Source organism: Ceratotherium simum, chromosome 1 (genome assembly GCF_057802395.1).
Source record: "Ceratotherium simum simum isolate JZ-2026a chromosome 1, ASM5780239v1, whole genome shotgun sequence".
Classification (NCBI taxonomy): Eukaryota; Metazoa; Chordata; class Mammalia; order Perissodactyla; family Rhinocerotidae; genus Ceratotherium; species Ceratotherium simum.
Genome location: NC_141900.1, coordinates 37824885 through 38090566, shown reverse-complemented (window position 1 = coordinate 38090566; position 265682 = coordinate 37824885). Strand labels below are relative to the sequence as shown.

The 265682-nt window shown below is 37.0% G+C and overlaps 2 protein-coding genes across 6 annotated transcripts; one reads left to right on the top strand and one right to left on the bottom strand.

Moving 5' to 3' along the window:
- Positions 1-69291: 69291 nt before the first annotated feature.
- On the bottom strand, positions 69292-207354 carry VPS50 (VPS50 subunit of EARP/GARPII complex). Of its 2 annotated transcripts, none has more exons than XM_004431349.3 (28): positions 207239-207354; positions 200134-200202; positions 185336-185458; positions 184134-184205; positions 181654-181707; positions 180769-180839; positions 179942-180059; positions 179826-179861; positions 178589-178671; positions 156886-156928; positions 155393-155491; positions 153782-153922; positions 137156-137288; positions 135761-135852; positions 130617-130711; positions 130190-130288; positions 117715-117805; positions 115019-115195; positions 111695-111813; positions 109204-109310; positions 94830-94951; positions 89547-89627; positions 81403-81551; positions 80262-80358; positions 79078-79236; positions 75942-76063; positions 73923-74112; positions 69292-71618 (listed from the first exon to the last, which is right to left on the bottom strand). In XM_004431349.3, the coding sequence occupies exons 1-28, from the start codon at positions 207269-207271 to the stop codon at positions 71499-71501; spliced, it is 2895 nt and encodes a 964-aa protein (XP_004431406.1). In that variant the 5' UTR covers positions 207272-207354; the 3' UTR covers positions 69292-71498. The 2 variants fall into 2 exon arrangements, with proteins under 2 accessions (XP_004431406.1, XP_087277211.1); XM_087421085.1 differs by having other exon boundaries at positions 184134-184202.
- Positions 207355-213449: 6095 nt separating this feature from the next.
- Positions 213450-247297, top strand: HEPACAM2 (HEPACAM family member 2). 4 transcript variants are annotated; one of them, XM_087434955.1, is made up of 11 exons: positions 213450-213528; positions 213943-214007; position 216976; positions 220639-220989; positions 224389-224673; positions 233478-233774; positions 242442-242567; positions 242656-242680; positions 242773-242810; positions 244140-244213; positions 247187-247297. In XM_087434955.1, the coding sequence occupies exons 1-11, from the start codon at positions 213450-213452 to the stop codon at positions 247295-247297; spliced, it is 1452 nt and encodes a 483-aa protein (XP_087291081.1). The 4 variants fall into 4 exon arrangements, 3 of the variants coding, with proteins under 3 accessions (XP_087291081.1, XP_087291084.1, XP_014643660.2); XM_087434958.1 differs by lacking the exons at positions 213943-214007; position 216976; XM_014788174.2 differs by lacking the exons at positions 213943-214007; position 216976 and having other exon boundaries at positions 213460-213494; positions 220607-220989.
- The last annotated feature ends 18385 nt before the right edge of the window (positions 247298-265682 follow it).

Here is a 265682-nt window from a genome sequence, read left to right as displayed (position 1 = left end):
AACATCACATCAGATCATTAGAATTGTTACAATCATTGATTTTTAATATAGTTAGGGAGAGAGACTGAGGTTGGATAAAAGGAAACTAATTAAACATCATTAGAATGCATAAAGGCCACTATTGGAAAGATTTTCAGATCTGGAAAGCATGAAATGGAAAAAGTGAGGATTAAAGAGAACTGTGATGGACTAATAAAGGGAAACAGAAGCAATTTGTAGGTTCCACACACTATGTGATAGCATCCAAAATTGTTGGCCTCATGAGATCTGGAGAACTTTTTCAGAAAGAATACATAAGGGCTACATCTTTCCCTTTGTGTTCTAATGGGCCATACAAATAGATATTATTACCCTTGTGATCTTGAAGAACAAGAATAATTTTCCATCATACCATAGAATGATTCTTCAGGAGGATAGCTTGAACTCAGATCAAGTTGCCCATCTGCTCTGATCCCTATTACAAAGTGATCCAAAATAGACCTTTGGGTGCACATGGATGTCTTGGTTCCTGAAGGAGGGAAAGATATTAAAAAAGAAATGATATGTGGCCAGCCTAGTAGCGTATTGGTTAAGTTTGTGTGCTCCGCTTTGGGGACCCAGTGTTCACAGGTTCGGATCCTGGGCGCGGACCGACGCACTGCTTATCAAGCCATGCTGTGGCGGTGTCCCATCTAAAGTAGACGAAGATTGGCACAGATGTTAGCCCAGGGCCAATCTTCCTCACCAAAAAATACAAAGAAATGACAGAAACACTATCATCATGGAGCTCCAACTCTTCTCATTCATTCCTTTATTCATTATCATTGATTCAACAGATATTCCATACCCCTTTCATTCAGCTATAGAAGTAGTATAATATTAATAGTAGTTATCATGGCAAAATTTCTATGCAGTGATGACTGCTTCTTATCTGTGTCAATGGTAAAAATCAAGACTTGCTAAGTGAACCATTACCCTAAAACCATAACCACTGATGTCTTTGGAGTGGAAGAACAAAGCGACATGTGCTTGGACGTGGTAGCTGAGGGTAATCTTTCCGCACTGGCACTGGACAGGACAGCTCAAGTTATAAGAAACATTCTCAGAACAAGATCTCTGCATAAAGCCTTATCAAAGACTCATTTTCTTGACAACAAGGTCTAAAACAGTGATTCTTCCATTGGCTAGATTACAGTTCAACTGCTGATCATAGAAGTTAAAACTTTGGAGTTTAAAATAAGATTATTCATGAAGAGGGGAGATCAGAAGCCATATTTAGAAAAGCAATCAGGTACACTCAGAAGGAAACTCCATTTGTTATTTTGAGAGAGGAGACAAGATGCCTCACTCCCAGCTTAAGCTATATGAAATTGATTCTACTGAACTAATCCACAGATAATTAGTATTACTAGTGAAGTGCTGAATAGAAATTTAATAAAACTAGTTGAGATGTCTTTAATGGGGGAAAAAAAACATTCAGAATAGATCAGGAAATATGTCTCCATCCAGCCCTGCCAGACTGGCTGATCAAAGCTAGCACAGGGGTCTCTCACACAGGGCCCTACACCCAAACATACACCCGGCTGCAAACTCTTGAAGTCTTTGCACACAAAGGTAGGAGTTTTATTCTCAGGGCAGCAAGCATTTCTCCACTGTTCTCATGCATTATATCTTCTGTATTCTGTCATCACAAGAGGGATATTGTGGGGCTTAAAGTTATGGAGAACATCCCTTAAATAGAGATGATTTAAGAAGAAAAGAACACCAATCATTGAAACACTGTTGTCAATATAAATGGCTTATAGACATTAGCTTACCTACTCTTCGTAACAATTTAACCTAATTTTATCCCCATTTTAGTGATGAGAAAACTAAGCGAAAGAGAAGTCGAATAACGTGTCCACCACAGTCACACGGTTAATATGTGGCTAAGCTAGAATTTGAATCAAGAGCACCCAATGCCTCTGCTTTTTAAATTGCCATCTTGGTTGGCCCTACTATACCATCTTGCCTCTCGAAGCCAGGCTTCACTTTAAGGATACCAGATAGTTGTTTCCTGTTCGTTGAAAGGACAGGGATTGTTTGCAACATGTATCTTTTCAGTTCAAAATAAAATTAATTCACAGATTCCTTCAAATATGAAAGGACTTTGAATGAAATCCATCTTTCTATAGCATGAAGGGTTTCTTTCTATAGCAATGATTTCATTCTCTAGCCAGAGATTTTTTTACACGCAGTGCTGGTTTGCAGCTTTTCCACTTCAAATGTGGTTTTTGTGCAGATATCTGGGAGATGAAACATGTTTTGGGAAATTTTCCATGGTCTCTTAGTGGACACACCAGGCCTAATTTGAGGCCTGCTGAAGAGCTGAGCAAGAGCAGGCAGAGCTGCTGTTAGCACTGTTTGTAGTGGGACTTACACTTATGGGTTTTCAAAAATAGAGGCCTGAATAGATAGGATGGTGAAGACCATGAATATTCATTCACCACATAACTGGGCACCAGGTGGGGAAGAGAAGTAGAGAGCAGAGAAAGAAGAAGCACGGAACTGTAGGACCAGCCAAGATGGCAAACTAGTTAGGGCTGCTGGCTCCCTCCCCAAATACCAACCCTGCGGAAGCTATAGAAACAGAGGGGACACATGCATTTCAGGAATTAGCATTTAATGAAAAAAAGGAAAAAATAAACAAAAATGTGAAACTCTAGGCTTCTTGAACCAGTGTGTATTTTGAGGAAGGGAGGAGGGGGTCTAGAGAACAGCTAGAGGCCACAGGCAATAAAGAATAGGATGGAGGAAAGAGCGTTATTGTGTTCTGCTCTTCACCTTCTCCACTGCTCTGGGACATCCACTGCAGCAACAGGCCTTCTTGTTGGTCCCAGGGTCCACAGGACACTCTCAGGGCAGCACAGAAGCCCTAAGGAGTAAGGAGCTCATGAAAACAAATAAGTATGCACTAAGCGGCCATCTGGGCATTCATTCCTCCCCTTCTTTTTTCTCCAATTCCACAAGACTGGTGGGTTATAACCAGGGAGTTGGCCTCATCCCAATGCTTTTACTCCGCAAGTTTATAAGCGGCCAAGTTTAACTTTTCTTGGTATAGTAGCAGCATAGGGAGAGATATAGGGTCCTCCTATGGTGACTATGTCTTTACCCTGGGACTCACTCTCTCTATTCCCCATAAATTCACCAGGATCTGCAGAGCCAAGGCTTGGTCTTTGGCCTTTCCACAGTAGACGTTAGAGACCAATTACTCCAGGAACAGGAGCTCATACGCCAAGATAACTAGACATATCAGGAATACAACTATTCCAAAAGAGAGCTGACAAACTAAATAAAGTATACAAGCCACCAGAGTGATTGGGAAATACTGATGAGGATTTCCAAATAAGCTTGAAAATATATAGTGAAGGACATAAATAAAGACGTTAGCAATATAGAAAGGAGCAAGAAATGATACAAAAGAACCCAGTGGGAATACAGGTTATGAAAAATGCAATAGTTGAAATAAATAACTCCATATGCAATAATTGAAATGAATAATAGTTAATTAGTAAGATGGACACAGCTTAAAAATAAATTATGAGTTAGAAAATCTGATTAGAAATCTCCCCAGGAAAAAGCAGGAAAGAATAAAGAGATAGAAAACAGAAAGGAAAAACTGAGAGATACAGAGGGGGAAGTGCCAGTATCTGGACAATCGAAGTCTCAGAAGGAGACAAAAAAATGTAAATGGAGAAGGGGAAATATTTGAAGAAAGACTTTTAAAATTCTCCAGAATTAAAGAAAGATAAAAGACCTCAAACAAAAAAACCTCAAATATTGACAAATAAATACTCCAAATTAAAATCCTTATTAATATTGATAAGATTGGGGCAAGACCAACATGACAACAGGGCAGGCTACAGCATTTCTCTTTGAGGGGAGAAGATAGAGATTAGGATAATTAAGAAAGCAACATGGGTAAATAAACATGAGTATGGGTCTTAAGATGTGTGAACTAAGTCTTAATATAAGATTAGTTATAACAAAGTGGTCATGGTTACCAATTAAAAACAGAGACTCTCATATTGGGTTAAAAAATTAAAGTCCCACAATGTGCAGGCAACAAGAGACACACCAAAGACAAAAAGAAAGTGAGCAACCAGAAGGATGTGCAGCTATGACATACAACTATGTACTGGGGCTTTGGGGGAAAAAATAAATAAATAAATAAAATTATAAAAAAAAAAAAAAAAAGAAAGTGAAAGATTGAAAAGGATAGGAAAGGTATGCTAGGGAAATACGAACCAAAAGAAATGTGAGGTCCTCTCTTAGTATCTGCTCAATAGAATTCAAGACAAAAAAATCATAAACAACAGAAATGAAATTATGTAATAGTAAAAGGAATAGTTGAATATTAAGATTATAATCATAATCAACTCATATACACCTTAAAATACAGCTTCAAAATACATCAAGCAATACTGAGAGAGCTTCAGGAAAAAATAGATGATTTATCAATTGTAGTTGAAGATTTTAACACACTTGTATCAGAATCTGAGAGGGCATGCAAATAAAGTATTAGAAGACCTGTAAAATATCTGGAAAACACAACTACCAAACTCAAGCTATTTAAAATATTTCAAAGTCTATGCTCAACAGCCACGTTCTTTTTGAGTACACACAGAATGTTGACAAAAACCACCATATTTAAGACCATAAGGGAAACCTCCATTAATTCCAAAGGATTAATACCATTCAGAAGATTTCTGACCATAATGCAACAAAATTAGACATTAATAACAAAATTGTAGCTTAAACAATCTGATCTTGGAAACAATAAACATTTCTACATAATCCTTACTTCTAAAAGGATATTAAAAATTATAGAATGGTGACTGTCTTATATCAGTGTCATATTTGTTTTTAACTATTAATACTATTTAGAAAAAGAAAGTACCACATCTTTAAATTTATGGGACATACCTAAAGCTGGTCCTTGAAGGACACTTAAACGTTAGATATAGTCATCAAAGAAGAAACAAGAAGGCAAGCAACAGAGTAAAAGCTAAAAAACACAAGAAGGAAAATGCTATGTGAGAACTTACCTGATGCAACAGTATCTTTCCAAGTATACTATCAGGTAAGCTATCTCAGAGGTCATGGCCCAGAAGGGATCATAGACCAAATTCAGATGTCGAATCATACAGTTTATTTAATCAATTGAAAACACTCAGTGAGAAGCTTGGGGAAGGGGATGGAGTAGGTTAGGACACTTAGGACACAGTACTAGCAGGGTGGACTAACCACACTACCTGAATCCTTAGGTACAGTGTTCACAGATCCTCTCTGGGCTATATATTCCCTGCTGAAGATGTGGACGTGAGGACCAGAGTTGAGGTTTGAGCAATGGGACACAGAAGATGGAAGATGCCTAGAGCCAATACATGGTACTTGCTCTATTAGGGAGATGCAGGGCTAAGTACTTGTGGCTACAATTGTAGCTTGCCAATGCTCATAATTAACAGCTATGGGTTTTATCTGCATTTCTTGGGCAGAGGACACAGGAGCTACAATAGATGTCACCATGGGTGGCATATTTAAGATCTCATGACTATTGAGTGTCTTAGAAGCCTCATGTATATGTAGAGTATCTTGATTATTAGGAGTTCTTACGCCTTGGTATCTTACTGTATCATAAATACTTGGTCTCTCATGGTTCCTCCATATCTTATAGTCTATGTTAAACACAGATATGCTCTATTCAATTTATTCTATGTCGAATATATCTCACAGGTTACTAACCTACTTATTATTTATACCTCTCATTTACTTTTCTTGCCTTCTATAGCAGAATTGGATATTTTAAGTAACTCATCAAACACATATTGCAGAGGGACGTGAGTTTCAGAGCAGAAGTCAATGAAATAAAGAACAAAAAAAGAGAGAAGACCAACAAAACCAAATATTTAGTTCTTTGAAAAAAATTATTAAAGAGAAAGGCCTCTAGTGAGACTGATCCAGGAAAAGAGACAAGATGCTTTATCTTCAAAATATATAATAAAACTGTGAATAATTACGACACCACAGAAATTATAAAAACAATAAGATCATTATGATGTCCATATGTAAATGTTCAATTGTACACCCATACACAAATAAATTTGAAAACTTAAATGAAACAACTAAATTTCTAGAAAAATGTATATAAATGGACAAATTGGACACAAAAAATAGAGAACTTGAATAAACTAATTAGTTAACAACCACACTCTTAAATGGTTTCATAAATAAGTTCTATCACATTTATTGAGGAATAGTTCATTCCTATGTTAAAATATTTTCCAAATATACAAGATTTTCCAGAATACGTTAACGAAGGTGGTACCACAAATCAGAGGAAAACAATGAATTATTTAATAGATGGTGTTGGAAAAACTGGCTCACAATATGGATAAAAATAAAATTGGATCTCTTACTAATACCACATAAAAAGGTAGATTCCAGGGAGAGTAGGATCTAATTATAAAAGATAAATATATGCATTTACAAAAAGAATATGTAAGCAAATATCTTGAGGTCAGAGAAAGATTTGTTAAACAAATAGCATAAAGCAAAAAGCAAAAAACAAGGTGAATTTGTTTACATTAAAATAAAGATATCTGGTCAACAGGAATAGTGTCCCTTGTTAAATAGATATCTTTAATTGACAAATGATAGAATGGAAGATAAAACTGACAGTGAATTAATATCTGAAACACAAAAAGAACTCTAGCAAATCAACAAGAAAAACATTGGCATGGGATATGCACGAGCAGGTTAACTTTCCAAAAAGTCAAAAAGCCTATGAAGATATACACAAACTATTAGTTTGCAGAGAAGTGCTTACCAGAACAACAACGCCACAATTAGACATGAGACACCACCAGAGTCTGTACCTCATCTTGTGAGAGAGGAGAACCTGCAAAGTGGCCATTAGGTTTGTCTGATTCAAAAGTTTCACAGATGATATGTGTTTTAGGAGCAAGCAAGTATCCCTATTTGTGGAAAAACAACCCTCTTCCAGTTTATTGGAAGACTAGAAAAAATAGAAGAAAATAATTCTGAAAGTTCAGAAAGGAAGCAAAGGCAAATTTGGAACTTAATGACTGGAAAAACACATGTAGGAAAAATAACTCTTGATCTGATTTTGTGTGACAGCTATGTAGTCAAGGAGGGTGAAACTGAAGCATTTAGTCAACAACAATGAAACAACCCAAAACCCATCAATCTAAAAGTCAATTAATATGAAGAAATAACCTGCCTACCCCTGCAGTTAGTATATGCCTTGAAATAATTAAATCAAAGAAGGCACTTCACACATTTTTAAAGTCTCTCTCTGTTCTAGGATAGTGAGCATGTTGATGTACTGATAAACCAATCGCTACCTCTCCATCCACTCCACCATCTAAGAGAATCTGTCTCCTATGTTCAGACCGGATGACCTCACTGTCTTTGCCACAGCACATTGGACCATGGCAGACACCTAATCTAAGCTGAGCTAATCGAAATCTCTTTCTCTCAGGAATTTTAACTAAAAGACGTAGAAACTATTTATTATATGGTGATGGATTTTGGAGATATAAGTCCATAAAGATTTTGATTTGGCAGCCATTTTTAGCCGTATATACACTGATAAATAAGAAAGAGAATCAGTACAAAATAGACACACTAAGAATAGAGACAAGGGACCACGCTGAAAGAGAGAGAGAGAGAGAAATGGAAAAAATAGCTGCCCGAGTACTTTCTGTCTCTCAAGAGACCTGGCTGTATTTCCAACAATTGGATTCTATAATATGGGCATGTAGTCTTACAATTAATCCCTCTTTTCCTTGAAACAGTTTCAGTAGATTTCTGTCCTAATATCATAATGTGCCCTAAGATAATTGGCTTCTTAGAGCATATGTCTAAGCCCTGAAGAAAAGCTTGCCAAGGCTCATTAAATGCACCAGACATGTTCTTTTTACTCCCATAAGAATGAATAGTAATATCATAAAAAATGTTTCCTATCAGAGAGGTTTAGGTAAGAATCTGAGGGTCATGGAAGAACAGATGGTTTTCATCTCCTCTTTCAAATGAAGGTAGTAGTTTTGTCAGAGAAGGAAGATAGAATGAGAAGAGTTCAATCTGAGCATATAAGTGAAAAATAGAATTTGGTTTTCTGAATCTTATTACAACAGTACACTGAGTCCCTGCCGAGGGCCTGCCTGCCCTTCCTAAAGGCTGAGAGGACTTTATTGGGCAGAAAACCTACTGGTAAAAATCAAGAAATCTTTGAACTGTAAAATGAGGAAGAGAGGGATAACAGTGCCCAAATACAGCTCCAAAACCTTCCCTGGAGGACCCAGCATGACAGATAAAGTAGAACCAGAGGAGAAGAATAGGGTATGTTTCATGGAAAATTATGTGGGAAGAAAGTCATAAATAATTCTTATATCCTATAACGATTATATTACAATGTGAAGTGTAGGAGTACCAAAGTGAATCAGAAATATTAACACAAATAAAGAAGTGCCGTCATATGGATGTTACAGAAAGTTGGAGAAACTATAGCAATAGAAAGATGTGATCTTTATATTTTACAAAACAACAACAACTCAACTATTGAAGGAGTGGAAGGCAAGAATAGTATATTGAGAATGTATGGAAAAAGTATTGATCTGTCTATAAAACCAAGAGTGGACCTGAAGAGGAAAGTGAAATGAGCATCTAAAAAAATCAGCAGGTTATCCTTGAAGTTCTCTGAGCAAGACACAGTGTATTATGAAGAAATATGCACAGCTGGAATCCTATTTCTATTAGTGGTTGATTAGGTAATTCAGATTAATTCTGTCTCAGAAAACAACTAAAAACCTTGATAAAATATTAAAATCATCTTTTTAAAAACATAAAAGTGAAAATAAGAAAGAAACAAAGCACAAAATCAAAAGCGAAGGGAAAATAATAACCCAGAAAGATAAGTGCTCTCAGAAGCCACTCGCACACTGAGGGCATTTGCCAATGTGAACCTTAATTGTGACAAAATAAGAAGACAGACAAGTAACAGACAAAAAAAAAAAATCCTTCCCCACAATGAGCTGGCATCCCCAAAAGGCTACCCCATCAAGATTCAGGATGAGGGTGAATTAAAGTGAAATAACTCTAATGGAATTATATCCCATTCCACTCTTCAGGAAAACAAGAGAATTTCAACTCCTGAACTTATTTTAAGTACTCCAGAAATACTTGTGCTCCCTACTTGTGCTAAAGCACAAGTATCTGCCAAAAGCAAACTCAAATGCTTGATTTAAAAAAAAAAAAAAGTGTAAGCTTTGTGAATAGTCAAAAAAATTCAAGTATGCTGTAAAGCACACAGTGAAAGGTGACTAGGTACACAGGAACTAGGATTCATGAGGAGAACTGGAAAAGAATAGACTTGCAAAGACATCAGCTATTGAAATCGCTGTATGTAGACTATAAAACAACTTTGCTGACTATGTTTAGACACACAAAAAAGGTTGAAGATATCTGCAAAGGATAAAAAATTATAAAAAGTGCATTAACATGGTAAAAAATCAAATATAATTTCTATACTGAAAAATATAATAATATTTGAGAGACAATAGATGATTTTAATGAAAAATTAGGCAGAGATATAGAGGATTCGTGGACTGGAAGAAGAGTGAGAAGAAAACATCCAGAGTTCACAAATGGAGAGAGAGAAGAAATAGGTAGAAGAGAAGCTAAAGGATGTGAGAAGGTCTAACATATATTTAACCAGAGCTCCAAACAAAAAGGAGAAAGAGTATGGGTTGTAAGTAATATTTGAAGAGATAATGGCTTAGAATTTTCCATAACACTTGAAACACATCAATCCACAGACACAAGAAGCCCAACAAAAACCAAGAAGAGTAACTAACAAGAGATTCACAGACTAAGACTACAGACTAAGCCCACAGAAATCCAAAAGTAGGAACTCTTAAAAAGCAACCAATTCTGAAAAACAGACAAACTTCTAATGATGGAATTAGACAGTTGATTCTCAACATTCATAATGGAAACTAGAAGATAGTAGAATGATAGAATCAATAAGATAAAATGAATATCAACCTAGATTGTGCACTAACTGAAAGTATCTTTTAAGAATGAAGGCAAAATAGAGGAAAGGCACAACCAGAACGGCAGAGTAAGGACTTCCAAAAATCTGCTCCTCTGTAAAAGCAATAAGAACACTGGCAAAAGTTGTCAAAAATCAACATTTTCAGAACTCTGAAAATTAACCAAAAGCAGAATTAGTCCAGGAAAGTCATTAAACAGCTCTCAGCTATGGCTCGGGGAAGAAAAAAGTTGGAGCATACCTCCAATGTTGTAGCTTTGGGGTGGGGCGCTGCCTGAGAGACTTATTTCTGTCTCACCCACTAGGAGCACTGATGAGACCCTAAATACCCTATAAGCCTGGGGGCTGCTGAGCACAAAAAAAAAAGCTGAGAGGCTTGCAGAAGCTCCAGAGAACCTGCAGTACTGCAGACACCCAAAGGAATAAGAGATTACAAGCTTCTGAAAAAAGAAATGCAAATCCCTCTAATTGAGAATTTATGCACAAAAATCCAGAAAAGGTGCATCAACAGAAATGGTTTGAGAGGCCCCCAGAATCTCTAGCCAGACCAACTGGTGAAGGTCTTTCCTTGTACAAAGCCAATTCGTAAAGACTGGGAGAGGTGGCTGTTTTTTCAAATACATGGATGTCAACACAACATTACAGGGCACAGGAAGAAGCAGGGAAACATGGCTCAATCAAAGGAAAAAAATAAATCTTATTTATTTCCATACCCTACTTTCGCTAACAGGTAGAACATCCAGATAGAAGATCAATAAGGAAACAGAAGAATTTAACAACACTATAGACCAAATAGACCTCATAGACATATACAGAACATTCCAACCAACAGCAGCAGCATACACATTCTTCTCACGTGCACACAGAACATTCTTCAGGATAGATCCCATGTTAGGTCACAAAACAAGTCTTAACAAATTTAAGAAGATTGAAATCATATCAAGTATCTTTTCCAACCACAATGGAATGAAACTAGAAATCAATAGCAGAAAGAAAACTGGAAAATCCACAAATATGTGGAAACTAAACAACACACTCTTATACAACCAATGGAATAAAGAATAAATCAAAAGAAAATTTTAAAAGTATCTTGAAACAATTAAAATGAAAAACATACTAAAACTATTGGGATGCAGAAAAGTAGTACTAAGAGGCAAATTGATAGTGGTAAACACCTACATGAAGAAAGAAAAAATATGTCAAACAAAAAACTTAAATTTATATCTCAGAGAACTATAAAAAGAAGAGCAAAATCCAAAGTTAGCAGAAGGAAGGAAATAAAGATTAAAGCAGACCAGAGGGGAAGGGGGGAGGGAGGAGGGTGAAAGGGATAATTGGGTACATGTGTGTGGTGATCATGATGTAATCTATGCAGAAATAGAAGTACAATGATGTACACCTGAAATTTTTACAATGTTATAAACCAATGTTACTGCAATAAACAAAAAATTAAAAAAAAAAAAAAAAGATTAAAGCAGAAACAAGTGAAATAGAGAATAGAAAAACAATAGAAAAAAATCAACGAAACTTAGAGATGTTTTTGAGGAGGTCAACAAAATTGACAAACCTTTGGATATACCAAGAAAAAAAGACAGAAGACTAAAATAAATAAAATCAGAAATGAAAGAGTAGACATTACAACTGATGCCACAGAAATAAAAAGGATCATAAGAGACTAGAACAATTAAATGCCAACAAACTGAGTAACCTAGAAGAAATGGATAAATTCCTAGAGACATACAACCTACCAAGAACAAACATTTAAAGAAGGATTAACACCAATCCTTCTCAAATTCTTTCAAAAAATTGAAGAGGAGGGAACATTCCAAACTCATTTTATGAGGCTGACATTACCCTGAAACCAAAGGCAGACAAAGAGATTATAAGGAAAGAAAACTATAGGCCAATATATCTGATGAACAGAGATGAAAAATCCTCAATAAAATACTGGCAAACTGAATTCAACAGCACAACAGCACATCGTCTGGGATGCAAGGATCGTTCAACATATTGAAATCAATCAATGTGACATGGCACATTAACAGAAAGAAGGATAAAAAAATTACACAATCGTCACAATAGAAGCAGAAAAAGCATCAAAATTCAATACCTTTTATAATAAAAATACTCAAAAAACTAGGAATAGAAAGAATGTATCTCGACATAATAAAAGCCATATATGACAAGCCGACAGCTACCATTATACTCAATGGTAAAAGACTGCAAGCTTTTCCTCTGAGATCAGGAACAAGGCAAGGGTGCCCGCTCTCACCAATTCTATTCAACATAGAATTGGAAGTCCTAGCTGGAGCAATTAAACAAGAAATGGAAATTAAAGGCATCCAAATCAGGAGGAAGAAGTAAAGTTATCTCTGTTCACACGACATGACCTTATATGTACAAAACCCTAAATATTCTACACACACACTGTTAGAACTAATAAATGAATTCAGCAAAGTTGCAGGATACAAAATCAATATACAAAAATCAGTTGCACTTCTATACACTAAGAACAAAGTATCAGAAAGAAAAAATTAAGAAAATAATCACATTTGTTACAATTACATCAAAAAGACTAAAATATCTAAGAATAGATTTAAACAATTCTAACAGTTTTTTGGTGGAGTCTTCAGGGATTTCTATATATAACCTTATGTCATCTGTAAATAGTGACAGTTTTAAGTCTTTCTTTGCAATGTGGATTCCTTTTATTTCTTCTTCTTGCCTAATTGCTCTGGCTGAGACTTTCAATACTGTGTTGAATGAAGTAATAGCAAGAGTGGGCATCTTTGTCTTGCTCCTGATCTTGGAAGAAAAGCTTTCAGCTTTTCACTGTTGAGCATGATGCAAGCTGTGGGCTTGTCATATACGGCCTATATATGTTGAGGTACATTCCCTCTATACTCACTTTGTTGAGAGTTTTTATCATAAATGGATGTTGTAGTTTGTCAAATGCTTTTTCTGCATTTATTGAGATGATCATGTGACTTTTATCCTTCATTTTGTTAACATGGTGTATCATACTGGTTGATTCGTGGATGGTGAACCATCTTTGCATTCCTGGAATAAATCCCACTTAATCATGGTATATGATCCTTTTAGCATATTGTTGAATTTGATTTGCTAATATTTTGTTGAGGATTTTTGCATCTATGTTCATCAGAGATATTGGCCTGTAACTTACTTTTCTTATGTTGCCCTTGTCTGGTTTTTGTATCAGGGTAGTGCTGGCTTCATGAAATGAGTTTGGAAGTGCTCCTTTCTCTTCGATTTTTTAGGAGAGTTTGAAAAGGATTGGTATTAATTCTTCTTTAAATGTTTGGTAGAATTCACCAGTGAAGCCATATGGTGCTGGGTTTTGTTTGTTGGGAAGATTTTGATTACTGATTCAATCTCCTTACTAGTAATTGGTCTGTTCAGATTTTCTATTTCTTCATGATTCAGTCTTGGTAGGTTGTATGTGTCTAAGAATTTGTCCATTTCCTCTAGGCTGTCCAATGTGTTGGTGCATTGTTCATAGTAGTCTCTTACGATCCTTTATATTTCTGTGGTATCAGTTGTAATGTCTCCTCTTTCATTTCTGATTTTGTTTATAGTTAAGTGCCACATAGTGAGGTTTTAGTCAATGATGGACTGGATGTACAGCGGTTCCATAAAACTATAATGGAGCTGAAAAACTCCTATCACCAAGTGACATGTGACATTGTAGCACAATGCATTACTCACATTTGTGGTGACACCTGTGTAAACAAACCTACTGTGCTGCCAGTTATGTAAAAGAATAGCACATACAATTATGTACTGTACATAATACTTGATAATGATAATAAACAACTATGTTACTGGTTTATGTATTTCAATACTATACTTTTTATTGTTATTTTAGAGTGTACTCTTTCTACTCATAAAAAAAAGTTTACTATAAAACAGTACGCTGTGTTATGCTGGCAGCAGCCTCATACATCTTGTATTTACCATGTCTCTTGATTGCCTCACTTTCTCTTGTGCTTGATTTAATCTCATGTTATTTTGTTCATCATGGCCCCCATGCATACAGAATCCACTGATAATGTTGTCAGTAAGAGGCCATGTCAAATGATTGACCTGGAAATGAAATTAAAAGTGATTAAGGACTAGAAAGACAGAAAATCAGTGATGGCTATTGCTCGCCAGTCAGGCATGTCCTATTCCACCATAGCTCTGATCTTGAAGAACAAGAACAAAGTGACAGAGTTGTTAAATGATCTGCTTCATTGAAGGCAATGAGATTAACAAAAACTTGAGAGGGGCCTATATCAGACGTGAAGAAACTTCCAATGACCAGGATTGAAGACCAGACACAGAATTGTATCCTTCTCAGCACCATGATGATCACATCCAAAGCAAAAATTTTGTTCGCAATGTTGAAAGAAAAGGCTGGACCCGACTACGATGTTGAATTTACTGCTAGCTTTGGGTAGTTTCAAAGATTCAAGAATCGTTATTCATTTCATAATGTAAAAGTGAGTGGTGAGTCTGTGAGTGTTGATGTGAAGGCAGCTGAAGAATTTTTGGAAACTCTAAATAAGCTGATTGTGGAGGAAAATTACTTGCCAGAGGAAATAGTCAATATGGATGAAACCTCTCAATTCTAGAAGCAGATGCCTAAAAGGACTTTCATTCATAAGGAGGCCAAGTCAATGCCAGGTTTCAAGGTTTTTAAGGACAGGATAACAGTCTTGCTTAGGGGCAATGTTGCAGGCTAGAAATTGAAACCCTTTGTGATCTGGCATGATAAGCACCCTGGGGCTTTCAAGCATATCAATAAGCACACACTGCTAGTGTACTACAGGAGCAATAAGAAGTCATGGATGACCCAGTTCCTCTTCCAGGATGCCTTCCTGAATTGCTATGCCAGTGAAATGGAGAATTACTGTTTGGAGAATAACATACCTTTCAAAATTTTCTTATTGTTGATAATTCTCCCAGATATCATCCTTTTATTGGTGATCTTCATCCCAATATCAAAGTAGTGTTTCTCCCTCTACACACCAGCTCTTTGATCCAGCCAAAGGATCAGAGAGTTACAGCAGCTTTTAAAACCTACTACATTTAAAATCTATTACCTGAGAAGGACCTTTGCCCAGACTATTGTTGCAATTGAGGAAGACACTGAGAAGACATTGATGCAATTCTGGAAGGATTACAACATCTATGACTGCATCAAGAACTTTGCTTGGGCTTGTGGTGATGTCACCAAGGAGTGTATGACTGACATCTGGAAGAAAACACTCAAGAGGTTCATCCATGACCAAAGGATTTGCCAAGGATAAGGAAGGTGCAAAAATCAACAAGGCTGTGGTTGAGATGGCAAACAACTTTAACCTGGGTGTGAATGAGGATGACAATGAGGAGCTCCTAGAGATGGTGCCTGAGGAATTGACTAATGAGAAGTTGTCGGAATTGGAACAGAACACATAGTTGAAGAAGAGGCAAGAGAAAAGGAAACTGCAGGAATAGAAAAAGAAGGAAAACCTCCAAGAAAATTCACAGTGAAGGGTTTAACAGAAGCTTTGCAGACCTCAAAAAGCTCCTTAAAAAGTTTGAAAACATGGACCCCAACACTAAAAGGTTTTCATTAATAGAGAGAAATGTTTATGCTGCATTATCTGTTTACAAACAAATAAATCTATGATGAAAAAAAAACAAACCCAGTAAGCTACCATGGACATATATCTGAAAAGAGTGACATCTTCTAAAAAAAAAGCCTCAGGCAGGTCCTTCAGGAGGTGTTCCAGAAGATGACATTGATATCATAAGAGATGACAGCTCCATGTGTGTTATTGCCCCTGAAGACCTTCCAGTGAAACAAGACGTGGAGGTGGAAGATGGTGATATTGATGCTCCTGACCCTGTGTAGGCCTAGGCTAATGTGTGTGCTTGTGTCTCAGTTTTTAACAAAAAATTTTAAAAATTAAAAAATTTAAAAATAGAAAAAACATTATAGAATAAGGATATAAAGAAAATATTTTTATACAGCTGTACAATGTGTCTTAAGCTAAATGTTATTACAAAAGAGTCAAAAGTTTAAAAAAAATTTTAAAGTTTATAAAGTAAAATAGTGCAGAGCATCATGGTGGAGTGATCTCTTCCCTTAGACTCTCACCACTAAGATAAAATTAAAAGGACATTCATATACCAACAAAGGACATTCACACAACACAAAAGATGTCTGAGAGACCCACACAGCCATACATCTGAAGGTGGAGGTGCTGGACCCCCTGGAGGAAGTGGAAGGAGGTAAAGAGATCTCCTCTCCCTCTCCCAATGGCAGTGCCCCAAGGTGTGGGACCACGTGTGGCTCTGAGAGGAGAGGGGGGAGAGGTAGCACTCTGCTGGAACACCTTCACTCTCCAAGGTCCCTCACAGCCTGTGGGAAAGCCCCACACAGAGGTGACCAAGCTATTGATAGAGTGTCTTCGTCAAGTCAGCACCCCTGGAGAGCAGATAGTGAGGGTAGAGCGAGAACACCCCTGGGATTATGCAGGCGAAAGAAAGCAACCCTCCCCCTGCCCAGTGCTCCAGCTCAGCTGGTTGGCCAGAGCACCCGTTCATACGATAGAAAAGCAGCAGCTGTGTGCAAGCAAGCCAGGGTCATGGCAGGCTCAGAATATACAGCTCTTGACCCCCACCAAGTGGCAGCAGGTGGAACCTGCGACCAGATCCTATCACTGTGCAGAGGAACAAATCCATGCCATCAAACAGCATGAAAAAATATATTAATACTCCAGACAAGAAGGAAAATGACAAGCACCCAGAAATCAATCCCGAAGGCACAGAAATTTATAATCTAAATGACAAAGAATTCAAAATAGCTATAATAAAAAAACTCAATGAGTTATAACAAAATACAGATAGATAGTTCAATGAAATCAGGAGCTTCTTCACAAAAGAGATTGAAACTATAAACAAAAACCAATCAGAAATGTTGGAGATGAAAAAGAAAATGGATGAGATAAAGAAAAATCTGGACTCCCTGAATAACAGAGCTGACATTATGGAGGAATCAGCAGTCTGGAAGACAGAAATATAGAAATGCTTCAGATGGAGGAGGAGAGGGAACTAAGACTAAAAAGAAAGGAAGCAATTCTCTGAGAAATATCAGACTCAATTAGGGAATGCAACGTAAAGATTATAGGTATTCCAGAGTGAGAAGAGAAGGAGAATGGAACAGAAAGTTTGTTCAAAGAAATAATAGCTGAGAACTTCCCAAACCTGGGGAAGGAGCTAGAAATACAAGTGAAAGAAGCTAATAGAATTCCTAACTACATCAATGTGAAAAGATCTTCTCCAAGACATACAGTAGTAAAGCTGACAAAATTCAATGACAAAGAAAAAATATTATGGCAGCAAGGCAGAAGAAAATAACTTAAAAAGGAACCCCTATCAGGCTTGCAGTGAGTTCTCAGCAGAACCCTCACAGGCTAGGAGAGAGTGGAATGATATAGTCAAAATTCTGAAAGACAAACACTTTCAGCCAAGAATACTCTATCCAGCAAAAATATCCTTCAGATATGATGGAGAAATAAAAACTTTCCCAGATAAACAAAAGCTAAGGGAGTTCATTGCCACAAGTACCCCCCACCCCCCACCCCAGCCCACAAGAAATGCCCAAAAAGGCCATCATACTTAAAAAAAAAAAAAGAAAGGGGTTAAAAAGCCTTGAGCAAGGAGATCAATAGGTAGACAAAATCAGAAAATTGAAGCTCTCTATCAGAACAGTTTAGCAAACACTTAATTATAACATTAAAGATAAAGGGAAGGAAAACATCAAAAATAAATATAATCTCATCATTTTAACCACAAACTCACAACACAAAATGGAATAAGTTGTGACAATAATAACTTAGAAGGAGAAGAGGAAAGGGATGGAACTGGCTTAGTCTAAGGAAACAAAAGTCTTTCAGAAAATGGACTATTTCATCTATGAGATTTTTTTATACAAACCTCATAGTAACCACTAACAAATAATCAGAACAGAGACACAAATGATAAATCAAGAGAAAACTAAGAAAACCATCAAAGAGAACTACCAAACTGAATTGGTAGTCTGAAATACACAGGACGAGAAACAAGGGAAATTCAGGAGAACCAGAAAATGAGCAACAAAATGGCAGCATTAAGCCTTCAGATATCAATAATCACTCTAAATGTAAATGGATTGAATTCTCCAATCAAAAGACACCAAGTGGTGGGATGGATTAAAAAAACAAGACCCAGGGCCAGCCCAGTGGTGTAGCAATTAAGTTTGTGCATTCCACTTTGGTGGCCTGGGGTTCACCAGTTCGGATCCTGGGCGTGGACCTATTCACCACTCATCAAGTCATGCTGAGGCAGCATCACACACAGAAGAGCTACAACTCTACAACTATGATATACAACTACGTACTGGAGTTTTGGGAAGAAAAAAAGAAAAAAAGGAAGATTGGCAATAGATGTTAGCACAAGGCCAATCTTCCTCAAAAAAAAAAAAACAAGACCCAATAATCCCAACAATTCGCTGCCTCCAGGAAACACATCTCAGCTCTAAAGACAAACAAAGGCTTAGAGTGAAGGGAGAGAAGATGATACTCCTAGCTAATGGCAAACAAAAGAAAGCAGGTGTTGCCATACTTATATCAGACAAAGTAGACTTCAAGACAAAACAGATAATGGGAGACAAAGAGGGGCAGTATATAATGATAAAAAGGACACTCCACCAAGAAGACATATCACTTATAAATATATATGCACCCAACACAGGATCACCAAAGTACATAAAGCAACTATTAACAAACCTAAAAGGAGACATTAAGGACAACACAATAATAGTATGGGACCTTAACACCCCACATACATCAATGGATAGATCATCCAGACAGAAATTCAACAAGGAAATAGTAGATCTAAAGGAAAAACTAGACCAGATGGACTTAATAGATGCATATATAGAACACTCCATCCAAAAACAGCAGAACACACATTCTTCTCAAGTGCACATGGAATATTCTCAAGGATAGACCATATGTTGGGAAACAAAGGAAGCCTCAATAAATTTAATAAGATTGAAATCATATCAAGCACCTTTTCTAACCATAATGCTATGACACTAGAAATCAACTACAAGAGAAAAGCTGGGAAAGTGACAAAGATGTGGAGGCTAAACAATGTGCTACTGAACAACAAATGGATCATTGAAGAAATTAAATCAGAAATCAAAAAATATCTGGAGACAAATGAGAATGAAAATACACCATACCAACTCATATAGGATGCAGCAAAAGTAGTCCTAAGAGGGCAACTCATAGCAATACAGCCCACATTAACAAACAAGAAAAATCTCAAATAAGCAACCTAAAACTACACCTAACAGAATTAGAAAAAGAAGAACAAAGCCCAAAGTCAGCAGAAGGAGGGAAATAATAAAAATTAGAGCAGAAAAAAATGAAATTGAAACCAAAGAAAAACAGTAGAAACGATCAGTGAAACAAAGAGCTGATTCTTTTAGAAGATAAACAAAATTAACAAACCCTTCACTAAACTCACAAAGAAAAAAGAGAGAAGGCTCAAATAAATAAAATTAGAAATGAAAGAGGAGAAATTACAACAGATACCACAGAAATACAAGGGATTATAAGAAATGAAAAACTGTGTGCCAACAAATTTGACAATGTAGAAGAAATGGATAATTCTTAGACTCATACAACCTCCCAAAACTGAACCAAGAAGAAATAGAGAACCTGAATAGACCAGTCACAAGTAAAGAGATTGAAACAGTAATCAAAAACCTCCCAAAAAATAAAAGTCCAGGGCCAGATGGCTTCTCTGGAGAATTCTGCCAAACATTCAACGAAGATTTAATATCTATCCTTCTCAAACTATTCCAAAAAATTGAGGAAGATGGAACACTTCCTAATACATTTTACAGGGCCAACATCACCCTGATACCAAAGCCAGACAAGGAAAACACAAAGAAGGAAAATTACAGGGCAATATAGCTGATGAACATAGATGCAAAAATCCTCAACAAAATATTGGCAAACCGAATACAGCAATACATTAAAAAGGTCATACACTATGATCAAGTGGGATTTATACCGGGGACACAAGGATGGTTCAACATCCACAAATGAATCAATGTGATACACCACATTAACAAAATGGGGCATAAGAACCAGATAACCATCTCAATAGATGCAGAGAAAGAATTTGACAGATCCAATATCCATTTATGATTAAAAAAACTCTTAATAAAATGGGTATAGAAGGAAAGTAGCTCAACATAATAAAGGCCATATATGACAAACCCACAGCCAACATCATACTCAATGGGGAAAAACTGAAAGCCATCCCTCTGAGAATAGGAATAAGACAAGGTTACCTACTCTCACCACTCTTAGTCAACATAGTAATAATGAACTAACAGAAAGAGAACTCAAGAATACAATCCCATTTATAATCACAACAAAAAGAATAAAATATCTAGGAATAAATTTAACCAAGGAGATGAAAGACCTATACAATGAAAACTATAAGACATTATTGAAAGAAATTGATTATGAGATAAAGAAATGGAAAGATAGTCCATGCACATGGATTGGAAGAATAAATATGTTAAAATGTCCATACTACCTAAAGCAATCTACAAATTCAATGCAATCTCAATCAGAATCCCAATGACATTCTTCATGGAAATAAAATGAAGAATCATAAAATTCATATGGGGCAACAAAAGACCCTGAATAGCAAAAGCAATCCTGAGAAAAAAAGAACAAAGCTGGAGCATCACAATCCCTGACTTCAAAATATACTACAAAGCTATAGTAATCAAAACAGCATGGTATGGTACAAAAACAGACACATAGATCAACGGAACAGAATTGAAAGCCCAGAAATAAAACCACACATCTATGGACAACTAATCTTCAACAAAGGAGCTAAGAACATACAATGGAGAAAGGAAAGTCTCTTCGATAAATAGATTTGGGAAAACTGGACAGCCACGTGCAAAAGAATGAAAGTAGACCATTATGTTTTGTTATACAAAAAAATTAACTCAAAGCGATCAAAGACTTGAAAGTAAGACCTGAAACCAGAAAACTGTTAGAAGAAAATATAGGCAGTACACTCTTTGACATCAGTCTTAGAAGGATCTTCTTGAATACCATATCTACTTGTACAGGGGAAACAAACAAACAAAAAATAAACAAGTGGTACTCCATCAGACTAAAGTGCTTCTGCAAGGCAAAGGAAACCAGGAACAAAACAAAAGACAACTCATTAACTGGGAGAAAATATTAGCAAATCATAAATCCGACAAGGGGATTATCTCCAAAATATATAAAGAACTCACACAACTGAACAACAAAAAAACAAACAACCCAATCAAAAAATGGGCAGAGGAAATGAACAGACATTTTTCCAAAGAAGACATACAGAAGGCCAATAGGCACAAGAAAAGATGTTCAACATCACTAATCATCAGGGAACTGTAAGTCAAAACTACACTAAGATATTACCTTACACCTGTTAGAATGGCTATAATCACCAAGACAAAGAATAACAAATGTTGGAGAGGATGTGGAGAAAAGGGAACCCTCATACACTGCTGGTGGGAATGCAAAGTGGCGCAGCCACTATGGAAAACAGCATGGAGATTTCTCAAAAAATTAAAAATAGAAATACCCTCTGACCCAGCTATCCCACTACTGGGTATTTATCCAAAGAACTTGAAATCAACTATTCAAAGAGACTTATCCACCCCTACATTCACTGCAGCATTATTCACATGCAGCCAAGAAGTGGAAGCAACCCAAGTGCCCATTTACTGATGATTGGATAAAGAAAATGTGGTGTGTGTGTATATACATATATATGTGTGTGTGTGTGTGTGTGTGTATATATATATATATATATATATATACACACACACAATGGAATACTACTCAACCATTAAAAAGACAAAATTGTCCCATTTGCAACAACACAGATGGACCTTGAGGGTATTACGTTAAGCAAAATAAGCCAGATAGAGAAAGACAAACACCATATGATTTCACTCATATGTGGAAAATAAACTAACACACAGACAAAGAGAACAGTTTAGTTTTACCAGAGGGGAAGGGGGTTAGGGGCTGTGCACAAGAGGTGAAGGGGCAAATAGCAACGTACAACTGAAATTTCACGATGTTGTAGACTATTATGTTCTCAATAAAAAAAAGTTACAGTAAGCTAAGGTTCATTTATTATTGAAGAAAGAAAAATATTTTTTTATAAATTTAGTGTAGCCTAAGTATACAGTGTTTATAAAGGCTACAGTAGTGTACAGTAATGTCCTAGGCCTTCACATTCACTCATCAGTCACTCACTGACTCACCCAGAGAAACTTCCGGTCCTGCAAGCTCCATTCATGATAAGTGCCCTATAGTGGTATACCATTTTTTATCTATTATATTGTATTTCATTTTATGTTTTATACCATATACATGTAGCATATACTGTACCTTTTCTATGTTTAGATACACAAATACCATCACGTTACAACTGCCTACAGTATTCAGTACAGTAACATTCTGTACAGGTTTGTAGCCTAGGAGCAATAGGCTATACCACACAGCCTAGGTGTGTAGTAGACTATATCATCTAGGTTTGTGTAAGTACACTCTGATATTTGCACAATGATGAAATCTCCTAACGATGCATTTCTCAGAACACATCCCCATTGTTAAGTGACATATAACAGTATTTGAGTCCTGTCTCTTTTTTTCTTAGTGAGTCTAGCTAAAGATTTGTCAATTTTGTTTATCTTTTCAAAAAACCAACTCTTAGTTTTATTGATCTTTTCTACTGTCTTTTTATTCTCTATTTCACTTATTTCTGCTCTGATCTTTATTTCCTTCCTTCTACTAACTTTGGGCTTCATTTGTTCTTCTTTTTCTAGCTCCATGAGGTGTAAAGTTAGGTTGTTTATTTGAAATCTTTCTTGTTTCTTGATGTAGGCATTTATCACTATGATCCTCATTTTTAGAACTGCTTTTGCTGCATCCTATAAGTTTTGGTATGTTGTATTTCCATTTTCATTTGTCTTAAGGTATTTTTTTAATTTCTCTTTTGATTTCGTCTTTAACCCATTGGTTGTTCAGTAGGATGCTTTTAATCTTCACATATTGTGAATTTTCCAGTTTTCTTCTTGTAATTGATTTCTAGTTTCATTGTGTTCAGAACAGATGCTTGACATGATTTCAATCTTCTAAAATTTATTAAGACTTGGTTTGTGGCCAAACATATGATATATCCTGAAGAACACTCCATGTTCACTTGAGGAGAATGTGTGTTCTGTTGCTTTTGGATGGAATGTTCTGTGTATGTCTGTTAAGTCCAGCTGATCTAACATGTCTTTTAAGTCCAGTGCTTCCTTATTGATTTTCTGTCTGAACGATCTATCCTTTGGTGTAAGTGGAGTATTAAAGTCCCCTACTATTATTCTATTTGTCTCTGTCTATTTCACTCTTGAAGTGTGTTAATATTTGCTTTATATATTTAGGTGTTCTTATTGATAAGTTTCTATTGTTCACTTTATCTCAGATATTTACAAGCATCAAAAGATGCTGTTGGTGACAAAAGTATTGAGCTGTCTTTAAAATTCAAAGAGACTGCAGGAGAAAAACCCATCCTCATTCCCATTTTATCCACATCACATATCCATTCAGCCCCTAATTTCTTATCTCATGTCTCTCTATGACACTTTCAAACAACAGTATTTTGCCATTGTAACTGAAGCCATTGGAGGTTGTTTCACAGGAAAAGTTTCTTCCTTAGAAAAATGAATACAGTCCACATTTTGAAATTTTTGAGATGAAGCCATTCATTGTGAGGATATATTATTTGTTAAAATAAGATTGATCTTCCTGCTGGGAGGGAATTTGATTATCAGAATACTGGGCCTATTTTTGGCTGGAAAACCCTCATATCAAATAAGATATAACACCTGTCAACAAAACATATTATCACAGAACTTTCTTTTAACAGATCAGCACAGATTGCTCTAACAAATTGCTCTAATATTGGCTTCAATGTGTCTTTTGTAGCAATTCCTTAAACAGGTATGAGCTTTTAGATGGCACACAGAAAGCTTCTAAAGAGATATTTTGATTTGACCATCCAGCAACCATGCTCCTATGTGGCCTTGCAATTGACAGAGACCAATTCTGAGTTTTGGTGTTTAGATAGGAGAACAAAAGTTAAAGTGAGTTTTCGTTTCTGGATATGGTAACAATTACCACATCATTATATCCATTTCTTTTCTCTGTGACGGGTACATTGGAAGATTTACCAGCTCCCTTGCAGAAAGTCGGGACCAGGTGTTAATTCTGGCCAATGCTTAAGAGTGGAAAATGATGTGTGTCACTTTCACTTCAAGAGAGTTAAACGACAGTGTGCCTTCTCCATTGCTCTCTTCCTCTGCTGCAACAACTCTAGAAGTCACATGTTGAGATGGCAGCAACATAAGATGGTGGAACCTCTGACAACCTGGCTTCCCTGTAGCAGAACCCCCACCCAGTCCACGCCATCCCTGTAGCACGTGCAAGAAATAAATTTTGTTGAGTTAAATCCAGATTTTGAAGTTAATTACCTACCAGGATTTATAACTGAGTTTTTTGAAGCAGTTTACCCCAGAGTGGATAAGTAACTCAAGGGCCATGGTCTGATAGAAGGTCTCTGTCCCTGACTAGTTATCTGACCTATCAAGCCACCTCACCTCTCTGAACATCACTTTCTGAATCTGTAAAATGAGGATCTTGGACTACATTCCATTCAACAAATGTTTATTGAATGTTTGATATTTGTAAGATGCCAGGCACTGTGCTAGGGGCTAGACATTGGGTTATCATAAAGATTCCTTCAAGGTCTCTAATTCTACACCAATTCTACACCAGAAAATCTCAATCAGCTGGCCTTTACCATCACCCACAACCTGCTGAATATGAATGAGGACCAGCACCAAGTCCACTTTTATTTAGACCACTATTATTAGAGGGTGGTCTACATTATATAGTCCATTATTATTTAGATGATAATAATAAAGCTTGTATGTGAATGAACCGACCTCTGTAGGGAGAAATCACAGCATTTTCATTCTTTTTCATCATTTCCTTTAAACTCATTCTGTAAAATGGTTCTTCTGCACTGCTGGATGATGTTTTGGGAAGGCACTTCTTCATTCAGAGGAATAATCTCATTTCAGGAATTAAAATGTTCAGGACAGTGTAATAGTCTCATTAACTGCAAACTTCTTTCAACTTAAAATGTCTTTACTCTCTAGGTCCCTCAGTTCTGGATTCTGGCAGAGTCAATTGCAGCATGGGCAGGGCAGAAGTTGTTGATCAGTATTTCTCCCCACCACCACACTCCAGGGCTGGGCCCAGGGAGGGCAGGATTAGGAGAGAGAAGAGAGTTTTACATGGTAGGCATGTCTGTGATCTGTCTTTATTCCCTCTAGATGTGTAGGACCTACAATTTTCTGGCTATTTCTAGTGCAGTTTCCTCAGAAGTCCTCCCCTCTGATGGAGGCTCCCTTTATGGGTGGGGGGGAGGGTGAGATGCTTCTCTCTTACCAGCTGACATTCTCTCAGCCTGTGGACATTCTCCCACCATCCACTCCCTCTGGTAGGGTCACCTCTTCACTCCAGGCTGGTTCCCTTCATCTAGGACCACATTTGGTCCCTGGAGATCATGCACCTCTGCCCCACTAGAGGTGCCCCCTCTCTATGCTGGCATTAGGCAGGGCAGCTTCAACCAGTTCCACAATGATAGGCCTCTTGGTGAAGGTCAGACACCAATCTTTCTCTTTTCTTTATCTTCTTTAAGCATATCAAGTTTTATTCTCTGAGTGGTTCTCCTTTCAGCATTTCTAATTTGGTTTTAAAAGGGAGGAAACAACTACCTTCATTCTGCCATTGATGGGGAAGGGGGTAAGTTGGGCATCTTGAATATTTACAACTCTCCTAAGAAATCTCTTCTTCCAAGGCCACTTTACTGCAACTCTTTTATACTCTCAAGATGCATTATAGGACAATGTTGGGAAACTAATTTACAGCTCTTGGGACCTCCAATGTGGGCTAATCTCTTGCTTTAGGATATTCTATAGGGATATTGGACAACTATCATATTGTTCTTGGCCATTGTAGCCTCAGTCAAAACTGAGGCATTGTGCTATTTTGACATTCTATTTATAATAGTAACTAACATATATGTACATGAATTTCACAAACTTCTTATTTGGAGACAGGCTGGTATAAAGAAAAGAACACAACTTCTAGTATTGTATAGAAATTGGTTCAAATTTGATCTCTGCCACTTAGTAACTGTGTAGTCATATTCTTCATCTATTAAATATAGATATCTAATTTCACAGCATCTTGAGAATTAAACTACATAATAAGTAAATATAATTACTGACTCATTGCAGGGAGTCAACAAATCCACTTCCTTATTCCCTTTCAGGCTTCTGTGAGATAGACATTGTGATCACCAATTTCCTAATGACATTAAATCAGGAACTAAATGACAGAGGCCATTCTCAAACACAGGCCTTCTCACTCCAGGGGTCACTCTTTTTACCACATCACCTTGCCTTTATGTGAGAAAGCTTGAGATTGTGATAGAAGCTTCACATAAACATCCTTCTCCATTGGCTACTCTTAATCTGTAAAACTTAGCAGAGATGGTGCAAGACAGATTCCTAAATTGCTCAGATATTTCCTTGGTGGTTTAGATATGCATCATGCATCCTGAATGAGCCCATCTGTGTTCAGAATTTTGACTAGTTAGAAAATTCACAATAATTTGAAAATCAGTTAAGATTCAATTCACAGCTCTGGGGATGGCTGTTGATGACTATATTTATAGAGACTGGTACACAGAGAGCATGATTGAGTGTTTGTAATTAAAATGTATAAATTATTTTTGCGCTCAGGATGTTCAGTCTTCACATTTGTAGGAGTCTTCATCCAACAAATAAATAAGACATTGGTCTCATAGGCTTATTTATTTACACCACGCATGTATCCACAGGTTTGCAGATTAAAAAAAAAAACAAAACAGATTGGGATTGTGGCAGACATTGCAAGTTCTCCCTTTAGGAAAGGACTGGCTGCCCAGATGTGTAGTTAGCTGGCCAGTGCCAGCTGTTAACTTCAGGTCCCCCTCATCTTTTGAGCTGAGCACCCCCTCTTTTCAGAGCGGCCCCAGCCAATGACTAAGTGATATTAAATTTCTTTAAAGTGAAGTCTAGAAGCTAAAACATGCAAGAGTAGAACTCAAGGCTCAAAATCCTACAGATTTTTACCATTTTTCCAATCTTTACAGTTGCCTCACCCACACGTACTTCAACAGCAATTTTATAATTCATTCATCATTATTGTTCCAAAGCATTTAACTTAATTTTCTTAAAAACAACTTTCTCTTTTCATCTCTTTTCACACTCTTATTTAGCCTTATTTGATACTTAGTTAAATTACGGAATTACAAAAGCAAGAGCAACTGATATCAAATGATTTGGGAGCAGATATTTGTTAAGCAGGTGTACTTGTCATAGTGCTTCTTAAACTTGAACGTGTTTACGAATCACCTGAGGATAGTCAAAACGCAGAATCCTATTCAGCAGGTCTGGGTTCGAGACCCAAAAATCCACATTTCTAACAAGATTGATGATGCTGGGTGATCACCCAGGTGATGCCAATGCTGTTGGTTCTCGACTACACCTTCTTGAATAGCTTCTGGGCCTCAGCATTCAGCATGCCATGGGCATCCACAAGAATGCTTGACAGAGGGAAGGAAGAACATGGCTTCATGTGGAAAATCAGGAGAGTTTCTTTTATAATGATAAATGAGGTTTTACTTTGGTCACATGCTATGCTAAGTGCTTTACATGCATGATTTCATTTTATCTCCTGAAACACCATATCAAAGAAGACATTATTCCCGTTTTATGGATCACAAAAGTAAGGCTCTGTCAGCTAACTTGCTCAATGCCACACAACCCGTAGGTGGCAGGAGACAATCTGACTAGGAGAAAACAGCCATTCTTATTTCCAGTTGAGACTTTGAAAATCAACTAAATGGAAGAAAACATAACCTGGAGAGAAGACTAGCGCACCGCTCACTTTCTTTAGATTACAGTTCAAAGAATTTTTGCAAAAGGAAAGGTAAAGCGAAAGAGAGAATGAATAGTATTCAAATTCTGAGACTTCTGAACAGATTCTGGGGGAGGTAAGCCCATGTCATACTTCATTTACCAAAGCCAAAATTCATATCTTTATTGATAGAAACAGTTTTCATGCTTGAAATTGTCTTATTTATTAATTTATAGTGTTTGTAGATTTTTGAGTGCTCATGAATCGAACATACACATTACATTAGCACTAAAAGGGTGTAGTGTCAAAAATTACAAATATAAGTATGAAATCAAACCCAAATTGAGTTTTACTGAGTCCTAAATATTTACGAAGTTGCTGAATAACCCAGTCATTTGAAAATCTGGAAGAGATTTCCTTCTCTATTAGTAAGGACTTAAGAGAGAGTCACATTTATATTTTATCCTATTCTTCGAATCACTATCTTATCACCTACAAGAGGAAAAAGCAACACAAACCAGGATCACAAGCCAAGAAAGCAGAATCCAGATGTTTTTAAATTGTTCTTCCTGAACAATAGTACAACTAAAAGCAATTTTCAATTCCACAGAAATTTTCTACTTTAGCTACATGAATTACTGGTTGACAGAATTTTAAAGAATAGATTTAACTTCATAATGCACTCTAACAGAAAAACATTTTGCAGATGGTAATTTCAGTCTGTTAGGTATCTGTGGCAAGGCTTCCTCAGCTTGGAAAATATCTCAGTGCACACTAGCGGTTAAAGAATGGCACTGCACCACGCAGCCTCATATTTGTCGGAGCAATTGAGGGACCTGCACGCTTGATTCAGAATCTACAAAAGCTGACCAACACTCACTCTCTTTCTTCAAAAAACTGAATCGCTTGGAGGAAACAGACAGGAAAAATGGAATTGAGTATCTATTATTTTTAAAAATACAGTTTACAAATAACATTTTCATGTTCTTGAAAATGAAGGTTTCTTTAAGCAAAAAACAATGACAGGTAAACCCGACGTGAAATGGAGCCTGAAAGGATCATGGAACTGGAGTCCAAATACTGGTGTTCTCATCCTAGCTCTACGACATACTATGTCTTGGCTTCCACATCTGAAATGAAGCTCTTTCTGGCTCTATAGTTCTATGACTATGTGAAGAATTTCCTTAGCAATGATAAAACTTCAAAAAATATAAATACAGTGATTGCATTGCACCTAAGCTTGAAGAGGTTAGGTTATGAGTCAAAGAAGAAATATCCACAATTATCCAAAAGAGCTATTAAAATACTCTTTTTTTTCTAGTACATATCTGTGTGAGGCTAGATTTTCTTCATATACTTCAACCAAAAACAATATATTTCAACAGATTGAATGCAGAAGCAGATATAAGAATCCAGTTGTCTTCAAGACAGTCGCTAAAGAGACATGGAAAAATGTAAAATAATGCCACTCTTCTCACTAAATGTTTTGTTTTCAAAAAATTTGTTTGGAAAATATAGTTATTTTATAATGTGTTATTATGTAATGGGTTCATTTTAAATAGATATTTAATAAATAAATACAGCAATTGTTTCCATTTTAGAGTATACCATACTGAAATGATAGTTATCAAAAGTTAACAGGTTACTTCTGGTTGATGGACTGGACTATTCAGGGATTTATATTTCCTTCTTTAAATGCTTCTATTTTTTCCTGAACTTTCATAGTAAGCACATATTACTCTTACATTCATAAAATGCCATTTCAAATTTGAAAAAAAGTGAACCACAGTTCTTTCAATAGTATATATTACACAGCATCCATGAAAAATTTCCTCCCTATTCAATCTTAGCAATAAAGCACATATTCTATGAATAGTCATTTGTGCCACCATGGAAATATGCTGCATTTTTAATGTGCTTGACTGATATTTCCTTTAATAAAAACAGATTAAAAGCAGAACACTTTCTTCATTTAGAAGCAGCTTGACATCATGAAAAGAGAATGGTTTCTTCCATCCCTATGTACTCACCCAAGAATCCCAACCCTTCGACTTCCCAGCTGTGACTTTGGGCAAGTTAGCCAATGTTTTTGATGATGGGGTAGGGCTACTGTATGAGGTACTGGCTAACCGTCTCTCAGTGCCAACACTCTTCTGCATTTGCTCTGGGATGCTGAGTCTCTGGAAATTCCACATCCCAGATTCCCTTGCCTGCTGGATTCTTTTTTTTTTTTTTTTTTTTATTGCAGTAACATTGGTTTATAACATTGCAAAAATTTCAGGTGTACATCATTGTACTTCTATTTCTGCATGGACTACATCATGTTCACCACCAAAATACTAATTACAACCCATCACCACACACATGTACCGAATTATCCCTTTCACCCTCCAGCCTCCCCCCTTCCCCTCTGGTAACCACCAATCCAATCTCTGTCCCTATGTGTTTGTTTATTGTTGTTATTATCTACTACTTAATGAAGGAAATCATACGGTATTTGACCTTCTCCCTCTGACTTATTTCACTTTGCATTATACCCTCAATGTCCATCCATGTTGTCACAAATGGCTGGATTTCGTCGTTTCTTATGGCTGAGTAGTATTCCATTGTGTATATATACCACAGCTTCTTTATCCATTCGTCCCTTGATGGGCACTTAGGTTGCTTCCAAGTCTTGGCTATTGTGAATAAGGCTGCAATGAACACAGGGGTGCATGTACCTTTGCAAATTGGTGTTTTCAAGTTCTTTGGATAAATACCCAACAGTGGAATAGCTGGATCATATGGTAGTTCTATCGTTGATTTTTTGAGGAATCTCCATACTGTTTTCCATAGTGGCTGCACCAGTTTGCACTCCCACCAGCAGTGTATGAGAGTTCCTTTCTCTCCACATCCTCTCCAACACATGTTGTTTCCTGTCTTGTTAATTATAGCCATTCTGACAGGCGTGAGGTGATATCTCATTGTAGTTTTGATTTGCATTTCCCTGATAGTTAGTGATTTTGAACATCTTTTCATGTGTCTGTTGGCCATCTGTATATCTTCTTTGGAGAAATGTCTGTTCAGGTCTTTTGCCCATTTTTTAATTGGGTTGGTAGTTTTTTTGTTGTTGAGATGCATGAGTTCTTTATATATTTTGGAGATTAAGCCCTTATCAGATGTATGGTTTGCAAATATCTTCTCCCAATTGTTAGGTTGTCTTTTCGTTTTGTTGATGGTTTCCTTTGCTGTGCAGAAGCTTTTTAGTTTGATGTAGTCCCATTTGTTTATTTTTTCTATTGTTTCTCTTGCCCGGTCAGATGTGGTGTTTGAAAAGATGTTGCTAAGAACGATGTCGAAGAGCGTACTGCCTATGTTTTCTTCTAGAACTTTCACAGTTTCAGGTCTTACATTCAAGTCTTTAATCCATTTGGAGTTAATTTTTGTGTATGGTGTAAGGTAAGGATCTACTTTCATTTTTTTGCATATGGCTATCCAGTTTTCCCAACACCATTTGTTGAAGAGACTTTCTTTTCCCATTGTATGTTCTTGGCTCCTTTGTCAAAGATTAGCTGTCCATAGATGTGTGGGTTTATTTCTGGGCTTTCGATTCTATTCCATTGATCTGTGTGTCTGTTTTTGTGCCAGTACCATGCTGTTTTGGTTACTATAGCTTTGTAGTATATTTTGATATCAGGGAGTGTGATACCTCCAGCTTTGTTCTTTTTTCTCAGGATTCCTTTAGCTATTCGGGGTCTTTGTTGTTCCATATGAATTTTAGGATTCTTTGTTCTATTTCTGTGAAAAATGTTGTTGGAACTTTGATAGGGATTGCATTGAATCTATAGATGGCTTTAGGAAGTATGGACATCTTAACTATGTTAATTCTTCCAATCCAAGAGCACAGAATATCTTTCCATTTCTTTGTGTCTTCTTCAATTTCTTTCAGAAATGTTTTATAGTTTTCGGTGTACAGATCTTTCACCTCTTTGGTTAAATTTATTCCTAGGTATTTTATTCTTTTTGTTGCAATTGTAAATGGGATGGTATTCTTAATTTCTCTTTCTGCTACTTCATTGTTAGTGTACAGAAATGCAACTGATTTTTGTATGTTGATTTTGTATCCTGCAACTTTACCATATTCATTTATTACTTCTAAAAGTTTTCTGGTGGTTTCTTTAGTGTTTTCTATATATAAAATCATGTCATCTGCAAATAGTGACAGTTTCACTTCTTCCTTTCCAATTTGGATCCCTTTTATTTCTTTCTCTTGCCTGATTGCTCTGGCTAGACTTCCAATACTATGTTGAATAGGAGTGGTGACAGTGGGCATCCTTGTCTGGTTCCTGTTCTTAGAGGGATAGCTTTCAGTTTTTCACCATTGAGGATGATATTAGCTGTGGGTTTCTCATATATGGTCTTTATTATGTTGAGGTACTTTCCTTCTATACCCATTTTATTCAGAGTTTTTATCATAAATGGATGCTGGATCTTGTCAAATGCTTTCTCTGCTTCTATTGAGATGATCATGTGATTTTTATTCTTCATTTTATTAATGTGGTGTATTACGTTGATTGATTTTGCGAATGTTAAACCATCCCTGCATACCTGGAATAAATCCCACTTGATCATGGTGTATAATCTTTTAACGTATTGTTGTATGCGATTTGCTAGTATTTTGTTGAGGATTTTCAGATCGATGTTCATCAGTGATATTGGCCTGTAATTTTCTTTTTTGTGTTGTCCTTGTCTGGTTTTGGTATCAGGGTAATGTCAGCTTCGTAGAATGAGTTAGGAGCTTCCTCCCTCCTCAATTTTTGGAAGAGGTTGAGAAGGATAGGTATTAAGCCTTCTTTGAATGTTTGGTAGAATTCACCAGGGAAGCCGCCTGGTCCTGGACTTTTATTTTTGGGGAGGTTTTTGATTACTGTTTCGATCTCCTTACTGGTGATTGGTCTATTCAAATTCTCCACTTCTTCTTGATCCAGTTTTGGAAGGTTGTATGATTCTAAGAATTTATCCATTTCTTCCAGATTGTCGAATTGGTTGGCATATAGTTTTTCATAGTATTCTCTTATAATCTTTTGTATTTCTGAGGTGTCTGTTGTAACCTCTCCTCTTTCATTTCTGATTTTACTTATTTGTGCCTTCTCTTTTTTTCTTGGTGAGTCTAGCTAAAGGTTTGTCTATTTTGTTGATCTTTTCAAAGAACCAGCTCTTGGTTTTATTAATTTTTTCTATTGTTTTTTTGGTCTCTATTTCATTTATTTCTGCTCTGATTTTTATTATTTCCTTCTTCTACTGATTTTGGGTTTTGTTTGTTCTTCTTTTTCCAGTTCCTTTAGGTGCATTTTTAGATTGTTTATTTGAGATTTTTCTTGTTTGTTGAGATAGGCCTGTATCGCTATAAACTTCCTCTTAGAACTGCTTTTGCTGTATCCCATAAATTCTGGCATGTCGTATTTTCATTTTCATTTGTCTCCAGGTATTTTTTGATTTCTTCTTTGATTTCTTCGTTAACCCAGTCGTTGTTCAGTAGCATTTTGTTTAATCTCCATGTATTTGTGGCTTTTCTGATTTTCTTCCTATAGTTGATTTCTAGTTTCATACCATTGTGGTCAGAAAAGATGCTTGGTATTATTTCAATCTTCTTAAATTTATGGAGACTTGTTTTGTGGCCTAATATGTGATCAATCTTGGAGAATGTTCCATGTGCATTTGAAAAGAACGTGTATTCTTCGGTTTTTGGATGGAATGCTCTGTATATATCTACTAGGTCCATCTGTTCTAAGGTGTCGCTTAAGGCCAATGTTTCCTTATTGATCTTCTGTTTGGATGATCTATCTGTTGGTGTAAGTGGAGTGTTAAAGTCCCCTACTATTATTGTGTTACTGTCTATTTCTGTTTTTACGTCTGTTAATAATTGCTTTATATATTTAGGTGCACCTACATTAAAAGTAGATATTTACAAGTGTTATATCCTCTTGTTGGATTGTTCCTTGATCATTATGTAATGCCCTTCTTTGTCTCTTTTACAGTTTTTGTTTTAAAGTCTATTTTGTCTGATATGAGTACTGCTACCCCAGCTTTCTTTTCATTGCCATTTATGGAGTATCTTTTTCCATCCCTTCACTTTCAGTTTGTGAGTGTCTTTAGGTCTGAAGTGTGTCTCTTGTATGCAGCATATATATGGGTCTTGTTTTTTTATCCAGTCAGCCACCCTATGCCTTTTAATTGGGGCATTTAGTCCATTGACATTTAAAGTAGCTATTGATAAGTATGTACTTACTGCCATTTTTTAACTTTTTTATTTTTTTTTCCTCAGTGTTTAAGTAGTCCTTCTCTGTTCCTTACTTCTTCTATACAGAATTGATGGTCACTTTAGTTTGACCTCTGTCTGAAAGCTGTACTCTTTAACTACCCTCCTCCCTCCTTTTATGTTTTTGATATCATATCTAACCTCTTTTGTGCATTTGTATCCATTACGCTCTAATCGTGGAAATAGATAATTTTTCCTATTTGTGGTCTTCTTTTCCCTTAAATCAGTCCCTTTAACATTTCTTGTAACACTGGTTTCTTGGTGACAAACTCCTTTAATTTTTGCTTATCTGGGAAAATTTTGATCTCTCCTTCCATTTTGAACGATAACCTTGCCGGGTAGAGTATTCTTGGCTGTAAGTTTTTTCCTTTTAGCACTTTAAATATATCGCGGCCATTCTCTTCTAGCCTGTAAGGTTTCTGCAGAGAAGTCAGCTGATAGCCTTATGGGGTTTCCTTTGTATGTAACTTGACATTCTCTCGCTGCTTTAGGATTCTCTCTTTATCTTTAATTCTGGACATTTTGATTATGATGTGTCTTGGTGTGGGCCTCTTTTGGGTTTATCTTGTTTGGGGCTCTCTGTGCCTCCTGTACCTGGATGTCTGTTTCCTTCCTTAGGTTAGGGAAGTTTTCATCTATTATTTCTTGAAATAGATTCTCTGCCCCCTTGTCTCGCCTCTTCTCCTTCCGGGACACCTATAACACGGATGTTAGTGCGCTTGATGTTGTCCCAGAGGTCCCTTAGACTGTCCTCACTCTTTTTAATTCTTTTCTCTTTTACCTGTTCACCTTGGGTAATTTCTTCTAGTCTTTCTTCCAGCTCACTGATCCGCTCTTCTGTATCCTCTACTCTGCTTTTGAGTCCCTCTAATGAGTTTTTCATTTCCAGTATTGTATTCTTCATTTCTGATTGGTTCTTTTTTATATCTTCCATTTCTTTTTTGTCATTCTCACTTAGTTCATCTATTCTTTCTCCCCACATCAGTGAGCATCCTTAACACTCTTAGTTTGAACTCTCTGTCAGGTAGGTTGCTCATTTCTGTTTCACTTAGTTCCTTTTCTGGGGTTTTGTCCTGTTCCTTACTTGGAATGTATTCTTTTGCCTCCTCATTTTGCCTCTTTCCCTGTGCTTGTGTCTATGTATTAGGTAGGTCAGCTACGCCTCCTGCTCTTGGATAGGTGACCTTATGTAAGTGATGGCTTAGGAGGCTTCCAGTGTGCTTCCCTCAGTTCTCAATGTTCCAGGGTGGCCCTATGTGGGCTACATGTGTGTCCTCCTATTGTGGTCTGTTAGCTCTCCCTATAGGCGCCCAGGGAGGCTGAGTTATGCTCCTGGCCAGCTGTTGTAATGCTCAGCTGCTTGTAGTTGTTGTGGGCCCTTCAGTCTCTTTATCAGGTGTGGGGAGCCCCAGCACAGTTGGCTGTAAGTTCTAATACCACATTTGTGTTGCAGTATTTCTTTTAAGTGAGTAGGCCCCCAGTGTGGCAGGTTGTTAGGCTCAGGGCCTTAGAACTGCTGTAAACCTCTAGCCTATTAGGTCTCTTTGTCAGCTCTCTGAGGATTGCAGCTGGGTGGGTTGGCCTCAGGCACAGGAGCACCCAATTGTTTCAGGCTTTGGAAGGTGGGGCAAACCTCCTATGTGGGTCTTTGAGAAGCACAAGTCTTCTGCAGCTGACAAGCCCTGCCGCCCAGAGGTCCACACACACAGTCAACACAGTCCTGCCCCGTGTGAGTGCCCTGACCTCCCCAAGCGGACCCAGTCTCTCCACAGCGGGAGCCCCACACACTCCGCCACCACCCCACACTCTCCACCCGCTCCTTGTGCACACCCCCTGCCCCGCTCAAGTCAGCCTCAGTTGCCAGGCTGCAGAAAATCCAGTCACCAATCTATGCAGGCCCACACGTTGCCTGAGGGCTTGTTGTTAGGTGGGGCCAGTCTCTAGGGGTTGCCTGCCTTGGCTGAGCTGGATTAAATCGGTGCTCTGGCGGGTGGAGCAGACCCTGGGCTAGCAGGTCTCAGGGAAAACTCCAATGGCGCCTGTGTCAGCACGCTCACACCAGGCCACAACAATGGCCGCCGCCAATGTCCCAGTCCCTGGAGAGGTCTCACCTCACCGAGATGCACTCAGGGCCTATTAGGTGAGTCTCTTATCACCAAAACAGTGTGCACCTTTCTTTCTGGTGATTTTAGGATGCTTTCTGGAACGGGTGAGTTTGTCTTGTGAGCACTTTAAGAGCCAGTTTTAGTTTCTTTGTGAACCGGTTTTCTGGGGGTGCTCCCCAATGCTTTAGTAGCAGGCAAAGTCAGATATTATGCCGCTGGTGTCGATTGTGCTGGGTCCACAAAATGCCCACAGCGGGCGCCTCCCGGCTCAGGGCCCCGCTCCTCCAGGGAGGCTGCGTGCTGTGAGCTGCTCCCGCGGCCGGTCGTGGACGCTGGCGGCTTGTGAAGGCGGCGTTTTTCCTCTCCGGAAGGGAGTCTCTGCCTCCTCCACCCCAGTTAGGATTGTCCGTTGTTGCAGGAGTTCCTCTCATCCAGTTTTCAGTTCTGTCTCAGGGGTAATTTTTCCACGAGTAGTTGTAAATTGGCCGTGTCCACGGGAGGAGGTGAGTTCAGAGTCTGCCTACGCCGCCATCTTGACTCCGCCCCTGCCTGCTGGATTCTAGTTACGATTTGTCAGTGGAAGTCACTGGTTGGTGATTGGAAGGTTTCTATATTCTCTCAGCATCCTTCCCCACCCCCAACCCCATCCCCCACTGCGGATGACCCTCCAGCTCCAGCTCCAGCTTCCAGCTTCTCCCAGCCCTAGCTATTCTAAGCCCCTTCAGCATATCAGCCATCTGCTCTGCATCAGTGATCCAAGCACTAGGCAGTGTGGGCCCCAGAGGCATCAGCACCAGCCACACTGCACACCTCCTGCCACGTGCTCCACTCGAAGATCCAAGCACCAGTGGCTTGTGCCCTCATCTCAGAGGTCCAAGTGCCAGCTCTCGAGGGGAGGGGGAGGGATCTCTCCTTTGGGCCCCTGGGTTCTAATAACTTAACTCTGCCTTTCTTTTCCCCAACCTGCATGTATACTAATCCACCTATATAGATAAGGAATACGTTTCCTCACTCATCCTTCCAGTGGAAAATCACTCAAATTCATGCCTCAGCAAACCACACATTTTTCATCTTTTGGGTTGCTTGTGAGTGGTCCAAATGGTATGTTTTAAAGTCTACCATGTCAAGGGTCTATTGTATTTCTAAAAATTGTTCATAAGAGATCAGACAACAAACATGACTGAATCTGCAAGAATGTTCCAAAGTCTGCAATTTCCTGCATCGTTTGTAAAGACAATTTACCCCAAGAAGTTCCACTTTCTAAGTGGATAAGTTCCCAGTTAATCAGAGAACTGATTTCCCCCAAATAAAGTGTCACTCCCTCCCCAAACCAGTAACTTTTGACTCCTCACACTTTTATCCCGTTTTTATCTTGGAGGGAGGGAGCAAAGAAACTATAGTAAGACAAACCATGTTACTTAAAAAGACTTCTACTTTAATATTCCCTAGAGAGTTCCTTGAAGATTTTTCAATCAGTGGTAAATCCCTCTAAGATAATGATCAAAGTACTAAGTTTTTTGTCCATATAGTCAACTTTCATCTGGGACATAACATTGTCAATAAAGTGATATATACCAGTGATCTCCCTCTAGGTAAGGAAAAGAAGGCAATATATTTTGAACATTTCCTAACAGATCCAGTAATCAATAAGTAAAATAAATTGCATCAAGCCCAAAGTCTGTTATTAGTTGGTATATACTTCTGATGAATGAAGTTATTTTCTGAAATCTCTTAAATTCCCAGGAGTATAAAAGGGGGATAACTGGGTCTCTATCGTCCTCTGTGTTGCATATTTCTCTGGACCAATTTATAGAAAACTGAGTGTATTAGTGTCTTTCTCCACTTTGATCACTTTAAATTAGAGACAGTACCTGAGTGAAGTAGAAGTGAACTTTCCCAGCTCCCATGTTGACTGCATGTGCTACGGCAGGTTCCCATGTGGAGCTCCTTTGCCATACAGAAGGTTCAGCATTACTGAGTCACGTGCTCATTTGAATGTATGATGGACTGATTCATCTGTTTTCTCTTTCTCTTTTTTCACTTTCAGAAGTTGCTGGGAGGAGTTGTTTGGAGTGAGGGAGAGGAGGATGATCTGAAAGATTCTAGGTCTATCTGGAAAGAATTTTAGGTACATGAATTCTGCAGTTTATTGGCCCTCCTGTCTTTACTACAGAGTTGTATCATGATGCATCCTGAGGGGTCCTGGCTAGCCCTAAAGGAAACGCAGCCCTCTCAGGGCATGTAGGATGAAGCGCTATTGCTGGGACCACACACCGGGGTTTAATTGTAGGAGCTGATTTATTTCCTAAACCAGGGGAGGGCTGAAAGGGAAATATGACACCATCTTGTCTTGTACCAGGTAGTTATTTAGTCTCTACAAGGAGGTAGTTTTAGAAAGCAGAAAATCAAAGGACTATTTTCACCAGAGACTTTGTGAGACTCAGAACACAAGAAGAAATGCTCCAGGCCAGGTCCAAAGTGAAGCTCAAAGCAGGAAGATGACGAACAACCTCACACAGAGCACAGCATGGCCCAGGGACAGTGAGGATTGAAGGGGCACAGCACTGTTTTGTACCTTAGAGTTTTGTCATTTTAGCAATTGAAGTTGGGGATACTTTGGGCTGTTTCAGAAGACAACATCCAGAAGGATCCCCCATGAGGACATGAACAAACACAGGGATGTCCACAAGGCCAGGCTGATGATGAGAAGACAAGGTCGGATTGCTCAGTGGTAAGAGAGAAGCATTACCCTGCAGAGGGTGTGGGTCACTCCTGGGGGACAACTGTGCTGGGAACTGGTGCTTTACAGTTACACACATGAAGGCTATCAGTGAGACTGGGAAATTAATGCTAACTGTCTTCATATACCCACAAAATGATAGAAAATGGATATTTTCCAATTACACACACTTACCATATATTTGACTTCACATTAAATGCATTTGAAGTAAAGTTACCATATATTTGATTTGCAAAACATTTTTCAAACTGAGACCATTGTTCTTGAGGTATCTAGTTAAAATGTCTTCAATTTAGTCTTCTTATCCTTGTGGTTATCCAGTGCCACCAAACTAAGACTCTAGGTCAAAACCATTCTCCTTTGCAGTGACTAAAACATAACACCTTAAAGATTTCCTGTTCAAACCATTACTCTGACTTCTTTACTGTCACACTTCAGTTCTGGATATTTCTGAAATTAAAAATAAAAATGTTTCCTATATCACAAGAACCACATTTGAATAGGAACTTACATAAAGTTCAGCATAAATAGTCTCTATTTCTATAATTATTAAAAGAAATCAGCAAATGTAGGAAGAAAGATCTCTAAGGAAAATTTTAGGTCTCCTTTGGGCACTTTATACTTTGATGGATTCCCCATTTGCTCGCATTGGTACTGGGCTGCTCTACTGGGTTTAGCTGTGTGCATTTTGATAGCAAAATCTGAAAATGTGTCACTGTTGCGTGAACGTGGTATGCTGCCAAGCAGCTGGACCATTATAATGGAAACTCTTTGGGCTTGTGGGATGCAGTCACCTTTTTAAATTCACCTTTAAGATCATATCTTACTTATTTCTCAGCAAAAAGTTATCCTTAGATTTCCCACTGCTTTCAAAGAAAAGCCCGACAAGTAAAATTTTAGCAGTTTTAATTAATTAAGGAAAGCAAATAAGGTTATTGGGTAGTTGGTTCTATTTGGATTTCAGCTGTCCATAGGAAATGGTTAAGTGTTTTGGCAAAGGTACAAAACTCAGCAGAATTTGACAGCCCAACAATAGAAGCCAACTCTTTCTCCATGGAACAGATATTACTGACTCACAGACTAGAAAAGGTGAAGGGGAAATTGTTCACGACAGTGGATTGAGGGCGGATCTCTGCTAGGAGCTAGCAAAGAAAGCACTCAAACTCTCCCATAAGTTCTTGAAGTGCTCAGGTTTCCCTCTTCTTAGGACATAACCCTACCACCCTCCAGAATGACCATCGTTATCTTCTTTATTTCTGTCTCGCTGGGCTTAGCGTTCCACTGACCTCACTCTCCCCGTTGCGTGTGCAGAACTTCTTCAGCATTCAGAAAAGTAGGCATCAGAGCAGTGGGAACATGGCTCTGGGAGAATGTGAGGGTAATGCTGTAGTAAAGTAAGAAACTCAAGCCCAAGAACAGGCCATTTAAATGCAATCCTGTATTAAAAAGACTCTAGGTGAAAAAACGTGTCCTGTGGTCTGTAAGGAAATTCTTCAAACCTCAGGGACAGAAGGACATCTCTGTCCCAAAGAGGAGGACACCTAAGCCACCTCAGTCAGAGAAGAACTAAATCCTTTATTAGAAGACCGTCGGAGAAGGCAAGCCCATGTCCACCCCAAAGACACCCCCAAGGGTGTCTTATCTAGCTCTCAGCTAGATAAGAGCTACCCCAGGCCTCAGTAAGCCCTACCCCAGGTCAGGAAGCAGGGCATGCAGGGGCATTCAGAAGGCATTGAAGCGAAAGAAGCAAAACACTGGATACATGGAAAAGCTGAAGAAGGGAAAAGGAGGAGTATGATACGTTTCTTGTCCTATTACATTCTCCCGTCTCTCTTTACCACATAAACCTTCCCTGCCACTTAGCTCAGAAGTATACACATTACATGGAATTGATTTGGGCCCAAGGGCTGAGACCTATTTTGCCATTTCTATCATAAATCAAGCAGAGATCTAAAAATGGCTGCCTTGGGGAACAGTGGGCTGCTGTGGTTGAACTGCAGGATCCATAAAAGAGACTCAAATGCAATGCAAAGACTTCCACATCATTTAAGGGGGGCAGTGGCATAATGGATGGACAGTGGCAAACATTTGAAACATACACTCAACTTAGAATGAGTATTGTACTAATTCAAGCAAGAGATACTAAGAACCTGGAATCAGCCAATGCTCGTGCTCATGAAAAGGAAATGGCAGGTATGAGAAGAACTCTGTGGGCAGAACAAACTAGAACTTGTATTTCATAGGACGTGGAAGATGAAGGAAAATGAGGAGCTGAAATGGCCTCAAGATTTCCAGCCAGGTGACTAGAAGGATGTTTATGGCATTAACTAAGAGAGAGGATTTCGAGAAAGGAAGAGGTTTGGAGAAAGCATGCAGGTGAAGAAGATCTTGGGTTGGATTCATAATATGTTTCAAATATAAATGAAAGTGTGAATAAACATGATCCAAGTTGGTCAAGAACTTTAAAGACTGACATTTTAATGTTTTTCTTGCTGTAATTTATATAGTCTTACTAAAACCCAGTCATAATTGGGAAATTGGTGACTAAATATATATTAAACCTGCTCTCCTCAAGACACTGTTCCCTCTGAAGGAGATAACAACCAACCAATTATGACTATGAATCAAGACATCTGGAATCAAGACAGACTATATATTCATTCTTCTCTAATAGCTTCTAATTGTAAGAGTCTATTATATTATATTTATATTATAATTATAAGGGAGAATATGAAATTCCCTGTGTTATTAAATGAACTTGTAATGATAAACCATTAGAATAAGCCTGTTCACCGTTTTCACAAGAACAACCAAAAAAGTCCCCCTTTTTGTTTCTAAAATTAGGGTAGACACAGTTGGTGAAAGAGGAATATTACTTATATTACATTTATGTTTAGACTTCCTTTACAAACTTAGCTGATGTATCCAACATATATATGTTTTTACAATATAGTGTAATTTTTTAAAGTATAATCCAAAGTATTATATTGATTTGAGATCATAGTCCATTTCAGACTTCTGCAGCAAGCAAAATTGTTCTGCTTTCTGATAAAGTAGGCAAATATTTTCCTAACACATTGTTCCTCTTTTTAAGCTCTATATTCAAATTCCCATGAAATGTCTATGGATATTTCCTCCCTGTAAAACCAGTTGTGCTATATTTAAATTTCAATTGTATAATAAGGCATACTCATTTAACCTTTCATGCAAGATTTCTGCTCTCTAACTTATAGTTTTTCTGCTCCTTCCAAGTGATAATCATTTTTTTGTAGGTTTAAATGAGAAAGACACAATCCACCCAAAACCAAAAGAGAGAAAGATAGAAGACTTGTAAAAGGCCTTTTTACTTCTTAACCTAGGTCTATCACTCATTCAGTCATGCAACAAATATTTATTGAGTACCTCCATGTACAACTACCATGATGGACACTTGGGATTACAAAGTTGACCAAGATAGGTCTTTTCTTAAAGTTCAGTAAGGGAGATAGACAAGTAAACCAGTAACTACAGTACTGCATGGTAACAGCAACGACTCAGGTGCTATGGAAGCACAAATGATGGGGTACAACTATACCAGAATGGGGGAGTCAGAGAAAGCTTGAGAAAGTTAAGCCTCAAGTGAGTCTTGAAGAATAAATGGGGTCCCTGCCTTTTTAACTACTATGCTTAAACAAAATATACCAATGCCAAGATGTTGTGATTGAGAGGGCCTCCAGGGTCCTTGCTCATAAACATAATCCCTGCCAATAGGAATCCCTGCAATACGACACATTGTTTGAAAATTCCCACCTTGTAAGTCATTTTATATTAAGACTGTACACAAGGAAGACTATTGTCAAATGCAAATTCCTTAACTAGAAAGGTTAACACAATAGTAAACAATCATTCATGTATTTACACATTTAGTTTACCAATTTCTGAGCCACGGGCTAGATCAAGAAATGGGATTCTAAACAGAGAAATTTGGCACAAAGAGCAAGAAGAGCCGAGATCCTGTAAGAATTCTGTGAAGGGCAGGGCCCAGTGGGCTATCACCACAGAGGGTCACCAGACACTAGTTTCTTGGCAAGTTCGTGGCTGCATGTAGAAGAGGAGAAGAGTTGCCTTCAAGAGAAGGAGGAGGAAAAGAGGCCCTAACTCATAATTTCATTTCAGTTAACTCAAGTCTTCCACCTCTCAGGGAGGGAGTGGAAAACTCTCTTGTTATTTTAGACCTCCCCAAATTGGAAGGAAGCCAACTCAGTGAGAAGAACCAAGAGACAAAGCTTGGGCTTCAATTTTTGTTTCCAATGGAGAAGGCACCAATAAAGAGCCACTGAACTGTCAAAAAGAATTTTGAAGTCAGAATCATGTTTAATCACATTAACAAACACAAATCAAATGTACAGAGTTGACTGCAAGCTGGCTGAGAAGACAGAAAGTTGAAACTTACTTAGCCCACATAGGTTGGAAATCAAGCAGCAGGTCTTGCCTATAACCAAGACATTGTGGAGAATCTAGTGTTTGTAAAAAACATGCTGTGAACTTCTACCTCCAGGAAAATGGAGTACATGTAAATTTTCCATGGTGGCTCTAATACCATGGTAAGCAAACCAAAATCTAAGCCTGTAAATGCCTCAAAATTACGAAACAAAAATGCTAAGGACAACTAATCACAACAGCCAACTAGGCTTTAAGCTATAGCCAATTGAATAATTTCCTTTCTTTGCTTCTGCACTTTCTCTATGTATGTCTTTCCCCAGCTCCTTTGGGGAGTGCTCCTAATGACTTCCAGTTTTGGCTGCTGCCAGATTTGAATTGATTTCTGTTCAAATAAACTCTTAAAATGTTTAATATGCCTCAGTTTACCCTTTAACAATCCTTAACTTGTGGTCGTGAGTTCATTTATCCAGTTTTAATTGTCTAGTCTTGTCCTTTCGCAATCCCAGTGAGTTCCCATTCTGAGATTGTTAATGAAGCTGGCTCTACTACATGTTTCCTTCATCCTGCTGCTTCTTCCTCTGACCTTGATTATCCACTCAGTGTCTGCTCAAACAGCTTGTCCAGTCTTTCCAGGCAGGCTATCAGCCTTTCGAGTATCCACCTCTGTGGATTAGATTTTCAAGGCCTTTGGTCATGTCTGCTACTTATCTCTGAACTCCTTCCATTTTGCCTACATTTCTCAGGTAATGAGATGGTCAGAACTAAACATAATGCTCACTGAAGTAGGATGGAAGGAACATACTGCCTCCCAAAATTATGATGGAATTCTTTGGGCTATGCTTTTAATAATTTTTTTAAATTCATCTCCCATTTAAGATTTGAATATAGTCTTCTGTCTATTAATAACTTCAGTTGCATCTGTGTTCTCTGGGTTTATCCTTCGTGTTCAAGTTATTTTGAAAGTATTTCTCTGGATAGATTGGCTTCAGTTTTTAGAGAGCACCATATTCTTTGTCGCACTTCAATATTCTTAATTTTTCAACTTTTAATTTTAAAAAAGTATTTTTCAATCTGAACATGACCAAAGTTTTGCATAAGTAAAAATTAAAAAGTACTTCTTAAAAAGTAAAATCTTTTAGGAATATCCTACTGGAAATCATCTTGTTTAGAGAGTGCCAAACTAAATCTATTTACATAACAAATTCCTATAGATTCCTTTTTAAAAACAGGATTAAAAGGCATTATAATTAACCTTTTGCCTTGATGCAGCATCAAAATAACAAAGTGCTTTGCAATTTACGTAGTCTTCAATTTCTTTGTCACGGGAAAGTTGCTCTTGAGTGTTATCAGATCTAAGAGTGATTATTCTATTCCTGACAATTTGAATTATAGAAGTTCATATAATTTTAGAAGCTTTAGGCAATGTGAAGGAGTCAATAAAAATAATTTTTCAAAAAATATTTGAATTCAAAAGGGATATGTCCTTAGTTATTTCCTTAAGAATAAGAAAACACTCTATGTGCAGTAGTAAAAAAGAAAAGAAAAAAATGCCCCACTGATTCTATCAAAAAAAAAAAAACCCTAGACAAACAAGCAAATAAACAAACACCTTCTTATCCATCCAGGCAGCAGGGGAAGACAGGATAACATCAGTCCACCCAAGAGCAAATGTTTTGCCAAAAATAAGGAAACACACAGTCATTAAGAAAGGTCTTGTAACCACAAAAAAAAAATATCAAAAACAAGAAGCTGTGATGTGACAAGGAAAAATTGTAATTGCTGGGTCTTAAAACATTTGTAAACTGTGTCTTTTCGATAGTGAACATGATATTTATCAAGAGCCAATGAGGACAAAGAAATTAATCATAAAGGAGAGATTATATCAGACAAATGTTTGTCTAAATATACCCAGCAGGGAATGTTTCTCCTCTTTTTTAAAAAAATAAATCACAGGTCAGTCCTTGCCAAAGAGCAACATTGATTCATTTCACTTAACTGAAGCATTGACTCATTTTTCACCTAAAAGATTTCAGAATGTTCTATGTTCACTACCAAATGGTAGATCAAGTATAATAAAAATGGATTAACACCAACCATTCTCCTAGGAAAGACCTGAGTATAAAGTAATGTAACTCTTGTGCCTTTGACACAAAAAACATATATTGTAATTAGTTTATTCTTCCCATGGATGGCGTAAATAGCATGATCTGATTTTAAGTGGCTTATTGGCACTCTTTCTAAGGAAGTTTGAAAGTATTTCTGGGAAAACATCAATCAATAATATTCCATGTTGATAGATTACAATCTGTTTAAATTTGGTTTTCCACCTTTTGGTGACTCATTTTGACTTCATACTGTAGCAGAGAACGAACTATTCCTCTACCCTCTAGGTCCTTCTGGCTGGTCTAAGAATTAAATCGACATGAGACAGAATAACAGGAGAAAATCAAACAAAGTTTAATAACATGTATACACAGGAGAGACCCTGCAAAACTGAGTAACTCGCTAAAATGGCAGAAGCTACTACCTTAAATATCATTTTCAGCTAAGGACAAAGGAGGATGTTGGGGGTAGTGGGGGAAGAGGTCTTCTATCTTAAATTCTTTTAGCCGTTAGGAGAAGGTCAAAGTTTCTTTCAGAGTCTTCCGTTCTTAAAAATAATCAAGCCAAAGTGACACATTTTGGGGTGGCCAATTCTGATCCCCCATAAGACCTAACCAGCATAAGAAAATTCCTAAATTTGTATATGAAGTGCTTTGGGGCTTCCCTCTCAAGTAACCTAATACTCGATTAATGTAAGGTCAACTTCAGACATTGTTATTAACCAGGGACCTTAGTTGTAAGTGACAGAAAGCCAACTCAAATCAGTATAAGGGAGAAAAAAGGAATGCATTGGCTCATATAGCTGAAAAAGCCAAGGTTGAACTGGGTTTAGGCATAGCAAGATCCACAAGTTCAAGATAGCATCTAGACTCAGTCTCCCTTTCTCCTGAGTTTCACTCCCTCTGTGTTAGCTTTGTTCACTGGCATGCCCTTTCCAATTTATAATCCCTGGCTTTTCCAGCTTCCCTTTCCCCCTAGTTCCAATTAAAACCCAGAAAATAATCTCTTTAGCCATGCCTGGATCATGTTTTTATGCTTGCAACCAGCCGGGGATGTGAGTAAGGGTCTGTGTGACCCCATCTACAAGGACTGAGAATGAGGAAGGGTGGTTCCTAAAAGGAAAATCAAAGTGCTGTTACCAGAAAAAGGGGAGAAGGATGCTGGGCAGGCCAAATCATCTGTAGGTTTCAAAAGCAGTCAGGACCCATTGGCTACACGTAACAACTCCAACTCTAACTTAGACAATGAAAGGAGATTTTTAGTTTACAAAATCAAGCCACTGGCAGGGCAGGAGAGCAGCTGGGCTTCAGGGACTTGGACACCTCCAGTACTCTCTGTCTCTCCATCTCTGTGCTTCTCTTTGAGCACAGGTCTCCTTTTCTCAGATTGGACTCCTCTACACTGGAAACATGATGACCTACTATCTCTTCTCCCAGTTCACCCAAGAAAGGGTACTGAGCTTGCACCCTCTGAACTCAGGCTTAAAAATCCTAGGAAAGCTCTCTGATTGGTTCAGCTTAAATTAGGTGCCAAACTTAGACCAATCACTGTGGCCAAGGAGGCAACAACTTCAGATAAAACAATGAAAGCTCCCTCATGGGTGAAGTAGTGGAAAGAATGGTTCCCAGAAGATCAGAGATACAATTCCCAAAAGAAGAGAGAAAGAATGCAGGGCAAACTGAACAGTAGATGTCCAGATTTGCATCATGGCACACAATAAGCTTCTATTCTGTCATGGTCCCTATAAATATACCTTCCATATCTCTGAAAGCAGATACAGGAAATAGATAAATATAGATAGATAAATAAAAATAGAAAAATACAGTCACTGTAGTAACTGTATTCTAATAAATTCTTACAGGTTCTCCAGGCCCTCTCCTCTGTCATTTGCCTGCAAAGAGTGCTATCTCCCAATACAAAGCCGCCTTGTAAAAAAAGAAAGTTGCATAAGAGGGTACAAGCATCAGTTTGATTCTGGTACCTATAAAGGCACCTGGAATAGTCTGAAAGTAGACTTGGTATCTATGTAACATAACCTATTTTCCTTTTTTCTTTGGCTGCCAAAAAAATGGCACAAATTCTTATGTATTATTTCAGTAATTCTCTGGTAAGTGAAATTGTACTGCTCTTTTCCGTCCTTATATGATATCTGATTTATTTTTTATATGTATGCATATTTTACTAATAGACTGCTTCAAATTACTTTTGGAACCACGATAGGGCATATTTTAGAACAAAATACAATATTAAGATACTTTAGATATTTATAAATGTCAATTTGGAAAATCTCTTTCTGGACCCTACATCTTATTCCTTATGGGCCCAGTCATTCCAATTATAGCACAAGTTAGAAGACCTTTCAGGAGTTTCTCTATATCAAAGAAGGTTGAGAAACAAATCTATGGTTCAGGAGAAGCTATTTGACCTCGAGAATATGTATGTGTAAAATTTTGATACAAAAAACTCTACAACCAAACTCTGTCAAACAAAAGGAAGGAAGAACAAAAGAGCCATTTCTTACCTAATGAGAACCTTAAATTTACATTACTATTCCATAAACTGCAAAGTAAACTGGTGAGGTGGTGGGTATCAGAGCTACTGCCATTAGTACCCCTGGTTTTCACTTGCGAAAACCAAAGTGTAGAGAGGCCCAGTGATTCATCCAAGGCCACAAACCCTGGTTTTGAACCATGGCCTGTCCGACGCCAGAGCTCCTGCCACTACAAGGCTCAGCCTTCCTCTAATAGGCTTCCAAGGGCTGCTGCAGCTCTCTGGGGAGACTGTGCTCCTTGTCTCAGATTTGTCTTTATTTTAATGAAGAGATTCGGGTAAATCATGACTTCCCAAGGCTAAAAATCCCTGCCAAGTAAACACGTGCTCATTGCAACAGTACAATCTTCAAAATTTTGGTTCTAAGGCCACAAAACAGGGATCTTTCAACTAAGCCTCTCTCTACTATTTAATAAAATCTGGAAGACAAAGAAGGACTAGAGAGTCACATTTCAATGTGTGAAGTCACCTACCAAAGTGCTTTTCAAAGACTGTTCTCCCAAGATACTCCTTGAACAAAATAGTTCCCTGGTATTATTTTCCTAGGGTTGCTATAACAAATTACCACAAACTGGGGTGACTGCTATGGCCTGAACGTTTGTGTCTCCCCAAAATTCACATGTTGGAATCCTAATGCCCCATGTGATGGTGGGGCCTTTGGGAGGTGATTAGGTGATGGGTGAAGCCCTCATGAACGGGATTATAAATGAGACCCTACAGAGCTCTCTCACCCCCCACCCTCCCACCATGTGAGGATACAAGGAGAAGTATGCAACCTGGAAAAGGGTCCTCACCCAACCATGCTGGCACCCCGATCTCCAACTTCCAGCCTCCAGAACTGTGAGAAGTAAATTTCTGTTGTCTATTAGCTACCCAGTCGGTAGCATTTTGTTATAGCAGCCCAAATGGACTAAAACAGTGACTTAAAACAACAGAAATGTATTCTCTCACAGTTCTGGAGGCCAGAAGTCTAAAATCAAAGTGTTAACAGGATTGGTTTCTTCTGAGGGCTCTGAGTGAGAATCTGTTCCATGGCTCTCCTAGCTTCTGGTGACAGCTGGCAATCCTTGGTGTTCCTTGGCTTCTAGATACATCACTCTAAACTCTGCCTTTTTCTTCATATGGCCTTCTTCTCTCTGTGTGTCTCTTTCTGCTCTTCTTATAAAGACACCACTCATATTGGATTAAGGGCCCATCCTACCCCAGTATGACCTCATCTTAACAATTTACATCTACAATGACCCCATTTCCAAATAAAGTTACGTTCTGAGGTACTAGGGTTGAGGACTTCAACGTATATTTTTGAGAGGACACAATTCAACCCATAACACTGGTCAAATAAGGTGGAGTAATACTGAATATTATATAACCCTCTTTGTAAATCTATATTAGCATATTAAGGATTTTGAAGTAAAGGAATCTGTTTAGTTTTCTTCTAAAATTTCCAAAGTATGTGTGCCCACACTTTATTTTATTCACTTCATATCTAATACCATCCTGAGACTCAGTGTTCCAAGACACACACCATGGGAAATGCTGACTGGGAAACCCTACAGCATCTCCACATGCCAGCAATACTCTCCTACTTCCTAGTTGTCAGTGACGGCCTCTGCAGCTGGTGTGCTCAGTTAGTTGGACAATGATGACAACAAGCTTAAGGATACAGCAAGACTCTTTCCATGATGCTGCATTACCAGCCCCTGCGCCTCTCCCCATTGACTCACTTAGCAATATGGTGGGTTGGTCCCCAAAAATAAGTGGGTGAGAAGTTGTGCTTAGGTAAACATAAAGCCCACTGCACTGCTTAGGGAAAAAAATGACTGGAAGAACATATCCTATGGTTTTTAGCTAGGAAGCATTATAATATGAAATTTATTTTAATTAGAAAATTCTTTGTATATGCATGTGTGTGAGCTCATCAAGGGCTAGAGTTATACCTTACTCATGTTCGTGTATTCTAACTGCCTAGCACAGGGCCTGAAATTCATTAAATCATTCAACATTATTTTCTAATGTCCACTCTAATTCATTCAAATTTATTTGCTGCATACTAAGCACTAGGGGTTCAGCAACGAACAAGAGAGACAGAGTCCCTGCTCTCAAAAACCTTGTGTTCAAGTGGAGTAGAACAAATGAAAGTCAAGAATAACAATAAATAAAACTTTTCCAACAGTGACAAATGGCATTAGAGAGCAAAGCTGGACCATGTTTTCTGGAAGCAACATCAGGACAATGGTCTACAAAGAATATTTTTTCAGATGTTCACATTTGTTGTTATTTAAAAAAACTTACAAGTATGAAAATCAAATCCCATATTGCTGTACATTTTAAATAACCTTTGTAAAAATAATGAAAGAGCATGACCTTGAGCACAACCTGCTCTAGAGAATCCAAGAGGTGGAGCTAGTGTAATAACAGCCTATGGTGGCCTTGGCATAGGTCAGCCTGGAAGACACAGGAATCAACCGCAAACCCCTGCAAAGATTCGCTGCAAGGTCTCCCTTGCTTAGTTTATCATGATAAGGGGCAATTTGCTTTGAAGACTGGAATGTAATCAATCTCTTGCTGAAGATATTATTCTGTGCTAAACATTTTGTGGCTTTCTGGAACTCCTTCTATTTGCATATAATCACCTTGAACAATACTATTGCGTGAAAAAATGGTCAAACGATGCAGGGGAAATAGGCATACCCCACTTAGCAGTGAATGATCTTTAACTCAGATGGGTGCCTCACCTAATGGGGGTAAACTGAACATCAACTGAAATGGAAACTAAGGTGGGGGAAGAAAGCCTCACGCTGGCCTGCCCTGAGAGTTAGCATCATGGAACTTCTCTGTATGCACTCTTCTGAACACTTGAGTTTTCATGGCAAGAGAGGTACTCATTTCACAATCTGAGAGACACAAAGGAAATCTCAAATAGTCTTTCTGAAAAAGGACATGATATCCTAACTTTAAGTTTTGAATGAACTTCAAAGGATCTACTTTCAGGAACTGCTGTGGTTTCTCTTTTTCCCTCCAATTTCCTTGTTGAGCCCTTTCTCCTCCCCCTCATTCAATACACTCCTAACCACTAATCTACAAGGGGCCCTCTTAGGATGTTTAGTAAAGGAGAACAGAGCATTCTTCTCCCCAAACTTGCAAACCTGTTTTTGAACACGTCCCACGTCTGCTGTGGCCCAACTGGATCTGGTTTATTTGTCAACCCAGGAGCTTCAAATAATGCTTAAGATCATATTTTTTTTTCACTTATAACCTGATTATTAAAACAATTGCTCATTGCCCCAAACAAATGAATGGTGTTATCAGTTTAAACAGACACACACACATTACTTTACCCGCTCTGGTGTTAGAATAAAGTGCTGTTTTTCAGGTCCACTCATATGATGTTTTTGGTTTTATTCTGAATGGGAACCCTTTCTACAGCTAACATAGGAGGAGAGGCTCTAGTCAAAGCAAGGACTTTCTGAAATCACCAGTCTTTTCCTGATACTGCTTATTTCATATGCTAAAGTTGTTGAGCTCAGTAAGAAAAATGAAACCAGAGAAACTAGCCAATACTCGTATTTCTGTAGGGCCCAAGAGGACATATTAAAACGAGGGAAAACTTACTATATTAGTCAAGGTTCTCCAGAGAAATAGAACCAATAGGAGATATATACATATATATAAAGAGAGTTATTACAAGGAATTGGCTCATGTGATTATGGAAGCTGAAAAGTCTCAAGATCTACAGGGTGGGTCAGCAGGCTAGAGACCCAGGTGGGCTGATGGTGCAGGTCCAGTCCAAAGGGCTGCATGCTTGAGAGGCAGGAAGAGCAGAAGTTTCAATCTAAGTCCAAAGACAGGAAAAAGCCAGTGTCCCAGTTTGAAGGCAGTGAGGCGGAAGGAATTCTCTCTTACTTGAGGGAGGGTCAGCATTTTTGTTCTATTTAGGCCTTCAACTGATTGCATGAGGCCCATTGACATTAGGGAGGACAATCGGCTTTACTCAGTCCATTGATTCAAATGTTAATCTAACCCAGAAACACTCTCACAAAAACACCCAGAATAATGTTTGACCAAATATCTGGGCACTCCATGGCCCAGTCAAGTTGACACATAAAATTAACCATTACCCTTATGAATATCACTATACTTGAAGCCATACACCAAATTAATTGTTTGATGGAGGTTATAGAGCCAGAGGCTTGCCTTTCCCATCCAAAGATTAATGCTACTTCACTTAGGACCTTTTCAGAGGGTAAACAGTACTAATTAGAAATACCAGAAGTTCTATATTACGGTTTTTTTGTACAATCCAGAATATACCTCATGAAATTTTGGGCAACTGAGACTTATTGAGATCATTTGAAGCTGAGCATTCTTTTTATATTGTCTCTGACATTAAGAAATTTGTGACTTTCTTTCATGAAAGATCAAACAGCCTAGATATCCCCTGATCAGCTTTAGAATAAGTAAAATCTCAAATAACCAGAAGCTTTGATTAGACAGCGTTTTCCAATATTTTGTGAGAAACAAAACACAGTTAGAGAAACACAAATCACAAGATTTAGTCAAAACGCTAACCCCTCAAGAGAGGACAGATATAGTTGATCTTTTCTACCTATATTGACATGTTTGAACAATGAGAATTAATTCTGAGAGTGATGACTCTGAGTTACTACAAAGTCTTTGATCATCGTCGAAAAAACAAACAACAACAAAAAACCCTCAATTATCTACCAATGAGTGGGCATTTACTGGACTGAGATATTTAGAAAGATTTTGTCAATAAACATTGAGCCCAAAAGGTCTGGAGATGCAGTTTAAGTTTTAGAGTCAGACAAGCCTCAATGGTATCAAATATGATAATGTAGGGGAGTAGAACAAGTTATTTAAAAGGTTCTTTGTGTTTTGTTTGTACTCAAAAGACAAATGCTCACTGGGCTTTTGTTTGGTTTCAAGGCTCATGCAGGGGAATAAAGCTGAATTTCCAAAAGAGGAAAGGTTTCTAAGGGCAGACAAAGACAGAAATGTGCAGGACTCCAGATGGACATATGAAGGCAAGGTGCTTGTGGAGGATGGCTATAGAGCCCTAAGATGCTGTGGAGGTCTCTGGGTCTGAGTCTTTGATTTGTAGAGAAAAATAATGAGTAGGTTGCCTCTGAGGTAAACCCGAGAATGAGGGCCTAAGAACACAGGGAGGACCAGACTGTGTAGCAGCATCTGCAGTGGCAAAGGTCAATTGGCCCTCACCTGTTTTCCAGGAGCCATGGAAGTCCCCATAATTCTTAGATGGCCTCAGCAGGGAGGAAGGCCCCTAAAAACATAATTGAAATTGAACTTCTTAATATCTTAATATCTTGGCAAGTGGACACATAAATATATTTAATTTTTTTTAACAGCTTTATGGAGCTAGCCCTGGTCGTCTAGTGGTTAAGATTTGGTGCTCTCACCACTGCAGCCCAGGCTTGTTTCCCAGTCAAGGAACCACCAGCAACCATCTGCCAGTTGTCCTACTGTGGCAGCTGCGTGTTGCTGTGATGCTGAAAGCTATGCCACCAGTATTTCACATACCACTAGGGTCATCCAGGGTGGGCAGGTTTCACGGGAGTTTCCAAACCAAGATAGACAAGACAGACCTGGTCATCCACTTCCAAAAACACTGGCCATGAAAACACTACAAATAGCAGCAGAGCATTGTCTGATATAGCACCGGAAGGTGAGAGGATGGTGCAAAAATACTGAGAGGGGTTTCGCTCTGCTGTACACAGGGTTGCTTAGGAGTCGGAATCAACTCAATGGCACTAATAACAAATTGAGGCAAAATTCACATACAAAATTCACATAGCAATTCCTTGATAGTTAATGAGGTTAAGTATCTTTCCATGTGCTTATTGGCAATCAATATATTTTTTTGGTGAAGAACATGTTCACATATTTTGTTCACTTTTTAATTGGGTTTTTGTTTCCTAATTATTGAGTTTTGAGGGTTTTTTATATATTCTAGATACAATTCCTTAATCAGATATATGATTTGTAAATGTTTTCTCTCAGTCTGTGGCTTGTCTTTTTTTCTCTTAACAATGTCTTTCAAAGAGTAGAAGTTCTTAATTTTTATGCAGTTCAATTTACAAATTTCTTTTACAGATCATGCTTTTGGCATTGAATTTAGGAAATTTTTGCCTGATCCAAAGTCACAAAGAATTTTTCCTGTTTATTTTTGAAGTTTTATGATTTTAGGTTTTATATTTAGATATAAGATCCATATGAGCTCCATATATAATTTTTACATATGATGCAAGCTATGGATCAATTCTTTTTGTTTTGTTTTCCATATGGATATCCAATGGTTCTAGCACCATTTATGGAAAAGATTAGCTTTCTACAATAAATTGCCTTTGTGCTTTGTTGAAAATCAATATATAACCACATATATGTGGGGCTATTTCTGGAATTTCCATTACGTTCCATCGGTCTATATTTCTATCTTGACAGCACTACCAAATCATCTGGATTACTGTAGCTTTATAATAAGTCTTGAAGTCAAAGTGAATAAGACTGTTGAGAGCTGACATCCCTGCTTTGCTCCCAATCTCAGGGAGAAAGAATTCTGCCAGTCACTATTAACTATAATGTTACTTGAAGTGTTTTTGCATTGTGTTCTTTCTCTGAGAGTTTTTATCATGAATGGATGATGAATTTTTTCAAATGCTTTTTCTGCATTATCCTTTCTCCATTGAATTGACTCCAATGGAATTAAACTGGAATTAATAGCAGAAACATAATAAGAAAATCTCCAAACACTTGGAAGCTAAGCAACACACTTCTAAATAATCTCTAGGTCAAAGAGAAAGTCTCGAGGAAAATCAAAAGATACACTGAACTGAAAGAAAATACATCATATCAAAAGTTGTGGGAAGAAGCTAAATCAGTGCTGAGAGTGCAACTCATAGCACTAAATGCTTACATTAGAAAAGAGGAAAAGTCTCAAGTCAATAATCTAAGTGCCCAACAAAAAAGATCAAAGGAACCCAGAGCTAGCAGAAAGAAGAGACAGAGTCATGTGTCATTTAACGACAGGGATACAACACATTCTGAGAAACGCATCATTAGGCGATTTCATCATTGTGCGAACATCATAGAGCGTACTTACACACACCTAGATAGTATAGCCTACTACATATCTAGGCTATATGGTACTAATCTTATGAGACCACCATCATATATGTGGTCCATCATTGACTGAAATATCACTATGCAGCATATGACTGTAATAAACTAAGAGCAGAAATCAATGAAATCGAAAACAGAACAACAATAGAGAAAGTCAGTGAAATAAAGAGCTGGTTCTTTGCAAAGATCAATAAGATAGACAAACCTCTAGCAAGACTTAAAAGTGAAAAAAGAGAAAAGACACAAATTATCAATATCAGGAATGAAACAGCAGGTATCACTACAGACTCTGCAAATGCCAAAGGGCTAAGAAGAGACTATTACAAAGAATTCTATACAAATAAATATGACAGCTTACATGAAATGAAGAAAACGCTCAAAAAACGCAAACTACCACAACTCACTCAACATGAAACAGATCATTTGAATAGCCCTACATCTATTAAGGCAATTGCATTTGTAATTTAACATCTCCCAAAAAAGAAATCTCCAAGCCCAGATTGTTTCACTGAAGAGTTAACACCAATTCTAAACAATCTTTTTCCAGAAAATAGAAGAGGAGGAAAAACTTCCCAATTGATTCCCTGATATCGAAACTTTATAAAGTTCAAAGAAGAAAACCACAGACCAATATTCCTCATTAATATAGACAAAAATCCTTAAAAATATTAACAAATAGAATTCAGTGATATATAAAACAGTAATATACACCATGACCAAGTGGGATTTATTGCAGGGATGCAAGCCTGGTTCAATATTTCAAAAAGTAATCAAAGTAATCCACACATCAATAGGCTAAAGAAAAAATGACATGTGGATTACATTTCCCTCACTGGCCAGAGGCACAACTACATTACAAACCTGGACAGGCTCTAGGAACGTCAACACAAAGGCATTTTAAGGCTGGTTTTGGTCTGCTTTGAAGTCCTAAGATACAAATGGTGACACTATAGAGGCTCGTGCTATCTACTTGCCCTATTGTAGGTTAAAATTATCATCTCATACAATGACTAAGTCCATTTTTCAATTTACTAACATCGAAACCAAGGCAAAGGGAAAACAGAAATACCAACACTCAGTTAAGAGTTGATAATAATAATACCAACTCATTAGCTGATAAAGCTTGCTTTCAAAATAAATCCAAAAGCACTATTTTTATCAAAATTGCTCAATGACAGTGGTAGAGCAAATGTGGTGAGTCTTCCTAATCTGTCTCTGAACTGGTGCACTGTAGAGTGTCAAGAACCTTGCCCTAGGTGGAATCTTCCACATTCCCGTGCCAGTGGAAAATATGGAGACTGCCTAAAACAAACAGAAGGCTTAACGCTAAGTGTTTATTATGTGACTCAGAAAAATATAACACATCTCAGAGACCTCATAGCGGTTTACTCATTTTCTGTAAAGATACATTATTTTTAGAGGATTCTAAGAAATTGAAGCAAAACCAGCTAAACTCATTATCCATCTGCAGGACTGTGGAACATGCAGCATCCCATTAGTCTTCAACTGCAAAGCCTGAGTGTGAGAGGTTGAGGTGACCAAGAGTGGGAATTAAGCAGGGAGTAGGCCACTTGCCCAAGGAAGGTGAAGTATCCAAATCCAGTTCTAGGTGCTGTTTATACATACATCATTCACCACATCCCAGTTCATGCATCATAAACTCTCTCCCTCCCTCAGGGACTCTCCAATTTGGCTTCCACTTCCTCCAACGAGACTAAACTCCTGAAGCGGACCTCAAATCTGAAGACATCTTCTATAAGGCTTATTCTGCTAAAGGCACCTGAGGAATTCCTGCTTTGCCTTGCTGATGGCTTCATCGTTCAGGAAGTAGTGGAAGGAATAAGGGCCAGTGTGCATGCACTGCACAGCTGAAGGAGGCACTATCTCACCACAGTCTATGTGACTGTTGCCCCCTGCATTTGTGTAGTGCACGACACACAGCCCTGGAGGAAGCCTTTTAAAACTCCACTCAAATAGGGGAGAGCTGGTTAATAAGGTGAAGATGATGAGAATGTTGGAAGAATAGACCAAATTCCTAGAATTCATAGTAGCATCGTCAAAAATGTTCCCTAGACCATAATGATAACTAATATATATTGTCTTGTGTCAGGCACTTTACTAAGAATTATACGTATTTTATCTCATTTAATCCTCCATTATGACATATTATTCTATTATTCTAATTTTACAGAAAAGGAAACAGAGGCACAAGTAAGTTAAGTAACTTGCCCAAGTTCACCTAGCATGTTAGACCCTGGAGCTGAGTCACTTAACCACTATGCTATCTACTGTCTCCCCCAAAAGACAGCAGATTTCAGAAAATGGTCAGGAAAAGATATCACAGTCCTGTGTCCAGAGACTGAAAGGGAATTTAGCTCTAGAAGAACATTAAAGAAAGAAAGAGAAAACTTAACCAAAGAGGTGAAAGATCTGTACACCAAAAACTATAAAACATTGCTGAAAGAAATTGAAGAAGACACAAAGAAATGGAAAGATATTCCGTGCTCTTGGATTGGAAGAATTAACATAGTTAAGATGTCCATACTTCCTAAAGCCATCTATCGATTCAATGCAATCTCTATCAAAGTTCCAACAACATTTTTCACAGAAATAGAACAAAGAATCCTAAAATTTACATGGAACAACAAAAGACCCCGAATAGCTAAAGGAATCCTGAGAAAAAAGAGCAAAGCTGGAAGTATCACACTCCCTGATTTCAAAATATACTACAAAGCTATAGTAACCAAAATAGCATGGTACTGGTAAAAACAGACACACAGATAAATGGAATAGAATCAAAAGCCCAGAAATAAACCCATCATCTATGGACAGCTAATCTTCCACAAAGGAGCCAAGAACATACAATGGAGAAAAGAAAGTCTCTTTAACAAATGGTGTTGGGAAAACTGGACAGCCACGTGCAAAAAAATGAAAGTAGACCCTTACCTTACACTATACACAAAAATTAACTCAAAATGGATTAAAGGGGCGGGCCACGTGGCTTAGCGGTTAAGTGCCCGCGCTCCGCTGCTGGCAGCCCGGGTTCGGATTCTGGGCGCGCAGCAACGCACCGCTTCTCCGGCCATGCTGAGGCCGTGTCCCACATACAGCAACTAGAAGGATGTGCAGCTATGACATACAACTATCTACTGGGGCTTTGGGGGAAAAAAATAAATAAATAAAATTATTAAAAAAAACACAAAAACATTTCTTTAAAAAAAAAATGGATTAAAGACTTGAATGTAAGACCTGAATCTATGAAACCTCTAGAAGAAAACACAGGCAGTACGGTCTTCGACATCGGTCTTAGCAACATATTTTCAAGCACCATGTCTGACCGGGCAAGAGAAACAATAGAAAAAATAAACAAATGGGACTACATCAAACTAAAAAGCTTCTGCACAGCAAAGGAAACCATCAACAAAACGAAAAAACAACCTAACAATTGGGAGAAGATATTTGCAAATCATACATGTGATAAGGGGTTAATCTCCAAAATATATAAAGAACTCATGCATCTCAACAACAAAAAAACTACCAACCAAATTAAAAAATGGGCAAAAGACCTGAACAGACATTTCTCCAAAGAAGATATACAGATGGCCAACAGACACATGAAAAGATGTTCAAAATCATTAACTATCAGGGAAATGCAAATCAAAACTACAATGAGATATCACCTCACGCCCGGCAGAATGGCTATAATTAACAAGACAAGAAACAACATGCATGGGAGAGGATGTGGAGAGAAGGGAACTCTCATACACTGCTGGTGGGAGTGCAAACTGGTGCAGCCACTACGGAAAACAGTATGGATATTCCTCAAAAAATTAAGGATAGAATTACCTTATGATCCAGCTATTCCACTGCTGGGTATTTACCCAAAGAACTTGAAAACACCAATGCGTAAAGATACATGCACCCCTGTGTTCATTGCAGCGTTATTCACAACAGCCCAGACTTGGAAGCAACCTAGGTGCCCATCAAGGGACGAATGGATAAAGAAGATGTGGTATATACTATGGAATACTACTCAGCCATAAGAAACGATGAAATCCAGCCATTTGTGACAACATGGATGGACACTGAGGGTATTATGCAAAGTGAAATAAGTCTGAGGGAGAAGGTCAAATACCGTATGATCTCACTCATTTAGTAGCAGATAATAACAACAACAAACAAACACATAGAGACAGAGATTGGATTGATGGTTACCAGAGGGGAAGGGGGGAGGGAGGAGGGCGAAAGGAATAATTCGGTACATATGTGTGGTGATGGGTTGTAATTAGCATTTGGGTGGTGAACATGATGTAATCTATGCAGAAATAGAAGTATAATGATGTACATCTGAAATTTACACAATGTCATAAACCAATGTTACTGCAACAAAAAATAAATAAATAAAAAAGAAAGAGAGATAGGGACAGCCCAGTAGTGTAGTAGTTAAGTTCGTGGGCTCCGCTTTGGTGGCCTGGGGTTCACAGCTTCGGATGCCAGTCGGGACCTACACACTTCTTGTCAAGCCATGCTGTGGCAGGTGTTCCATATATCAAGTAGAGGAAGATGCACACGGACGTTAGCCCAGGGCCAATCTTCCTCAGCAAAAAGAAGAGGATTGGTGACAGATGTTAGCTCAGGGTTAATCTTCCTCACCAAAAAAAAAAAAAAAGAGAGAGAGAAATTCTGACTATGGAGTTCCAAGCAATCATCCTGAGAAAGGAGAAAGAGTTATCTGAAGTTGACAGTGTGCCCAAGGAATATTCTGCACGTCTCACTGTAAAAAGTACAAAGAGGTGGGTGCCCAGCCAGAGCCAAATACAAAAGGGTGACAAGGGACCTTTCTGGAGGTTAAAGCATAGTATGACCTGAGATATAAGAGGCCTCAAGACAACTCTAAGGGATTTTATATATGTATTCCATCTCCAGGAAGAAGGAGGAAAACTCATCACTGCTTGAGGTAGATGGAGCAATATCAATTAGGTTTAAAAAAAAAGAATGTTCATTACAATTAGAAAGGGAAGAACAAACAGGATTAAGATAAATGGAAGTCAGAGATAGATAATACTCGGGTAAGTAGACAAACACCTAGAAACTTTACATGAGTTCAAGTCTTCCTCTTGTGGTTATAAGGGAACTAGAAATGAGAACTAGCAGAAATTTCTGCATAATTATATGAACAGAGGGGAGGTGTCTGAAGTCTGGAATCAGGTGAATAATATTCTAATGTATTGAGAGGGATTAGGCTTCCCACACAACCATCTGGTGAGCTTACCATGGAAAACTTGACAGAATTCAAAAGTAAAATATTAAAAAATAGTTTGTGAGCACTTATAAAAGTAAAAGGTCATCATCAAAAGCCAGCATGGATTCAAGCAAGGACAAGAATACCAAAATATGTCCACTTTCCATTTTGAGAGTGTTGATAGTACTTTATTCCCAGCAAAGAATTTCACAAATTTCACATTATCTTTGTTGTCAAACTGGAAAAACACGGGGAAAGTGATAAAAAAAGTAGTGCATTCATGGCTCTAACACACCTGTTCACAGAGTTCTGATTACTGGAGTTGCCTTGTGCCGGGCCTGAGAGCGCTGTCCCTGGTTCTGTCCCATTCACAACTGTATTCACTTGACTGAAGACCTACCAGAAAGACTCCCTTATCACTTGGGCAGCAAAGTAGGACATGCTTCATATTCTGAGTGACAGAACTCGGAACCAAAAAATTCTAGACACGCTGCAAGGCCAAAAATAACAAAATAATATTTAGACAAAAATTATGTAACATCTTAAATTGACTTTTAAAACAATCCCCTGTACATATGCTGAAGAGGATAGATTTTAACAGCACTGAATAAATTTAAGAGCTTTAGTTGACTACAACCTCAAAATGAGTTAGCATTCTGCATATGATCTGGTTATCATCAGTCAATGCAGCTGCAGGTACCATTAATGGAAGGGAGATAAACATGTTTCTTTTTTCTTCCTGATCAGAGGGCAGAGCACAGGACAATGATTGTAAGTCCCACGGAGTGCAGTCTCAGATCCAGGAAGATCTCTGATGATCAGAGCTTGTGAGGAAGTGAGTTTCCGGTCGCTGGAAATTCTCAGAAGTAGCTAGGATTGACCTGGTGGGAATGTTGTAAAAGATATCCTGCCTTGTGGATACCCAGAGATTAGGGATGTCCATAACTTTCCTAGTGGAAGGTTGCAGTAGGTGACCTCTAAGCTTCCTACTAGCTTCAAAACTGTTAGATTTTACTCTGGAAGCTTCTCAGCACCTTGTCCTGTTGTCCTCTGGGACTACGTATTATGAGATTCCCTCCTGCCAGGCCCATATGATGCCTCCCACACAGATTCACTGGATCCTGGATGAATAGGACGTTCCTGGACTTTGGGTTCATAAAAGACTCCTGACACTACCTGCCCACTCATCACTCCCTCACCTCCATGCAGATCCACTGTGGACTCCTCAAATCATGGTGAAGAGATAATTGCTTGTCTTTTTTTCTGCATGCTCAATTGTTACCTGTTTTTACTAAAATATTTTTTACCCTCTAACTCTATCTTGCCAGATGGGCAATTCTAAGTGTGATGCTGTCATCGCTAAATCTTCCTATTTCAACCGCTACAACTGTGTCATTTATACATTGTCCCTGAAGCTTAGGGAATAGCAACTCAACACCAACTGCTCAATACTTGCCCACCCCAACCCCTGGCACAAAGTCTTCTATGCCACCATCATTTTTATTAAATCTTGGATCTCTTCCAAAAATTCCCCTTCATAGTCTCCTGAAGATGAAATCTAAGATGGAAAGAGCAAAAGAAGAGTCAAAGAAAAAAAGAAGAGGAGTTTGACCTTTAACAAGAAAAATCCAATATCTATGTTGGCTTAAAATAAAAAAAGAAACCAATGAGATGCCTTAACTTAACAAGAGCCAAGTTCCTATTATTATGGTTAAAAACCAGCCAAACAACACTTCAAATTGCCAATATGTTGAAAACTCCTCTAATATGCTCGAAGTGATCAATGGAACTTCACTCATGAAGATCATCTTGGCTCTTCTCTACAAGATGCTTAGGACAGCATTTAAACCAGCTTCCAACAAGTGAGCTTTTAACGATGAAGACAAAGTACTTACTGAGAAAAGCATATCAGGCACTGCCAAATCTCAGTCCTCAGGTGTGCACTAATTATAATCTCACGTAGAATTTTATTATAGACACACTTAAATCTCAGGGACAAAATTGCAGCTAGTTTGCTTGCAACAAGCCTTGTCTCAAATATTAACGACTCAGAAGAGGTAACCAATGGACCTCAGCCTAAATAAATTTTAAAATAACTATTCCATTATCTGAAGAAACAGATGCCAGGCAGTACACTTGTTTGTTTAGTCAATGAAGTTGGGGGTGCAGGGAGATGTGTGTTTGTGAACATATAAGCCTGGAGAGGAAAATATCAGGTAGTTGTATCTACAAATTTACAAACTACAAAGAAATCTACTAAAAGAATTCAGAGTACTATCCTGACAATCCTAAGATATTGATAAATGGCAGGGTTATATCTCCATTAATGCTTCTGCTGGTTTTCTGTGTATTTCCTTTCTTTGCTTCTCACTAGCATCCAGGTGCCATTTTTCCTCCTTCAACCCTCAAAGAAGCTGAACTAATGAGTCTAAGAAACTGCTGACCTAACTATGAACAAAAACATGCCCGTATGCAGAACCACTTCTGTTCCCCAAAATGTAATAAGCTTGGGGCTACAGAAAGGGGCTGCAGTGAGGTGACTGGGATGAGAGAGGAAGGTCGCAAGAGAGCAAAGCAGAAAAGGGGGAAAGGCCATTCTGCCATGTGGGCAAGAGGGCAGAGAAGGGACTCATGCTGAGCAGCCCCAATTGTGGACATTTCTGTTAGCTGTGGGCCACTCACCACTCACCAGCCCCAGACTTAAGCCTCCTGTTTAGAGATTGGGAGGACTGGATATCTTGTTATTGAGAGGAGGAAACAGAGAAAACCTTCCCCAACTCTGAGGTGGAACTGAACATAACACTTGGAATTTCCTTAGAAGCTGATGTGGCAGCAGAAACACTACCACTGTCACATGAATCACACCTGGATTTCTTGACTTAAGAGTCAGAAGACGGTCCCCCTTGGGTGGTTTACCAACAGAATGCATGAAGGGAAAGACTCTTGAGCATTCACCTGTCATAAAGGCATACACACTGATTCTCACTTCCCCAAAATGGGACCCATCCCTCACCCACAATAGGCTCTGCTATTAAATCTGAAGGCACTAAAAATGAGAGTCCCATTGAAGACCAGCATGCATTCTGCAGGTGCCAACCCCTTGGGAAGGAGGCAAATGTACAGCCAAGGAATTGATTCTGGATGCAATTCAGGCAGACCAGCATTCTGAAGAAACGTGATGAGGTCCATCTGTGGCCAATACGTGGATCACACGGCTGCCAGAAGCAGTGATGGGAAGAGCTTGGGATTCAAGTTCTGGTTCTACACTTTGCAGTGACTTTGGGAAAAGTGCTTCAGCCTCCTGGGTCCCAGTCACTGTCTCCACGAAAACAAGATTAATAATAATAACCACCATTTATTAAACTCTTACTATATGCTAGGCACTGTTCCAAGAACTTTTTTCACATTTCCTTTTATTCCTACAATGGCCGTATGAAGTAGGTACTATTATTATTCCCATCTTAGAGAAACAGAAATGCTCTTTAAAACTCTGGCACAGAAGGGTAACTAGAGACTAGGCAAGGATGAAAGAATATGAACTCAACAGAACCCCAGCCACCAACACACACCAAGCTCATGTTAAGTTTCCCTTACCAAATCGTCAACTGGCTTCTCTCTCCATCTGATTTAATTAATTGCTGAGAGAATCAAAGACCAAACCTCTGTAAAATATGATGCATTATATTAGTTATTCCTGTAGTTGCACTTGTCTCACTGCTCATGACTCATGCACCAATTAAAAATCTCCTGGAGGAATCTTTCTCATTCCACTCAAGTCAGTGTGAAGGAGACACTCATGCCTGGTAGATTGTTTAAACACTAGTCACTTAGAGGCCCATAAGGGGAAGGCAAACTCTGAGATTTATTTCATGGAAGGGTAACAATTCTTATACTAAAGTGGGCAAAAAATAAATATTGTCTAAAAACAGGAAAAAAAAAGGCCTTCTCAGTGGTCTGTCTGGAATAACTATACTATAGTCCTTTCCGTGAGGGGAAAGAAAGTTCCAGGTGAACAGCTTCTGTGGATCACTTCATCCCAGTGTGTGTGCATTTGAAGGCAGTCGTTCTCAAACTTTAGCATGCATCAGGGCTTGTTACAACATCAATTGCAGGGTCTCACCCCCACGATTTCTGATTCTGTTAAGTCTCTGGTGAAGCCTAAGATTTGCTTGTCTAACAAGTTCCCAGGTGATGTTGAGGCTGCTTGTCTGGGAACCATGCTTTGAGAACCACTGATCTATGGTAGTCTATTAAAACAAGTCAAGCTTCATCTCAGGCAGCTTGCAGGTATTAAAAAATTTAAGGAATTGAAGTAAGTTATCACTTTTTAAACCACTAATATTTTGGCTTCAAATGCCAGCGTGCACCTCTCTTCAACAACCATTGAGTAACTAATCCTCTTTCCACAATATTGAGAAGTCAATAAACAAACACCAATTATGTGTTTGATCAGTACAGGAGCTCTGGAGTGTAAAGAAGTATACCCACGAGAGCCATGTCCCAAAGAAACAGACCAGCTGTTGAGGACAGTTTGGGGAGGAATTCTAGTTCAAGGGGCTTGAGTATTTGCATTTCATTCATTTGACACCACCTATAGTGTAGTTTTGAGCTAAGTGAGATTGTGTTAAGTGCTGTCAAGATGCACAGGGAAACACACAATGGATGTTCTGGGCCATTCCCTCCTCTACACAGACTCTCTCTTCTCCCCCAGCTGATGGGCCAGTGGAGACGATTTTTGCATTTGGATGCAGAGACTAAATTTATAATTCGAGTGCCTGCAGGTAGAGCCTGGTCCAAACTGACCATATCTCAAAATGCCTGTCAGTCGTTATTGAATAACATCTGCTGCTTTAGTCATTTGTGTCTCCTGCTTGGCCACACAAGACATCCAAGTTTGCCGCATCTCCTCAGCCTTCTCTGTGTCCCTCTCCCCCTCCAACCATACTGGCCTTTCTGATCCTCAAGCACACTCTTCCCTCAGTCTCTTCACCTAACTCCTAGTCATCCTCAGTCTCCACTTGAACATCTCTTCCTCTGTGGAGTCTTATTGACTCCCACTCCAGAACTTTCCTTTGGAATACTCCCCAGAATGAAATGGATTTGTCTTATATCTGTTTGTCCTGCTAGATTTAAGCTCCCTGAAGGCAGGCGCTAGCTGTCCAATCCACTAGAGCCCAGCCAGTGCCTGACACAAGACAGACACTGGTACAACCCTGCAGCTCACTCAGGTTGCCTGGACAACGAGCAGGAGGGGCTAGCTGGGGGAAGGGCTGCATCAGAACTCATCTTCCTGAAGGAGATGGCTTCTTCCTGACAGCCAGAGGAACTACAATGTCCACAGGCCTCAGGTCACTGGGCAGCGAGTTGCTCTCATATTTGCTATTAAAAAAAAACCTTCCCCCAGTACAGCCTCTCTACTCTCCTAGTCCTGTCTCCCTCTTATGGTGACAACGGCAAAAGGGTGGGGGACAATGCCTTCTCCTTTTTGCTGTCCCAGCCTTGTAAGTTTCTCCAAGGAAGCCTATTCCTTAGTCCATCCCGGTGATATGGAAGTTGTCCTGAGCCCAATTGCAAGGCAGGTGGCAACTCTGAAGGGACTGAACCAAATGACCACTACTCATTAATATTCATGGACCAAGTATGATTTTTCTGCCCCCTCAAGAAAGCTTTGGTTATATACTTTGGTTTGGTCATCTACACTGATGACTCCCACATTTACACCTACAGTCTTCATCTCTTCTCCAGACTCGTGTGTGCAGCTGCCTCTTCCACACCTCCAATGGTGTATCTCAAGGTGTCTCAAATTCACCTGTCCAAAACTGTTCTCTTGATCATCTTCACAAACCTAGTTCTCTCAAAGACTTCCATTTCCTCAAACAAAAGTATTAGAATCATCTTTAATTCTTCTTTTTTCAAACATCACAATAATCAATCAACAAATCCTATTATCTCTACCTTTGAAGTATGCCCAGAATCTGACCACCTCTCACCATACCCACTACCACTACTGCAATCTGAGCCACCATCACACCTCTCTTGGTTTCCTGTAGTAGCTTCTTACTTCATCTCCTTGCTTCAGTCTTTGTCCCCGTACAGCCTTTTCTCAAATACACGGGTAGAGTGACTTTGCTAAAACGTAAGTCAGAAATCAGGTGTCCGCTCTGTTAACAATCCTCCAAACGCTTCCCATCTGAAAGTAAAATCCAAAGCCTTTCCATGGTTCACAGGCCTTCACTCTGTGTGACCCCTCCTGCCCCATCGTTTCTGCTCTTATTCTCTCCCACTTACTGTGCCAGCCATGCTGGCCTCCCTACTGTTCTCAGAGCAGCAGCCTTCACCCCACAGACTTTGCACTCACTATTCCCTCAATCTACAATACTCTACCCAGATAATTGCATGGCTAGCCTCCTCACTTCCTTCCAAGTGAGGCCTTCTGCAATCATGCTTGTTAAAATTGTATTTCCACCATGACTACCACCATTCCCTATCGCTTTTTCTCCATAGTACCTACTCCTAAGAAGGATAAGTTTCATGGAAAGGCTTGCAACTTAGTTGGGTTTTTAAAGGTGGAAATGTGATTAGGAAGCAGGGATTACAGAAGTAAGATAAGGTAGACACCAGGTAGTCAGCAAAAATTGTCTTCCAATGGTTCCCTGAGGGTATAACTACACTCTAGTGTAGACTCCAGAAGTGACCTCCGTTGAAATGGAAACTCGGACTAAAATGTCCCCTCTGTCTAAGGCAAAGATTGGTATGCTATCTGAGGTAGTTGGACAAAAATGCCCACAGTATGGAAATGTCTTTTCTTTACAACATAAATCCTTTTGGTTACTGATAGGCAGAATCAAGAGATCAGAGACTGGAAAGAAACAGAATAAAATACAGGTTATTGATCAAGGAAATCCCTTTTCTGAATTGAAAGGCTCAGCTCTGCATGAAAAACTACTTATAGAGCAAATTTGGAAATCCTCAGCAGGGCAAAAAGTAGGCTCAGTCTTGAGATCAAGAAGTGATTGTTAAGGTAACTTACAAAAATGGTTCTTCATCAAAAACAAAACACAAAACAAAAAATGTTCTAAATAAATCATCTCTTTAAAGTACCAAAATCTCGGAAGGAAACTAGTATCTTTCCCTCTGTTCCAAGTTCCTGCCCCCTCCCCCAACATCTCTACCAAGTAAAGGAGAGGATTTAGCTGTAGTTTTGTTTTCAAATTGAAAAAAGTGATGCAGGTATACTTAGCAATATTCACAAAAGGATGTGCTGATCAAGAAAAGTATTATCAGAGCTAATGAACTACTTTCCTCTGCTCATTTCGAACAAGTTAAGAATTCTCATGTATAAAATCTGACAGCTTTGTCTTTTGGGAGCTGTGCAGCTTAAACTTTTTGGTGGCCTTTAAAAATCTGTGGATAAGAATTGAGCAAATATTTTTCATAATAAAAAAATTTGTGAAAAGCTGCATTGGTCTTAACATTTACACAGATTACCCCAGAGTATTACTAATTCTCTTGTCATTAACCATTGTCAAGAATTAAATATCATTTTGTTAACCACTAAGTCTGTTTTAAAATTACTATAAAGAATAAATATAAAACATAAATATTTTCCCCCTGGACTACTTCTTTTTGCTCTGAGCTCAACTTATATTTCATCTTTAGGTCCAATTTTTCATTACAAAAGAAAACTATGCTTTCGAAGTGAATTGAATTACAAGGCTTTCTTATGACTACATTTCAGTGAGTGGGTAAAGAAAAAGCTATTTAATCTAACTTAAACTTTCACTTTAGCACTTAGCTAAACAGAAATTTTCAAAGGAGATTCTGCTTACAGATATGATTAAATACCACATGGTCCCAGTTTCAAGAGAAATTCTTTTTTCATTTTGTAAGTTGAGCAAATGAGCTTATTAGTCAAAGTGAACTTATAAGACCTCTATAGGTTTTATAAACTGAAGCAAACTAGTTCACTTGAATTGCTATGTATCTCCCTAGCATTTTTTAAATTTTTTTATTTATTTATTTTTTTCCCCCAAAACCCCAGTAGATAGTTGTATGTCATAGTTGCACAGCCTTCTAGTTGCTGTATGTGGGACGCGGCCTCAGCATGGCTGGAGAAGCAGTGCATCGGTGCACGCCCGGGATACGAACCCAGGCCGCCAGCAGCAGAGCGCGCGCACTTAACTGCGAAGCCACGGGGCCGGCCCCCTAGCATCTTTTAAATGCAAGACAATGTATTTGTAGAAAGAATCATTCTTTCTTAGGGGATAATTTACAATGCTCTCATACCAACAACTTAAAATCTTGAATTCTACAGGGCACTTTCATATAAAATGTCAAAGTTAAGGAAAACTTAGACACAAAAAGAAATTTTATAACAAAGTTTTTGGAATATGTATAATTCCATTTACATTCTCAAGATTTTCAACTCTATTTATCTTAAAATTAGTTTCACAAAAATGTTATATGGTTATAATTCAATACCACTGCATAATGTATTTGAGAAATGTCTGGTAACTCTTGTTACTAGGTAATTTCATGATTCAAATCTCCCGTTACTATTTTGATGTCAATAAGCACTTATTAAGCTACCTTTTAATGCAAAACAAACAAACAAAACCCTTTTTCAAAAAGCATCAAACAGACTTACCATTTTAATTTTGAAGATGGAAAAAGCAAAGTCGGAGTAAGTTAAAAGGTCTATTTGACTGCTTGGCTGAGTCTCTAACAAGATAAGTAATTTTCTTGTTGTCAATTCCTATCACCTGGAAAACACTCTACCAGGCAGATAATTGCTGTTCATACCATCTAGAGCAAACTAAAGTAGAAATTAAAGGAAGCCAACTATAAAATCCATGTAAAAAAGAAGAAATAAGCAGCTCAATCAACCGAGAAATAAAGGAGATTGATTACCTCTTTATGCGTCCAGCTGAATACGGCATTTAAATACGAGGACCAAGCTTATCTCATGGTTGTTTTCTTCAAGTGGCTGCATAGAGATAAAGCTACCAGCAGAAACTACCTAAGTTCACAGTCTAGTTCCACAAGTAGATCATAATGGCACCAAACTCATACCTTTTTCACAAGAGGAAGGATTTACTGTCAATACTAAACAGACAGTAAATGAACTGCAAAGTGCGAGGCGAAAACAAAAAACTCATCACACAGACACCCACACTCACACCCCCACACAGACATATTCTACAAGTGTTTCACATTATACTGCGCCAGTTATGGATATCTGCAGGGACTGATGGACACTGAATGGCAATCATCTCCTTATCACCTCCATGGTTGATCACATGTCACCCTTTGCCCTCTACTTCAGCACCTCAGCTCCCAGAAGACTCACAGGACTCAAGGCCCATTTCTTATAAGATGCTTCAGGATTCTGTGAGCTGTTGATGTTACAGGTCATGTCCCGTAATCTTGGACCAACACCACACAAGCTTAGATGTCTTCTAGTTTCCAGTTAGAAAGAACATGCAAAAAATTCCTTATCAGACAGTTGGCAGGAGTATGTGGGAAATTGATTTTTTTATGTCATATATGTAGGTAGAAGTTCCCTGGCTTCAAAGCAAAGTTTAGAGGAACAGTACACAGCTACTAAAGACTAACTGAGTTCCAAAGTTTATCATTGGCTAACCTCACATTATTTTACATCTGTGATACAAAGCAGATATTTAAGAAAGGTGAACATATGACCCTAAACTTATGCTTGACTAACAAAGACAGATTTTTCCCTGAGTCAGCTACGCCAGGTTTTGCTGCCCTAAGACAAGTTGAATTCAAAGACAGCAAAGCATATATGAAAAAAATGTCCCATATTTAAAAAAAAAAAAAAGAAAATCCCACAGTCACCATTCTGCGTGCTACTCAGGCAATGAAAAAGTATACCCAATGAAATTATTTTTCACCATTGGTTTCAGGATATAAGATCATTAAAATTAGAACATGCTAAAAAAATTCCATTATAGTTTCATGAAATCTGCCTGCTGTGGAAAAATATCAAAATGCAGTTTCACAGAGGCTGATCATGTTAGAGTATAATATTTATTAAATTTCATCATTTATGATCACTGTGTTATAACCAACTTAACCCTGACATAAACTTTGACATTTAAAAACAGAGAATATACTGATTTTTCAACTGTTTTGCTTACATGTACTTTTCAATTCTCATGCAGTGCTCATAATTAAGAGATACTGTACATTAACCCTCTCATATTATACTCATTAAGAACCAAGTTCAGAGGGTAGAAAAATGCCAACATAAATTCATTTTCCATAAAATGCCCATGGATGCATTGTCACTGTTCCTTCTAATTATATACTTATGGTACATTCTTCTGTAACAGGTATAACTGTGGTCACATAACAATAGTTATGACGAGGCAATAATATCAATTCAGGAAAGGAATACAACGAAAGAGACTAAAAGTTGAAGAGAAGAGATCAGAGCATATAAAAGTCATTTGAGAACACCACACAGACTTCAGTGTTTTCCACTCTCCAGTTGGAAAGAACATGCACAAAGTTTTCCTAGCAGACAGTTGTCAGGAGCGCATGAAAAATTGGCTTTCACGTCACAGATGCTGAGAGAAGATCAATGCCACTGAGGAAAAAGAATTGTGCTCATTATCTTTTGGGTCTGTCTATATCATCGATAGCTGCTAGAAGTTTCTGTCTTGCTTTCTTATTGATATGGGATCCCAGGCAAACATTTACCAGATTGATCAGCTGCTTCGTTGAATATTCCTGTTCAAAAAAAAGAAGATCCAAATTTAGTACTAAAAGACATGTATTTGATCAATGCAATGAAAGAACAGGCCGATATTAAGGTCTCAGTGGATAGTTACTGAGCACTACTAACCAGTCAAAAGCAGTGGAAACTACAGATGAGACATGAAAGACAAATTGCTTACTGAGCTGTAATAACAGGGAATAAGGATACCATAGTATACATTTGAAACAGGAAGCACTAGAATTTTTTTAATCTGGCAGATAATCTGACATGCCTACACTTTTTGTTACTTTTAAGATCACACACTTTATGCTCATTTCTGTGATAATCTTTGCTATTAAGTTATCAAAATACACCGACACTTCAATTTTTAAAATGCTACTGAATAAGTATTTCTGGCACTCTCTATTTTGCAAACATTTTAGGTAAAATAAAAAAAATCTCCAACCACAAAACAACTCTTCTGAGATATAATAAATGAATAAGGTAACAAAGATCAGAAAGTTAGTAGTTTTTAAACCCTCATATTGTAATTGGTAGCTAGTAAGTAAAATTAAGACTATAAGTATTTTTTGCTGTACAAATCTATTTGGTTCCTGAATTTCAGATAACAAGTTGCCAGGATGAGAATGAACAGGGACTCATCAGAAAGTTTTACATATTGATTTGGTTCTGGAGGTTGAACAGCAAGAGTTCAGGTAGGGAGGGAGAGTTGTGTACTATTATCTAATAAGAAAAGAATATGTCTTCACTGGAGGTAACCAGTGAAGATAGTGCAATTTCAAAATATGAGAAAGAGTTCGTTTTAAAAACTCAGCAAGCTGCTCAGTTCGTGTGTCTGGCCTCTGAGAGCACCTGTAAGCACCTGGTAAATTCTCTCAGGTAATCAGTCAACACCTAGCGAGTGCCATCGTCATCAAGCACCAGACTAGACATCATGAGGAGCTCCCTGAGGACAGCACAGTCCCTGCTGCCGGGAAAATGTCACTGAATTACAAATATTACTTAAAGCTCTTTCAAAATACTAAGCTAAAAATTTTAGTCCACTATATTAAAAGAGGAAACCCTAAAATGGGCATTATTCTTGCATCAAATCATGGATATCTAAGAGCTGTGCTTACTCCCCTCAGCTACTTGTACTCTATTCCCACACCCCTTCCTCACTCCCAACCCCGAAGCGTTTGCAGCTTCCTTTACTAAATGGATTCCAGTAACATTCAGCAGTCCATCTGCACCTGTCTTAGCCTTTTGGTTCCCAAATGGCAGAGCTCAGTGGGACTAAAAGTGATGACATTTGTCTCAGTTCTGGTGTATTGATCAAAATCTTTGACAATAACGTGTACATTTCTACTTCACTCCCAAAGATCTGAAACTGACCTACAGTGGGCACATTTACACAAAACTCAGGCTAATGTCCATGCTAATATTCATTCCATTTTTCTAGAGTGCTGAAACCAGAAAGAATGAACCTGATAAAGTAAATACAAATAATTCCTTATTTCCTTAGTCAAATGAAATAAAAATTTACTTAGCTTTTACTCATGGTGTTTATAGCACAAACAAATGTGAACACTAGAGTTAGTGAAGGAATAAGATTTGGTGATAATTTTAACACTTCCTATATTTTCATTAAATCCGTCTTCACATACTGCCTATCTAGACAAATGATAAAGCAATCATACAGAAAAGCTCCGGTATTGAGCATGTTCTAGTGATATATGTTGATCTGAACTGTGTCAAAAATTCAGCATCCTAAATAACACTTAATAAATAGTATTTTTCTCTACTTATCTATATATCCATACAAAAGAAATATAATCTCACCTATATTTAAGGTAAAATCTAATGGAAGATGGAAGTTAAATTTAGCCACTTAAATATTTTCAATCATCACTACTACACGTCTGTGTTCAAGATGTCACCAATTCATTGTTGAGGGCCACAAGAAGATTTAAGTTATATCATAGACTTTAGCTTGTGAATCATTTCAATGTTGCTGTATTCAACTTGTCTTGATGTTCACCAACTTCAGCCTTTTCCTACAGCTACAGGATAAACATAGCTAAAGCTCAGACTCTGGCTCTCTTTCTAGATAATTACTGGTATAGTTCAAAGGTCTCAAAAGGATTTGATTAGGCAAAGGGCATTGCACAGACACAGTGTGAATATGGTAAAGCACTGCCCTGAGTAGTTCATGCCAAAAAAGCAAATGTTTCTTTATATCTCATGCTCAAGACTTTGAATTATATAATACACCAGATAAGAACAGCACCAAGGAAAAGGAATAAAAACTGAATTAACAGGTTTCCAGCTCTCACCCTGTGCTCTTTGATCCAGCGTTCCATGTCATTCTCTGTTAGGTAGTAGGCTTTAATATAGGTTTCCACAAATTCTTTATCAGGAATGGGTCTAATATCTGTTAGTTTTTCAAGTTTCATTAAAAACTGTTGAAAATCCAATTGCATCAAGGCACGACCCTCATTACTACACTTCTTGACGTTGGCATATCTAAGATACACAATAATAAAAAAATATAAATGATGAGATGGTTAGAAAAAGAAACCTTTAGGTACTTAAACTTTTCTTTAACCCGTATTTGGACAGATTCTCAGAAATGAGAGAGTTACAGGGAAAAGAGCACATGAGCCTTGAGGCAGAAGATTGGGTTGTGCTCAGGCCGTGTCACTCAGCCGTCATTTTACCTCTCTGGATCTAGTTTCCTCACTTGCAAAGCAAAGAGATCTAATAACTTCTAAGGTTCTTTGCCATTCTACAACCCACAGTGCTCCATACTCAATTAACATAATCATCTGTAAGAAAGTTAAACTGGTATTCCAGTTAATCGGCTGCCAAGAATTATTTAAAAACTAAGCCATGAATACTCCAAAGTAATACTAGTTTCATAAAAGTGTTCGATATTGTAACTACTCAATGCAAAGGAAACAAATGAAATAATCCTCCTATGAACATTCCGCGAACCTAAGGAAACATGTGAGCATATAAGCATAGAAGTATATACATATTTTTCATAATAAAACATTTTATAGACTTATTCTGACACCCTACACTACTGAAAAACTATGTGTTCTAAGGTGGACTAGGAATAAGAATGAATATACTAACACTAACAGTACAACATTTTATTACTCATAAGTCAGTGTCTCATTCCCTCAATCATACAAAATGTGGAGAATCCAATCCTAGGGAATGAGGTACTTCCCCTAAGGAAATTTGTGAGAAAACTGAAGTTTATATTGTTTGAAGTGACAAAACTTTTTTTTAATAAAAAGTATTTTATACAGAAATATAACATTTATTATTCACTTTTCTATTTTATTAAACAAATTTATTAAAAATACTTTTCAGTCCAGATTTTTTGACACAGAGCCACTTTGTAACTTATAGCACTGTTGGTTTCAATATAGAGTGCCAAGACTGTGGTCAGCTTGTCACCGTCACCTTTCCACTTCCTAATATAGTACATTCTTTTTTATAGCAAATAAGATCTGAAGAGAAATCAGATAAATGGTAGTGTGAAAATTCAATTGATGTGTAATTCTAGATGACTGTGAATGGTCTTTGAGATAGTAGTTTGCTTTCCAGGGATATTTTAAATGTATCACTGACTCTCATTTGTGTTCTAGATGTTATGGGCAGAATAAGCATGGTCTCTGAGTAAGTGGGAAAATTACTATTGATAGACCTGTAAACTGAACATATGAAAGATGTAAACAGTTTATAATGACATCATAATGATTTAATAAAAGTGATATAGTGGTTATGAGGTTGATTTTGCCATCAGAAAGTCAGGAGATCACATGACTTCTTGCATTTGAAAACTGTGAACTTGGACAAGTTATTTAACCTCTTTAAGCCTTAATTTTCTGAAGCTAGGTTTTCTCATTGATAAAACACAGAATAATAGTACTATCAAAGAAAGTTTATGTAAGGATTTGGTGATATAATGCTGTGAAGTGCTTGGTTCAGTAAATGACACATAGTACTCAATAAATGTTATGTATAATCATCATCATAATAATTACATTATTAGGTAATGATAATTATTATTAGTTTAACTTCCAGATAACCATTAGATGCTGCATTCCTCACTCTGCTGTTAGCTGGTTCTGGGTCACCAGCAAGAAAAGGAAGCATAGACAGAGACGGCACAGTGGGGTTTAAGGTTTTCTCTATATTGCAAAGTCAAACCTGAATGATTATGCTATTGATCACTATCTCTACCTATTCTCTCCATCCATTAGTGATAATACATAATGTCATTCATATATTATGATTTATCATTGAAGAATCAGATCACGCTTTCAAGAAAAACTTACCCTTCCACAATAGTTCTATTAGCCAGTCGTATACAGTGTTCCCAAAGTATATTAGACACGGGCAAGGGTATCCGAACTCTCTTAGAAACCTCATTTAACCTCCTGTTAAACTGTTCAAATTCCTAAGACGACAAAAATCATGGCCATATGTGAATATAATGCCACACTGTTTCCCATCTTAATGGCAAAAAAGATTTAGAAAGACTCAGCATCGAGCCAAGTAAAACAAAGAGAGATAATGCCAAAGATAATTTGGACTTAGTGTGAAGTTTTTTGTTTTTTGTTAAGTATATCAAATTGAATAAATTATGTTTTAATACAGAGTACACTACATTTCATCTCAAAGGAACTAAGTGTCATTAACTGATGAAACAATGCTAACAATGTTCAAATGTTTCTACATCTCAAATTTTTCTATGACTATCAGTATGTATAAAAGAGCTTAATCATCTAATACGTCTTTAAAAATGTCTTCAAGAAGCCCAGTTTCAATAAAATGTGATAATAAGCTTTCAACTCATAGTAAACTATTTCTAATTTGTGGCTATACTCCTCAAACAGCGATCCAATAAATTATTCTGCTTCCTAAACAGTCTTGAAAAGTAAATAAATTATTATGTATGATTCAAAAGTCATGAGCTGCAAATTTATAGTAGAAAGAAAAAATAAAACATAAAATATTTTGTATTACAGAAAAACTGAACATTTTTTATTACTTATTAGTAACTTTTATGATACCACTCTACTAAAACTAAATGTAACCAATGTAGATAATTCCAACAATTACACATAAACAGCATATGGTTCACCCTTCAATAAATGTATTTCTGGTTTCTTTGAACTATTATCATTAAAATATGTTCACTTACAAAAGGAAAGGCTGTTGATCCTTCCTTGACAAAATGACATTTTTTTCTTTAGTTTCCTCAATAGACAAGCTGTACAATGCTTAACAAGTCAAGACTGACATGTGTTCAAATTTTCTAATAAAACACAGGAGGAAAAAAATCTAATCTGATCATCACCAGTCAAGCTACCATATAATGATTGTGTTATCCTTTGCTTTTCTGCTACTCCCTAAATCACTGTTTTTTGATGATTTATTTCTGACAGTTAACTGCTTTTAATTACTTATGAAAAAGAAGTGAATCTTCAATCCACTAAGCTTACTTTTAAAAATCAAAGTTAAAGACATAATTGCTCTTCATCGTTTTCATCTCCTGAATCTAGCAGAGCAGTAGTATTCGCTACTGTATTTACGCTTCGCTACAGTAACTCTGTTTTGGATTTCAAGAGTCATGATTCAATACATTCCATTAATATTTTAAAGATAATGTTATATGCTTACTGTATAAAATGTCATTCTACTCATTGCTAAATTCAATGTTGAGAACGCTTGCTGTTAAATAAATAATAAAACCATTTCATGTTCCCTGTGATCTTCTGGGGCAGTAAATGCAGACTGTCTTTACCTAAAGGTTTGGACTTGGAAAAGTAATAGACAGAACAAAACTTATGAAAGTTTCTTTATGAAAGAAGGTCTTCAGCTGCTAAAAACTGGGTTCAGATTAATAATCTGAATAACACCGGTTCTCTCTTATAATATTAATGTTTCTTGGAATTTAGAATAACTGAGGCAAGCAGCTTCCTTCTAGTATGTATATTCACTGAGTGCAGAAGTCTCTCTTTTCCTGCATCCCTATGAGTACCACAGTGGCATGTCATAAAAAACAGAATCAACTTTTCAAAAACAGACTTGTTCAAACAAGAGGAGTGTGATTATTTATAAATTACATTTATCCTTACATTCCAAATTAAAATCCCCAATTGAAATCTCCTGGGTACTCTAGAAATCAAAGTTTCTCCAAGGTGGCAATTATAGAGCATGCTTATTGTCACTCACCCCGTAGATCACAGGCTAACTCCTAGACACTGCTAACTGGTCTTGACACCCTTAGTTCCTTGATGGGAACAGTCTCACAGTCTTCAACCAGCCCTCCAGAAGGCTACCATATGTTGCTGGGAGCTGGCACGCTAGATGAATTCTGCTGCTATCTCTGTTTTGATCTTTGGCTTTGTTTACTGATTGTCAAGCGTCCCAGGCTATTATTTATTGCCTTGGACTAAGCAGGTAAGAATGTTTCTGTAAGTGAGATAACAGTCAGAAGCTTAAGAAGGGCCAGTTTTCTTTTCACTGACAAATATGAAAACCAAAATTTTTCTAAAAGCTGTTTTCATTTTCTCAGATGCTCTTTGCTCACCTCAGATATCCACATGGCTCATTTCCTCACTTCCTTCAGGCCCCCCCTCAATTCTCACTTTATCAGAGTCTTTCTCTGACCACAAGTAAATAAATGGTATTCTTCCCCCACCCACACCCTGCCACTCTCTATCCCTCTTTGGCTCGTTATCTATTTTTTCACAAGACTATTCATCACCTGACATTATATCTTAATTTATCTCTTTACTGCTGTCCCCACAATGGCACGTAAATTCCTTGAGGGCACATAAGTTCTTAATTCACAACTATATTGCCAGCACCTAGATCAGTGTGTGGCACATGTAGGGTGATCTATAAATATCTCTTGATGCATAAATGAAAAAAATGACTACAGTTCTTTCCAGAACACTTATAAATTGTAAGTCATTAAATGTAAAGGTGTTTACATGACATATTGCAAAAGTAATGTGATTTCTGGAAAAAAAACACTTAGAATAATCAGGGGCATGGTCTCTTGCTAATGAATATATACAACTATAGAAATATCTTCTAATTAAATAGAAATACCTTCTTGTCACTACGGTCATGGCTATTGAGTTTTCATACTATGAAAGTCAGCCAAGACATGCCAATCAAACACTAACTCTAAACGGGAAATTAGTGAGCAAAAACAAAAAATCTACAAAGTACTCCTGGGTCTAAAAGAACACAAAATTTGGAAGGTAAGCCTATTCCAATTCAGGGACGAATTGGATTATCATGGACGAATCACTGGACAAATTAATAAATCACAATGCTAGAAATGTGGTAATAACTATAATCTCACATACAGCTCTACTTTAGAGCTATTGCAATTATAGGAATACTTCTCTTAGTAGAATCATCTTTGACAAAGATGCTTCCCAGAGTACTTGCCTTTAACAATGCATCTACATATATGTTGTGCTGTGACATAATTTCTTTTACATCCCATTTCACATTAGCCATTAGGAGCAGCATCTGTTCATAATCAATGGCTTTACCAGCTACAATCCAGTAAATTGGCTTGCGTAGTTCACTGGCAGTTGAGACTGTCTGAAATAAATTTTACAGAAATGAAAACAAATATTTTCTAAAAGTATCAAATTCATAAAGAATATTTTGTTTCTATTTCCAGTATACATCATATCTAAAAATGAAACATTTGGAGACTTAAATTATGAAAATAGTTTAACTCATGGGCAAAGGTCTTACTCAAAACATAATTTTGAAACATTCAATAAATTTGAGACCATTGATGCTACAACTATAAAAGAACTACATATTTTCATGGAGCAAATATTTCTCAAATTCTTTCACTTCTCTCCATGTCCACTCCCACTACCCTACCTCAAGATTCCATCATCTCTCAACTGTATTTCTGGAACAGCCTTCAAGCTGGTCTCTCTGCCTCTAGGCTAGCCGTCTAAAGTCCATTCTTCATACTGCCCCCAAAATACTTTTTCTAAAACACACCTGACCATGCTACTCATCTGTTTCAAATTTTCCAGTAGCTTCTCAGTACCCTCAAAGTAAAGTCCAATTCCTGGCTGAGAGTGCCGTGCATCACATGGCTCCTGCTTATCCCTCCAGTCATCTTTCTCATCACTAGCCCTCTTCCCTGCTCTGACAATCTGAGTTTTCCTCAGCTGCTCACATGCATCATGCTCTTTCTCACTTGTTGGTCTTCATATAAGCCATTCCCTTAGTTTGGAATATACTCCCAACTCACCCGGCTGGTCCAGTTTAAACATCACTTCCTCCAGACAGCCTTTCTAGACAACCTTCTCCCAACCACACCCCCTTTCCTCCTCCAGTCAAGGTTAACTACCCTGCCACTGTTTCTTTCCCTTATCATACTTTATTGTATGGCTCTCTCTCTCATTAGACTAAAAGTTATATGAGGTGCTCAATAAGTATTTATTTAACACAGGAATTCATGAGTGAATAAACGAATATTCTAATCCAGCTCTCCTGGGATTTGGTGATCAACTACTAGTAAAAAAAAAAAAAAACCCTAAATACCATACGACAGTCTTATCTGGCTCACAGTTGAAATGATATACAGATCCATCTCTGACCTGAGAATAAAACTGCTGAAGGAAGGGCTTTTTGACTGCAGGCATCACAGCATCCAGATGTGGCTGAAGGAACTCGAACTGTTCAGCCAAGAATACCCTAAAGGGAATAAATAACCCACTGTATAAACAAAGTGTAGGATTTAGATCCTGCCAATATTTTTGTATAAGTAATCTTTAAGATCTCTAAGCAAAAGTTTAACAACTAAAATGATTGTCCACTTTAGTGAACTGCCTTGTACTACTACTTGACACGCTCATTTACAATCTACACAAAAATTAATGCTGAGCTGATGACTGGATGTGAGCTGAGGCAGAAGGAGGGTGACTTCAAAGGAGCTAATGTGGATACCACAAGGTGTAGAGTTATGCTGCTTTGCATGTAAGAGATGAGCACAGATAACACAAAAGATTGAAGAAAAAAGACAATGGCATTTTTTGAAAGGTTATCTTTTAAAGACCCCATTTAACTATACACAACAGATCTTTGCATTCACAGATTTAACATCTGACACTTTTCAGAAGTAACACAAACATTCCTAACATGCAACAAACTGTAACTTGGATGAGACGTACACGTGAACTTCAGGTCAGGAGGCTGGCGTGCAGGAGTGGGAGTCACTCGGCTGGAAGACGGCGGGCAGCCGCACTGTTTTTCTCTTTTTGTTATGTACACAAAACTCTTAAGTTATATTAGACTTCATCTTATGGAAGAAGTTATATGCTTTAATTGTATTAAAAATTGGATTTATAAAGGTCAGGAAGCATTCTTGTGATGTCGAGGGTCGACTAAATTTAACACTAAACTGACAACGTAACTACAGTTTCTCTAGAATCACAATTTGATAGGAAAATATAAAGTACACTGTAACATGCTTTTTTAAAGTTTTCCTTAAAGCAAGAATCATGTTGCTAAAGACTGAAACTTAAAAGATTTCCTCCTTTCACTTATACAACCGAAAACCAACCATACAGTTTTAAAAATCAATTGGTAATCTATTTTAGGATATACTTCTCAGGAATACATGTGATATTTAGAAGTACGAGATGTATACAGCTAGAAGTCTGACTAAGTTAAACAATGCTTACTTTTATGACCCTTCTTAAATATTTAATGGCAAAGTAACTATTTTTAACAACTTACAAGGATTCTGTGGCTACCACTCTTTCCGCCAACCCATACAATGTATCCCCAGATGTCAAAACCACTAGGTGACTGAGGTGTGGGCTTGGAACCTTCTCCTTTCTCTCTTCTGCTGCTGTGAGTGTGGCAGTAGGATCAGCTGAAACTTCCTGAAAATACAACACACATACACACACAGCCTGAAATAGCAAATCTAACAGCAACAGACCACGTGATTTTACAAAACTAGAACTATAATTAAAATACTCTTAGGCCCACATTAATTACATTTAGTTTCAGTTCTTTTTTTTCCCATCCTTTTATATTTTTTAACCACTGGAACTTTCCTTTTTATACTAAGTGAAAATGATCCAACTCTATATGCTATTATCTGTGCATGACCCAAGTTGGCTAACACAAGGAATCTTTATGAATTGACACGTGTTGCATAGAGACAATAGTGAGATGCCCTTCAAGAACATGTAAATGACGGAAAAGAGATTGTCCCTCAAGGACCAAGTTGGTAAAACCCCAAATCATGGTGTAATTAACCATTTTACACCCAAACCTTAATCAAAGTAACTTTGGTATAATCTCAAGAAGGCAGGACTAGAACGTAGTTATAAACTGAAACAGAACCAGCTGAGTTGTATTTGTCTGGGGACAGATTATTAATGAGAAGGAAGACGGTTCATGGGAATAAAAGAAAAGGATGCCCAAAGAGCAGGGTGTGTTGAGCTTTAAAAGATCCTCAAAGAGGGCCTGGCCCCGTGGCGTAGCGGTTGAGTGAGCGTGTTCTGCTGCTGCCGGGCCGGGTTTGGATCCCGGGCACGCACCGAGGCACCGCTTGTCAGGCCATGCTGTGGCAGCGTCCCATATAAAGTGGAGGAAGATAGGCACAGATGTTAGCCCAGGGCGAGTCTTCCCCAGCAAAAAGAGGAGGATTGGCATGGATGTTAGCTCAGGGCTGATCTTCCTCACAAAAAAAAAAAAAAAAAGACCCTCAAAGAAAATTATAGCACAAAAATTAGATACAAACAAATCTAAAAGTGTACAAAATGTAAATGTAGTTTAGTTTTGAAATCAATGACACAGTCACAAATCTCCAACATTTCCCATATGAATAAAAGAGACATCCAATGTATAGGATTCTGGGAGTATAATTTAGGTTTATAAACTTAGTAAAATGGAAATAAAACATCATAAAACCTTTCAAGTTAGAAAATGGTTTTATTCTTCTTTAGTTCTTTTTTATATCCTATCTTCTACTAAAGATACTGTCTCTCTTCAATCTCTAATTAGTCAATTAGCATTTAAAGGTTATTTGGGGAACAACTGTGCTTTCTCTAAGGAGAATCAGGAAAAGGGAACTATGCAAGTTAATCAGTGTCACAGCTCCATTATTAAAAAGGAGAATAATCACCCCACTCCTGCCCCCCCCAAAAAAAACAATCACAAAATTATATACTGTTTGGCACCAATCAGTTGCCTGCACTATTTAATTTAATCACCACCTACCAGACTGTCCGAGTGAGGAAGCTTGGAATCCTTCATGACTCCCCTTCTTCCTCATCTCCATCATGCCTAAACAGGCACCTTCCTCACATCACTACTACATCAGACCAAGGACCCACAGCATTCTTGACTGGACCATTCTAAAAGTCCCCTAACAGAGACCTCTCCCTCTAGCTTCCCCTGTTTCTACTCTACTTTCCATACAGTTAACTGGCTTATTTCCAATAATATTCAAGTGATCTTTCTAAAATGGAGACGCGATCACACCACTTTCTAGTTTAAAATGTCTCAATTGACTATCCATTCCTTACAGGAAAAAGCCTAAACTTGTTACCATGATACTACTCCTTTACAGCTGACACCAGCTACCTTGCCAGCCTCATTTCGAGGTAATCTACGCCCCTCAGGTCTAGCCACATGAGACTACTTGCTCTGCTGTCCTACTGACACTCCTGTCTTACTAGCTCTCTTGCCCTTGTCTGCCTAGCTCTCGTCTCTTCATTTTTTAAGTCTGAGCTCATATTTACCTCCTTTCTACAACTTTCTCAGTCTTTCAAAAAGAATTAGTACCTTACTTGTGTTACCGTTATCTACGCATGTACTTATGTCTGTATGTGGTACAAAGTGCACTTTATCAGTTGTTGTTTCCTGACTCCTCTACCTCATTGTGAGTTTTTGGAGGTTAGGGACCAATTTCACCATCTTTGTATCTCAAGACCTTGGCATGCCTCCTGGCACTAGCAGGCCATCAATCAGTTTTTTGTTTTTGTTTTTTTTTTTTTTAAAGATTTATTTTATTTTTTCCCCCCAAAGCCCCAGTGGGTAGTTGTATGTCGTAGCTGCACATCCTTCTAGTTGCTGTATGTGGGACTCGGCCTCAGGATGAACGGAGAAGTGGTGCCTCGATGCGCACCCGGGATCCGAACCCGGGCCACCAGCATCGCAGCGCGCGCACTTAACCACCAAGCCACAGGGCCGGCCCATCAATCAGTTTAATTGATGGAGATGATGATAATAACGATGATGGTAAGAGTTTTTACTTCCTTTCATTCTCTTTCAAGCCCATTCCAATCAGGCTTTTGTCTGCCCTACTCCAAAGAAACAGTCATCCAGGTCCCCAATGGCCCCCTTATGGCCAAATTCAATAGTCAATTCTGAATACTCATTTTATTTAACAGATCTGTAGCATCCTACATGGCTGATCCTGGAAAACTTTCTCCACTTAGTTCCCAGAACACCATACTCTCCTGGTCTTTCTCCTTTGCCACTGGGCACTTCTCAGACTCCTTTGCTAGTCTGTCCTCCTCTCCCTGACCTTTAAACACTGGTGCGCCCTAGAGTTTGGTCCTCACACTTCTCTCACTTACATTCTACTCCCTAGATGATTTCATCCAGTCCCAATTTTAAATGCCATCCACATGCCAACAGCTCAGAATTTACATACTAGCCCTGACCTCTCTCTCACCTTTAGTGCATTTAACATTTCTGAAACTGAACTCTTGATGTCCTCCTCAAATGTGTCCCTCCTAAAAGTCTTATCCATCTCCAGTAAGGGCACCTCCATTCTCTAGACGTTAGATGTCATCCTTGGCTCCTCCCAGTGTCATACCACACTTACAACCCATCAACAAATCTTGATGTGTCTACCTTCAAAACAGATCCAGAATCTAACTATGTCTCACTACTTCTCCCACTAATATTTCGGTACAAGCCACCTCATCCCTCTCCTTAACTGCTACACACTGCAGCCAAAATAATTCTCTTTTAAATAATTAAGTCAGATCATGTCAATTCTTCTGCTTAAAGCTCCTCAATGGCTTCCTGTCTTCATTAGAGTAAAATCCAAAGGCCCTACATGATCTAGGCTCTGGCTACCTTTCTGGTTTCATCTGGTCTCATCTACCCCTCTCTTGCTTACTTCATTCCAATTATACTGGCCTCTTTGCCGTTTCTGAATAGGCCAAGCATGGTCCCATCTCAGGGCCTTTGCACTCCTTATTCCCTCAACCTGAAACACTTTTCCCCAAAATAACCTCTCTCTACTAGAAAATAAGCTGCATCTGGGTAGAGAGTTTTCTCTGGTTCTCCTCTCCCTACCAAAATTGTATCCCAAACTCTCAGAACAGTGCCTGTCAACATATATAAAGTGTTCAATAAACAGGCACTAAATAAATGTTTGCTGAATAAATGAATTCTCATCCAGGTGACTCACTCCCCTATATTTCCTTCAAGGATCTGCTTCAATGTTACCTTCTCAGAGGAGGTAAACAATATCGCGCTCTTTTCCTCCTCTTTGTATCCTTCTTTCCTAGTTCTTGGTAACTCTCAACACAATCTGACATTAAATTAGATATTCATTTATTCCTCATCTGCCTCTTCCACTAGAGGGACCATCACTCTTCCACAAAGGACATAGGAACTGAAGATATATTTGTTGAACGAACTAATAATAAAAATACCTTTCAACTGCTGTGTATCCCCTGAGTCTTGTACCCTCATCACAGAGCTCCTGGCCTTCTGTCTACTTCCAACGCCTCCTATAGCACTCTGTATTTTCCTCTTAGTTCAGAGGTGTGAATACCCATCTCAGAACAAGTCAAAGAATAGTGAGAAGCCTGAAACCTCAAAACAAGAAAAACTAATAAAAGAATTCAGGGGTGAGATAACTCAACTTGGGCAAGATGGCTACGCTAGCCAAAGTGGCCCCAATGGGATAGAAAAAGAATAACAGAAAATAATTCCAGAGAGGTAGATTTGGGCTGCATGAAAACAAAGCACATCCTATCGGGCAGAAGGGTAGGGAGGAAGAGCTGCTTTGGGTGGTTATGAGTTCTCTACGGAAGGAGAGGTTCAATGAGAAGCTGACAGCTACTCGGTATGTATGAACACTGTACAGGTTAAATGAGCACAGATAAGGTTCCTTCTATGATTTTATGATTAGAAACCTGGAGTATTATACTCCACAAGAAGAACAAAATCTCCTTCTAAGCATCAAACATGCCCTCTTTTAAAATACTTTGCAATTATACTAACAAAACCTGGCATGAATTTTCTGCCAATATTGTACAATTTCAAACTCAAAATAGCTCCAAAATAACCAGGAATACCACACATTTATAATACTGGAGTCACTTTCAAATTTCATTCTTTTATGATTAGATATCACCATATATACAAAATATTTATAAAACTAAAAGTTTTTTTGAATTTAGATACTAACTGGTTAATTTAGGGCAGAAGAGGGAGGTGGTGCTAGAAGGTGATGGAAGGCAAGGAGAGGGTGTATCTGTAGCTGGAGGAAAATGCGGTTAATCTCTGGGTATGACAGGAGAGGCCCAAAGCACTTCCCAACAACCTCCTTACCTACCTCCAGTTCAAATATGCTGAGTTTCCCCTTTGCTCACAGAGCTCTCTCACAAAAACATTCTTACAGAGATCACTGGAATTGTTGCCCCCACTTCAAAAGTTTTCATTTGGATGCCTTCCTTTCTCCCCAGTTAACACTGGTATTTTAGGCATAAAAATTATGGTAATTATCTGCTTAACGACTAAAGTTCTGTGTTTACATTTAGGGAAATATGCTTGAAGAGAGCAGGAGAGTCACAAAAATGTCAAGCTGATATAAATAAGTAGTATGTGCTTATTGTGCACTTAAATGGCAAAGCTCCTACACTGGATCAGTGTTTCAGCTTACACCAGTTCAATAAGGAAAGGATACAGAACTCTTTGAAGACTCTGAGAAATGGAACCTAATCAATCTTTATTCTCACAGTCAAAGTCACTTTTTTTTAGCCTTTTCTGCCACTAATTTATTACTACAAAGAGAAGTCATATTTATAGACTTTTCTGGACCAATTTAAAACACATTTTTATTATCAAAGATTGAAAGTTGGCCAAAGGTCTTAAAGCAAACAATTTAGCATCACCAAGTGGATAACTAAAAACTCATATTTCTGGTGCCATTGTCACCCACACCAGCTTCCTCTTCTACTCTTCCCTTATCAGACTCCTTTTCTTAGACTTTTATTTGAGGTGTCAAACAAATTTTCTTAGTTTACAATGAATTTATATGATAAATGATTTCAGGTGGCATATTTAAGACCATGATGATTCCATTTTGCCTTTTAGAGCTTAAAGAGAAGCAAAACTTGGAAGATACATATGGAGAAAATAAAATTACCAAAAAAGTGCTTATTAAAATTTTAACTAACAGGAGAAATATAAAGAAAAATACTATTTCCATCTAGTGGTTCCATATTGATAGACTATAAATTATTTTAATAGTCAAAAAATACATTGAAGAGCAAGAAACCAATTAATGTTCTCTGTCAATGTAGATGCAAATTAATGAAGTGAAGAAAATTAATACACCAGCTTATAAAAACCTGAGATCAAGGTCTAGTAAACGACAAATACATTTTTTGAAATAATAAACCAATACTTATCAGGATGAGTAACAATTTAACATGTAAAATACTGGAAACTAATGAAAAATTTCAGAAAAACTTCTAGCATTTGCTGTAGAGTCCTATCCTCCAGAGCAGTAGGGACCCTGGAGGGCCCCTGTCAAAGGTCAGCCCTCCTTACAAACTGAAGGAGAAAGGACCGTTCTCACGGTCTTCTGATCCAAGGGGTAGTCTTTGATTTAAGAGATGATAAAGACAAGGACTTAAAAAAAAGATATCTTTAAAAGACAAGGTACCAAAATAAAAAATAGGCATATCTATCTATCTATTTATTGGGGAGGGGGATATAGTCGGTTTTTAAAAACACTTTTCTAAGTCTGACTACTACACCAGTTTACAGAGAACTGGTCACACAGATGCCTCAGATTCATTGTTATCAGGGTGGCAGCTTGTCTCAAAGAGCAGCTAGTTTGGTCCCATTGTTTACTGAGTCATGCTATTTCATTATACACTGTATGGCAAAATCTGAAGCATTAAATCCAGCCTTAAGGGTCAAATCCAGAACAGTGGTTTGACAATCATAAGCTAGTAACTAGGAGAGAGGACAGAGAAAGGTCAGAGTGAATGACTCTAGTCGTAAATTTCAGCCCATCCATCTTGAGCTGTTCAGCCAGAAGCAAGAAAAACTGCAGCAGTGGACTAAGATCTGGAAAACAAGATCTGATGGTCAAGGTTACACTAAGTATCAAACAAGGAAAAGCAAAGTCGAAACACAGGTAACTGCCAATGGGGCTGAAAGCCAATGGATTTTAAAAAACAAAGAACAACAACAAAAAAAGAGACGGCTCGGTCAAACAAGGAGCTTTGACTCTGAAAATGAAGATTAGGACTAAATGGATAGCAAAGCCAAGAAAACAAGCCAGGTTAAGCCAAGAGACATGATTGGAGTTTATTCATTTACTCTACAGACATTTACTGAAGAAAGGCTATGTGCCAAGTGCTATGAATATATATATACGTGCTGGGCAAAAAGATCTCCAAATAGTAAGGGAGATGGATGAGATGGATACAGATTATTCCCTATGCTGACCTGAGATAGCAGCACACGCCTCTCTCACTTTATTCACATCTCTGCTCAAAGAGTTGTCCTGTCACTCTGTCCACATCACTGTCCTCTCACTCTGCTTCATTTTCTTCTTAGCACTTATAAGTACCTGACATTATTATGTACTTGTATTATGTATTTGTTTATCTGTCTCTCTGCACCAATAATACAAGTCCCAAAAAGAGAGGAATTACCTGCTTTGTGCACTGATGAATTTTCAGCACTACAACCAAGACAGCATATTAATAATTATTTCAATAAGTATCTCTTAAAAGAATGAATGATTGCATTGCTTTATAAAAACTTCAGTAACAGCAGAATGCACATAATATAGAGTTTATGAAAAAAAGAGGAAAATTATTGCTTGTTTGAGTAGCTGAAGGAATAGAGGAAAATTTGGAGAATCCTGGGGTTAATGTAGATACAGAGAAGCATACTGAACAACAAAAATCTCTGGCTACAGTGATCAACCACAAGAAAAAAATTTTCTTATTTTAAATGCTATGTTAGCTTAAACACTATAGAAGGTCAGCCCTGTTTTGCTAACTAACCTATCTTCTTAAAACGTGCATTTCATCATATGATACAGTCAAGAATCCAGACTCCCTCCTGCACAGCCACCTGAACCTAAACTTGAATTTCAAGGCCATTTATAAAAGTGGTCCTAAAAACTCTCTGTAGCAACACAACTCTTCAGCATAACCAGTGCCCCATCACAAAGATATGCCAAACTTTGGGCCAGGCTTGCTCCCACCTCAAGGCCCTTGCTCAGCCTTGAACCTTAATCTGAATGCCATTTTTTCTTCTTTTTCCCACTAATCTCATGCCTGTTCTTCAAAGGCTAGTACAAGTCTCACTTCCTCCTTTAGTCATTCTCTGACATCAATATTGCACAAAAACTTTTCCTCTCTTTGAACTTGTACTGGATGTATAGCCAATATCATATTCTTTCATGTATACAAGTTTTCTCTCTACAATTAGACTAAAAGAAACCTCCATTTTACTTCCCACAAGCACTTAGTGTAATACTAAGGACTCAGGCACTCAATACGCATATAGACATACATTTATATGTAGTTGATTAGTTGGCTAATTTCTGTTTTATATAAATCAAAAGAATTGATTCAATTGATTCTTACCAGATCAATAAGGCTTTCTTGTATTCTGTTTAGAGTTGTTCTTAGTCTACTACTACTAAGGCCTAGTCCTGTTGATTCCAACTGAAAAGAAAAAAGAAAGGCACGTTAAATCACTCTGGAGATAATCTTGCAAGTAAATGTTATAACTTCAGACTAACCGAAGTTAAGTATCTGATGAATTTTCATTCAGATACTTAGCCTTCAGAGGGTTTCTAAACTGCATTTAAAACTTCCAAAACATCAAGCAAAGAAGTCAAACCTCAGTACTTAAGGCAACAAGAGAACTATTTACACATGTGCATTTACAGGTCACGCTAACATCTTTCAATCTAATGCATTTATCAGGACAGAGTTCACAGAATTTCTTATCCACAAGTTATTATTTTTAGTTATAAAACTTAAGATTTTAGATACTTAAAGATAGTACACTGTGTTACATTCATGTAGAAGCATAATAATGTAGTGTTGCTAATATATTTTTCTGACACAAATTAGAGATAGCCTAAATCCTCATTCAAAAATTAATGAAAATTTTGTTTGGTTCAGTAAACATCTCACAGTGTAGAATTGTCTTCAGTAAAACAAAGCCAAAGCATTTATAAAAATCTTCACACAAGAACATAAATAAGAAGGGAGACTTGACTGTTAAGACATGAAAAGGCAGTTAGTTGGCTCCATGAGTGATGATTCGATTGATGAATATAAATTTAATTTAGAGGTCATCATAGAAACATATGGACATCTGAAAAAATGTTAAAATATCCTGTATGAGCCAATAAATGTAAAAGTTCAGAGACAGTGTCAAGATGGTGGCATAGGCAGACTCTCAGCTCACCTCCTCCCATGAACACAATGAATTTACAACTACTCTTGGAACAATTACCCCTAAGAGAGAATTGAAAATTAGATAAAAAGAATCCCCACAGAAAGGGACAGTGCTGACTCAGATGGAAGAGGCAGAAATTCCTTTCTGGAGAGAAAAAAAAGCTACCTTCTAATGATGACGCTTCACAGCCAGCTGGGAACAACCTTAAGGTACGCAGCCTTCCCTGGAGAAGTGGGAGATCAGAGTAGGGGAGCGTTACCATGATAAGCAGCTTTTGGACTCAGAACAACCAAGACAAGTGTCATAATACCTGGCTTTGCTGGCTATTAACTACAACAGGGAATACCCCCCGAAAAGCCTTCAGATATAAGGGAAAAAAAGCCAACTCTTAAAGGGCCCACACACAAATTCACCTGTTTCAGAAAGCAACCTAAAATCACCAGGAAGAAAGGTGCACAGTCCTTTGGTGAAAAGAGACTCACCTGACAGGCTCTGGGTGCATTCTGGTGAGAGATGAGACCTCTCCAGGGATTGAGACATTGGCAGCAGCCATTATTGTGACCTAGCAAAGGCATACTGACACAGATGATGGCTGACACCATTGGAGTTCTCCCTGGGGCCTGCTAGCCCAGGGGTCTGCCCCACCCACTAGAGCACAGATTTAATCCAGCTCAGCCAGGGCAGTCAACCCACCCTGGGACTGGTCCCACCCAACAGAAAGCCCTCGGGCAACTTGTGGGCCTGCATAGACAGGGTGCCTGGAACCTCTGCAACCAGGTGAGTGGGTCCGCCTCTGTGGGGCAGGGCATGTGCAAGGGGCAGGCCTGCACTGGTGGAGTGTGTGGGGCCTCTGCAGTGGGGCGACTGAGTCCACTTCAGTGGGTCAGGGCACACGCATGGGGCAGGACCGTGTTGATGGGGTATGTGGCCCAGTGGGCAGTGGGGCCTGTCAGCTGCAGCAGACTTCTGCTTGTCAAACAGCCAGATAGTCACCCTCACCTTCCAAAGCCTGAAACAACTGTGTGTTCCCATGCCTGGGGCCAGCCCCACTCAGCTTCAACCCTGAGAGAGCTGACAAGAGCCTTGCAGGCCAGAGGCCTACAGCAATTGTCAGCCCTGGAGCCTAGCAACCAGCCACACTAGGGACCTATCCACTTAACAGAAAAACTGCAACAGGAATGTGCTATTAGACCTTGTAGCCAATTGTGCTGGGGGTCCCCACACCTGATAAAGTGACTGAAAGGACTACAGCAGCCACACACAGCTGAGCATTACAACCAGCCACCCAGGGGGACAGCCTAGCCTCCCCAGGCACCAGCAGTAAGAGCATGACAGAAGGACACATACAGTCCACACAGGGGGCACTCCTGGAATATTTGGAACTGGTGTTGAGAGGGAAACAAATCATACATCTGATAAGGGGTTAATCTCCAAAATATATAAAATATAAAGAACTCATACATCTCAACAACAAAAAAAACTAACAACCCAATTAAAAAATGGGCAAAAGACCTGAAAGACATTTCTCCAAAGAAGATATACAGATGGCCAACAGGCACATGAAAAGATGTTCAACATCATTAACTATCAGAGAAATGCAAATCAAAACTACAATGAGATATCACCTCACGCCCGTCAGAATGGCTATAATTAACGAGACAGGAAACAACAAGTGTTGGAGAGGATGTGGAGAGAAGGGAACTCTCATACACTGCTGGTAGGAGTGCAAACTGTGCAGCTGCTATAGAAAACAGTATGGAGATTCCTCAAAAAATTAAGAATAGAACTACCATACGATCCAGCTGTTCCACTGCTAGGTATTTATCCAAAGAACATGAAAACACCAATGCATAAAGATATATGCACTCCTGTGTTCACTGATGTACTATTTACAATAGCGAAGATTTGGAAACAACCTAAGTGCCCATCAAGAGACGAATGCATAAAGAAGATGAGGTATATATACACAATGGAATACTACTCAGCCATATGAAATGATGAAATTCAGCCATTTATGACAACATAGATGGACGTTGAGGGTATTACGCTAAGCAAAATAAGTCAGAGGGACAAGGTCAAATACCATATGATCTCACTCATAAGTAGAAGATAAAAACAACAACGAACAAACACATAGAGACAGAGACTGGATTGGTGGTTACCAGAGGGGAAGCGGGGAGGGAGGAGGGCGAAAGGGATGATTAGGTACATGTGTGCGGCGATGGATTGTAATTAGTCTTTGGGTGGTGAACGTGATGTACTCTATGCAGAAATAGAAGCATAATGATGGGAGCCGGCCCTGTGGTGTAGTGGTTAAGTGCGTGGACCCGCTGCTGGTGGCCCGGGATTCGGATCCTGGGCGTGCACTGAGGCACTGCTTGTCAAGCCATGCTGTGGTGGCATCCCATATAAAGTGGAGGAAGATGGGCACAGATGTTAGCCCAGGGCCAGTCTTCCTCAGGGGAAAAAAAAAAAAAAAGAGGAGGATTGGCATGGATGTTAGCTCAGGGCTGATCTTTCTCACACACACACAAAAAGTATAATGATGTACACCTGAAATTTATACAATGTTATAAACCAATGTTACTCCAATAAAAAAAATAAAAAATAAAATACCTTCATAAATAAAATAAAAAAAATAAAAAAATAAATTCCTTCAGTTTTACAGAATCAAAAATAGTACAGTCTGAATTATAAGTTGTTCTATTTGAAGATATGCATATTTTCAATATTCACCTGGTAACTAAAAGCTAGTATTAATAAGCATAATCTAATAATTGGAAAAGTCTTTCTTAAAAGGTGCAACTAAGAGGCAGAGTAAATGCTACATTTACTCATACATACTCACTCATATGCACACTTTGCTTTGGTTCATATAACACAAACTGTCTCTAATACCATTTATGGGTAGACAGCGGGTTAAGGATAGCTGACAGCTAATTGTTTAAATACAATAAAATAGCTTTTCCTGAGTCTTACAGGATTAAAAATGCTTTTAATATAAGAGACAATGTGTTCTTTAAAACATAAATTTTAAATAAAATATGCAGTACATTTTACAATAAGCACCTATCTATACTTTGCTAAATTTCTCAGGTTCTAGTGAACCCCATTTTAAACAAATCTGTGCCAGTATATAAGTAGCTAAAAAGTCATGTCCAAAAGCATTTAGTTCCCAAAAGTTTCTAAAGGACCTTCTATTAATACATCTTATCAATAACATGGTCCAGAACTGTTCTACCCAATATGATAGTCACCAGCCATGTGTGACTATTTATATTTAAAGATAAATGAACTAAAATTAAATACCACTAAAAATTCAGTTCCTCAGTCACACTAGTCACATTCCAAGTGCTCAATAGCCACATGTGGCTAGTGGCCACCATATTAGTGCAAATACGGAACATTTCCATTACTGCAAAATTTCTCTTGGACAGCACTGGTCTAGCAGCATTGCCCAGAAGACAGAGTAAGGTTCATCTAGAAGACTGAAAGATTCTGACAATTAGCTAAAACTCTAGAATGTCTTTCTTCTTTAATATTTATTTATTGAGTTTCCAAATTCAGAATGATGAATTAGTACATATTTTATAGTAACACAAATTCTGCAGCAACACTTAGTCTCTGATTAGATTAGCCTTCTTTCTAAGGAACATTTTGCAGAATTAAGAACACAGGAAATTCAGATCCCATATTAAAGGATCATGTCTTTAATATACTTGTAATCACAGCAAGGATATGAACATTTATATGATGAATATAATTATCCATTAAAATTCACATTTTTTAAAAAATATACAGTATATAAAAAGTGAGTATTATGATATATTCACAGGAGCCAGCAGTATGCTTTTACACAGAAAACTGTCAAATATCTAGGTGACCCACATAATAATTCCCAAATACAGGATCAGTTACCTGCCTAATATTGTGTTGCTCTCCTTAGCAGTAGAAAAAGATAAATTCAATAAGAGCTTTGGAAACACAAAAAGGAGGTGCAGGAAACATTAATTCTGTGGCAGGCAGATGGTTTAGTTCAAAGATTTTCTATTATTTTAATAAATATTTGCCATTATTTTCTGAATAGTAGTGCCTGCTAAGGTTGTTAGCCAATATTTAAAATGTCTCATTTACTGTATAGTAATTAACACACTGGGCCATATTTAAACAAGGCAACCTGCACATTTTTCATTGCCAAAATATGTCAAGGTTAGAAACAGATGACGTACTTTTTCTGCCAAAAATTTGAATAACATACAATATGTTTATCACGACAAAGCTTATAATTAATATATAAATAAGGCAATTATGTAGAGAGAAAGCTGATATCAATAATTTTGTTGGATTTCTGATGGATAATTTTCAAAATAATGTTTTTTGTGTATTTTATACAGAGAGAATGAACATTAAAAAAAAATTTTTTTAAAGAAACACTTTCCCCTCAATGGTTGACTTACTGAATCATTCCGACCAAAAAAGGTATATATTGCATACAAGTAATAATCAAATAGCTGAGACATGAAATGGATAACATCAAAGGCAATTGGCTTAAGAATGTTCATCATCTGCATATATTTACCTGAAAGGAAAAAAAAATAAAAAATTAAGTAGAACAAAATTAAAATCTGTTAGTCTATTACTACAGAGACAATAAAAATATCAAAATATTTTAAAAAAATGAAATATTACATTCCTCAGTCACACCAGCCACATTTCAAGTGCTCAATAGTCACTGTGGCTAGTGGCTCCTGTATGTGACAGCACAGACACAGAACAGTTACATCACCTTGGAAAGTACTATTGGACAGCACTGATATAAATAATACCTACAAAGATGTTTTTATATCATTATATTTTCCTGTTTGTCAAATATTCACGGAACTCCTATATGCTTCTAGGAATGACACTGTACAAACACACAACACAGTTCCTCATTCTTGGAGATTCTATTAAAAATAATTTCTTCAAAAATGTTTAGGTGTAATAAAACAAAAAACAATGTACTTGAGAAAAAGTAGGGTTTTTTTAATAAGCTTATACACACATAGCAAAAATAAAAAAGCGAGAAGAAAAAGGACACACAGAAGGCACTTCCCATTGCCCTGAATCCCAGCCCTGAGAAATCTTGTGTCAGAGGCAAAGAACATTTCTTCATCACATCACTCAAGAGCTCAACACTCTCCAAGTGCCAAGAAAATATCCTTCTCATTCCTTCCTTTGGGAGATGACAACAGTCCATTCTCTTTCCTTTAAACATATGATACAGTTACAGAAAAAACTTAAAAACCAAAATTTCTGCACTTATAAACTTGTTAGTGTATTCGAAGGGTGCACGAGAGATGGGCTGAATCAAATAAGAGATAATAAGTCCCTAATTGTGTTTCTTTTTTATGAGAAATAATAGAGGAAAAAGTATATCTATAAAAAAATGTTCTTCTGCAGAAGATGTTAAAACAGGCCATTCGCTTAATTTCCACATGAGCAAATAATTCAGGTGCTGGCTCTATTTAAAGTAACTGCTATACATTTTAAACTGGTACTATTGAAGACCCTGTGACTCAAGAGAAAATGCATTAACTGCAGGAGAAAAAAATGACAAATTTACTCTAATGGAAATGTCTACTCTGGAAACCATTTCTTTATTATCTAAGAACTCAGTACATCTGTCTTAATTTAAATGAGAGATGATTCTAAATAGTCAGATGGTCAGGAATGGAAACACACACACACACACACATCAAAAAACTAAAACCATTCAACTCAGATTCTATTCTTACTCCTATTTACAAGTCTTTTGTTTCAAAATCATCTTTTCTAATTATTTCATGCAATCAGACTTTTTTTTAAAAAAAATCACAATTGAAAAATATTTGAAAAATATGCTCCTAGAACATTCTAGACCACCATGCAGATATTTCATCAACTACCGTTATTTAAACTGCAACTATTTACATACAAAATAATGTGACACTGTGAAGAAAAAAACTGAAAAATATATATGTTACATTACTTTAACCTGTAAAAGAAAAAAGAGAAATGAATATGTAGAATAAGGTAGAATGCAAATATCTGGATTGATACTCATTCAGAATACAAAGCTCCTCTCCATTCCTAATAATAAGATTAACCATTGTTCATATAATTAATCTTAAGGAAAAATATAAAAATGAATTATTAATAGGTAAAAGCTATTTTAAATGTGCATTCAGAAGGATAGAAAAACTAGATGTTTCCCCACCACTCTGAAAAAATCATTTTAAACATAATTATATTCATTCATTCAATACATTCGACAAACACTTTTTGAAGGCTTACTATGTACTTGGCCTTGTGTTAAGACAAAGAATTACCAAGTCCCTGCTCTCACACTTTAAATGATTAAGGCAGCCATCAATAAGGCTGCCAGTGTATTAAAGTGTCTAAGAGGGAGAACTCTGTCTTTCCAGTTCAAGAGGACAGAGTAGGCCTTTAGAGGAGGCTTATGTATTTCCTCAGACTTACTGAATTAAAAGAGAATTTTACAACATTATTAAGCCTATACCTACGAAGAGAAGAGGGTGAGGAGGTAAAGGCAGGTAGGTATGATCATCAGAAAATGAGAAATCTCAAAAAATTTCTAGACCAGGAGTTGGCAAACCTTTCCTGTAAAGGACCAAAGAGTAGAAAGTTCAGGCTTTGCACGCCACGCAGTCTCTGTGGCAACTACTCAACTCTGCCTTTGTAGCACAAAAACAGCCATTGACAATGTGTAAACAAAGGACCGTGGCTGTATTCCAATAAAAATTTATTTACAGAAACAGGTAGCCAGATTATTTGGCCTGCAGGCTATAATTTCTTAACCCCTGTACTAGATGACAGACAGTAAATGGGAGCAAGTTGATGGAAAAACGCAAAGTCAATAAATCATAAGAGGACCACAAAGGAGGTGGAAGCTATTCAGTAGATGGTGACTGCCTAGAATCAGCAGGTACAGCAAGAGAGAAGGAGCGAGAAATGGGGCTGAAAAATAATGGATTAATTGAAGGTCCACATATGGGACAAACTGTACCAGTCCACGTGCCCCCTCTATCACTATCCCTTGCCAGCAGTTAGAGTACTGGCTACTAGAATTTTCCCAAAGATAAAAACAAAAGAAAATAAAAACCCTTAGGACTCCTCTCTAAAAAAAAGGAAACAAGGACCAGGCCAGTGGCATAGTGGTTAAGTTCACACGCTCTGATTTGGTGGCCCGGGGTTCGCGGGTTTGGATCCCAGATGCAGACCTACACATCGCTCAAGCCATGCTGTGGCAGGCGGCCCACATATGAAGTAGAGGAAGATGGGCACAGCTGTTAGCTCAGGGCTAATATTCCTCACCAAAAAAAAAAAAAGTAAACAAACTGAACAAAAAAAAAATGAGCAAACAAAAAAAACAATAAATAAGAAAAGCTAACGCTTCTAGTGTGGATGTCAGCACTATAGATTACAATCTACCTCATTCTGGGAATCTGGGGGTCAGTACCCATAAAGTAAAGGCTGCCAGTAAATCCACTCAGCCCTGCACTACTCTATACAAAGTTCCCAGTCAGGATTCCTACTGAGGAGAAAGAGCCAGCTTGAACACAGTTCTAATTAAGCAGCAGGGGACACCTACAACAGCTACATAAGCTTTCTATTTTAGATATGAATAGATAACAAAAAATCACCAGGCCCATAAGGAAAACTGAGAAAGTGAAAGTAAAAGAAAAGCAGATCCAGAGGAAACAGAATAATTCAAGCTAATGAAGAGAAATATAATAATTATGTAAAACCCTACAACAGGAGAAGATGGGGAAAAAAACAGAGAATATGGAAGGGCTTGTAAGATTAAAAATACGATTTTTAAAATAAAAAATTAAATATAAGAAATGGGAAAAAGGAAGTCTTCCACAAGGTACTGCAAAAAGACAAGAATATGGAAAACATTAGAGAAAATATGAAAGACATAAAGGGCCAATCTAAGAAACTAAGCATTTGAGTAATGGGAAATCAAAGAAAAAGAGAACAGAGAAAATGGGGAGTTGGAAATGATCAAAGAAATAGTAGCATCAGTCACAGCTGCACATGAACCTTCAGACTGAAAGGGTCATGAATTACCCAACAACCGTAATGAAAAAGAACTCACACCTAGACACATCAATAGAGTTTTGAAACATGAAGGAAAAATATACTAAAAGCTTTCAGAGACAGAGAAAAGAAATTCACCTACAATAAAATGAATAGAACATTAGAGGTTTCCACCTTCCAAGGGAAAATAATTTTTAATCTACAATTCTATGCACAGCTAAATTGTCGTTCAGTGAAAGGGGAGAATAAAGACATATCCAGACTGACAAGAATTCAAAACATTTATCTCCCATCACCCTTTTCTGGGAAATTACAACTAGAAGACAGACAGACAGAAACAGACCAAGAAACTGCCTCCATGCTGGTGGCAGGGAACAGTGGGGAGGGAGACTGTTGCTTTTCATCACAAGCTCTTCTTTACTATTTAACGTGTTACTGTAAGATGTTACTACCTTGGTAAAAATATAAAAGCATAGCTCTGAAGTTAGCCTGCCTAGTTTAAAACATGTGGTCCAGATGCACTGTGCCCTCCCCTTCTCCCCTTCTAGAGTTCCCTACACGGGGCAAAGTGAGAGGAGTGGACACAGCATGCTTTGTGAACATTGAGGAAGGTGATCTAATATATAGCCCAGATGACCAAAAAGAGGTGTCTCTTCCCAAATTATCAACTGTGAGAAGTTCCTCTTCCTGCATCCAGCTTATACTATATAACCTATATTATACACTCTCTCTGAACTTTGCCCGGGAATAAGAATTAATGTTCCTCCACAGCAATTAGGCAAGAAAAAGAAATACAAAACATCCAAATTGGAAAGAAAGAAGTAAAACTGTCACTATTTGCAGATAACATGATATTATAAACAGAAAATCCTAAAGATTCCACCAAAAAACCATTAGAACTAATAAATTAATTCAGTAAAGTTGCTGGATACAAAATTAATATACAGAAATCGGTTTTGTTTCTATACACTAATAACAAGCTAACAGAAAGAGAAATTAAGAAAACAATTCCATTTACCAGTGCATCAAAAAGAATACAAGACCTAGGAATAAATTTAACCCAGGAGGTGAAAGATCTGTACTCTGAAAACCATAAGACATTGATGGGAAAAACTGAAGACAACAGAAATAAAAGGAAAGATATACCATGCTTATGGATTGGAAGAATTAACACTTTTAAAATGTCCATACTACCCAAAGCAATCTATGGATTCAATGTAATCCCCAACAAAATACCAACGGTGTTTTTCACAGAACTAGAATAAACAACTTAAAATTTGTGTGGAACCAAAAAAGACGCTGAAAAGCCAAAGCAATCTTGAGAAAGAAGAACAAAGCTGAAGGTGTCACGCTCTCTGACTTAAAACCATACTACAAAGCTATAGTAATCAAAACAGTATGGCACGGGCACAAAAACAGACACATAGCTCAATGGAATAAAATAGAGAGCCCAGAAATAAACCCACACATATATGGTCAATTAGTCTATCATGAAGGAGGCAAGAATATACAATGCAGAAAGAACAGTCTCTTCAATAAATGGTGCTGGGAAAACTGGATAGCTACATGCAAAAGAATGAAACTGGACCACTAACACCATACACAAAAATAAATTCAAAAAGGATATAAGATTTGAATGTAAGACATAAAACTATAAAAATCCTAGAAGAGGGGGCCGGCCCAATGGCGTAGTGGTTAAGTTTACACGCTCTGCCTCAGCAGCCTGGGATTCACAGGTTCGGATCCTGGGCATGGACCGACGCACCACTTATCAAGCCATGCTGTAGAGGCATCCCATATACAAAACAGAGGAAGAAGAGCACAGATGTTAGCTCAGGGCCAATCTTCCTCAGGAAAAAAAAAAATCCTAGAAGAAAACATAGGCAGTATGCTCTTTGACATCGGTTTTAGCAATATTTTTTGGACCAGTGTCCTCAAGCAAAGTTAACAAAAGCAAAAATAAATAAACAGGATTACATCAAATTACAAATAAAAAGGTTTTGCACAGCTAAGGAAATCATCAACAAAATGAAAAAGCAACCTAGAGAATGGGAGAAGATATTTGCAAATCATACATCCAATAAGGGGTTAATATCCAAAAAATATAAAGAACTTACACAACTTAATATCAAAAAAAACACCCAATTAAAAAATGGACAGAAGACTTGGATAGACATTTTTCCAAAGAGGCCCTACAGATAGCCAACAGGCACATGAAAAGATACACAACATCATTATTAATCATCAGAGAAATGCAAATCAAAAACACAATGAGATACCACCTCACACTTCTCAGAACGGCTATTACCAAAAAGACAAAAAATAACAAGTGTTGGCAAAGATGTGGAGAAAAGGGAACCCTCATACACTGTTGGTGGGAATGTAAACTAGTGCAGCCACTATGGAAAACAGTATGGAGGTTCCTCAGAAAATTAAAAATAGAACTACTATACAATCCAGCAATTCTACTTCTGGGTATTTATTCAAAGAAAACAAAAACACTAATTCAGTGAGACAGATGTATCCCTTTGTTCACTGCAGCATTATTTACAATAGCCAAGACATGGAAGCAACCTAAGTGTCCCCCAATAGATGAATGGATAAAGAAGATGCGGTATACATATACAACGGAATATTACTCAGCCATAAAAAAGAATGAAATCTTGCCATTTGCAACAACATGGAGGGACCTAGACAGGATTATGCTAAGTGAAATAAGTCAGACAGAGAAAGACAAATACCATATGATTTAATTTATATGTGGAATCTAAAAAACAAAACAAATGAACAAACAAAACAGAAACAGACTCATAAAACAGAGAAAACAAACTGGTGGTTATCAGAGCAGGGAGTAGTTGGGGGTGGGTGAAATAGGCAAAGAGGATTAAGAGGTACAAACTTCCAGTTATAAAATTAATAAGTCATGGGGATGTAATGTACAGCATAGGGAATACAGTCAATAATAATATAATAACTTTGTATGGTGACAGATGGTAACTACACATATTGTGGTGATCATTTCGTAATGTAATATAAATATCAAATCACTATGATGTACACTTGAAACTAATAGGATATTGTATGTCAATTATACTTTAATTTAAAAAAAAGAACTGATGTCCCTGATTTCCTCCACTGGCTGTGAAGCATGAAAGTTAAGAGCTTACTGGCAATCAGAAAACCGGGGTTCCAGCACTTACCAGCTATGTGATATAAGGCAATTTATTTATCTCTGGGCTTCAATTATTTGGTGTGTAAAAAGGGTACTGTGAAGCATTCATGAGAAAATGCACGTGAACTGTTTACACAGCATATAATAAGGGAGCAAGAAATCTTAGCTATTGTTATTACTTTAAAATAATTATAGTTAGGATGACTGCAGTGAGGGAGAAGTACAGGGTGTTATGCAAAAGGAACCTAACCTAATCTGGAGTTGAGGAAAAGCTTCACAGCAGAAGCACTGCTGCAACTCTCTCAACCTAAATCTAGACCATGAGTCCTGCACACCCGTGGAGAAGAGACACAGAGAGTGACTGGCAAAGAAACCAACCAAGTAGCAGCAGCACAAGGACTACAACCAAGAGGAAGAACAGTGGCCTGCCTTACCCAGCTCATCAGCAGGAGACACAGAGGGAGGAGTGTGACTACCACGAGAAAGGTGGCGTAGGGGAATTCAGTGAGCCACAACTCGCAGAGGAGGGAATACAAGGGTAAAGAGAAGGTGCTGGAAGTGTGTATCGGGGGGGCTTCTTCCATTGTGGATTATGACAACAGAGAAGGAAAAAGTGTTTCTCCAATATTCAAAAATTTCCCTGTTATTTAAATGGGCAATTCAAATGGTAGTTTGTTTTTATTTTTATTTTTTTGAGGTCACATTGGTTTATAACATTATTTACACCTGTAAATTTCAGGTGTACATCATTAATGATATTTCAGCTTCTGTATAGACTGTATTGTGTTCACCACCAAAGTCTAGTTTCCATCCGTCACAATACATACGTGCCCCCTTACCCCTTTTGCCCTCTTCCCACCCTCTTCCTCTCTGGTAACCACCAATCTGTTCTCTGTATCTATGTGTTGATCTGTTTTAAACACACACAGTGTACATTTCAATTAGGACAATATAGAAAGGAACCAATGGTTCTCAATGTTTGGTCCCTGGATCAGCAGCATAAACATCACCTAGAAACATGTTCGAGTTGCACATTCTCAGGTTACATCCCAGATCTACTGAATTAGATACTCTGGGGGTGGAGTCCAACAATCTGTGTTTGAACAAGCCTGGTGTGATTCTGATGCACGCTAAAATTTAAGAATCATTGGCTTAGATCACCATAAAAGACCGATAAAGCATGAACTTGTTCCTTCTTGAGAGGCTTTTATCCGTTGGTTTTCAAGATCTCCTTTTCACCTCCTAATTTTTCTCCTGCCTCTCTACCATTCATTCATCACCTCCTTCTCTGGCTTCTCTTGCTGTCCTCTCTCCAATGTATCCACATGTCCCCCCAATGTATCCAATGGATGTGGACACATTTGGATTCTCTATGAACCCAAAAGGTTAAGGGCCTCTGTCAAGGTCAACCCATCTACTACCAGGGGTTTAACTACATTCTATACGAAAAACTCCAAGTATGTATCCTGACCACGTTTATTCTCCTGATCTCCAAATCCATTTATCCAAATGTCTATAGACTACTTCCATTTAAATGTCTCACAGGTACATCCACATGTCCAAAACCAAACCTATCATCAGCTCCCCAAACTTGGTCTTCCTCTTGTCTTTCCTATTTCAGTTGTGGCATTATAACTGGTCATTCACACAAATCTAAAATTTAAGAAGTATCTCTCATAACTAATTCACCAATCTTGTCCGTTGTTATTTCCAAAATCTCTCAAATATGCCTTCACTTCTCTATTACAATGGCCAGCTTTAAGCAGACCCAAGTCCTCATCGTCTCTAGCCTGGGAGACTTCAACAGCCTCTCATCTAGCCTTTGACCTCCTCCAGCTTCCCCTTTACCCCAAGTCAATCCATTATTCACACTGTAGCCAGAGTAATCTTTTTTTTTTTTTTTTGTGAGGAAGATCAGTCCTGAGCTAACATCCATGCCAATCCTCCTCTTTTTTGTTTGCTGAGGAAGACCAGCCCTCAGCTAACATCTATCACCAATCCTCCCCCTTTTTTTTTTCCCCAATGCCCCAGTAGATAGTTGTATGTCATAGTTGCACATCCCTCTAGTTGCTGTATGTGGGATGCTGCCTCAGCATGGCTGGATAAGCAGTGCATTGGTGCGTGCCCAGGATCCGAACCCGGGCTGCCAGTAGCGGAGCGCGCACTTAACCGCTAAGCCACGGGGCCAGCCCTCACAGAGTAATCTTTCTTAAAAAACAAATCTGCTTGTGTCTCTCCCATTTAAAACCCTTGACAAGTTCATGTCCAAGCTCCACAGGACATTACAGTCATGTGCCACATAACAACATTTTGGTCAACCACGCACCGCGTATAGGACGGTGGTCCCATAAGATTAATACCATATAACTTAGGTGTGTAGTAGGCTATACCATCTAGATTTGTGTAAGTGCACTCTACAGTGTTCGCACAACAACGAAATAGCCTAACATCACATTTCTCAGAACGTATCCCCGTTGTTAAGCAATGTGTGACTGCATACAAGGCCCTTTGAAATCCAGTTCTTGTCCCCTTTTCTTGCCACATCTCCCCTGCTTCTACTTCCCATTACCCTTTTCATATACAGAAAACTAAACTGCTATGTTCTCTGAATATACCATGTCTTGCACATGTTGTTCTTTGCACTCTGGTTAGAATGCCTTTGCCAACTTCTTCATCTATGAGAATCTATTCATCTTTCAAAGTCAGTTAGGGTGTCAGCCCTCTAGTGAGTCAGCCCTTTTATTTGCCACCCAAAAAAGAAACTTAATCATTCTTTCTTTCTGCCTCTTTTCTGTTTTTTGTACTTACAACACTACAATATAAATTTTTTTCTTTGATATGTTATTTCCCATGTTGTGCTCCTCAACTACACAGACTATGTCCTCTGCAGGACTATATTTCCAACAGATAGCGGAAGGCCTGGAACAAAGTAGTAGCTCAAAAAAAGATCTGTTGGATTGAAAATGAATGAATACAATACACATGGCAGAAAAAGACTAATTTCCTTAATGTTGAAATTAAAACATATAATCTCCTTATTAGAAAAAAAACGGGCAATGAATAAGGAGTTCACAAATAAGTAGAAATATCTTTTTATATTTAAAGATGCTTAAACTCACTATTAAATACATTTTGAATGAGATGCCATTTTTATTTTATTTTTTTATATATTTTTTTTTTTTGAGGAAGATCAGCCTTGAGCTAACATCGGATGCCAATCCTCCTCTTTTTTGCTGAGGAAGATTGGCCCTGGGCTGACATCCATGCCCATCTTCCTCTACTTTATATGGGACGTCGCCACAGCATGGCTTGACGAGCGGTATGCGCCCAGGATCCAAACCCGTGATCCCTCAGGCTGCCAAGGCGGAGTGTGTGCACTTAACCACTGTGCCACCGGGCTGGCCCCTGAGATGCCATTTTTAACCCATCAGATGGCAGCATCTGAAGTTGGATGATACAGTGTTGCTGAGAGACAGAGAGAAGAGATGCTCTCAGACATTGTTAGGTAAATTAACAGAACCTCTTTAGTAACTTCTTTAGTAACTTCTTTGGTAAATTGAGAATGTCCATCAAAACTGAAAATGTATACACACTCTGATCCAGCATGAGGAACTATTTGTAGGAATTTGTTCTACAGCTGTATTTGTATATGGACAAAGATATTTCTTCAAGGATATTTGCTGTGGCATTGTTTGCAGCATCAAATGACTTCAAACAACCTAAATGTTAAAAAATAGAGGACTTACAAAATAAATTGTGGTACCCCTATCTAATAGGATCATTAAAAAGAATGAGATCTAAACACACTAAGATATGTAATACTTTGATATTTTACGTGTAACTTTAAGATAGTTGAAGTCAAAAAATCCAGAAGAATAACAGCATATATAGTGTGATCCAATTTTTGAAACAAACAAAAACAACAAAAAACAGAAGAGAAGAGATTCACACATTAAATATACTTGTAAAAGCACATTAATATTTCTAAAAGAAAAGAGGAGAAACAGTAGTTTTCTCTGAGGAAGGAGACTCGGAGGTCAGGGGCTCTGCTTATACCCTGGGGTATTTTAATTTTTAACCACTTTCTTGCATTACTTTTTCAATTTAAAACACTCCATGATAATAATATTAATGTCCCACCTAAAAGAACGTACCAGTGAAGGAGTGGATCTCTTCCCTCCTATTTCTGTGTTTTCTCCACCATATGCACTGCATCTCAGACACATGATGCCTAAATATCCCTTATGCGCACACTTCCTAGTTTCATGTTAAATCCTGATGCATGTGCTGGTATGTATTTTTTCCAGCTGCTTAAGTAATAATTTTGTTGTAAGGTCTGCAGTTTTTACAAGCATGGGTTTTGGCAACCTATCTTCTGTGCCTCAGACCTATCATACCTGCTCAAAGGAGAGCTGCCTCCAGGACAGAGAAACTTGAATACCAAGGCTACTTCAGTGATGAGACACATTCCCTAAAATTTCTCTGCCTCTGTCTGCAAGAAATTGTCAGGCTGAAAGGATTTTCTCTTTATACAAGCGAGCATTCCGATTAGTGCTCTGCATTCGTGAAAGGCTCCCTGAGCCTTTCTAACAGATTTAGGTACCACTTGGGGCCGGGAAGCCCCATTAACATTTCTTTTGTTTAATCTCTCCTAATTATCTGCCAAATAAATACTACTTGAAAAGGACATTTTGAACATGCCTTTAATGTTCTAAAATCTATCTCCCAACTACCGAATAATTAGTTCCTTCATCTTCCCAGGCACCAAAAATTAATCTTATTTACACGACTGTACTTCTGGCTTTTTAAGAAGAGGCATTACCTTTGCCAGTTTATAATCTTCAAGCACCTCTATGCAATAACAACAGGGGATGGAATATTACATTTAAGAGTGGGAGACCCCTTAGTGAGTGGTTCCTTTAAAATTCTATTTTATGAATATTTACAAACTGAAGATAAAGACATCGTAGGGAGAGAGAAAGTGGTAGGCATGAAAATCTACTGGGGGGAGTAATGGCAGCACCTAATCCCACCCCAAACAAAGAAAGTTAAATTACCATACTAGGCATTGTTCCTAATTGCAACTCTAGTAAAGATCTGGTGGGGAAGAAGGTTGAAATTACAATGGTCAGATTCTCTTCACTGAGTAAGGTTTTATGCAGGACTGCTTTGTGTTATAGGGCTGATATACCAAAGGCCCGCAAGAATGTAGTTTTTCTCAGTTTCTATAAATCCACTGTTAGAAAACAATGTCTACTATGTCGATCAGTAATCCTTATATGATTTTGTTGTTACTGTCTTCTGAACTTGGCACCAGTAGCACATTTCTATCATTATATCCCTTTCTTAGATAATAAGAGTAGCAGAATGAATTGTTTCTTCATTTCCTTATACCTACCAAGAAGTGAAAACTTGTACTTGTTATTTGCATTTAACTGAATGAAACATGATTTAACTGAATGAAAATATATCCTCTCCTCAATTTTATTTTAGCCTTATATTTTATTTGATTCTACTGAATACACGTCTTTTAGAGGGAAAAACAACATGATGACCTCTAGTCCTTTTTGAACTAGGTAAGGTTAAAAATAGAAACTACCACCTAAATGTGGTTAATTGTATTGTTTTCCCCAATTATGCGCCCACATTTCTTGCAAGAGGATTATGCATCCTTGTCCACTGCCCTGGACTTGTAGTGCCTTCCTGGAGCAGAGGTATACTCTCCCATGGTCAAGCCTGACTTGCTTTGGCCAGTGACATATCAGAGGAAGTCAGGGTGCCACATCAGAGCAGAAGCTTTAGGAGTAATAACATGGTTTGGCTCTTACTCTTCTCCCAATGTTCCAGGTTGGTGCTATTCTTTCCGCCTGCATCTCAGAATGAAAACACACACGGAGCATAACTAAGATGATCAGGAGCCAATACGCATCACAATAAACCTTCGTGGCTGAAAGCCACTAATATGTTAGTGTGGTCTGTTACCTCAACATAACCAGGCAAAAGCTGACTTCATTAAACTACATCTCAAGCAGAGTATTCAGCCACCAAACACCACAGCAAGTTCAGAAGGCTGAGGAGGGTGACAAGGATTTTAGAGTATATATCAGTGAGGACCACATAAGGGAACTGACCTTGAAGCATGGATTGCGGGGAGGAGTATAAGGAAAGGAAGGACAGTATAACTACCACAACATATCTGAAAAGCGACCACATGGAAGAATAGGAGAAAAAGTACATACTTAACTCTATTTGCTTTTAAGGGCAGAACTAAGACCAATAGATAGAATTACAGAGAGAGAGAGATTTTGGTTTACCATAAGGAAGAGATTCCTACCAATTAAATCAGTCTAATAGTAGAATGAGTAGTCTTGCAAAATAATATGCTTTCAGTGACATGAGACATGAAACAAAGGCTAGATGGCCACCACGTATTAGGGGCATTATAGAAAGAAATCCTTATTTGATGGGAATTTATATCAGATGACCTCTCAAAACCTTCCAATTCTGATTCTATAAATTCCAGAGAATAATTAAGGTTGCTATGTTCAGCTAGCTCTCTTGGATAAAGAAGCAAAGCTCATTTCCCTGGCAATAATCAGACACAGGATAGCTTTTTAGAATCTGTCATTTTTCTGTGTGTCATGAAAATATATACCTTTTCTTTTCCTCTCAATTCATTATTGCTTTTCCACTATTTTCCCTAGAGTAGGACTTCTAAAAAACATTTTGTCCACTTTATCTTATTCATTAACGAAATTTAAAAATTATCTTCACAAATACAGACCATTTTATTGGAGCTACGAGTAATCAAATTAGGCAATAGGAAATTATCATCTCCATAAACAGAACATAGAGATTTTTATAGAAAACCACTAAAATTCCTGACTGGTATAGATGACAATTAATGTGAGAAGATATCTCTATAACTTATTTGTCAAATATATAGACCTATTTGTGAGATATAAGGGCTGAGAAAGCACATAAAATGCTGAAATACTGACATTAAGAAATTCACATCATCTCCAAATCTAAATATTTCAATGGCATTTCTTCATGTTGTTTGCCTTCTAAAAAATCATCAATAAAGGTCTTATCTGTAATAACAACACCACTTCCTACAGTGTGAACATTTAGCTTGTAGACCTCTTGTGTCTGAAGGTGCCGGAGAATCACTATTCACTCTGCTCATCTGACAGGAAGATTGTGAAGATCAATGAAACAATTAAGCATAAAATATTGTGTAAATGTAAAACTGGTACTATCACCATCCTGCACATACCTCTAACTCACACAGAGAATTTTTCACTACATTTCAATTAATTGGAATATTTAGAAAAAGTGGAAGACACAAATACTAAGTAGCTAATTGAAACAGAAAAACTGACATTAATATTAGTATTACACTATTTGGAACAATCAAGATGAGAAAGCATTGACATATGACAATCTCAAAGCTTCACTGCGGGAGGCACTGGAGTATACAATGAAAACCCCAAATACAAATCATTTGGTAACAAAAGCAGACTAACTTCACTGGTATAACAATGTTTTTTTAAAAAGGTGCAGCTACTTACCAACAAGTCTTATTACATTCAATGTTGTATTTGTTAAGATGGGTGCATTCACTTTATTGAGGCTGTAATCTGATTTCTTCCTGCTTTTTAGAGTTTCTCGAGAAACGCTTAATATGAAAAAACAAAACAAAGTTGCAATTAGGGTTGTTAAGTAGTAAATCAATAAGTTACTCAGCTTAGGATCTATTCTTCATTCACTAATTAGTTACTGAAAATCTTACTGTGTATCAGGTGGGGATATAGAGGTTATCCTCCTGTCCTTACAAAGCTTAAAGTTCAGAACTGAAGAGAAGAGAAATTAGTAAGAAATAAAGTACTATAATGTATTTCTTTGATTCTAAGACATTAATTATCAATCATTAAAATACGTGTGTCACTTTAAAAAAACAGATGTTCTAGGGAAATTATACATCAAATGTACCAACAATCCTGACTTAAGACTTACAAATATGAAAAAATATCCTCCTTAGAATCTGAATTAAGTCTAAGGTATGATGGTAGAGTCTGGGGTTGAGGGGTGGGTGCTAGATTCAAAGGAAAAGTAGAAGTTATACGGTAAGTGCAGGGAAAAAAGGGGACAACATGTGATAAGGTCAGAGGTAAGAGGGAACAGTATGTGCTCAGAGAAGTACAAGGAGTTCCAGTGCTAGCACTGAGAATGAGTGGGCAGAGGGAAAAGTGACAGGAAAGAAGGTAAATCAAGGCCAGATCATCGAAAGCGATCAAAGCTAAGGAGTATGAATCTTATCCTGAATGCAGTGGTGAACCATTAAAAATTTTAACCAGGAAAATGACATGATCAAATTTGTATATAAGAAAAAATCTAAATCTGTATCCAAGAACGGATTAGAAAAGAGCAAGACTGGAGACAGGAAGCCAAGGTAAGGGAGCTGATTTAATAATCTGGCACAGAGATGATTTTTGCATGAACTAGGATGGGAGCAGGGAAATACAAGGAATTTTGATAAAATCAAGAGACACTTAGAAGTTGGAATTGATAGTAACTATTAACTGATTGGCTGCAGTTAGTAATTCACATTATTCATACTTCTTAGGAGCAATTTAAGACAGTTTAGGAGGCTGCATAACCCTACCAAAAATGCAAGTATATACACATATACTGGCAGACACTATCTTACCTGTTCATTGCAATTTAATTAGAGCTTTCCTTTTAGCCAAAATATACCCAAAACATCTAAGGAAGAAGTCTAACAAAATAGTTCTACTTAATTCGCAATGAATCATAGATGTAAATATTTAAATCTGATACATATGTGAAAACTAATGTAAACAAATTTTTCCAATTAAAATATCCACAATTACATGAGTTGCTCACTTTTTAGGAAAGAGATTATATTAATCAGGGTTATAAATCAATCAAATATTAACTAGGTACTTTGGGGGTAAAAGGTAGGGAAGAGTATACTTAAATCTATCATTAAAAATTAGGTATATCTGTGGGGCCGGCCCCATGGCGTAGTAGTTAAGTCCGGCATGCTCCACTTCCGCGGCCCAGGTTTGTGGGCCAGGTTCAGACCCCAGGCGCCAACCTACACCACTCGTCAAGCCATGCTGTGGCAGCAACCCACATACAAAATAGAGGAAGACTTGCAACAGATGTTAGCTCAGAGTGAATCTTCCTCAGCCAAAAATAAATAAATAAAGTATATTTGTGGTCATTAAATGTCTGATAGTCATGAAATTAACTCACACATTGAATGAGGCCCATTTAACTGAGAGAAGATGACAAAAAATTCTTATATTTCATAGTTTTTGCAGAGGACAGTTTATCATAAAACAAAACTCAAGTACGAAAAAAGGAACCTTAATGGAAGGCTCAAATAGTGCACATAAATGACATTGGGAAGACAGGCAGAGACTTTCTTTCTTACTAGATTGAGACAGGAACTCCTCATACAAAACAAATGACTACTGTCCTCCTTGAGGTTTTCCGATCTATGTGAAACATAAATTGCCTCCAAAGGCAGCACTGATTTTATAAATCAAAAGTTAGTTTTTCTGCAAAAATCACTGATCTCTAAATTAAGAGCTTTTTTTTTTTTTATAATTTTATTTATTTTTTTATTTTTTTCCCCCAAAGCCACAGTAGATAGTTGTATGTCGTAGTTGCACATTCTTCTAGTTGCTGTATGTGGGACGCGGCCTCAGCATGGCCGGAGAAGCGGTGCGTCGGTGCGCGCCCGGGATCCAAACCCGGGCCGCCAGCAGCGGAGCGTGCGCACTTAACCGCTAAGCCACGGGGCCGGCCCTAAATTAAGAGCTCTTTGATTGTGCCCAATATGAAAAAAAAAAGACATTTTTACTCTTTCTGGAATCATTTTTAAAAATATATTAACTTCTGTCACATGCTGTTCTAACCAACAGAAAAATTTAATCTTGATTTCTGTTTCTTCTTAACCTTTAAAGGAAATCCTGTACGTTAAGTGCGCAACATAAAATGCAAAATATCATACAGTCTAAGAACAATTACCTTTTCACAGGAGCGTCACCTGTCTGCTCATCCACATAATCTCGTTTCAGTTCCTCAGGAACATCACTGTCACTGTCATACTCCTGATAGGCACTTTTTTCTTGTTCATCAGATTCATACTGAAGAGAACACAGTATATTAAACAATCAGTATGAAGAGCCAACCTTTCACGGAGTCTTTCAACACAATAAAAGTATCCAATTTTATAAGAAGTAGCTTATAGAAGAAAGTTCTTAATAGCTTCAAATTTGCCATCAAGAATGGTATTATCCTTCCATTTTCTTCTTTGCCCATCCTACCTTAACCAGCTCAAAAGAAAAAGAGTAAAATACAAACATTATATCTACAAAACCTTATAAATGTCCAAAAAAAAATAAAATGTCCATATAAAGAAAATAAAAACAAACACACACCCTGCTAGGCCTTAAGAGAGGAGAATAGTGTATATTTGATTTAAAAAAAAAGTCTCTTCCTCCAAGTGGTTTCATCACACTTATTTCCAATTTGCTAATTCATTACAAAGAGGTTGAATATAGAATTCCGGCTCTCTGGAAGTGTTAATTCAGCTTAATAAACACACACAACACATACTAATGTTCTATTCTAATTCATTACAATGAGATTTAATTCCAAGGACAGCTTAGAAAATTAGGCTTAGCACATAGGGACTACTTAGAGCAAGGATAAAAATGGTGGATTTACTCTTGAGAAGAAGGGGGCCTTCTTAACATTTTCATCATCTTCATGGTACCGTGGCCCTGTGTCAGCATGGGAGAGGACAATGGAGTCCACACACAGCAAAGGAAACTGGCAGTATCATCATCATCAACATCACCATCACTTATTAATATTTTAAATTAACCTGATTAAATAATGGCTAACACTTACTGAGTTTTAACCAAGTACTGGACTAAGTGCTTTCATGAATTATCTCACTGAATCTTCAAAACAATTTTATGAGTAAGTTTTATCCCCATACGCTAGTTGAAGAGACCAATATAATGACAACATGGAAAGAAATTAGTTCCCTAATTCAACAAGCATTTTTTGAGAATCTAAAGCATTATGACAGGCCATATTAAGATGCGGACCCTGACTCTCATGGACTTACGCTGTACCTGGAAAGATTAGCTCACATGTTAATAACTGCAAATGAGAATTATAGGCATTCTCCCTCACTTGTACACAGTGTGATCCTGATGACATTCAGAAAGGTGTTCCACACAAACTAGGGTCTCCTGGTTATAACAACAGAGCTTTATGATTCCATAGTACAAAGGATCCTCATCTTCTAGGATTCTGTATTTGCAAATTTCCCTACTCACTAAAATTTATTTGTAACCCTATTATCAATACTTCATGACACTTTCATGGTCACTCATGGATACGTGCGGTGTGGCAAAACTTTTGAGTCACCCAACATGCAGGTTCCCAGCTGAGGGCAGACAAGGTGACGCTCTACCTTCTTGTTTCAGCTCTCTTACTGAAAACAAGTGTCCTTTTCACAGCCTATTTAGTGCCACATGTTTTAAATTTTTGTGCTTTTTGCTGGTGGTTTCACTGTTTAGAACAGCCCCTTGTACAGTACTCAAGTGCTGTCTAGTGTTCCTAAACTCAAGACAACTGTAACGTGCCTTATGGCAAAAATACATGTTAGATAAGCTTCATTCAGGCATGAGTACAGTGTTGTCGCCTGTGAGTTCAATGTTAATGAATCAACACTATACTCTATTAATTTAGGTGTCTTTAAGCAAAAATACATAAAACAAGGTTATGTATTGATCAGTTGATGAAAATGTTGTGACCAGAGGCTCACAGGAACCTAATCCCATATTTTGTCTAGGAACAATGGTTCTGTTATTTGCCAACTCAGTGTTCATGGTGACTTTATAGAATACAACCGACACAAATAATGAGAATCGAATGCTACGTGAGATTTAAATTAACGAATCACCAGTACAGAGGGATATATTACTTAAAATATTGGAATGATTTTTTTTTTTTTTGTGAGGGAGATCAGCCCTGAGCTAACATCAGCGCTAATTCTCCTCTTTTTGCTGAGGAAGACCCGCTCTGAGCTAACATCTATTGCCAATCCTCCTCCTTTTTTTTTCTTCCCCAAAGTCCCCAGTAGATAGTTGTATGTCATAGGTGCACATCCTTCTAGTTGCTGTATGTGGGATGCAGCCTCAGCATGGCCGGAGAAGCAGTGCGTTGGTGCGCGCCCAAGATCCAAACCCAGGCGGCCAGTAGCAGAGCGCGCACACTTAACCGCTAAGCCACTGGGCCAGCCATGGAATGACTTTTAATTCCCTTCAGTTTAGTCCACTTTATAGAGGCAAAATGTCACAGAGAATCACTAAATTATAATTTTAAATATGGTTTACTATAAAATAATTCCTACTTCATGATAAAACATGATAATGGTATATTTTAATGGCAATATTTTTTAAATTATATCCTCACTAGACAAAAAAGAAAATGCCAAAACTAAAATACAGAGACAAATTCAACAGATTTTTATCAAATCTGAACAGTTTTCAACTTCAGCTTCATCAAATATAAAATAAAAATGATTCTGCATCCCTCTGGAAATTATGAGGATCAGAAGGACCCATCCAAGTTAAATGTTGTGAAACACCCTATAGGTAACTGTGGAGTAAGCATTCCCTCATTGTAAATATGGGGAAACCAAGGATCATAAAGTTAAAATAATTTGGCAAGGACCACACAGGTAATAAATAATAAAGGTGATATTCATTCACCTGCTTTCAAATCCTTTCCATTAACTCATACAACCTCTAGTTTATATTGTTTTTTGAGCTGCTCAAAGTGTTATTAAAATATCATACTTCTAAATCCTAACAACATCCCTGCCAGGTAACTAAGCAAGACATTACCCTCTCTCCGATAAAGGGAGATGGAACAAAATGACTCACTTAGTTGCCCAAGAGTTGAGTTGAGAGAAAAGGGCAGATGATCTATTCCCTCATCCATCTGTCTATCCAAGAAATCATATAAATATGCAGTGAAGAAACTATACTCCCACTCAATTAGTAATCTGGTAAGAACATAAAGTAATCTAATAAGAACACAAAGTAATCATAAATCAAAATTTATCGTTCAAAAGGACAATGTCAACAAAGCATACTGTAAAGCCATTATCTGCACAAGTAGTATTGCAGGTATGTAAGTATATAGGTAGGAAGGCAGGTGATGACCAGATAAATAAATCTAGCCAATTACCTTGCTCAGTGGGTAGAACACTTTTCATTAAGAAAATCTCACTTATGTTCCACAATATGTTTTAAAAACACCACATACCCCATTAGAAGCCAGGACATCTTCTGTTTCTTCATCTTTGTGGTTGGCCTGAATTTCAAATGGATTCCCACCACTACAGTACTGCTCAAACAAGGTCACTGTTTTTGAGGAAGTTGAGGCTGGCTGCTTACTAGGTGAAACTGATGGGGAACGAGACTGTTCCATGAATTTAAATTCCTAGACATTAAAAAAAGGAGCCAGATGCCTTTTAGCAACAACAATAAAATTCAAGTGCATAAACATATCCTAGCACTGTCAACGTAGACTTAGTGAAAAATAAATTAATCCTGATTCTTCAGGTTATTTACTTTAAAATCTTTCAAGTTGTCTGAAAGCACAAACTTGGAAATACACGTTCAAAGGTTTTCCTAAAGACAACTCAGTTGCTGATATCACTTAAAACAGTGCTATCTACATCAAGCTACTTTTGGCTTACTTTATGGAAATGCACAAAAAATTTTTGAAAATAACTTTAATTTGAATGATAATTCTTAAAATTTTAACATAGCAACACAAGTCCTAGTAGGATACGGTTTTAATCAATAAAGTAATTTATAAAAACTAATTGTTGTTAGGTCAAACACCTTTCATACTTATATGCTTGCACCATTTAAGATAGTCTATATGAATACATCAAAAACAAGGCATGAAGGATATATCTTTGTTATATTAATGTCTAAAAACTTTCATTTATTTTTCTCCATATACGAAGAATCAGACAACACAAACACACATGCTGAGGTCAGATGATACGTCTTCTAGTCCTAGCTTGCCAGTAATCCACTATATTCCACTAACTTCCCATAAAATGTAGGGAATGTCACCTGGCTTCTCTGTGCCTCAATTTCCTTATCTGTAAAGTGAGAGAGTCAATCTAGAATGAAAGAATCATAAATGCTAAAGCTAAAGAGCTGTAGCATCCAGTCCAAATCATGCATTTCCCAGAGGAGGAGACTGAAGCAGTCCAGAGGGATTCAGTGCCAAGTTCAAGATCATGCTGCTAATCAGAGGAAGAGATGGGATAACCTCTAAAGTTCCTTTGAATTACAAAACTCTTGATTTGATGATTTTTCACAAAAAAAGTAGTACATATTTTTCTTGTATCTTTTAATCTTTTTAATATTAATCCCCAATTTAAAATTTTTCATATTCAATGATAATCTTAAAAATTACATTGGTTTGTTAAGTTTCAAATGATGTGTTTATTTTCTTTTTAAATTGCAACTAAATATTAAATCAGATCCATCATAGTGCTTAAAAATCATGCCATTATTTTTATAATACTAAACAAGAGGTGACTATAAATGAGACAAATTTTTTTAAAAACCAAATCTACAGGAATACATGTGTCAAGTGAACACTATCTCAATTATGAATAGTTTTCAAGGTAACTACTTACTTTTGTTGTTGTGGTTAGAACACTTAACATGAGGTCTATCCTTTAAAATTTTTTTTAAGTGCACGATACAGTACTGTTAAGTATAGGCAAAATCTTATATGGTAGATCTCTAGAACTTACTCATCTTCAATAACTGAAACTTCAAGGTAACTACTTTAAAGGAGATAATGCTCACTTGGATGGAAATGTTCCAGCATACTTGTAAAAACAAAGTTGCGCTATAATTACACCAAGTATATGTACACACACACGCGCGCACACACATACAATTTGATGTTTAGATACAAATTCAATAAAATTATTTAATTAGGGATTCTAAAATCAATGTTAGAATTTTAAATAATGTTAAGGAATCATCTTAATTTAAGAATTCTAAAATAATGATAAATTAATGTTAATTTTGCTGTCTTTAAGGCATTTATTAATCAACGTGTTTCAGTGTATTTACTATTTCCACATTAGAAAAGCAATATGAAAGAACTGGATAAGACGTAAGCTATTACACAGTATGAGCATAAAGACTATTCCTATAAAAAACTTTTTAATCACGTATTCCTTACATCTATCCAGAATAAGAAAAATGCTTCTAGAAAGCCATTCCTTCCAAAGGCAAAAACTAAACACACTGGACCTTCTAAACAGGGATCTAAGTTTATACATTGTATTTTGACATTTGGTATTTGTAGGACACGATCTATCACACAAGGAATATTTACCTTCAATGTGTTTCAAACAAAGGAAAAAGCAAATCAATTAAAGATACTTTCACAGATTACATATTCTATAAGGATTCAAGAAATCAATTAATTAATAAAAATTAGTTAAGAGTATTTTTTGTAAGTGCCTCTTTTATTTCTGAGATATTTTCTCATTACAGGCAAATTTTTGAGTTGCAGCATAAATTAAGAACCTATTAGTCCCTTCAAGAACTGACAAATATTCTGAAAATACAAGCATTTTCATTCAAGACCATCAAAATATAACTGATTAATTTTCTGCAAAATTTAAATAAAGTGCTTCTGAAATCAAAAGAAAAAAATTATTTTAATTGTGACTCTTTCTAGGCAAAAGAGATTTCCTGATATGTATAAATTGAATACATAAAAAAGAGAGAGATTTTGACATCCATAAAAGGATCACTCTTGTAAAAGAGGCTTGCTATTATTAATCATTCTTAAGGAAGGAAGGAAAGGCACTATTCCTTAATTTAATTATTTTTTAAATGTTTTCATTTATCTGTTTTTTTTTAAGATGACTAAACAAAAGACAGATTTATTTGTTCTTAAGAAACACTTACATGAAGTTGCAAGATGCTGAAATTTGACTTAACAGGACAAAGTTCCCAGGTCTCATTCTCTAGAAACATTCTCAGTTCATCAAGTCGTGTTCTTAAAGAAAGAAAATGAACACTCCAAAAGTAAGAAGAAAAATACACTGAACACAAGAATTAAGAAAATAAAATACAATACAAACAATTACAGGATTATCATCATCATCATAATCAACTTTGAGAACCTATTCAGACCAACACAGTAAACACAAACATTTACTTTTGCTTGTTAATATCTTATCCTAAGAGAAAAAATTCTCTCAAATATTTACTAAACTCAGAATATTCTTACTACATTGCAAAAAATAATGAATGCATAGGAAATGACATTTTTATTAAGGGAATAAACTAAAAGCTACTCACCAACTCATGTACTTAAAATATCCTTAGCTAATCATATAGCAATGCCAAAAAACAGAGAAATAATTTTAAGGGTTTATGAAGATCATAAATACTAATAAATGCTTTATGCAAAACAGCATAGACCCTAATCATGCTTACTAAGCCACAATATCAAGATGATTATTACTCTCCAAATATATTTGGCTCAGTGTCTATCTCCACATGCATTTACAAATAAATTAGCAAGTATGACACTTATGTACCCGACACTGCACTAATCACTTAGATGTCATATTGATCTCTTCTTTCTTTAATGCTACTGTTCTTACCATCTACCCTGAGTAATCGGTACATTATATAGGCAGTTCCAGAAAAACAAATGCTTCCTTCCAGGTGACCCAGGAAACAAAGGGCCAGTGCCTGCCCTACTCTTCCCCTTCCTGCAACAAGCCTCATGGCTGTTTCTACCATGCTAAAAACAAAATCGAGATTTTTTTTTAAAAATCCATATGTTCTAAAATGAAGAGGCAATAAATCAGTAAATCTGCGAAAAGCAGAAACTGCTCCAAATATTAGAGTTAACAGACAACGACTTTAAGATAACTATTATAAATAAGTTAAATAAAATAGAGGAAAAGATGTACAAAATGGATAGAAAGCAGAATTTCAAAGAACTGCAATAGTAAAAACAAACAAAAAAAGAATCAAATAGACATTCTGTAACTGAAAATTACAATACCTCAAATTAAAATTGATTGGATAAGTACAACAGTAGAAGACAGGATTAGTGAACTCAAAGACAGATCAATAGAAAATATCCAAACTGAAGCAAAAATTGAAAAAAAATGCAAGAAACAGAAAAGATCATAAGAGATATGTGAGACACAGTCAGAACATCTAGTATGCATCAACTGGATGGAGAGGATAGAGAGAATGGGCAGAAGCAATATTTGCAGAGGTAATGGTTGAGAATTTCCCAAAAGTGATTGCACCCATACCTCACACCACATATAAAAATTAAGTAAAATGGATCACAGACCTAAAATAAGAACTAAAACTATAAAAGTTTACAATTCAACAACAAAAAGACAAATAACCCAATTAAAAAATGGGCAAAGGCTGGGGCTGGCCCAGTGGCGCAAGTGGTTAAGTGCACGTGCTCCGCTTCGGCGGCCCAGGGTTCGCAGGTTCCCCAGGCACGCACCGAGGCACCACTTGTCGAGCCATGCTGTGGTGGCATCCCACATAAAGTGCAGGAAGATGGGCATGGATGTTAGCTTAGGGCCAATCTTCCTCAGCAAAAAAAAAAAAAAAAGAGGATTGGCATAGGATGTTAGCTCAGGGCTGCTCTTCCTCACTCCAAAAAAAAAAAAAAAAAATGGGCAAAGGCTTTGAATAAACATTTTGGGCACAGAAGATATACAAATGACCAATAAGCACATAAAAAGATGCTGAACATCATCAGTCATAAGGGAAATGTAAATCCAAACCATAATGAGATACCACTTCACAACCACTAGAATACCTATAATCAGAGAGACAGACAATAACAAGTGTTCACAAGGATTCGGAGAAATTAGAACCCTTATACAGTCCAGGTGGGAATGTAAAACGGTGTAGCCACTCTGGAAAACTGTTTGGCAGTTCCTCAAAATGTCAAACATAGAGTTACCATATGATCTAGCAATTCCACTCTGTATTGGTTTCCCATGGCTGCTGTAACAAATTACCACAAACTGGATGACTTAAACAACAGAAATTCATTCTCCCACAGTTCTGGAGACCAGAAGCCTGAAATCAGTATCACCAGGTTGAAATCAAGATGTTAGCAGGGCTACACTCTCTCCAGAAGCTCTGAACATCATCTGAGAATCTGTTCCTTGCCTCCTCCAGCTTATGGTGGTTGCCACCATTCCTTGGCTTGTGGCCACAGCACTCTAATCTCTGTCTCCATCTTCACATTACTTTCTCCTCTATGTGTATGTGTGTCTTTTCTCCTGTGTCTGTGTTGAATCCCCCTCTGTCTCCCTCTTAACTGTGATGGCATTTAGGTCCTACCCAGATAATGCAGGATAATCTCAACGCAAGATCATTAACTTATTCATATCTACAAAGATACTTTTTCCAAATAAATTAACATTTACAGTTTCCATTTATTAGGACCTGATATTTTTTACTTTGGGGAGGAGGTCACTTTTCAGCGTACCATACACTCCTAGGTACATACTCAAAGAACTGAAAACATATGTCTATGCAAAAACTTATACATGAATGTTCATACCAGCATTATTCATAATAGCCAAAAAGCAAAAACAACCCAAATGTTCATTAACTGAGGAATGGATAAACAAATGTGATATACCTATACAATGGAATATTATTCAGCCATAAAAAAGAATGAAGTTTTGTTACATATTACAACATGGATGAATTTTTAAAAACACGCTAAGTGAAAGCCAAATGCAAAAGGCCACATAATGGTGTATGATTCTTCCAGAATAGGCAAATACATAGAGACAAAAACTAAATTAGTGATTGTCAGTGGCTGTAGGAGGGAATGAGTAACTATAATTGGTACGGGGTTTCTTTTTGAAGTGGTAAAATTATTCTGAAATATTAGGTGTTTCATTGCTAAATTATAAACTTTAAAGGGGTGAATTTTTGGTACGTGAATTATATCTCAATAAAGCTATTATCTAAAAAATTATTGAGGTGGCAGGATTCTAAAATACCACCCCCAAGACTGTCTGCCCTAATATCCAAGACTGAATATGATAATGTCTTACACCCATGATTATGTTACCATATATAGCAAAAAAGGGATTTTGCAGATGTAATTAAGATTACTAATCAGCTGACTGTGAGTTAATCCAAAGGGGATTATTTAGGTGGAACTAATCTAATTGAGGAAGCCCTTTTACAGCAGAGTTTCTTCTCTTTCTGATGGCAGAAGGGGAAGTCAGAGAGAAAGCAAGCATGAGAAAAACTTGACATGCCATTGCTGGCTTTTAAGATGGAAGAGGTCATGCGCAAGGAATGGAGAGCAGCTTCTAGAAGCTACAATGTTCCCTAGCTGACAGTCAGCAAAAAAATAGGGGCCTCAGTTCTAAAACCATAAGAAACTGAAGTCTGCCAGCATCCTAAACGTGCTCAGATGCGGATTCTTCCTCAAAGCCTTTAGATAAGAGCCCAGGGGCCGGCCCCGTGGCTTAGCGGTTAAGTGTGCGCGCTCCGCTGCTGGCGGCCCGGCCCGGGGTTTGGATCCCGGGCGTGCACCGACACACTGCTTCTCCGGCCATGCTGAGGCCTCGTCCTACGTACAGCAACTAGAAGGATGTGCAGCTATGACATACAACTATCTACTGGGGCTTTGGGGGAAAATAAATAAATAAATAAGAACTCATCTCTTTAAAAAAAAAAAAAAAAAGAGCCCAGACCAACCGACACCTTGATTTTGGCCCTGTGAGACCCTAAGCTGAGAACCTAGACAAGCTGATCCAGACTTCTAACCTACAGAACTGTGAGATAATAAATGGGTGTTGCTTTAAGCTGCTAAATTCACGGCAATTTATTACAAAATAATATAAAATTATTACAATGGTAAAAGGCACCAACTCACAGATGGAAGAAGCTTAGTCAACTCTATGCATAAAAAGTATACAGAAAATAATATAGAAAGTAAAAGTATGTGACAAAAACACTAAAAGGGTGAGAGAAGGTAAATGCATTATCGGTTTTTGCATTATTTGGAACTGTTTTGCAAAGTTGGTTCTTGCATTATTCTGAAAGTATACTAACATAAAATCGACTATAATAGCTAAGATCGACTATAACAGAACAGGAATGCATATTGAAATGTTGATGGTAACCACTAGAAGAATATATTTTTTAAAAGCTAACTGAGAAAAATAATGGTATAAAAATTAAAAATATACATGATCACTCCAAAAGAAAGGAAGAGAAAAAATAAATGAGAAGAGAATAGATAAAACTTATAGAAACCAAACAGCAATATGGTAAGTTTAAACCCCACTATGCCAATAAAAACATTAAATGGAAACGGAAAAAACAGTTCAATCAAAATATGAAAATCATCAGACTGGATTTAAAAACAATAACAAAACAAAACAAGACCAAACTATATGCTGTTTACAAAAGATGCATTTAAATATAAGGCCATAATTAGACTGACAGTAAAAATTACACACAAACGTGATTTCTTATAATCACGAACTAGGCTGGAATTTTTTTTTTTTTTTTTTTGTGAGGAAGATCAGCCCTGAGCTAACATCGACTGCCAATCCTCCTCTTTTTGCTTAGGAAGACTGGCCCTGAGTCAACATCCGTGCCCATCCTTCTCTACTTTATGTGGGACACCGCCACAGCATGGCCTGACAAGAGGGGTGCGGGCCCGGGATCCGAACCCATGCCGCCAGCAGCAGAGCACGCACATTTAACCACTACACCACGGGGCCAGCCCCTAGGCTGGAATTTTTTAATCAAAATTTCTTCTTCACCTATTAAGATGATCATTATGGTATTTTTCATACATTCTCTTAATTGGTAAATTAAATTTACTAATTTGAACTGTTTAGCCAACCTTGTTCTCTTGCAATAAACCATACCTGTTCATGATGTATGTATTATCCTTTTTTAGACATCACTGGATGGATTTTGCCAATACTCATTTAGGATTTTTGCATCTATGTTCTTATGAGACACTAGCCTATAATTTTTCTTTTTTGTAACGTCCTTGTTATGTTTTGGTATCAGTACTACGCTGGCCTCATAAAATAAGTTATGAAGCATTCCCTCTTTCTCTATTCTCTGAAAGAGCTGGTGTTGCTATTTTCTCCTTAAATGTTCAGTAGAATTTACTAGTGAGGAGAGCAAGCCTGGAGATTCTCTTTATGGAAATATTTTGAAGTACAGATTCAATTTCTTTAAAAGACACAGAACTATTCAGATTTTCTATATTTTGTCAGCTTATTAAGTTCGGTTTTACAAGAAATTTGTTCATTTTATCTAAATTGTCAATTTTATTAGCATAAAGTTGTTCTACCATTTTACTATATTTTTAGTATCTGTAGGACCTACAGATACCTTCTTTTTAACTGCTGATATTGATAGTTTGTGTTTTCTTTCTTTTTCTTGCTCAATCTTGCTATTAGTTTTGTAGATTTCTCTCTACTGTACATTTGCTATTTCATTGATTTCTGCTCTTATAATTTTCTTCCCTCCATTTCTTTTGGTTTAATTTGCTGTCATTTTTGTAACTTTCCAGTTTAGTGCACTGATTTTCAAACTCTTCTTTTCCAAAAGATGCATTTAAAGCTAGAAATTCTCCCCTCTGCTTTAGCTGTACCCCACAATTTTGATGCTATAGTTTTATTATTTTTTATTTAAAAATATTTTATTTCCAATATGATTTCTTCTTTGACCACTGGAAGTACATTGTCTAATTTCCAAAAACTGGTAGACTTTTCTAGTTATCTCTCCATTATTTATTTCTAATTTAATTCCACTGTGGTCACAGAATATACTCTCTATGATTTCAATCCTTTGACATTTTTTAAGAACTTGTTTTAATGGCCCAGCAGATGATCAACTTTGATAAACTTCCAAGTGCTCTTAAAAAAATTATGTATTCTGCAGTTGTCAAGTGTTGAGTCATACACACACACACACATATATACATATATCTCAGTGAGGCAAATTTTATTAAATATAATGGTCAAATATATATCCTTACTGATTTTTTTGTCAGCTTACATTATCGATTACTAAAAGTGGTATACAAAACTTTCCGACTATAATTATGAAATCATCTATTTCTCCTTTTAGTCTGAATATTTTTGCTTTACATATTTTGAAGTTATGTTAGTAGAGGTACACAAATTTAGGACTGTTAGTCTTCCTAATGAATAATCTCTTATCATTATGAAGTATCTTCTTTATTTTTAGTAATACTTCTTGCCTTAAACTCTAGCTTGTCTCTTACAAATTTCTTTAACCTGATATACAGTATCTAAAACAACCTACCACATATATCACACTTAATGACAAAGCATTCTACAATCACCACTGCTATTCAACATTTTACCAGAGGTCACAACCAGCACAAAAATTAGAAAGGAATACATAAAACCATCATTATTCACAAATGACATAATTATATATATAGAAAATTCAAAAGAATCTCCAAACTACTAGATTTAATAAAATGCTAATTTAACCACAAGATCACAGGAATCTAAGGTCAATATAGTAAATCAATTCATATATGTGCATGTGTGTGTGCGCGCACGTGCGCAACCACTGGAAATTTAAAATAAAAAGCAATACAATTCAGAATAGCATAAAAAAATCAGTATTTACATAATGTTCAAAAACAGGCATGACTAATCGATGGTGATAAAAGTCAGAATGTGGTAATCTGAGGAGGGTAATGACTGAGAAAGGACACAGGGATCCTTCTGGGATTTTGGAAAAATTCTAGATCTTAATCCGGGTGGTTTATGTGGTGTACATATATGTAAAAATTCATGGAGTTGTACACTAAGATATGTGTACTTTTATGTATGTCACTTCAATAAATTTTTTTCAAAAGAAAAAATATTAATAATCCTCTCACTTCCCTCCCTAAATTGTCTGCAATAACGGGCAGGCCCATCTTACAGATAAGGCCACAGGGGGCCCTAGGAAATGTCAACCCACTGTGAAGGGTCACAGGTCACAACTAGCAGACAGCAGAGACAGAGAACCTGATTTCCACACCTTGTTCTTCTCACTGCAACATAGTTGGAAAGAATAGTAAAAGGCAAAAATCTACTTATTTCTTGGCTGTGAATGACAATACTAGCCAAATTGATTCATTTAGAGCCACAGAAAATTTCCTTTGCATATCTTTCCCCAAGAACATTTTACACAAATTGAAAGATTTGCATTCTACTTCCTTTCTTCTGTTTTACTATACTAGTATACAAAAAGGATAGCAGTTATGATGAAAAAGCAATGAGTATGTAAAGTACAAACTGTAATCAGATGCTGAATAACATAATTGACCCAATCATAAATTATGTGGAAAGCAATCCCGATTATTACTCTTTAAGCACTCTGGGTACCACCTATGTCTTTAAGAAACAAGATACAAAGAACCTTCTTTGGTACAAAAGAATAGATACAATTAAAATAAAATTAAAGAGATGTCAAAGGCCAAATACAGTGAAGATAATAACCGATCTGTAAGGTATCTCAAATATGTTGACCTACAAGTTAAAGGAAAAATATCAGTGAATAAGAACTGAGTGAAAGCCAGATCTTTTACTGAACCTCATAAAAGACTTGAAGCAATAAAAGATAGGTTCTAAAAACAAACTATAAAGTCACAGAGTTTAAAGATGGTAGAGTATGCAGTATAAGCCTTTCACATTTTTAAAAGAGGAATTTGATGCTCAGAGAAGTAAAAAATTTGGTTAAAATCACACAGGTAGTGAAGCTAGTGAGCAGCACAACAGTGGTAGGAACTCAAGGCCACTGATAACACCACGCTGCCCCAAACTGTTTACCAGCAGGAAGAAAACTGTAAATTAATAACAGTACAAACTAAGAGGAGTTTAATATTGGTCTACCCACTATTAGTGTGCATGTGTGTATGTATGTATGTATATATATACCATATACCATATACATATGGTAGAGATTATAGTCTAAAATATACACAATGAAGACATTGTTTCTTTTGTTCTCATTTTAACTCCAAAATTTAAGCCCCCTTATAGTTTAGAGATAAAAAGTATTTTCATTTTTATATATAACCTAATTTTCAGTAAAATACTTTACATATTAAAAATAAATTAAATAAATTTATTGGTACCATTATCGCCAAGTCCAAAAAAAATTGTTTCCTAAAAACATTTCTCCCTATTTCCTCAAAGAATATAGCAAAACGGGCTACAGCAATATCTCCTATCCCAGACACATGCTCCTCTACAACATAACCTTACCACTCCATCAAAAGATAAAGTCTCATTTCCCTCCTCTTGAATCTAGGCCAGCCTTATGACATGCTTGTATTCAACGGAATGTAGTGGAAGGATTGTATGACTTCTGAGCCTATATCAGATAAGCCATGCAGCCTCTGCCTGGTTCTCTTGGAAAGCTAGTTCTATGGGAAGCCAGCTGCCATATAAGAAAAGTCCAACTACCCTAACAGCCTCTCCATACTGGAGAGGCCACATGCAGGCACTCTGGCTAACGAACCCAGCTGTGTACATTCTCCTAGCCACTTCCACTAAGGTGCAAGTAAAGGCAACTTGGACGCTCTAGACTAACCTCTCCACCAGCTGAGTACTGCTTAGTAACCTCAGACAATGCTATGAGGAGCAGACAAATCACTCAGTTGATCCCTGCCTAAATTCCTGACTCACAGAATACGTGAAAATGATAAAATGGTGGTTAACCTCATAAGTTTCACGATAGTTTGTTACACAACAATAGTAGTTAAAACATAAGCTTCGACACTTGTAAACTAAAGCTATTATGTGTGTTAGCTTTTTTCCTTAAAAAAAAATCTCTTTCTGGGGCCAGCCCAGTGGCATAGTGGTTAAGTTTGCACGCTCCGCTTCAGTGGCCTAGGGTTCACTGGTTTGCATCCCAGGTGCGGACCTACACGCTGCTCATCAAGCCATGCTGTGGCGGCATCCCACAGATAAAACAGAGGAAGACTGGCGCAGATGTTAGCTCAGGGCCAATCTCCCAGACACACACAAAAAAAACATCTCTTTCTGAAATCTACTATAAAACAACTAAAACTATTAATAACTTATTTACTACTCACTCTGAAGCCTCAACCAAAACAGCTTATTTGACAGAGATTATACTGGGGTGAGGAGAGAGGTTGTGGAATATTGTGGAATAAGTAAGTCAATTCTAGAGGATATCAGACTCAATATTCAAAAAAGAAGAGATGATTAAATCATTTGGTCTACACAGAAAACAAAGATAAGTATATGGATGATAAACTTGATCCTAGAAACACACATTTTAAAGATACTTAAAGAACAAACCTTTATGACTCAAGCAAGGGGAAAGTTTTTCTCCCTAAAAGGACAGGTGACCCCTCCCCTCTTCTAACATCAGTCAATCCACCTTTAGGATCCCTGACAACATTTTATAAGCTCTGATTATTAACGTAGAGTCATGCGTCACTTAACGATAGGGATAACGTTCTGAGAAACGAGTTGTTAGGCAATTTCGTCATTATGCAAACATCATAGAGTGTAATTACACAAACCTAGATGGTACAGCCTACTACATATCTAGGCTATATAGTACTAATCTTATGGGACCACCGTTGTTTATGCAGTCTGTTGTTGGTCAAAACATCATTATGCGGTGCATGACTGTAATTAAAAATAAAATGTGCTTGTTAAATAGACTGTTTTGGCAATTATACATTGCTACATAATTTCTATGTCATTACTGTTTAGATTATTTGTGCTTTTGGGAATTCTGCAACATCTGGCAGAAGAACAATAGCTTTGGGTGTATACAAACTTAGAACTTGAACATAAAGAAATTTAGGGGAATAAAACTTATATAATTGAAAGACAAGAATTCATATTGATAGAGACTGTGTTACCTCACATGCTCATACAATTTTTCCCTGGAAAAAGACAATGGCATACATACTTTAATACAGCTACCACAAGCAACATGAGTACAGTTTATAAACAGATGTTCCACTAAAGAGTAAAATGCTTCTATTTTCACCTTTTTATTATGCCTGTATCTTCAAGCCAATAGCCTAAATAGACTCCAAGTCAGAATAACTTGGGTCAAGAATTTCTTGACTGTCAAGAGCTCTATTTGACAGCAGACAACCATGAAACAAACTGTAGGCATATTTAAACACTTTTATTAACAAAATTAAAACACACGCTCTATATTTCACTATGTTTCATACTGTTTTTCGTATTTACATGGTAGGATTTCGTGAGATATTAAATTGTAATTTAGCAGATTTAGATTTATCACTGGCCAATGTAATGACTTTTGTCAGTTCAATACATGTACATTGGCATCATTTCTAAACCGCTTGTCAAGTTTATCTTGCTTTACAAAGAAACAGATGTACTTCAGAACATGTTGATGGTTGGCACCAACTTTACCAAGTGACTTTCATTATAATTTTCCAAATGGCAGCTGTTGGTGAGTTAAAGTATATTAGCCAGACTGGTTTAAACACTGGAGAAAGAGAAGAATACTAAAAAAATTTAAATCTTTACTTTTTAACCTATTCCAATTTTTACAATATACAATACAGCAAGAAAAAAGGGCAAGATCTGCAGGCAACACTTAGAGAGACCTTTTAGTCTAGCCACCTTATTTTACAGTTGATAGAACCATAGCCCAGAGGGGTTAAATGATTTGTTCAATGTCAGAGAGCTGGCAAGCAGCAAAAAATGGGACAAAGACCCAAGTCTACTATCTCCCAGTCCAGCTCTCCTTCTAACAATACAACACAGCCTCTTCAATGGGAAACATATTCCATAAATGTTTGTAAGAGAAGTCCATTAAAATGTTGACTGTTCTGGAAACATTTAATAATTCATTTCTACATTCTCTAATTTCACCACGGTGTCCTTTTGTGAGGAATCGCCATCATGGTCAAAGTTTAGAAATGCCCATGCCTGACTGCCACAGACGACAGACACATGTTAACAATAAGTAAAGGAGAATGCAGAATGGAGACCATTAAATAAATCAGCGTTTTTGCATTGCACACATCTTGCAAATCACTAGAACACCAAGAGGTCTCCCATTCATCTTGTTGGATATAAACAATCTTTGGAAAATGGGCCTCTGGCACGCCTTTCTGACAGTGTAAGGGAGGCTTCTGGCTCCTTTTCATAGTTCCTTATCCTTTCCCATCTGTGATTAAAAGGCCCCTCTCACTTTGTAAGCAATGTGTATAGGCCAGGCCTTCTGTCTTAGCAGGACTTAAGTTTCAATAGAAAAGGAAGTCATAAATAAAGACAGTGTTAGGGTTTCATGTGACATTTTCCTAAGGTTTAAGCAATTAAAACTTTTTAAAAAAATTTTTTAAACATTCTCTTCATTCAATTATAAAACTCAAAGGCTCTGCTTGGGTACAGGATCAATTTAAATCTTTCAAAACAAATATTTAATAGTTTACAATTAAGACAGAAAACTTGTGCTTAAATATATTTAATAACTCATTAATCAATGGTTTGATGTCCAGTAATCTCTCTTGTGACACAGCACATATCACTGTGACCAGGTGTTGACTCCAAACAGGGAGAGAAAGCAGAATTTCAAATCCTGACTCTCCCTGGCATCAAATAAGAACAACAAAATCCAAACTTAATTTTTAAAAGTAAAATTCAGACTAAAAAGTAATATATAACTCATTTCAAATGATCAAACGTATATAAGGGATATAGCACAGGGTCCAGCTTATATCAAGAAAAGTCTAGTAAATGTTAGTTCCCTCAACTTAATGCTGCTTAAAGCATATAATCACATTGCTATATGAACATCTCTTCCACCTTCTTCCATTGCCAAAACCATTACTAGTCACCCTTTCTAAAGTTAGTAGTGATTATTTTGCAAAGCAATGTAGTATCTAATCTTGGCTTTATAGCTAGATGCCAAATACCATGCCCTCTTCTCTAGAAGACTTTTAATTCCTAAAAGGCAGATGCTTTCAAGCACCCTTCACTGAGTGCTGCCTCTACTGACTTAACTTCCTTACTAGCTCATACCATATATGCAGGCATTGAATAGTGGCCCAATTCTTTTGGTGAACCCTGATATAATAATCATCTTTCACTCATAAAGAAATCAGTTCAATATTTAATTTAATATTTTGAGCCCCTTAAGACACAGAATATATTAAAATTTACAATAAATACTTAATGAGAATATTTGATGATATTTTTGGTAAAAAATCCTTCACCATCCTAAAAAGAGCTATAAAGATATTCTTTCAAATTCAAAAATAATTATTTTAAATCAATTAATACTATAAGGTTAAGCATTAGAAATAAGTCTATTATTTTATTAGAGTTCTTACCTATGGTAGTTTTTAAAATAATTGACACTTTGCTTTCTAATAGACTCTTGCAAAACTTCAGATTTGCTACCACAAAATTCTTCTCCAACTTGCATCAACCTAATTGGATAAAAAGATTTATATAAATTTCAGCAATATCTTTATTATAGAAAAAGAGAAGTCCAAGTCACCTCTTCAAAGATAAAACAAAAATTTGGATGTTTGAAGATTCTAAAGATCAAAAATCCATTATGGTTTACAAACATATGAAGGGCAGAAATATTTAAACACACTAACATACAAACCCATCAGAAATTAGATTATGAATGTTCAATTATCTTCACATCCATGAAGAAGTTATACATGGTAACTCACTGATTCATGATTTCTTTCATTATAATGGTTGAATGAATCAAAGTAAAGAATAAGACAAGCTCTCAAACACTACCTGCTGATTATATCCAAAACAAAGATGAAATCATCATATTTGAATATAGACAAATCAGTTCCAAGCAAGTAGGTTTTTACTTTTAGCTGAACATCCTGTAAAACAACAACAAAAAATATTTTAAGTGAACACAAAATATAGAAAATAAGTTCTCAGACCTATTTATTCTATAGTTACACATTAAAATGAGACAGGAATATATACCTTCTTAACTTGATAAAGAATATCTATGTAGGCCAATAGCCAACATCCTTAGGGTGACATCATAGAGAAAATTCCATGAACATCAGATACAAAAATAGTAATGGACATATCATCACTATTAATACACACACACACACACACACACACACAAGATAAGTGCAAGATAAGAATTGTATCCTCATACTGGATATGAAGATAAAAATCATCATTATTTATGCTTGGCTTGGTAGGCTAGAAACTCCAAAATAATTCAAAAATAATTAGAATTAACAAGGTAACTATGTGAAGTGATTATGTATAATATATAAAAATTAATAGTTTTCATGTATACCTGCTGTAGCACCTTAAAATGGAGAGATTCCATTTAAAATAAATGTTAAAAATACAATATACTTAGGAATAATTTTAATAAGAAATATCAGACCTATGAGAAAATACAAACGACTCTAATGGGATACAAAATGAATTTCAATACATTGAGTCAAGGTACTAGAAGGGTGAGTAAATAGTATAAAGATATCAATTTTTCCAAATTAATGTAGAGGTTCAATAAAATTCTAACCAAAATCACAAAAAAAAAACTTTTCTTCTGAACAATTATTCTAAAATTCACCAGAAATAATAAATAAGTAATGAACCTCTTTTTAAAAAATAAAGCTTTGAAAAGATGGAATAAAAGTTATGAGTCATGTTGGAGGACTTCTCCTACCTGTATTACACATATTAAAAACTATTAAAAAAATGCTAACAATATACAATCAATGAGAAAGGATAAGTAACACAAAAATAGTGCTAACATACATACGAGAGCTTAATAAACAGCAGTAAAAATTACTGTTTTCTGATTATTTACTTTTTGTCAAGCATTATGTTAAGAACTTTACATATTATCTTTAATCCTAAAATAACTCTGTTGAACAGGCATTTATTATCCCCCTAACAGAAGAAAAACTGAAAAGAGATCAAGTAATTGCATAAGTTCACATGCCCAGTGAATGACAAAGCTAAGACTTGAATCCAGGTCTATCTGCCTTCAAAGTCTCCTCTTTTCACCGTATCTTGCTACAAGGAGGCGTCACACATAAAGAGGGAAGAAAAAAATTTATCCGGAAAGTAGTGAAGGGAAAAATGACTAGATTTGGGGGGAAAAAATCCTCTCTTTACATCATATATCAAAAGAAATACAAAACAAGTTAAATCAACCTGTTTTTGTATGTTTTCAAGCGATTAAAAACCAATTCAATAAGGCAAAAATATTTTCTGAGTACCTATTAAGTGTTCGAGGCAGTACACTAGGTATTAGGGACATAGCAATTAATATAGAGTTAGATAAATATTTACAATTACTACATGAATATTGATCTGAGCTTTACATAGGAAAGAACATTTTAAGAATAAGTGGAACATAAGTCACAAAAGTCAATAGTTTGACCTCATAAAAATGTTAACCATCGGCATATAGAAAATACAAAATAAGTGAAAATAGACAAACAATATGCAAAGGATTGCTCATTATCATATAAATCATTTAGAACCTCTGAGCATAAAACATGAGCAATTAATTCACAAATCAATAATTAATAGATTTTTAAATATTCTACTTCTCTAACAATTAAAGAAGTATGAATTAAAACACTAATAAAAATATGAACAGATTCAATTGCCTTATTAAAAGATAAAGTCTCCCTCGAAAAAAAAATTTTTTCTTACATTTATAGGAAATATAACTAAAATATGACACAAAAACATTTAAAATAATGGGATGCTCAAAGATTTATCAGGAAGGGTCAGCCTGGTGGCATAGCAGTTGAGTTCACACGCTCTGCTTCAGCAGCCTGGGGCTCATGGGTTTGGATCCCAGCACAGACCTGCACACCACTCATCAAGCCATGCTGTGCTGGCCTCCCATATACCAAATAGAGGAAGACTGGCACAGATGTTAGCTCAGAGACAATCTTCCTTACAAAAAAAAAAAAAGATTTATCAGGAAAATACAAACAAACTAAATACAGCAATGGTAATAATAAAGCAAACTAGAATTCATGGCAAAATGCCTCAAGACAAAGAGCTATTTTTTAAAAATTAATGAAGGGAATTACAAACAAAGAAGGTAAGTAAAATGGTTATTAGCAGTGCATCAATAAACATAGCATCCAAGTACAGAAAGCAAAAGCTGTTACAAATAAAAGAAAAACCTGACAAAACTACAATCGTCTGGAAGATTAAACCTCTTCCCTCAGAACTGCACAGACCAAGAAAACAAAAGACAAATAAGGATATAGATTAGAATAATACAATTAATAATAAGCTTGTTTTAATATAGATATAGAACCTAATTCCCAACACAAAAAAAGAAAATACATGGTCATTTTTCAAATGCCCAAGGAAGAATTTTAAAAGTGGGTGGGCATACTAGGATGTAAAAAAAATCTCAAATTCACAATAAGTAGAAATACTGCAACCCTAATTCTCTACAATAAAAAGAAATTAATATAAGCATTTTTTAAATGTATTTTCTCACATATCAATATTTAAAGAGGAAAATCTTGGAAGACCAAGACTGTCATATGGTTGGATGTGTAAGCTCCATGAAGTCAAGGACCATGGGTTCCCCACCGTGTTCTCAAATCCACGAACAGTGTCTGCCACACAGTATGATTGATACAGCCTTTTTCCTTTAAGATTCTGGTTGAGTCGAAATACATGGAAAATTTGCCACAATATTCTAAAAACTTTTCATCTCAATAATCAAGGTGATTATGATTTTAGTTTTATGTCAGAGAGGTTAAATATCTTCTTATGCTTTTCAATCATCATTTATCACTATCTCTACAACTAACAAATTTATGATAAATGTCTATAAATTGTCACATGCTCACTTGTGCTTCGGAATTTGGGATTTCAGATGTTAGAAATGTATTATGGTACGGATAGCATACATTATATAACACTCCCAGTGGGGTCTAGGGCAGTATCCCAAAATAAAACACATTAATATTCCTGCAACATATGAATGTTCACTTTAGGATAAATAATTAATATAACAAGCCTAATGACAATACTGGTCAGGTTCTGCTACCAAATGAATTCAATTCATGTCAGGTTTTAGCAGCTAAATGTGTTATCAAAAACCATTTGTTTTTTTAGAGCTCTTGCTTTTTTCAGTTTAGGAGCCTGGTAATTTCAATTTAACAAACACTCAATGAGTTCCTAAAGTATGCACAGTCCTGTTTTAGAACTGGTTGAGAACTGAGATTGGGGGTACAAAAGAGACTTGGAAGTGGTGAAGATGAAGATATTCTAAGGCTTGAAACCTAAAACAAAATAATCTATACTCAAAAGCATGATGACTTGCATTAAACTGGCCAAATGCTTAAAGGAGAATAGTTTTACCACACCTTATATTTAATAGATTTTCTTATATCAGGAATGACAGCAGGTTGCCAGACTGAATGGAAACTAGCTATATAAAACGCTGGTCAAAATTTCAAAAGACATTGAATTACCAGAAATTCTACCATGGATTCTACAATTTCAACTAAGTACATTTAGAGTCTATTAGGAGACTAAATCAGAAACAACTCATATCCAATCAACAAGTATGAGATTTCCCTTTACATTATACATAATATTCAGAAAAAAGTCAGCCCAAAATCACAATTAATGGTAAACTAAAAATTAGTTTAATATGGTCATATCAGAAAATATAGAAGCCAAACCTCTTATAACTATCACATAAATATATTTTAAATATTAAAGTATAAATCCAAATAGCATATTAAATATAAAATTATCAAAAGTTAGAAGACCACTAAATTATAACTGCTAAGTCATTCTTGAGGAAATTTATGTTTTCATTATATATATTCCTAAACAATTTTTTTCAAAAGAAATTCTGAAAAAGATTGTCAAATTAAAAATCAGCCTCATTAGAAAAATCAAAAATACATTTTAAAAGACTAAAAATGGTCAAAGGGTCTATAGTCTTCTAAGCTTGGAAGAAGTCCCAAAAAAGCAAAAAAGAGTTATCTTAAAAGAAATTACACTTGTATGTAGAAAGTAACAAATTTTAACAAATTAGCAAATTTAATTATCTGATAACAATTGAGCTATTAAACCGCAAAAGAAAAGAAGATACATTCAGGGCCAGCCCCGTGGCTTAGCAGTTAAGTGCGTGCGCTCCACTACCGGCGGCCTGGGTTCGGATCCGGGTGCGCACCGATGCACCGCTTTTCCAGCCATGCTGAGGCCGCGTCCCACATACAGCAACTAGAAGGACGTGCAACTATGACATACAACTATCTGCTGGGGCTTTGGGGAAAAAAATGGAGGAAGATTGGCAATAGATGTTAGCTCAGAGCCAGTCTTCCTCAGCAAAGAGAAGGATTAGCATGGATGTTAGCTCAGGGCTGATCTTCCTCAAAAAAAAAAAAAAAAAAGAAGATACATTCAGTCAATCAACACGTAAGCTTCCTTCAAGGCACAAAAATCATTGGCTTAGAAAAAATTCTTCATTCTATACTAGATTCCAACCTAAGTATGTCATCTATTTAGTTATCCTCTTCCTAAAATTAATAGAAAAAGAAAAGAAGATACAAATAAATGAAATAAAAATAAAGAGCATCTCAATAAGAAAACAATTTCTTTAGAAAAGCATAAATTTGCTAGGACACTAAAAGCAAAAATGTAATCAAGGAATATATGAGTATTTCCACTGGAGATTTTCAAATTAAGAGATTTCTTCTACTGCCACTTGTAGACAAATATAACTGTCAACTAAATTATAGAAATTAAATGATAGACTTATTCCAAAGAAAAACTAACATATGATTAAATCTTCAAGGAATACAAATAAATACAGAAAATTTAAATATAATTTCTAAAACAAGTTTGACATGGTTTCCATTCTTTTGTAAAAAAATAATTTTAAAAAACCAAACCTGCCATATTCGTGTAAGTCCATGTTCTAATTTCTTTTTTATGTAGCCACGATCAAAATTAGTTTCTTCGGTACTAATCATATTATTCCCTTCTGAAAATGAAAAATGGTATACGTTTTTAGATTTGCTGCTTCAGAATGTTTTTGCTTTCCAAAAAATTACATTTGGACTTGCATATACTGTAAACCCATGTAAAATATAGAAAATATGTTCAATATTTATACAACCAAAACAATGTCAAAAAATAGGTATTAGGATTAAACCCATTTGATAAGATATATAAACTCAGACCTGAAATGTTAAGGACTTTACACCTAAGACGACTCAGCTCATGTGTGACTGGAGCTGGGATTCCAACTTGGGTAGTGTGATCCCAGAGACCCAGTGCTCAATGACCTATATACTGCCTGCCTACTGCCAGGGCATTACAGGACCAATTAACCAATTATCAATTAATATGCATGTTAATAAAAGTACAGATGGCAGAACTGCTCATGCAGTGAAGTAATGATGCATACATTATATTTTTAAAGATCCAGAACAGTTGTATCTATTCCAGATAAATAATTTAACAACGTCCAGGTCAACAGGTAAGATCAATGACCTGCCTCAAAACAAGTCTCCCACAAAAGCAACTGAATACACACATACATTTATATTTAAAAGAGTATGCCTTTGTGCGAATAAACTATGTGGAACAGCTAAGGATATTATCTCATCCTAGGCTGGCAGGGTGTCCACTGGTAACCAGCAAAAGGCCCTTGCATAGGCCAGGCCCCAGACATATGCCTAATGTACCTCTGACCACTCCTACAACATAAGCCTTATTATCTCTCTGGTCTGGCTATTAGGGACCCAGCAGCTCAGGGCAGTGCACCTGAATTATAGCTTTGGAATTTTGTTCTGGAATGATGAAGTATTAGGATACCAGCAGTATTACTTTAGAGCCACAGGAGATGAACTCTAGAGACCCTTTCAACTTTATGAAGTTCTGTGAAGAATAAGTTTCAAATGACTGATTCCTACAATTTTATTCCTTAATGTGAAGATGAAAGGAATAATTTCAGGTGAACAAATGACTTTTTAGAGTCCTAGATATTATCAGCTGATTGCTAGACTAATCAGAGTCCAGAATATTCTTAAAATATACAGATTAGGGTCAAGGGATTTTAGCAAAGAGGACTAAGTATATAAGGCTCAAAGCAAGTTTTAAGTATGACTCTATACCCCAATGAAAATATATACATGTAAATATATGTACGTACACATATAACACATGTAAACTATTAGCCTGAAACAAAAAGCAAGCTTCACCACAATGAACAGGTATTTATAAATATATAGTATATATATTTATAGCTCAGTTTTTAAAATCAAATCAAAGTAATTTCTTACCAGAAGCAGAAGTAGTGTCCTCGTTGTCATGCTTCTCATGCCATTCCATAGTCCTGTAATAGCTGAGCATAACTTCCCACAGAGCTTTGCACAGATCAGCAAGGCATGGAATATAGCTGTCTGGTGTAACGTGCTGAAGAAAATGGGAAGAGCCAATTTTCAAATTATCATGTTTACTTTAACACTTAAAGTTAACCAAAATAAAATGTTATGTTATTAATCAAATTCATTCAAGAATTAGAGATAATTAAGGAAATTTCTTCCACTGATATATCTAAAGAGAAAGTTCAATGGCAAGAAAATTTTGTTCAAGTAATTCCCATTTCAATATGGCTTTTTAGTATTCATCAGGAATATCGGTCCATATACTACGAATCAAATGATACTACGAATCCATATACTACTAAATTGGCAAGTGTTCTCATAAACAGCAGTGCAAACTTCCCCAAAAGACATGCTTCTTAGCATGCAAACGCAGCTTTATATTCATCCTTGGACCTAAGTCACACGAGCGAAAAGGAGGTCATATTTAGAATTCAATCATTTCATTTGCGTAAATTAAGTACCTTTGACAATCTCTAAATTCTTTAAATCACATGGATATACACAACCCATATTTGACAATAATACTTGAAAATAATGTTTTATATAACACGGCTATGAAACAATATGTGGTACCAAATCTCCTCCCTAAAGGAAATGCATGGATTTTTCCCCCTCTATCTTTTGTAAAAACTATCATTTTGTCATTCTCCCCTTTTTTTCTGCAGGTAGAGTGACGCCTCCATTCTATTTTACAGGCTTTCTATCTGTCATAACGGAGCAATGGCTCCATCATTTGACATTTCCCAGCATTTCTTCAGCCTGTAATCAATCCACCACAACTGATCATGCTGATAAAACACTGAAAGGCTACTATGACTCTGGTGTAAGCCCTCCAAGGTAAACAGCTGGTAGAAATAAGAAATATACAGCAAGTATAGCTATGGTGTGATTGATGCTCAGGATATCATAGTTGGTAGTAATCCTCTCTCCCTCAAAAAGTTTTTTTCTCCATGATAATCTCTCCCTTCTCTACACTCCTCATTTACTAAACATTCATCAAGCAATTAATAAAAATACTAACTTGTATTTTTATTTATTTATTTTTGTGTGTGTGTGTGAGGAGGACCAGCCCTGAGGTAACATCCAATGCCAATCCTCCTCTTTTTTTTTTTCGCTGAGGAAGACTGGCCCTGGGCTAACACCTGTGCCCATCTTCCTCTACTTTATATGGGACGCCGCCACAGCATGGTTTACCAAGCGGTGCATCGGTGCGCACCCGAGATCCAAACTGGAGAACCCTGGGCCGCCGCAGCAGAGTGCGCGCCCTTAACCCCTTGCGCCACCGGGCCAGCCTCTAACTTGTATTTTTATTTATTACACTTTTGTAATTAACTCAGTACACTTTTGTGTAAGCATGTCAAATCTCTGAAAGTCAACTAGGAAGTAGTAAAATAAAGGAGTTGTTAAGCTCTGGAATCAGATTGCCCAAGTGGGGTTTATGCCAAGAATGGTAGGATGGTTAAATCTTATCAAATCTATTAATATAATCAGCCATATTAACAGGTCTAAGGAGACAAACTAAATGATTATCCCCACAGATGCTGAAAAAAAACCCTTTGACAAAATTCAACAGCTATTCCTAATATAACTCATGAGAAAATAAAATGGATGGATATTTCCTCAAGATGAGGAAACTTTAAGGCATACCCACTGTGGCCAGGAACAAGACAAGGATGCCCACTATCTCCACTATTATTTAACAATGTTCTGGAGGTACTCGCCAATGCAATTAGACTAGAGAAAACAATAAGAAGCAAAAGAATAGAAAAAGAAGAAAAAAAACTACTTCTATCTGCAAATGACATAATAATATACCTAGAATATAATTCCTAGAGAATCAATGATAAAACTAACTCAAACAATAAAAGAATTGAGCAAGGTCGCAGGTTATAAAGGTAACATGCAAAGAATAATAGTATTCATATACATAAATAACAATCATTTAGAAGATATACTGAATGAGAAACCTCCATTTATAATAACAACAAAAAGAGTAAATTTTTAGGAATAAACTTAACAAAAAATGATCCAAAACTCTAAGAAGAAAACTGAAAGACACAAAAGTAGACTTGAACAAATGGAAAGATATGCCTTATTCTCAGGATGTCTCAACATGATCAAGATGTCTGTTCTCCCTAAGTTAATTTATGAATTTACTGAGATAGCAATAAAAAAGTCCAGAAATAGATCACACCTCAGATAAAAATATAGTGAATGATAAAGATGGCAGCTCAGATCACTTAGGTGAAGATAGTCTTTTTCATAAATAGTGTGGGGACAACTAGATAGTCAGTTGGAAAAAGACAAAATTAGACCCACTCCTCACACCATACACAAGAATAAACTCCAAATGGATAAGAGATCTAAACGTAAAAAATAAAGGTATACTAGCACTAGAAGAAAACATGACAATTCATTTCTCACCTTGATATAGGGAAAGGCTTTCTAATTATGACTCAAAATTCGAAGTAATAAAAGTAAAATTTGATCAATTTTACTACATAAAAATAAAAAAAAGAATTTGCATGGCAAAAAAACACACAACACCATAAGCAAAGTCAAAAGACAAATGACAAACTTGAAAAAATATTCAAACATACGTCACAATAAAGAGTTTAAATCCTATATTTATTAAGAACTCTTAAAAGTTTGAGGGAAAAAGACCAAAAAATCCTATAGAAAGATAGGAAGAAAGCATAAACACACTTCACAAATAAAGATATAAAAATGGCCTCTGAACATATGAAAACACATCCAATTTCACTCATAATAGGGCAAATGTAAATTAAAACTACAATAAGATACAAATTCTCACCCATCAGATCAGTGAAAATTTAAAGCTGACCATTAACAAAGATTCTCTCCTTGACCAAACTCGAGCCAGGCTCCTCTGAGCCCTCTTCTTGACTAGGCCTCAATCTTGGCCTATAAAGACTTGAACAAAACACTAATGTAGTTTCTAACAGCTCAAGGCCACATCCCTGGGATGACCCTATCCTGCCTTAGAGTGCCTCCCTGAGAAAACTCAAGGCTGCCAAGAGAATTTACTGTTTGTTCCAGCCAAGGCCTGAAGATAGGGCCCCTGTCTGTTGGCCTCTGAGGGAGAAGGTGGGAGGAGCCTAACATCAGTAAGCTCCAGTTAGCAAACCCAGATGGGTTTCACGTGGACCAATCTCCACCCCTCTTCCTGCTTTTTGTAATTTTTCACTTCCCTGAATCTACTGAGAACCTGCTCCTCCCCATCCTTATTCCCTTATTCTCCCTTTAAAATGCCCCATCACCTCTGTACAAATAGAAGTTGAGTTCAGCTCAGGCTGGATTCTTTTCCCTAATGCAACAGTATATTACTGATTAAAATCTGTCCGTAACACTTTAATTAGTGTCCAGCTTTGTTTATCTCTTATACCATGTATATACTCTGTTGGCAAGACTGTGGAAAAAACAGGCACTCTCATACATTGCCGGTGAGAACGCAAAATGATACAACCCTGTGGAGGGGAATTTGGCATTGTTTAACAAAACTACATGTGTGTTTTCCTTTTGAGCCAGCAATCCCACTTCTAGGAATTTATCCTGAAGATATATCTCAAAACAATGTGAAAATACATATGCACAAGGTTATTCACTGAAGGATTATTTGTAATTGCGAAATACTGGAATCTATCTAAATGTCCAAACACAGGAGATTGGTTGAACAAATCATTGTTCATACACACAACAGAGCACTATGCAACTGTGAAAAATAATAAGCAGACACATGCATTTTGTAAATTTTTAAATTAAAAAAAATTTTCCCTTTCATATGATATATCTATGAGAAAAATTTTCTGTTTTAAATTATATATATGTCATAAGAAATAGAAAAAAATAACGAATATATCTGCTTATCATCAAAAAATAAACACAGGGAAGATAAACAAGAAAACACCGAAGTTAGTTACCTATAAGAGGTGAGTGGGGGATGAAATGGAAGGAATGCAGGAGGGAGATAAACTTCTCTGGGTGTACCAAATTGGCTTTAGGTACCTATTTATAGAAGAATTAGAATGGCTATCCAGATTTACACATGTCTTGCAGAGATCCATATAAAATAATTTTGCATTGTTATGCCATGATTTAAGGTAATTTTTTAGGTTTACTTTTGTAATTACTATCTCTACAACGAACCAGTCTTGATTTTTTATCTTGGTTTATTTTTACCACATCATTACACCTGACAGATCTCTTATACCACACACATGTAATGAAAACCGATAGTGATGTGCAAGGTTAGGAAAAAGCTAAAAGCAGAGGGCAAAGAAAAGCAAAAATCACAGAAACGTTCTAGGCTGCAACTCAGCAGTCATTCACTGAAGAAAGGTACTCCTCTACAAGTCAATTTTTTTAACTTTCATAAACTCAACTTTGCATAAATTTATATTTACATTACGCAAATAAATTTAATCTAATTATGGCCCAACATTCTTTCTGATAGATAAAACAGACTGTTAATCATATTTTTTCCCAAAGAAAAATTAGGAATATACAAATAATTGTGTTATAGTCCACCAATTAATTTTTATTATACTTGTCACAGTTTAACAAACCAGAAAATTGAAACTTAGAACTACTACCTTCTATTCTCCACCCAACCACTGTCTAGCCACATTATTCGCCTATTTAATTGAGGAAAAGGAGGTTCTTTACTATGATACCTCTTGATAATTGGCCAAAATTTAATAAGTTTGGATAAGATATACACACAGGGATGTATATGTGAAACTTTTTTCAAAAAAAGTTGAAATTATTTAGTGAAGTTATAGCAAGCTTTTTCTCACCAAACTGATTCAAGTTTGTAAATAATTCACAGATCTAGCTAAATCACCGCACATTCCTAAAAGTCTCCCAAAAGAATCCAAATTTCATTATCTTTAAATATGTTCATATGTACAAACGTAAGACTATGATATACGGAGCACCAGATAACAAGATGGGTTTTGCCTAAATTTATATTCTAAAATAGAAACAAATGTAGAGATTCATTGTACTAAATACATATACTGTAAATAGTTTAATAAAAAAAGGCAAGGTGGGATAGATAAAAAATACTGTTTTCAATACATTTAAGCCCGGTTGTGTTAATCTCCATACTTGAAGACTACACTGGCAATAGGTTAAAAGAATCATTTCATTTTAAAACTGGACTCCAGAAACCACTTTCCACTATACCATGCAACCAACTGGTGTCAACTCTCATAACAACAAATGTTTCTCATGCTTTTAACAAAGAGTATTACTGAAATCATTTGCAACTAGTGTTCTCTCATTAACTTATAAAAATCACCTCCAAATTTCAAATAGAGAATCTTATTAGATAGACATGGATGAACCACGAATGTAACAAAAGACATTCAAAGAAACCAACAAATAAAGCAAATAACTGCGTAAGTAACCAAAAAATAAAAGGCAGGCCAAGAAGAGAATCTGAGTTTCTGAATTAATGGCACATGTAACCTCCCCTCAGACACCAATTCTTCTTCACACGGCAGAGCATAACAGAAAGAGGCCTAGATGAGGAATTAGAAGCCGTGTGTCCCAGCAGCACCAGTTTCACAACTTACTAGTCACACGTCCTTAGACAGTAAACCACTCCGGATTTCAGTTTCACCTTTCATAAAACAGTGTTAGAGAGTCCTGCCTACCTCATCATTGGTTTAATCCACTCACTGATTACTAAATACTTAACACTGCAACTCAGTTCAAGTCCCAATTAAGGGGGGCTTCATTTCCTGTAAGACCAGGAATACCAAGGCAGAGGAGCATCATATTGTAATTCCAGTTCAATGCTCTTATCACATACCAATAATAACAATGAAAATCTTGAATTAATCAATTTAGAAAATACTCACACAGTGAGACACCCCAAAGAACTAAATAACGTCTTCAAGTTTTCTGTTAAAGTTAAGACTGTATGGGAAATAGAAATTTAATTATCAACTACTTCTCTGCGTTCTAGAGCTATTTTCCACTGCCATTCTTTGACTGAAAGCTAGTAGCATCAATTTATTCAGCGAAGGTTGTGAGGTGAGGGAAGAAGAGAAAAAAAGCATAGTATTTTAGAAATGTTTAAAAAAAATGCAGGAAAGGAATATTTTAAGTAAACTAAAATATTTTTTAAAAATCCACAACCTCTGTAGAGATAACATACATGTATAGTAACTCTGGTGATTATTAAAGGTAACAAATATCCTAGGGGGAAGGATTTAGAGAAGATTCACAAATCCAGATGTTATAATACAAAAAGCTCAATACAGCATTTCCACTTGCTTCACAATTCAAACATCAAAATAGGGTCCTTAACCAAATCTTGATTAACACTTTCACAAAATCCACAGATCTGATTTCCCATCTCATCACTACCAGCTAAGAGTAACACTTGGTACCTTCCATTTCTACTATTAACCATCTCAACCAACCTACCTGGTCAAAATAAAAATGATGAAATTAGCTTACTGAAACCAGCAACATCTAAGCCTTAATTATAAAGAATAAGTTTAATAAGAATCTAGAGGCCATTTTCAAAGAACAGTGTAAATCCAGAAATGAACATAAGCAGCCTTTCCAAATTTGAAGCACACAACGAAAAAAGTCATCTTTTCAAAGTTGCTTAAGTGCAAAGTTAAGTAGTAAATATGAAAAAAGGAGGCAGACAGATTTAGTCTTTTAATTCTTATTAATTTACTTTTATACCCATCAGAAATTTCTGTTACCAAATACCTACAAAAATTTCAGGAAGATGATTTTTATATTAAAACATCAAAATACAAATTCTTAGGAGTATCCTTAAAGCATTATGTTGTTCTTGTTTCACTTTGATTTAGCCCTGTAATCACATCCTGACAAACATCAAGGGAACAGATGTTTTGGTTCCTCACAGAGATCCAAACTTCCAGCGCTGCCATCCCCCTCGCCCCAACCACATACACACACTGACAGATGGATTTGAAAAAATAACAAACGGTTATCAGTATCTTTAGATAAATGCTGTCAGCACTGTGAGCTCACATCACTAGAAGCTGTGGGGAGGACCACTGCTATATTCTGGAAATATGCTGCAGGTCAAAACAGCACCAGGCCCAGGAAACTAAAAACATCTCTGGGGAGACTGAAGTTTGGACCTAAATAAGTGGCTGGGCCAAGCAATTACAAGATCTCTCCAACCTCTAATTATTTCTGTAAGGGCCAAGCTGTACAAAATATGAATATCTTAAGTACTTACTAACCACTGGAAACCAGAGAGGTGCACGGTATAGCAGACTGGATAGCACACGTTTGGGCTTGGGGCCCAACTTATGACTTACTTGGTCACAACTCCAGCATATCACTTCAGGTATCTAAACCACAAGGGATAAAGCAAATAACCTAGAGTCTCCCTGAAACTTTAAAAACTATGACTCTCCATAGATAAAAATGTGCATATGCTATAGCAAAACTTCCCTTGTACCAAAATGGATTCATTATTTAAAAATATATCATGTGAAAAAAATCATTTTCATCTCCTAGGCATTTTATCCTTAATACTAAATATGTATGCACACACAAAGACATACGTAATATGTAAGATATAAACGATGCCAACTTGGAACTAAGTAACTAGCACCCTCTAAATTGTGAAATAGACAAAAGGGTCTCCTTTAATACCATTCTCAAGTTTTTCTAATTGCTATTAAATGGCCTTAATCAAATAGACAGCTTAATAGTATAAAACAAGCAAAACATGTGTAATCAGAATATATAATTTATCTTTGAAAGTTTCAAGTGATAAAATGCTGTGAACCCCTATGCTGAGATTATCACCAAAAAAGGGCAGTATTTAAATGTAAAAGCACTACCAAATTAAGAATAGGGTCTCTTGGCAGGTTTCAAGAATGGCTTTCTACCAGTAAATTATTTTTTATTTCTCCTGGCAGCTGTGTGTCACACTTTAAAAATAGGTTGACTGTTTAACATTTACCCCCAATCCCCACACACACAAAAAATCACCCAGCAGCTTAAATTACAGTGATAGTCTTAAGGGTTCTTAGACATGGCAGCAAAGAGGACTCCCCACTCCTGAGCTGGTTTAAGTAACTAAAAAACCCCTCCGCTGCCAGCCAAGAGAGAGAAGGCTGGTTACCCAGATAACTACAGCCCAAAGCACGCGCTCCACAGGCACTCATTAGTCCAGGGTACATTAGAAACAACCAAATCACCATATTGAACTCCAGTTAAACCAAGCCGGGCAACTTACTGTTCCTTTCACCTGCCCTATACTCTCTTCCTCTCATGCTATTGTTCATGATGTTTCCCTATATCCCTGGACCCAGCCATATACATTGTGCCTGTTGAAATCCAAGACCCAACTCAAAAGTGGCAGCCTCCTCTTAACAAGATCGAGTTTTGTCTTCCTTAGATCCCTTAAAGAACTGTGTTGACCTCACTGATACTTGATGTTGTTTAAACATTTCTTACTCTACCTCTGATCATAATTAATGTGACCTTACTAGTTTGTAAACTCTTGAAAGTCATATTTATCCTTGCTGAGCTGAACTTCAAGTAATCAAGCTGATTACTTGATTAACAAAAGCTGAGTAGTGACAAGGGAATGGGTTTATACTTAGCAAGTCAGAGTGCTAAGGAAATGGAGTCTTGTGTCTTCTACCAGCATCCATGAAACAGTAACAGGCTAGCTTGTTAGTTTACAAGTAAAATAAAATTTCAGACCCTTCACAGTTCTTGACAATCCAAGAGTAAATGGCAGGGAAAATGGAAGAGATGGATAAACTTTTCTTACCTATCTTCTGATCATTAAGTTTTGAATTTTAAAAATTACCAAAACCTCTTTATCTTAAATATTGAGAAATCAATATACAATTCATATATATGAAAATTAACTGGGTGCTACATATATGTGCTAAGAATAAATCTGACAGCTAAATTCTTAAATATTCTAAAACAGACCTCATAAAGCACTCAAGTAAATAATATTATTCCTCTAGCAGAAAAGGTTTCTCTCTCTGACCAAATGTTTAAATTTGTAGCTTCCAGTAAGAAAGGAAAGGTCCCTATCCAACCAAATCAACCAAATTAACCTCAACAATCAATGAAATGTCCCAGTTTAATTTCTTTCACATCCTAAATATGCCTGAGTGATAAACAACATAAATTATTCTTGATATGCTACCTTCTGGTATCCAATAATCAAGCTATTAAATACAAATCAGCATTAATATGTACAGGAAAAGGGATAAAAGCAAACACTGCTGATGAGGACTGTAAATTGAAACACACTTTCTAGAGGGCAATTTTGGAAATATGAACCAAAAGGCTTAAAAATGCAAAGCCTTTGACAATGGAATTTCATTTCTCATCATTTATCCTAAAGAAATAATTAAAGACATGTGCAAAGATTTAGCTTTAAGAATATCTACTACAGTGTTGTCCATAATGACAAAAGCTGGAAATAGCAAGTATCTAAGACTACGAAACTGGTTAATTAATCCACAGGATCTCTTACAGTGAAATACTGTTAAGCCATTAAAAGTTTTATGGGTAGCATATTTACTGAAATAGAAAACTGTTTATAACATAGCAAATGGAAAAAAATGTTATAAAACTGTGTGTACAGCATAACCCTACTTTTAAAGGTTATTTGCTTACATACACATTAAAAGAACCAGCTTTGCATGCAGAAATATTAATTTTTATTTTCTTCTTTTTGCTTATCTGTATTTTCCTACAATTAATGTTTTAGTTGTATAATTTAAAATATGAGTATTTTTAAGAGTAAATAGCATAATAACAATTGCTTAATTTGAGCAACTACTTATATAATCTATATTCTAAGTCTATAAAGATAGTAAGTGATGTAAAAATATATAAGTAACAGACTAGTTTAAGAAGTCAGAGACAGAAAAAGGATAAAGAGGCAGTTAATTCCATAGAGAACCCAAAAAGATGGTTACTACACATGAACATTAAATTTAGCTCTGAACTTCCTGGCAGCTTATCATCTATGGTAGAGACAGTCTGTATATTCTCACACTATTTGATAAGAGAAAATACATTAATTCTTCACAACAGAAAGCACCCTGAGAATTTAGCAACAGAAACATGTTTTTGACTCAAAAGAGGAATTTCTTTTGGTTTTTATATGAACATCAAAATAAACTATATCTTCAACAGAGATCTTACTAAAGATATTTATTGACACTCAAAAAAACTGACATTGAACTACAATTTAATATCAAGAGATATTATTTATAAGAATGAAAATTTAAAAGCCTAGAAGAATGGAACATTAGCCTTTAGTTTGTCTGTCTAGGATGTATGCTTACAAAGCACCTGTTACAGTTCATGGCACGGAGAAGATGCTCAGTGTTGGTTTTCTCTCCTCCTTAACTTGACGAAATTTGAAAAGTCAAGATCACACCAATTAGAGACAAAAGGGCAATCCAACTCACTCAACAAACATCTACTAAACATCTCTGATGTGTCAGCTTCTGATAAAACAAATATTGAAATGATCTCAAAAAGTTTTTTCTAAAATTAACACTACACTTTTTCCCAAAGTATTACTACATTATCAAGTTCATTTCAAAAACAGAACTCAAAACTCATTAAGATCATTTGGAAATGAACAACTGCAAAAAATGGTTGGGAAAACTTCAGCCAGCTTAGCCAGCTCTACTATCATAAAATTAATCAATAACATCCTAATTAACATCTTGAAATAAGCTCCCCAGGGAAACCCATCAGCCTGCCAAAGAAATGTTGTAAAAAAAGATTTTCTTTTTAAACTGATGCATACTTCACAAACTTTCAAATAACCTACAAAGGGTTTCTACAAGGTCACTAAATAAAAAGCTTTCACTTGGTGTCTTTAAATCTCTCTACAAACTGGTGTAAACATGCAGGGTACATCAAAACATAAATGCAATCGCAAACAAGTTTAATTTTTTAAGTAAATAAAGCAACCACTACGCCCCTTTACATTGGCCCTTTCCAGAAACGAATGACGTTTAATTCTTTTTTTTTTTTTTAATTTTATTTCTTTCTTTCTTTTCCCCCACAGCTCCAGCAGACAGCTGCATGCCGCAGCTGCAAATCCCTCTAGTTGCTGTACGTGGGACGCGGTCTCAGCATGGCCGGAGAAGCAGTGCGCTGGTGCGCGCCCGGGATCCGAACCCGGGCCGCCAGCAGCGGAGCGCGCACACTTAACTGCTAAGCCACGGGGCCGGCCCTGAGGTTTAATTCTTATTTGAAAATTTTGCTGCTAAGTATGTCATTTATTTGCACTTCAAAATAATGTACACTTTTTTTTTTTTTTTGTGAGGAAGATCAGCCCTGAGATAACATCTGCCAATCCTCCTCCTTTTGCTGAGGAAATCTGGCCCTGGGCTAACATCCACGCCCATCTTCCCCCACTTTATATGGGATGCCACCACAGCATGGCTTGACAAGCGGTGCATTGGTGCGCACCCAGGATCTGAACCCCGGGCCACCGCAGCAGCGCGCATGCACTTAACCGCTACGCCACCGGGCCTGCCCTGTACACATTTTTGAAAAGAACCTAAATTACTGATCTAAAAACTGTAAGCCAATACATTCAAGAAAAACAGGGAAACCAGACTGAAAGATAAACTATAAAAAGAAAAACTGGGGGCTGGCCCGGTGGTATAGTGGTTAAGTTCAGTTCACTCTGCTTTGGTGGCCCACGTCTGCGGGTTTGGATCCTGGGCGTGGACCTACACCACTCATCAAGCCATGCTGTGGAGGCGTCCCACATACAAAATAGAGGAAGATAGGCAGAGATGTTAGCTCAGGGCCAATCTTCCTCAGCAAAATAAAAAAAAAAAAATTGTGCTTCTAATCAAATCATTTAGAAAACATAGTTTAGTAAAGAAAGAAAAATAAGTACATTCAATTGCAAAATGATTTCAAAAAGCTGAAAGCCAACTAAACTTTTAAACTTAGAGCAATGGTGACAGGACACAAATGGCAAAAATTTCACAACAGGACAGGATGCTGCTGGCCTTAAGAACTTTGAAGTTCTCTGTTTACCAAAGTAAATAAGAACAGAACGCTAATTTTGCCACAGATTTCTTTGTAAAGGGATATAAAAAAATTAGTTCAATTTCATTCTATCCCATTCAGTAACAGACTGATATCTGCAAGTGGTTTAAAAAAATACTATGAGTAAGCGTAAGCAGATGATTCTCTCTTTTCATTTCCAATCTCTTTCCATTTAAAGGAAACACACTTATGGGGCCAGCAGGGTGGCGCAGCGGTTACACGTTCTGGCAGCCCAGGGTTAGCTGGTTCGGATCCTGGGCGCAGACCTACTCACCACTCATCAAGCCATGCTGAGACGGTGTCCCACACAGAAGAGCTACAACTCTACAACTATGATACACAACTATGTACTGGGGCTTTGGGGAGAAAACAGAAAAAGAGAAAGACTGGCAACAGATGTTAGCACAGGGCCAATCTTCCTCAAAAAAAAAAAAAAAGGAAACACAGTTGTGCCCTGTTTATAAGAACTTTATCCCTCTCTCAATTCTGATCAGTGTACCATTTCATTTATTTCATTTTTTAATTTTGCATTTAAACTTTATCTAAGATTAAGGAATTCCTTCAAAATATTGCTACTGTACAGAGAAAACCAACAGCCCAAGTCCCTGGCTCTTTCTTCTCACTTCCAAAATCTGCCATCAACATCCTCGATATACCTCCTGAGGGCTCTGTTGCCTCTTTCTTACCTGACACTCCATTGCTACACAAGCTCTCGCACTAGTGCTTCCTCCATAATTATTATCAGTTACTCTTTTTTTTTTTTCTGAGTAAGATTGGCCCTGAGCTAACATCTATTGCCAATCTTCTCTTTTTGCTTAAGGAAGATTGTTGCTGAGCTAACATCTGTGCCAATCTTCCTCTATTTTGTACGTGGGACGCCGCCAGAGCGTGGCTTGATGAGCAGTGTGTAGGTCCACGCCAAGGATCCGAACCCACAAACCCCAAGGCCTCCAAAGCGGAGCACACAAACTTAACCACTATGCCACCAGGCCAGCCCTATCATTTACTTTTAATCAGGGCTAAAATGATTCCCAATTGCCACATACTGAAAAATTAAGAACCTTACATTCTAATATAAGGCTCCTTCAAAAATTATCTCCTTTGCCTGAGTTGTGCCATTCCAGAACCTTGATATACCTTCCTCACCAGAACACATCTAAATTTCCTTTCATCAGCTTATTTATTAAACTTCTAAAGGTTCCCTCCATTTTTCCTCTCCTGAGCTAACCACCTTCATTTATAGAAATCAGTTACTAAAAGTTCACATCTTTTCATCAAACTAACTAAACAAATAAATCTGATGAGAAATAATTTCTTCCTAATCTTACCTAGTTTAAACATGTCAAATATGACTCAATATTATAAAAGTTAGTTAGGTTTCAAAGAGACGTCCAGATCCCTACCTACCTGGAGCAGCACTGACTTAAATACTTCTAAGAGGCCTGGGGTAATTTCTGAACTTCCTTAATTTTTTTTTGTGTGTGTGTGAGGAAGATTGGCCCTAAGCTAATATCTGTTGCCAATCTTCCTCTTTTTGCTTGAGGAAGGTTGTCCCAGAGCTAACATCTGTGCCAGTCTGCTAACATCTGTGTAGGTCCGCACCCGAATCCAAATCCACGAACCCCAGGCCACTGAAGGGGAGTGCGTGAACTTAACCACTATGCCACCAGGCTGGTCCCTTAACTTCCTTAATTTTTTATCAAGAATAGTGCCAAAGAAAATGAGCCACCTTAAAATGCATCACATTCTTCACCTCATTATTCAGCTCCTCTAAGTCTATTCTTTCAACACAAAGAAGCTACATACCTAATTCTGTTAAATCCTTTCCTCAAAAGAAATTCCTCCATGAAGCCATCATTAGCATTTGCTCCAGTTTTCTCCACTTCAAACCAAAATGTTTTAGCACAGCTTGAATACAAACCAGAACTGTACAACTGTGTTAGATGAATAACAATATATGTGCCTGCTGTTCTGTGGGGCCGGGAGGTATTTGGGGATATTTTCTATGGCTAAGCTCTAGTATACCAATGAATCACTTGTTTCCTTAATTTAATTATATATACCTCACCTACTATCACACATATACAGATAATTTTATAAAGAAGTACCAGATGTTTCTTGGGAGTAATTTTAACAAGCATTTACTCAAGATGAAATCAAGAAGGTAAGCCCTTTGTTATCTAATAATTGAAATATACATAGCTACTTCACAAATAATGCTATGGTAAAACCTTAAGCATAAATTTTTGTTTACAAAAATTTAGAAGCTAAATACAACTTTCAGCTTTGTATTATGTAACTGCACAGAGGACTTCCTCAAGAAGCATAAGCACAAACATGTCTGACTTTTAAAAGCATATGAAAGTGTAATGGTCAAAATACACTACACACATACACGTACACATACACCAGATCTAACCAAAGTAAAGAAGACTGAAATACAAAAGCCTAATTTGTTTAAAATGTTTGTTTTAATTATTAAAAGCTATTTTCTGCTTTAACAGAAAAAATCAATAACTTGTAATAAATTTCTTTACCATTTACATCATCTGTTAGTGACTGCATCATCTATGAGTGATGGTAACACTAATAGAATCAAAAAATAAAATTAATTGTTTGGATATTTAATTTAAAAATATATACTCTCAACCTGAGAAAACATACGAATAAAAAAATAAAACCAACACATATCAAAATCATTGAAACTTATCAAAGGATGGCCGTACTTAAAACTGGATATTTAAAAATATAACTATGCAACCATATCACACAATACTTGTAAAATTTGTGAAACAGTCCTCATGATTTATGAAGTGATTTTAAAAAGACATTTTTAGCTATACTAACAATCATCTATTGTCATTACTAACTTAATTCTTAACCTGTCATATACAATCACATCCTTCTGGAATATTTGTTGTAGCTCAAGTAAGAATACTGCTCTAGTTCCCAATGAACATATAACCTGCATTTTTGACAATAAACTCACTGAAGAATGAATATTAGCTTAATTTCACACTAATTCCTGGACATAATTACAGTAGAGAATAGATATCTACTTCCTAGAATGGTTATTTTCTGAGATGACATTAGAGAAAACTCAAGAAAATCTCTAGTGAGAGACAGAAGATTCTTGGGCTAGAATTAAAGAGACCAAGGTCAACAAGGACTTCCATATTGTCAAATCAAGTGGTCAATTTTGTGCTATCACCTTATTCAGACTCTCAGAAGCATCTGAGATAGCTTTACAGTGAATTCTTCTTGAAACACTTCCTTCTGTGGGCTGTTGTGACACGACTAGCTCCTAGTCTTCCTCCTACCCAGCCAGCTACTCTTTCTCAGACTCTTCTCCTGGTCTCTCCTCCTCACAATCCCTGAATGTCAGAAGGCCCAGGGCCCTTGTGTCTTCTTTATCTATACTCTTTTCCCCAATCTTCTTGTCCAGTATCATGGCTTTAAACACAATTAGATGCTGATGACTCCCAAATCTATAACTTCAGCTCTGATCTCCTTGGGTTCTTTTATCCAACTGCCTCCTCAACAAGTCTACTTGATTGTTAATAGGTATCAAACAAAATTCATGACTTTCCACTGCAGACCAGGCATCCCTGTAAAAGCAAATGACACCACCATTCTCCCAGTTGTACATCATTCTCTTTTCCTCACACTCTACATTAATTCATCAGCAGGACCAACTCTAAAACAGAGCCCACACAAGTTCACTTCTCACCAGTGGATTATATTATCTACAGACTTATGTTTCTCTAAGAATGAAAAAGAGGGGCCGGCCCCATGGCAGAGTGGTTAAGTGCGTGCACTCCGCTGCTGGCGGCCCGGGTTTGGATCCCGGGCAAGCACCGAGGCACCACTTGTCAAGCCATGCTGTGGCGGCGTCCCATATAAAGTGGAGGAAGATAGGCACTGATGTTTGCCCAGGGCCAGTCTTCCTTAGCAAAAAGAGGAGGATTGACATAGATGTTAGCTCAGGGCTGATCTTCCTCACAAAAAAAAAAAAAAGAATGAAGAAGAAAAATTAGCTATAAATGCTGACAGAACAGCACTTATAAACACAAAAAGACTGCAAGTGTACACGGAAAACTAGCAAAGACGATTGCTTAGAAGCACCTTGGATGCAATCATAGAAGAGCATTAAGAGCCTGAGAGAGAAGGTAAAAGAAGCTATGAGACGGTAGAGAGTCCATTTAGAAGCAACTGCACTCCACAACTGTGCACCATCTCATCAACCTTTACCATTTGCGCGACTGAATCTTCCAGTTTCTCTGAGGAAAAGAATAATATGGGATGAAAAAAAACTTTTGGCAAACATATTTGTTTTTATTTCTTCAAAGAGTAGGCGCTAAGAAAGATGGAATATGAATTTAAAAACTAAAAAAGAGACATATCAACAGTAATTAAGTTACTACATACTGTACAGAGATCCTTATATTGCAGCTTTTGGAATTTTGTATCTGTGTTTCCTGCACATAGTTCCACATAACCAAGAACAACTTGAAACACGGTATTGTGAATGGCTTGGGTGAAGTGCATATGAAGTTGATCCATTGCTGTCTATGGAGAGAAAAAAATATATAACATAATTTCATGTTATTAAAGTAAATGTCAACAGATTTGCAAAACATAGGAAAAAATCTTTACCAATTATAGCTATGGCACAAAGATCACTGTTATTCACAGAATTATAATTGCAGTGTTGATTATTTGCAAATAACCCTTCAAATAACCAGAACATCATACCACTAAAGACAAATCTGAATCATGAATACTGCTCTGTTACTCTGTATTTATGACTGGTACCCATCCTGATCTTTCTCAAACATGTCATGCATAATCACACCTTTGGATCCCCTCTGCCATCATTCTCTTACATTGTTCAGGATGCTTCTCAACAGTCACCTTCTCAGAGAAGCCTTTCCTGACTATCCTATACAAATCAGTACTTTCCATCACTCCATCCACTGACCCTGATATATATTTCTTTACAGCACTTGTGACCACCGGACATTATGTTCATTTACTTCTTTAATGTCTGTCTCCCTCGTTAGAAGGTAAGAGACATGAGGGCCTATATCCAGCTGCCTGGAGCAATACACATAGTAGGTACCAATAAATATTTAACGAGTGAAAGAATTCATCTAATGGGGGAAATCAGAAGTTACAATCATATTTTCAAAGGTCTTTACGTGTCACTCAAAATTACCAAGTGTATTCCTTCTTGTATTTTTCCCTAGTTATAGCTTAAGACATGAAAATTAATAAAGTACAATAAACAATCAAATTTCTTTATTCAGATTTTAAAATGTGAATAGAATTTCAATGCTTTGGTAAAGGAAATATAATTTCCTTCTAAGACAGGAGACATTAAAGGGAAGAAAATATTTACATCTATCATGTTCAGCTGTTCTACAGATAAATGTATAATCCTGTACATGCACACGGTACAATTAACTTTCAAACCATGGCCCCTGCTGCAAGTTTTTCAAGGAAGCCCTTGAGTAGTAAGAGTATGGAAAGCCATGTATCGTGGGAGTAGTGAGGATATTCTAGGGATAAAAGAATCTTTTAAAAAATCTGATGAATGCAATGGACCTGTTTTACAGACAAATGTACACAATGCACAAAAGTTTACATACCACTTTGAGGGAGCGATGCTCGCCCATCTAGGAACCATGAAGCTCTAAATTAAGAAGTTCTCATTCAAGACCAAGAGCTGAAGTAAATAAAAGAGGCTACACATCCTCTCCCACTGAATTATCTTATACTTTTTAAAAACCTACATAAAATTGTGAAAATATTAAACCTAACACTTCACAGTTCAAAACAAATTTCTGTAATGTTTTAATAATACTACATACACTCTGAGCCTATGTGAACAACCATGTTACTAACTCTTATTACAACATAAAAATTTACTTTGTTAAATGAAACAGGACACTACATTAATAATATTCAGATTCAAGCAATCATGAAGATCAACAAATTCTTGACTAAGAAAAAAGCAAGCATCCTTTCAAAACGAACCTGTGTTTTTCCAAGAAGTCGATAAGCTTGTTGAACCTTGGTGTAATGGTTAATGTCAAAATTCTTACAGATTTTGGAAAGAGCTACATCCAACTGTTCCTATGTAGTTAAAAGAGGAGGCAAGAGATGGTTAAGGAGTTATGTTTTTAAGGCAATGAAAAGAAAATATTAAGACTAATTTCTTGCATTTAATTAATATCTAAACACATTTACTATCACACTGGATTTAATAGTCAAAAACAAATTTAAATAAAAATATAAATAAATTATAATTCTCATTTAGTACCAACTATAATCAAGTTTACTGAGATGTTATTAACATGTGAGTTTCTAAAAACACATGTCTAGTGTTTCAAGGGACACAAAGTAAGTATAATAGTTACTAAAGAAATTTTATATTTTATTTTTACTTAATTCTATGTTTCTTCAAGCATCTGCTAAAATCTTACAATTATATGTACTGAATTTGTAGGACTATTGAAAAATAATAAAACAATCCTCCTGTAATCACTGAAAACTAATTCTCAACAAAACTACATTGATCTTAAAAGTACATACCTGAAGGTATGTACTTCTATCTAAATGCACTCACTTTGTTTATGGGTTTATATTTCAATGATTTCATTTTAAAATAATGATTTTCTGTATAAGTACAGAATAATATTGTATATTAACAGTGAAGAGATATTGGGCTTTCTAAAGAAAGTCCTCCTTAAAATATTCAAGTGAGTTTTTACATAAGGGATTTTCAAAGCAGTTATCTTTATGGTTTTCAAATAAATTGTCATTCTTACAATTAGTAAATAATTGCGTTTATGATCCAAAACTACTTTCACAAAAGGTCACTTGAAAGTCCAGCTTCAACTTTTATAAGTACTCTTATCAGGAAAACAATAAAATAAAATACCAGAAGAAACAAAATAATTCTTATTAAATTTACTAAAATGACTGCCCTGCTTTGCAAAGATTGCTAAGAGATGAACTCCGAATAAATGTAGAAGGAAAAGCAAGACATCATGCTCACAATGACATATCTTTTCCTTTCCAGTTTCTACATTTTTTATGAATTATATGAAATATTACTATGAAGTCTAGGGATTTAGGAGGGTTTCCATCAGCCAATAATTATTCTTAAATAAATTAACTCACTAAAAAGAAGTAGTTGATATTAAAAAATAATTAATACATGGTAAATATTTTGGCTATAATTTACATGAGAACATACCTATGACTAACAGTTTTGGGATCTTTCTGGATATGGTGATATTTTCACATAGCGTTTTCAGATCCCATAATTCCAAAACTATTATTGAGTTTACAAGTAGATTAAAACTAACTTGACTACATACAGTTATTCCAAATGAAAAGTAACAATAAAGCATGACCTAGAAACACTGGTAATAACACAAAAGTCAAAACATAAGATTCATCTATGCTATTCAAAAGCCTCTGAAAAGAAAAAGCCTTTTAACTTATGATATAATCCTTCTTACCTCGATTTGTTCTAAAGTATCTTGCAGCTTTGAATTCAGTTCACTATTAAATAAAACAGAGAGTTAGATGTGTCTATCTTTAAAAGAGACAAACTAAGCGCTAAATAAATGCATGTTAGCTGACTAAATAATCAATAAATTCACAGATCAATAGTCTGAGCAGTAAGTGTGCTGCTGATTCCACAGACAGTGCAGTAAGGCAAGAAAAATAAATAAAAGGAAAAGAATTTTAGAAAGGAAGAAATAAAAGAGTCATTACTAGCAGCAACAGGATTGTGTGGGTAGAAAATTCTAAAGGATCTACAGATAAAACTAAGAATTTAATAATTAAAAATTGATAGCAAAATTGATATAAAACTAATTTCTATATACTAGGAACAAAGAATTAGACAATGGAATTTTTTTAAATACCATTTCAAAAAACCAAATACCTGGGAAGAAATCTAATAAAAAATATACAATACAAGGGGCTGGCCTGGTAGCATAGCGGTTAAGTGCGCACGCTCTGCTCCAGCGGCCGGGGTTCGCAGGTTCGGATCCCAGGCACGCACCAACGCACCACCTGTCAAGCCATGCTGTGGCGGCATCCCATATAAAGGGGAGGAAGATGGGCATAGACGTTAGCCCAAGGCCAGTCTTCCTCAGCAAAAAGAGGAGGATTGGCTATAGATGTTAGCTGAGGGCTAATCTTCCTCACAAAAGAAAATATACATATATACAATACAAAACTGAGCTAAAATAAAGACAACTTAAATACATGGAGGTATATACCATGTAAACAGACTACAACATAGTTAAGATACCAGTTCTCACCAAAACAATCTCCTAGCATAACGAATTCTAATCAAAATCCCAGCAGGCTTTTTATTTATTTGTGGCAACTGACAAGCTGCTTCTGAAATTTATGTGGAAACTCAAAGGGCTAAGAATAGTCACGAATATCTTGAAGAACAATGTTGGAGGACATATATTAAAATAGGTAAAAGCTTATTATAAAGTTACAGCAATAAGACAGTGTGGTACCAACATAAGGATACATAAACAGATCAACAGAACAGAATAAAAATAAAGGGCAAAAGGCTTGAACAGATAATTGACAAAGGAGATATCCAATTGGCCAATAAACATGAATAGGCACTCCAATTAGGCATTCAGGAAATGCAGATTAAAACTACAATAAGACACCATAACAACCAGAATGGCTAAAAATATTTTTAAAAAATTAACAGCAACTAGAAGGATGTACAGCTATGACATACAACTATCTACTGGGACTTTGGGGGGAAAAAATAAATAAATAAAATCTTTGAAAAAAAATTAATAACATCAACAAATGTTGGCAAGTATGCACAGCAAATGGAACACTCAATTTAATGCTGGAGAAAAGGGAAACTGATATCACCTCTTCAGAAAACTGTAACATAGACTGAAACTCAACATACACTCTATATCCTAGCAGTCCTAAATATCTATCTAACAGAAATGCATATACAATCCTTGCAGCGTTATTTGCAATAGGCAAAAAACTTAAAGCAACACAATTGTCTATGAATAATTAAATGGACAAATAAAGTGTGATATATTTATACGATGAAATACTATAGCAATGAAAATGTATCACCTGAATCCCAAAAACATAATATTGGACAAAAGAAGTCAGTTTAAAAAGTACATACTGTCTGATTCCATTTATATAAAATTCAAAACAGGCAAAACTAACATTAGTGACAGAAGCCAGAACCCTTGGGAGAATAATGATTGAGACGGGGCACGAAAGAAGTTTCTGGGGTACTAGAAATATTCTATTTCTATTTCTGGGAGGTAATTACACAACTATATTCACTTTGTAAAAGTTTACTGAGTTATTCACTTAGGATATGTGATTGAATCTGATTTTGTTCCCTTTAATTCTCCCTAAGTCAGTTAAAAAAAACAAACAGAACCGATATTATTTGAATTATAATATCTCATTATTAAAAAAGATCTGTGATATCTAACAAAATAAATACAATCATAGCAAAAACATTTTAACAAAAAAGAGTAAGGCAAAAGTAAAATAAAATATTAAGAACGAGTGAAAGATGTAGTTTGGTACACCAAAATTGTACAAAGTTTTTTACGGTTGTTATTTGATTATAAATTTGAATCCCCAAGTCCAAAGCAAATAGGGAGGGCCACAGAACACAATTCAGTGTCCATAATATCAAAACACACTAGTAACTCAAGGGGAAAAAAGAACAAAAAACAAAAGAAAGAGACAAAAATCACTTTTTCTGGCATTAAATTCCGAGAGAAAATTTTGCCAGAGTCTTGATAAAGGGGCCAACATCCTTGGGAAAAGCCTTACAGAATATACAATAATGGATTCATGGACTCCTTGCATTTACTTCTTATAGAGCCTTTTAATGCAAGCTGAGCAGATAACACCAGAGTGATGTGATATATATAGATACAGATGCACAGAAATAGATAGATGAAAAGCAATTTGCCAGAAAAGTAAAACCAATAATAATACAAGTACCCAGCTTTTGATGGTCTCAAAGATAAATGTCCAAACATCTAGAGGAATTAGGCCATTTTCTACAAACACTATTCATCATAAGCACGCTTTTGATTCAAGTTGAGAATTGGAGATTATATTCGCTAGTAAAAACTGAGAGTGAGCAAAACTATACCCTTTGAGAATCACCAGTGTAGGATTGATACCTTATTAGAAAAATTAAGGTCTCTAACCAGGATTTATGCCTGAAAAATAGCCACAGCCACAGATATAGGTTGCAGGCAGGACTGAGATTTTCCTTACAAAATTGATTCTGGGATAATTTCTGTCCAAAAAATAATAAATGAATGAAAATAAGAATGAGAGCTGAAGGCCCCAAAATAAGACCCCAGAAAAGATAGCCATGATGATGCTTTAGCACTTAGAAAGAATTAAATAACTCATCCCACTCCCTTACCCCAAAAAATCAGGATCTTCTCTCAGAGTTGTTCCCTCTCCCATGCTCTCTCTCTTTTGATTCATATCATCACCACCCACTCAATCTAAGCTGGAAATCTCAAAATCATCTTTAATTCTTCCCTCTTTTCATATGTAACTACTAATCAGATCCTGATGATTCTGCCATTTCAGTATTTCTCACATCCACCTATGCTTCTCTTTTCTCCATTTTGTGTCCTAACTCAAGCGTTATCACCTTTTGCTTGAATTATCTTAATAGCCTCCTAATGAATCTCTGTACACAACACACACACCCCCACCCTTTAATCCATCCATCCATTTATTTGACAAACACTATCAACCTACTGTACACCAAACATTGTACAACATCCTCCAAAAAGCTTTCAGGGATAGCTCTGAGCAGGGGTCTAACTTCAGATTGGATTTGGTCAATATTCTGTTTGATTTGGCAGACAGTGTTTTCAAATAGCTTGTATGTAAAAGGCTTTAGGCAAGGTCTGACCAGTCCTGTGGGCCTCATCACCTCCCACTGTCTTACATCTGGCAACTTCACATACGTGTTACCTGCCTGGTCCCTAAAGACATCTGTGTTTGCAGCTCCTAAGTAAAGCAGACATAAAATCACATTAATCCACTGCTTTAAAACCTTTGGTGGCTCCCCATTAAACCAAGGATAAAGCCCCAAATTAGTATGGCATGTAAGACTCTTAACAACTGACATGAAAAATTAACTTCCCGTTCACTTTTCAGTGACTATATTTTAGTCATATGGATTCTGTGCAATTCCCCAAACAAACCCCAGACTTTCACACCCTCTGTTATTGCAAATAATGTTTACAATAACTAGAACATACCTTCTCCTTTTCTCACTCGCAAATGTCCATCTATCTTTCCAGGCCCAATCCAAATGTCATCTTTTCCAGGAAGTCTTCCCCTCCTAACTGACTGTTCCCTTAAGTTTCACAACAGTCTGTTTACAGCACCTTGTATTATAGTAAGGAATATCTGTGACTGTCTCTCTGAGCAGAGACTGTGGCTTATTCTTCAGTGACTCCCCAGGGCTAACTGACTCCCTAGGGCTAAATGAACTCACTGCCTGACTCAGAGCAGGCAATAAATATCTGCTGAACCAAATTTGCAATTAAAACAAAAATGGTAAAATTTTACCATTATTCCTTTAGCCCCTATTTTCTGCCTCAATAAATATAGAGATAGAAAAAAAAGAAAGGAGAATGTTTTAGAAAAAAAAAGAACCACAATAGACTCTGAGTCTACAGGTGCCTTAGCAAAAAGAAAAGAGAGCTAAGTAGAGCTAAAGCTACTTACACTCCTCTATCATATGGGGCTCAGAAGCTCACCTAAGGCTAAAGATAGAGACACAGATACGGAGAGGCAAGAATACCTGGAATAATAACTAGGTCACAACTGGTAAACATATTCTTTCAGGGAATATTTTGTGCTTGGAGGAAAAAGAAATATATCTAAACTCATTCATAGGAAAGAGTAATGATTTCTTCAGCTTCAGGACTTTAGTGTTTATTTATAAAATTATCATAAATCTAGACATTTTTATTGCTTTTATTATTTAATGGTTAAAATGATTTTATAGCCTATGTTTTAAGAGTTAATACAAACATGGTAATGTAAATAGTATGTAGAAGATTTTAAATATAAAATCTTTAAATCAAATATTTTTGTTTTATTAAAAATGCTTTCAAAATCAACAACTGTAGTTAGACAGCAATTTACTACTAATTAAAAACACATATATAAAAATTATGTAATTAAGGAGTGGACATATTAACTGTACAGCCTTTAAAGAAACTCTTAGCCATCATTAAGAAACATGAATTCAACTCATTTTAGTCAATTAATAAAAGTATGTTAAAAGGATCTAGTCATAAACATTTGAATAAATAAAAGCTATATTATGGTCAAGAAAATTACTGGTTCTAAGATGGAAAGCTAAAAGCTATTAAAGGCTATTTGCAAGCTGAATGGAATGAATCAAACAATTTGGGTGGCATTTTTACCATCACCACATAAAATATTAAAGATAACATATGTATAAATAACTAATTAATAGTGTTCTTTTAAATAGCTGATCTAGGACATACACCTCTGCAAAATGAGTCCTATGGCATATAAATCAAAATTTTGTACAGATTTGACTATATAGAAAGACAAGATGGTAGACAGGTAATCAGCATCTTAATGATCCTTCCTTGGTCTGTTATTAATGAGCCATGTGATTTAAGTCAAATCTCTTAATCTCTCTGGGCATCAGTTTCCTATAAAAAAGTGGAGTAGATCCAAAGTGTCGCTTCCAGCTCTAAAGTTTCAAAATTCTATTATATGCTGAACACCAGTTACCCAATTACCACATATTTGTATATGATTCAGTAGAGTCCTAAACTTCTGGAATAACAAACTTAAGTAAAATTTATACTTCCAGTATATGTCCACAGCCCCTGGAAATTCCAGTCTGCTTAGATCAGAGGTCTCTTCCAGTGGTTTCAATCTACTCACAGCTGGCAGAGAGTTTATCAACAGATCCCAAAGAAAACCTGATTTTCAAACACTTTGAAGCTAAACCAACAACCCTGAGGTACCATGAGGTGTCCACATAATCCTTCAAACCGTGAGCAGACTGTAAAAGAACTCCTAAGATCAGTCTGGATCTATCCAGATCTCTGTCCTCACTCTGTTCAGAAATCCCTGACCTAACCCAGAACACAATCATTTACCACAGGAAAAACTCAGAGTCCATCACTAAGGATACGAATGATGTTCAAAACATCTCCAAACTTTATGAATTGTAATTCTAGAGCAGAGATCAGGCCCAGGAGACAAATGCAGCCAACAGCTTATGTTTCTAAATAAAGTTTTATTGGAACACAGCCACATGAATTTGTTTACATATTGTCTATGACTGCTTTTGAGCTACAAGGGCAGAGCTGAATAGTTGCAACTGAGACCTTATGGCCCAAAAAGCTTAAAATATTTATTTTCTGGCCCTTTAAAGACAAAGTTTGCTAAGCCTGTGTTACAGTTCAGCAGAAAACCCTTTAGTTGGTCAGTTGATCAAAGTTAAAACAGGAATATTTATGTGTGTGTGTGTGTGTTTACATGTGTATTGAATATTTTAACTACAACTGTATAAATGTACTTCATTCATTCATTTCTGATTTACAGCCAGCATCTTTTCATTTGATTGGAGTTTTAACTTCTCATATGAGCCAAATCACAAATAAATTGCCTATAATTTCAAGTTTCAGTTTCTCTAAGGCAAAGTAGGAACTTAAAGACAAATGCAAAACAATCCAAATGCCAAATCACCTTATATCCCCCAATTTTTATGAGTTGTCTCATCTACCAACAAATTCAAAAGGAAATTTATTTTTAACAGTAAGTTTTGTTTTTCCAGTGTATTCAACTTACTTTCAAAAACTTGTTTCATTAGTTTATTTACTTAAACTATATAAATATAGTAACAAACACAACTGGCAGAAACAACAGATTTAGGAAAAAAATATAATTAACTCTAGTAAGTATACAACCCAGCTACTGGAGCAGAATAACAAACATTGGCCTACTGACCACGAGCTTTCACTGTATATCACAGCTATTACACTAGTAGACAGCATAGTGTAGTAGTGGTTAAGAGCAACAAGCTCCGCATTCCAACAGACCTAAGTTTAAATCCTAGGTCTGCCACTTATTTTACAGAGCATCAATTTCCTCATCTATAAAATAGAGACAATAACAATACCTCCGAGGAATATTCTGTGAATTCCAAATAAGAAAAGGTAAGGAAAATGATTAGTATAGTGCTTGACACATAGTAAAGGCCACAGAAATTTCAAATATTATTATCATAATCATCATCACTATCACCATGATCACGATACAATTTTTAAAAGCTAAAAAACAAAGCTTTAGTGAGAAAATCTTATTAAAATCTAATTCAGAACTACTGTATAGTCAGTGCTGCCTTAGCCAATGGTGCCTAGCTTCTACTCCCACTCCTATAAATGTCAATATTTCCCATTCCTGCAGGAGTATAAAAAGTGAGCCATTCACAGCATGAACATCTCTGATGGTCTTTTGTTTGTGTACTCTGTGCTCTTAACTGGCATATTACCCCAGAGTCCTGCCTGTTAACTGCCTATTATATAAATTCCCGGAGAAAAAATAAATTTCCAAAAGCTCTTGGTATAACAAGTAACATAGCATTTCATGCAGATAAGCATTAAATAATACTTCATTCTTGTCTTGTCATCTAGGAGTAGAGTCTGACACAGATGACTTTTCTAGATGACTGGTGAAATTTTAGAACATCAAGTAAAAAGAGAAAAATCCTAAAAATCTCTAAAGGAAAGACACCATTTATGGTGGAATGAGAACGAGAATAGCATCTGACTCTGTCCTATAAAATAGGAGGCTAGAACACAAGTGAACAATGCCTTCCATTGTCTAAGAAAAAATAATTTTTCTTTCAATCATGTGTATGGACTAAATGAAGATCATTTCAAAATCTGAAAATTTACCTCCCATGTTGCCCCATATTAAAAAAAAATTCTCGGGGCCAGCCCCGTGGTGCAAGCGGTTAAGTGCGTGCGCTCCGCTGCGGTGGTCCAGAGTTCGCCAGTTTGGATCCCAGGCGTGCACCGGGCGCGCACTGGGCGCGCACCGACACACCGCATGTCAAGTCATGCTGTGGCGGTGTCCCATATAAAGTAGAGGAAGATGGGCATGGATGTTAGCCCAGGGCCAGTCTTCCTCAGCAAAAAAAAAAAAAAAAAAAAAAAAGAGGAGGACTGGCAGATGTTAGCTCAGGGCTGATCTTCCTCACACACACACAAAAAAATTTCTCAAGCCAGCTCTGGTGGTCTAGTAGTTAAGAGTCAATGCTCTCACCACCACAGCCTGGGTTTGTTTCCCAGTTGTGGAACCAAACCACCCGTCTGTCAGTTGTCATACTGTGGTGGCACCTCACATAAAGAACTAAACTAACAACTATGATACACAACCATGCACTGTAGGATACATAATGATGCACTGAAGCTTTAAATAAATAAATAAATTCTCAAAGAGGTAACAAAACAAGACAAAGGAATATACAAAAAAGGAATATTATAAAGAAATGATAGCAACTGAGGAGGACCTAAAAAAAGTGAAAAATGTTCAACAGAAATAGAAAAAACACTAATGGATTTTGATTTTCATTTAGAGACAAAGGATTACTTTTCCTTTTTTTATAAGTTCAATCATTCTGTTACTGCAAAAAGGGTACAATCTGCTTGCCGCAAGACAAAAGCCAATAGTCAAGAGGCGAGATGGTGGCAGAGAAAGGGCATTTATTAAGCAATAAGCTAGCAAATCGGGAGATGGGGGGACTACTGTCCTAAAGAACCATCTTAAGTGGGGCACAGAATCCTGAGGCAGTTATATAGCCAGGGGGTTATAGCGGAGGGGGTTAGGAATGTTGACCCTCTGGTGTTACAGACCCTCTGGAGTTGCCACACCAGATCTTTCAGTTTTCACTGATGGCTATCAGCACAGACTCTCTGTCCAGGGGTCATCACATTCCTAAGGAACTCAAAAGAACAAAGTTACTGTCTTTTTCTCAGCTGGAAGGTATATACACAAGCAGGGGTCACAAAATCTACAGAGCAGGTAGATCTCCTAGAGGGTGCATATCCAGCGGGGTTAGTTAGTCAGAGGTCATTCAAAGTTACGCTATGGTTTCTTTTCTACAACATTGCTTCCCTTATGTCAACCTTGCGTCGAGCCAGTATCAACTCTACTCAGTTCTACAGAAAATAAAATTTAGATAATCATAACACAGCAAATATGATTTCTATTAGGTTAATTTTTTTAGAAGTAACCTACTGAAAGAGCACAGAAGATTTAATTATAGCTACAAATAGAAAATAAATGTTATAAACTTGACGAAGTAAAAAATAAGTTTTGCTAACAAAACATGGAAGACAGAGAAGGAAAAGGAAATAAAAGGAAGTATGACAAATTCCTACCTCTTATTGATATTTTATTACAGGGAGTAAACAGTCAACAGTATCAACAACATCTACAGTGATAAATTAGGAAAAAGATATTTTAACGTAGTATTTTAAATTACAATGAAATCTACTAGGAAAAAAATTTAAAAGCTGTAAAAGTGGTCTACTCCAAGGAGTAGGAAAGGGAATGGTGGGTGGGGCAGAAAGAAAAGCCTTTTACCTTTTGTTTAAGACCTTTTTTGTTTAAATATTATGTTTTTGCCACATGTAGATTTTACTTCACATATTTTTAAAAGGTACTGCATGGGGTAGGGAGGCAAAGAAAAACAAGTTAAAATAAAAGAAAAGAAGTGCATGCAGTGTCCAAACAGCATGGTATCAATAACTTGGCCCAAGCCAACCCAGCGACAAGGACTTTAGATCTACACATGTGCATGAGTCTAACTAAGCAGGCCTGGTGACTGGCAGAAACACTCACTGCTCAAACACTACTCCAGGCAGGATTCCTGGGTTCCTTCCCCTTGCCTGAGCCTAGAGAAAGAGAGAGCAGGCACATCCTGCTAGAAAGAAATCAAAGGCAAGAGGGGAGGAACAGTCCCTAGTACTGCTGTATTTGTACCTAAAAGCTACGTTCATTACTGTACGATATAAAGAAGGTCTACAACCTATAATTTTCATTCAACTGTCAAAATCATATTCTGAGAAAAAAATAAAATAATATTTTAAAGACTATGAGACATTAAATACATCTGTCTATGCTAAAGTACAGTACTCCACACACTGCTTCTAACAGTTTGCAAACTTTTCAGTGCATGTTACCACGGGTGCTCCAGGACCAGTTCAACTAACACCACCTCTTATCAACAGAGTGATTAAGAAATGCGTTTCAGAAAATCTGCAAAGTCATGTGGCCAAGGCAGGGGCAAAAGAAGAAATTGTGACCTGAAACGACCTCGGAACCAAAGATCCTCCTTCCTACGGAACTCAAGGACCAGGACACAACTGAACTTGAACCCAAGGACTGGGACATGACTGGAACTCGAAAGTCGGACTCTTATCAGAAGCGAGGGGTCCCTCTTTCAGGAAGATCCAGTGTTAAAATTCCTTCCCCACCTCGTCAAAAATGTTTAGAACCCTGTCATAAATGTTTAGAACCCTGTCATAAATGTTTAAAACCTCACCATGAATGCTTGAGCCCACGAATCAAAACCTGTCCCACCAGCATGTCCACATGCTAGTCTGTTCTCCCTAACCTCTTAAATTTTACCCCAAATCCTGAATCAGGAAGACAGATCTGAGGGCACATGCTACCTGTTCTCCCTGCAGATCGATCTCGTAGAATAAAGCTGACCTCTTTTCCTAAAGGCTGATGCGGTAATTAATTGGCTTGTTTTATGCACATTGGGCAGAGAACCCCAATTTTGTGTGGTAACATGCATAATCCAGAATGCTCTGAGGTTCACTCAAGTAGTTCCTTTCAAACAAAATAAAAAATAATAAAGCAGTTTTGATTTTTAAAAATAACTTTTCTTGAAACTAATTTAGATAACTTTCAAGTGAAAAAGAAATTAAATGCTTCATTCAGATATACTTTAACATAAATGTACTCTGATTCTTATTCCCAGTAAATCCCAACTATATGACTCTGTCAATCAACTCAAGAAATGTCAAATAATGTAAAAACATTCCCTGTCAGTTATAAAAGTGAACAAAACTGGTGGTACAGTCTCTTTTATTAAAGATGCTGAAAAACAGCACATCTCAAGGAAGACACAAGGTACTGAAGAGGTACCAGTTTTCTTTCATTGTTCAATTGTGAGGGATCAGAATTGGCCACCTCAAAATGTCTCTTTGGCTTGATTATTTTTTTTTTTTTTTTAAATTTTTTGTTTATTGCAGTAACATTGGTTTATAACATTGTAAAAATTTCAGGTGTACATCATTGTACTTCTATTTCTGCATAGATTACATCATGTTCACCACCAAAATACTAATTACAACCCATCACCACACACATGTACCCAATTATCCCTTTCACCCTCCCCCCTCCCCCCTTCCCCTCTGGTAACCACCAATCCAATCTCTGTCCCTATGTGTTTGTTTATTGTTGTTATTATCTACTACTTAATGAAGGAAATCATACGGTATTTGACCTTCTCCCTCTGACTTATTTCACTTTGCATCATGCCCTCAATGTCCATCCATGTTGTCACAAATGGCTGGATTTCATCGTTTCTTATGGCTGAGTAGTATTCCATTGTATATATATACCACAGCTTTTTATCCATTCGTCCCTTGATGGGCACTTAGGTTGCTTCCAAGTCTTGGCTATCGTGAATAAGGCTGCAATGAACACAGGGTGCATGTACCTTTGCAAATTGGTGTTTTCAAGTTCTTTGGATAAATACCCAACAGTGGAATAGCTGGATCATATGGTAGTTCTATCGTTGATTTTTTGAGGAATCTCCATACTGTTTTCCATAGTGGCTGCACCAGTTTGCACTCCCACCAGCAGTGTATGAGAGTTCCCTTCTCTCCACAACCTCTCCAACACATGTTGTTTCCTGTCTTGTTAATTATAGCCATTCTGACGGGCGTGAGGTGATATCTCATTGTAGTTTTGATTTGCATTTTCCTGATAGTTAGTGATTTTGAACATCTTTTCATGTGTCTGTTGGCCATCTGTATATCTTCTTTGGAGAAATGTCTGTTCAGGTCTTTTGCCCATTTTTAATTGGGTTGGTAGTTTTTGTTGTTGAGATGCATGAGTTCTTTATATATTTTGGAGATTAAGCCCTTATCAGATGTATGGTTTGCAAATATCTTCTCCCAATTGTTAGGTTGTCTTTTCGTTTTGTTGATAGTTTCCTTTGCTGTGCAGAAGCTTTTTAGTTTGATGTAGTCCCATTTGTTTATTTTTTCTATTGTTTCTCTTGCCCGGTCAGATGTGGTGTTTGAAAAGATGTTGCTAAGACTGATGTCGAAGAGCGTACTGCCTATGTTTTCTTCTAGAACTTTCACAGTTTCAGGTCTTACATTCAAGTCTTTAATCCATTTGGAGTTAATTTTTGTGTATGGTGTAAGGTAAGAGTCTACTTTCATTTTTTTGCATATGGCTATCCAGTTTTCCCAACACCATTTGTTGAAGAGACTTTCTTTTCCCCATTGTATGTTCTTGGCTCCTTTGTCAAACATTAGCTGTCCATAGATGTGTGGGTTTATTTCTGGGCTTTCGATTCTATTCCATTGATCTGTGTGTCTGTTTTTGTGCCAGTACCATGCTGTTTTGGTTACTATAGCTTTGTAGTATATTTTGAAATCAGGGAGTGTGATACCTCCAGCTTTGTTCTTTTTTCCCAGGATTCCTTTAGCTATTCGGGGTCTTTTGTTGTTTCTTATAAATTTTAGGATTCTTTGTTCTATTTCTGTGAAAAATGTTGTTGGAACTTTGATAGGGATTGCATTGAATCTATAGATGGCTTTAGGAAGTATGGACATCTTAACTATGTTAATTCTTCCAATCCAAGAGCACGGAATATCTTTCCATTTCTTTGTGTCTTCTTCAATTTCTTTCAGAAATGTTTTATAGTTTTCGTGTACAGATCTTTCACCTCTTTGGTTAAGTTTATTCCTAGGTATTTTATTCTTTTTGTTGCAATTGTAAATGGGATGGTATTCTTAATTTCCCTTTCTGCTACTTCGTTGTTAGTGTACAGAAATGCAACTGATTTTTGTATGTTGATTTTGTATCCTGCAACTTTCCCATATTCGTTTATTACTTCTAAAAGTTTTCTGGTGGATTCTTTAGGGTTTTCTATATATAAAATCATGTCATCTGCAAATAGTGACAGTTTCACTTCTTCCTTTCCAATTTGGATCCCTTTTATTTCTTTCTCTTGCCTGATTGCTCTGGCTAGGACTTCCAATACTATGTTAAATAGGAGTGGTGACAGTGGGCATCCTTGTCTGGTTCCTGTTCTTAGAGGGATAGCTTTCAGTTTTTCACCATTGAGGATGATATTAGCTGTGGGTTTCTCATATATGGTCTTTATTATGTTGAGGTACTTTCCTTCTATACCCATTTTATTCAGAGTTTTTATCATAAATGGATGCTGTATCTTGTCAAATGCTTTCTCTGCATCTATTGAGATGATCATGTGATTTTTGTTCTTCATTTTATTAATGTGGTGTATTACGTTGATTGATTTGCGAATGTTAAACCATCCCTGCATACCTGGAATAAATCCCACTTGATCATGGTGTATAATCTTTTTAACGTATTGTTGTATGCGATTTGCTAGTATTTTGTTGAGGATTTTCGCATCGATGTTCATCAGTGATATTGGCCTGTAATTTTCTTTTTTTGTGTTGTCCTTGTCTGGTTTTGGTATCAGGGTAATGTCAGCTTCGTAGAATGAGTTAGGGAGCATCCCCCCCTCCTCAATTTTCTGGAAGAGTTTGAGAAGGATAGGTATTAAGTCTTCTTTGAATGTTTGGTAGAATTCACCAGGGAAGCCGTCTGGTCCTGGACTTTTATTTTTGGGGAGGTTTTTGATTACTGTTTCGATCTCCTTACTGGTGATTGGTCTATTCAAATTCTCTACTTCTTCTTGATCCAGTTTTGGAAGGTTGTATGATTCTAAGAATTTATCCATTTCTTCCAGATTGTCGAATTGGTTGGCATATAGCTTTTCATAGTATTCTCTTATAATCTTTTGTATTTCTGAGGTGTCTGTTGTAACCACTCCTCTTTCATTTCTGATTTTACTTATTTGTGCCTTCTCTCTTTTTTTCTTGGTGAGTCTAGCTAAAGGTTTGTCTATTTTGTTGATCTTTTCAAAGAACCAGCTCTTGGTTTTATTAATTTTTCTATTGTTTTTGGTCTCTATTTCATTTATTTCTGCTCTGATTTTTATTATTTCCCTTCTTCTACTGATTTGGGGCTTTGTTTGTTCTTCTTTTTCCAGTTCCTTTAGGTGCATTGTTAGATTGTTTATTTGAGATTTTTCTTGTTTGTTGAGATAGGCCTGTATTGCTATAAACTTCCCTCTTAGAACCGCTTTTGCTGTATCCCATAAATTCTGGCATGTCGTATTTTCATTTTCATTTGTCTCCAGGTATTTTTTGATTTCTTCTTTGATTTCTTCATTAACCCAGTCGTTGTTCAGTAGCATTTTGTTTAATCTCCATGTATTTGTGGCTTTTCTGATTTTCTTCCTATAGTTGATTTCTAGTTTCATACCGTTGTGGTCAGAAAAAGATGCTTGGTATTATTTCAATCTTCTTAAATTTATGGAGACTTGTTTTGTGGCCTAATATGTGATCAATCCTGGAGAACGTTCCATGTGCATTTGAAAAGAACGTGTATTCTTCGGTTTTTGGATGGAATGCTCTGTATATATCTACTAGGTCCATCTGTTCTAGTGTGTCGTTTAAGGCCAATGTTTCCTTATTGATCTTCTGTTTGGATGATCTATCCGTTGGTGTAAGTGGAGTGTTAAAGTCCCCTACTATTATTGTGTTACTGTCTATTTCTGTTTTTATGTCTGTTAATAATTGCTTTATATATTTAGGTGCACCTACATTGGAGTGCGTAGATATTTACAAGTGTTATATCCTCTTGTTGGATTGTTCCCTTGATCATTATGTAATGCCCTTCTTTGTCTCGTTTTACAGTTTTTGTTTTAAAGTCTATTTTGTCTGATATGAGTACTGCTACCCCAGCTTTCTTTTCATTGCCATTTGCGTGGAGTATCTTTTTCCATCCCTTCACTTTCAGTTTGTGAGTGTCTTTAGGTCTGAAGTGTGTCTCTTGTATGCAGCATATATATGGGTCTTGTTTTTTTATCCAGTCAGCCACCCTATGCCTTTTAATTGGAGCATTTAGTCCATTGGCGTTTAAAGTAGCTATTGATAAGTATGTACTTACTGCCATGTTTTAATTTTTTTTTTTTTTCCTCAGTGTTTTAGTAGTCCTTCTCTGTTCCTTACTTCTTCTATACAGAATTGATGGTCACTTTAGTTTGACCTCTGTCTGAAAGCTGTACTCTTTAACTACCCTCCTCCCTCCTTTTATGTTTTTGATATCATATACAACCTCTTTTTTGTGCATTTGTATCCATTACCTTCTAATCGTGGAAATAGATAATTTTTCCTATTTGTGGTCTTCTCTTTTCCCCTTAAATCAGTCCCTTTAACATTTCTTGTAACACTGGTTTCTTGGTGACAAACTCCTTTAATTTTTGCTTATCTGGGAAAATTTTGATCTCTCCTTCCATTTTGAACGATAACCTTGCTGGGTAGAGTATTCTTGGCTGTAAGTTTTTTCCTTTTAGCACTTTAAATATATCATGCCATTCTCTTTTAGCCTGTAAGGTTTCTGCTGAGAAGTCAGCTGATAGCCTTATGGGGTTTCCTTTGTATGTAACTTGACATTCTCTTGCGGCTTTTAGGATTCTCTCTTTATCTTTAATTCTGGACATTTTGATTATGATGTGTCTTGGTGTGGGCCTCTTTGGGTTTATCTTGTTTGGGGCTCTCTGTGCCTCCTGTACCTGGATGTCTGTTTCCTTCCTTAGGTTAGGGAAGTTTTCATCTATTATTTCTTGAAATAGATTCTCTGCCCCCTTGTCTCGCTCTTCTCCTTCCGGGACACCTATAACACGGATGTTAGTGCGCTTGATGTTGTCCCAGAGGTCCCTTAGACTGTCCTCACTCTTTTTAATTCTTTTCTCTTTTACCTGTTCACCTTGGGTAATTTCTTCTAGTCTTTCTTCCAGCTCACAGATCCGTTCTTCTGTATCCTCTACTCTGCTTTTGAGTCCCTCTAATGAGTTTTTCATTTCCAGTATTGTATTCTTCATTTCTGATTGGTTCTTTTTTATATCTTCCATTTCTTTGTTGACATTCTTACTGAGTCCATCTATTCTTCTCCCCAGATCAGTGAGCATCCTTAACACTCTTAGTTTGAACTCTCTGTCGGGTAGGTTGCTCATTTCTGTTTCACTAAGTTCCTTTTCTGGGGTTTTGTCCTGTTCCCTTACTTGGAATGTATTCTTTTGCCTCTTCATTTTGCCTCTTTCCCTGTGCTTGTGTCTCACGTATTAGGTAGGTCACCTACGTCTCCTGCTCTTGGATAGGTGCCCTTATGTAAGTGATGGCTTAGGAGGCTTCCAGTGTGCTTCCCTCAGTTCTCAATGTTCCAGGGGTGACCCCTATGTGGGCTACGTGTATCCTTCTGCTGTGGCCTGTTTGCTCTCCCTGTAGGCGCCCAGGGAGGCTGAGTTATGCTCCTGGCCAGCTGTTGTAATGCTCAGCTGCTTGTAGTTGTTGTGGGCCCTTCAGTCTCTTTATCAGCTGTGGGGAGCCCCAGCACAGTTGACTGCAAGTTCTAATACCACATTTGTGTTGCAGTATTTCTTTTAAGTGAGTAGGCCCCCACTGTGGCAGGTTGTTAGGCTCAGGGCCTTACAATTGCTGTAAGCCTCTAGCCTATTAGGTCTCTTGTCAGCTCTCTGAGGATTGCAGCTGGGTGGGGCTGCCCTCAGGCACAGGAGCACCCAATTGTTTCAGGTTTTGGAAGGTGGAGCAAACCTCCTATGTGGGTCTTTGAGAAGTACAAGTCTTCTGTGGCTGAGAAGCCCTGCCGCCCACAGGTCCACACACACAGTCAACACAGTCCTGCCCGTGTGGCGCCCGACCTCCCCAAGTGGACCCAGTCTCTCCAAGGCGGGAGCCCCACACACTCTGCCACCACCCCACACTCTCCACCCGCTCCTTGTGCACACCCTGCCCCGCTCAAGTCAGCTCCGTTGCCAGGCTGCAGAGAATCCAGTCACCAATCTATGCAGGCCCACACGTTGCCTGAGGGCTTGTTGTTGGGTGGGGCTAGTCTCTAGGGTGGGCTGCCTGCCCTGGCTGAGCTGGATTAAATCGGTGCTCTAGCGGGTGGAGCAGACCCTGGGCTAGCAGGTCTCAGGGAGAACTCCAATGGCGTCTGTGTCAGCACGCTCACACCAGGCCACAACAATGGCGGCCGCCAATGTCCCAGTCCCTGGAGAGGTCTCACCCCTCACCGAGATGCACTCAGGGCCTATTAGGTGAGGCTCTTGTCACCCATGCACCGTGCGCCTTTCTTTGTGGTGATTTTAGGATGCTTTCTGGAACGGGTGAGTTTGTGCGCGGGCCCTTTAAGAGCCAGTTTTAGTTTCTTTGTGAACCGGGTTTTCTGGGGGTGCTACCCAATGCTTTAGTAGCAGGCAAAGTCAGATATTATGCTGCTGGTCTCAATTGTGCTGGGTCCACAAAATGCCCACAGCGGGGGCGCTCCCCGGCTCAGGGCCCCGCGCCTCCAGGGAGGCTGCGTACCTGTGAGCTGCTCCCGGCGGCCATGAAGCTGGCGGCTTGTGAAGGTGGCGTTTCTCCTCTCCAGAAGGGAGTCTCTGCCTCTTCTACCCCAGTTAGGATTGTCCGTTGTTGCAGGAGTTCCTCTTATCCAGTTTTCAGTACTGTCTCAGGGGTAATTTTTCCACGAGTAGTTGTAAATTGGCTGTGTCCACGGGAGGAGGTGAGTTCAGAGTCTGCCTACGCCGCCATCTTGACTCCGCCCCTGGCTTGATTATTTTTAAGAATAAAAGACTCTGAAAGAAACTTTTACCTTCTCCCTAACTGCCTAAAAGAATTTAAGATAGAAGGCCTGTTCCCGGAAGGAGCTAATACCATAAGATAACTGTAAAGTAATATAATGTGTGTCTCCTGGTTCACATTGTCTACAGAGGGCCCAGCAAATACTTGTTTAACAAACATTTGCATTCCCATCTCCATGTGAATTGCCTTTCTCCCCTCTGATGTCCCAAACCACTACCCACAACATCGTCCTTCGTCTTTAGCTGAAGACAGTGTTTAAGGTGGTGGGCTTTGGCCATTCTGGCGAGTTACTCAGTTTTCCTGGGTTTCTCCCGTGTATACACGTTATAAAACTTTGTTTGATTTTCTCCTATTATTCTGTCTCATGTCAATTTAATTCTTAGACCAGGTAGAAGGACCTAGAGGGTGGAGGAATTGTCTTCCTCCCCTACATAACCAACTGGATGCATGATATTACTTGGTACTTCATGTATTAAACTACATAGTCATAAAACCTGAGACTTACTAGGTATGCAGTCAGTGCCTCCTTATGCAGAGGCAAATATGTAAATTCTGTTTTACCTACTTTCAGAATCATTAAGAATCAGCCCTTAGTTGTTCCATGTAATCTACTCCTAAGACCACTCTGCCCTCTACCAAAAACTTTATTTCCAACAAATGAGCTATGTGACTAGGAAAGAAAAGAGGAACATATTAATCTACCAAGGAAAAATTAGCAAGTAGATGAGCAGATACATTATACATATGAACTTGCCTGCAATGTAAAAAAAAAAAAAAAAAAAAAATTATATATATTATAATATATATATTATATTCTGTATATATATATTATATATTGTGCATGTGTGTGTACGTGTGTGTGTGTGTGTGTGTATACATATATACAAAATCCAGAAATGCTCTGAATCATGGAGTGATTCTCTTAAAGGAGATTTCTAAAGGGAATATATTTCATGATTGTCTAGTCATCAACAGGAATAAGAATAAATTTAAATGTTAAAGAAAATGAAAGTAAAGTCAGTTGGACATTAATTACTATTCCTATGATTACCAGAATGTCAAATGATTTTTCACTCTGATTCACTCAGGTCCAAGCAAAAATTAAATCTTGGCTTTGGCTAAATTCTACAACTCCAGGTAAATTAAATGAATTTTTTAAAGTGCTAATGAATCATGTCTGAACAGGCCCAACTAGAGAGCTCAAGAACAGGTACAGTATTGTTTTTAGAAGATCAGAGGAAAAAGAGCAAAGGAAAGAAAAATAAATGCATAAAATAAAAAAGGTGCATCTAATTAATGAAGATAAAAACAAAAGAAAGTTAGAATAAAATTCTTTTCATTTTTGTGGACTCAACCTGTCCCACATATCAACTAACTCTATCACTATATCGCATATCACATTAACTTCTCATGCTCTCCCAACTAGGAGCAAAAGAGTAAAACAAGAGGTGAAGGGAAAAGGGGACCCTTTAGGGTTAGGCAGGATGAATGGTGGCTAGCAAAGGAAACAGTGCAGGGATGAGGCGAGAAGAACTGCTGGTAGAGGGGCTGTCATCACCACCAAACAATTCCAACTAATAGCTCTGCTCTCTGAGTCACTCTGACGTTGTCACTAAATCACCAAGTTAAAAACACCACTCTAACGGTTTTCCCAGGAAACCTAAGGTAAAATCCCATTACAATGAATTCCTTGGGGCATTTTAATGTATTTGCACATGTATTTTTACCTATTTTCAGAGAATAAGACAAACACGTTTCTTATTACTACATGCATGACTCACATATGTAAACACAGCATACTTCTTATATACTGTGTTATCTAAAATAAAACCATTACTAATTCAAATCATCATTACAGATTTTTCAATTTCAAAACTTTTCACCAGGTCAGATAACTGTAGTTACACCTCCTCCATGTATCACTACATATATTAATGAAAAAGTACTTAGACACCACTTCATAATTTTAAAAAGCCCAAGGCAGAATTTCTTTCAAAAACATTTTTTACAATTAATTCTTGTCAAGTAAAATATTTACCTTAGCATAGCTAAAATAAAATTTTTAATTAGTGGAGAAAATAAAGTGTCAACATGTCACCTGCTCCCTCAGTTTCCTGCCACCAAATTTCCATACCTATTCTCTCCTATTAGAATAGACAGTGACCTTTTCAAAGTCAAGCTCTGCTATAATCCCTGCAAAGTCTTAATGTATTATTATGTTTTCTATTTTATTTTCAACCTCTCCATCTTTCCCATCAATTTTCAAATATTCAGGTTTCTCCCTCTCAATTCCACATCTCTCCTCTTTATAAAATATCCTCATCCTACACTTGTATTTCAATGAAACCTGTCCCCAACAAGGTCAATTCTGACTTCTTTGTCGCTATAAATCCAATAGATAGATATTTTCAGTCCTCATTTTGCTTGATATCTCTGCAACAAAGACTTCATGATACCCGTAATCTCACATCCACAACCCCTCATATCTTGGCCTTGCTATCTTCTTCTGTTCCTCCTCACGTCCTCCTTAGTCTTGACCCACTAAGGAGCTTGAGATCCCAATGCTTCCACTGTATGCTCAACTTCCTTCTAAGGCCCATCGCACTTGTGCCTACGTCAATCCAAGTCCTTCTTGATAGATTACATACTCTAGAAAACCAGGATTATATTGATTACATTATCTACGGTTCATCATGATACAGCCAATTCCAAAACAAAGTACTTGGCATATAATAAACACTCAGTAAATATATAACAGCCTGAATTATTTTTAGCCAATCATAAATAAGCTTTTCTCACTCTAACAGATGTATCACCACAAAATGAACTAAACTGGTGTTATATTTTTTCAGGACCTAGGCCTTGTTAGAAATTTGCAAATAGAGTCAACATACTAAAGCTATTTCTCTATTCATTTAATCTAAAAAGTATAAAGGACATAATGAAGTTTTTAATAGTGATAGTTCATCACTGTCAAAATGGATAAAACCAGAATATCACTGGTACTACCCAACTATGTATTTCCTAATCAAATAAAAAGTATGTTGCTTTAATACACATGATCCTAAAGAAAAAAATACCAGAAATATTTAAATAGCATCTCCAGGGGGGATATGTCTAGCCCTTATTCTATAACCAGCAGAGACTCATTATGTAAAAGTATATTAAAAGAAAAAATTTAATGTTTTGCTCTCATAATCCTTTTATTTTTCAGATACTAGCAATCAACATCTACAACATCAGTGCGACATGCTCACTGACTGCCAGAATTTCCATACGAGGGGCTATATTCTAGAATAAGTATGAATTTAATTCGAAACTAGTTTTGCTTGTCAAGCACACTATTTTACTTAGATTGTATGTTTATTTGCGATGGTTTTAGAGGAATGATGGAAATTACACCTGGGGATTACAGCCTCCCCAAGGTACTGTCGCCAGTAACACAAAACTTTCATTTTACGCAGACCAAAAATCCATTAATAAAGTTAGAACTAATAGCAAAGAATGCAGCAGCCATTTTTACATTGGAAATTTTACAAATAATTAAACAAAAGGTCTAACACATGAAATACATAATCACTTAAATATTACAAAGGTCACTACTATACATAAAGTGAAGTCACACTTAAATTTTCCAAAAGAATTCTTATCATGATGAGCCAAACACATGAACCACCTGGATATGACAAACACACTGCAATAACATTCTCAATATTTATAAGCTGGGCAAAGTTAAGGAGGAAGAATTCCCAAGAGATGCAATGAAGATGTTAATAGATGAACTTATTCTTCTCTACTACTCTATAAAAATGAAATCAATCAGATTGGAAAGAACATGAAAAAAAAGAGTTTCAATGAGGTGACACAAAGGGGCAAGATTAAAAAGTATCTAATCTTTCACACATTAAGAATTACTATTTACGATTTTATTGTACTACCTATTTATTAACAAGAATGCTAAACTAGAACATAGCACTTAATATTAATTCTCAATGTTTATTAACATTGTATGTTACACAACTCCTACATAAAAACTGACAATAGAGTCAGCTTTAAAAATTTTATATTACCTTACCTTATACAACTGTAATGTTTAAAAGTGCTGGCAGCTTTCTGACACTCCAGGCACAACTGAATAGCTCCTGGATAGTCTTCCTCCTTAAGATAACAACAACAGAAGTCACTAGACTGGAAAGATTTTTCTTAAAGCCCCTGAAAAAAACAAACCTCTGTTCATATTCTATCCAAAAGTTACAGAACTAGAAAATTTTAATTCCTCTTAAATAAGGATTGGAATACCAATGATAGACAAACAATAAAATATAAAGAGGCATCTAGCTCCGGGCCTAAAATATGTGCATATAAAAAATATCCTGTTCCCTCAAACACACAGTAATAGCCCTTTGAGACCATGATATGTGGATAACGCTTATATAGAATTATAAGTTGCTTCACAGGGAAGGTGTTCTTTAACTGTAAATATATCTTCTTTCAGTAATGTTTATATAAAATGTTCCAAAATAATATGCATTCTACTTGTAATCAACATTCAACAGTTCTACCACCAAGAAATCAATAAATATTTTTAAATAAGTAAATCCGGAAAAAAGTGGAATATTAATTAATAGTCTCGGAATATTTTTATCACCTAAACAGTAACTTAATGCCAAATGAATTTTTCATATGGATTTCTCAAACCCTAGTTTAGTGGTAATAGTTTGGAAGTAATACAGTGATTATACAGAAAACCATAAAAAATTTTTCCTTAACCTCATATCTAAATTCAACAAATGCAATTCAAACCACTGGGGATGCTGAGATGACAAAGTACCTACCCGAAGGAGCTTGAGTTATATGGGGAAACATGCATATTACATTAGGCTTTGGTGAACCGTATAACAGAAGTATACAGAGAATGCTAAGAAGCATCAAAGAGAAAACAGATGGCTCACTCAGAAAATCAATTAATATATGAGATACCAAAATAACTAACATATGACATATTCCTTAAATCACTACTATACGTTAGATGCAAAAGTTAATTTTATTGCTATTTGAGTGCAAATACAATCAAAAGATAAAGTTAACATTCTCACGTTGCTATAAAGTAAACATTCCCCTAAATAAGTTTTTCTAAATGGAGTATATTACGTCAATAGAAAAATGCTCTAGAGCAAGTATGTTTACATGTCTAAAAATGCTCTTTATACCATAAACCAATTTGAGGAAAATGCACAGCTGAAATTTTTTCACTATAATTTTTCTAGTTAATATTATTAGGATCACCAAATTTCCAAGCTTTGTTAACTTACCTCCAGCATTTCACTTAAGCGCACATCTGTTCTTTGCTGAAAAACAAAAATCAAAGGTAAAATCTGTTTCAACCATAAAATTAAGCTTTAATTTTTAAAAAGTAATCTGTGTATACCAATGTTTTTATAGTTCTCAGAGATTTCAGAAGTCCAATCAGCAACTGACGTTTCCTTTGATTTGCAAGAAGGCCTAAACTAGCTTGAGTGAAACCTTCCTTTGCAATATTCAAGTGTCTGCAAAAGTGAACAATAAATGGTTAAATTTTTCTAGTATAATAATACTATTCACACAGAACAATTAGGCAACTAATGAGGTAGTATCCTGGATTACTCTTATAATTGGGAATTGTGACTACTAATTGACAAATTTATTCAATGGCTCAGTCTAAACCAGCATTACTCAAAGCACGGTGGGTGGACTAGTGCCAATCCTCAGACTGTTCCTGGTCCACCACCAGAAAAGGACAGAAATGGAAAACACCATTTAAAAACACTTAGAGCAAAAGCTGACAGAATAATTTTATGCTTGATGAATCTAATAATAAAAAATTGGGACTGTATTTTGTATGTGTTTGGTTGGCCTTTTTTTTATTTCATTTTCCTAGTAATTTGTTTTTATTGCATTTTACAAAAATAATAGTCTGTAACAAGTTGGAAGTTAAAAAAGAAAAGAAAAAAACACTGGTCCTTCACCATAGACAGTTTGAGAAGCACTGATCTAATAAGCAATACAAAAACAGTAATATTTTTAAGCCATAACCAGATTTACAGACATTTCCCACATACCTTCTTCGTGTACTTTTTAGATCATAATATATGTTCCGTTAATGAATGATATTCTAGAAACCACAGCCATAATAAAAAATCAATTATCAATGATAGCTTCACAGCTTTTCTTGAAATGTTTTCCAGCTTAAAGACAAAATATCATCAAATGCAATACCTCCTCCCATTTGTGCAGATAACGGCAGCTAACTGAAGACCTGTCTGCAAAGACGTGACTCTTTCAAGTTCCTGTGGAAAGATTAGGTGTAGGTTACTGTTTGAGGCATGTAATTTTTCTCTCTTATTTGTATGGTACTCTAAACAAAATCTTGAGTGGGTTTCAAAGAAAAGCCTGCTTGGAAAACAAAGTAGCAACAAACATACCTGAACTTGAAAATTGTTGGTATTTTTTTCACAAAATTATTTTAAATAACTACTTTCAACTAATTTTCACAACGGCATGTGACAAAATATTTAGTCAGCATTGCTTGTAAGGAAATCTAGACCCAACCCGTTTTAGACAGATATAAACAAATACTAATAATATACCCGTTTAAATGTTTCTACCCAACAGAACTTCACAAGGTAATCAAGGATATGACAAACATGATTTGTTGGCTAAGAAGCTTTGACAATGAATGTCTTCTTTTGAACAGTTAGATATTTCAATGGCTTTTGAAGTCTCTGATTTTCTGATGAAAAGGCAGATTCAACTAGACAGTACCAATTTTATCACATTTTAAAGGCAGCCTGTTATATCACCATTGAGTGATCATTATTAATGATCTACAAGTTACCAAGAACATAGAAGCAATTTTCACTGGCCCTGCTAAAGTTTGGAAAACCAAATAAATTACTTCAAAATCAATATAAAAACTCCTTCACTTCTTCAGTTTGGTAAATTCCCCTAAATGAGAGAAAAACACCCCCCCCCCAAAATAGAGTCAATATGATGCTACAGAACTAAAGACAAAAGAATAAATTAAAATATTTCAAGTTTCAAACATAAGTCACTCAAACATTTTCAATATTTTACTATTAAAAATAACAAATATTATCCTACCTTTACATAAGCAGGCTGTTTTTCAAGAATTAAATCGGCTACTTTTTTAGAGACCTATAAGAACATGCAAGCAAACAAAGGAAATAAAAGAAAAAGTCTCATGCTTCCTACTACATTTTACTTATAAAATTTTTGCAAAAATATTCCATAGGTCTTCCCAACAACTTCTACAGCAGAAATTGGCATGCTATGGCCACACACATTTCTCTGGCTATGAAATCAGTAAGGGAGTTAGAACACATAGCACAGTTCTTGGTCCTTAACAGAAACTCAATAAATGGTCATTATTACCGCTAATAATATGCGTATCACTATCTGATTTAACTAACGTGCACAGAAGTGTAACCACTTTTAAGGGTACAGGATTTGATTTAAAAAGATGAACTTGTTAAGATAAAGAAATGTTTAATCAAGTAAATTTATGGAAACAATATCTGGGAAATAGAGAACGTCCCTGCACCCTTTAGATCCTTTGTACCACTTAAGAAGACAAACAGTAATTTGGTCCTCTAATTCCGAAAAACTGAAAACAAGTGCTTTTTGGAGTGCTATGAAGATAGCTAAGGTTTTCTTGGTCAATACTGGTCAATACAATAACAATACTTGGTCAACATTGGTCAATACAATAAGTGTTTTTTTTTTAATGATTTATTGCAATTGCCTGTTTTCTTGTCTGTATTCTTTTTTTTTTTTTTTTTGTGAGGAAGATCAGCCCTGAGCTAACATCCATGCCAATCCTCCTCTTCTTGCTGAGGAAGACTGTCCCTGAACTAACATCTATTGCCAATCTTCCTCCTTTTTTTTTTTCCCCAAAGCCCCAGTAGATAGTTGTATGTTACAGTTGCACATCCTTCTAGTTGCTGTATGTGGGACACGGCCTCAACATGGCCGGACAAGCGGTGCGTCGTGTGCACCCGGGATCCAAACCCAGGCCGCCAGTAGCGGAGCACACGCACTTAACCGCTAAGCCACGGGGCCGGGCCCCTACAATGAGTATTGTTAAAGTATGCAAGTTAGAATTATAATGATTTTGAACACAAGGCTACTATTTCACAATTTCAGCGGCCCCTGCCGGACTACACTACATAGGCACCACTTCTAGCATGAAGCCTGGCACACTGAAGCTGTTCAGTGAATATCTGCTCAAGAAACACAACTGGCTCCCCTTCCTCAGGCCTACTGAAAACAAAACATTACATGCACATTCAACTATGCATTAATCCTTTCATGTTTTCTTAATCTGCTTTGAATTTGTACAGATATGTATAGATGTGTACAGTTATGAACTTGTATAGATGTACACAGACAGAAACCCACCTAATTTTACCAAATTGGGTATTTTTTAAAAAATAAACGATTTAGTTACTGTTAGTCTGCACTGTGCCAGGCAGTGTACTAAGTGCTTTTCCTACATTACCTCAATTAGTACTCAGAACCATCTATTAAAATGGGTAACATGCTTCTTCATTTTCCAGATGAGTAATCTTAAACAAAGTAGTAACTCACCCACAATCCCACAGTTAGTAAGTTGCAAGGCCAGGATTCAAGACCAGGATTATCAAATTCCCAAGGTCACTATGCTACATGGCCCTTGTGATGGGGCTCACTTCCAAAAGAATACTACCACATAAAGTACACAGATGGAGGAGTACATATTTAAACATGCTGAAACCAAGGGAAGGCAAAAGACGCCAGCATTCACTGAAATCTCTCCAAAAGCACGACGTATTTTTACTTCACAACCCTCTAGTGCTCAACTCCCTTCCCCACACCACTGCTGCTACTCCCAGGGAGATCCCAGCACATGCTGAGACCTCCAGGTACAATACAAGAGAAAGAGAAGTGTATCTTCCTTTATTTATCAGATGTGTTATTAAAAATCATATCTTAAATTCAAATAGATAAATTTATTATTATTGCTTCTTTAGTATTAAAAAAAATTAACAGGACAACATACCACGATTATTTAATCTTAATATAGTCTGAGTTTTATAAAAGGAGTTCAGCCTAACACGAGGAAAATAAAGAATCACAGAATTTTACAGCATTAGAGAAAATGCAGGCTTAACCTATCACTTCACAGATAAAATAAAAGAGATTTAGCAAAGCTAACTGACTTGCCCAGTGTCGCACAATTAAAAATTGTGTGTGTAAATGTCACACAATTCAGACTTTCTGAATCTTAGCCCTGTATTCTCTTTGGACCTATTTCAACGACAAGTGGGGGCCTTTTTCTGAGATAAGAAAACTCCATCACAAAACTATGGGTAGAGAAGCAAATCTATCAAGGTAATGTGAGGGCAACTGAATAGGCATTAAATTTTAATATAAATGTATCATTTGAGTCAAAGTCATGTTAAATAATAAGATTTGTTTAATATGCTAATATATTAATTAAACCATAAAGATCTACAAAGATTACACCTCTGTGCTGTGTTTCATTTACAGTTTCGTCAGAAAAAAATGTATTTTTTACTTACTGCCGCTTGCTGTTGTTTCAACTTGTCTCTGTACTCCTCTAATTCTTGCAGATTGAGAACAGGAGGGAGCTTCTAAAAAAATTGATAAATGAAGAGTAAAAAATAAATTGTTTAATTTGGTCTCATTTATCTGCACACCTCTGATTTATGAACTACAATCTGTGCATACAAAACAGCATCACATCCCATTCCTGTCCATTCCTCCTGTCCTCCCCAGTTTCCCTACTAGACTCCAGACACAAGAGCCTACACATCTCTGTTACCCAACCCTCTCGTGCTCAAGTTCCATCCTTCACTCACCCCTACTCTCTCCACTCTTGCTGCCTCCAACCTCTAGGAAACTCCATGGCCCCCAGGCTGGGAGACACTGCTTCCAAGACCTTAAGAGAAGAATGTGAGCAAGTCTCTAACCCTAATCCTCTACTCTACCAGCAACAGGTACATCCCTACTTGTCTACGACAGAACCCAAAACATATTTCCCCTCTGAAATACTATGAATAGTAACTAAGCACTACAGTGTGATAGTGGCAGGTATTGGAGTACATTCTAGATTACACACTGGATTTCAGAGGATAGTATGGGGAACTAACAAACACGCATGCCATCGTGTAGACGGGAAACTCCAAGTTAAACTCCAAGTCTCAATAAATTAATTGATGAAACTTCAGAATGAGTTGGGGACTGACTGACTTTGTATGTACTGCATATAAAATGCATATGCATACAGCATTTGGTTTTATCTAAAACCAAATTTTACTATTCTTACTTTTTTTGCAGTTCCTATAAATTTAAAATGCCAATGTTGTAAATATTATGGCATAGGGGTATTTACCATGACTAAACAAGTATGTAAATATACATTCATGATTAAAAGTCTCAGAGCTTTTCTAAACATATTTAGCCAATATAAAATAAGATAGAGGTAGCATACTAACATACTGTATGCTAACAGTTAAAAACCAAAAATACAGAAATGTTTCCTGGACTCATATTCTACAGGTGCACTTAATTTTACATTTTTAAAAATAATTTCATCTTTAAACAATGCTGACAGTTCATTTAATCACAATATGGTCATCACAGACCAGTCTTGGTATCAAAATAATATAACACCCCTATAAAGCATTCAAATCTCACTTACAAATTCAATCACTGAACAAAATAGACTTTAGATAGGTTTCTAATGAAATTTTTTTTTTACCTCCAGCTCATATTTAACAATATCAAATGAGTCCGTAGAAAAATATACTTGTTCAATACTATTAATTAGTTCTTGTTCAGCTAGAGGGTCAGTAGGCTGTTCTCGAAGTTCTCGGAATTCCTCCTTTAAGAAAAAAATATCACAATTATAGTACTTGCAGTTGTTAGAATTCTATCTGCGTGGAAATAAACAATCACAGTCACAAATCTCCTAGGAACTATTCTGACCAAGGAGACAAACCGATAGAAAACAGGAAAGTTCATGGAAAATTAGGAAATAGTCAAACACTAAAAACTACTCACCTGTTGAGGAAAAAACTAGCCAGTTTGAAGATTCAGATTTTATTTTCAATTCCTTGTGTTTCAACGAGGAGTTGAGAGAACTTGGATGTTTAACAAAGGGAAAAAAAGTGACTACCTAATATATCTATCATACACACAATATTACATATGTACACATTTTTCATCATTTAACAACATTCTAAAATCTGTCTCACCAGAGACAACCAGGGAACAATATCTCAATGACTTTGGAGTCACAATAAGCATCGGAACCCTGAGCAGCAGACATCCTTCCTTCTGCTGAAAATCTCACTGCTTGGCTAAGAAATATTGGGTCCAGGAAAGGTTTACAAGTTTAGCTCTGTAATTCTATGAGGCTTCCTTCAAAGTGTACTGATACTTCAATTAATGACCTGATTATGAACCTAAAGCTCTGTATGTGATAAAAAGCCTTCTTTCTAATGATAGAGAACGGGGCTTCGATGGATTTATACAACTAAAAAGAGCTTGACAGACAAACCTCTACCCCTAAAGTCAGCATCCTTATTCTATGCAATTTCACTGCATAATTGGATAAACCTTCAGTTAACTGGAAATTTCACTAATTCAGACACCCACTCTCTACCACACTAATTAATCAAGACATTATTATAGACATATAACAATTTCGTCATTCGATTTTTTTATTCAAATTAATCTCAAATACATTTAAGTAAAAAGAAACTAGTATTAAACCCATTTTACTGTCATTAAAATAATACTTAAAAATTTTTAATGAATCATCACTAATTAAATACACAAAAATTATATGGTCAATTAGAGGTCATTATTTTCCAAATAGAGATACTCTAGATTATTTTATTGCAGGGCATAGTTTTCATTTATTAAAAAAAGAGCCTAGCTTATATATCTTTTAGACTTTATAGTTTAAATTTATAAAATTATTAACTATAAAATTATTTTCTCTTAGTAGATTCAAGCTAAAAGAAAATATTAGAGCAATAAATCTGAAACTCCAGAGAACAGTTAACTGTTTAAAATTCCAATAAATTTAAAAGAGACAGTAAAGTCATATAAAAATCAAACCTGCATAATTAGAAGTACACAGAAAAGAAAATGCCTCTTATGTACAAACTCAACTTACAAAATACACTAACAAAAAGAGGTCAAAGATACAGCCATCACCAACTTAGCACGCAATCAGATACTCTGAGTACAGTAAGAAATCCAGCATCCTAACAGTGGGAGCTGTATTCCTGTGGGGGTTTATTTACAACACACTAATCTGTGCAGCACCCTGGACAATGGTGCTGAGGAACAGACTTGGGTTAACCCTACACCACTTGAGGAAGGGTTCTCAACTAGCCTATCCACAGGCAACCTCCCTGCATCCCATGGAAATGTGAAATGACAGCGAGACATAAAATGGAAAAAGAGATCAGAAATTCCTAACAATCCCCTCCCTAAAAGTCCACAGGCATTTGAAATACCAGCTGAAGATGCTGCAAACTGAGGCGGGTAATAAGGCCCAAGTGAGGATACGGCAATATTGCCTCTGCAGGATTTCCATAGCACCACTAGCAAATGCATGTAGTTGGTACCATTCAGAAAAAAAAAGTAAAGATTATAAAAATTGCTAAGATAGAAAATCATAGATATGGAGCCAAGCCAAAAATTCAAACAGACTGCAATGACAAGCACTTTCATCTTACATGTATAAATGCCTATGGCATATAACTCTATGCTGAGGTTCTCCATACACTATCTAATTGATAGATCTAAAGGTAAGGGCACTTAGGTTTTAGCTGCAACCTTGCCATTAACCTTGGGCAACTTAGTTTCTCCATGCCTTGTTGTTTTTCACCTATAAAGGACATACACACACACACTCAATATGACAGTGAAACAAATATCCAAAGTTATTAAGACTGTCAAAAGGGAAAACTTGATTTCATTTATAAATATCTCACAAGTGTACGTTTCACAAATGTGAGGAATCTGTAAAAATAGTACAATCTGTATAGGTATTTAAAAGATCAAATGCCACTCCTTCCTAGAGAACTAAGCAATTATATCACAGACAGCAGACAAACCCATATAAATGCAAAGAACTATCATGTAACATTTGACGTTCTAAGTAGCCAGGACTAAGGAAAGGGATAAAGCCAAGAAAGGCAGAAAAAGAAACAGAGCACGCAAAGTAGAATTCAATCCAAAACAAATACCCAGCACTATATCCCTATAAAATATCCTCTCCCTTCAGATAACTTAGCGGCTCCTGTGTGAAAACATACATCTGAACTCATTCAGACAAACCCCCCTTCTGCCTAGAATCTCGATCACCGTGTTCCTTTTGACCTTACTGCATCTGTTGGCAGTAAGACTCTGCTTCTACCTAAATCATTCTCTAAATGTTTCATTGCTGTCAGTGCTGCCTGTTTAATCAGATTACGTTACTGTTTGAGAACTGAGATTTCTCCTTATTCTCCATCATTATGCTCCCCAGCACCAACATACATTGTAGATAATAATCACTGATCAAACTAAAGTTTACACAGTGAATTGTATTTAAAAAAGGAATATAAGAATAAAAAAAGGAAAAGTCAAAATTTTCCACAAACTCTTAATGAAAGGTTTCTTTCTTCTAACTAGAAATAACAATAAACGTTAAATGATTTTAGGGATATTTTATGCACGTAAATTAGAAAAATAAACAGAAACTGCCAGATTGCATATTCTTAACATAATTATGCGATAGTTTTGCCATTCTATAAACTGATTTCCTGGGATTGGAGATATACAAAAATACATAATTCTTCACCTAAAACAGAACCAATTTTGCAAGCCGATGAATATGTATGAGGCAAAATTTTACATAAACAAAATGAACAAAAGATTTCCTACAAAAAAATTTAAAAGGCAAAATTAGGGACTACAATAACAAATGAAACTCCTTATACCATGTTAAAATATGTGATTTTTTAAAAAAGTTACAATAATATTAGATACTAAACTAAGTTTGGGAATAAAATATTTCAGTCTTACAGACTGCTATTATATTATTATTAAAATTTTTTAAAGAATTTTATTTTTATAGTAAATTTTAGGTCACAAAGCAACTAATAAATATATATTATCATTAATAGTGGTATAAATGCTCTGTAAAACTTGAAAATCCAAAAATAATTTGTCAACAACTACAGACCATCAAATGTGCTACAACTTGCCTGCTGCTGGTAATCAACTACACCTAAAATAAAGAAAAAGTATATCAATGTCATCCCAGAATTAAAGCTGGAGAAAAACTACAATTAAAGTAACGATTAACTGTAAAGGGGATAAAAGCAAAGGTACAAATGGCAGAAAAGAACAAATCAACTGTCTCTCCCACACTCTCATTGGGAAATAACCTGCCTACTTTCAAAGGTCTATTACCTTACCTTTCCTGGTCAAATCATATATTTCAATTTAACAACTTTTTTTAGTTCCCACTATGTAAAAATTCTCCATAGTAGGTCATACAGAAACAAAGAGAACTAAAACGCAGCTCTTCCCTCAAATAGTTGCTAAAGTAAGAGGAGAGGTCAGATGAATAAACAATGGCAATGTGAGGCAGAACAAAAAGGACATAAAGACAAAACGAAGGGCATCAAAGGATAGTGAGTTCACATCTGATGGAACAGGTGGCATTTAGAGAACAGGAGAAGAGGGAAAATTTCAAATTTGAGAAATTGGGGGAATACAGTTACAAATCTAAAGCAAACCATAAGTAAAAACAGTGTAGTGGGAAAGCATACAGCAGATTAAGCAATAGAAGGTGGCTTTCCACAGGGTAGAAAAACATCATGGGGGAGAGTCTGCATGTACGCCAAGGGGCAATAAAATGCAACAATTTGAGATTTTTTTTAAATCCAATATATTTTTGTATATTCTAGAACCATATTTTGCCTTTACTAAAAATAAAATATGCCAGATGCTATATGAAAAAAGTAAGCATAAATATTCAATATCTTCTTAACATAATAAACCAAGCAGGATTACTTTAGGGAAGTGGTAGACGACAAAGAAGTTATTCAATATTTTAGAGGCTGTCTTTTCCAGCAGTCACAATCCTCTATAAGACTGCATATAACACTACCTAGCCTATTTTTCTATTTTGATCATCTCTGAGATAAAGCTACATGAACACACATACAAAAATGCACATCATAAATGTAACTTTATGAAAAATGAAAGAAAAAAACAATCGTAACAGAAATTTAAGTCAACATCTTTGATTTTAGCCAAGCCACTTTTCCTCTCAACATAACAACAAAAGGTTTTATGAGAACTAGGGATTCAAGTCTATTTATAGACTTGAATTGGACATATATAGACAATATAGACAATTGGAACCCACAAGTGTAAGGTGTTATAAAACATTTCCAGTATACTTATGGTTTCTAAGGAACTAGGCTATAACTTTACAAAGCAGTTTCCCACTTAAGAGTTCATCTCTGAAAGGACTGTATTCAAGTTTAGGAGAGAAAAAAAAAGACTACAGATTTTACATTTAATCCCTATTTTCAAATTATACAAAATAGCACACTAATTAAAAATACCAAACTAAGTTCAAGATTTTCAATTCTATTCACTTTTGTAAGTATAAAAAGTTAGTTATGGGCCGGCCCCATGGCTTAGCGGTTAGGTGCACGTGCTCCGCTACTGGCGGCCCAGGTTCGGATCCTGGGCGCACACAACACACCGTTTCTCTGGCCATGCTGAGGCCGCGTCCCACATACAGCAACTAGAAGGATGTGCAACTATGACATACAACTATCTACTGGGGCTTTGGGAGAAAAAAAGGAGGAGGATTGGCAATAGATGTTAGCTCAGAGCTGGTCTTCCTCAGCAAAAAGAGGAGGATTAGCATGGATGTTAGCTCAGGGCTGATCTTCCTCACAAAAAAAAAAAAGTTAGTTATGACAACTTAGCAGTTCTCCTTACCATTATTAAACTCAATATTCTCTTTAATTTTGAAAATAAATTTAACCTAATTTTTAAACCCACAGAACAGCTCGGAAACTTATAATCTTCATCAGTAGATTTTTATTCAAACAAAAAGATGAATGCAAAATCTTCATTTCACAGGTTTCAAAACCCCACAGAAAATGTATAAAATAAAAAATAAAATGCAAACCAACTTCCATTTCTGTACTTAGCTTATTAGACCACAGTTCACGTTACATACTTGAATGGCAGAATGCACTGTGATGGGAAGGAGTGGGGAGAAAAGGAAGAAATTTTACTCTTGTAAAGCATGAATTTGGGTTCAGCAAGACAAATCTTATCAAAGGCTTCTTCTTTTTTTTTTTTTTTTTTTTGTGAGATCAGCCCTGTGCTAACATCCGCCAATCCTCCTCTTTTTTTGCTGAGGAAGACGGCCCTGGGCTAACATCTGTGCCCATCTTCCTCAACTTTATATGGGACGCCGCCACAGCATGGCTTGCCAAGCAGTCCGTCGGTGCGCGCCCGGGATCCGAACCAGCGAACCCCGGGCCGCCGCAGCGGAGCGCGCGCACTTAACCGCTTGCGCCACCGGGCTGGCCCCAAGGCTTCTTCTTTTTAACTGTTTCATTTCTTCATCAGTCAACATAAAAAAGCTATTCTGTTATAATAAATTCTAAAAACAGAAATAATCTTATGAGAGTTAACAACACATTAGAGCTCTAATTGAAAGCAAAAAATGTTTAGCTACCAAAATCTATACAGAGCTAAAAGGAAGAACAAAAACATGAAGTTTTCAATATTCAATCAGTATTATAAAAATCATAAATCACTGAACAAAAATAGGTTTTCTGTTTCCAAATGAAATAGGATTCAAGATCACAGATACCCTAAAACCAAACATACATCATATAAGTTTGTAATGAATTGCCAGATGTCTGATTATGTGAGGAAATGACACATTTTGTTAAAATCCCACTAGACCAACAATAATAATCCATCAAAGCAGCTGGTTCATCAGGTTGTTTGTGTGTTTTAAATAAAACATAGCTTTTAAAGCCCACACTGTTTTTCTTCAGACTTTCACTGCCATCTAGTGGAATAACGCTGAGGTTATAATTTAAAAAGGTTTCAGCTAAATGATTTATAGATTTTTTTATAAAAGGTTATTAAAATGGCATTATTTTAATCCAGCTTTATAACACACTTAAGTGATAAAAATAATGTATTTAACCACTCTCTACACAATAACAGCATTCCAAATATACACATATTTGTTTTTAAAGAAATAGATCATGAATAAAACCTGATTTTATTCACAGAAATGTACTGAGTTATTAATGTGTACTAAAAACACAAAATTAGAAAGCAAAACTTTTATATTTGATACTCTTCCAAATACTTTTATTTACTTCTCTTACTCAATCATTATATTTTTAACAAGTATTTTCCTAAATTTATTTCAATGAAAATGAAATTATTAAATATAACAGCTTTAGAGACACCAAATATCAAAAAAAAAAACTATCTTTAAAAATCTCTCAACTTCAGTAAACAACATCAAGCTGTTTGCCACATGCCTGTCCACTTGGGGGCTAATGCTGAAAAAAAGACATCACAAATTGAAGTACAGAGAGAAAACTCCAGTGTATATGTCTTAATTTTGCTTTTCTTTTAGTTTTCAAACGTCTCATCAGACCCTCTCTCTAAAAGAAGAAATACTGTCTAGTCTGAGAAGAGACATCACAGCGCCTTCCACCCCAGTGTCTAAAAACCCCCGTCTTTCCAATCCCTTCGCCTTCCACATCCAATAAAATCCTCAGTCCTAAATTCTGCTTTTAAAATGTCTCTCAAATTTAACCCTTCTCCATTTCCTAAACCTCATGTTCTTATCTTCCTCTTAATCAGTATCCTAGTGTCCAGGATTTCCACTCAAAAATCCACCTGTATACTGGTTATCCTTCTAAAACAAATTAATCACCAATTCTAAAAGACCCTGCACTCACTTCTACCCACTGCTAATCCTCTCTCAGCTGGGCTAACACTGTGCATATCTTACTGTAAACCTCTACTGTACTTACACTACTCTGTGATTATCTATTTTCGCTTGTCTCTCCCACGTAGGCTGAGGTAGGAACAGAGTCTTATGCCTCTCTGCACTTCAAAACTTAGTAAGTGCCTGGCTCGAAAAATGATTGTCAAATGCACTGCATGAATGACCTTTTATGATTTGCTATGGAAGAAGGGTTAAAAATCTCAAAGCGTCTGAAGCCAAGAGAAGCATAATTTCATTAATGGTTAAAAGAACACAGTTAAATATTGTTAGCCTTGAGTGCCTAAGAAAAACTCTAAATGATTTTGCAGATCCATGGTTAGAGTCCCTTTTGGTACCACCTGCAGAAGATACCTGTCTTAAACGATACATAATCCTAAACTGGAAGTTTTTAGCCCAATCACTAAAGCTAAAAAAAGTCTCCTAGTCACAAACATCAATACTAATCCTAATACAGATACTACTATGGTCATCTTTTAAAAAACTACTCAGTACATTCTTTTGAATGTGTATTTCTTCCATCATTTCTCTCCTACAAATATTACAATATAGAAAGTATAAAATAGAGCAAAAAGGGCTCTTAAATAGCATCTAGTCTAATCAAATCTCTTCAAAGATGAGGAAACTGAGGCAACAAAGCAATTAAAATGACTTTCCTTTAATAAGTTGAATGTTTTAAGTCAATATTTGCACCTAGCTCTCTTCACTCTTATCCTAGCACATTTTCCTTATATCTGGGTAAAGTTCTGAAAACAAAGCTCTGTAGTTAGTGTGTAGTTTTAGGATTCCTTTCACGGATGATAAGAAGCCAAGTCAAATCCACTTATCTTACTTCACAGAAGTATTTTAAATGCTAGAAAACATTCTGCCCAAACTCTCAGAATGTTATAAAACAGAAATGCTGCAGGGTAGGCAGGTGCTCAATAAATATTTGTGGAATGGATTCAGCATAAAAACAACAATACTTTCTTATATTTAGACAGATATATTCTCAAGTTTTAACCTCAACAGATATCTCTTTTGTCCCATCACCCTATATTCTTCTTTAATGAAAAAATTCAAAAGCATAGCTAAACCAAGCATGTACTAGAAAACATAGCTGAGTCCTCTTTGTATTTATGAATTAGTGAAATCAAGGCCTTAAAAAAAACACTTATCTTTAAAGAATAATATCAGGAGGCAGTATTTCAGTAAAAATTCATAAAACAGTACCAATATTTACTACTCTTTTTCAGGATTATGATAGGTAACCATTATGGCAGCATTATAGAAAGTGTTTATTTAAAGTCTAAATGTAGATTCATAAGGTTCCGAATACTGATATTTTTATTTTTTAATCAGGATTCAACAAATACTCTCAAACACAGTCCTAACAAGTTCTGTAACCATTAATCATGTGGCTATTGCAATTATTATATATTAAAATAAATTTTAGTCTTAATTCTTCATAATCCTTGTAACAAATTAAAGTAAGTAAAAATCTTTAATATAATTCAAAAAAGTATAAATTTCATTAAACGGATAACAAATTTAGTCAGTAAATACTATATAGATTATATAGTATTTATAATACAGAATATAGCATTCTTATATCCTTACCTCTGCATGAAAATCCCATTCATTTGAGATATAACAGAATCCATTTCCCAGGAATGAAATGTTAGGTCATCACTAACTCTTTATTCTGCTTTTCCCTACAAAAATTGTCACTAAAACTTCCAAAATTTTTTCTAAAAAAATTCCTGTATTTTCCCTTTCTCCATTCTTGTTATCAGATCCTCAACTCGGTCAATGGTTCCCAAACTTGACTCCATACTGGAATCACCTGGGGACCTTTAACTGGAATGGGGTATGGCCTGGGTACCAATAACTCTAAAGTGCAGCAAAGTTTGAGCACCACTGACCTTGACTCCGAACCATTTAAGCTAAGATTTTTGAAATCTTTCTCAAAGTTTCCTTTCCTATAGCAAGTTCTGAAAATCATCCTAATTTTTTTAGTTTTCCATACTATTTACTCCACCAAAATTCCAAATTTCCAGTATATGGATTATTATTTGACTCACATCTCCTCTTAAAATGGGATACAGTGTCATCTTGTCTATAAAATGCAGAAAGTGTACCAAATTATTTCTAAGCTTTCTTCCCACTCAGAATTTATATAGTTCTCAAAAAAAAAAAAAATCAACAATCCTTTCTGGATTATCAAGCACACCCAATGCCCCTCTTCAGTTCTCCTTCACGACCCTCCTTTTTCTAGTGAGTTGAACCATATGAAATTTGCCAATATTAGACCATTTTTAGCCTAAACAAACAGCCATTTCATATGATTCACCCTAATATTTTCCTACTTACCCTTTATACTAGAACCTTCTAATGTAACACAGCCCAAGCTAAACTATTTCTTTCTTTTTTTTTTTTTTTCGTGAGGAAGATCAGCCCTGAGCTAACATCTGTGCTAATCCTCCTCTTTTTGCTGAGGAAGACCAGCTCTGAGCTAACATCTATTGCCAATCCTCCTCCTCTTTTTCTCCCCAAAGCCCCAGTAGATAGTTGTATGTCATAGCTGCACATCCTTCTAGTTGCTGTATGTGGGACTCGGCCTCAGCATGGCCGGAGAAGCGGTGTGTCGGTGCACGCCCGGGCTCCAAACCTGGGCCGCCAGTAACCGAGCGTGCGCACTTAACCGCTAAGCCATGGGGCCGGGCCCCATAAACTATTTCTTTCTTGAAAACCCCACTGGAACCTCAATTCCTTGTTACAATTTAGAAAGACATTACAACAAGAAAAGGAAAAAGAAATGGGTCCATTCCTGAAGACCAAGAGTGCCTTTTTTTATGTTCTACCAATACCTGAGTGAGGTAAAGCTAATAAATGAAATTAATGTTTAAAAGTTTCTCTATACAAGTATTTACACTATTTAAATAGCACAGATTGGGTTTTTTTTATTTTTATTTATTTTATTTTATTTTATTTTTTTTTTTGAGGAAGATCAGCCCTGAGCTAACATCCATGCTAATCCTCCTCTTTTTGCTGAGGAAGACAGGCTCTGAGCTAACATCCATTGCCAATTCTCCTTTTTTTTCCCCAAAGCCCCACTAGATAGTTGTATGTCATAGTTGCACATCCTTCTAGTTGCTGTATGTGGGACACGGCCTCAGCATGGCCGGAGAAGCCGTGCGTCGGTGCATGCCTGGGATCCGAACCCGGGCTGCCAGTAGCGGAGCGCGCGCACTTAACCGCTAAGCCACGGGGCGGGCCTTGGGTTTTTTTAATTTGTTTTTTACTTCTTACACTAGAATATCAGGGGAACCCAGACTAAGATAGTGTTCTATTTTTTTTATTGAGGTATAAGTGACATACAACATTAGTTCCCAGTGTACAACATAATGATCAATATTTGTAAATATTGCAAATGATCACCACAGTTAAGTCTAGTTAACATTTGTCACCATACATAGTTACAGAATTTTTTTTTGTCATGAGAATTTTTAAAATCTACTCTGTTAGCAACTTTCAAATACGCAATAGAGTATTATTAACTATAGTCGCCATGCTGTACCTTACATCCCCATGACTTATTTATTTTATAACTGGAAGCTTGTACCTTTTGACTCTCTTCACCCATTTCCCATTTCACCCTCCCCCACCTCCCTGCCTCTGCAACCACCAAACTGTTCTCTCTATCTATGAGCTTTGGGTATGTTTTTGGTTGGGGGAGTTGGCGGGTGTGGTTTAGATTCCACCTGTAAGTGAGGTCATACAGTATTTGTCTTTCTCTGTCTGACTTATTTCCCTTAGCATAATGCCCTAAAGGTCCATCCATTTTGTCACAAATGGCAAGATTTCATTCTTTTTTATGGCTGAATAATATTCCATATGTATACCACATTTTTTTAATCCATTCATTCATCAATGGATACTTAGGTTGTTTCCATTCTTGGATGTTATAAACAATGCTGCAATGAACATGGTGATGCATATATCATTTCAAGTTAATATTTTCATTTTCTTTGGATAAATACCCAGAAGTGGAATTGCTGGATCATATGGTAGTTCTATTTTTAACCTTTTGAAGAACCTCTATACTGTTTTCCATTGTGGCTACATTGATTTACAATCCCACCAACAGTGCACAAGGGTTCCCTTTTCTCCACATTGTCACCAACACTTGTTATTTTTTGTCTTTTTGATAATAGCCATTCTAACAAGTATCAATTGTTATTAAGTTCAAAAAATATCTACCTACTCCAGACTATTGGGCAGCTTGCTTTTTAAACCTAGTAATATACTGTGTTTTCTATGCAACACATTTTACTACGTTTAAAACCCAAGCTTCAGAATAATTTATAGAGTATAACACCATTTTTGTAAAAGTAAAAAAGGAGGGAGGAACCTACACTGACTAGCTCATGTGAAATAACGCCCAGCTTCACAGAGTTTATTGTATCACCCTATTTCCTTCATAGTATTTGTCATAATTTGCAATCACCTTGTTTACTTTCTGTCTTCCCTCTACTTGAACCTAAGTAAGCTCCCTGACAATAGAGTTTTGTCTTTTGGAAGACCTTGGTCTTTTCCACTGCTGTATTGCCAGACCCTAGAGAATGCTAGCACATAGCAGATGCTCAATAAATTTGTTGAATATCCATAGGGAAAAGACCAGAAGGCAATGTTAACCCTGACTATGTTAGTGATTTTTAAGATATTTTTTTTTAGGTACCTTTTTCTGTTTACCATGTATTCTGTTCAGAGTATATATTACTTTTTTATTAAAGGAAAAGGTTATTTTTAAATGATCATTTCAAATTAATATTTTATATTTTGTTGAAATGCTTTTAATAATTTGAAAAACTAAAGATCGTTTTTTGAAACCATCAAAGCTCAGGTCATCAAGAACTAGCTGCAACATTAATTTTAAAGCAATTGTATATAAATAAATCATGTAAAAATATATATCATCACTAATTACCAGGGAAATGCAAATCAAAACCACAATGAGGTATCACCTCACATCTGTCAGAATGGCTAGAAATAGACCAGAAATAACAAGTGTTGGTGAGGATGTGGAGAAAAGGGAACCCTTGTGCACTGTTGGTTGGAATGTAAATTGGTGCAGCCACCGTGGAAAACAGTATGGAGGTTCCTCAAAAATTTAAAAACAGAACTACCATATGATCCAGCAATCCTACTTCAGGGTATATATCCAAAGGAAATGAAAACAGGATCTCCAAGAGATATCTGCACCCCCATGTTCACTGCAGCATTATTCACAATAGCCAAGATATGGAAACAACCTAAATGTCAGTGAACAGATGAATGCATAAGGGAGATGTAGTATATATGTATATATACAATGGAATATTATTCAGCCATGAGAAAGAAGGAAATCCTGCCATTTGTGACAACATGGATGGACAGTGAGGGCATTATGCTGTGTGAGATAAGTCAGACAGAGAAAGACAAATACTGTATGATCTCACTTGTACATAAAATCTAAAAAAGCCACACTCATAGAAACAGAGCCTTTATAAAAGGGTAGTTGCCAGGGGCTAGAGGAAATGAGGATATTTGTCAGAGCACACACTTCCAGTTATAAGATGAATAAGTTCTGGGGATCTAATAAAAAAATTTAAAAATAGAAAAAATATATGTATGACCTAACTATAAAGGAACATCTAAGTTGTGAAACATATGCTCAGCATTAAAGTTATACCAAGCCATGCTGTGTAGGGAATTTCTTAACATGAGTCTTCTTGTACTGCCTGCGAACTTCATCCATATCAAACTTGGTCTACTGACTGGAACTTTGCCACTCTCTGGACCTAGCAACTCTTAAATTCTCAAAACCACCCAGAGTAGAAGGCAGCAGTTCTGCTCACACTGCAGCACCTGTGATGTTTCAAGACAATGCACAGAGAGAATAGGCACAAGACGCTTATAAGGCTTTCTTAGTGTAAGGCTAAATTTAAGCTGACAGCGTAGACACTAATTTCACTATTAACTATTTTACAATTTAACTAACTTAGCTTCTTAGTGTGTGTCAATCAGACCAAGGCCCCAGACTTAATCATCACCTGAACTATTTACATTTGCTGACCTTGTGATCCAAGACTGGCCTCTCTACCCAGAGCCAGTCATCTCAAAAGTACACACCGCTGGTCACTGATGGGGCTAAGGTGGGGAGTCAGTAAGAAGACTGTGTAATGAGACCATTATAAATTCACTACCTACCAGTACTGGAAAAACATCACGGCTCACAGTTTAAAGACAACAGAAAGTTCTTATGCAATACATTCATGTATTTTTTAAAGAAGCTCACTTATCAATTTTACATTGGTTCCAAAACATCTAATGAAATCTAATTCAAGGCATGTTCATAATGCATGATAATCTTTTCTCCTTAAGTCAAAGAAAAAAAGAGAATTATTTGTCAATTAGGATTTATGGTTATCTCTTAGTTCTCAGTTTTATCACATTCAATAATCTTTTATAACATTATATAAAATATTCAAAATGCCTCTTTAAGGTTTTTGTCTAAGCAATTTCATGTAAAAGAGTTGGTTAGAATTTTATCATATTTGGAGAATATGTTTGGGTCTGATCTAAAATAAAGGCTAAGCAGTAAATACAAAGTTCACTTTAAGGCACCTCATAGAAGTGAGACATCATCCTCCTAAGCAGCTGACACTGAGGTGTGACGAGAGGCCTCATAATTGCTGATCAAGAGAAACAAGCCCTATGTATTAAGATGCCAGACACAGAAAACAAACAGTAGTTTCAAATATGATCCTCAAATTGAAAATCACAAGAGCAGACCTTCAGAAGAACAGGCTTTGATCTGTGATGGAGCTGCTATTTACAGACACAGCTCTAAGTGGCAACACTCCAGAGTGAGAAACAGCAGGGATTTATTTATTTAACAATGGTTAATAATTCTCCTGAGGTGAAGCCAGCTAGCTATCAAATAACACCTATTAAATTTGTAAACGGAGAAGTTCACATGAATACCAGAGGATTAAAATCTAAGATATCTACAATTTGGTATAAGTTATGTTTTAGCTACTTATTCAAAAATCTCTGCTTCATAACAAAAACATAATTAACTGTGATTTTTGGCTCAGAGCGTTACAACATAAAAAGTAAATTATTTCATTTTATTTCTCCAAATTACAGCAGATAAATCAATAAGTTTCTCATATATATATAACTGCTTTCAGGCTAAGAATTTAATATAATAATAAACTCTAAATTTATCAATTTTGCATTTTCTGTTACACTATAATGAATCATATGTATCCCAATGAATAATGAAAGCAAAAACAAGCCCCAAGCCTACTGTGCTATAAAAATTTACCTAGCTCATCATAACAACCATCTGCCTATGGGAGAGAAAAGCTTCTGTGAATCAATTATTATCCAAAGGCAATAATCTTTTCTTAAAGAAGTGAAAAGTCATGCTCACGCATGTAGATCAATACCTTTCCAGGGACCCGGAGACTCTCGATGGCACCGAGATCACTGAGGCTCTCCGGAGGGCTTTTAAGACCCTTAAAAAAAAAACAAGATAAAAGAATTTTAATTGTGCTGCAGAACCGTAAAATGATAGAACATACCTATTAGAATAGAAATCACCATTTTAAAAAATATAAATTATCCTGCTTTAAAACATATAGAACATATGTTCTAAAAACAATTGTCACTTAATACATATAGTACTATTATTATACCAAGTAAAGATGTACTTTTGGTGGTTTAAAATAAAAGTATTATATGGCACCTTCATAACTAACGTTTGAAGCCTAACTTAACCTTGTGATTCAAAAACAAACAAAAGAAAAGAAACTTGGGTGACAAAAGGCATTCTATAAAAGCACTTATCTATTAATCATTACCAAATTCACCTGGTAAAAAGGTCCAAGTATTATGATTCACAGAGACAATACACCAACCAAAGGAGCTAATCAAAGATTTTTAAATAATGCTAATTGCTTAATTAATACATAAGTAATCCCTTGATTTTACCTGATGATTTCTCACCAATGCACCCAATTTATACTGCATAATTGAGACTTAAACCTCATGTCTCACCGCTTTCTACCTGTACTTTAGCTCTTTGGTACCCAGGACTTTCTATATTCACATCAACTGAGGGATTCTGAAAGTCTCATTTGCACCAGGGAAAGTTATCAAGACAGAAAGAAGTTAGCAATTTAAATTTTCTTTCAAGGCCTCTTTTTAAAAATAGGCTATTCAAAGCAGACACCTAAAATCCCTGTAATATTAGTCTGTAAGCTAAATTAGCTGGTACATGAATCTGAGGAGAGATTTTTGCTACAGTCAAGTTTTCATCCTTTAGGTGCCCTATATTGGCCCTTCGGTATCCTTAGTAACCAAAATATATGGTACATTTAGGTTGATTATTTGAGACTTAGAGCAGAACCTGCATATTTTTAAATTATGGAGGTGTGTATTTTATCTTCCCTATTCTAAAATGCCACCAGTCATATCTACAATGTTTTATGACAAGGTGCTCTGCCTCACCCCCAAATCTTCCATTACTCCCAGAATACCCCACCCAGCCTTCTCTCTCTTACACACCCACATAGCCACCCTCTAAAGAAACCAAAACCCTACCTTAAGAATTAACTCCTCTATGAAGTCTTCCTAAATCCCTATGCTTCAAAGAACACACTATTTTTCAGTATTGTCCCTGGATCATCTCCATCAACATCACTCGGGAAGTTTTTAAACATGAGATTCCTGGGTCCCACTACAGATCTAATGAATAGGTATTTCTGGATTAGGACCAGGAATTGCATTTTAACAAGCAACGCTGGTGATTCATATAATCACTAATGTTTTAGAAACCCAGATAGACATTTTCCAACATAATACCTCTACCAAAGTAATGAAGTTTTAAATATTAAATATATCTCTTTTTCTCTCCCAGACCAAAGTCCCAAGAGAAGGGAGAGACCAAATCTTATTTGCCTCTATAGCACATTGGCTAGCAAAGTTCCAGGAACAGAGTAAACACCAAAGAAATGAATAAATTATCCAGTAGAAAAGTTTGGTCAAGCTCCAATCTCCAGCTAATTAGAAGATTGTTCCCATGGGAACATGCAATTGACTTTAAAATGAAGTTTCCAGGGAAGTTTGCTGGAATAAAAAAAGCATAGGTACTGAGTTTTACTGTCTTATAATGAGTGAGGAAATAAACGTATGTAACTACTCTTGTGCCCTTGTTCTTCCTTGTCCCAATTTCTCACCAATAGTCACCATGAGGGCAAAGCATCAAGTGGTAAAGAAGGCAAGGCTGAGTTACAGAACTAACCTTCTATATACATTATACACACACATACATTCATACATACACACATATGTGAGAGTAAATCATCGTAATTTGATTCAAAATCATGACCACCTCTAAAATACCCTGTAAAAAATGCAATTGCCATGCCTTTTAAACAAACACTTTAAAAAGTATAGATTTGTTTAACCAACCTAACAGAAATCCTTGGAGGAATATATCACATGTAATTTTTCTCTTTCCCCAGAGCTACTCAGTAAAGAAACCAATGGCTGAAACGTAAACAGTGATATACACCAACATCTAGAAAAAGATATAACCTCCAAATTAGTCACTGAACACAATAATTTGCTACTGATACATGGCAACTTTCCATGAAATGTACAAAATAAAAGTAATAACAATTGGAAACCCTATATACATATTAGGAAGCAGGGGAATGCAGTGATTCAAGGAATGGGCTCTGTGGCCTTGAACAACTTGCTTAACCTGCCTATCATTATATTCCAATGATGATGACAGTCATTAGATGGTGACAACTCAGAGGCTGCTATAAAGAGGAAAGGAGATAATGTTATGTGAAGGCCAAAAACAGTGTCTGGTACATGGCAAGCATTCTTTACGTGTTAACCATTATTCTGAATATTATTGTGATCACAGAGAAATGCTTTTCTTTTCTCTTATCAAAACAGAAATGAAGAATTACATAAATGCCTCAAAGCACAACATCTGACACTCACCTGTATCTTAGGATTATAGATCTTGAACCTTTTAATTAGCAATTTCATAAATTTTTACTAACAGAAATTAAGTCATCATTTTTACTTTATCTTTACCTCTCTAAAGCAGGAAATCATGGTTATAACTGTAATACTCCGCCTTGATGAAACTGAAACTTTCACTGTAATCACTAAGCATTATTTCCTTTTCTTCTGTATTTGGTTTTTGTTTTAATAATTCCCCCAGTTTAAATTTATACAAAATTCAGCATAAATAACACCTGCCACTGCACTTTATTTCTTTGTCCAAATCAGATTAACACTACAGACTACTTCTTTTATGTCTACATAAACCCTCAATTTCCAGTTATGACACCAGCAACTTACGTCCCCATGGTCAAAAGGAGCACGTGAGATGACCGTGTTTCCTTCTCTTTTCAGCAAAACTCCACAGAGTGTTTATACTCAATCCTCAATTTCCCTCAAACCCACCCTAATCAGGCTTTCCTCCCCGCCACTTCACAAAAAGTGCTGTTGTTGGGTCACCGATGACCTCCATGCTGCTCAGTCCAAAGGCCATTCTCAGGGCCAGCCCAGTGGCGCAGCGGTTTAGTGCGCGCGCTCCGCTTTGGCGCCCGGGGTTGGCAGGTTGGGACCCTGGGCGCGCAGGGACGCACTGCCTGTCAAGCCATGCTGTGGCGGTGTCCCATATAAAGTAGAGGAAGATGGGCATGCGTGTTAGCCCAGGGCCAATCTTTCCCAGCAAAAACAGGAGGATTGGCAACGGATGTTAGCTCAGGGCTGATCTTCCTCACAAAAAAAAAGGCGCATTCTCATTCTCACCTTACATGGCCCATCTGCAGCATTTAACATAGCTGGTCATGCCCTCTTTGAAATTCTGTACTTGGTTTCCAGTACCCACTCTACTTGGTTGTTCTCTTTATCCAACATTCACCTAACAAATATTTATTGAGCAGCTGTTATGGGACAGGTGCTCTTCAAGATGCTGTAGACTTCTTACCTCACTGGCTGCTCCTTCTCAATCTGCCTAGCTAGATCCACGGCTTCTCTCTGACCTTTTAACACTGAACTCTCAAGAGCTCCAACTTTGGACTCTTACATCTCACTCACTTCACTGGTGAGCTTAGCCAGTTTATATACCTCCTATATGCTGGTAACTCCCAAATTTTTATCTATACCCTAGATTTCTCCTCAGAAATTCAGAGTCTTTTAGCCAACTGACTACTTTATCTCTCCATTTAAATATTTGAGAGGCTTTCAAATTAACAAGTCTAAAAACATTCTCCCTTCCTTCAATCTGTTCCTCCCTCAGTCTTACCCACCTCGGTAAAGGGCAATTCCATTCTTCCAATTGCTGAGGCCAAACCATTTGGAGTCAACCTCGATGCTTCTCTTTCTCTCACAGCCCAAATCCAATATGTCAAGAAATCCTGTCAACTCTACGTTTACAATATATCCACAATCCCACCTCTTCTCAACACTTCCAAAGCCAGCACCCTGGTTAAGGCCCACACCCTCTCACACTTGGATTGCCGCAATAGCATCCTTATTAGTCTACATGGTTTTGCTTTTTCCCTCTTCAATCTATTCTTAAAACAGAGGCCAGAAAGATCTTTCTGAAGTATATGTCAAATTACATCTCTCCTCTGCTTGCTATTTCAATCAAAATAGAAGCATGGCCTTGCGACGAGTGAGGAGAAAAGCAGCAGGAGACGAGGTCAGGATGAAGTTGTGCGTGAGCCGGCTTCCTGACCTCATCTCCTATACACTCTTCTCCTCACACACTTCACTCCACCCACACTGGCCTCTTGCTATTCCTTAAACATGCTCCTGCCTCAGGCACCTCTGCATTTGCTTTTCCTTACACCTAGAATGCTCCTTCCCACATATCTACATGGTTCACTCCCTCATCTCCTTCAGGTTTTTACTCAAATGATATACCTTCTCAGCGAGGCCTTCCACAGCCACCCTATCTAAAATCATAAACGACTCCAAATTCCCAACAACTCCCAGTATTCCCTATCCTGTTTTCCTCCAAATCATTTCTCACCATGTCTGCCTGAGCACTTGTCTGTTTTGTTCACTGCTGCATCCTCCAAACTTAGAATAGTGCCTGGCACATAGTGCTCAATAAACATGTGCTGAATGAAGTGAAAGAACAGAGATCAGTATAATGGAGAAAGCAGAACAACCGATAATAAAGACAGCTAACAAAGCCCACTCTCCCACTCTACTCCAAACCAAGATCCTGGGAGAGCTGAACTGCCAAAAACCCTTAATTTCATATCTCATATTATTACATTTTCTGTAGCCTCACAAAGAAACATCTTTGTGTATATTTATTTGTAATACTACTACATTTAACCCAATAATAAAGAGCACTAAATAAAATCCCCAATGTAACTCTAGGTAGCACCCTACTTTCATACTTCATAGATTCATGAACTGTGTATTAACAATGATCAAATACATGGAAGCCAAGCCTTAAACATATGTAATTAGGATGACTTTAAAAATCTGTGTAAAACTCCTAATTTTACCTCACTTTTTACATAGTATAGTTCCAACTTTTCATATGCTTCTTTAGTTGTTTTTTTTTTCCATCCAATAAGCACAGATTGCACCCACTCAAGTCCAATAAGTAACTTGACTGAGGCTAAAGAGTTATGATTTTCAGCACAATTTCACCACATTCAGGAGACGTAAATTTATTATCACTGATATCTGGACTTTTGTCTTTTTCTGTCCCACTTATTATTACAAAATATGGTTAAAAAACAATAAGCCAACCAAAGTTGCTGTGTAATGATGACAATGTTGACTACACTGAACTGCATGGTAAGCAACATGAAAGAGCACAAACTTAACTGATGCACAAGTCCAAATTCAGCATTCCAAAGGCAGTTTAAGAGTATTAGTGGTATAACGTACAAAAGTGTATCTTATTTTAAAAATCAGATACCATAGTCAGCCCAAAATCATCTATTGTTTGAATTACTGCAACAGGCTGCTTTCAGTTTTCCTGCTTTCCTACCATCAATGCAGCCACTGAGATGATCTCTATGATCAAGCACTTCTTTGATAAGGCCCAGGAACTTCATTAGCTCCTTTATTTACCTCTTTACCTCCACTGTATCATATAAATATCACCACCAGCCTAACTCCATAAGGTACATGTTATTATTCCTATTTTAAAGAGGAGGAAACAGATGCTCAAAAAAGTTAGGTGACTTGCTCAAGGTCACAGAGTTAACTACAGGATGGAACAGGACCCAAACTCCTTCTCAAATAAGAAATAATATGAAGCATAATACTAGTACTCAACAAATGTGAGGGATTGTACTCAACAAATGTGAGGGATTGCCAAAGGTTACTACCCACTTAAATCTTTTCTTATTCACATAACTTTTTAATTCTATGTTCATGACATTAACAATATTATTTGACAGGAGTAAAATAATCATGTAGGACTCATGTATTGTTCACCAGAAACCTCAAATTTGTAACCTGTTCAGATATCTCCCAAATTCTAAATTCTCAAATAACAATTTAATTTGGAATTTCTATTTTTTTAATCAACAACAAAAAACTCATAAATGAACTTTTCATTAAATGATTATCCTACACATTCTCCAAAGTTCTCAAAACCACGTTGATTTAAAACTCTAATCTAAATTACCTTCCTCTCATATTAAAATAATAAAGATGGCCGGTTCTAGTGAAATATTAGACTTTAAATAAACAAAGGTATCTAAAACCAAGTCGTGCTCAGTAAGTACATAAAAGGAAATTTCTCTCACTTCTTGCTTGAAGGAAGTTGAAGCATTATTAGGAAGTCCCTAACATTTACAAGATAGCACAGAAAATAGCCAAAGTTTTATTTATGAATCACCATTCCGGCCAAAAATAAAAGACTATTATTTTGCCATGACAATGATTTAAAAAGGCAGCATTTCACAAACAATTTTCACATACATTCGCTTAGTGATGACCCTCATAACAGATCTGTGAGAGAAGATGAACAAAAATAATTATTCTTCTCATTTTTACATCAGGAAACTTAAACTACAAGGTTTGGGAACTTGCCCAAAGTCATATAGCTACAAATTCTGTCTTCAAATTAGCTGTTTTCACTCTTTCCAGGTCATCTCTAGGGCACAGACCTCAACTCCCTACTCAGGCCATCTGCTCAAAGACGACAGACAGCATGGATATGAGGAACCCTGCAAGGCAGCTGGGGCTGTCACTGGAAAGATGGCAAAAGGGGGAGGAGGGGAGACAAAGATAACCTCTGGCTCCTTCATTCACCTCGTCCAAACCAATGTTTCTGGGACGCCGCTACCCGCTAGAGCAAGGGTCTGATCCGGGCGGCTCAGGTGAATTTTCCAGGGTGTGTCCCGGTTTCCCCGTGCCACTGGCACCTGCCACCAGCTATAACTTAGGTCTCCTCCCACAGCGGCCCAGAGACAGAACATCACGGCTCTTCTCCCAGCGGAAATGAAAGAGGCCTTTGCTTCAGCTGCCGCTACTTACCTGTCGGGTCATAAGAGATTTGATTTTTTGCATTGTCGAAATCGTGAGGAGGGTTCTCTGCCACAAAGAACTAACAAATCACACAGAACCACCAGACAGCTGGCCCCGATACAGGGAAGCCATAGTGAATGGTCACGTGGACCAGCCGACCCGGGTCATTCTTTCTTGCCCTGGGCATGCTGGGAATTGTAGTCTTCCAGCTGCCTCCGGCGCTTGCAATGGAGGAGAGAGAACAGCCAAGGTACTACATTTCCCAGCAAGCAAAATAGCGGGCGCTCCAGTTAAGCCTGCAAAGCTTGTTGCTCTGAGTGACCACGGCGATTGCCGGTCATTGCTCTCGGTAGGTGTGCTTCGGCGAGGCAAAAACCTAACTCATAGGTGACTAGCCATTCAGCGAAAGGAACAAAGACTAAGACAGTATAGAAACCAGACTGGCATGATGCCCCCTAGGAGTGTGACGAAGGAAACCCCACCTGGTCTAGAAGGGCGGGATGGGAGAACGTGAGACTGCCGGGAAGGAGCAGGAACTCAAGGGAAGGCACTCTACAAGAGGTGACCTGAGCACTTGGGACTCCCCTGGTAGCACTGGGCTTGTCTTGAGGAAAGGTGTGGTTCAGGTTGTCCAATAGGCGGCTGGCTAGGGTTAGGGCTGTTCTTCCTCAGTCTTGGCATCCACTGCCAAAAAGCCCTAAAACTCAAGGGTTCAACTCCCACCTATCATTTTATTACCTGCGCTAAGGCAAGTCAAGAAGGAAAATAAAACGTAATAATAAGCACACATGTCACTTTAAAGTCCTCTTTTCAATTTTAGCAGTTTAGTTAAATTGGACAAATTAATAGGGGAGTCGTTTGGGCCTCGATTTAAGAAAGAACTTTCCAATTATGAGAATACCAAAAAAAAAAGCCACCCAGAGCTAACAATTAATAATAGCTATCATTCATTATAAGCTTACTGCATTGTCAAGAACTCTGCTAGTAGCTTTACATGTATTATCTCATTTACCCACACAAACATCCTATGGGGGTACTATTATCTCCATTTTAAAGATGAGGAAACTGAGGTATGGAGAAATTAAGTTAAGAAATTAAATTAAATTAAGCAATTAAATTAAATTAAGAAATCTTGCCTAAGATTACTGCTGATGTGCATACAGAAACTGAAGGACTTATTATCCAGATGTTTAAGTAAAGGTTTTATGTATAGTGTTGAAGAGCAAGTCCTGAAATGTGGTACCAATGATTCTTTTAAATTTACATTTATTTTTAATTAATATTCATTAGAAAAAAAATAAAATTCAGATCCATGATTCCAAAAATATTTCTTAAGACAACTAAAAAAAAATGTTAGGGCCGGCCCATGGCTTAGTGGTTAAGTGTGCGCGCTCTGCTACTGGCGGCCTGGATTCGGATCACGGGCGCGCATCTACGTACCGCTTCTCCGGCCATGCTGAGGCCGCGTCCCACATACAGCAACTAGAAGGATGTGCAACTATGACATACAACTATCTACTGGGGCTTTGGGGGAAAAAAGGAGGAAGATTGGCAATAGATGTTAGCTCAGAGCAGGTCTTCCTCAGCAAAAAGAGGAGGATTAGCATGATGTTAGCTCAGGGCTGATCTTCCTCAAAAAAAAAAAAAAAAACGGAAAAAAAAAAGTTAAAGTGTGCCACAATAATGAAAAATATTAGGTAAACAATAGTAGGACTGGTAGTCAGATGTGGCAAAAATAATAAAAGTGGTTTGCAGTGACTGAAATTTAGGGGACACTAATATAGAGGTTATTTACAACTCTGAAATTCTGTTATTTAACCTCTCAGAGTCTTGTCTTATTAATTTTTGTAAATGAGGTAGTAATATTTGACCTTGGGTTTTGTAAGGATAAATGAGATGAGACAAGTGAATGCAATTTATAAATTGTAAAGCACCTTACAATTATGAGGTCTTATAGTCATAATTCTGCCCAGTTCTCTGCTCTGACAGAACCACTCTGTGCATACTTCCATCATTGCACTTAACAATTCCTCTTGAAATTATATGTTCACCTATATGCTTCTCTGACTCTATTTCTAACCCTATAAAGAAAATACCGTCACTTTAGGGCAATCCTAGTTTAGTTCATTCTTTACCTGCTCTAATCTTGTCAGACAGTGCTTAGTGTGTGAAAATCTTTATGAAATGAGAAACTTTATCCACCTGTGGTTTTGAGGCCACACAATTTATTAGAGGTTGATTCAGGACTAGAACCCAGATCCAAATCCAAAGAAAATGTTTTTTTTGTTCAGTGTATTTGTTTTTTTCTATCAGCCAAATTTGGAGAAATGAGTATTTTCTTTATCTATTTGACCCTGAAAAGGCAAGAAGGCATTAAAACTTTCTTTTACTCTAACACTCTACATTTTACTTTATTTCTTATAAACTAAAAAGAAATGGACAACCCAGGCTTCTAAAAGTTCAAAGGCTATAACTATAATATTGAAAACATGTAAAGTAAATCAGTGCTGTGGTCTAAATAAACTATATTTTCTAATTCAACCTACCCTAGCACTATAGAAAATAATTGAGCTATACATGATGCATTTTTAACTCCCTAAGCTTAAAAAAAAAAACCTAGAGCCCTAAAGAGCACTTTTTAAAAAGGTGAAGCATGTTATTTCATTTCCATTTTTCCAAAAATACATATATAAGACTTATTTAGGACTTTCACACTTGCCCGAGAACCTTGAGTGGTTGGCCAGAGCAAACTAGTGGCTTGGATGGCCTGCCAACAAGTCTTGAGGAAAGCTTGCTGGATGATAGTCCTTTGGTAAAGGAGTGTGGCCCCATTTTTGCAGTTTGGAACATCAGGGCTGAGAGTTAGTAAGCTGATCTGATTTGGAGCAGTAGCATTAGCAGTACAGTAGGATAAGGGCATATTTCTGATGGCCGGAACAGGAGGAGCCTCTGGAATCTTAAACAAAAGCTGAGATCCTGTTTGGATTAGGAAGATAAGTTTCTAATCATCCTATAAATAACAAAACAGAAGAAAGATGTGGCCCCTCCAGGATAATGTAACTACACTTCTTAAGCAAGCAGTGGCAGAAAACAGAACGCTTGCTGAAGGTAAGGTGGTGACCTGGATTGGGGCCCAGGAAGGAAGACATTGCTGCATAGTCATTTAGCAGCCATAATGGTAGATCTCGGCTTCTGGCAGGCAGCCTTGTAGACTTAATTATATAGGAGTGAACATCAGCACAGGCGTAGACGGTTGTGATGGCCTCCTCTAGCAGCCAGCTCTTCCCTGTAAACTAATCTTTCCAAGAATCTAATTACAGCATAAGACAGTGCTTTCTTTCCCCAGTTCTTCTTAGTCCCCACTGTTTTATGTCGACCTTGGCATTGGCATTTCACCACCTCTCCTTTCCCATTGCTCTCACCATTGCAAAGCACTCACATGCTACTAGTAAATAAAGAATGTGGATTTTGAAATGCATGTAGCAGACTGTGTGCTTTATAAAGCAAGACCAACCTTACTTACAATTTATAAAAACTAGACAATTAACTATAATGTGACTTGAGAGGTGAAAAAATGCCCTGCACCGCCTCCCACCATACATGCACACACACACACACACACACACGGTACCTTCAGTGGCTCCTTGCATTGCTTGAAATTTAATCACTATGGATATAGATTGCTTTAGATTAATCAACTTTTTCATTATAAATGCAAATATAACTAAGATCAATAAAAAGCCTCCTGAACAATATGGTAGAGTAGAGCTCTCCAGTGAGTTACAGGTGAGATGTGAGATATTGATGGTGAGAAATTTCTTATAATGATAAAACACTTTAAATCATTTTTAACAATCATGTAAAAATTGACAACAGTTGAAGTTATGTTTCAACATTACCTATTTGGCTTCCTATGTAAACATCCTGAATTCAGAAATTACTCTGGCAGGTAAGATTTTATGCCTACCACTTGACGCTAGAGGGCGCTTTGTCACGGTTATGCCACATAGCACTTTCCCAAGATACGTCATACAGGTATTGTCGTTTTTTAATGTGTGCCACGACATGAAAAGATCACAGCTGTGATTCATTTTGGCATTTAATTTGTTTATGTAGCATCTGTTATCAACTATATCATAAAAGAAAGGATATGTTAAAATATAACAAAAAACAAAAACAAAAAATCTCAGAATAAAAAAACAGTCCTTTAACTTGAGTAAATTTAACATTAGGAAAAACTCACTACATTGTCTTTATTTCTCTCATTTTTCCTAGGACTCAACAAACTTTATCATGAGCCAGCACTGGGTTTTAAAAACAGTGGAAAGAGCTTATTTAATAACGGCAATTGGAAATTAATATTGATTTAAAAGATGTGAGGGGTAGCCTATGTAATATCTGTAGAACTTCCTTATTAGTTTCCAAATTGTATTTTCTGCAATCCAATATTAAAATTTATGTGCAGTTCTTAAGCATCAATTGAGAATCAGAAGACATGGGCCGAGGAGCATTTGGGGATTATTTCTGGGGGAACAACTTAACAAAAATAGTAGATAAGCACTATGCTAGATGCTCAGGATAAATGAACAGGACTGGTCTCTGTATTCAAGAAGCCCAGAGGGATCATACACATGCAATAAAATTAATTGAGGTTAATGAGATAAGTGCTCCAATAGACTTATGTACGAGATTTAGAGATAGCACAGAGAAAGTTGGGGTATAGCAATTACCTGGGGTGGGGGAGCCCTTGCCATTTTTTCTGAGCATGGAGAAATTATAAAGTAACTTCTGAAGAGACCTCAGGTTTTCCAACACTCACTCATTTTCTTTGCCTATAGAAGCACTTCCGGAAGAGTTGGGAGCTTAATGCAAAAACTGATTCCAAACTTGGATTCCAAAATAACTATCATTCCTTTTTTTACCTTTAATTATGCTTAAGGAATATTCTTCTTTTCCCAGTCATTGAACTTCCTCAGTGAGCCTTTACTGTTAAAAATGATTTATGCAAGGAATTTGCTTGATTTGATGCAGATTTGGTTATATACTTTTTATTTTATGTAGTGGAAGACTTGGGCTAGAGCCTTCTTGCAACAAATGAAATGAAATGAGATGGGAGTTAACTTATAACCTAGCAAATTAAGCAGCAGTACTCAGACTGCCTGCTGCCATGACAGTGAAGGGGCCAGGCTGAAAAGTGGTAGCCCAGACACCACAGTAGAGTTGAGATCTCTGGGCCATCGGTTCACTTCCTTTATCCTTCAGCTGTGAAAATGTGGCCTCAGGTATTATTTGTTGGCATAGACTTTTCTTTATAATTACGCACAGCCCATGATTCAGTGTCACTTGGAAACACACCTGTGGTTTGCTTTTAAAAATAACATGAGGGCCGGCCCTGTGGCTTGGTGGTTAAGTGCGCGCGCTGCGATGCTGGCGGCCCGGGTTCGGATCCCGGGTGCGCATTGAGACACCACTTCTCCGTTCATCCTGAGGCCGAGTCCCACATACAGCAACTAGAAGGATGTGCAGCTACGACAAACAACTATCCACTGGAGCTTTGGGGGGGAAAAAATAAAATAAATAAAATCTTTAAAAAAAAAAAAAAAAAATAACATGAATTCATAGATTCAATAAAACCATGACAGACATTTGTAATAGGAAATATTACATAGAAAAATACGTTTTTAAAGATATTCAGGGGCTCTGTTTTGATTCTTTGGTATAACTTTTACATGTTAATTAGTGACTTCATGATGATTTAAAACTGTTTAGCAGATATATGAAATACTTCAATTTTCATAGAAAAAAATTTTAACTTCAAATTAATGGCATAGTTTTGCATGATAGGAAGCCAGCTTTTGTTTTTCAGGCAATTTCGTGATATAGTCTCATTATGAAGGCATACTGTTTTTCAATAAAATCCCCCAAAAGGATGTTTTCCTTCATGTGATTATTAATAACTAAGAATAATTCATGGTTAGACTGACAATTACTGATAATCGCTAAGAAGCTGTTCTGAAAGTCATAAGCCTGTATTCTTGCAGAGCGTATAACAGGTGTTCCCATTCCCTGTGTCCTTTGTATACACATTCATTCTGTATTCAAATCACAGAAGCAAGAGGCAGGATAGGGTCTCTTACCTCACTGCTAATTTCCCTAGCAAATAAACCAGCAGCTGCTGGTCCATGAACCAAGTTGCCACCAGGAACAGGGTGCTGTATGCATGGGACAGGATGCTTTCATGGAGCCCTTCAGCAGCACAGTTGGGGTCTTTCAGTGCAAAATATACCTCCTTCTCTTAGGTAAGGCACTGCATGAATTGTGTTTTAGCTGTTGTTTTTTTTAAATTGTGGGCATAAGGTAAATATTTGCTGTAGGCTGTAGATTCACTCAGTTGAAGAACAGCTCAGAACCTTTTAAACAATAACACACTTTGTTCCACCAAAGAAGCAGGAACATTTAGGAGAAATGAGGTTCAGTAAATAGATGGTTATTGTTTACTTAGAACAACAATTATTGTCAATAGCACTAGTTAAGAAAGTTAAAACATTCTAAAAACCTAATGAATGTCTTCTTTTTACAGAGTTTACGTGTAGGTTCAATAGTCCTCAATGCATTTTATTTTCCAAAAATTCTTATAGGCTGTGAATTTGTGACCGCTTATAGTGAAACTCAAAACTATTTATGAGAATGGTTTTCTGTTTTTTACATTAAAGATATTGTGGCAAGCTGTGAGCTCTACTTCATTTTAAATTACCTATCTTATGAAATATGGAAAAAGGTGAGGTTCCAAACTGACAAAAAATATTTTATACACAATAGGGAGACATGTGTAAAAAGTTTTTTCTTTAAAATGCCTTTTGCCTTTCTCTTTGCCCAATGGCTAGTCCTATTAAAAAATTTTTTCTCTACCTTACTGTTTTTCCCTCATTCTCCTCCTGATCCTTAGAGTTTAGAGGAGTCTTTCTCCAACATTCCCACTGTTTTTGTGTCATCGTTATTTTCACCAGATATTCTCCTTTCTATTCTTTCCTGTTTATCAATTTTAAAAGTTATTAGCTTCTCGTTTTGTTTATATTCAACAGAAAGGAATTCAAAAAAGACTTTATTGCTTAAATTGTAACAACTTAGCTAAATAAGCAATTTAAGTTTTAGCCTTCTTCTGTAGTTTAGAGCCTTGCTTTCACTGGTATATTTTGTTATAGTTTTCATGTAAATCTGATTGTTATTCAAATTTATACCTAATGTTATATGTATCCCACATATTTGAAATGTACAGTTTGCAAATTTTTTTTAAAGTGTTTGAGTTTCCCATAGTTGTGATTGTTCTAGTGTTTTTGTTGTCAAATTCAAGCCTATATAGATTTTTAGTTTTTGAAATTTTTAGAAAAATTAAACAATTACCATAACTAGCTTTTTATCTTTTCTTTTCTGCATTTTTCTGGGCTTTGAAAGTATTCTATGTGTCAGTGCCCCACTTAATTTTATAACTGGACTGCTGTCATTTCATAAGTAATGTTTTTATAATTGGCTTTAAGAAGAACTTACAGACAATTCATTTGAGGAATTCAGCTAAAATAAAATTAAAATGTACTTGAGAGAAATAGATAGCATGTTCGTAAGTAGTTAAAACAGTTATTATCCCTTAAGACTTTCTTTCTTAGGCAAATTTACTTTTCTCCATTGGTAATGTGTTGTAAAGACCAGAGATAGTGTGGAAATCTTTTTGTTTTTTGGAATGAATATCTGTTTGTCTTTTCTTTTAAAAAAATCTTCAAAATGTAATTTGTAGTCTATTCAAAGTACAATTTCATAATTTCTATTTTCTCTAAAGATGCAAGAGTTTATTTACAGTCAACAATAGTTTTGTTATGCTTGCTAATATCATACATGATAATGGGGAACTAAATGCCAACTATTTTGAACTACATCTAGAGGTCACTTTGTGAAGTCTGATGTTTATATTCAATACAGTGAAACTGGGCTAGGGAGTCTTTTGTTGCCGGAATATAGATAAACTTTACAATATGACTTCAAGCGTTTCTTAACACTGGGCATTCCTTTATAATGCTATTGTTGTACAGTTTAAGAGAGTCTCTAAAAGGGAGATTATTGCTATAATTTTGTATGTCAGATTATTAATGGTATTATCAATGTTTCTCCAGATTAGTATAATGGCTGATATGCAAAAATTCTATTTTCCTTTTTTATACTCAAAAAGTAAGTAGTAGTGAAACTAATAATGAAGTTGAATTTTTATTTAAGTCCAAATATTTGGAATATCAAAAGGAAATTAAGATTTCATCAATTTTTATATCATTTATTTTCTTGAAGTTTATTTGTCCATACAGAGGTTGACTTTCTAAAATCAATAGTTTTAGTCCTTTAGGTTTTCTCATACAACTAGAAAAGAGCACTTGAAAAATTTTCAAAATGAAGCTAATTTTTTTAAGTTAGTAAACTGCTGCTTTGGCGGCATGGTTTCATCACATCTGTAGCAGGGAATACAGCAATGGCAGGAGACTATGTGTTCCTGAAATGTAGAGGAAGCATCCAATTATCTGTTTATTCCCCAAAATTCACTATTACTAAGGATTGCGTCATGTCAATAGGTTCATGTCTTTCCTGTAAAATGAAAGGATTTTAGGTGGGTGAGATAAGATACTGTATACAGAAAATTTCATTGCTTGCTGGCATTCTTATAACTTGCTACATATAATTTATCTGATAAAAATGGTGTAGGCAATCTAAGGAAACAGCTATTGTAACCACTGTACCCTCACTGTCATACATACATTTGAAAAAGCACACATATTTGAAAAAAAATCAAATGATATGATTTCATATCATTTGATATAATCATTGAATATATTCAGAGATATTGATGGCAATATATTATTTAAGGTATTATTACATGACACAGTTTCTAAAGTAGTCCAAAAGGCTAGTTCACCTCCCTTAAACAATTATTGTAAGTGCCATGTAAAATGTTATTTTCTACTAAAAGTAGTTTCATTTTTCCCTGGGCTGCAATATTTGTATTGTATTTAATATTTTATTAAATATTATATAGCAATATTTAAAAGCAAATATAAAATTTGCTTCCCATAACTTCAGTCATAGACTCTCCAATTAGTCTTTTCGTACTAAAGATTCAACATTGTGATTCAAGATCCAAAAGTCACCAACATTTCTATTCTAGTCATGCTAGCACTCCATAGTAGTAAAGTGCCTCCCAACCATTTTCAGAATATTACAATCTCAGTTTATCTTTTTCAACTACAACTACAAAAAAAAAGTAGATAAAAAAGGATTCTTCTCCTTACCACCCTCCCCCCAACAAAAAATAAAGTAAACAAGGACTTCTGCGATGACTTCCTCAAACGACAAGAACAGATTGGCCAGAGTCGCATTCAGGCCGTCTATTCTACATCTCAGTCTAGCAGTGGTTTCTAGGTTGAGCTGTAAAATGTATTAAATGGAGTAGGTGACCAAACTACTCACGTCAGAGGCGGCTACTGAGTTTTATGTCAGCAGCCATGCAGCTTTTTCCAGTGCATTCTCAAGGCAATGATGTGGATTCCCACCATCCCTCTTGATTCCTTGGCAATAAACATAGAATTGCCACTTTATTAAAGGATATCCGGGGGTTGACAACTTAATAAGTAGACTAAAACCTGAGACTCAATACTTCAGAATTCTTCGGGCCCTCTCTCGATTAAATATGGGCCCTTCACCTTCAAATGTAGGGTAGCTGCTACCCTGAGAAAAGCATCTCAGAATGTCAAGAACATAAATGTAAAGAATAGAGAGAGTCCTTAGACCTCATCTAATATTACTTTTTTCTCACACATGAGAAAACTGAGGTCCAGAGAACTAAAATGACTTGTCTAAGGTCACTTAACTGACCAATCACCATTTTATCCCAAGTATGTGTCCTTTACTAAGACCTTGCGTTTCAGTGGATTTCTAACTTTATCAAAGTATCAAATACAGAAATCTCTCTGCAAGTTTAGAGACTACGTTCCTGAAATTCCTTATTTCAAGGTAATTTGCAAGTGATAAATTTAAGAGTATGTGGTGGAAATAGGATAAGGGAGTCCAAGATTAAGAGTGAACCAGGAAACCCTCATAAATATATTCATATTCACTGAAGTAAAAAAGGAGACAGCAGGGCTGTCCCGGTGGCGTAGTGGTTAAGTTTGTGCTCTCCTCTTCAGCGGCCCGGGATTCGCGGGTTCGGATCCCAGGTGCGGACCTACACACCTCTCACCAATCCATGCTGTGGCGGCATCCCACATACAATATAGAGGAGGATGGGCACAGATGTTAGCTCAGGGGACCAATCTTCCCCAGCAAAAAGAGGAAAGGTTGGCAACAGACGTTAGCTCAGGGCCAATCTTCCTCACCAAAAAAAAAAAAAAAGGAGATAGCAATATGCTTAATAAATACAGTGATAATTACATTTTACCTATCTTAAGTTAATAACAATGGGTACTCAAAAAACTAATTTTTGTTTATTGCTTACCAGGAACTTGTCAGGAGCTTCTTATCACCAATTTTAATGAAAGGAATATAGATGCATGTTGTTTTGTAAAGATAACATATACTAAGAGGAATCTTTTCCTGTACTGGTCCCCCATCCAAATGCCCAATGTCCCTCTAAATCTATGACTTCAAGAGCTTCACTCCCTTCTGTCAGCCTCTGCTGCACATATCTCAGACATCACTAGTTTAAAGTCCTAGATTTACTCTCTCATCTTCTTTTCTCTCTCTTATGATTTCCTTGCAGAAACCACTACTCCTTTTCTGCAGTCCACTTTATCTCCTCTTTAGAATTCCCAGCAATGAGTTTCTTCTTTTTCTAATGATTCTATTTAGGAACAACTACAAATTTAATATTTTTGCTTAACAAGAATGTTAACTGAAACATTCTTGCACAAAAGAAAACAGAAGAAAATCATACCTTTACAACTTCTTCGTTATGGACCAAACCACTAAAATGAATGTGTGTGTTCAGCCCATTATCAGAAAAAATATATATGTAAGTCAATCACAAATACACAGCCCAAGGAGACTGTTAAGACACGTTTCTTTTTCCCATATAGTCACCTAATTTTCAGTCCGGATAGTCAATTTCAGTTGAGCATCTAGGAGTCCCTTCTCCTCTAACATCCTCTGATCTTCCTCTTTGTGCGCTCTCCTCCTGAGTTCTTTGCTCTAACTTCCCTGCCAGCCTCAGGGTCTCACTGTCTACTGACACCTAGCCAAAGACCAAAACCATGGAAATCTTTGCTCCCACCTCTACCCTGGGGAGGAAAGAGAGAAATTTACTGCTGATCGAACTTTATTCCGCATAGGAGCAGTCCTACATCTTTCAATTTCTCCAAAGAAATCATCGCAAAAGACGAACAAACCTTTCTACCTTTCCCTTCCTAATTATCCAAGTCACAACATGATTTGGATAAAGCTTGAAGATCCCCTTCCTTGTAGGGATGAAAAGGGGTGGGAATCAAAGAGGATAAATATTTTATATACTAGAAAATTGAAATTGTGAGAGATCTCTTTTTGTGCCTGAATTTCCGTCTCTTCTCACCTACTTGAAGATTTTGTTCTACCTTTATCCATCTCTATTCTGCTTCATCAACATTTCACTTTCTAGTGTTTCATTTCCAGTAGCTGCAAACATTCTGTTCAGCATCCATGTAAAGAAAACAAGAAGAAAGAAAAAAACATTTTTCTGCTCTCCTTCACAGCAAAACTCCCAGAAGTGCTGTCTATACTTATTGTCTCCGATTTCCTTTCCATTCTTTCTTGTTTCCCTCACTGTTCAAAATACTTCACATTTAAATTCCTCCCATTCTCTCCCCCACCATTTCAAATGTTCATATGATGAAGGTACCATATTGCTCCCTTGTAAAATGAGGATTTTGAAACAGAGAGTTTTTCATTAGGATTCCAGTAACATGGTAGCCTGAGCTAAGGAGGAGTTTCTTCGCGCTGCAAACACACAGAAATGCTAGATAAAGTGAAACAATATATCATGGCTCCAGGTAAAGATGGCGCAGTCTCCGGGTACCAGAAACTAGGAAGAAACCTGCAAGCATAGCAGCAAGTGCAGGGGCCCAAACAGCCCAGGCACACAGGAAGTTAGGAGCCAGGGCTATGCAGTGGGCAGAGCTCCGTACCCCAAGGCCCTCCAGGCCCCTCATTCTCTCCTAAACCTACTTTAGTCAGGCTTTCGTGCCCAGTATGTCCTCTCAACATTGCCTCTTGGATGTCTAATGGGCATCTAAAATGAACATATCCAAATCTGACTCCTGATCTTCTCCCAAAAAACCTATTCTCTCCACAGTCTTCTCCATGATTAACTCAGTTGCCGATTAATAAATGACAAATCCATTCTTCCAGTTGATCAGGTCAACAACCTTGGAAATATTCTTGACTCCCTTTGTTTCTTGTGTCCCATCCCCAATGTGTCAACAAATCCCATTAGCACCACCAGTCTTTTCACACAATATCTTTTACTACCACCCTGGTCTACAGCACAGTCATCTCTTGCCTACCCTGCTCCTGCTCCTGCCCGTGTTTCAGTCTATTTTCACAGCAGCTAGAGTGCACCTTAAAAAATAAATAGTAATATCCCTCCTCTGCTCGTAAAACTCCAATTACATCCCTATCTCACTCAAAGTAAAATTGCCAAAGTGTTTGCTGTAACTCGAAGACGCTGTCTGATCTGGCGCCGGCCACCTTGCTGACCCCTTGTCTCACCACGCTCCTCCTCCGCTCTGCTCCATCTGCTCCTGCCTCGTGCTGTTCCTCAAACACACCAACCAGATTCCTGCTTCTGGGCAGGAATGACTGATCATGACTGATAACGGTTTAATGCCACTCTCCTTGGGATATTTGCACTGGGCAAGGCTTTAGCTAAAGGGGAAAACTTCCAATAATCGACTATTAAGCCATTTCAGAAGACTTTGGAGGAAGATTCTTAGGAGGAAGTATCCCCTCAGTGTTTCTCAAATCGCGTAGTTTGATTAGGATGTGATATGACTCAGACATTAATGCTGTCACAATTTCAAACGCTTTTAAAGGTTTCATTGGACTTTAGAACTAATAATCTTTCCCAGTTCTCTTTTTCTTTAACAGTCATAGATAATAACTTCTGCTTTTCCTTTTCATCTTGCCTTTAAAGAAGTCACGCAATCAGCATAGTCTTTGGGTGGAGTTTTAAAATGCAGAAAGTTTCAGAGACAAATATTTACCTCTACAGGTAACCGATACTAGAATGGTTAGTACCAGAAGCGTCTCTTTGAAAAGGCTTATCACCCGATCAGGATCTCTCTGCATTGCCACTTTAGATTGTGAAATGTGGCTCAGGGTCTTGATGGCTCTCCTTTCCTTTGTGGCAGGTGCTTGCTCGGGGCTGAAGGTGGCAGTGCCATCGCACACCATCCATGGCATCAGGGGTCAAGCCCTCTACCTCCCTGTGCACTATGGATTCCACACACAGGCATCAGACATCCAGATCATATGGCTGTTTGAGAGACCCCACACGATGCCCAAATACTTACTGGGCTCTGTGAACAAGTCTGTGGTTCCTGACTTGGAATACCAACACAAGTTCACCATGATGCCACCCAATGCATCTCTGCTCATCAACCCGCTGCAGTTCACTGACGAAGGCAATTACATCGTGAAGGTCAACATTCAGGGAAATGGAACTCTATCAGCTAGTCAGAAGATACAAGTCACCGTTGATGGTGAGTCCACTGTAAGTGACATGGGCAGCTGGGTAGCATGGTAGTTAGCAAAGGCTCAAGAGATTAGACTACCTGGGCTTTAGGTCCTGGCTCTGCAACTTTGGGAAAACTAATTAACCCTTAAAGCCTCAGTGTCTCATGGCACGAAAGACATTATCTACCTCATGAGGCTTTCTGAAGATTACATAAGACATGCATGTAAAGGATATGCACAGTGCCCCGCTAAAGGTAATCAAGCAACAAGTAGAATTTATTATTGGTTTGCTTGGGAACTATCAGCATAAAGTTGCTGATATAATGAGATGCAGAAAATCTTATTTTCTTAGAATGCACCCTGGGAAGAGCCCTATTTTTGTCATTTGGAGACTTTTATTTTGGTACACTGTTTGGGGGAGGTTGAGACTTGCTCAAGCACCATACTTAAGGAACAATAGAAGTCGCTGTAAATGTTCTCTGAGAGAGAGTGGGGTCAGCTAACTTTCAGACGTTTATTTTCCTTATTGAGGTATGTAACTGGTGTACCTTAAATATACTATGTCCAAAGCTCAACTTCTGATTTTTCCCTCTAAACCTGTTTGTTTAACAATATTCCTCCATTTTAGTAAATACCAACTCCATTCCATCAATTGCTCAGGCCCAAGCTTTTCAGTCATCATTGATCGCCTCTTTCTGTCATGTGCTACATTCAGCCCACAAGTTGACCCTGTCAGCTTGACCTTCAAAATATAGACAGAGTTCAGTCACTTCCCACCACCCCCACTACCTCCCCGATCCACCCCACGTCAGCTTGGCCTGGGCTAGCCTAACAGCCTGTCACCTAGCCCCCTGCTTCTCCTCCTGCCCCCTCAGCTTAAAAGCCTCCCATAGCTTTCTATTACTCAGAATAAAGGTCAAAGTACTCACAGTGGCCTACAAGGCCCAACATGATCTCCCCAACACACCCAGCACCTCTCTGGCCCCATTTCCTACCTCTCTTTCTCTTACTCACTCTGTGCTGACCACGCTGGCCTCCTCGCTCTTCCTTGAACAGGCCAAACGCACTCACACCTCAGGGCCTTTGTACTTGCTGTTCACTCTACCTAGACTGTTCTTCTCCTAGGTAATAGCATGGATCTCTCCCTTATTTCCTTTAGGTCTTAGCAGAAATGTCACTTTATCTGTGAAGCCTTTCCTGACCACCTTATATAAAGTATAACTTCACTCCCGAAATACAGAGAGAGTGAGAGTGAGAGAGAGCAAGAGCGAGAGAGAGAGTTACTCTCTATCTTGAGTTCTGCTGTATTCTCTTCATAGCACTTAATTCCACCTGGGCGTATTATATATTTTTATTTATTTATTGTTTCTCTTCCCTACCTGGAATATGAGGTCCATGGGAGCAGGGACTTTGTGTTGTTTCCTGCTTCGTCCTCAGTGCCTGAAACCTGTCGCTGGCTGTTAGTGGGTGCTCAGTGAATATCTGTGGAGGAAATGAGTGGAGATGAGAGAGACTGCAGCAGAGTAAAGACACGGGATGTGGAAGCAGATGCCTAGAGAGCAAATTTAGGAAAGGAAAAGGAGAAAATTCTAAAGGAAATATTCATGAAATTCTCCTGTGTAATATCCTAACTCTCCCCAAAACTTTTAATAAAACATCCATTTCTTGTTAATGTGTAGTGAAATTGGATCTGTCTAAGGAAGTGCAACCCAAAAGCCTTACTATGGGTTTAGGGCCTGCCCACAAAGTCTTCTTAGGAAACTTCCACATTGGATTTACACTGTTTTAGGCAAGTATATGCTCACAATACCAATGTCTATTCTAATGATTGGTTCTCCCTATGCAGAACCATCGACATGTTACCCATGTGACTTATCCCATACCACATATATTTCCACACATAGACATATTTTAAACATAAGATTTTCTACATAATAAATATACATAACGCATTTTTCTTTTTAAATCATAAAAATGTAACCAAAAGCTCTTCTAAATCCTTTGTTCTTGCCAGGGAAGATATAGGATTACACTGAGTGGACAGGTTGATTTTACCCATCTTGAGAAAGACTGGAGGCTTCAGAACTGCTCAGCTCCCCTGCAAGTTGCCTTTCAACTCCCTTTCTCCTTATCTTTCATTTTCTCCTATCTTCTCTGGGCTGAAGGATTGGGTCTGTTTGTGCCCTAATGAACATTTTCCAGTGTAGGAAAATGAAAGTATGAGTCAAGACAAATTTATCTGAGGAGATGCATCAACCCCAATTAAAGGCTTTGTAGAAAATTAAAATCTAAATATTGGAGCCTATCACCTGTCACTTATATATCATCCCACACTCTCTGTGTCCTGTAATCATACACAGAAGGAGATTATTAAATGAATATGTCTCCAAAAAGCAGGAGAGAAACGTTGCCAGAGTTAAAGCCATCTTCATTTTGTCACTAACTGCTCTGTAACTCTCGGCAAGTCACTGTCCTTTATCAGAGTCAAGAACCTCAAAGATTCATGAAGCTTGCTGAAAATGGTTGTGAGTACTTATATAATTCCCATCCTTATCCAATAATTTTAGAGTTAAAACTCAGGGAGGAAATATTTACCCTTTCTTGGAAATTTATTCATTTGACAAATATGTGTCTACTGTGTACCAGACCCATGAAATAAAACTATTTTCTTATGGCTTGAGGTTCCAACAGCAATTTCTATTGGATTTGTCTTTTATATCTCTAAAGTGGTGTAATCCCAATAACACATTTTATCCTACTTTCAGATTGAATTGCTGTTGAAATGTAGGCTTTGGTTTGTCAAAGTGATTGACATAATGTTGCAACACAAATGCAAAGCAATTAGAACATATAATTACTTTGCTTACATAGAAGGAAAAGTAAATGGTACATATGTGATTCTCTCAAACTTTCCCTCAGTCTCCCAAAAGTATAATATATATGAGCTTTATATTTTACAGGTGATGGATAGAAATTTGGGTTCACCATATCTACCCCAACCAGCTGCTCTTGGGACACTAGGACAAATCAAGAGAGGGGAATAACCATGTGAATTTTCCCTCTGAGAGTCTACCTTTGTGGTATTGGGGAAAGCACAATGAACAGGAAAGAATGAAGTGGGCATTTAACTTCAGTTTACCACTAACTCTATTATCTATAAAGTAAAGGTTCTCATTAGAAAATCCTTGCAGTATAAGTTCTAGAATTTAGTAATCTCTGCTATAAATGATACTTTTATGTTTTATCATTTTGCATTTTCTGTAACTTTTTTATTCTCTTCTGTAATTATTGCCTGAACTGTCCACATTTACAAGGTATAAAACTGTAGAATCATTTCCCCAGGATGTAACATTTGAAAGTCCTCACAGACTTTTATTACAATCCCCTGGTGGCAAAAATCATTTCTATCTCTCTTGATATTGCAGACCCTGTCACGAAACCGGTGGTGCAGACTCAGCCTTCCTCTGGGGCTGTGGAGTACGTGGAGAACATGACCCTGACGTGCATTGTGGAAGGGGGCACCCGACTGGTTTACCAGTGGCTAAAAAATGGGAGGCCTGTACACACCACCTCCACCAACTCCTTTTCTCCCCAAAACAACACCCTGCATATTGCTCCAGTGACCAAAGAAGACATTGGGAATTACAGTTGCCTGGTGAAGAACCCTGTCAGTGAGATGGAAAGTGACGTCATTATGCCCATCATATATTGTGAGTTTTTTAAAAAAATATTCATGAGTTTTCTTCTGGGAATTTCTCACAAGGATAATCACAGAGAATATCAACACAAGATGTCATTTGGTTTTTATCATTATCTTAGTGCAATACTAGTTGTAATCACACTTCCTAGGCACTGTCTTGTCATGAAATATATTTATTTGCATAACCCTATTTCTTGAAGATCAAGTTGAGATACTGGTCAGGGGCCTTTCAGGATACATTTCGTGACTTAGTTCATTGTGTGACCTTATTTCCAGTGGAAAGTAGAAACCTCAATTTCAAGAACCCAAAACCATGCAGAAGGCCCTAGTTTATCCATCCCCAAGGAGGAAGAGTTGGTGATTGTAAACTGGGAGAGAGATGTGCTCTGTAGCTGACCACAGAGAGAAAGAATGCTCCCAGGTCATGGGAAATGAATGGGTAGCGCATTCCAGAGCATGGCTGTTCTCTCTGCCCATTTTCTCAGTTCCATTTTTAGAGGCAGGGTACAGGGAGCATCATAGTGTAATTATTCTGCAGTAAGGTATTCAGGTCCCCAGGGAACAGTAATTATTTCGGATTTGCATTTTCTTTGATTCTTTTTTTCTGTTCTTGTTGCTATTGTTTAGCCTCATGTACAGAGTTAAGTTCATAAACTCTTCAGTTTATGTTATAATGTTATCACCAACCCAAACAAGATCCCTTTCTTTATTGTATTTTTCCCCAGTCCCCTCTACTCCATAGCACCACCTCTAATATGTTTAATACTGCCTTCTAACTTCAGCTTCACACAGGGCTTCTCATCCTCCACACTAGTGACATTTGGGGCTGAACAGCTCCTTGTAGTGGGGGCTGTCCTACGCGTTATAGGATGTTTTAATAGCATCCCTGGCCTCTTCCCACTACATACCAGTAACAATCCCCCTCCAGCTGTGACAACTAAAAATGTCTCTGGACATTGCTCTATGTTCCCTAGGAGGGAATGGGCAGAATTACCCCTAGTTGAGACCCAATGGCCTATCACACTGGGAAGTCTTCCTGTCAGTTACCATGTAGCTTAGAGCTTAGCCACAACAGCAGATTCACAAGAAAAGTGAGGCATAGTGAAGGAAAACTTCTCACCCCTGTGGCGTGAGGGTGGAGGTTTCAGGTGGTTGGACCATAAGGATAGAATTAAGACTGGTAAATTCAGAATTCAATGTCTCGGGCCGGCCCCATGGCTTAGCGGTTAAGTGCGTGTGCTCCGCTGCTGGCGCCCTGGGGTTCAGATCCCGGGCGTGCACCAACGCACCGCTTCTCCGGCCATGCTGAGGCCGTGACCCACATACAGCAACTAGAAGGATGTGCAGCTATGACATACAACTATCTACTGGGGCTTTGGGGGAAAAAAATAAATAAATAAAATTATAAAAAAAAAAAGAATTCAATGTCTCAAAGATGAACCAGTCTCTTCACTCAGAAACAGAAAAAATTTTATTAAAGAGTGCCAAAGAAGAAGGAAAGTATGGTTTTTCACGGAGAACTACCAAAACACCACACACTGCAAGCAAATTATATAAAATTTGTTACAACCATTAGTTATATTGTGTTTAGCAATGGCATTATTTTTATAGCTGAACTTTTGGCTGTATTATTACAGTAGGTTTACATATTCTTATACTTAGATAACATTGTGAAAAATATTCTGTCTGCCTTAAAACTTGGGCTGAGCAATAGATTCACAAAGAAAGTATAAACTGACTGTCTGTATGACTAGCATTGAATTAGAGTAAAAAATTAAGATTTAGTGCAATCTATTTATTGTGTAGTCATATTCTTGATTGAATTGAGTAAGGTTATTCTGACATGAATTAAAACTTCCATTCAACTCCAAGTAGCACAGACCTAAACATTCATCTTATTTAAGCACAGTGAAAAAAAACGTGAGCAAAGCGAATCAAATCTAGGCCTGTGTAGGCACATCCTTACATTATATTTTATTGTTTGGTCTAAATGGTTTACATTCACATAGAAAAGGTACAAAATGCAAAACAAAATGGTAAACCAGCCAGATATCATCTACTGAAAATTAATCCCAAGGAACCATCACTCCATGTGGTGAGAGACAACAGGACGTGAGACTGTGTTGGAGCATCCTTGTTACCTGAAGAAACCCTTGTCATGGTTTGTTTTGATCATGTGCTCTAGTTAATATCATGTCATTTGGGGAGTGCATTGAATACTGCAGTGGTTATGAGCCTGAGCTGTAAACTCAGACTGTCTGGGTTAAAGCCCTGGCTCTGCCATTACCAGTGTGTACAAGTGACTCCCCCGTTCTGTGTATCAGTTCCCTCATCTCTTTATCTACACTGTCCCCAGTGTAAGAGGGATGGGGAGGATTAAGTGAAATTTTATGTGTAAAGAAGTCAGTGAGTGGCACATAGGAAGAACTCAATAATGTTAGCTCTTTTTCTTTTCCTTCCTTTTCTTTTTTTTTTCCTTTGAGCCAAAACTATGCTGACATAAATGACAAGATGACAGCAAGAAGTTTGGAGAGCCTGGATAATTTAGAAGATACCTTCAAAGAAAAAATTGAAAGAATACCTTGAGAAGAACTCTTTTCTTCCCCAAACATGACCATTCTTTAATTTAACATACTTTTTCTATAGGAAAATATTTTCTTTACATCAGTTCTTTCTTATATCTATCTATTTATCTCTCCATCTATCTACCTATCTTTAAACTCTAGCCATAGATTTAAATTTAAAATTCCTAAGGAAATTGTATAAGCAATTACAGGCACATAAAAATATCATTTGCATCTTTAATTATGCTTCCGTTTTGCAATACAGTTTATTTTTGTCTGGCAAAGTGAAAATAAGATCTTTCTTTCAACATGTGCAAGTTCATGCCCCAATCTCATTATTATCACAGAATATGCTGACATACAGTGTGGAAAGTATAAAAATGGGGAAAAAATCCATAATCACACCTGTAAATGCTAAATATTATGCTTCAAACTCTAAACCTTCTTTCCTTTCCTGTGTTATTTGAAAGAATTAAAATATCCCAATTTGAATAAATTCAGATTTCACAGAATGTATCTTCTATTTACAGACTGAACTTTCTTCTTTACATTCTTTTAGACATAGTCTATGGAAATCTCACAGAGAAACGTCTGTCACGAGTATAGGCTAATGACAAATAGCAAGAAGAACGCTGAGAAAATTTACAAATCGTTCCGTTTACACATTGTAGAGATGATTTAAGAAAGATTTTTACTTTCATTAAAAGGTAATTGTGAAAAGAGTATTATTAATTTATTTTCTTGATTATTTTTACATTCAAATGCAAAAGGATTCTCTTGGTCAACATCTCACCTTACTGATATTCATTCATTCACTCATTCATTCATTCATTTATTCACTAAGTTTAATTTGATTCAAAAATCAAACATCACAGTCTTATTTTTGCTAAGCAATTATTACCTATAGAAACATATATGTATAAAACACATATAACATATAGAAACACAACCAGACTCGTTAATTTATTAATTTTTCTTGCCATCACTATTTTATTGTTTGTTTTTGTTTTGTTTTCTTGGTTTGGGGTTGTATGACTTAAGTAAAATATATAATCTGAGGGTTTGTCATTTATCCTTTGTGTTGATGTGGCATCAATGTGTTTGCAATCTTTATCATTCCATACAAACTGGGAATATATGCCTTGGTTGATCTTATTCCCACTTTTCTTTCTTTGCCTGGTTACATCCTTCTCTTCCTTCACAACTTCTTCTCCCGAAAGGCTCACCTGCCCCCACTTTGTCTCACCTCTTCAGTGTCACTAAGACATTTGCTGTGCTCCTGCAGCACCTCATGCACATCTCTCCCTGGGTACTCACTGCATTATGAGTCTTTTCTACTGGTAAGTGCCCCACCCCAAATAGGAGCTCTGCCTTATTCATCTTTGTATCCCTAGGGCAATACTTGACACAGATTAATAACTCAATAGAGATTTCTTGAACTTGACTAAAATGGAATGTATTATCTTTCTTCATATCCCTTTCAGATTCCAGTGTTGCTTGATGATGCTATAGAAAGGCTAAATTCCCATTATAAGACAACAGCTTCTTAGTTATAGTGCTTTGGCCCTTCGTGGGTTTTTTTTCCTGACCTTTAGCAAAGTTCCTCAATAATCTAGTAAATGTCATATTCCAATATTCCCCGATAGATATCCACAACATGATTTAGAATTTCAGCATGAATCATCTATTCTGTTTTCTTAAGGCACTGTTTCCATAACAGTTGTTTTCATGAAAGCAAGAATTATTTTTTATTTTGGCAGAAAAAAAGTATAACAAAATCTATCAAGATTGACCATATATTTATGAGGTTATGATGTCATAATCTGGCATTGGCCTTGGTGGACTATAATGTCAAGCCTGTAATTCCGACAAATATCCACTTGCAGTTCATGTAATGTATATGCCTTCCAGCTCCTGTTGTAAATAATAACCCGATAACCACTGCATTTTGTGTGCAACATATGGCACTGCTGTGGGGAAGTACTCTAAGTGATAAAAATTAGAGGAAAAAAAGGTCATTCACAGTAAATACTTGCCATCTGCTCCCTAGCAGGGTGGCAAGCAGCATCATGATGGAAATTTAGGTACTGTTCCCGCCCAGCCATAAATTGTTAAAGAGAACAGATGATATGTGATTTTACAAGTCATTTAGTAAACAGCCATTGCTGAAGCAGAGGGTTCGTTTCTGTTGGGAGTTCTCCGCCAAAGGCAAGAAACTGAACCATAATCCAAAGTCAAATAGAATCATCCTTTTGCTTTCATCTTCAATGTCAGAGGCCACACTGGTTGAATCACTCCAGTGTCTCAACTGGATTGCCCATTCCCATGAATAATGTACAAGGCTGCGCCTCAAAGTAAAGCAATGGTCAGCCTGAAGTGCTAATGAAAAAGGAAATAACATCATAGTGTAGTCAGAAGAAAATAGATTGTAAGCAGTGTATAGAATGTGAAAGATAGATTGATAGATCTGTGTGTGTGTGTGTGTGTGTGTGTGTGCGCGTGCTTGAGAGAGAGTGAGAGACGAAATACTTGAACATCGTACACTGAAATATGGATATTTGTTCTCTGAGTGGTGAAATTACAAATGAGTTTTCTTTTCATTGTGCTTCTCTGAATTTTAGGATTTTCTGCAATGAACATGTATTTCTTATATAATCAGATAAAATATGTTACATTTTAAGAAATCATATCAGAAGCAAGCAACTTAAATGCTTCAAGGTTTTAGGTTCCAAGAACTGAAAGATATGCTTGTGTGGGGAGTAGGGGAGTTTGAGGGATTTGAGGCTAACTCTGAAGAGCCAGATATAGCATATAATCAAGACACACACACACAAAAAAAGACAGACAGAAGAGAAAAGATTATGCCAATCACAAAACCCAACGAATGGGGAAGTAGCAAAATCAAAATAAACATGACTGTAGGGAAGATATGCTAAGATAATCAGATTCCTTTCTTTAGAAGCATATTTTATTTTAAACTAGAGTGATGTTATTAAATTAGAGAATCAACCTTATTTACCAGCCTTGGCTCTAAATAACTGTGGGCTTCCTCTACATATTGAACCCACGCTCCAAAATGGAAGAATTACTACTTTTGAGAATACTACATTACATTGCAAGGTCCTAAGGTAATTCCAAATGAGGAGTTCCCAAAAAAGTTTTGAGTAACGTCAGCACTCTTTGAAAGAAATGTCACCCATTTTTATGTGTGTTAAATTATCAGGCTATTTGTTTTTATAGTCACATTCTATAAACCCTGAATACCAGTGGGAAGACAGAGACTTAAACTGAATGGCTGTATTTTTATGACCACACTTCTCTTCTTTATCAAACCTGCCTTGCTCTGCTCTCAGAAAGGCTCTGAGACTTTAGTTTTTGTGCATAGATTAGAGTCTGTTGCTGTTCCAAAGCTTGGTTGATTCCTCCCATTGGTTCCCTACTATGTGAACCATAACCAGTGCCCATTTGTTGGTGGCCTTTGCTTCCCTAATGTTCTGTCAGTGCTGACAACTTGAAGGGACCTGGCTGCTGCACTGGGCCTGAGATAACAGCCACAAGAACCATGTCTATGACACCTCACATTCCCTCACAGTGCCTAGAAGAGTATCATGCACACAGTCACATCCCCACATTGATTTTAGTTGAGTGAGTGAAAACAACTTTTCATTCCCCTTACACAACTTACTATTTAGTGGAATTCAGAATAAGAGTGTTCCATTTTATAGCACACAGTTCTAAACCAGTGGTTACCCCCTGAGACCGTATCACAGTCCGAAATGAGAGAACAAACAACAGGGTTCTAGTGCAGTCACAAAAAAGGGATGTTCATTTCTCTTCACTTTAATCCTCCATCTCCAGTTCCTGATTACTTCAGATTTGAAGGTACTAACTTTAATGTTTGCTTTCTGAAAGCAGGATCATTTCATATACATATTAATATAAATCTATACGTTTCCTTCAGACTCCTCTGTGTCTTTAGGAAGCAAAGGCACAGAGTGTAAAGTGTATATTCTCTTGTTGTTAGTGCCATCAAGTCGATTCTGTCTCCTAGCGACCATGTGTACCACAGAGCCGAACCCTGCCTGGTCTTTTTGCGCCATCTTCTCACCCTCCATCACTATATCAGACAATGCTCCACTGCTATTCATAGGGTTTTCCTGACCACTTTTTTCAGAAGTGGGTGGCCAGGTCCTTCTTCCTAGTCTGTCTTAGTCTGGAAGCTCCACTGAAACCTGACCACCATGGGCGATCCTGCTGGTATTGGAAATCCCGGTGACATAGCTTTCAGCATCACAGCAACACACAGCAGCCACAGTATGACAACCGACAGACGAGTGGTCTGGTTCCCTGACCAGGAAATGAACCCAGGTCACGGTGGTGAGAGAGCCGAGCCTGAACCACCAGACCACCAAGGCTGGCTATATGCTCCCTAGCTAAATATAATTTATTGTTTTGCATCTTAAGTTTCTTTTATATCTTAAGAAATTTGTTTCCCCAATGGTAGATTGGTCAGAAAATTGGACACAATAGAGAACCACTCGGAATCAGCAAATTTGAGGTTGGCTAGCTAGTATCCAAAATTGCTTTAGCATAGCATGAATCATGGTTGTCAAAGGTAAAAAGAACTTTGGCAATCAGTCAAACATTTATATTGTAAAGGTGAGGAAAGTGAGACCCAAAAAGTTTACATGACTTCTGAAGAACACTTAACTACTAATTGACAAAATCAAGATTTAACCTAGTTATCCTACTGTCTGGTCATGAAATTATATTTACCCACATAATGAAAGATGAATGGTTGGTCCTTTTTTGAAATCAAAATGTTTGAGATCAGGTTATTACTGAGCAAGCCATCCATGGCCTTATCCAGTTTATAAATTCCTTGAGAGTAGGAACTGTGTCTTAACACATTTTTTATTTCTCGTATATCAAATATATCATCTAACAGTATCTCTCAAACAAGTATCTGTTGATTGATTACTTGATTGACTGAGTACAGAATTAATACATAATTAGACAATGATTTGTTGTAAAATTAGTAATATAGTTAGACAACAAGAAGCTATTCTGATATATAAAGTTATACCACTTCCTTTTTTCTTAGAGAGGTTATATGAATGATTAAATGTATATATTTTACAGTTTCAGCTCTGCTATTTAATAGCTATGTGACCATGGGAAAATTAACTTTTTAAATATCTCTTCTTTCGTATTGTGTTGGGAATAATAATATCTACCTCATGTGGTTACTTTAAAGATTAAATGTGATTGTCTGTGTGAGTACTTAAAGTGCCTTCAGATGGCAAATATCTGATAAAAGTTGGGTATAATCAGCTGGAAAATGAGCACAATCATGCCTAAACCTTAAAGTTTTTAGAATATTTAGACTGGATTTAGACAGGATTTAGACTGAATGAGAAAAACCTATCTAGCTAGGAAATATTTTTTTAATTTATTTATTTATTCTCGGAAGAAAGCAATGAGAAATGTGTCTTCATCTGCAGGCAATCTGGTGCCATAGAAATAGCAAAATGCTGCAAGAATGTTGCAGTATGAGGAAAAACAACATGGCATATCCATGATTAAGTAGTTTATTGATGAGTAATGAATATTTGTTAATGATAATGAAGATGTATTTTTTCCAAATGGAATTCTAAGCTTAGCTTGCAGGGAGGATTTTTAAAATTCTTTAATTGTTAAAATGTCATGAAAATATGGAATACTCCTATATCTATTTGTACAGATTTGTGTTCCATGTGAAACTATGTACTTTATAAACATTTGCATGACCTATCCTAGCACTGAGAAAAAAAAAACCGGATAAAACTCAAAGTATGGTTGTCAAAGAGAAAATAGTGGTCATAATCTATTTTAAAAATGATTTCAAGTGCAATTACAATTTCAGAAAGATGGAATTTGTCTAATAATATTGCAGATTTATCAATACATACTCAAAAGCTTAGCATCACAATTATGATGACAGTGTCTGTAAAGTTATACACTAAGTTTAAAGGCTTTCACTATTTCAAATAAGTTCAATCACACCTCAAATAATTTCTATTTCCATGGATGTCAGAATAAAACATTTTAGGTCCTTATCATTTATTGAGAGTCTAAATGAGGACCTGTTTGCCCAAGCGTAACACGAAGACTTTCATAGCAAGTAAAATGCTGCTACGCTCTCCTAAACTCAAAAACTATGTTGTGATCATTTATGTTACCCCTTTATTTCTTTTTTCAATTGACACAGATGGACCTTATGGACTTCGAGTTAATTCTGATAAAGGGCTAAAAGTAGGGGAAGTGTTTACTGTTGACATTGGAGAAGCCATCTTGTTTGATTGTTCTGCTGATTCTTATCCTCCCAACACCTACTCCTGGATCAGGAGAACTGACAATACCACATATGTCATTAAGCACGGGCCTCGCTTAGAAGTTACATCTGAGAAAGTAGCCCAGAAGACAACTGACTATGTATGCTGTGCTTACAACAACGTAACTGGAAGGCAAGATGAAACTCGTTTTACAGTCATCATCACTTCTGTAGGTAAGTGTGACATAAAAGGCAGGGATCCCAATGAAACACAAATGCATGCTGGCCTTGCTCTTCCCTTATTTTATACCTATGTGGAAGAGAAAATCATTATGAAATTGTTGATACACTCTAAGAAACTCCATTTCCTGAGTTAACTAAGCCATGGCTTCTATGAGTCAAAGAAAGAAAACCCAAAATGGAATGGAGGGGGAATTCAATTGAAGAAAAAGATAATTCAATAAATTACTTCTAAATATGCATTCTTGCTTTCCCAATTTTACAAACAGAAATATAAGAGAAGTAGGATACTCATTTAAAAGGTTTATATCTACTGTTGTATTAGGTCAGATGAATAAATCTCCATGAGTTGGAAATCTGGTTTTCCTACTATCTGTTTGACTCCCCTTCTCACTGTCCTTCATGGGCTTCCCGTCCTCTTTCATCATTTGAAGACCTGAAATCTGTGGAAGTTCTCAACAGGGGTCTCAACACCTTGGAAACTACAAAATTTTATAAGTTTGCAAAATCTGACATTCTCTAGAAATCATCTGCTTTTTCAGAAAGGTCATCGATCCACAAAAGGTTAAGAATCACACTGCCTAAAATATTTATGTCCACCAAATTACCAACCTTCTAGCCTTCTCTTCTCTCTCTACAGTATAATTTCATTCTCCTGTATGATTTCATTCACTCCCATGGTTTCATGCAACACTGGTGCATCCCAAATCTGTATTTTTAAAGCTCTCAACTGTATACCCAGTTTCCCTATGGATGTCTCCACTTTGAAGTACAGTTACTAGAGGCAGCATACAGTCCAACCTATCAGAACTGAACCATCTTCTTTACCCCCAAATTGCTATTCTTTCTGTAGTCCCTGTTTCAGTGAATGGCCCTGCTATCTACCAACCTGAGCCATAAAGCTAAATGCCATCCCAGACTCTTTCCTCTTGCTTATTGCCTGCCCCACATCCAGTCACTGAGTTTGTCCATTCTCTTTCCTTCCTATCTCTCTGGCCCATTCTCTTCTCTCCTTCCTTCTTCTTTCTTTTCTTCTCCCTCCTTCTCTCTCTCTCCTTCCTCCTCTCCTCCTCCTCTTCTACCTACTCCTCCTCCTCCACTTCTTTCTTCTTCTGCTTCTTCCTCTACTACTACTACTTCTACTGTTACTATCGAGTCCTTTTTGGACTCACTTTTGCAAACAGAAAAAGACAAGCCAGATTCCACTTGGGGAAAACCTGGGGGCAGGTTTGGACAGGAAGTGGTTTTTAGGGTACCTATGATTGGTGGAAGAACAAGTTTGCAAAAGGTACTATCCATTAATACCTTCTCCATTGATGTCTTCTCTTTTTCTGTGCTTATAGCCCTGATGCATAGAATAGAGTTCATAACATAGAGAGAGTCAATACATTTGGTTGAATAAATAAAGCAAGAATATAATTCTTGCAATTCTTAGGCTAGATTTTTCAGTATATGGTCCTTGGACCTTGCATCAAAACCACCTAGAGAAGCATAATAATGTATTTTCATTAAGACACCACAGACCTATTGGATCAGGATCTCACAGGTAGGATCTAGGAGTCTGAATATTTAGCAAGCACAGGTATGACAACCACTTGTTTAAGGTGTTTTTTTTCTTCCATAGCCTTTTGAATATATTAAAAAGCTCTTAAAGAGCCATCAGGAATTATAAGACTATCACAAACTAGATTGATGAAGAAATATATACCGAATAGATTCCTCCCAAGATTCCTTAAAATTGAGGGTATTTATATTTGCAAAATCATCTGAATATGTTGGAATGTATATGGTGGGGTTTTGGTTTTTTTATGTGAAGAAAATACCACCCTCTTGAGAAGAGCACTATCAAATAGAACTTTCTGCAATGAAAGAAATGTTAGATATCTACAGTATCCAATATGGTAGCCACTAGCCTCATTTGGCTTTTGAACACTTAAAATATGGCTATGCAACTGAAGTTTTGATGTTATTTCATCTTTATTAATTTTAATTTAAGTGTAAATAGCCACCTGTATCTAGACTACCATATTGGACGATGCAGCTCTAGAATTTTCACCTGAATTATGCTTCATTTGGGCAGTAGATAATAATATGTTTCTCTTGGAGATCCCAATAACATGTATGTGTTTAGGATGATTTAAATCAGGCACCCATTCATTCGTTATCTAGCACTAATCATGGGCCAAATACTGGGGAAGGCACTAAGAATGCCATTTGAAATATATAATTCCTGCTAACAGGAGGCTCACAACCTAATATGAATGGCAGGCATGTAAACAGCTAAAGTATATCCTTTGCTTTTTATTTCACTAAATTTTTAATAGGCTTAACCAGCTTTTCACCTCAGTGGCTAATCAAAACATAACTTTAAAGCAAACCATAATTAAGCATACAAAATAGTTCACTAGCAATCTGGATATCATCTTGGACTTGTTCCTAATGCTCATTGCAAGTGAAAACATGGCTATAATATGTAGATATATACTGCAGTGAAGCCTTTCTCACTGCCTAAGCTTTCTCCATTAATATTTAGCCAAGGTATTTTCATATCAGAAGCCCCTAATATTTGATTAAGATCTTATTACCAAGGTCCAAAGACAGCTACAGTCTTAATGTCAAATGATTGCCTTTTGCAAAATCTAAAAAACCTGTTTGACCTGTACAAAGACCAGGCATTTGTTATTACAGTAAATAAGAAGAGCAGGTGCTTATTTTTCAGAAGGATGCAGGGTTGTCAACATTAGTGACCCCTGTTGTTTTTAGAGCTATTTTCCAACCCCTGAATGTCCATAGAACTTGAACTCAAACAGCAGCAAAATGGGAAAGAAAATGAGTACTATTGATGTGTTTTGTTAAGCATTTGATTTTTTTTGTTTTCCAAATGAGTGAATCTTTGAAATGCAGATTAAGTACACACCAACCTACAGTGAACAAATGAACATCACTTTGTCACTATCAATTGAACACTTACTGGCCGTCCACACCAATGAGCAATCTATATTGAGATCCATGGAGAATTTGAAATAATTTAGAGGGATTAGGTACTTGCCTTTGAAATATTTTGAGAACCAAGGTGTGTTTGGTGTAACCAGAGTCAAGTTGTAAGAAATAGATGAATCTCTTTGTTTTTAATGAGGCAAAGAATGTGACCAACCAAAATGTCTCAAGAATAAGATGTGGAGGGCAAAGGAAAAAGGAGTCAAAGATGACTCCAAGGTCACAAATATGGAAAGAAAGGAAGAAAATCAGGAAATACTCTAAAGGTTTATTAGGAACTTTCAGTCAGAGAGAGGAAGGCTGGAGAATGTGACAATTAGCTCTGTTTTCCTGCCTGTGTAAGACTAGACCAGATGGTGCCTTTCACCTCTGTGGGCTATGATTCACATCTAATTTGAGGTATTAATTGACATTTCTGTATCTCAGTGGAGATATCCTGAAGAGAACAGGGTAATGGGCAAGGTCATACAGCTAGATAAAATAATATCTGAATTCAAAGCACTTGTTTTTAACCACTATATAAACTGTCTCTCTAGACACTCTTTTTCTTCTTTTTTTTTTTTTTTTTAAAGTATTAAGTACATTCTTTTTTTTTTTTTTTTTTTTTTTAAGATTTTATTTATTTTATCTTTTCCCCCCAAAGCCCCAGCGGGTAGCTGTGTGTCGTAGCTGCACATCCTTCTAGTTGCTGTATGTGGGACTCGGCCTCAGGATGAACGGAGAAGTGGTGCCTCGATGCGCACCCGGGATCCGAACCCGGGCCGCCAGCATCGCAGCGCGCGCACTTAACCACCAAGCCACAGGGCCGGCCCTAGACACTCTTGACTGAGAATATCAGTAAGACTATGTTCTTTCTAAAAGACATGTCACATATACAGGATAGTGTGCATTTTCTCATCCCCTTAGCTAATTTTATGCTTATACAAAAAGATACTCTGGTTTGTTCATGATACATGTATACTTGCATATTAATGAGAAATTATGAAATATCTGTAACTAAAGATAATATCTATAATATAACTTTCAAGGAAAGAATAGTAATTAAAATAATAAATTAGCATTTGTATTTTGAAAAATCGATAATTTTACTACCTTAATTAAGGACTTCCTTGAATGCAGGTGTCCCTACTTTAAAATTTTAGCAGGGTCTAAATCACTATTGTGCCATGCACATGAAAATATTTATGCTCAGAATTCAAGTATTCACATTTAATGAAGACATTCAAATATATAAATTATTAGAGTTCCCAAGGGCCACATAGTCATAATTTTAGATTTAGCCATAATAGAAATGCTTTTAATTTGTATGTAATCCTGAGAAATCTATCGTTTGTTATATTTATTTCTATTTCACATCTTTTCATAAAGCTAGAGAATAGGAAAATGACCCAAGGCAGGAAAATGAATTTACTAATATCTTCTCCCTACCTAGAGATTTCTCAGCTTAAGATCTCCAGGAGATGTGATTCATTTTGGGCCACTGGAGAAAACGACTGAGATAGAACTACAGCCCTGACATCCAGACCCTGAGACCTTAGGTGACATCCCCATGAGCACCTAGCACAGAATAACTGTGTCTGTCAGGTGGGGCCATGATGGAGTGTGGAAATAACACTCCCCTCAATATGGCACCTTCATCTCCGTAGGGACGTGAATCAGCTGCCATAATCAGCAAACGGATTGGATGAGAGAGATGTCAGAACTCCATTCTGATCTACAAATAGACACGCTGAGTGGTAGCATATGGCTGTCCTGTTTGGGGTGCAGTTTCTCAAACAGCAGGGTTGCGATACCATGGATACCACACCTCTTGCCCGTATTTGCACTTAATATGTTATTTCTTTTTATTTGTTTGCCTAAGGAGGGGGCAAATAGCATTTGCACTAGGGCTTTGGTAAATGAGTCAATCATGTTTAAATAATGGGGTGAATGGCATGCTATGTACGAGAAAACTCTCTGAAAGGAGAAAGATTGGGGCTCCTGCAAGTGTCCAGAACTGCATTTGGGATTCCTTTCTATTCTCTGTGGCAATTGGGTCTGAATTTCCCTGCTGTCTTATTTACAAGTTGTGGTTCTGGAAGTCCATCTTCCTAAACACAATGCCTAGAGCTGAGACTACAGTGACTATGATTTGATCCTTGACATATTTGGCACTTTTTATTTTGAGAAAGGGAGCAAATTTCAGATGCTGGACCTGGTAATTCTTGTGTGTTCTGGGATAGAGAAGAAGTGTTGAGAGAAGAGAGCCAGGATGCTCTAGAGAAGAGAGCCTAACAAGAAAGATCATTTGTTCTGAGGAAAGGACTACCCCTATTCCCCATCTCCAGGGAAAGAGACCTGGCCTTTGCCATAGCCAAGGTTTCGGGCTGACATGCTGGTCACTACAGAGTGGTTCTCTGATGTAGGGCAAACAGAGGCCAAGGGGAAGAGAGGCAAGAGGGCGATAAGGAAGAAGTCTAAAGAAATGAGGAAGTAATGGTAAAAGGAATGATGGGATTCTCTGTAGGGCAGAATGTGCAAATTTGGTCATTTTAGGAAATACACATCAAAGGGGACAAAAAGTTAGAAATGAAGGCGAGGGGAGGATATGTGTCTTATCTAGTGTACGACATCCATTCATTGCGTGTTAAACCTACTACCAGGCTTCAGAATCGTGGAAGTACACAGAGCTGATGTATGCTGGAGTGTAATTTCACCATTAGAATAAGTACTCTGAAATAATAATTATTAGCATATTTTCAAGTTTAAGAGAGAAAATAAAAGCCGAGACTATACTAAAATGTTTTTCTGCAGTTTTTCTCATGATAAAGTGTATTACAGAAACTTGACTAGAGTAAATTAGCATTGAATACTTTTTTGAGAGATCAGGAGTTACTGAAGGCAGTTTGGCTATCAAGAAATGAGAGAGTTGAAGCACATCAAGTCTGGTGTTAGAAAAGGTTAGAGAAAAAACTGAATGTATAGGAGCCTACCTGCCAATTGCAAAAACCATTCTTCATCCACGGATTAACAGGAAAAAATTGAACTTGCAGTCAGAAAAAAACCTGTGTTCCAGTCTCAGTTCTAGAACTTAACTGACTGTGGCAAATAATTTAGTTTCTCTGAGACATTTCTTTATCTGTACCTGTAAATGGTGCTTTAATTTCTTTTTTATTCATTATTACTGATATGATACCTCTATATCAAATAAATGGGAAACACATTTACATTTGGTTTTATATACACATAATGCTCATACATTATGCTCAACAAAAGCATCTCATGAGAATCAATTAATTTTTTACGGAATTAACAATAAATAATGTTGCAGATTTATTATTATTTCAGAATTATGTGCTACATATCCTTTATATCAGTAAAATTTATAACTTTTGTATGTATGTATGTGCATACAATTTTTTTGAGATTCAGTTACTAGCATGCCACTGGATATAGTGTCCTATTTACATAATAAACTTCATGTAAAACTCTCTGGCTGCCCCAAATCATATCATATCAGAGCAACAAGAGAATTTAAAGGCCAATCACTCAAACCTCCTCATTTTACTAATGTGAAAATCCAGACCCACAAAGCCAAGTGGCTCACCCAGAGTTGCCCAGCTCTCTAGAGAGAACAAACCTGTGAAATAGGAGCATAATATCTGAAGAAAGGCTAAGACCTCACCACGAGATCACCCAAGTGCTAAAGCAGTTCCAAACTAAAAGGTCAGCTTTCTAACAGGAGGAGGATGTAAATCATTCTACAAATTAACAGAGAGAAAAGGAGGAAAAATAATCTTTGTAATCAGTTTTTTAATGTTCTAGTCTGGATCTAGAACCAATAAATTGCAACTCTAGTTCATTTCATAGCACTTTGAATTTATTTCTTCCATCCAAACTTTACGTGAGTTTAATTTAAAATCTATTTAAAGACAATAAATATTACACAGGTATTGTAATCTCATAGAATGAACATTTTAAGAGCACAGTTCTCTGAATGCACATCAGAAATTTCTAAACTTCTCATCACAAATGGTAAAGATTTTTGACAATGAAAGACAACCTTGCTTAACTCTTGAGGACTTAAGGGGAATATGTGAACAGCGTTATAGGGGAAAATTAGAAGAGATAACATGATTTCCATAACTTTTTAACTGGGGTGGGCATATATGATCTGCACTGCATTAAGAAAAGACTGTGGGAAGATTAAAAAAATCTAAGCGTTTTAGACAGAAAAGCCAAGAGAAGGTACTGTAGGTCTATGGTGAAAGCAGGTTTCCCTTGTCTTGGCTGCTGGAGACCTCAGCAGAGGCTTTACGGCAGAGGCTTTACGACATGGTGCAGGCTGGGTATTTACTGCAGAGCTGAGTGGTCACCATGTTCTTCACCGCGCCCAGGTTCTCCAGGTTGTCCTCCACCGCTGCGGAACAGAAGTGACATCCGGGGCTTTCACTCCCACGCTAAGCTGGGCGGAGACAGGCAACTGCCATGATGCATTTCCGCATCGATAGCTGATTCACATGATTTATGGAAGACATCTGTTACTCGCGTTTGGTGGAAGTCACAACTACTTCCCACTTTATAGATTAACTCTCTGACTAGACATATTATAGGCTGGGACTGGTATTAACATGCCGTGGTTAATAAGTGGTGTTAAAATAACATTCAAGGGAGGCAGCACAAAGTGTCAGGAGCCTGGGGTCCCGTCTGGACTCTGCCACTTATTACCTGAGTCTCCTATGGCAATCCTCAGCTTCCTCATCTATAACAAAGGATAATAATAATAATAATAATTCCCTAATAAAATTGTTGTGAACGTTCAGTGGGTTTATATGTATCATGCAGTCTTAGAACAGAGCCTGACATATTGTAAGCGCTCAGCAGATGTTAGCATGATATTTTATATAGTAATACCAATAAAGGGAATGACTTGCAAAACAAAGTGAATTTTAGTCACAAGGTGGGACTTGAAATATTTTACTGAAAATCACACACACATTCTATTTTAAGGATTAAAATTTCTTTATTGGTCCAAAATTAGCTAAGTGTATTTGAAATAAACACCTTTAGCACCTTTAATCACATACCAACTCCCCAGAAAATTCACATACCTGAATTATGCTAAAAGAGTGAGATGGAAGGAAAGAACAACCTAGCATCTGGGGATGTTTTATGCAATGAGATCAAACAGATCTAAGTTAAATGGTGGTGAACACTATTGAAAGGTATGACACAAACTATTTGCTACATCTGGTACAACATATCGGTGTTACCCTGAACAGCTCACCACATTTCCAATCACAATATCCTCAGAGAGTTTAGTGTATGTTCTACAATAAGTACATTCCTTCCATTTGATCTTTCTCATTCATTCTCTCTCTCTCTTTCTCTCTATATATGTACATATACATAAACACACATATTTATGTTTGTGTATTTATGTATATGTATTTATATACATTTATGTATATATACCTATGTATATTTATGTAGGTATATATTTATGCAGATATACATATGTATATTTATGCAGATATACATATTTATATATATGTTTGTGTATATGTATATATATATTTGCAATAGTGTCTCATTTAAGATAACGTGTAAACAAGTCAAACTACATAGTAATTCATTATTGATCTTTAATAAAAATATTAAAAATATATTTGTCTTTTTATTTAGGATTGGAGAAGCTTTCACAAAAAGGGAAATCATTGTCTCCTTTAGCAAGTATAACTGGAATATCACTCTTCTTGATTATTTCCATGTGTCTTCTCCTCCTATGGAAAAAATATCAACCCTACAAAGGTAGATTAAAATTTGAAAAAAAAAATTTTAATGGTTTTATGTATGTACTAGAAAGTGTCTTACTGTGTTTTTTCTCTCTTGGTTTTAGTTATAAGACAGAAGCTAGAAGGCAGGTAATGCATATGTTTCTATGAAGATGATTTTTTTCTTGAATGCTTTTTCCTTAATTATTAAGACTTACAGTAATGCCAATTTGTCTTTTCAGGCCAGAAATGGAATACAGGAAAGCTCCAACATTCTCAGGTAGTGGCCAGGCTGAAAGGGGCTATTATCAATCTTAATGTATATTAACTAATATTGTTGATGTTAATTATTATATCGAATGTACTGTTGATATAATAGACCACATAAGCTAATATTGATATAATGCTAACAATCTCTTACGTTTTAATAGTCCTTCCCTTTACAAAGTGCCATCCCTTGTATTGGTTTTATTTTATTTAAGTCACATAAGTCTGTAAGATAAGCCTGAAAGGCACTTTTAACTCCATTTTACAGGAAAGAGAACTAAGGCTCAGAGAGATTAAGTCACTTGCCCACTGTCACTGGGTTCTGCTGAATTCTATTCCATTGACCCTGTTATTATTTTGAAAATGCCCAGGGTTCTCCCACTTTGTGAATTCCTAAGGCAGACACAGTGCTGGCAGCTCCATCCCAGGGCGAAGAGGAAAGGGAGGTTTGACAGGTTTGCCACTTCTTTGTCCCCAGCATGCCCCTCATTGCCATCACTACTGACTCCCACTGAGTTGTTATAAGTTAACTGTGGGGTTTTGCTCAGGCCTCAGAGTCACACAGAGCTGGGTTTCAGCCCCATATATGCCACTTTCCCCAAGTGTTACCTCGGGAAAATTCATTATTTTTCCTGACCTCAATTTCCTCATCTATTTAATAGAAATAATAGCTCCCCGCCAGGGTTGCTACGAGAATTAAATACAATGATGTAGGTGGAGTGCCTAGTAGGATGCCTGGATGCTTCCTCTTATCTAGTCTTTTCTCGCCAATAACAGAATGACAGAGTCCAGCCCCAGAGACCATTTGGTTCCTCCCAACCACCCCACTCCCATCATTTTACAGATGATAGTTTAGGTGATATTGCCATCGTATTGTTTTATATTTTGTATGTATGGGCAGCTATAGTTATTTATTTATTCTTATTAGTCGTGGTGGTCTCTGTTAGATCAAGCAGGGTGCAGTAGATATTATGGGTGGATTTAGAGCTGCTATGACCGCCAGGCTGAAGCCTTGATGTCCATAATCCTCTGGTAACTGAGAGTTACAAAGGACAAGCCTACCCACATGTGTTTATTTGATGTGTTTATTTAACACACTGTTCCCACATCAGGCTTTGATAATAATTGGTCCAATTCAGTTTCAATTCTCAGCTTCAGAAAGAGTGATTTCCAACACTGCTTAGTGACAATATGACTATAGGGGATTAGAAAATGTTAAATTAGTTTTATACACATACCACTTGAAGCAAACAAAAAACATAAGTTTTACAAAGGTTTAAAAAAAAAAACAATGGCAATTGCAGGCATTTGGTTTGTAAGTAATATTTGTTTTCCATTTCAGGCCATGAAGATGCTCTGGATGACTTCGGAATATATGAATTTGTTGCTTTTCCAGATGCTTCTGGTGTTCCCAGGGTTGGTTTTCCTAGTGGCTGATTAGCCAAGAAGTAGAATTCTGCTTCACCAGAGGTGTAAGCAGCATTCCCTTAAGCACTTGGGCTTAAGAGCACTATTTGTGGTCAAATAGCTGCATCACCCTCAGCAGTGTTTACTCACTCTATAGTGAAGGACGTTGCCGGATCTGGGGAGCTAAAGCACCTTTCTCAGCCTTTATAAATAAGGCTAACACAAATAAGGAAGTTACACTAATGCATAAACATTCTTTACCTGGTAAGCTCAGTGAAGAAAGAACTAACTAGGTTGAAGGTCAAGAGAACTGAATAAATCAGGATACCCTGGTTTAAATCATTCTGTATCACTTCCATGACTGCAGCATGTCGCTTCATTGAACTCTCTCTGTTCCTCAGTTTCCCCTCCATTTTCCCCTCCTATTTCTTAAGGACATTGCAAAGACAACTGAGCATACCCTTGAAGGTACCATATAAACCCAAAGTATGCAGGTACACTCTAAAGGTGCGTGAGATGTGAGAGGGGGAGCTTTTCACTGTTGAGGCCATTTTTTCTGTCTGCAAAGACAAGGTCTTTTAAAGCAGTCAGTTTTGTCTAACAGACATGCAGAATGTTTCTCTGAGCTAATCAGCTCATTAACATTTTTATAGATTTGTGTAGGACCAATCTTTCCTGCACTTCCTTATTCCCCTGTGATAGTTCACCTAAGGAAGGGGCCATAAATGGACTACTTCCTTCTGGGCATTTTCACTTCCTCTTTTTTGGAGAACTATTTGTCGTTAGGGATTGGTTACTTCACTTGTTCAGAGGACTCTATCAATGTGTACGGTTCATCCAGTAAGTTCCTGGCCACAGACCTTATTTCACAGATGCCATGTGAGTAATGGAGGGGGGTTGATTGGATTTCGTCCTCCTGAGGGTGGGTCAGTGGCACCAGCGCCCACATCGTCACAGAGGGAGGGCAGAACTTTACTGCAGAAGCTTTGCAGGGCCCTATTCAGTCTCAGACAAGATTGGCTCACCCTTCACTTCTACGACCAAAAGGACAAAAATAAATATTTGGTGGATCACTTATTTCAAACAGCTTCTCACCATGGCAGAAAGCACCCCTCTCCGGTGTGGCTTTTAAACGGAAGAGCAGGAAACTGAAGAGCTGATAAGCATGAATTGCATTTTTGAAGTCAGGAGTTCATTTAAAACAACACACGGTTTCTATTCCTAAGAATTCATTAGAAAGGGGTGAGATCTATGTAAGACCCTTTAAATGTAGCCTTGTGATTAATCAGTATTTAGTAGTAAGATTTTATTGGGAGGACCTCTATTTGCTCAATATACTCAATCCTCAACACTTGAGGCAGAGACATGAGTGCTTTGATTACATATCAGATGCCACACTTATTTTTGTCATAATTAGAATAACTTGATTTGGAGCCCTGCCCATCTTCAAAGCTGAGAACTCCTGATGAATCAGCTGAGGTTCTTCGTTGGTGGTGCCAGGTGCTTTGGGAAGAAGTGAGAAATCAACAGCAACCACCGAAGGAGGAGGATGAAGACCAGAACATGAGTAGGAGGATCTGTGTGAGAAGAAGCCAGAATGGCAGTTATGTGTGAAGATTAGCACCTAAAGGCAACCGTTTTGAGAAGAAAAGGAAAAATAATAATAAAACCAAGATCTCAAAATGGAAGTTAAGAAGGGAAATAAATTGTTACTAATTTTTTGAGTTTTTTAAAATCAGATTCATCTCTTAGCTTGTTGTGGTATGTGTACAGGTGGAATACTCCTCTCTCTACTTGCTGCACATTTCCCTGTCCATTTTGCACCTCTTTGGGGGGTTGGACAAAACGCAATGGCATGAAATGAACAAATTTATTACTTTTTAACAGCTCTAATATTAGGTTAGATGAGTAAGTTAGTTATTGCCTATAGATTTCTTTTATCATAGCTCCTGAACACCTCCATACCAAAGAAAATCAGGAGTTGATCTCAGGTCCAAAGTGTAAACCGAAATCTCCTTGACACAAAAATGATAGGATGAATCTCATATCCTAGGACTGCCCATAAGAGCTTTAGCAAGTGGAATGGAAACAGGCAGTTTCCAGAAAAACATAAAGCTAAGATGTTCCAGTATAACCTAGCAGGTCAAACTGGGATGAGAGAGAGAACTCCTCAGATGATTTATCAAGGGCAGAGTCCTCTAGGTGGAGCTGTATAAATATAAAGAACTGAAAGTGGTCAGAGTCTGATGAAAATAGAAGAGTTTGGGATGAGGAGGGGAACCAGACTTGAGCTAAATAATTGGAAGGCAGTGCTTACAGGAAGAAGAAAATTATCAAATACAAGGAATGGGAGTTAATCAAATATGAATGCCACTTTCAATAAAATATATGTTAGTTTTTATCAGACAGAAATAAACGACAATACTTTCCACATTCATTCAAGCCTTTAGTTTTTAGAGCCCATGACTGCATTTAAACAAAAACATCTCCTTTTGTGTGTTCTACATTTCTCGGTACTGTCTTTACTAGCTCTCGATGTGATGAGGGCTTTTGGCTGTACATTATTCTTTCTTTTCAACAATCCTTGTGCACATCATTGGCAAATAGAATCAAAAAAGGTAATCAAGATGTAATATGAGAGATAATAATATATGCTCTCTGATTCTAAGCTTTCCTGATATCTTCTCTTTTGCTACTTTCTCTATTATATTTCCTTTACAGTACTGCCAGCTTTTTTCTTAAATGAAGAAAAAAAGTGATGGCTTAGTCAAGCTATTCCTCTTCTGACCTCATAGCTTTGCTGCTGCACAGACTATAGGGTAAGTGCAGGGAACTGTAGCAAGGAGGAAATGAACATTGTAGGGAAGATAAACAGTTCCAGTTCTCTAATCATCACTACTTCCAGTTGTTTTCAACTATGCAGCATAGTGGAAATACTATTTACCAGTCTGCTAATTTCTTTTAATGTGCCACATTTTCTAGATGCCAAGGTCTATTCCAGCCTCCGATGGTGTATCAGGGCAAGATTTGCACAGTACAATTTACGAAGTTATTCAACACATCCCTGCCCAACAGCAGGACCACCCAGAGTAAGTATGAATTTGCGTTTGGTGATGCTACTTTGCAGAGGCTCGGCATTCAGCCCCTGCTTTCCCCAGAATTTATTGAAAGGCTCAGAAGAAAAATATTAAAACAGGAAATTATAGCTTCTGTACATTTGAACACACTTCCCCACCTGAAAATAATGTTAAGAAGTAAAACAGGCAAACACACAAGTGTCTTCCGGGGCTGTACACTTGGGCCAGTGGACTAGATGCAGAGCTCTAGAATCCAGCATTTCCCCCAATGAATCCACGTCTGGGTATGAAAGGGGTCTTCAATCCAGTTCTCAAGCCATCTTAGTTATCTGGGTGATTTTCCAGTGGCTATGGTGGTTTTAGAACCAACGATCTCTCACTACAAACAAGACCAGAAAAAAAAGACCCTACAAAATGTGCACAACACTGTCACCATCAAATACCCAACCTCTTACAGATTCAAAGCAGTCTCCTCCCCAGTGAAGAGAACCACAGTGAGGACTGGCCTCTCACATCCAGAGAGGATAAAACCTGAGCTGAGGCCAAAGCCAGGGAACTACTTATCCAGTTAACCTCAGGGCTGACACTCAGGAGTCGCCCTCCCTGCCCAGCCGTAGAGAAACTAAGCCTACAGCCTTTTGAAATAATGAAATGAACTTCCCTTTTTTGTGGGCTGTAGCTGCCTGCAGGCATAACTGCCACAAATCATCTTCCATCATTTCTTTATTTGTCATTTATTGACTTTGAAAAGAACATCAGTAACCACACACAGGAACTTCCCCTCTGGCAAAAGAAACAGTTCCAGCAAAGTAATACATGCACACCTCTGGGTAAATACCAAAAATAACAGCTAGCAGTGGCTGAATGCATGGGAAATCATCTTAGGGGAGGAGAGCCAGTCCTGGGGGCACTGTGCAGTCATTTAAGGGCCAAATAAGTGGCAAGAGCACCTCAGAGGATCCCATCAGTGCATTCCTCCTTGTCCCAGGGACCCTGGAGAAAAGAGTCAGGAAAATTAGAAGCAGGCCTGTCGGAGCTAGGAACTTCTGGTTTGAAAAGAAAAGAAAATTGTTTTAAAGCATTATATCATTAATCTAGTAGAACACAAGAATAGAATATTATTCCGTAACAATTAAAAAAAAAACCCTCTAAAATAATACCTAACCCTCTTTACTTTCTGGAATAGAAAATTAAGGGATATTTTTCTTTGTCAAATATAGGGAATAGAAAGGATTTTGAGAGTGTGTCTGCTTCTTAATTTTAGGATTGTATCCCATTAAAAATTTTATCCTGTTTAAATTCATGTGTTTTTCTATATGCCTTTTATTCTACGTATCATTTTTTTCCAGTTAGAATGCAAAAAAAAAAATGAAAACTTGAGGTTTACCTTTTAAGGCTCCCAATAATTAAATAAATGCTGATTATAAATTGTGGAATATGGCAGCTACAATTTCAGAACACAAAATATAAAGTGATTAGGTTGGTTTTGCATGTGAAAAAGACAATTCTCTAAATTAAAAAAAAATCACCCTCTGAAACTAGACTGCTTTCAGATATGAGCAATATCTTTAGAATTTCTTAGGAATAAACTTTATTTCAGAAAGAAACTTTGCAGGTTGAAAAGAAAGCAGAAATGCTCTTTTTCAGGCACATAAACGACTATTTGAAACATGCTCCTTCGAGGAGCAGTCCACCCAAGAACACCAACTCACCTCCCAGCCCAGTGACCCCCCCCATCCCCTGGCCTCTCTCTTCTCACCTCCTTCTTCCCGGTCTTCTGGGTCTCTCTTTGCTTCCCTTTGTGTGTCTATGTCTTCCAATGACTCTCTCTGCCTTTACCTCCATCCTTTGATGTCTTCCCTCTCTGAATCTGCCCTTCCTCTTTTCTTCTCTTTGTAATCTGTCTCCCCTCCCTCTAATATCTCTATTAAAATTTTCCTCCTCTGTTTCTCTTCCAACTCATCCTAAAGGGGAGCCAACATTTTTTTTGTGTGTGTGTGTGAGAAGATCAGCCCTGTGCTAACATCTGCCAGTCCTCCTCATTTTTTGCTGAGGAAGACTGGCCCTGGGCTAACATCTGCGCCCATCTTCCTCCACTTTATATGGGAGGCCGCCACAGCATGGCTTGCCAAGCGGTGCGTCGGTGCGCGCCCAGGATCCGAACCAGCAAACCTCAGGCCGCCGCAGCGGAGCGCGGGCACTTAACCGCTTGCGCCACCGGGCCGGCCCCAAGCCAACATTTTTAAAAGTGTTTTTTTCCTTGAATACAGGTTTGTGTTACCTATTCTAAATTTTAAAAGCAAACAAGTAGAATGTTTTCTTTTTATTTCATCAGAAACTGTTTTGCACTTATTTTATTTACAATCAATCCACAAACATTTCCAGGACATTAACTATGTGCTAGGGTAGAGATTAAATAAGACTCAGTCTTTTAAGGATTTCATAGTTTAGTGGGCTCCTGTTTGCTTATTTTAACTAAAGACTAGTGGGCCTTAGTAGAATAAATATTCCTCAATAGAATAAATATTGCCTAAACAGGCAAAGACCATTTTTCTCTCCTGATTGTCCATGGATTTATTCTCTAGGTCCAATTAAATTCAAAGATCAATTTCATAAATAATGCAGGTATTACAGGTGGTTAGTGAATCTCTCTCATCCCCCATTCCCAAAGTGAATGCCAGCTCTGGGTAAAGAATAGTAATTTATTGATTTCTTTTACCTCTATTTGACGATTGCTTCTGAGATGGGAAAGACAGCCAAAAAATTTCTTCTGTAGCTCTTAGACTAATCTAGCAGTGCTATTTTCATTACGTGTGTCTACTACCTAATTGAACTGATGTTTAACAAATTGGTAAGTTGGCCTGCGTTCATATTCTAGCACTCAGCCCAGTTATTTGTTTATTGAACTTATGACTGCATTTATTTAAATGCTGTCTGTTGACCTCATTAAATGCTCTTGGCACAGTTTGTTTTGAACCCAAGACTGGTTGTTAGTATCTTAAAAACAGGACGTTCAAGTAAGTAAACCTTTAGTTTCAGAAGGAAATTATCTACAGAATTTAGTGATTGCTTGCTCTTTATACTTATTGGTTTATAAATGTAGTTTTCTTGAACTAGTTCAAAACAATCATATTATTCATAGCTATGGAAAGGAATAAGAGAATTTGAAGTACTTCTACCTGTAGAACTGGAAAATCTATAAAACATTTTTCATATCTTATAACATCTCTTTCCCAGGTGAGCGTCCATGGGCAAAGCAATGCATTGGAGTGAAATAATAAAGGAATATTTTGAGGAAACACAGTGAAAATGTATATTCATCCGGAATCAGTAAAGAAATCAAGCCCAATACCTCTTACTCATTACTCCTTTGAAATGCAGGATAAAGTCATGTATAAAAACTGGACTGCAGTTTTTCCAATACACACGATGCATTGTGCTACAAAGGAGGGAGTTTGGTGGGGAAATAGTCCTCAGTGAACAGTCTTGTCATGCTGACTGGGAGGAAGAAAAGGACGGGACTTTCCACTTACTCTTTTTGTATCAAGTTTCTCTAAAAAGCTCAGTTAGTTCTAATCTATACTCTCACTTTCATCAACATTGACACTATCCTATCTAACCTACAAATGTGGAAACTTCATATTTGTAAAATTTTCAGCAAGCTTTGTTTTATTAAATTCTCATTACTGTTAAGATTGCCATACTTATTTGTTTATTTCATTCCCAAATTTCCTTCTTGCTATTTGTACCATAGAATAATAAGGATGGTTGTCACAAAAGCAAGACTGTGCCTTCTCCTAGCTTGTCAATCATCAATGGCGTTTTTGAAAAGGCTTGTAAAACACCGAAGGAAAAGACTTATTAAAGTCTTATTTTTATTTTTGTTCAAGGAAAGATGGATTCAAATAAATTATTCTGTTTTTGCTTTTATATGGCCTTGATTCTTTGTCTTGTAGAGTAAAAATGTTACATCAACGTCAGATTGTAGAATTAGATTTTTTTAATCCTTATTGCCCAATGTGCAATAAAGTGTAGATTATAGAGAAGTACTGAAATAAGAATCATGCTCTCTCATGACTATTTTTTTTCAGGCTTGGAATTTTTACTTTATTGAATTGTCAATTCCAGGAAAGGTCTTCTTCCTTGTATATTGCCGTATTAAAAATAATCAGTTAGAGACCAAGTGGTAGAATTAGAAAACACCATTTTACAACCCCCAAATGAAATAACTGATTCAGATAACAATCATCGTTAGGCAAGACTGCTAGATAAAACGTATCAGATAAAACTACTAGATGGCCAATGGTCAGATTGCAGAAACTCTGAGGGGAAGGTGGTCTGAGGCCTAGAGAGAAGCAGGTATACAAAGTGGCCCAAAGCACTGCTCACGGTGCTGTGAGGCCCAGGGAGTGGGGACAGAATGGTCATCTGAGTCTTATAGATCTTGAAGATGAAAGACAAATATTTATGTTTAATAACATTGACTGAAAACACTCTGACCTGGCAATGCCACCCTTTAGGATTTCATTCTAGCCAAATAAAGGTAGAAACAACCCAAATATCCAACAGTAGGGGATTTTAAAATGACATTAATGACATTAGACCCATACAATGGTTCACCTTGCAACTATTAAAAAAGAAGATATATGACTATATTTACTGACTTTAGACTATATCTCATGGCCTATTATTTTATGCAGAAGAAAGAAATCAAAATAACATTTCTTTTTTAAAGTGTCTCAATTGAACAACTATATTTACACTGTACCTCCCATATTTTCGTAGAAGCACATGGTAATAAGAAAATTAAGACTAAATCCACAATGCCTGTCTGGTTTTCTTTCTCTACCACCACTGTATATCTTTCTGCTGGAAAAGTCCATCAGACCTACCACAAATATTTTCTCCTGCATTTGCTAAAAAATATTTTATCTAATTAGAAAAGGAATTCATGCCCATTGTAGAAAATATGTATATACTTGGAAATTCAGAAGACTAACCATAAGACGATGAAAATCACCTGAAGAGAGTAGATCTTAAATGTTCTCACGACAAAAAAAAAAAAAAGTAATTATGTGAGGTGATGGATGTGTTAACTAACTTTACTGTGGTAATTATTTCACAATATATAAGTGCACTAAATCATCACACCTAAAACTTACACAATGTTATACGTCAGTTATATCTCAGTAAAGCTGGGAAAATAATATAAAAATCACTTGTAATCTCACTTTTCAGATATAGTCTGTTAGCATTTCCTAGATTAGTTATGCATTTGTTTATTCATACTCCTTCCACTTCCAGAAAGGATTTATGGTAGGTCATGTAAGTGCATACTATAACAAGATAAAATACAGCCCAAAAAAATAAAGTTGGTGAAGAAAAGAGAATGAAGGAACAATGAGAGTTTACAAAGGCAAGGTGAAAGCAGAAATGAGGTTAATAACCAGTATGATGAATTCCCTTTCATCTGTGAGCATGGTTTTATACCACTGAGATCACGGCATATACAGGTAGACGTCTAAGGAAGGGCTTCTAAGCTGAATGCAATTTGTAATTGTCAGAGCTGAAGAAAGCTTGCAATCCCTTTGCAGGGCTAGGAGAGAGCAGGTCAGCTTTGTCAGTCACCCAGTCACCTAGGTCCATCCACCTCTCCCCTCCTTTCTCAACCTTGAATCCCCTCTCTCCCTGAGGCCATCGCAACTCCTACTTGGAGAGCAGATAGTAACTACCATAAGCTACGCTGCATCTCGTTGTTCCCCCTCCTAGACCCAATCCTGGAAGACTGTAAACCACAGACAATCTTAAACAGACTTTTCTTGAATAGGTAATAAATACAGTCACATGACTCACAAAGCAAAATCCTATAAAAAGTATGCTCCAAGATAACTGTTTTATTTAGTTTTTGGTTTCAGGTTTTGGTTTGGCTATTTTTGTGTATCCCTCCAGAGTTTCTTAACCACAAGCCAAAGGAAATACAAACACATATTCTTATTTTTCCAATTCACTTTTCAATCACTTGTAATTCCTCTCATTTCTGTATCTCTCTCACACACACAAAAATATACAGACTCTCTTAGAGCATGGTTCCGCTCAAAGCGGCAAGGAATTGCTGAGGGGAGAACTGTGAAAGGATCTAGAATCCAATTAACTTTTGCTGTCATTGGAGTGTAACACCGGATAACTCACTGCTTTTTTAGTAAATGGGGATGAAAATCTCATAAATTAATCAAGGTTTCCAAGGGAAGTGATGAACCAAACCCAGATGTTCACCTAATTAACAAATTAATCTTTAAAAACCAGCCTAAAGTGCTTTCCTTATACTAAACATAATCTTAGCTGTTGTTAAGATATTTAACTTTATGTTACTGCTTCTAACTTGGACTAGAATTGTACTCCTAGTGCTTATTATTTTTAAAGAGTATATCCTACTGATAGACTTTTAAGCAAAAAATTAAAATACTTATGAATAAAACACAGTTTTCCCTGTTTTTCTGACATCTGTGCACTTCCATGTTAATAAGACAGTTGCAGTTAAAATAAACCGCACACGTACATTAAAAGAAGGTCCATGTGATCCCTAAGGTTCCCAAGATCATGCACCTTATAAAGTTTTGTTAAAATAATAAAATTGAGTGATAACACAGTACATTGCATATAGGTAGCTATTTTACTATTATTAAAGATTTATTTTTAGAAAGTTTTTATTTTCTGCTCCTATATTGCTATGTGTCCTTGTGAATTCCTGTCATTGTCATATATTTGTCTAATGTTCATGTTCAAATATATATGAATGAGTTTGTTTTCATTTCACAAGGCAGTAAGAAAGCAAAGGTTTCTTTCGCATAAGCGGACACGGAAATCAGAGATGGCACTTGGACTTAACACTGTTACTCTCCCTTCTCATCTCCCAGATGCACTCTTTATTGGGACTGGCGTGTTAACTTTGAAGTTTATAAACACTTTCACATCCATTACCTCGTTTGATCTTCAGAACGGCCTTGTGGGCTAGAACAAGCATGCCCACTTTACAGATGAAGGACAAAGACTCAGGAAGTTAAAAAACTTTCCTAAAATCATCAAACCAGTGAGTGGCAGAGCTGATCCTTAAACTGCATCTCTGCCTCCAAGTCCAGGGTCTATTCCAATGCAGCACACAATTTCTCTGGACACTGCTTCCTGGAGTGGAGTGCCCACCAATTTTTCTTCTGTCAGCCTTACCTTGAGAACTTCATTAGCTTCAAATACTATTGGGCCCCCAGGAAACAGTTTATTTGTTTTTTGTTTGTGTCTGAGAACTTTCTCATTTGAATATGCTCCTAGGGAAGACGACAGCTCAGTTGTTTACCATACAATAGGGCAGAAACTGACAGATTGCTTCTTCCCTGTGGCAGAATTCCACTTTAGGTTTATGACAGAGGCTTTCTGAAGCTTCAGAGCAGTCAGTTCCTTAAATTCTACAAAAACCAGTTGTCCCAGGAGGTGGGGACTTCAGAGAACCGCCCCCCCCATGATAGCCAGCTTTTCTGAGTGTCCCATATGGCATCCATCCCATCATATGGGATTGAACTTTAGAATACAGACAATAAATGTCTTTTGAATTGTACTGAATTTGATTACTTGCCCTCTGTATATTTAATGACGACACTATATATAGGAGGCAAATAGATTACTGTGTTTCCAATAACCAAGTCCCTTTGAGATTGACTCTCAGAGGCACTAGGTAACTTTGGGAGTTAGTTTTCCTTGCAGTGAGACCGTATGAAATTGTTTTGTCCTTCAGAAAGTGGACAATGACACCATATCAAATTGTTTTGTCCTTCAGAAAATGGAAAGTTGTGAGAGTGTGATTGTATCTATAAATTTTATCCTCATTACTTATAAATTAACTAATAGTTTATGCCCTAGAGATCACTTGTCAGGATTAGTTTAGGATTCCAAATAGAAATGTCCAATAAGTAGTTGTATATCCAAGATGAGAACTTCAAGGTGAGGTCTGGGTTTAAGAAATAAATTTGAATCATGTTATTGCTTACAATGCCTTTGGCAGCAAATAACAGAAAACTCTGATTAAAATTGACTTAAAGAATAATTTATTATCTCAAATGACAGGAAGTTCAAATGCAGGGTGGGCTCCAGGATTAGTTTTTAATGACTCAACAATATCATCAAGAACCCAAGTTCTTTTCCATAGCTCTATTCTGTCCTCATGGTTACAGAATGGCTGCAGCAATTCCAGAAATGACATCCAGAGCCAACCATGATGGCCTAGTGGTTAAAGTTTGGCTCTCACTGCTTCAGCAGCCCAGGTTCACTTCCCAGTCACGGAACCACGCAACCTGTCTGTCAGTTGCCATGCTGTGGCAGCAGCTCACATAGAAGAACCAGAATGACTTACAACTAGGATATACAACCACGTACTGGGGCTTTGGGGAGGAAGAATAAAAAGAAATGACATCCAGACACCACAAAATCCAGAATATGGAAAAAGCCATCTTTTCCTATGTCATTTTCTTAGGTGTAAGGAAACCTCTCCCAGCAGCCTCCACCAGAGTTCCAGTAGTGTTTCCTTGGCCATACTACATGTCCTTTCCTAAAGGAATTACTGGCAAGAGGAATGGGATTACCTTGATTGATACAATACTCAGAATTTACTCCCCTGGAGCTGGAGATGAAACCAATGTCCCCAGAATCACATGGTTGGGTGGAGGAACATTGGCTATCTGAATAAAACCAGAAGTTTTTATGGAAATACGGAACAAATGGAAATGGATGCAAGAGAAGGAGATCGAAAGCAAACAAAGAAGGAAACATCCTCGAAAACACCAACTTCAGGAAAGCCAGGGAAGGTTAAGACACTGTAGTTAAGAGATCCAGAGGAGAAGTTGGAAAAAAACCTGGGCACACCTGAAAAAGGCAATGAGAAAGAGAAACTGAACAGGAATTTTATTGTCGTGTATCCATAAACATCTAAGAAAGATGGTGGCCCTAAATATTCTGGTTCCTGCTGAGGGAGGTTCCTGTGCTTACAATGACCAGCACCCAAAAACACATTTTCTCAGACACTTCTATTTTAGTGAAATTTTATTAGTCTAATTACCATCTACTTAATGTATCATTAAATTTAATTTTTTAACTGTTTTATATGAAGAAACTGACCAACTGTGAGACCTAATTCTTAGTTTCAAACCATTAGTGTAGAGATTGAGCTGCCAAACAATTGTAATTGGATGTTAATAGACAAATATATTTGCTTGATTCCACATCCTTCAAACACCCTTTGACCTTGATTTAGTTTCCCATGTCATGAAGGAAATTGCCCATCATCTCCCCACTGTTCCGATACACGTACTTAAAATGCATTAATTTCATGCCTACTACTCTCAAAAAAGTCACAATTTAAACAATAAATTATATCATGACTGTATATAAAAAGCTCTGATCTGCCCCCTTGTCCTTCTGGAAAATTCCTGTTTACTCTCTAAGATTATCAGTGCCAATATCACCTCTGCTGTGCAGCTGCCCCAGTAATGCCCAATACTCTTACACGGTCTCATAGTGCTGCCCACAAAATTCTGTTGGAGCTGTGGTCTACTTTCACCTACAAGACAATGGATGAATTCATTTAGTTACTAGGTTACAAATGTAGAAATGATATTAGCAAAATACTAGTGTGTATGTCCATGCAAAACCAAACTCTTTTTTTGTGCCCAGTCCTGGTTGTCTAATCTGTAATATGAGAGAATAGCACCAAACAAGCTCTCTAATTTCTTTAAATTCCATGGCCTGTGATTTTATTAAATTACTTAAAAATCTATATCTTCTTAGCAGACAGATATTGGAAGGTCCAAATCTTTTAACCAAGCTGCTGCCTTTGCTTAAATACCCGAACCAGGAACTAGACATACAAGGTTTGTTTCCTTATTTGAGAACTCAGCATGGCACCTCACTTGTACCCTTATCGTTTTCATGCAGTGCTACTTAGTGAAAGCACCAACAAGGAATTACACACACAGTCTACTGTGATGTCAGTAAAATGTTCAAACTTTCCAGTCAGTATTTTTGGACTTTTTTCTTTTTCAAATTATCTGTTTAAGTGAAAGGAACAAGAAACCAGCCTAAACACCTCTCGACAGGGGAGCAGTTAAATACTAGTTACAAAGAGTTAGGGCATTGCGTAACTATTAAAAAGTAAGAAATAAATCTAAATGTAATAACATGGGGGATAGTTCTGCACATATTATTAGCTGAAAAATAATACATCACATATCAGTTGTATGGCATGATTCCTTATGTGGATAAAAACTTTCTTTATACAGAGAAAATATTGGGTAGGAGACATACTAAATTATCAGTGGTAGCAACCCCTAGAAAGAAAAGAGAGTAGTGGGTGGTTTAAATATTTTTCTTTTTTACTTTACAGAAATGTGTACTGCTTCATATACATGTTTACAATAATAAAATAAAAGACAAAAACATTTACATGAGGAGAACCTAACATTCTAATCACACATTTAACTGAATTCCATTTGTTCAACACTGTTTTGTCCTCTTCATTTACACTCTTTTTCTTTCCCTCCATTTATCTTGTCCCATTCCCCCTGGTTTTCCTTCTTTTTTTCTGATTTTATTTTTCCTTGTTATATTCCATATCCTCCTGCCTTTAGTTTTCTTTCTCCCTGCCCCCATGCTGGATCCCTGAAAGGTGGAAATCAGAGAGTGTGAACAAGTGACATTTGTGTTAGCTGGTGGCTCTGGGCATGGCCCAACTCCCCAAATAGAGGATTCTGAACTAACTGTGTGATTCTGGCCACCTGAGAGGAACTGTGGCCAAGATGGAAGGACATCAAGGTTCAGAGACTAGCAATAGAGATATTTAAAACAAAATTCTATCACTGAAACCCAGAATTTTCTCTCTTCCTCAAAATGTGTAGAGATTTGGCTTTAATGGCCTCATCATTTCTCCTGCTGGACTGTAGAAGAAGCAAGAAGGGTGAAACCTGGAGTAAAGGAGCCTCCTCACCAAGAGAAGAGGGGGCTGTTACCATGGCAACGCCAAGGTTAGTCAAAAGGGTTAGTGAAAGATGTAAAATATTTGGGGTCTTGCTTCTTATGGCTAAAAGTCCATGTCATTGAATTGAATTATACCAAACTGAACTGAATCAAATTGAAATTGAGTTGAATTAAAACACATTGGATTGGAACACAAAAGACTAACCTGAGGCAGAGGCCTTTCATAGATTCACTTAATTAATTTATTGTTGCAATTTACTGTGTAATACATGTCAATCTCTGCTGGGGACTTAAAATGTATTCTCCCTTAACTCTCAGAATAACTATATGAAGCATTATCCCTACTTTATAGACGAAGCAACTGAGGTTCAGAGAAGTTAGGTCACCATTCCAATGTCATCAACTAATGAGTAAATGTCTGTCTCGCTCTGGCTGCCTTCTAGCCACTCCAGCAAAGACTGCATTGTGAAATAATATGGGAGGTTTCATGAAGCCATGTGTTGACTTACATTGTCCCCAGCTAAAGCCTCTAAGCTCTCTGGAGTTAAACAGTTAAACTATTCAATTTGTTCGGTGCTCTGGTGGCTTCCAGTTTACAGGAGGAAACTAGAAAAAAATGGAGAATTTTTTTTAAGAAAGTAGAATCAATAAGCTAGAACCAAAAGGAGTATGTGTCTCTCAATATATATATAATATATACACATATACATATAAATATGTTTATTTCTACATAGAAACATCTATATAAATATTTATATATATTCAGGCTATGTTTCCATTGCAGTAATGCAGTGCAAACTACTTTATCTGCAGAAAGAGAAAGATACGGCAGCATTCTTCACGTTTCTAGAATGGAGTGCCCAGAATTTCAGTTCATAGCTCTGATACGAAGCTGCTCCCGGAGTGTTGTCAGTGAGACCTTTATTTATACAGAAACAAGAAGTCCCAGATGACAGAGGTGTGTGTGTGTACGTTTAATGTGGCTCTGAAAGGTCTCTGAAGCAGTGGGTACTCGTTTAAACTGGTATAAACTAGTTTTAACAGGTAGACTCAATTTTCATGTCCTCTGCATCTAATGCATTTTTATTGTGAGTGGCAAGTAGTAGGAGTCAGCATTTTGTGACGTGTCTTTGAACAGGCACTAACAGAAATGCTTCCCATCGCTTCCCTCCCCTTCCTATCTCTCAACCATAAATTGGAGGTGACTGAAAACATTTCTACTGTTGTTGCTGAAGGAGGTTACATAGGGAAAACCAACTCCCAGACTTTCATTTCAAGCTAAGTCAAGGCAAGCAGTATTTAAAGTATGTTTCATCTATACCAGTAGGAGCCATTTGGTCTTCTAAGAAAAGCAGGTGTCCTGCAAGCCTGTTTGCTTCTCAGTCACTGGCCTACGGAAATCTAGAGGAATTGCGTAAGAAGTCACATGAATGGCAAGAAGAGCAGAACAACTCCCACTAACATTGTAAACAGTGGACTGTGGGGACATGCAAAACCATCTCTACCAGGACACGTCAGTTTAGTATTTATATATTTTATTTAAAAGACAATCTTCAAAACTGCAAAACTAGAAAGTTACCATACAACTTAGCACATTAAATATGTCACATAAAATCCTATCCAGAGTGTTATGGTGCTAATCTTTATAACCAGAACTTTTGAGATTTCTTTGCCCTTCTGACTAATGACCCATGTGTTTCCTTCTTGGAAAAAAAACAAAAGTTATAGAAGCAGAAGAATGAAAATTTCTGCATAAGACAATTGTTATTTTAAGGAATCGTTTGCAGATGGCATGGTGAAGTATACTCTACAGTCTAGCGGATAAGATAAATGCAAATAGGCTTGCATTGTTACAGAGTCTCAAGTATGGCAGACAGATTAGAATGTGTGACCAAGGTGATTTATAGATAACGTTAAGAACGGAAGGGATCATTTTTCTAGAATTGTTTATAGCTAGTCTGCTATAAAAGAAGGTGGTGGCTGAGACGTCCATTCATAATCCCTTCCAACCTAGGATTCTGGAGGTAGTTCCGTTCCTTGATCCTTTAGTGCCACCTATGGTTCCAAATTAGAAAGTGTTAGTTTAAAACATAAATTCTAGATACTGTGAATAGTATCCTGGTTTTAAATTAGCATGTTTATCACTCAATTATATTTTGCCTTTTGGGTTTGACTAAATGAACTGAATATCTTTCTGGAGGGCAATTTGACAACATGCTTTATAAGATTTAAAAATTTTAGATTCTTTAACACAGTGATTTCATGTTTAGAAAATGATGAGAAACAGACACATGTATAAGAATATTTATTACAATATAATTTAAAATAACTTAATGTTCAAATGATTATAACACATATGTAAGATGGAATATGATGCAGCCATTTAAAGAATACATCAAAAAAAAAAAGAAAATCACCTTTGGTTGTAATTTCTGTAATTTTTCTCTTTATAGAAAGATTTTACATCTTTTATAAACTGTCAAAAACTTAAAGAGATACATAACTCTACAGTGTGCAATAGCACACCAAAAATAATATAATCCACAACCCATAAAACTAAACAGCTATATGCCTAAAAAATAAAATTTATAAATATGCTGGAAGAGATTGTTGTATTTTGCATATACACTAGTCAAGACAAATAAGATAACATCTTTACTTTGCAGAGGAAACAGAAGTCACCAGATGGAAACTCTTTCATCTCTCTAAATAAAACATATACACCTCCCTTGCACTTCTATCCTGGTCTGCATCTCTCTAATTATCATAGAGGGGCCTAATCTCTTCACCGCTGCTTTGAGTTCTACCCCGTTACCTACTCAAGAACTTTACACCATCCATTGTGCTTTTTCTTCTCTTTCAGATGTTCAGTCTTTCCTCTCAACTGAATATTTTCCACCAGCTTTAAAATATACTCGTGTCTGTTATTTAAAATAATAATAATAATAATTCCTCGCTCAAACCCATGTCCTCTACCTCCTCATTTCTAGCAAACTATAGTCCTATCTCTATCTCTCACTTCATAGTCAATCTTCTGAATTTTCTATACTTATCACAATTTTCACACCTCCTGCTCAATCCTAAACTCATTTCAGTCTGGTATATGGCTCCATCATCCTATTAAAACAGCTCTCTGTAAAGTGACTAATGACCTCCATGTTACTAAAGTCACGGAGTTTTTTCAGTATTCATTGTAGTATCTCAGCAGTAGTCAACACTCTTAACCAAGGCCTCCTTCCTGAGACACTCACTACTCTTGATCTTCTGCTCTTTTCTAGCCACTCTGCTGTCTCCTTTGCTGCTCATCCTCCTCTTGTTGGCCATTACATATCAGAACTGTCTTTGACGCTCTTCTCACTCTATAATCTCTTCGTAGGCGATTTCTTCATACTTATAGTCACAATTACCACCTATATGCAAATGATTCACAAACCCTAATTTCTAGCCCAGTGCTTTTATGTGTATATATATGTATATGTCTGTGTGTATATATGTGTATGTGTATATGTGTGTGTGTTTCCTCACTTCTTAGAGGTCTCTAAGGCATCTCAATCTCTATTTGACCAAAACCTAACTCATGATTTTTCCTTTAAATTTACTTCTTCAGTGCCCTCTTTCAATTATATAAATGGCCCCACTACCAATATAGTTATGCAAACCAAATCCTAAAAGTGATCCTTAATGCTGCCGTCTCCTTCATCATGCACATTTAATCCATCTCCAAGCTCTGTTGCTTCCATTTCCTACCTCTTAAATCCATCTCTCCATCTCCACCACCGTATTGATCCAGATCACCATTATTTATTTTCTGTATTACTGCAATAGTCTTATTCGTTTTAATCGTCTTAATAGTTTTATTCCCTCTCTCCCAATCTGTATACCATTTATTCACTTTTTTGTCTAAATGCACTAGCTAGGACTTCCAGTACAATGTTGAGTATGAATGGTGAGAGAGGACATCTTTGCCTTGTTCCTGATCTCAGGGAAAAAGCATCTAGTTTCTCACCATTAAGTATAAGGTTAGCTATAGGTTTTTGTAGATGTTCTTCATGAAGCAGAGAAATTTCTCCTCTACTTCTAGTTTGCTGAGAGTTTTTATTATGAAAGGGTGTTGGATTTGCAAATGCTTTTACTGTATCAATTGATAGGATCATATGATTTTTTTCTTCTCTAGCCCCTTGGTGTGGTAGATTACATTAATTTTCAAGTGTTGAAACAACCTTCCATACTTCCATATCTGGAATAAATCCCAGTTGTTTCAGATGTATAATTCTTTTTAAACACTGTTGGATTTGATTTGCAAATACCTTGTTGAGGATTTTTGCATCTATGGTCATGAAAAATATTGGTCTGTAGTTTTCCTTTCTTATGATGTCTTTTTCAAGTTTTGGTATTAGAGTAATGCTAGCCTCATAGAATGAGTTAGGATGTGTTCCTTCAGCCTCTGTTTCCTGGAAAGGATTGTATACAACCAGTATTGTTTCTTTTTTAAATGTCTGGTAGAACTCACCAGGAAAACCATCTAGACTTGATGCTTTCTTTTTTGGAAGGTTATTAATTATCGACTTGATATCGTAAAAAATATAGGCCTATTCAGATTACGTATTTCTCCTTGTGTGAGTTTTCATAGTTTTTGCCTTGCAGGGATTTAGTCCACTTCATCAAAGATTCCAAAGTTGTGATGAAAGAGTTGTTCATGATATTCTTCTACTATCTTTTTAATGTCAATGGGATAAGTAGTAATGACCTCTCTTTCATTTCTTTTTTCTTCTTTTTTTTTTTTGTGAGGAAGATCAGCCCTGAGCTAACATCCGTGCCAATCCTCCTCTTTTTGCTAAGGAAGACCGGCTCTGAGCCAACATCTATTGCCAATCCTGCTCCTTTTTTTTTCCCCAAAGCCCCAGTAGATAGCTGTATGTCACAGTTGCACATCCTTCTAGTCGCTGTATGTGGTATGTGGCCTCAGCTTGGCCGGAGAAGCGGTGCATCGGTGCGCGCCTGGGATCCGAACCCCGGGCTGCCAGTAGCGGAGTGCGTACACCCAACCGCCAAGCCACGGGGCCAGCCCCATTTCTGATATTATCAATTTATAATTTCTTTTTTTTTCTTTGTTAATCTCTGTTATGGGTTGAATTGTGTCCCTCCCAAAATTCATATTTTGAAGTCCTATTTCTTAATGTCCTATGTACCTCCAATTTTTTAAGTCATGTGTCTTCCCTCTAGGTTCACTTCTTTTTCCATTAAAATTCATCATGTAATCATTTTTTCCAGTAAGAATTAGTGATAAATCCTGTAGAATTTTGTATGTCTGAAAATGTCTTAATTTCATTTTACCTTTGAGTTATGGTTCACCTGAGTGTAATTTTCTAGGTTGATGCATATTTTCCCTCAAAATATTGAATATGTTACTCCATAGTCTTTTTTCATCAGATGTTTCTGATGAGAGTTCTTCCCTCAGTCATTTGTAGATTACTTGGAATTTTTCTTTTGGGAGTTAAAATCTTTCCTATTTATACTTGATGTCTTTCAGTTTCATTATGCTACATCTAGCTATGGATTTATGTTTATTTCTTCTGCTTTTCTTTGTTGTTTTTCTTTATTTTCAAAGAAAGAATTCAAGTTTTTCTTCAATTCTGGAAAATATCTGCCGTTGTCTCAATAAATATTATTTTACCATTATTTTTTTCTCTTCACTTTTTCTGGAACAACCATCAGACATATGTTGAAGATTCTCAAACTCTTCACCATACATTTTAGTTGTTCTTTTATATATATATATTTTTTTCTCTTGCTTCATATGCGTAAATCCCTCAGAAGTATTGTTCAATACACAAATTTTCTTTTTTTAATATAATCAGAATTTAGCATTCTTATTGATATACACATATATACATAATATACATATAAGATATATATAAAATATGCATATATAACACACACATAACATTTATGCATATATCATATATGTTAATGTACATATACAACAAAATGTATATATGTATAATGTTTATGTATGTATTTATATATAATGTATATATGTATTGTGTCGATGTACAATTTCCAAGATTTTCAGTTAACTCTTTTTCCTCTCTATATTTTCTTATTTAATTTCTACCTTTTTCATAATTTCTTGTTGTATCTATGGATAGTATCTCTTCATTTATCTCTTTGACAATCCTAAACATGTTTATCAAAATTTTAATGACTTTTGTTTGAAATTAATTCATAGTTAGTTTTGTTGTCTCTCTTTTTTGACATTAGCTGCTTTGTGTGTTTTGGAATTTTGGTTTGCAAACTCCTTTTAAGTGGATTCTTTCCCTCTCTCTCTCTCTCTCTCTCGCTCTCACTCTCCCTCTTGCTCTCATTTTCTTTCTTTTTCTTCACCAGTTTACCAATCCCAGTTGGGCAGACTTGTGATTGCCTCCAGCTGACATCCAAGACTCCCATTGTGGTGATATTGTTCTTGTCACTGATGGAGTCCTGAGTCAGTTGTGTTGGTTCATTTCCTGGTTGGTTCCTGGTTGTGAGATGATGTCTGTGTTCTTCCAACTCCCTGAATAGGCCCAACTTCACAGAAAGCATAACCTCGTCTCTGCCTTATGTTCTGTGGCTGTCCAACGATTACCTTGTGGCCTCTTCTTTCTGTGTGGGTGATTTTCAGTGTTGGCTAGAGAGTGGCCCGTAGAATCTCTTCATAGCTCCCTGGTAGGAGTGATCCTGAAGAGTTACAGTAACTCCTCCTATCTCTCCTGCCCTCAATTTGAGCTCATCCCTCCATGCCATCCGTTACTTTACTAAGTTCACCTCTTGGTGCTGGCACAGTGGAACCCTTTGCCATCTTACTTCACAACTCTTAAAATCACAATCCTTTGGGGGCCAGAGCCTATTCCTGACTGGCTATCCGCCCTCATGCCTTGAGTCCCACCCCTATTATCCCAGGGAGTAGGAAGGAGCTTCCCACTGCCCTTCACCCACTCTCCTGAGAGTATTTCAGGCTCTTTAACCCAATTCCTTCACTACCTTCTCCTACCCACCTCCTAGGCATCCTTGATTAGCCGGGGCAGGGTAAGTTTTTTTAAATCATTTGACCTGATCCCACCCAATTTCAAATTCTCAATGATCTGCACTGCCCTTAGAGGTATGACACAGGAAAACTGAATATTTCTTTGAATGTTGAAACTAAACTGAGTAGTACCTTTTGATTGCTGAGTTCTAATAACAACCATTCCTAACATATGCCCAGGGAAAATGGTGACAATGGATCCCATTTTCTCCACAGATCATAATTTGACTGGGATGATGCGAGGAAGAAAAATACAACAGATCATTTTATTTTTCTAGTTATTTGTTTCTGCATAGTTGTTCTCTGCCATTTAAATAAAACATGC

Coding starts and splice junctions, on each gene's coding strand:
- VPS50 (XM_004431349.3), bottom strand. CDS start 207,271: ATGCAAAAAATCAAATCTCTTATGACCCGACAG. Junction 156,929..178,588: donor AAACATTACAGTTGTATAAG/GTAAGGTAATAT, acceptor TTTATTTAATAG/TGAACTGAATTCAAAGCTGC. Junction 130,289..130,616: donor GTTTTGGATATAATCAGCAG/GTAGTGTTTGAG, acceptor TTATCCAATTAG/GTTGATGCAAGTTGGAGAAG.
- HEPACAM2 (XM_087434955.1), top strand. CDS start 213,450: ATGGGACAGGATGCTTTCATGGAGCCCTTCAGCAGCACAGTTGGGGTC. Junction 213,529..213,942: donor AATATACCTCCTTCTCTTAG/GTAAGGCACTGC, acceptor TTTACATTAAAG/ATATTGTGGCAAGCTGTGAG. Junction 244,214..247,186: donor ATGCTTCTGGTGTTCCCAGG/GTTGGTTTTCCT, acceptor CACATTTTCTAG/ATGCCAAGGTCTATTCCAGC.